Raw genomic sequence first — 288,358 nt, 5'->3', positions numbered from 1 at the left:
TTATTACAAAATGTATAGGTCTGACTAGGGTGGTCCTCTCTGGCCACCAGTAATATATTACATTGGTACACCTTTACATAAGGCAATTCTTGGACTGCTCTACACTACCTATCTATCTTTACGTATCTTTATCAAGCAGAAAAGTGCCGGCGAATACTCAAAGTGTTGAAAATTTCTCTTTCTGAAATGCAAGTTCCCTATGTGTTTTTATTAATGCTGACTGTCTTAGCGGTAGCATAAATATAGAGTATTCCAGCCCGTTCTCATCATAAAACGACCACATAGAAGCATAAAAGCAGCTTATTACGACCTATATTTATCTTTCTTGTTAGTCGGCGACCTCTGGTGGCTGTAGTAATTATTGCAGCAGCAAAGGAGGAAGTCAGGTGACAGTGTATAGTGACAAAGTCCACATAGGGAGGAGGATGGGGTGGGCAAACAGGTCACACAAATGCATGACTTTCACCCAGGAAACTTCTGTTCATAACCAAAAGACAATAATGAGTAAACCTTTGTCATGTGCATAAAGTTATGTTACATATGTATACATACCGACTGTATGCACATAAATTAAGTTATCTAAGTAATGTACTTATTGTCACCCAAGCAATAGTTTGCTTGAACATTGTTGCCTAAACCTACCCAAACTGCGATTCGATGAAGGTTCATTATGTTTAACACTGGTACGCTGCAACAGTCATGTTGTCTTGGGAATGGTATTTCATATTTATTGGCAATCTTTTCAGTCATTTATGTAAAATGATGTGTTGGATTTGAAAAAAAAAAAATATTGCATACCCGCTTTTTGCAGGTGCTATTGTTCTGCTACCTTAATTTGTCTTCATTCATGATCTCAAGTGAGCACAGGGGCAGTGTTCAGGTATGTACTCATGAAAGGGAGGCTCATTAGGGTCAGCATAATCTATTCAAGGTCTTATATCATAGGCTTTTGTAGGGAAAATGTGTGTTATCCATTTTGGGTTGAGCATGCCTTTAGTATGACACTTTTCCTAATTGATAGAAGGTGAGTGAGATCAACAACACAGCAATTGCAGTCATGTTATCATTGTACTGGAGCTACCTGGTGAGAAAGGAGCCTGAAATAGAGGTGCTTCATGTTCTGACCCTGAATTGTGTCACAAAGATTGGGACCAAAATTTGAAATAAGCAGACCATAGATGTAAGTGGTCAAAATGCAAAGTGGCTGTTCTTACCTTGTAGGTTTAGGGTGAGGAGTTCAGAGTTGGCTCAAGGCCTCTTCTCATTTAAAGAGACAAGCTGAGACATTTGATTAAGCAATCAGTCTGCCTCTGGTGGAGGCACGGTGGAGGTATTTCAGGAATCTCCAGGGCAGACCCAGAGCGCACGTAAGAGATTATATATCCTAGGTTGCCTTGGTGCTGAGGATGTATGAGGCTCTGTCACACACTTTACCATTAAAAACCACAGCCTCCATGGTTTTGATTCAACTGTGGACCTTTACCACATGCTATCTTCATCTCTCTTCTAATATTTAATAAATTAACCATAAAATAATATAATAACGCATACTAATAATCATGACATTTTTCCAACCATATTAATTAATTCTCAACTGAGGGGAAGGGCTGATGCTGTGCCCTTAATGTGAAGGAAAACTAATAATATGAGCCTGAAACACTGATACAGTGAAATCCCTGCAAAACATGCACACACACAGTCAATCACACATTCAGTTGATTCAATGCGATATAGTCATAACACCAAGACTTTAATATGTCCGAACCTGTGATTGATGGCTCTGACTTGAATAAAGCTTTTCTAATTCAAAAGGCATCATTCAAACTATATTGAGAGCCAGGATTCAATTGATTAGGCTCAGAAAGGGTTCGAGGGAAATGCCGTTAGTCTGTTCGTCCCACATAAAGTGAGAGTCCCACCATGCATGACTGCATTTCGCTCTTTCAAATGTGTGACAGATCACCATTCATCAAATGCTAAAATAATGCAACCTGCCACGGACAACAAAAGATCTCATGGATCAAAGTGAACACACCTTTAAAGAGAGACTTCAGGGTGCTTTATGATTTGTTTGCATGGGTGCTGAAGTTGATTCTTTTATGGGTATCATAAAATGTCAACATTTAAAGGGGAGAATCATTTTCAAGTGTAAATGCTGGTGCTAGATAATTGGCGCCTGAGTTGTGAAACCTGGTATCAGCCTATTAAGTAAAATAATGACTAATTAGTGATGAATATTTCTCCTCAACTTACACAAAATGATTTTTCTAGTTTCTCCAAATCTCAGGCTATATCTGACAATTGAACTTTTGACTTTAAAATTTGTTTCATCTTGTTTGACACAAATGATCAGATGCTAAGAGTAAATTATTGAACGTCAGATTGTAATTGGATACCTAATGACTCTTGCATGTTAATCAGAACACCTGCCATTTAATGTGTGCTGTTTATCAAAGATCTTAAAAATCTCAAATCAAGTTTGTGTCAATCACACCCACTCTGTTCTAAAAAGCAACTTTAAAAAGTAACTTTAGTTTGTTAAGAAAAGATGATTTGACACTAGGAAAAAAAAAGTTGAACCATTATGAGAGATGTTTTTTTTAATAGTGAAGGAAAAGTTCACAGTTACTACAGTTTGTTGACTCAATCTATTCATGCTTTGATTAGGGTCCTTCTTCATGATTTACGTCAGTCCTCCTTCAGACACTGAACCAGGGGACAGTCAGAATAAATACAAATACAGAGCCTAGGTCAGTCTCCTCAATAATGATCTAGTTTCTTCAGTTATCATCAGTGCTATGCTATCAAAATTAAGTGGAGAATGTCATATTGAGGTTCACCATATGAGCTCTAAATCTGTTTCTCTATCACATTACTTTCTCCCTGCTCATCTCTTTACTTTGTTTGTAAACATTTTATTCCTGTGTTACATTCAGACTCTACAGAATATTACTCACATCGTCAGCCTGATGACCTCCATAACTTCAGTCAGATGTAAGTCTGCCTGTGGAAACAACAAGTTAGTCAGCCTTCACTCTGCCGCCTCTCTCTACCGGTTAAATATGACAGTAAAGATCATATGATGAAGCAGGTCATGGTCAGTGCCTCCCACTGGTGGCTGGCTGCTGCTGTTTATGACATTAGCATATATTGAAACACCTCATTTTTCATTAAGTAGGCATTAGTAAGGGTGACCTTACACTCTAAACTACTAACGGGCATTTTGATTATCTAGATTGCATGATAATTACAGTAAGAATAAATGACTCTATACGAGTATTAAATCATACCCCTGTAATATGTCCATGGTAATCCATGTATTATCCCCATAACACCATTAGCAGTCATGGCGTTCTTGTTGCATTAATATATGGACTGTGATGTTGTGGTCATGTGAGGAAAATGAGTCTTAAATGTGCAGACGAGGTAGTAAGCTAAAGTGACATGAAAAAAGCCTAGATTTCTGCTATAAATACAGAGGAACAACTTATTTTGTAAGTGTCAGATAATTGGCTACCACTGACCATAATGAGGTAAACAGGATAGACAGTCCTAGAGTGTTTCCCTTGCAGCAGAGTGTGTCAGTTGCAATATGTTCAGCAATCAGGTGCATTTACCTCAACCTGTACTAAAGCTGCACAGAATTACAGGAAACGTTTTCCCTGCTTACTTTAACGATCCCTCGTCTGTGCTCGAGTGTGTGTCTGTCCTTTCATGGCCACATGTCAGATGTGTAATTTACTGGATGGTTTCTAAGGCACAATGTAGTCATTCAACTGCATTTCATTCAACCGTACACTTAGTCCTTACAGTACAATCCAGTATACTGTATGTTGGAACAGCTTTGTAATGTGTGTTTCCACTGTATCTGTCCTTCGAGTTGAGCTACGACCCTGATGGAACAACAGTTCTTTGTATGGAGTTGTCACAGGAGGTGAGTGATGGAGTTTGGGGAAAACACACTTGCTTTGCACACAAGTGCACACACTTACACTTACACATGACTGTGTGCATGCTGTGGGCAGACACACTCGTCTCTGTCAACTTGTCTGTATCCCAACTTCATCAGGTTTCATAAGTAGGCCTTAAAAGAGCCTACTTATTATAATGAAATCAGTGACTGTTTTCAAACTGTATTGTGCTTGTTTCCAAAATACAATGCTACAAGGTAAATTTATTATCTTTTTGTTTTATTCTATTTCATAACATGGAGTGTGGAGGATGAGTTCAGGAGTCTCACAACCTTTGGAATGAAGCTGCTCTGTAGTCTAGTGGTATGGCAACGGAGACTTCTGTATCTTTTTCCAGATGGCAGCAGGGTGAACAGACTGTGGCTGGGGCGGGTGTAGTCTTTATGTATCATCTGGGCTCTGTGCAGACATCTCACTTCACCAGTATCACTGATGCCTGGTAGATGGGTACCAATGATATTCTGGGCAGTTCTAACCACCTGCTGCTGAGTCTTCCTGTCATGGGCTGTGCACAAACCATGCCAGTTTGGGATGTTTCCAGTCAGGATGCTTTCTATTGCTCCTCTGTAAAAGTTGACCAGAATCTGCTTGTGAGGAAGTCAAACACCCAGTCTTAAGTTCTCCAATCAGCTCCATGGGTGTGATTGTATTGAACGCTGAGCTGAAGTGAACAAACATCACTCTGATGTAGCTGTTCTCATTCTCCAGGTGCATGAAGACTGAGTGGAGGGCAGTGGATATGGCATCCTCTGTGGATCTGTTTTTGCCAAAATTGTTAATATTTAAAATAAAACTCAAAACCGGTCAAAAACATTTTTATCATTGATATTTATATTCCTCCATAGTTAGACTCTGGTGTAATAATAAAGAGGCATAATATTAGCTGAATGAATGAATGTAAAAAATCTAACACACACACTGACTGAAGTTGGTGGAACTTCAGTATCATAGTGCAGTGGTAACAATAAAACCCAGATGGTCCTGTACACCTAAGTGTTGTGTAGTGGTAAAAGCATTATGTTTACTGGAAAAATGGTGCATACTGCTATGTACAGTCATGCGAAAAACACATAAAAAAAACCACAGCTATGTATAGCCAATTTACTTACAGATTTATTAAAAAAGGAAACTTCAAACAGACCGCTGTGCTCATTCAGACTAGTAGCCTATGGCCCTGTAAAGAGCCTCAGCGTGTAGCATGGAGTGACGGTAAAAGGCATCCTTAGGAGGGTATCTTAAGGTCATCACCATCCCTCGCAGCTCACTGGAGCCATAAGTTGATAAATTCAGAGGGGCATTTGCCCTTCAAGACGCACAATTTGCTAGCGGCCCTGCCTCTGTTAGGCCTGCCCTAATCTAATGCCAACTGTCTGCCTGTGAAGAAAAATGGAAAAATTGTTTGTGAAAAATGAGCGTCAAACCCTTTCCTCCGCCCCCCAGCCCCTAATCAGAAATACGGTCAGCAGCAGCAACATTTATTGGGCCTGGGAGGATTTCTTATGTTTGGCCCTCTAAGGAGAAGTAAATGCAGGCAATTATAGATGAAGTGATTTAACATGCCAGCATTCCTTTTCTACATAAGTGGCTCATTGTAAAGAGCAGGCTAAAGGGCCGGGGCATGCTAAGCACCCTATAGCGCTGCTGCTGTTATAGCTGTGGCCGTAGCAATAATTTCTGACAATGTCTTTAAATGGGATATGACAAAGGGAATTTTTATCCCGTGCCATATTTCTTGGATGTGGACTGTGAAAATGGTTAGTGGAGAAACTGAAAGTATGCACAGCTCCAGTCTCAGCTGAAGAAAAGCCTTTGTAACTGCTTCTACTTGCCAGCAGACTCCATCTGTCCTCATCTGTGTGCGCTTCAAAATTTGTACTTAAAAAGAATCTAATTAATACGATATTTAGCCAAAAGAATCTCGACAGCATATTAAAGTTAGTCTATCTTGCTGTTGTCATAATCATCCCTTTAATTTCTAGCAAAAGCAATTTAATTTATCTTAACGTCTGAGTGCTTATCCTGTGCATGTCTGAGTGAATATTGACTAGTGTGTGTTGTGTTGTTTTTTTTTTTTTTTTCCTCCAAGAGCGAAGTCTCACAGCATGGCAGTGGCTTTGCCTCATGTCAGCTTTGGACATGCTTCACACAAACACACATGCAGACACACACAGGGCAGGAAACGTACACCAGACATTTCAGACAACACATTCACACACTCACACACCCCTACACTATAACCTAACACCCCCATAAGCGCCTCTTCTGCATGCCTCTGCCATAACTAACTGGATTAGTCAGCCACAATCGATTTGGCACATGCTATCAAAACCAAACAGCCAATCTCCTCTCCCCCCGTCCATCTCAGCACCCCGCTCTTCCTTCCCTCTCTCCATGCCTGCTTTCCTTTCCCTTCCCTCACTCCATCTGTCCTCCCCTCCTCTCCTCCCCTCTTCTCCTCTCCTCTCCTCTCCTCTCCTCTCCCTCCGTCACTCCTTTCTTCTTCCACTAGCACTACTGCCCCACTCCCCCTCTTTCTCCACCTCCTCATCCCTCATTTTCCTTTTGCCTCGCTCCGTCCTTTCCTCTTTTGTCCCAACACAAACTATCAATCCAAGCAGCGATGCTCCTGTCTTTAACCTCTCTTACTTACTTCCACTACTCCTTCCTACCCATTCCTCTACTTGTTTTCACACACCCATGCATCCTTACTTTTCTCCACTCCTCACACCTGTCCCCTCTCTTCTATCTTTTTAAAAAAAAAACTTTTCCTCCCTCCCTCCCTCTTTCCCCTCTCCCGTCCTTCACCATGACTTCCCTTCCTGTTCTCCATCCCTCCATGCCAGTGTGCCACCGCTCCTCTCCTCCTCCTTGCCACACATTCATCCATCCTTCCTTTCACTTCAGCAGCCAAATCACTCTCTAACAGATGCCGCGCTCATTCAGTCGATCTCCCCAGTGTACGCGTTGTGTGTCCGTGTGAGTGTCTGTTGTGTCTGTGTAATTATGCATGTGTGTGCGAGGGAGCACGTGTGGGCATGTGTGCATGTGTGTGTCTCAGTGGAAAAGGCCTGGCCAAGGCTAATTGCTGCCTCCTACCTGGTGGTGACAGGCCTAATCAAGGATGATGAGCTCACTGTTGGTCTCCCTCTCTCACTTTTCTCTCTCTCGCTTACTCGCTCTCCCCTCTTTTGGCAGAAAAATAGATAGACAGCCTCCAGTCCCCCATTATGGGTTGTTTTTGGAGAGGAGAGGAGGATGGGAGGATGATGGTGAGGGGGAAGGAGAGCGGGAGGGAGAAAGAAGGACAAGGCTTTTCATTTCAGCCCTCTCCTCTTAAGGGGACAGCATGGGAGCAAAAATTGGCCAGAGTGCTTGAGGGGTAGAGGTACACAGGTTGCAGCACAATGGGCCTATTCACCTCCTCTCAAAAAGTGAAGGGGCCAAAATGATTGGATGAATGAATAAATGAATGAATAAATTTTGTCTCAGGGTGTTTTGGGGGGCAACGTGATGAGATGGGATGAGATGGGGGTTTACATGCATGTGTGCACATGTGTGTGTGTGTGTGTGAGAGTGACTGTGTGTCACCGGCTTGAAGGGTATGGCTATCCAACAACTGCCTCTTGTGGTCCAGAACTGCTTGAGTCTTGAATTAGAATAATGGCATTTGGCCTCAGCAGCAACATAACAGATGTGTGTGTGCGTGTGTGTGTGTGTGTGTGCATGCGTACGTGTGTACTGCATATCAGATAAATATATACATATTTATGTGCGGATGATGTGAGAACCCAAAATAACCACACAAATAACACAATTTCCAGCCTTGTATTGAGTCACACAATGCTCTTTCTCTCAGTGTGATACTCACATCCACATCCACATCCAACACACACACACACAAACACACAACACATAATTGCACATGCATTCATGCATGCATCTAATATATTGCTTTATCGATCCCTGCAGGACATTTCCTCTCCTAAAGGGTCAGAGGTCAAAGTCAGGTGCAGAACATGTCTCCCTCAAAGCAAATGGGACGTTTTGAACTTGATCTTGACAATGTCCTGACGCCCACTGAAAACAAGCAGGGACATAATTAAACACATACATTTAATATATAAAAATAAGTTCATGACAAAGTTAATTCCCATTTTTTTTATATTAATTAAACAACATTTAACCAGCAACCTTATTCTTGAGCCTCCCAGAATTTTAGATCACTTGCAGTTTTACAACTTTAAATTTCATTTGTCTTTTGATAGCTTCTCTATAAACTTGTGTTTATCATATCATATTACTGCATTTGACAGCCAACGTCATGTTAAAAGGTTGCAAAAACAACTAAATGATGGGACATTTTTAGACTAAAGATCTTGTTTTACTTTAAGTTCTGTCCTTTCTCTGAAACAGGGCTACATTTGTGCAGTATTGTCACCATTTTGGCGCTTGATTAGTCTCAAAACCCACACAAATAAAAAAAAAAACAGGCAGGTGCACACAGTGTGAGTGCACAAAAGAGCATCCTCGAGCCTCCCAAGGGAGAATTACTGCTCGCTGGTACAAATGCGGTCCCACGAGCACAGAGCTGTGACAAGTGAGAGCTTGACCATCCCTACGCGCTTGCAGCTGCTCAACACTTGCCCTGTTACAGCTAAATAGCCTATGTGATGTTATAAAAGCTAACATCCCCATGCAAAAGTTTGAGTCCGTGGGTGTTGAAAGTGACCAATCGAAGGAGGTCTATTGATTGTCTATTCCATCTACACCTCCAACAGTCTTGAAAGTCAACCTGCAGAATGATTCAGTGTGTAGCAGCTGCAAGCAGGAAGCATGTTTTTTGTTTTTTTTAGACAATTTCAACAACATATATCATTATTATTCGTAAAACCGCAACCTACGTGGCCAGTGCTTTAGAGATTCGTGTTTAAAATAAAACTTGAGTGATTTTCATCAAGACTCAGGGGGAATTTTGAAGCAAGCGAGCATGAAAACCATTTATAATCTTTCCAAAAAGATACATTCAGGCCAAATCTGGAGATGTAACATTAAAATTGAGCATTTATCGTAAATGTGATCAATTCTGACAATTTCCTGCACCCCACAAATGCGGCCAGGTTCTTCAATTTATAAACTTTACCAATCTCATCCCAAACATCAAAACCTGGGAAAATCCCATTCCCATTTTTTACACACATTTTGAGAGTAAGATGTTTAGACCTTTAAAATGATAGCCATCAAAGCCCGTAGACCTGAAAGAAGTGGCGGCCTCCCAGTGCAAAGGAGAGTTTCATCATGATGGATTTAGCTGGAAGCTCTTCATCCAAGTATATCTGTCATGTGTGTGGTGCCCTCTCTCTCTTCCTCCTCCTCTTTTATTCCCCGTCTGCTGCTTATCTATTGATCTCTCCTTCTAATATTCGTTTTTTCTGTCTTTCCCTCATTCCGTTTTGCTTTTTTTTTTTGCTTTCTCTATGTGCTATTGCGCTATTCCTTCCCTTTCACACACTTTCTCTCTCTGTCAGACCACCACCTTCCATTTTCTTACATATCTCTTGCTCTCTGGGGCTTGTCAAGTATGGGCAGGACTCACATGGATGACTATCTTTAAATATAGGCCACCCCTGCATATTGAGGTATTATCTGGCTTCTTTGAATCAGAGGTAATGGGATATTGAATAGATCTCTATGGTGTGAGTCGTTGGAAATATTTAATTTATATTCTGGACTCTCTCACGTGGAAGAGTATTACTCATTCTGCGTGTTTAGGTTGAGTATGAAAAAGAGTGACTGTGGTATGTGGTGAGAATACATAGTGGTGTTTACATGGATTGCCTGTTGGGATTTGTCACAGTCCTGAGCCGGTTGATATTTTTTATCTGCCTCAAAAACGGAAGTCTTTGAGCCTTATTGTTTATTCTATAATGTTTTTACTGTTTTGGGCAAATCCAGACTTTTCTAAGAGTGTTCAAGTGTGTTAAAGTGCTTATGAGTTGACCTTTTCTGGTATAACTGTGAAATATTTCTCTGACAAATATCATCAGACTGACATTTAGATCTAGACGACAACTGAAAAACAACAAAAAAAAAGATTCATAACAGTTTATACACCACACTTTATGTCATAGTTGCTGTTCCTTCTGTAATATTTATTACTGTTTTTAATATTATGATTAATTCCCCTCCTATGGAAGTTAATCATTTTTAGACCTAGACGCACAAAGAGGTAATGTTTATGACCTAATCAAATATATGACTGTGGTTGTAATAAAAATTCATAATTTCCCTAGTGCATGATATTAGAGAGACATACACTCGGAATCATAATTCCTGGTTTGTGTATGAATTATGTGACTCTGGCGTTGAAGCTGGCGTGTAGATCATCAGATAATTTAAGAGAGACCGGGTGAGAATATTGAAAAGATGGCTTCATATCTAATAAGCAAACATGCTAATATGGTAACACTGGAATCATTAGGTGAAACAACTCACATTATCTTTTTTACTCACACTAAATTAATATTCTGCAGAATTATCATTTATCCCTCGACTCTTGTGACTGGCGAGAAACGACACTTACTTAAAAAGCGGCTATCGCCACTTCGTACACGAGGCAGAGCTGTTTATTTTCTGTTCCAGTGTGGCATAGGCTCATTTTTTTAACTTCATTTTATAACATAATTTATTCGTCTAAATTTACATTTATACACGTTGTGTTTGGAAAGTCGACTAGTTTTAGACAATGTAGATGGTTTGGTAGAGTTACAGGTGCTGTCAGCAAAGTTTAGTGTCTTTTCACATGTTGCAAGAATTATAAGAAGGATGGGTCAAAGGTTTGAGAGCAGCTGACACTGACAAACTAATAATCAGCTTCTCATTTCCTCCACCAAGGGGGTTATGTTTTCACCTGTGTCTATTTGTTGGTTGGTTGTTTGGTTTGTCAGCAGGATTATTCAAAAACTACACAATGTACATATCTCCACAAAACTTGAACGGAGGATGGGTCTTGGCCCAGATTGTTATCTTCTGTGTTGTCTCTCCTCTCTCAGATGCTCCTAATCCGGTGATTAAACCCTGTCCTATGTTTAAAGCAGGTTGAAGGAGAAGGCTGTCTGAGGGCTCTCTCAGACAGCCCCCCCCCCCCCCCTTTCTTTTGAGGATTGAGTTGCTTTGCTTATTGGTTTACTTTATGTAGTTTTCTTAGTTTAGGCAGGGAAGTTCTGGGACCACTGCATTGGGCACCCAGTCGTTTGTTCTTTTTGGCCTCCAGACTCCCACAGTAGCCTACTGGTTGAATTTGGTAATATTAGTAAATAAAAATCATGGCCCTTTTTAAACTCAGGTTTGGTCACAAGAGCTAATAAACATAAATAACAAAAAATAAATAACATAAATAACCAAGTCAAGCTGCAGGTAGAAAGAGGATTCATTTATTAAATGAACCACAATCACACAGAGGAAAAACCCCAAAACAAAAAAACAAACAAACTGACTGGCCGGCCAAAATAAACAAAAGAAGAGCAGCCTCCCAGACCAACCCACCAGGGCCGTCGGAGCTGGGGACTAACCCTCTACCCTGACACAACGAAGCAACTAAACCTAACTGAAACAAAGCCACGAAAACAAGACTACCGCACCCATCAGATGAACATAAAACAAAACATAATACCACAATCAGCCTCCAGGCTGACCGACTCTGGTCAGAAGGTGGAATGAAGGGAAGGAGACAGAGCCTAGTGCCTTACCTCTTCTTATCGGATCAGCCAGACTGCTTTCACCTGGGAAGACAGGAGGTCTGGCATCAGCCACAGTGGCGCGTCCTGGCCAGCAGAGGGGGAGCATGTAACATAGGGATAGGGCATTTTTTAATTAATCTGAATGAAAGAAATCTGGTATACTTAGGTGGCTGGTATGTATGAGTAGGTGCAATTTTATGTAAATCCTGGATCTGGTGAGCTTAAATCATGGTTAAGCAGTTATGGGTGGTTTAAAATGTGGAGTGATGCAGTTTGATATTGGATTAGGCTTGATTGAATTACACGGTCATGGCAGAGGTATGCACTCTACTTAGTGCCCTTCTGTGGTACACTACATGTTGGAAACAATGACACGTGAAAAACAGATCTAAATATATCTTTATTCATCTGAAGTCCAACTTCAAGAAACACCATATTGCTTGTAGATACTTACCACAGCGCAGTGAAACCACAGAGAGGTCAGTGCAGCGAATACGTACACATCAGTTGTTGTGCATGCACATATCTGCCGAGGAGATGATGTCTACATTGGCACATTTTAAAACTTTAGGGATGTTTTTGATTGTCCATGACACTTGATTTACCAACCCTAATCTCTGCAGCTTTCAACAAAAAACACAATAACAATAGAAGATGCGGATGTGGTCTTGTACATTTCCATGGTCAATTTGATCTTTCCATTTCTGTGAATCAGCAGGCAAAAGGGAAAAGTGTACAGTGGCGTTCCCTCCCACAGGACACAAATCTACTTCTTTTTGGCTGAAGGTGCTTTTTTGCACGCACATAAACACAATCATGTGAGTATCAGAGGGAGAAGAAGGGGAAAAGGTAAATTGGTCCAAATAGGAATTTAAAGTGCACTCTATTCTCATACATTTCACGAGGCTATTTTTTGACGTGTGTAAAGTTGATGTTTGAAGACATTGACTGCAATGAAGCAGGCCTTCATAGGAGTACTGGGCCTCCTCAAATACTACATTATGGAACACTCCAGTGATAATAAAACTTTCCTTTTTGCTCTCACAGCAATAACAGAATCTAAACTGCACCGCACATGAAAGACCACAGCAGCGTCAGGTCCATCAAAGCTAATTGATTCTACTATGTCTTCATTTCCAAGGAAAAACGTGTCGGGCCGGTGAGAATGATAGAGGGCTTGATTTATGAAGCGCGGAGCGTGGAGATGTGGGTGTTGCAGGTTTAAAAAATTTCATCTCGGATCAAGCCTCGGCACTGCGGAGATAAAAGCAAAAAAAAAGACGAGAGGGTTGTACTTAAATGGATTATGTTTATGGCTTGTGTCTCACAAGCCACAACGTGTGTGTGTTTGTGTGTGTGTGTCACTGGAGCTTTTCATATACAGAGCTCAAATTGTGGCCTGAGGTAAAATAACCTTGAGCGGCTATCAAAAAGAGATACTAATGATTTACAGAGCTGTTAACCAAGCCATCACCGACACGCTGACCTCCTCTGTCCACCGCTGGAGCATGTGTTTGTGCATGAATGTGTGTTTGGGTGTTTGTTACGCGTATGTGTGTGTGGCTGCATAGTTTCAGCATTGTTTTTTGAGGAACCTTTCACAACACTAACAGTCAAAAATGAATTAACTTTGTATGAAATGAAGGTGTTGCAGCACAGACGTATTGTTTGGCCTCTGGCTAAAACCAGGGACCTCAGCTGTGAGACCCAAAAGAGCCACTAATAGAGCAATTAATGGATGGGAAATGGATTTGTCAGCCTCAGTTAATGTTTCATGAGGGGCTATAGTTAAAGTTAATAAACAATAGCCCACTACCACATGTGACAGCTTTAAATTACTGTTACTGTAGCAGTTAATAGTCTTGAATAGTGCTATTAGGAAAAAAACAGCAAAGTAAATTTCTAATATACCGCAGAGGAAACATCTCAGAGGTGACATTTGATAGCACAGGTATGTAAAGGTGATGTTTGAAAGAGACTGAACTAAAAAGTGCCTGTAGTTTAGGCAGGATCATGGATTCCAACTGAGAACTTCTAGACTATCTTACAGTAAGTACCGCTACCAACCCCCCCCACCAGCTCCCACCTCTGATACACCGCCTCTGGCTGTGCTTTGTATGATGGAGACCAATAAAGCCTAAAGTACAGACAGCTAGTCTTTTTCAACTCAGCATTATGCCATAGGAATCCCGCACCTGCTTTCAAGTCCTCTTCCTCTGTCCTCTCCGCTGGGCTCAGCCTGTGTGTGTAGTGTCCGGCTGGGGGATGTGATAACTCAGCCTAAGCCCAGTCAAACCAGCTTAATTCTCCCTGTGTCAGAGTAAAGCTTCAGAATCGTCCATTTTATGGTTAAAAAAATCAGAATGTTCATTTGGCTTCCAGCAGCGAGGTGGGGCGTCATCTGAGGCAGAAGATTCTCTCTTGCTCCCTTTCCTTTGCTTTCATTATAAATATGCCATGCTATTGGTCTTGTTCTTTGGTCTGGCTTATTTCTTTTTTTTTTTTTTTTTTTTTTGCAGAGGTTCTTTTTCGCTCTCTGGTTTCAAACTTTTTTCTCTTCCTTCCTCTTTTCTCTTCTTTTTCTCTCCCTCTCTAGTATCGACTTGCAGACATTAAAAAAGGGATAAAGCTTTGGCTGGCCTTCACCAGGAGCCCCCAGCCTTGTGAATCCTGTCGGCCCATCACATAATAGTAAAATGAATCCCTCAGCATTTGATTTAGTCATGTCAAAAGGCCAATGAAATGAACTTCTGCGACACCAAATCCCTCTGTGCCAGGAAATTGGAACTAAATTTATTTAATTTTAACAGGAGCTTTTATATTGCATTCCTATATCCCCAATCCACTTTTTTGTTCACTTCGCAGTGTTCCGCTTTGTAGAATCAGAGGATGGCTTCCTTTTTGATGGGGCCCGAATCTTCATCCCTATTAAACTCTGGTCTGACCCCTTCCACCTTATTATGGGCTGGACGTGTGAGGTTTCAGAGTGTAGCCTCTATGAATATCAGCGATACCAAATATCTAAAGTACGTCAGTAAGATCTAACACATCAATGGCCAATACTGAGTATGTGTTTGTCCCACACTATACAACCTCCTAAGACACAAATGTTATAGTCTGTAGCCATTTTTGTCATATTTTCTGTCTTTGAGTAAACATTTTTCCCTTCCAACTGGGCATCTTAGGTAAAACTGTTTATACGGAAGAGATGAATTGCCGTGCACTCAAAACAATGAAAGGAGCTGTGTTTCTCAGGGTGTGTTGTTTATGGTGCCAATGAGACAATGAAAGACAGTCCGGTTTGAGTTACAGATTAATAGGTTCAAAAGCTTATCAGACAAAACACTGCAAAGCAGTTTGTATTGCTCACAGACAGGATTTGACATCTTTAGAAAGGCGGAACAATTTTAACTTTTGTCATGACAATCACGAGGTAAACCATAGAAATACCTTGTTCATGTTACAAAACAGTGTACCAGGAATGTATGCTTATTAGTATTTGATTGGCCAATGCATAACCTTGCTTAATGATGTAACATTGCTATGAAGCAAGACTTTTTTCTAGTTCATGCCCCCCGATGGATGCCATTCAATAAAGAGCTGATGTCAGTCTGACCACTGGCTGAAGGTTTGAAAAAATCCTCAAATCCTTCTCATGTGATCCTAATTGGCAATGTCACATTGATATTGTACCTGTTCTATTCATTCAGGCTTGTCTTTCTACAAGCTGTGAGCACCTTGCAAAACTTAAACAACAATAATAACATGTCATTATGTAAACTTATACCAAAAGTACTACAAGTATTGTGTTCTCCGTAATTGTTTCTCCAATCCATGGCAGCTACAAAGAGATCCCCTTTTAAAGCTATGAGGTTAGTTACTCAAATAAAAGAGAGATCTTCATTTTAGCACAAATTCCCTCTTTGTGTCCCTCTGCTGTGGCTCAGCATGGAAACACTGTCTGATGATGTTAATTTCATACTTAAAAGAGTTCAACTCTGGAAGATACCCACTTGATTTTGAAGTCACACTTCTAATTCCACACTATCTTGAGCTCTACTTCAAATGCATTTTCACACATGAAGTAGGCTGTGGATTCTGTCCCCATCTCAAATAAAATTCACTTTAAGTAGTAATTTCTTGAGTCAGTATGGAGAGGAGGAATGATTACAGCAAACATCTATCTTTCAGTGTGCATATGTACATATCGATATGTGAGAACTGTACTTAGATCAATCTCAGAACCATTTTTAGCTTTTATTTTGATAGGACAGCTTAGAATGCTCGAACCTTACAGAGTTATAAAACAAGACGTGGGGCTAGCGTGATAACCTGTACATAAAATACAGCTCAGTGACATAAGCCAAGCTCTTTTTTTAACCTCACCATTTGCCATGCAACGTCTACAGCAAACTGAGCAGTGATCACAGACCCTAACTGTCAAATACAGACGCAAGTAGAATTGAAAAATCAAGCGCTTGTTATTGGACTCTGTGTTCATTAGTGTCTACAGTAATTGAATTATTTGAGACTACATTGTTGTTCAATAATTAGCTTATTAGCATGGAAACCACAGCACTGAAAGGCCAAGCAATCAGACCAACAATTAGCCATCAGTGTAAAGAGAGCGGGATTGGGGCCACGAGGCAATGGCAGCTTATGACAATAGTGGTCAACTCATTTCCATTACAATCAATTAGCGCTTGGCCTAATTTGATCTAAGGGAAAAGGAATCATTAAACAATGACGCTCTGTGAATAACAAAAGCATCTGTTTGAGTTTGTTCGCATGGCAGTGATTGAAGGAACAGGCAACTTCACTTGAAAGGGACACTGGCATCAGTAAAGATATGGATTTATAATTTCCAGAATTCTCAACATTTTGAATGTTAGAATTTTGAAGTTTAATTAATTTGTATTACATTGTCTTTAAATCTGGATGGAGAATTTGAGCACTTACAGTACATCTATGCATGTATGTGCAAATGCAATGTAAAATACTAATTTCTCGACTAGTCCAATATACAGATATTTGGACATACTGCATATATATTTAGTTGTTGTATTCATTGTTTCCATACACAAAGCATACTCCTGAAGTTTGTATTAAGCTTTAACTTCATTTAGATTAAACCTATGTAGTGAAATGTCTTTCTTGTCCGTCTGTGCCCTCCCAGAGCCTTTTCAGTTAGCCAGATCAAAGACAGAAACATGCTGTGTTTTGTTTTTCTTCTGTCTATGTACTTTTCTTGAAGTGTAAATCAGACTGGAAGCCATCTCTCCACTGTAAGCCTCCAGGCCGATCATAACTGAAATGCCAATTATTTTCTCATTGCAATAAAGCCTCATCATGAAAATCTCAAACACATCCACACACCTAATGAGGTTGAGTCATTCAGTATTGGTTTAAGGACCAGTGAAGATTGCACAGACATAATCGCATCTCTGAGAGGCTAATTTCTGTGAGCCTGCCAAGTCGGCACTTTGTTGTTCATAATGGTTGTTTTTTTCGTGCCGTGAAACTGCAACAAAAGGACTTATAACCTGCACATTATTGAAGCTTTTCATAGCAAGTGTGGGCACAGAGAACGACAGCAGAGACATACATAGCAATCCCAAAGAACTATCTCATAACAAAACCTCCACCACATAACATGGTATAGGTTACAAGGCTTTGTGCATCACAGTTTTTACGAAGGCAACCTCCAAATTGCACGACGCACTTTTCCAGAGTAGTTCATCTTACAGTTTGCCGTTTTATTAAACTCACATGAGGGTTCATGCAAATGCGTTACGCTTCGAGGTACAGCCAGCACGTATCCCAATCTCCTGATGATTGTGAGGGACGCGTGACGATGCGCATTACTAATTTCACAGCCAAGGCATTAACTTGGCCCAGGGTGGAAGAAATCAATAGAGAAGCAGATATCTTTGAGAAAGCTAGAAAAAGCAAGCCTCTGCATCTTCTCTTCGGAATTTTTACATGCCTTCTACTGTACACATCTGCATGTGACAGTTTCACTACTCCGGGAAAAGAAAAATGGGATGCAACTCAAGATGAGATGGGGCAGAACTAAAACACAAATGCTTTTTCTAAATATATAAACCACTAAGCTCTATGTCAAATTATTGTGGAATCAGCCTCTGCTGGTACAATAAAGCTATGGGCATTTGTGATGTGTCTATATAGGAGGTTTTACATGAATAAAGAGATGACTAAAGCTGCACTCAATATGACCCCCTCTTCTTTTCAGATGCCATAACTACCATTACACTATATTTGATTTCAGTTCAGTATGCCAACGCAAACAACACACAACAAACAAGCAAACAAAACCTTTTTCCAAAAACTGTTCATAGCCAGTTAGTCATTCTGTAAATTAGTGGTTGCATGCTACAGAGGATCCCATATCCACTGCCCTCCACTCAGTCTTCACACACCTGGAAAATAAGAACAGCTACATCAGAAGGCTGTTTGTGGATTCCCGCTCAGCATTCATTAAAACCTCAACCATGGAGCTGATCTAATTGTTTTTCTTCTATGTAGCACAAAGTATCTTAAAAATAAATGTTGTTTAACAACCAATTTAGTAAAATGATGAATAAATTAACCTTGTAATCTTGTCAGTTGTCGTTCTTGATTTTTAGTTCACTCAAACAGTTAGTCATAAAGAGCTGCAGGACTGTGTGTCTATTTGACCGATGGCGGAGCTAAGCTACACACACACACACACACACACACACACACAGAGCGAGAGGCAAAGAGCGGACAGGATAAAGTGTGCACTTTGGCTCCATTCACACAAAATCTGGAGGGTCGTGCCTTGGTGCGGACATGTTTATATATTAGTCAGAACAAAATTGCTGTGAAACAATTAGAAAACAACATTTTTTTCTCTGATTTATTGCTCTAGTCCTGCTAACGCTGGTTCCCTTTCTTCATTCACTCTCAGCTTGCTCAACCACAGTACTCGCTCTGTCTCGCCCAGTGACCCGGGGAGGAATGTTGTGTTTACAAACAACAACCAACAAATCCTGCATAGTATTTATTTAATTAATTGCATTCATCTGACGTCACAGGTGTAAATCATTCGTTGATTAGATTGCATGATTCAGAGTAATGGGGATTCTGAAGACCCTGCTGGAAAAGCTGCTGGAGATGACTTAAAGAAAGTTTCTTATCCCTGCCCTCTATTGGTAGTTAGTTATTTGAATCATAAAGTAAATAATATTTCTAAATTCTGTTTTGATAGATTTAGGATGATTTATTTATAACTATAACCAAAACATTACGTTTGACTTGTCATTCAATGTTTGACTTTTGCCTGCCCTTCAAGTGCTTCTTCTAGTTAATGCTATGTCCACATCTACTACTATTATTCCAACGCCTTGCTTTGGCTGTGAATTGTAGCAACAGAACTCTTTCCCTCTCTGCTCCTATCAGTTTGTGAACAGGCAGGCCCGCCAGATGTTCTTGCCAACAACATCTATCAGCAGCTTGTGTGAAGGTTTCAAAGAGGGCAGGATTATGAGAATAACAAAACAGGGACCACTTGGGTTGTGTACACTGGAGATTACCAATACTCCAAACACCTTTACACATCAATATGAACATGCTGCGAAGTTATTAAACAGGCAATTTGTTGGTTATTCAAAATGTCTGGAGATTTGCATCACACAGACCATATTGTGTGTACAGAATGGCGTCTACAGGTACGGTCTGACCAGAAGTGGCAGGGTGAAATTTACTTGCAACTCCTTCGTGCTAAATTTGACCTTCACTTAATCAGGATGTTCTCCTGAGATCAAAACCCTTTAATGAGTGAGTCCTCTTTCCAGGAGGGTATGTAGTTATTGTGGTCAATGACTTGCCTGCTTCCATTAGCATTTCACAAACTTGGAAGTTATACAACAATACAAATAGGAGATTTTTAGTTGTCTTTACCCTCTATCTATGATGCTGGCACTAAATGTAAGCCGTGGACCAGTCTGGGAGGACACTAAATTGTCCTATTCCTAGAAAAACAAAAACACAAAGAGACAGAAACATGCATACAATCGTGCACAGATACATTTAATAAATCCAAACAAACAATCTTCCCCTCATATCTTAAAAAATGCACAACAGAAACACTCAGCAAATTTCAACAAGCCTTTACACACATCTGAAATGTGCATAAGTGTCCGACAGCAAAGACAAGAGGTGAGTGGGAGCATGTGGAGTCATCCAGGGGCCAGTGGAGGGATTGATTGTCTGTTGGGCGGGGGATTATATATTTGTGTGTTCAGCCTCCCACAGTCCAATTGGGTTTGTTCTGCCATGGCTAGATTATGGAGCTGAGTCTGAATGCATGGTGTAGTTACAGTCTCTGTGTGTCAAGAGCACCCGAATGACACCTCAGCAGAAGATGTGAGTGGGTAAGCGGCACACATGCAAGGACGACCACATACACACACACACAACCACAAATGCTCAAACACAGCACAAAATCATAAGCACACATATTGACACTTTTGGTAGACACATTAATCTGTATGCACACACACAGTCACACACACATTCACACAGCCTTTAAGCGGCTTAAGAAAAGGTGTATTGACTAAAGATCCTTTTACACACACACACACACACACAAACGCACACACACACAAACTGTCCAATATGGACACAGACCACATTTGACAGTTAGAAAAACATCCATATGGAGCGCATTTGGATGAAAGCTGTGTGACTTTTTTCAGAATGTGGAAGTTCTGTAAAGCTGAAACATTTCATTTGATATTTGAACGAGCATTCAACTCTCTGACACTAGAAATATCAATCAAAATGACTTGATAATATATATCAGTCTAGCCATGAATGAACAGCTTGTTACAAAATATGACTTCTATCATTTATAACAATAATACCATCTCTGCCATGCTGGCAGCTGGTATTTAAGATAAGCACGTTATAAATTAATACTGAAGTTAGAAGTCATCCCAAAACATTGGCTTTTAATAAAATGCCATTTCTTCTAAATGTTACCTTTGCGATTCCAGCTGGCAATGTTTTCCCAGCCAGTACATTATATTTTTGATTAAAAGCCTTGGAAAATCTTTAATCATAGTCTTGCCCTTTAGAACAGTAATGGCAATGACATGCAATTTTAAACACAAATAGTTGAAATCACAATTTGCCACTTACCTTATTGTGTGTTGATAGTGCTAAAAGAAACAAAGAGAAGTTACACAAAAGGAAAAGCTCGAGTACATCAGGGCAACGGCAGTCAATTGAACACCACTGTGTTAGAATTGCTTTAACTCTAAATGGGAGCAACATGGAGCGTAATTATTTTGTCCACATTTGCCCTGGAAGTCTTCTCTTGTCATTATGTGTTAAAAATCTATTTAAGACAAAGTGTAGCAGTGAAAGAACACTGCCAGCAGTTTGTGTACGATTCTCAAGAGCCCCACCGCCCAAGATATGGCCCAGGACGTTTGAGCCCTGCTCCAAATTAGCAAATCTCCACAGTCTGGGCCACACTTCAAGACAGCAACATACTCATAAAACATGGTCCTAATTGCTCTGTCACATCAGACGCCGTGTCCCCAACGTACTTTACTGTCCCCCTATTAAATGTTAATATCATTCTAAGAAGTTTGTAATAATGTATCCCTCATTAGGGCCAAAACAGGCCAGAATAACGGGAAAGAGAGGAGCAATTAACTTAAGCACAGCACACCTATAGATTCCAGGCCCGTTCCAAAGGGCCTTAATAACAAAGAAGAGGAAAAGAAAGATATCCCCCAATTTATTAAAAAAAAGATTGTTTATTAATGGCTCAGAGGCTCATTTGCATAATTTAGCATTCCCTTCCCATTAGCAAGCATTATTTCTCTAGTATTTCTTTACACCCCTGGGTTTTAGCCAGGGCACAGACGATAAATCTATGATAACTTTGACATCAATTTGCAGCCACTTCTCAGCAAAAGGACATTTAGGTTGGCAGCAGAAACAGTTAGTTTGTGTGAATGTCCACTGTGTGTCACTCCTGATGTCCATTATTTGCATTGTGCATCTGATCTAATTATGTTTGTGTTGACATAAGAATATGTTTAGAAGCAGCTCATTATTTAGGAAATGACTGCAATGGCTATAAATACCAAAAGGCCAAAGGAGAGGAGAGTGGTAATTTGGAAATCATAGTTATGTGGCTCTCCCTGATTTGCCATTCTTGTGCATTGTCTTTGTGTACAATGCCACTGATACCTCATCTCAAAGCAACTGAATGAATAACTGAATAGCCATTCAGTAAATTCTGAACAGGCACTTTCTCTCAATGCATTATTGTCTTACCCACAAAAGGCTTCAAGTTTTGCAAAATTGTAAAATCACTGAGGCAAAAACTATTAACTCAGGGATTTTTGTTTGTTTGTTTGTTTGTTTGTTTGTTTCATTGGATAAAAAGTTGGCAATTTAAAAACTTAAAGGGTAACTCCACCAATTTTACACATTAAAGTGTGTTTACTATATATCAGTCTAGCCATGAATGAACAGCTTGTTACAAAATATGACTTCTATCATTTATAGTTCTACTCTCCAGAGGAAGCTGCATTTAACCTGATAAATTGTCTCCAGTGATGTCACTCAGTTGTAGTCATGTTGTATTGAGGGTAAGCCACTGAGTGACACCCCTGGTGGCAATTTATCAGATTACACGTCGCTTCTTCTGGAGCCACAAAAGGCTTCACACTTCTTTTTCCACATGTCGTGTTGTACTCGCCAACACCACTAAATACACTTTAATGTGTAAAACTGCTGGAGTTACCCTTTCAGTTAATTTTTGGGCAGCGACAATTGTTACCTGACATAAGCTTTAATTGGTTGAAGCATAGTACAAAGTAGAAAGTAGAATTATCTCAAAGGCTATTTCATAAAAGCACCAACATATGCTACAACCTATACAGTGTATACATAAAAATTACATTATTTACGAAACATCAAACTGAGTAATACGAAGAAGACGCAAATATGAAAACCCCAAAATAAGACTGATATTATCTGGAAACAAGGAGCCTAAAACAGAATCTTTGGTTTGAAAGAATGACGGTAGAAATGAACTGGGCCAACAATACCGTAACCTTGAGAACAGATTGCTCCAATCAAAACTTTACAGCTCCATTTTGCAAGAAAGTTGATTTTTGAGTCTTGTCAAATACTGCGGCGCTGGGATTGTAGGTCGGGTGAGCCACCATCCCAAAACATCAGTATTTGACGAGTAGGCAATAACACTCAAAAACTACTTTCGTACAAATAGAGCTTTATCTAAATGTTCATAAAACATTATTTTTGCATTACACTTTATCCATTATCAGCCTTCATCCATCTCTGAAGTTTAATTGTGTAAATATAACAAACTGCTCTTCTCCAGTGACATTATTCATCCAAGGTGTTCTCCAGTGGCTCTAGTTCTTCTGTATTACAAGCCTCTATATTCTATAAAATTCACACACTCATTACAGTGACTCACACACTTCACATGTCATCTATCCCTTGATGATGCTTATAACGCTCTTTTCTTCTATTAATTGTAGTAGATGACCTTTGGAAACCTTAGAAGTCTCAGGCAAAGAGTTAAAACTAATCAGACAACATTAGATTTCACCTTTCAGCGTCAAGGGGAAGTGGGGGAGCTTGAAACATTGATCTCAAGATCGAGATCTCTTCTCTTCTCTTCTCTTCTCTTCTCTTCTCTTCTCTTCTCTTCTCTTCTTTTCTCTTCTCTGTAACCCTCTGCCTTCATGACTTACCACATCACCCCAGGCAGGACGACCATAACATCTTGATAGACAAATAATGAAATAATGTCCTCTGTCCCGCTCATTAGCCATGACATCATGGTGGCGCGGAGGCCAGACAATGGACTGACTTCATAACTTTGCATGGATGTTGTGTGTCAGACAGCCTGTGGGGGGCAGACAAGACCTTTGGAAGCAGGCGCAGTGGAAAAGAATCACTTCAGCACTTTTATGCTGGATGCAGGAGGATTGGTTTGACTCATCCCACTCGTTTCTCTTTTGACTTCACAAGTAAAAACATAAATAAAATCACATAAATTCACACCCCCTTATCAATGTGTTATTAAAACATTTATTTTTACCAGCACGCCATGTAAGTCAGGGTTAGGACTATGTTTAGTCATCTTTTAAGGCTTGCAGACTCATTTGTATTGGACATGCAAATATAAAAATCCAAGACTTATACTTTTTTTTCCAATTAGTCCAAACCCTTATTAATATCACTCTGCTGCCCAAACTCTATGAATCATTTCACAGTCTTGTTAATTAAAGACTTCCTTTTTGTTCCTTCCTCCATTTCATGAGGAATCACAGTGAATCAGTCACCGCACGTCAGTTCATTAATCACCTCACCTTCTGTTCCCCCTTTCTCTACGTCTACAAGTCAACCAACACATACATGTATATTGCGATTAAAGTTATTTCATTATTCTTTGATGATCTCATTCTCTTTCACTGTGACTCTATATGGGCTTCTATCTACTCACGTGTCAGTGAACACACATGCTGTTAATGCTCACGCCAACCCTTCATGCGTTACCTTCCTACTCTGTCTATTCAATGACCTACAATTGTTCCTCTTCAGCAATCACACAAACATGCACATTTTCTTTCTTCTTCCCCTCATTCTAATTATTGATCTGTCATCTTTGTGCCACATAATGAACCAAATGAACCATATTAACCAATCAAATGTCAAAGCCTGTGAGGAGATGTCATGTGATTGCCCTCAGTGGCCAATAGGCACCTGTTGTGGAATAATTATGGTGATTACGCTTCCTGGTGCATGTGTGCAGACCTGTTAACCTTTTGTCAATGAATGACTCGGTCACCGTGTGTGCATTTGGTGTGCATGTGTCTGTGTGTACATGTGTGTCTAAGCTGTGCACAAGCATGTGCACAGTTACTGTAAAACAAATGCACAGCGCTTCTTCTGCATGTGTCACAGTGGTGTCTACAGAGCACCTACTGAGTTGCAGAGCCCCAGTCTTAATTAAAGTTATAGATAGAACGCAACATACAGACGGATCAGCATGACAACAAATGCAAACCCTAAGGTGGTGGTATGGTATGTGCATTATTAAGTACGGTATGTGATGGTGTATTCTAGACATGTTGCTGTTTAAACATATATACCCTGAAGATGATGAAACGCAAATAAAACTGAATAAATAAGACAGATAAGACATGGTGGCAATAAAACCGTGTGCTAGAATAAATAGAATATTTTTTTGTGAAAAGAAGTGATTTAAAAGATGTCCCTGATTCAGCAAAACTTTGGAGAGGGACTTCCAGAGCTGAGGGCCCTTGACTGCAAAACCCTGTCAACCTAAGTCTTGTCTCAGGATCAGGAATAGGCCTGCTCGGGGATCAGAGGCTATGCCCCGGCTCATAGGGGAGCAGCAATTTGGCCATGAAGCTGAAGCATGAAGTGCTGTAAAGATGGAAAGAAAAATCCTGAGTGAGTAGTTACTAATGAACAAATGAGGAACGGATCAGGAAAAAAACTGGATATTAATTAATTGTTCCTGAAAAACTCTTTTCAGTAAATGAGATGAGTTAGAGTGTGGGAGATACTATATTATTGAATCATAATATTATGAATAAAGTTCATAAATATCTGCAAATCTGAATAATTTTCAGACTTTCTTAATGAGAAGTTTCTGATTAACTCTGAGTCAGCTGCTGAACTGCACATACCAGTAACAACTCATTACTTTATCAGTTAGTTACTCTTTTTGTGACCCCCCCCCAAGTAAAGTGTATAATGAAGTAGTGCCTCATTACTTAATGATTATAACAACAAGCCACCAAGTTTTACTGGTCACACTATTAAGGAACTAACGATAAACGGGTCATTAATCATCAGGTCGTTCCTGATTCATTCCTACTTATATTACTTTTGTGAAAAAGTTCCTCAGTAAGATACTAAATAACCTATAGGCTTATGAACAGTCTCTGTGTATTCAAATAACTGCTTTCAGATTTATGACTAATGCAAAGTGTAACATGGCAAAATGAACCGGTTTATTAAAGTAGTCACTTTATTCACTTTACTATACAAACAATGTCTAATTAACATTTTATTCTTGCTGTAAGTCTACAAAAAATACATCATAATTACAAAGCAAAAGCATATTTTATACATGTAATTAAAAATGTTTTCCCCCTTACATACTATGTATGAAATTATACTTGATTTATCCTTTAGAAAGGATATGGAATTAAACACACCTGGATTTTCAGCAGTTTCCCCACCTGACTCTCTCAGGTCCTGTCAGACTCGATGGTGAGCATGTGTCACCTGTGATCTTCGAGACTCTTCAGACATTTTCAAAGGGTGTAAGTCGATGCTTTTGTGGGGTCACTGAAGGAGAGTTTCATCATCCTGAAGTCACTCCAGCATTGTCAAAGCTCTGTGCTTCTGGTCATTGTCTTCTCACAAAGTGATTTTTTTGTCACAGCCTGAGGTGGTCTGCTCTTCATAAAAGATTTTCAAATACATTTCTGCAGTTGGTTTTGTTCATTGTCCAATCAGCCCTGACCTGTCTCCTAGTCCTTGCATCCCCATTGCTTTATGCCACTATAAACATAGTATTAACTAGGTACTGAGGGTTACAGAGATTTTACTAGAGCTTCGTATTCAGGCCAAAAACTTCAGTTTTGGTCTGGTCCTGGAGTGCTGTTTTGTACTAGGAGCATGCCGCGACACCATAAAGGCCAGATTGATGAAGTGCTACAGCAGGCTGTTGCTGCTTATATGGCAGCTCCGAGCTCGAAACCTCTGTTAGAGTGGCCATTATTATTTTTAGCTATTTATTTTCATGTCACTTCCCAAACAAAGACCCTTTTTGGACAGTTTCTGAGTCCAGACTGCCAGCTGTAGAATACTTTTGGAACTGTATTTAGACAGTGCACACTTTTAAATAGTGTTTAAATGTCCAATCAACTGCGTACGGGTGGATACCAATTGAATAGAAACACTTCAACACTTTAAGTATCATCTTAACAAAAAGGTTTTTCCAAATGCTTTATTTAAGTAGGAGTAAAATGTTAAATAATATGAAAAAACATAGCACAAAAGCAGTGAACCTTATTTTTTTAATTAATTATTTTCATACCCACTGCTGATGTAACGACCCAGTTTCAATATCACAAAACATATTCTGTTGTAATGAAACACTATCATCATAAAGTAATTCAAATTCAGCCTACTAGCTGCAAAAAAGTAATAGTGAATAGCTTTCATCATCAAAGATATAGCCTGAGGCAATCCACTTTGTAACATATTATGTAAGAATCAATGAGCACTGTCACATTGCTTGGGGTACGTTATCTTTCCTACTGCACTTAAGCTACATATACTGTGCCAGGGTGAGCGATGCTGCATGGGGGGGGTTGAGAAGTGGGGAGAAGATGAGAGGAGAAGAAGTCAGGAGAAGTGCAAAGAGACGGGAGGGCTGCAACAAGGCCGGGCAGGTTGGGAGCACCCAGGGAGTGGAGGGAGAGTGAGAAGCTGGGCAGCATGAAGGGATGGAGCAGCTGCGCGATTGTGTGTGTGTGTTTGTGCACACGTGTGCATGTTCATGCATGTGCATATGTGGAGATCATATTGTGCATCAAAAGCACATGCATAAGTGTGCACGTATTAATGTGTTTATGTGTAGGTGTGGGTGTGTGTGTGTGTGTGTGTGTGTAGGAGAGTGAGCGTGTGCGAGCAACCAAAGCATTTTGATATTCCTATGTCTGTGTCTTCCGGCGCTAAATCGGTTGGGGGTTCAGACCAGACTCATGCTGGGTCCCTCCAAGCACTCACACTGCTGTTCAGCATTCATTTGTTTCCTCTCCTCTCCTCTCCTCTCCTCTCCTCTCCTCTCCTCTGCCTGTCCAGTTTCTCTCCTCTTACTCTCTATCCCTCTCTTTACCTCCCCTGCTCTCCCCCTTCAGTTCTCCTGCTCTCTCTCTCTCTCTCTCTATCTAGCCCTGCTCTCTATCACACTCAGTTTTCACCACATCCTTTCTTTTCATGTGGATGGTGGATGCTCATGAATTTATGGATTTCTGCATGGGGGGCTCTCTTCCGAGGGAGACCAAAAATGATTTCACAGCCCGCTGTGTGGAATATGGGCTCGTGGAGGAACAGGGTAGGAGCTCAAAGCACCAGACAACTGTTTTGTTCTGGTCCATTCTCTGCCACAGAGGGAGTGGTCCACCTGAAATAGAGCATAAAGTGGCCTTTCTTATAGCGGACGTGTGAGGAAAATGCCAACAGCCTTGTTTTCTATTGTGATCTTTCTGTTGTGTGCAGCAGTACTTGTGTTATTGGGTTGTTTGATTTGACTACAGTTTGACTCCATTATTTTCAAAGGTGTTTCTTATGTGATGTATTCTTCTTGGATTTCAGACAATTCAAACATTTGAAATACATCAACCAGAAGAAACAGCTATATATAGTATATTAAATATGTATTAACAATATATAAATAAAGAAAAAATATACTGTAAGTCTTTACTGAATAAGTTGGCTACTTGCGGGCAGTGCAACAAGCTGTAGACACAACATTTACATATCAATTTAATGACACTGCGAACATGTTAGCAAACACTGGCTTATTTACACAGTCAGCAAACACAGATTAGCAACCGTTTTGCTTTGAAGGTGTGTTTCTGTCCACCTGATGAATGGAAATCAGATATCCCTTTACAGTAAGACGACAAAGAAAAAAAAGAAGAAGAAGAAGAAAAGAAAAAAGAAGAAGAAAGAGATCCTTTTTATTAATCCCGTTTTAGGGGAATCTAATGTTGTCACTCTGTTTCTATTTTTTCATGCACACACATGGGACCTCTAAACATAAATTAATGTGTGGAGAGATGTCAGAGTGAGGGGACTGCCCTGTAATCAGGCGCCCACAGCAGTTAGGGGTTGGTACCTTGCTCAAGGGCACCTCAGCAGTGCCCAGGAGGTGAACTGGCACCTCTCCAGCAATCAGTCCATACTCAGTACTGACTGATCTGTGCATGTCTTGAACTGTATTACATTACAGTTCCAGGAAAAAAAAAAGTAACTATATTAGAGACACATTTAGTAAAAAAGGGGATTGCAAACAGGATTACACACTAGAGAATGATATACTTGTTTTTAATCATGCGCATGTGCAGATATGACAACACTTCACACGTCTCACACAACATCACTCTGGTCTTAAGTCAAACTACAAACTACGAATACACAATTAAACCAAAGTATGACCTTTTTCCTAAACCTAACCAAACTGCAACCCTTTGACCATGTCATAAACAATGTCATAGAATGCAAAATGTTTCTCAGCACGCTTTATTGTCGAAGTTTGACATTGTATGTATTGTTTCAAACTTGACCACGGACCCTTTAATTTAAAAGTCTGACCGGACATTGCATATGATGTATTAATGCTAATTGGGCCGAGGAGGCTTTCACGTGCAAAACTCGCACTAGGGGTAGGAAGAGCGTCATAATTTGAAGCTCAAGTCCACTGACCAAGCTGCCAAATTTGACAAGTTGGGAGTGAAAACATGTTTAAATTCTTACAGCAAATATCGTATGTACAAAACAACGCTGTCACTGAGACATCAAACAGAGTCTTGTCTTTTTGATCGAATCATTCCATAAGATCCAACGATAGAGTTACACCAACACTGATGTCAGAAATAGTGTCAATGTCTCTTGCAATGTCAAGTTTTACAGTAAAATGTAACTCTACCAAGGACTATTAAAACAAACTAACGAACAACAAAAAAGAAAAGAAAAAAACTGCTGATTTAGATTTCTTGCAAGTTTGTGTGAAACAGCATTTCTAAGACAAGGAGTATGAGCTTATAAAGCTGTACTTTCAGAGGTCTGGCCTCTCTGCTCTTTCATTTCTCGCAACGAATATTTAAGGGAAAACTTGGTCTTCGTCTGACAGATAGAAATGTGGGATTATGTTAAAGAGAGGAAACTTTTCTTGACTCCTTAGGGTATATACGGATAATTTATCCTTTACGGGGATTTGTGTCTATCAAACAAGAGTGAAATGTTATATAAGAAAAGTATATCTGGGAGGAATTTATTCAGCTGTAACTGATCCCTTTGCTTTCTCAGTCACTTTTTGACGTTCTTTGATATAATAGAAGAGCTGAGGAATTGACTGGCGTGGACAGCTTTTGAATGTTTGAATGCATGAACCGCTGTGTCAGAATAAAGATGGTAGACTTTGTTCAATATTCATGGACAAGAGACATGATGGACTATTTGGAAATGAAAAGCTGGATGTGTGATAAAAAAATAAATAAATAAATAAATAAATGTTCCTGGTTTTCTTAGAGGGGAGCTGATAAATTCCTTAAAATGGGACTGCACTCTTTTCTAAAGACATTACAAAGGCTTTTTTGTGGGAATATCTAATGCTCTTTACTCTGGGATTATATTGTACAGTGCATGACAGCAGATAGTTCAGCTTTCAAACCATTTTTAGCTTTTAAATATTTGTATGAAACTGATTTCTTGAAATAAATTAATCAAATAAAATGCAATTTAACATTTAAATGAGTTTTATATCCTGATAGTAACAGCAGGAACTGTAGATGTGGGGCTAGTATTTCATTCTCCGTTTGACACAATAGGCAGGGACACACTTTTAACATAATCTCTCTCGTCTCAGTGTAATTGAGTATCAAATTACAAAGCTTTCTCTATATAACCGTACCTTCTGAACATAATCAACATGCATTCATCTTGTAGAGTGTCTTAAGCATGCTGCTCTCAGACAGCTGGTCTGCAGGGGGTGACTGGAATGGCTGCTCTGGTCAATCCATGATATGCTCGTGGCCTGGACTGCATCAAGGTTATGGTCAATTTGTGAGCTGTAAGTCTGACTCAGAGCTGGGAAAATGGACACTCAGATATCATAAGGGAAGACCTTGGAAGGCCATGAGCCCGGAGGGGCAAGAGGAGGCATGAAGAGGAGAGGGAGGGGGGTGAAGAGGGATAAACAGGCATAGCGGAATGTAAAGAGGAAAGGACGATCAAACAAGAGGATGACTACGAGTGCCTAAAGGAACTTCATCTTATGAACACTAAAGTGATATATACATACAATATATTAATGATCGCTAATCTGAAAGAGAGGGGAGAACCAGTCAGTGGAGATTGAGACATCATAAACAAAGGAACAGAACAACAGGACAGTAACAAAGGTGACAAAAATATCATTTTTAAAGATGTCCTGAGCTGATCAACCAAGAGATCCACGGCCTATTCATGCATCATTTTTATACATCAACCAAATCAACGCTGATACTTTCTTTATTGTACTTTGCTGTAATTTTTCTCTCGTTAAATGATCTACTGATTACATCGAAATACTCAAGCAGTTGTATGTTCTCCCAGATAAATTCCATAATAATTCAAACTCGTCTACTTAATAGTTGTGAACCAAGACTTTTGGATCAAGTAGCTCATTTTAACAAAGGTTTGTAAAATGCATATGTGCACTGGGCAGCAGTATGGGATTATTTTAAGATTAAAACACTCTGGCTCTGGATTGGGGTTAAAAACAATTGATTGGGACTTCCCCAGTAATTGTTTTTTAATTTGAATTGGAAAGTGTGATCTTTACAAAAAAACATTAAAACAGTAAATTAACCAAACTATGGACTATATAAAATATCCTTATTTAAACATGTTCATACAGCACATATATACTTAAAATCCTCTTTTTTTGGTTTCAGGCAGGATGGCAAGGGTATGGCCATTATTGTGTCTGTGTTTGTGTATTGGTACACATCTCTGTTATTGTGCCTGCCAGATTTTTTTTCTTCCCCACACACCCTTAACCCTTAACCCATCTCTCCAGTTCTCTACCATTAATGCTGAGTCGGTGGCTTGTCTAAAATTTGTCCTAATCTGACACTCAAATTGACATCCTCATGGTTCTGTTGACACACAGGATTCATGGAAGCAGTGCAGGGCTATATGTCAGCTCAACAATAATGGTTTTATTATACAATGCTGCCCAAGTCCAACAGACAAGACAGTGGATATATACCACTAAGAGTACAGGGGAGATGGGAATCCTGCCTGCGTGATGTATTTTGTTTGTATGTGAGGTTGGCATGTTTTCGGTCTCACTGTGTTTCTATTATGCAACCCTACTGCAACTAGATATGAGGTCTAGAGACAAGAAGACACTGGATTCTCCAAGGCATCTGGGAGTAATGTTTAATACTAAAGCATGTGTCAACACAAGACAAAAATACAAAGAAGAGCAAGTCCAATGCGTAGTCTCAGGATATACAATACAACCCAATCGCTGGTTTAAATTTTTTCTGCAAACGGTTTGTTGAAACTTTACATTTCTTTCAGCACTGTGCTTATGATCTTGGTTAGGTTTAGGCACACATACTTCATCATGTTTAGGCTTAAAATATCTGTTTTGGTTGCTAAAACCAGCATTTTTTGACAAGACGTTGGGTTATCAGCGTCTTGTCAAAAATACTGGTTTTGTCGCCACTAACACAGCTGAAGATGTCTCCATTTGGCGTAAAAAATATCTGTTTGTTGGTTGCCACAAACACGGTCTCTTTATAAATACCCAGTGTTGTCACACTTACAAATGTTGAGACACAGTCTCGAACTGTGGTCACTGGCTTGGCAGCCTTTCTTGCCTGTGTCAGGTCATGAACATGTAATGTGAACATGTTATGACAAGTTTTGGAATTGCCACTCTCTTGAATTGCCCATATGGTTTCCTATGACTCGTATAAATGTGAGTAGTGGTCCGCAGAAACTTTACTGCAAACATCTTATCCTGAGACTGGGCAGACAATACTGTATATCGAACTGTTTTATAGTGTCACTCCCTGTATATATTCAAGTACAACTATGTGTGTCCACCTATTAGCTATACTTGTTTATCCTGAGGAGGGTCTCAAGGGACTGGACCGATCCCAGCTGACATTGGGGGACTACAGAAAGCCCTTCCAGGCTGATATTGCAACCTAGGGTCACTTTAAAGATGCTAATCTACCTAACCTGCACGTCTTTGGTTCTGTGGGTGAAAACTGGAGCACCAGGGGAAGATTACTCCTGAAATAGAGGTTAAATGGAACTTTTTGCACAATATCATTGCATTGCACTCCGAAGCCTCCCATTATTTTGTCTCATATTGTATTGGCATTGTTATGGGACAAACTGTATTGTATCTTTCATCTTTGCTGCATCGAAACATCCAGTCCATAACAACATGCACTTTGAATCTGTCTTAGAAAGAGCGATACTGCACACTGCCCTATGTGACCATAGATCATAGTGTATAATGTAATATATTCAGTTAAAGTAAAGGAGAAAGATGGCATTTGGCTACATGCTATCTACTCCGTCGCCCATGAGTGTGTGTGTTTATCAGAAAGAGAGAGAGAGAGAGAGTGAGAGAGAGAGCGAGAGAGAGGGAGCACTCTTGACTATTGTGTGGAAGTAAAGATTTATGTGTCTGTATGTGTGTGTATGTAGGCAACAGATTCACAGCTGCCAAGATACAATGCATAAACACTCAACCCTCTGTGTGTTTTTATGGTGAGAACATTGTGTATGCTATTGATGCTTTGTATTGCTCCTGCATTATCACTCATGTTTCATCTGCTTACAGCACATGCACAATGAATTCAATATCTGGAGCGTGCAAGGCTAACTTGTTTATGCAGTTTATCATCATATTGCGCTATAAAATTATTTGTACGTTGCGTTTTTGAAGTAAGAGAATATTGCATGTGATGTATGACAGAGAGTTATGTGAATTATATGCTACAGTCAAGTAAAATATTGACTTTTGTGTTGCCCCCAGGAGCATCCCCCAATCAATATGTCCATTCAGAGCTTTGCCGTGATCACAGAACTATAGTAACAATTTGTAACTACTGTACATATTTTTTACTTAGCTGGTTATCTTCTAACATAAGTGTAAAGTGAGTAAATGCAGTAATGTTAATCTGTACTGTTCTCACTTCCTTTTTTCCATCTTTTCTGTGCACGTTGGTCTCCACCTCTCCCTCTCTCTCGTTCCATCCCTCCAGATCTCACTCCCTGGTGCTCGGAGAATTGAACAAATCAAATTACTTGTTCTTCCATGCTGTTAATGTCATTAGAATTTGAAGGACAATCACATAATACATCACGGTTATAGCCGTACCTCCAAAAATAATAGGCGCTGCTGTAATTGTTTCTATAATGCGGGTTTGTAGCTACATTGGTGGCTCCATCTTTATGCGACTACATGGATAAAAAAAATAAGGAACTTTGCTGCGGGCCTTTTCCACCCTGTTTCTCTATTCATTAAATTGTTGGATGAAAACATGCAGTCAATTTGTTTCAATTATTTTTTACCTCCTGTGAAAATGTGCGTGTAATAATCTTTGGTCATCTCCAAAAACACCACCTAGGAGGTGTATATTTGAGAGGTGTTGCATTTTATGTGGATGTTGCTGGAGGGCCTAGCAGAGCGATGTCAAATGGTGGCCACCAGTGATCCCTAACACAGGGCGCGTTTCAGCTGCATTTTTCAGTCATACGTCTCACGGATCAGATATGCTTCAATTTTAATCAATGCAGCTGCCTACTCTGGCCGAATAACAGCTGGCTGGCTTTACGTGCATAACTGTGACCTGAAGCGTCTTTTTATGCTTCAAGTCTATTTTCTTTCAGCTCATGCCTGTAAGTACACACTGTGTATCGGGCTGTGAACATCGTCAAACTCACAAGCGAAATAAATAGACTATGAGCATCCGAAATAAATTGCTGCCTCTGTATTTGTGTGCTAACATGAAATAGGCATTACATTGTGTAATTGTAATGTATAATGTCAAAGGGGCCATTCGATGTGATGAACCTACAGACAGTTACCATCTGCAATCTATACATACATCCATGCGTCCATGCATCTATCCATCTATGGTCCAAAGCTGATTATGACTGAATACAACAGATTGATGCACTCACAAACAGCTTATTTCTATCATCATTGTACCAATAAACTGTTTAAAAGAATCCCATACTGTACCATCTGCCTCTATGTGGTGCCATGTGTTCACATCGTTCCACTCTTCACCACCCAGACAATCTGATTTCCTGTTGAAGCCCGTTCTTCATTTGTTGATCTTTTGTCGCCATACGTCACTGTGATTGGCACAGGTTCAGGTCCAGACTGGTTGAGATTGTGTTTATTAATCACCGCACCCAATCACCACTTCAGCTGGCCCTTTTGCACTTTGAGCTGCTGCACATATATTTACCAAAAGGGCAGGAGCACTTGGAGATGCGCACGCGACGTGGTCATAGTCAAGTCGTAGTCTTGTTTAAGCCCTGCTTGGAGTCCTGCCTGCTCAACTAAAACAACACAATGAAATCTCAAACTACATGGTGGTAGATGTTTTCCTTCAGTTTATGTATGAAAAGGGTTGAAGAACAGGACTTTGGATGCAGAGCCAGTTCGGTTTAACAAGGTTACTCACAGTTCTGTCAATACCATGCTTGGCCATCAATATGCAAGATAAGCCCTCCTCTATGAAGGATCTGGAAATCTAATACACAGCACTGGAAAAATGTGAGAACATGCAAGAGACAAACACACACACTTAAACACACACATGCAGGTCTGAGAGGGATTTGAGGATTTGCTCATAGACTCGATGCACCTCATCATGACCTTATTGGTAAATAGGCCTTTCCAGGACCCTGAGCAAACTCAATAAAACTAGCCTCCAACTCCAAACCCACTGCACTCAGCGAGGTCCCCCGAGGAGTGTCGAGACAGAACGAAGGGAGGGAGGCGAAGAGAGAGCAAGAAACAGAGATCAAGAAATAAATGGAGAAGCAGATGGGGGAGAACAAGATATTGAGATTGAGAGAGACGGGGAGGGAGAGAATAAGACAGGAAAGAGAGAGATCAAAGACAAACAGTGAAGCAGCTGAGACAAGGAGAGAAACATTGAACGAGGGAGAGGGGAACCCGGTGGTGGAAAAGTAATTCAGCGCTGCAGGGAGAAGTTGTGTTCCGTTTCTGCTCTTGGCCTCACCAGCTGTAATGAGCCTCAGATTACAACTAGGCCCCGACCCTGACATGTGCAAAAGGCATTACTGCTCGGGCTGGCAAAGCTGGAGACTGCACTCAGAGAATCAGCTCATCATTAAAACATATTGCCCTCAGCCAGAATAATTGAAAATAGGAATATGTACTGTAGTTCCTGATGAGTGTTTTTCAGAGGGAAGGAGAGAAAAGGAAAGACAGAGGCAGACAGAGAGATGGGGATTTCATGAAGATTGTACATTTGGCTATTGACATTTACTTTGTAATGTTGTTTGCAATTTACAGTAGATCATTAGACTGAAAAACGAAGCACTGGGGCTGTATAGTCAGTGAGACAAAGTAAAATACAAGGAAGCAATGCAATACAAGGAAAGCAATGTAAATGATATAAGTGGTTTGTCAATTTGTAAGTTTTTGGTACGGTTATTAGAATTATGTAAAAAAGACTCAGATGTACTGCATATAAATAAAACATCTGTTGTGACGACTGTACAGCTTCCACTTGACTACCACACTTTTTCCAACAATGTACTCCTAGAAGAAATCAATACACAGTTTGCAAACATAACCAACAAGTGGATCTATCATCACTACTGTGTATTGTGTAATATCTATTTTCTGGCTTTTCCGATCAATAGCACTCTACTGTTATGAATTTTCACTACCTGTAGCAGCTCCGCACAAATAGACACACATAAACACATGCATTTAACTATACGAAAAAATACATGGAAATACTGGAAAAAACATTTTTGACAAAAAGTCAGGACACTTCCAACCGTGTTTGTGGTGACCAAAAGAGGTATGTAAAACATGATCCAAGCATTTTTTGTGCCTAAATCTACCAAATCAAATAAACAATATGCACCTAAAGAAACATACAGATTCAAAATCAAGAAATACAATGTTATCTGTGGTTTTGCATAAAATATACATTGCTAACATTCATATGGGTGATTGATATAATATAGCACTTACTCAACACAAGTGCAAAATTGATATCTATGACCATAATCTCAAAATCCAGGTTTCTAGCTGACCAAACAACTCAATGAGAAAGGGATGCATGTTATTATGTATTAAACCAATAATGATATAATGAGTCAAATTGCATCTTTTTAAACTAATCGCCAGAATGCACATTGTTTTGCATGCGGGGAGAAAAGCCCTTGGAATTTAAAAAGGTAACAGCTGCTAGCTTTTTTAGGCTCATTGTGTTAGCGACCAGGTTAGGGTGAACTTGTCATTTTCAGCATTTAGGTTGCTAACTTGGAGGCTGTTGTTGTTTCACGTGGTGTTGGGTATCACTACCCGTTGTTGCCCGCAGATAGTGGAAGGAAGGAGGGAAAGCTGCCTGAAATAGGCGCCCGATGACCCCACAGGCTTATTCCAACAGTCTACATTTCAGAGGAAGACAGCACAATTGCAATTAAAGTCTTTGGAATATTAAATCAACCATCTTTGTGCGCTACATCTTACCTCTTTTTGCCCTTAGGTGTGTATAAACCATCTAGAACATCTTTTAAAAACACAAAAATATGACATTATCGGTTATCCTACAGCTGGAAAAACTCCATATTGTGCATTCCTACATTGTGCTAATTTCTAGTCTGTGTATGTATGACTACACACACACACATTTCCAGTTAGTCAAAGTGCAAGACAGTTTGCGCTCTCTTTGCTGTCTGTAAGAAAGACAGAAAAACAAGGGGCAAGAGGCAAACCTGTATAAACTGACTCTGTATTATGTAAAGTGTTTCAAGTGGTATACAATATCACTTACATTTCAGCTTGCATACTTATACTTAAAGCATACCACACTTAAAAGATCAAAACAAAATCCCAGACCCAAGGAGCAGGTCGATGAAATTTAAGGGCCATACATCTGCAGTAGATTGTGAGAATGCGTCAGCAGCTGCACATTCCCACCCAACTGGAATCCAGGCTGTCAGTTGGCCCTGCTATTTCACTGTGCAATGAACCACCAATGCTATGCCATCACACCACACTTCACCACCAGCGAGGATTTTCTCTCTCACACACAGCAAGTGGAATTCTCAAAAATGTGAAATGGAGCTAATGCACAAGGGAAATATAACACAATTTCAACAAGCACTGTAGCAAGACATTTGTGGAGCAGACAGAATACCAAAAATACAGTCCTCTTTTTCTCTGCATGTAGAAATCACTTCATGCAAGTCAAATGATATAGTATGTTCATACTTTCTTGTAAGGTGGTGAGAGTTTGCCTGTTAAATGAAGGGTGAATACATCCTGGATACTGGCTCGGCTCTCCTCTCCCACTACACCCTTCTCCAACTGCTCCCCCCCACCCCAGCCCCCACTATCATTTCATCCATCCACATTGTGTTGTGCCACTCCAGTGAACATCAGGGTGCACTGAGTTGTTTTGGCTGTATCCCTCTTGCAAATTCACTTTAGTAGACAAAATTGAATGTGGGATTACTATCCTGTTGTGCAGCTCCATTTCAAAACCACAGATGTGCTGGTGGAGGCTTTTTTTTTTTTTCTCTTTCTGGGTAAATGTATAACACTGTAAACTTGGAGCTGGGTTGCGTATAAAAAAATGTCTGCGTCCAAAAACTCCATGAAGATAATATAATGTATTTTTCTGCTTAATGCTACCATAAAACACTGATTATTATAATAATACAATGTTGAATTAAATACAGTACATCAATCTTTCAACATTTGCAAGCTCGACACCATGTCTGTTGCAACAAAAAAAAATGATATTGTTGACAAGAAGTCAGGACATCTCCAGCTGTGTTTTTGGCGACAAAACTGGATATTTTTGACAGGAAGTCAAGACATCTCGAGTTGTGCATGTGGTAACAAGACCGGCAGCTTTCAAACGACACCTCAGGACATCTCCAGCTGCGCTTGTTGCTAGAAAATTTGGGTGTTTTTAATGAGAGAATGAGACAATTTCCAGCTGTGCAGATAAAACAGATATTTTTGAAAGGAAGTCCAGACATCTCCAGCTGTATTTGTGGTGACAAAACTTTTTTTTTCTAATGAGATCTCAGGACAATTTCCAGCCGTGCATGTGGCAACAAAACAGCTTGTTTTTTTTTTTTACAAGACCTCAGGACAGTTTCCAGCTGTGTTTGTGACGAGAAACAACCGATATTTTTGCCAGGAAGTTGGGACATCTCCAATGTGCATGTGACATGATCAAGTGGTTTTTGTGCTAAAACCTAGCCAGGTCATAGGCATGGTGTTGTAACAATGTAACATTTTACCTAAATAAACAAGTTGCAACATATAGAAATGTGAATTTTCAACATATTAGTGGTTTCACAGAAACGTACATTACTAACATTTATTCTGGCTATTAGTTCGATCAGTGACTTTATTTCCTTGAAGTCTATATCAACAGCAATCACCTATATCATACAGAGTATATCAGAATTGTACTATTCCCAGTAACTGAACATCAGTCATTTCTCCAAATTAGTGCCTTGTTGACATTTAGTTTTCCAAGTTCGTTCAGCTAATCTGTTTCTGAATGGAACGCAGTAAACATCAGTCCACACAAACAGAACACAGTGTCAGTGCTACATGCTCAACAGACGGAGCTTCAAAGTTTGAGGCACTGAACGTTTACAGAGTGATACTCGTTTAAAGCTGTTGTCCGTGATTGGTACTGAGAGGAAAGAGGTGCCACAATCGAGAAGCTAGTTTGAACATCTTTCAAATATAAACTGTTAATAAATGTCCATTGACATAATAAATTATGTAATCCAATGCAATGGTATAGATGTTTTCTTTAATGTATTTTTAGTAGTTTTGGATGAGGTGCAGGTCTGTGGAGATATAATCAATATACTTTGGATAGAAAGACAACACTTACTACCAGGATGGACTTATTCGGTTTAAATACAAATAGTTTTTATTCATTTTTTGTCTTTTAAGTAATTTATTGGTATTAATAAAAACATAGAAAGCAGCAGCAATTATCCTGTCTGTGTAAAATACAAGTTCTGTACTGGCACAACAAACATAAATACCAATTGCTGTGGTGTGAGCCAGGATATATACGGGTAAATATTTGATCGAAGAGCTTGTTCAGCTCACCGCCGGCCATGCCACGAGTCAGAAAATCAAGGGAATTGTCTTTGTGATTTGATGCAATAGAAATCTGAAAAATGTTGTGGCCAGAGGACAAACACACACACACACACAGTCTCTCACACTTCCCTTCTGCTCTCATGCTTGTTAAGATCCTATCTATCTTGTGAGAGAGGGTGAGAGCCCTTTAGCCATACTCGGAGGGCTCATTTCCATTCCAACACACACATAAACACACACACACACACGCGCGCACACACACACACACACACACACACACACACACACACACACACACACACGAGCATTGGGATTCCACAAGCACCTGTAGATTGTAATGAGACATGGAGTTCTTTTTGACCTTGGAAGCAAAAAAAGTGAAGCTCGTCAACCTCCAGGAAATGCTTGCTTGGGAAACAAGTGTGTGCGTGTGTGTGTGTGTGTGTGTCCTGAAGTAATATGCTGGGCTTCATCCCAGTGTTCCTCTGTGTGCGTGTTTGTCTGAGACCGAGGCTGTATACTACATCGACCGAACACCTGCTGCTGCGGTAACTAGGATGTCAGTGTGCAGAGGAGAGCTTCATAAATATATATTAGAATCAGAGCTGATATTAAACTTGGGAATAACCCAGGGAATGATCTCACTGGGTCAGTCTGTCTATCTGTCCATCCATCCATTCATCTGCCTTGGTGTGACTTGAGTTTTCAAAAACACATGTCAAATTACAACACAGAAATTGTCAGCAATAAGATGAGGACAATAAAAAAAACATGACAGGAGAAGGGTGCAGTTTCACTTTGTTGTGTTTTCACATGTAGGGTAAGGCAGATAAAATTGAGTCAATTTTGAGTTAGTTTTGGTTACATTCAGATGAAGCTACAAATAGGATTATATTATTAACATAATTACCACATCATTATGGCTGATGTCCATAACTTTTTACATATCCATGACTAGAAGATAGAGTGTTTTGCTTTGCCTTAGTCTTTTTCCAGTAAGTCTTCATGTGACGAAAAGGGTTTTTTAATAGATTGGGTTTCCAAGTGACTATTTCACTCAGTTAAAGCTCTGGACTAAGAGTAAAGCTTCTCCTGTTGCACGATAGAGAACTTGTAAACAAGCCTAGCTAGCAAGGTATAAGTGTTTGAGGAGTGTCATGCATCTGCTTTGCTACATCCAGCCAAGAGTCATCCAACGGCAAGCAGCTTTTTGCATACCTGAATGTTATGACATCAACTGTAACATGATCAAATTCATAAATGTGTTAATTTACACACAAATAGTTACCTAGACCAACCATTATTAATAAAACCAAGGTCTCTCTCCCTCTTTCCCTCCCTTTCTCTTAGTAGCCTGTTATACACATTTACACAGACACAAACAGACATTATGCAATACTGCTGCAACAAAGGCCCCTCTTTACGCAGGCTTTGTTTTGTTTTACACTGAACAAAACAACTATGGCATAAAAATAGTGATTGCCTCTGCAATCAAAAAAAATGTGACTGCAACAGCATTAACATCTAGCATGACGTTTTTCACACAAGTTGCGTTTTCTAAACAACAGCATAACATCAAAATCACAATCCATCCTTGTTACAATACATGGTGGTTGAAACGTTCTCTACTCCCAGGGTAAGGAGCTCTTGGACCTTGTTGTCTCCCCCACTTGCAAACATTTTTGGTTGCTGTTCTTCTTCTTCACTCGACTTCCTCCTTTGCTGCATTAATAATTACACGGCCACTAGAGGTCGCTACCTAACATGAAATGTCACCTCACATCCTTATCCCGTCCTGCCAGCTCACGGTTCATTTTTACAAAGACATCAACCCGGCGCTGTTAATACCTCCACTACCAGCTCAGAGGGGGAACAACAATGACACCCCCCATTCCGTCTTCATAAAATCTACGCAGAACAACAAGGCAGAATAACAGCACAATAGTCCCATCTTTGACAGGCTGTATAAAAGGGGCCTCTCCCGCTCTCTTACCCACTCTATCAAACACACTTTGCAAGTTTGAAAATCCCACTTGAAAGTCTCCATCACAGCTGACAGCACGGAAGCAGTTGTTAAAATGACACTTCAGAGATATGACACTGTGTAATGTACTCTACAGTTTAGAGATATAATTAAATTGTATTTTGCATGTTTTAGAAGAGAATTATAAAGATTTTACCATTTTGAAATGAAACAGTTTAAACCCCTCTGTGAGTGAACCTTTGCTTCATGAACTTTAATAGCTCCCTTGCCTGTGCTGACCTACAGTACCTTGAAATTACAGTATCTCGCCACAAACTCCAGAAAAGACGTGTTCCGGTGAAAGAGATCCCACTTTCACTCCCTGACATTTTATGGTACATTTCACAACTCTCAGCATTAATCTTTCTAATTTGATTTGTGACAGATTTTATTCCAGGCACATTCTCCCCCTTAACCTATTCATTCAAGTCTTTAAATCTCTCTGTGCTGAGCAGTGGCAGGATATTGTCAAATCAAGGTGCTGTGAAAAGAAGTATATAAGCGTGAAATATGCTGTGGTTGAACCTATAAAGGCCCTTTCAGACTGTGGCCTATAACGCGTGAATTGGAAAAAATACTATTTTAGAAGTCTTAGTCTCTATAATGGGTTTTCTCTTCTGTGAATGTATCCTGCTAAAGCATTGTTTACATGTGTTCACACGCAAAAAGACATAACAAAGAAATCATTGACAATAAAAAATGTGTGTCTTGCATACAAGACTCCTTATAGGAAATAACTTAACATCTTCAGCAGAGGCACACATGAATACGAACCCAGAAATATATCCTGACCCTGACACCCTCATAACTGTTTAAAGGAAAAGTTCGACAAACAATGACAAGTCAGTCATTATCTACACAATTCCATGCCGATGGATAGTCGGGTGAAGTTTCGTAGTCCACAAAACATGACCGGAGCTTCACAGTAAGACAGCGTTGCATCATTCTCCTAAACAACTGAAGTAAATGGGGACTTGTTTTAAAACATAACAACTTTTTAAACCTTTTTTAAAGGTCCTATTTGTAAGAAAAGTAGATTTTTGAGTCTTATTCCCAACTTGTCAAATACTAACACTTTGGGGTGGTGATCGTCCCAACCTACCACCCCAAGAACAGTATTCAACGAGTTGGGAATAAGACCTAAAAATCAACTTTTCAACTACAAATAGAACCTTTGAAGCCAACATGGTCACTGTAGCTGCTAAGGTAAAAGCGCCCCATCTGAGGTGCACAAACTCAACTGTGCGTAAAGCTAGTAAATAACATCTTTTCAAATTGATTTGGGAACTGGGGGCTTCCGGAGGTTTGGATCACGCCTGACAAGCTGCATGGAGCCAGCTTTTTTTTGGGGGGGGTTGTTTTTTTTTTTTTTTTTTTTTTTTACATTTTAAGCTGCAGAGCTGCAACGCTGTTTTGATGTGAAGCTCCAGAAATTTGGACTAAAAAACTAAACCCACCTTTCCACGTACACGGGGGTATACATACATAATGACTGAATTTCAATTTTAACTAATTTTCGAGCGAACCTCTCCTTTAAAAAGGAATCATAAAATACTGAGTGGAGCGGAGGCCTATAAACAGGACATACCTTGTTGCTGTGTCTGCATGCCCCATAAATTAACATGCTGATATCAGAGAGTACCTGAATGGATCAGTGCTACATTACCTCATGCTAAGACAATATATGGAGTTGCAAAGCTGATATATTGCTCGCCCCAAGGGGGAATCCATCTTGCCTGACAGACAATGGAGCTCCTGAAAGACATAAAATCCTATCAGAGTCCACCATTCGCCTGTAATTAGAAAAATAATGAAACAGACAAATGTGCATAATATTGAGGGCAAGATATGTGGATGGGATTCTAATTGATGCTAGATAGTTTTGTATGAGCAATGCATTATGCTTCTGAAGGTGTCTATTTTTTTTTCTTTGTGAAATAAAGGCATGCATACTTATGTCAGTGGCGTGTGCCTCGATTTGTGTGTAATTATGAATGCAAGATAAAGCACCCTGTACTTTTGAAAATCTCCATTTTGATGATTTGAGGTTGCAAAAAAAAAGGAAAGGTGGTGTTCGTAATGTATTATAAGAAATAATGTGTACATTATTAGTGGCTGTAACATAGGAATCATAAAACAGAAATGGAACAGCACTTGCGCATGAAAACCATAATCTTTCAGTTATGTTTATACCGGAGAGACTGACTCTGTCCTTCACTGCAATAACATAATATCCCTGCCTTGAAAATGAAAAGGTCAAGCGCCACAAAGTGAACACCAGCTAAAGAGGATTTTTCAATCTTATGGCAAAATGTCTCAATTTTCTAAAGCCTAGACCTTGAACTTGCAAGGTGACAAACAGTTCCAGGCCTCAACCCATCATCTTAATTCAACTGCTAGTCGTTAAAATCACCAATTTATCAGATGTCCGTGTTATCAGAAATAACTCGCTCTTGGCAGTTGTGGAAAATTGAAGACTGGATCTGGATTGGGTGGTCAGTATGTTGCTTGAAGTGAATAATTTCTTCATAAAGCTCTCTCCTGGGGACCTCGGAAATATCAGATTCTAAGGTTAAGTGAAAGCGGGAGCAAAAGCACTGCTTATCTGATAATCAACTGTAAAGTGTGGGGGGATTTGACTCTTGAAAATCTCATACAACTCTTATTAGACAAGGTCTGGATGTCGAGAAGTAGTTTTGTGATGAATATTACATTTAGATGTATAATTCTTGTTTGATTTCCACTGCTTACTTTAGATTTAGTTTTGTATGTTACTGCCATTAAGCAGCCAACAAGAAGCATGTATGCAAATATGTATTAGCTGGTGAGATTGACCAGATGAGAAACCAGGGGGCACAGAGTGATAGAGAAGCATATGTGATGAACATTTTGAATATGGTACACAGTATACTAAAAAAATGTGTGCCTGTCATTTAAAGCAGAGCCCAGGAAATCCCCTTGATGCACCATGATGCTTGTTTCCACTGAAATTAAATGTATGACATTAAATCTTCATTGTCATGTGGGAACAAGACGACCTGGGTGATGCCTTAAAAGAAAAGAAAAGAGAGGGATAAAAACAATCACAGCATCCTAATATTTCAACCCAAATTCCCTGTGACATCAACAGCCACACTGACCTCCAGCACAATCTCCAACAGTCCACATGACGTATATGAAACTATTTTTTCACTTTGCAGTTTGAGGACGAGTCAAAGTCAAACCTATAGCTCATTCCATGTGTGGGTGTCTCGATTCATTTTCTCTTGACTTCCAATTTAGTGAGGTAAAAAAAAAAGAAAAAAAGTAAACCCCATGGCAGTGACCTCTGCTGTAGGGCCATGAATAATGGGGACTATTAGGTGCAAGGTAGTGCACTCTGAGGAAAGTAGTCATTTCAGCCGCGGGGCTGTTTAATTTAGATGTGGCACAGAATGAGACATTTTGTAAAATGTTTTGCATACGTTAAAAATACATGTATATCGACTTGTGTGTCGAACATGCTGCAGGTCACGCGCGTATCTCGCTTCTTTTTTCCTGCCCCACATGAGACTGACTGTCACTGGCTCTCATCCTGTTTTGCACTCTACCTGCACGGGTACACAAATAAACAAAACAGAATCAAACTAATGGCACAAAGTTCATCTTTAATGCTGGCTGCAATGTTAATTATCATGTTTGCCTGCTCACCCCACAATGGTTGAGCACCCCACTGTAGAGAGGTGGATTTTTCATGAATGGATCACATAGCGGCAAACCAAACAGCCTTTGTTAGAGTTCAGTAACCGTGGCGTAGATGTTAATGTCAGGTCACAAGTTAAAAAGTGCAGAAATAGGTGGTATTCATTTCTGTCAAAGGACTGTTACGATAGGGGCTTCAGGTTCAGAGAAACAGCACAGGCAAAGCACGTAGATCAAATTGAAGAAAACAAAGGGTGGAAAAAGAATCAGTCGAGCTTCAAAGACTAAATTCTTTCGGTTGAATTGGTCCTAAGATAATGATCCATTTAGCCAGTCTGGGAGATTGGCTGCCAAAGGCATGAGAGGGAAATTACTCACCCGTCTCCAGCAGAGAAATGTTTGTTTCCCAGCTCTGCCCTCAAATTATTTCAATCAAAACACAAATTAAGTGCAATTAGCGGAGTGCTAAAATGCTCCAAACCAACCGATATGAAATCATTAGGAGTCACCTCAACCACATCTCCTTCCTTCTCTCGCCCTCTCCCGTTCTATGTCTCTTTCTCCCTCTTTATCAATGGGCCCCTCACTCAGGGTAAACTTCACACTTCATTAATTAATTCATCACCTAAAAGCTGAGTATTGATTTTCAGTAATGGCTTTACAAATCTGTTGGACACCTAGCGGCAGGGATAATTAAAAAGAATGCGTATTTGCAATAAATCATCTTTAAAAGGGTTAAAAGTCGCCCAGGTCACGAGGGAGGTAGGTTACAATATCAACAAACAGGCTGTAACATCCCCCAGTAATTAAGGACAGCAAAGGACAGCTTTTACAACTGTTATTTTTTACCATAGTAACATCAAGGAAAGTGAGCTTAATGGATGTCATGAAATACTGAGAGGGAACTGAACCATCGCAGGATAGGAACTTGAACGTGATGAATTGTTGGAAGGTTATTGATTAAGTCGGTGCAAAATACAAGTGACTTAAGGTCATCTAGAACAAGATAGGACATTTTGCCAGTATTTCTGAAAAGCGCTTCTTCAGTGTCTACATTTGTTTAAATGTAAGAATTGGATTGTTGGATTCATACTCCAAGTAGCCGCTAACTGCTGCTAACTGTAGCTTCTGTCAGCTAGTAAGCTCGGTTAATCATACAGGTATTTAGCTGTATTAGCTGACTCTGCCGGACTGGGAGCTCAGAGCACCGGGGAAGTGTTGATGTCATTTACTATTGGACTATCACTCTACAAAGTGGCTAGAGGCTAGCTGGTTAGCATGCTGGCCACCTGTTCTCCAAACACATAGGGGTAGCTATTGTTAACTTGTAAGCTCAATTAGCCCCGCAGCTAAAAACCGGTGAGTTGGTGTTTACACGTCTAGCACAGAACCTTTCGAACACCGGGAGAAAGAGGTTTTTATGCCCGGGGCTAGCTGGTTACCATGCTGATTTCAGTAGATAAGCTGCAACACAATACATAGACGGCTTCAACGTTGTGTCAAATTTTCAACTTTTTTAATGTTTTAAAATTAAATTTGTACATATTGCGCCTTTAATGGGGATTTTCTGAGAAAAAAACAAAACAATTAAAGGTATCCTCATATAAAATATCTTGGAAGTTGAACTTGATGTGAGATACAGTCCAAAAAATTCCCACCGGTGCATGCTAGGAGAACATGAGGTAAAGCTCAGAGGCCACACACCTGGAGTTAGCTGAGGTTGTTATTGTACCTGTAGCTCAGTAGAGACCCAAAGGTGCTGCCCTCCGTGTGTGGCGAAACTGTGTGTGAAGAGACACCGTCACAGGTCACTGAATTAGACTGACCCTGACACTCAAGTCAACTACATTACACAAACAAACTTTTTGGACCAGCTTCAACTTCAGTTCAAGCCAAAAACAGATGAAATCTTTTTAAAGTTTATTAGGTCTATTATGTGTCTTTTATGTAATTTTCATAATTGCAGCTCTTATCTTTGCATATCCGTTTATGGCACACCCACGAGGTTGTGAGAACTTTTCTCATTCAAACGTTTATTTAAGCCATGTGGATGATCCACACACAGAAACCTATCGATTTTGTCAATACAGATCAATACCATGGTGAAACTGATATATTATGTTTTTCTTTTTATCGAGAATCAATACAACTAAATGCCATTAGCAAAGTGACATTACTGGTTCAAGATCCCATGTGGTTGCTGAATGATTTGCTGATTGCCTTCAAAGTTGGGGGTAAAAAAACATTGATGATTAAAACATTTAAGTGGCCATTTTTTCCATCCTTGGGGACATGGATAAAAGGACTGAGATGAATGGCTTGATTAACCGGTTAAGGTTTGTAAGTCAGTATGTCTGATGTGTTTCCGCAGGGAAACACGTCATCAGTTGAGCAGGAATAAATGCAACGGAAAGCTTTGCTTCCAAGTGAAAATGAACACAGTGAAAACATATGTATGCCTCTTAACACTAAGATCTCAATGGCTCGAGCTCCAACAAGGTGAATTTGTCTTTGAGAACATGTAAATGTATTCAGCCAACACCTTATATCATTGTAATCACAGCCTACCTCCACTGGGGCAAGGCCTGTGATTTAAGACAGGGGACTCTGTTTTATAACACTCTTTAAATTTCTTGTTCTCGCTCTGCCTCCCCTCCCCTTCCTCCCCTTGCCTGTTAGCTTTCTGGTCTCTATCTTGCTTTATCTCCTCTTGCTCTTGCTCTCGCTCTCTCTTTCTCTCTCTCTCTCTCTCTCTCTCTCTCTCGTAGCAAAGGAGAACATAAATCCAGATAGTGTGCCAGACCAGGCCGTGGACACCATAATTACAGAGCATCAAATGAAAGAATTAGTGTCCCTTTTCTCATTGCCATGCAAGACTTGCAAGTCCTCTGCAATTTCTCGGCTTACCTCTAGCTTTACACCTGCACCTATAACACTCTCTCTCTCTCTCTCTCTCTCTCTCTCTCTGTCTCACACACACACTTACACATGAACATGAACAGGTACACAAGCAATTTCACCAGGCTACGGAAAGAAAAAAAAAAACATGGCACAGAAATATGTATAAGCGTACACATGCGCATTGCACATTGGCTGACAGCTGTAATGTGAATGTGCACCTGCACATGCACTCATGATCTATTCTGTACCCTAACTACAAATGTTTTGGACATATTAAAGAAGCAATGCTAACTGACGTCGATACTGTATTGTACTGTATGTAAATTTGAGGTATAAAGTAGCAATTTGTAAGATATGGCCACAATTTTAGTAAAAACAAACAAGCAAAAAAACATTCAAAAGATGAACTTACACATAACAGAGCATAGAGAAACAAGAGTTTTGGCGTTGGTGTTAAGGCAAAGACGTCTATGTTTCAGCTGGAAAAAAAAAGTTCACTAGTTAGTTCGCTACTTATTCTATTAAGTGTGAAAAAAAACAACCCATAATACCCCCATATTTTTACACCTATTTCCTTACTAAACAGAAAAATACAACAGTACATCATCTGAATTCAGGTTTCTCTCTCACTGAACTAACACCAGCTTATCTGTCTTGATAAGTCATTGTAAAAAACACTTCTTAAAACTTGACATAAACAAATAAAACTCACCAAAACAGACCTGGCACATGTTTCCACAATCACCTCCTGTTTGGTCAAAATACATTCTCAATTCAGATGTGAAAATATTCCGACTCTACACACAACTTTTACCCGCTGCTGAAGCCCGACTCACTCTCAGTCCTCTGGTTTCATGCTAACTGTAACAAATGTCATGGCACATTCAATCAGCAAAACTAAAAGCTGTAGAGTTCTCCAAAGGAAACGAGTTGGGAGTTTTAAAAAATTAATGAAGTTTATCAGCTGTTTCTCGTGCACAAATGCTCCATCATTTTTGCTGCTGGAGGATCGCTGCAGGTAATGTCATTAATATTCTCCTCATTAAGGACTATATCTCCTCTCATCCCGGCTGTTTTTGATCAGGATGATACTTTCGACGGAAGACAGAATTGACATACTGAAATATATTTGTTCTCATTACATGTTTTCATTACATGCACATCTATGCTGTGCATTCACTCGGACAGTATTTAACACCACCATTCACCCACCGTTCTAATCCCCGCATCGGTAGTACGTGGTGGTTGTTGTCCCTCTCTGACTTGCCCTCCTCCATTTGTCAAAGCTCCTCATCATTATACCTCCTCTCCTTAATTGGAATGCATTGCCCTCACAATATGTCAAGAAAGTAATCCTTCATCTTAAAGTAATTGATACTCATACTACTACTTACTCATACTACATATTTGGTGACATGGAGAGGTACCATGAAAACAATTGTCACTATGAAGAAGTGCCTTAGTGGTTTATTTTTTCTCTTACAATGAAGACTGTTGCAGAAGTGAGTTTAAATTTAAGACTTTAAAAACCGTACTTTAACGTAACGGTTTTGAGAGCTTAGATGATTGCCCCATGACATCCTGTTATGTGGCGCTGAAGTTTTCTATTAACTTTTTTTTTGTCTACATTTGAATTTATCCAAAAGGAGAGAGGCACCAGCATAATCTGCAAACCAACATAAAAGGTAAATATTCGTCTTATGTCATTAGTATTCATGATGAACAGAGCATCTGCTCGTGTTGCTGCCAAAGTTTAACTAACATTTCCATTTATCTGATATTTAACTGACAGAGAAAGATGAGACAGCATGCAGTGGGATGCTTTTTATGTGAAAGTTGCATGTGTATCATGTTATTAATCTTATATGAATAGTTAATTTGGTAGCCTTAAAGTATTTATAAGTCATTTTACCTTAGCTGCTTTTACACAGAGTGCAGAGAAAATGCTTGTTAGAGGCACAGAATGAGGAAGAGATAAATATGCAGTGTCAGCTAGTATGTTTTGAAGATAGTCAATGGGAACATTTGAATTATGATAGTCTAGACATGTGTCCTCATTAGAAGAGGCAGACTACGTTGAATTACAACAGTTGTTTTCGAAGCCTCTGATCTGTTGCGAGAGTATTTTTGCCTTTGTCTATGCAACAAAAAGATGGGAGAAAAATGTATACTGCACAAAAAGCACCAAATTTAAGGCCAGTTTACGACTTGATATATTGTCCTTGTCACGCCATTCTAAACCCTTTTGTGTTATTTGAATTGCCCCAATCAGAGATCCACTATGCACAGCACAGAAACCATGACAGACAGGCAATCCATCCACATGCCCTCGGATCTCCTATTCCCTGCACTGAATTGCCCCAATCACAGAGCCACTATGCAGACTCAGCGACAGGCGTGCAAAACTACACCTGTGACAGTAATAAAAGGGTCCCTCCCTTCTGCTTTTCCCTCACCTACCTTTCCTGTCAATTACCACTCCACAGAGACATGGAAAACTGTGCACCTCAGCAGTTTGAGAGCCACCTCTACTTGAGCATTTCCCGAGGTTTTGATTGCAAAATCATATGAAAAGCTTGAGGTAGTGGCTTTTGAGGATGGTTCCCTGTGGGACGTAAGGGCATACAAATGGCTGCCTTTAAGTCCTAACTGAACATAACAAGGCCCTGGAGTTAAAGAAGCCCTGGGAGAGCTTGACTGGAGTTGAGGAAAAGAAGGAAAAGCATTTATATTAGAAGAAAACTGAGACTTAAAATGGAATTTTGCCAGCACAATATTTTTCAAATGAAAAGGATCGTTTATTTCACAACAACAGTGTGTGTGCTGGAAAAGAATGGATGTCAAATCTCATTCAAATGAGTGTTGAACTGAATAGAGAAAAATGGAGATTAGGATGTGGAAGGCCCAGTTTTATTGCACAACCAAAATCCACAGGATAACATCCATGATTATAATCAACTCTATGTGACATGCAATACAAGTAAAATCATTTTAATTTCATTATCCACAATGGATACTCTCACTATTGTTGTAATTTAGCACATTAAAAATGGTTAAAATGCTAAATGGGCACTAGACACATAAATATCCCTGCTGCCACGGTAAATACATCGACTTGTTTACTGTACAACAATATTGTATGTATGAACATTCCCCACTCCTATAAACAATGTTCACAGTATATTTCTCTATGGCATGTGATAAATAGCCCATGACTTTATAGCCCACATAAAATATATTTCCATTCCAGCACAGTCTCGATGGCTGTCCAGAAGCCTAACTTAAACTGAGGATTCATTACCACGTCAATTACTTTGCTATTGTTTTGTTTGTCCCCATTTACATTTCGGTTGCGGCTCTGTGTATTTAAACCTAATTGACATTGATTCCACAGAGAGAGGCTGGAGCCCTGCCCATAACACAGTTGTTTCCTCACTACTTGACAGTCAATTATAGCTTTATGAATAGACCTGTGTGGTTAGCATCTATCAACAAAGCCCTCCATAACCACCATCACCACCAGCACCACCCGTGAAGTTCACTTATGATTTAAAATCCACGGGTAGCTAGCCATGAAATCTCCCATTTTGTCATAATAACCTTTTTAGTTCGGAAGCTTATTTACACATCATGAAATAACAAGAAATGTTTGTGATGTACCACTCTGCTTGGACGAGGTTATAAATATTAAAAGAACCCCAACTGATTTCCATTACCCCGCCAGCTCTACTCCACCTAATGAAGCAATCAGTACATACATCGGTATGATGTTGCCAGTAAGCCTTCATGCTTACAGGCCGAGCCCAGCTTGAGCATGTCTGACAAGGAATGATAACTACAAAACTTGACAAGTAATGGCTCAGTCAGTATATACTTCAACTTTGTTCTGGGGCTTAAAAGGGTAATCTAACGTTTTCGGTAGTATTTTTTATTTTTTTTGCTTTACTACCAGCGTTACATGAGAAGATTGCAGACTAGTTGCCAGAATGAAATGTTAGAATTATACATTTCTGCAAACCAGCGATACGTTGCGTCATAGCAACATTTCAATACTTGACAGCTATATGTGATGGCTGCTAAGCGAGACCACTGTTCATGACAACATTCAACATTTATAATCCTGAAACAATGGTCGGGACAACATATCAACATTTTTTTTAGCACGCCAGGACATTTAGCAGCCTTCATAATGTCAACAAAATCGGATTTGTTAACAAGACGTTGGGATATGTTGGGATATTTTCCGACTGAGTAGTGTCAACATTACCAGATATTTTAAGCCAAAACATAGCATTTATTAACCCTAACCAAATGTTTTTTGTGCCTAAGCCTAACCAGACCTTAAAGCTCCTGTTGGTAGGATAGTTGATTTTTGTTACAAACTCATCAGATACTGATGCTTTTGGATGGCGCTAGACCCGATCTACAATCGCAAAACATCTTTTACAGGTTTTTGACAAGTTGAGAATGAGACTAATATATCAACTATCTTACCAGCACCAGCTTTAAAGCCTGGTTATGTTTAGGGTTAGGGAAAAGATATTCTTGACATGTCCTTAAGGTCGGGTCGGGCGGCATCCAAAAGCATCAGAGTTTGACAAGTTGGGAATGACAGTCAAAAATCAACTATCTTACCAATAGGAGCTTTTACCACAGCGTCGTAACACATTAAATTGTAAATTGAAACGTAAATTTACATTTAGGGCATTTAGCAGAGAAACATAAAATTTCAATATATCTACATGCCAGTTAACTTAGCTTAGTGTGCCAGTTAGCTTAGCTTAGCTCAGCCTAAAGACTGGAAACAGGTGGAAACAGCCTGGGTCTATACAAATTTAACAAAAGCCGCCTACCATTAGCGATCACTAATTAACATGTTAGGATAGTGAATGTCGAAGTATCCCTTTAAAAGAAGTGCCTTTCTTCAGGTAAAATGCTAAAATTAATCAATGTTCCAGGTCTTACTGGTCTTATTTCCTCTCCAACATTTCCAATAAAAGCAGTTTTGGCCCCAATAACAGTTCCTCTTAATGATGCAGAAATGTCAGAATCACCTTCTGCATTACAAACCTCATCCATCAAATACAATGGAACCAATCACTAACCCATTGATTATTCAAACACAGAATCCCACCTGGTAGATCCTTTGCCTTTCATGGCTGAAGGGGTCAATGAACAAGAGCTGGGCAGAAATGAACTCTCATGTAAATGTGCGAGTATCACTTCAGGTTTTTCTCACCGAGGGGATGACTGATGACTGTTTTTCTGCCCGACTGCCACAGTGGGTTAAGACAAGGGGCTTTATGATGCATGGACATCCTTCGTTACTAATTAACCTTCATACCACACTAATTAATTAGATTCTAGCAAGGTCAAGCTTTCTAAATGGGACAATTAAGCAGCTTCCTCATACAGGAATGCACAATAAAGGGCCTAACAAAGCCTAACAAAGAGACTGGATTGATTTTAGAGAGAAAAAGGTAAAATGTTTTGAACATTTCACTTACTAAGGAAAATATTATACTCTTGATGTTATCATGAGCAGAATTTTTAAAGAGGCCCACTGATTGTATGGTCTTCTTTCAGAATATATTTTGGTATTGTCTTTAGAGACCAAATGAATTCTTTCAAATATATATATTAAGAATAAAAAGATGGCAGAAACAAAATGCCAGCCTCGTCTCAACTGCTGGGCAGTCATCAGGTTGCTCCCCTGTGAATCAAAGCGTGTAATCCAACTTGGAACAATGTCTGCAATGAAGCCAGTGAGGCTTTTAAGGTGATTTGTGAAATATTTAAAATGTTGTCTAAGTAATAACCCTGTAAAGAGTCACCAAAACGAGAGATGAAATGTATGTTTTATTCATGATATAACAGTAAATGTTGAATGTGCAGAAATTGTGACATTGGCCAAGGATGGATAGGGGTGAGAAGTTTAAAGAACAGATAATAAAAGACAAGAAAAACACCGTTGACTGCACCGACACAAAAGGAGGCTGTGCAGCACCAAAATATTCAAATGAAGCAAGGTAATAATGTGGCGATGTGCGCATGCTGAGAGCCAAAGAATGTTTTAACAACACATTAGAGATTTCACTAATGATAGTGGTAGTTGCAAAGCAGTAACCATTAACACACATTTTCATTTTCTTTGAAATGCCTTACAGATCTATTACAAAAAAGACGCCGTGAATGAGAGGATGTGCGAATAAAGAAATTAAGCCTGCATGAGTACACACACACATTTTCCCGAGCAGTAAAAATGTGTGTGTGTGTAATGGACCAGTTGGACAGGACAGCTTGCTTATGTTCGGGAAAAACTTGTCAAATAATGACAGAAGCAAATGCAAGTACACATACACTCACACACATATGCATATACATATGCGTGTACAGCGTGTGCGTATTTCTTGCACATTTGCATACAGTGCACAAACATGTGAGCGCTCAGGCACAGACAGTGGGGTAGGTATCATTTAAGAGACTGTTCCCCCTGTACACATGAGCCCATATCTGACTAACAGTGTGGAACCAGCCAAATGTGGCAGCCAACTGTTCCCCATCCTCAGGCTATCCCTGGACTTGGCCCGAGTACAACAAATTGTATCATTGTGGTGTGCATGTGTGTGTTTCTGTGTGTACACTGCAGAGGGACCACAGAGACACTCATACCACAGTGGGCTTCGGAGATAAAATACCTGTATAGAATAATACAGAGTAATGCAGTTGACTTGCGGATGTGCCTGTATGTGTGTATAGAGAGATGACAAGGCACCTATACTCTGCATGTGTTTAAACATGGTAGCTAGTGAATCAATGTCAGGTCTCACTGTAAGTGTTGAAACAATGAGTTCATTAATCAGTTATGATGGCTGATTGTAATTTATCAAGCAAAACAAAGATTAAATGTAAGGATTTGCTGTTTTTCTTGACTTAATATTCACTTATATTTGTGAATGTGGGGTTGATGCTGTTGACATACTGTAACATGCAATTAATTTATTTATTATCCAGGTCTCTGAAGATCATGAAAGCCTTTTTCACATTTTTTATACACTTCTATACATATACTGTTGCCATAACACATTACTTATTACACTACCTTTTATTTACTTTCAACAAAATGCCCAAATAACCTACATAGAACAATAAAATAGCCTATCTTTTTAAATATACAAATGGCCTTGGACACAGGAATGAGCAGGCAGACAAAGGATCAAAGTCTGATATATTATGAGATGGGAATAAATATTTTTAATAGCTAAGTCATGTAAAACACAATAGACCTATACCTTCTATAATGTAGCCTATAATAACATGACAAGACAAAAATACAATAATATATTTCTTACCCCCAATGCTGTTTACATATACTGTATGTATATTGCGTACAGTACCAAGGCAAAAAAAAAGGTTTTTTTTTCTGAAAGGATAATTAAAAATCAAAAATCAAAATCAAAATTAGGTCGTCATGGTGCAAAATGATTTACATTTCATGCATTGTCTTTCTCTCTTTTCTGTCATAAACTGAAGCCCAATGATTTTCCCTGTCCAGGTGTGTGTTTGCGTGTGTGTGTGCGCGTGTGTGTGTGTGATCATTCAGGCATGCATGTTCGTGTGTGTACTCCAGACGTCTAACTGCGCATTTGACAGAGATTAATAAGCAGCAACCCCATCTTGGGACTACCATGGGGGTGCAGACCCTATATTTTACTAAACCCCACATAAATAAAGCCACAGGGTGCCGTTTGCTTATAAAGACAAAAGGTTCTTTACACATCGATGGCATAATGGAAATTAAGCACTAGTGGAGAGGTGACAGGAACAGAGGAAAAAAATCTGAAATTTGGTCGAAGAAAGGAGGAAACAAATAGTAAGGGGAAAAAAAAAAAAAAAAAAGTTGTTTTTCCCGTTTCACTGGGGTCACTTTGAGAACCAAATTTTTCCAGATGGTGTTTTATATATTTTTTTTATTTACTTCAGGGGAGTGATGGAGTTAGATGACATGGCTGATGAGAATATTTCTGTGATGCGCCCTGGGACAAATGAAATGCTGTATAGAGTACAAGGTTAAAGAGCCTGTTACACAATCTGGTTAGATCCCAGTTAGCACCGCAGGTTTTAACATAATGCCCTTCTCAATGTCTTTTAAAGGGATTCTCATTTTAGGAAATAGACTCGCTGTCTTACTGAGAGTTAGATGAGATCAATGTCAATTTCATCTCTGTGCGTTCAGTTGAGAGACCAGTTAAATACATGTTTAGCCTCGTTTAGTGCAAATATTGGAAGAACGGTTGAACAGCTAGCCTTTATAATGATGCCCTTCAACAAACCAAAACAAAAAAATAGAAAATCAGATGCTGAACCCAGTCGCAACAATTTAATGTTTGCAGTTAACGTTTCTGCAAACGTCCAAGTTTGTACGTGGCATGCTACTGTATGTACCTATTTGAAGACATTTGTCTGCATTTTGGTATCTGTAATCATGACACCAGAGGATATTCATGGCAAAAGAACTGAATTTTAAGCCAAACCATGACATTTTCAGGGTTGTCACAAGAGATAAATAGAAAATTGAATCATTACAGTATTCACTGACCATCGGTAGTTAAAGCTTAAAGATCTCTAAGAACTTTTTATTGGCTGAGAAGGCATAGACACTTTAGTTTCTTGAGCTACAACCATCTTTATTTATCTTTACAAGCCCCAACACTGGAGTGTGGTACATTTACTAACTATTCAGTTGATAATCTTAAAATATTGACATGATGGACATAAAGGTTAAACATGGAGATGCTCCTGAAGTTGATATAAAGCAGTCAGCTGACTGTTTCCCTGGATGCACCAAACAGCCAATGTTTCACTTTAGCCATTATAGAATAAACATTAACAAACAGATGATATAATCTGCTGCCAGTGGTGTTTATCATTGTTTTCTACATTGCTCTTTGCTAATAAGCAAGAGCAAAGAGGTGAAAGGTTCTTCGAATATGGTTATTAAGCCAGCCAAAATGTAACCAATGAGCAGAACCCAACTCTAGCATTGCATTCTGCCTGTTTAACACACAAAATAAGTAGCCTGTGTAGTTCAACATGTTCAGGTTCACTAGTTTGCTCTGCAATATAATTTTCTTAAAACAGTGCACGGTATCTTGTGATATTAAGGTCACTTTATCAAGACTGTTGTGTAACCAGATGAGAACCTAAGAGTGAGATAGAGAGGAGAAGAGACATAAAGTATTTGTGTGTGTGAGCAAGAGAGAAGCAGAGGTAATTAGAGAACACACTTGTATTGTATTCATTCACCCACCAGGGAAGTCCTGCAACACAATGCTTTGGCACACAGAGACAAAATGCCACAACTCCAGGTGCAATTTATTAAGGAGTGATGGTAGATAATATGGATGCCCTGGCTCACACAGGAAACAATGTGTTATCCAGTTACCATTAGCCTACACACAGCTAGCACTGCTTAGATTAATGATGCACCTGTTTGGTCTATGTGGAGTTCACATTAAAAGCCAATGGCTTGCATGTATTAGAGCTTATTAAATGGCCAGAGATGGAGAGAATGGTTGGTGGTGAGTGGGAGATGTAAATTAAAAGAGAGGATAAAAGGAGATGAGAGAGAAGAAGAAAAGGAAAGAAGAAAGCAAGGGAAGAAGGCACCAGGAGGAAGAGATAGATGAAAGACATAAAACGAGAAAGGAGAGAGAAAGTGAATACTTCATTAGACAGTGGAATACAGCCAAGTGCTCCCAGAAAGCACACTAAATTAATCAGATACATGTACAGAGATGCCACAATGCGTATATTATTATCACAGAGGGCCATTGTGTTGGAGCAGGGCTCACAATATAGACAATAAAGAAGTATAATCAGGGGATGCATTTATCCCCCCTAATGACACGAAGACATTACAGCTATTGCCATTAAAGAGACGGTTCAGTTTTCCTTGTTAACCAGTGGTAGTATTTATTTAAAACAGGATATAAAGTGAATTGATGTTGTAATCACTGCTCCTCTTTGTGGTTTATCATAGAAACACTGTATGTATCAAACAAGTACTTTGTCAAAAGAAAAGCCTACAGCTTTCCCTGAAAATACACAACCTAATCGCAGAAATGAGTTAGTTGTGTACGTTTCTGCAAAACGACAGAATAGTTAAAACTTAATGTTACTTTATGTTGCAACTTTATATTTGTTTAGGTTCAATTTTCAATGTTTTTCACTCGTCACAACGCTGTGTTATGCTCTGCTAAGGTTTAGGCATAAAAAATGACTGGAGATGGTCCAATTTACCATCAAAAACAGCCGTTTTGGTCGCCACTAAAAGGGCTGTAAATGTCCCCACAGACTCGAACTGCGGTCAGTCGTTTGGCAGCCTCATGGCTTGTAATAAAGCCACCACCCCACCTTCTCCTCCACCCCGTGATGTGAAAGTATGCTATAATGTAAAGGCAATATGCGACATCTGGTACAAATGTCAACCTTGGACCTATCTGTGATTTGCAGAAACGTTAACTGCTAACATTATATCCTGGTGACTGGGCTGAAATGCATCAGTTAAAAATATATCCAAAGAATACCAAAGGCAAGTTTAGATCGTAAATATCATTATATCACATTAATAACACCAGTTGTTTTGTTTAAATCAATTTCTGCCACAATTTATGCTAAACCAAATTACAATTCATTCTAATATGAAAAACATATATTCAATATCCAATCTACAAAAGCACAGACAGACTGAAGTTCCATTTACTCCACCATGAAAGAAGTGGCTGCTTTCCAGTCTACTAGAAAATGACTGATGGCAAAGAGTGACAATGATCCAGCCTTTATGACAACCTGCTATCATTACAGTATCAAATGATCCCATGGGTTATATTACAACCAGCCAGTGTCACCAATTACTAAACAAAGATAAGTTGTAATATCGCAAACGTGCATTTATTCTGTCTGTTGTCAAATGTTAATGTTGCATGGAGGTCATTTGGGCACACTCTGAGTCTGTATTGAGGCGTTTGATGGACGGAAACACAGCAAATTGCACACTGAATGAATGGTGCTGAGGTGCTGAAGCAAGACAAGTAGGACCATTATTATTAGTCATAAAACAGGAATAAGAAGCTAAGATGTATCCCTTTGGGCCGAGACTCCTGCTGCAGTATGTCAAGTTGAAGCCACTGCCCAGTTGCAACATGCAGTAGTTTAGTGTCTATATGAGTTCTGTACTATCTACACATGTAGACGCACACATCTCAAGTTGTTCTCACAGGTGGTGATTAAAATACATAGAGTACATCAAATACTTTCATTCAAAGGATTTACAGTATTATTTTACCAACTGAAAATGGAACTGGTTGGTTGGTTGGTTGGTTGGTTGGATGGATAGAATATTATCATATGGAAACATGTTGTTAATGATTGCTACCAAGATGGTAATGAGATGGTCTTATCAAGCATGAGCTATTGTGTAACAATTTTCTGTGACTATTTTTTGTAACACTGAATTTTAAAACAGTATAAGTATACTAGTGCATGATGACTTGCATGCATGGATGTGTGGAAAATGTTTTATCCTTTCAGAATATTTGTAACTCCTCAACAATTTCCCCCAAAGATTACTTCTGCTTGCATTTATTAGTAGTCAAGTCAACCAACTTCAGTGAAACATAACAAAATTCAAATGTGAGGGGAAACAAAACCAAGTCATATCTGTTGCAGTACAAAGCATTATCTAAAAACTATTTATTTAGCTTTGCTGAGGACTGAGGTGAGTCAATATGTGCTTCCATTAACAACCAGCATGCCGTAGTCCGCTAACTTAACCTTGCGTTGATCCTGCTTTTTTTTCAAAAATCAGATTTTTTTTTTGCAGTGGCAAGCAAATTGCTTATTAGTAATCCTTTGAATAATAAAACATATGAATAAAAAAGAAGAAACTAATCTGATGCATCAGGCAACATCGTGCTGCTTTCCCAAACTCACATGTTCCTGTTAATATCACAATTTCAATAAATATGATTAGAGATCATAAACTTACATTTTGAAGGGCTTTGAGCACAAAAACACCCTCATAGATCCCTCTATTGTTATCACAATGAATGATCTAATAATGCTGGCCTTAAGTAAAGCGCTGTAAGCTCCTAGTCTAAGTCAAACATTCCAATTTAATATTCTTTCATACACAGATATGTAGTTTGCATTTTTTTCCCAGTTTAATCTATAATCTGAATTGTACTGGATTGTGGATTTTGCCCATAACATCAAGGATAGACCTCAATGGATGAATGAACCTGTATCTCAGACTGCTCCCTGGCCTCCCTTATGGACCCGAAATGACAAATATACAGTCTGGCTAATCGTCAGAGGAGTGCACTCGCTATTACACACTGCACAGCCCCACAGGGACAGTCGGAGAGAAAAGAATGGATAATTTGCTGATCTGGACATATTCTTTCTCTCCCTCTCTCTTGCTGTGCCTGCATATGTGTGTCTGTGTCTGAGTCTGTGTATGTGTGTGTGTGTGTGTGTGTGTGTGTGTGTGTGTGTTTGTGTGTGTATGTGCATAGGTAGGGAAGTGAGTGTGTGTAGCAGAGGGAAAAGAGAGAAAGAGAATAAATGACTGTAATAAATGAAGATGAACATTCCAGGGCCTCTGCTCTCTTCCTGTGTTTTTCTCAATTTTTCTCTCCCCCACTGCCAAATATGTATTGATTTCCATGCATATTTATAATCTGCACTGAACCAGGGGGTCTCCAGTGTTTTCAGAGGTGATAGGCCTGATCCATGGAGCAGAATCAACAATATCGAACACACAGAATCTCCAATCCCTCTGCTAAGCTCTGATGATATAAAGCGCTCATTTCCAACACTAGTTTGTCCGGGCATGTGTTCCTCGGGTGTGGTGGAAGGTTGTTTTAGGGTTTTATATTGCGGTCAAACATTATTTATTCTGTTATCTCTTAGTGGATGAATTCTCTAAATCAAACCTAACATGGATTTCTGTATTCCATTGTGCTGTATTTTGTGCATTAGCATACAATTTATAGGGTATTCTTATGTCATTGCCTGTTCCACTCTATATATTCTATTCTTTCTGCATGACATTAGATGTGATTACATGTCTTCATACTTGCATTACTTAAGTCTTCAAACTGGTTTATGGCACTTTGATGAGACAGCATCCCCCAAAGACGTCCAACATGATTAATTATCCACTAATTCTTTGATTAATTGCAATTTCACACAATTATGTTCTACTTTCTTACTCTACCTTAACACTTATTCCATTCATTTCTCTTTGTCCTGACATTGCAAGCAACTATGACTTCATCGTTTACTCCCTATCAATATGTTCTTTGAGCACAGAGCTCTCAAAGGGGAGACACAGGATAAAGACAAGAGACAGGTCTCCTAAGTGGCTCTTCATCTGCCTGCTGTCAGGCTTGACCTTGCTGTGATGGCTTTGTGTGTGTGTGTGTGTGTGTGTGTGTGTGTGTGTGTGTGTGTGTGTGTGTGTACATGTTTCCTCAGTGTATTTTGTGTGTAGTGAAAATGTGTTCTGGTCTGTGTGTTGACTTGAGCGCAAATGTATGTGACCATAGATAGTGTAAATGCGTCTGAACATGTGTATTTTATAGTGTCTGATAATCAAGTAGTATGATTTAACCCTTAATAGAGCATCCTTCTCACTTTCTTCCTTTTTGTATTCCTCTCTTTCTCTCTATGACTTACTGTCTTGTTATCTCTTTCCCAACATGTGCTCGGCTGTGGGTTGGTTATACTTTTTTTTCTGCACTAAATGGACTTAATGGACAACAATAGTGCTGTACAACATAACAGATTCCAATCTTGTTGTCAAGTGTGAGGCACACTTGACTTAGAGTGATCAGTGATCACCGCACACAATAAGAGATAAGAGACACATAGCACATACAATCGGACATATAGCCGCTTTAAGAATGCACATAACAAAACAGATAAAAATGTATGAATTCAAGCTTCCAAGGAAACCGTGCACCAATGACACATGTACAGGACGAAGATGTATTTTGTCGAAGTCCAGTCTTCCACAGAGTGATTAAATGCTAGGTGGAGCACGAAACCTTAATGGTTAGAGGGGAGATTTCCCCTGATGCCTCATCCCCTCACACAGTCGATCAAAAAGAGACAAGTGATGGAAGGTTACATCAACCAAATGCTATATAACATGGACTGAATTCACTACAACTCAGCCCACCACCTACACATCACCTTGTACATTTAAGGGCTGTGAGGAGGCACATACTGTAGCTCGTCATCGTAGTACTTGTTCTATGTAAAAGCACATGACATGTAACTCAGTCAATCTCCTCACAAGGGACCTCGCATAAAAGACAGTTTTGCCATCAAATGTTTTTTTGAGGTTTTTTTTATATGATTCAGACAAATTGTTTTCCTGTTACACCCATCAATGCGTCTAAAATTACCATACCATTACCATTTAATAGAAACTGATAAAAGTTGGCTTGAAAATAATTCATTTATTGAAGTATACTTACTCCATCATGAACTGAACTGTCTCTGTTAATGGCAATGGCTGTAATATCTTTGTAACATTATGGGGGATATATGCATCAACTGATTATACTTTCTTATTGTCTATATTGTGAGCCCTGCTCCAACACAATGGCCCTCCTGTGTTCCTGTGGTCCTCCCCAGCCTGATTATCTCTGCATACCTGTCTCAGCCTTCAACCTCATTTGCACTGCCCTGTCCCCAGTGTCTCTTCACCTACACCTCATCCCATCTTAGTTTAGTTGGTATTTAATCCTGTGTTGTTTCCTCACTCTTTGTTGGTTTGTCTGTTCTTGTCCTCGCGTCAGTCCTGTTTTCATCCACCTGTCTCCTGTGCTCCTGTGCCTGTTCCATGGTCCTCCTGTGTCTCCTGTGTTCCTGATTCGTTCCTCTTGGTTTCTGGTTTCGCCTCAGTTTCTGGATTAGTCTGGAGCAGTCTTTTCCTTTGTCCGCCTTTTATTGCTTGCCTTTTTTATTGATCGCACTTTTGGATTGTTTAATTTTTTTTGGACACTCAGCGCATTCATTTTTGGTATACTTCCTGCCTGCCTGTGTGTGTCTGCATTTGGGTCCTCACCATTTTGCAACATGACAGGGTGAGGGTCAAGATGAGCAATCTCTGCTCCCTCTTGGTCTGCTACAAAGGCATTGTACTGTAGGAGTGGACTGACTGTGGAAAGGAGCAGGAGCATCAAGAAAACAAGCATTGGCAGCAGAGGGCACAAGAGCTGGTCTAACTGGTAACCAAGGATGGCTGTAATTACTTAATGGATATCTAATAACTTAATGTCCTTGGTGGACATTGCACAGGCAAGTTGCAATGGTGGTGGATTCTGAGAGGTTGTAGATGTTAATGGTCATGCTAGGATTTGCTGTGTACCACAGGTCTATGAAAGTTTTTATGTATTTACATTTTTTAAGACTTACTGAGAAATGCCCAGAGAAAGACATGCAGGACAAGATATTGTGAAAGTTGCGCTTAAAGTTAAAGAGGAACAACTACGCTTAATTACAGCTCTACATTTTTATTCTGTGACTTCACAAGAGTAGTTTTGCATTATTCACAGTTCAAAAAATTCCTTATATATTTTGTTTTAGCTCCTGTCTCTTTAGCTTCCTCTACTTAAAATCTAACTTTCTTCTATTTGGACAAACTTTCGGCTTTGGACCGCCAGGCAAAAGGAGGACTTTTATACCTAGGGTGGGGACCTCATGGAGAGTCAGCTAATAGGATAATAAGAGGTCAGGCAGAGCAGCCAGAGGACATCTGGGGCAAAACCGGAAATAATTTGTCCATAAAATATGCCCCAGCTCAGTCCTAGTTGGAGGAAAGGTATACAAATGGACAGACTAAGCGGATGAATGGGAGAGTCCCTGTTCTTTGTGGGCGTACTGTGCCTGGAGCAGAAGACCAATAAAGAAATCTGTGACAAGTTGACATCAACTTCTCATGATAGTAGAAACAAATCATTAGAATCTGAAACCTGAGCTAATTTAGCATGTGTTTACCTCATTATTTGAAACTTTGGCCACAACCTCTGATACTGTAAAATCATGTTTGTGACAGAAAAAAGGGAAGGACCATAAAAGGTCCCCCCTAAGTTCAATAATGACAGATTACTTTTGTCGATGAGGATTTGACAGCGAGTTAAATTAACCACAATATTGAAGTGTATATTTCAGTACTGTGATTATGAGAACATCAAAAGGCCTCAGGGAAATAAAGAAAATGCAATAAAAAGAGAAGAAAAAATGATGACATAAATTACAGAGTTTGCCTGCTTACACTATGAAGAAAGAATACAATTTTAAAGAAAGGCAAATCATAGAAGGGTTGTCTCGGGTGCATATCAAGACGTCTTTTATCGATCAACATTGGCTATATTAAGCCAATATCTTTTCTGATCCTTATGTTTTCGTAATCCATAGCTTCCCGGAACTATTGAAAATTATCCACTGCCCTTCACTAAAAACATAAGAATCTCTAATACATAACAGAAGTAGAGACAGTTTAGGTTAAAAAGCTTGCTGTTCAGCATCTGTTACAGCAACAGTTTGCATTTGTAAGATGGCTCTGAAGTGTTGCAGTGGGTTGAAAACTGTATTTGTATTTTAAGTATTTCATTCATGCTGCTCCAAATCCGATCCAGTCCACTTTGCCAACAGGTAGAAAATGAGACTTCCTTTATGGATATCAAACAAAGCAGCACTGGACTCAACGAAAGCACAAAGCAGGGTATACAGTGTTATCTTAATGCATGATTACCATTTAGTTGTCAATCTAAAAGCCTGGACTAGTTTTCATATAGACCTACCTATTTTTTATAATTTTTTCAAAAATGTGCGAAAAAAAGTGCACATTTGTTTTCCCTTTTTATTTGATTACACATAATTATTTTAAGTGAAACCATAAAGAAACCGTTATAAGATATAAGTCGTGGGTATACACGAGTTCATAATGAATGTAAGTGAAGCATGATGGCAGTTGCTGCTGTGGTTGTTATTTGGATGGATCATGGTGACAGGGAATATTTGTCCCAGGACCAAAATGGCAGAAACAACTCATGGTACATTTATGATTCACCATCTTTCAAAAACATGGTATGACACACTGACACACTTCCCTTTTTTCTTTCAGACGACCCATCTCCTAACTTTTGAAGAAGGAGAAGCTGCATGGATCTAGGGATGTCAGCCCGTCTCTTCTACCCCCCATTGGGTGGATGATTTATTTGGCCCCAATGAAGCCTTGATCCATGCTGGAGAAAGGTTTCCACAGCAAGTTGTTATATCCAGTTAAGACACCTCTGCAGGCACAAAAATGTGTGTGTGTGTGTGTGTGTGTGTGTGTGTGTGTGAGAGAGAGAGAGAGAGAGAGATGGGGGTGAGGTTGGGGGTGGACAACTACCGACCCCCCTCTGACAGTGGCCCAGTGATGGAGGGTCCATGTTGGAAGTATAGCTGCCTGTGAGACTGATGGATGATGTGTCATATCTCATGGTAGAAATGCCCTCAGAGTAGCTCTGACATATGGATGTGCTACAATAATACAGTGGTACAACTAAGAACTGAGAAGGAGTGACAGACAAGAGAAGAGCTGTGCGTGCCAAAAATGGGGACACAAGTACCACCAAGAAATGTCTTGGTGAGACTGGGTCCCTGGTGCATTGCAGGTTTGCAGGGTCTTGACATGAAGGACACTGTATATGTGTTGCATCACTAGCCCTGTAGGCTAGCTGTTAATATCTAACTTCTTTTAAGCTAATATTTTCTAAGATGTGCATATGTTTAGCATTTAAAAAAGAATGTCATAAACAACTGCATTTTTAAGTATCAATAACTAATCTAAATCTCAGTCCACCTACCAATCATGTGAACACTGTGCATTTATCGTAGTTCCATTACACAAGTAATGCAGCTATGACACAGTTCTCGGTTGGTTGGCGGAGCAACACGCTGTCCACTCAGCTGCCCGTGGTTAGAACTTTTTTATACTGCAAAACTGTGCATACTAAACATAGCAGTTTGAAGGAATTGTTATACCAAACATTTCTGCGGTGGTGTGAACCACTATGAACAGCCTAAATGCTTAACAAATCAGATATTTTATTGATGACATTATAATGACTACCTGACTTATCATTTAATCTATAAAATGTCTGACAACACCTAGAAATTGCCATCGCATTTCTAGTGATGAAGTTGATGTCATCTCATGTCATGTCTTGGTTCAACCGAGGAGCAAACCAAATATGGATATGGATATGCAACTACGTATTACTCGAGTCTAACCAATATATCTGTCAGCCGATATTATTGGCCAATATTGGCCAACCACAGAAATGGTGCTCTCTGATATGTGCAGATATGAAAAGCTGATACTTGGGGCAATTTAAAACTTTTAAATTCCCAGTGAAGTTTCAGTCTCAGCAGACTGATGTTATTTTGGAAAATAAAGTTTATAGTTAAACTGTAAAATGTCCTGCCTCCATTGTGTACACATCTTTGTGTGTTTGGTAACCCCATTTAAGGGATCATTACAAAAAACAAAATTTTCTGCATATATTCTGTCTTTAAACCCAGTCGAAAGTTACATTAAATTCCTGGTACTATGAAGCAACAAATCATCAGTTAGAAACTGGCTTAACAATCTGTTAAACTGAAGTCAATTAAACTTTGACGTCAAGGTGACTGATCATAAATTGATTTGTTTTATTTAAGGAAAAGAAGTAGAAAAACATGCATGTATTAGCTTTAAAGTTCAGTAGACACAAGTACATGAGTACAAGGAATTGTTGCAATTTCTTGCAGACATACAGGGATGCATCAGATTCATTTGAAATGTAGTCAGTTACTTCAATAAAACAATGGATTTTGTATATTAATCATCTGCCAGTTGGTCAAATAAACTTACCCATACAAAAACAGCACTGGCACAAACTACAGTTGGGTGTGATGTGTGTGTTTCTGATGCTGTTTCTTCTGTGTAAGTTTTTGTTACAGCTAGCTTTTCTAATCAAAGTTCACATGGAGGACGTTGCTCTAGTAATGCAAAAGTAGGACTTCAAATGTTCATCTGACATTGTAAATGTAGTTACTTTGATATACAGTAGGAAACATCCTGCATATTAATATCATATCAAAGAAAAAATATATCATAATTTTAGAATAACCACAGATTTAAGACAAAATCAAAAGTGTAATCACATAATCCTATAATTAACTGTAATTATCAAATAACTTTAAACCCATTAAATTGTAATGTTTTCACATTGTTTTATGAATGGAATTCAGGCTGATGACTTATTTATTTGTAGTCTTCTTTGTACTGTTATGAAGAAATCTGAATCACATGTACTGTACTCCATTACTACCCAACAAAGCACATATGGTCAGTGGAATCTGCCACTATCCCAGTGACTTCGACCTCACACAGTGTCAGGTGTTCTCGTCTTCTGGGAATCACAATGTTTACATAACGGCCTTCCATTCCACGACACTCAAAGGTTTTGGAGGTCCCACGTTCGGCATATGAGATCACAGCACATCTGAGGAAAAATAAATCAGAATACTTTAGATACTGATGATACTTTTATGGTGAAAATATGGATTTTTCTGTTTGGAAATTAAGCAGATATCTGGTGCACTAATGTCCCATAATCCTATATGCTATGTTAAATGATCAAACTTAATATAAAATGGATGGTGCTGTCACCTAGGATTGGCATTGCCATCATTCTGGAGGGAATTTCCAATGCGTATCTCAGCACCATGGATCCTTCTTTGGCAACAATCTCTTCTGTTGGTGATGGTGACAGTGTTGACCTTATAGGGCCTCAGGAGGTCCAGTCTCCACCATGGATTTTTATCTCTGCCAGTGGTGCTACAGGATCCCTGGTACCAGTTACTAGCACGACTTCCATCGATGGCCCTTTCAGGGACGGCCTTCCCATACAGGGAGGACTGAGTAACTTTTCCACCTTTAGCAATATTTTTAACTGGACAAAACAATACAATTTGTTATTTACATAGTTTGAGGCAACAGAGAAGTATCACATGTCTTGACCAGACCAACAGGACTAAAGAACGGTCAGCATGTTTGATTAAACTTTTACTGTGACTATCTGCTCGAAGTCATCTTCTGAACACTATATGTTGCAAATCACCATTTGGGGTTTTCTTTCCAGAAGGCCGCCCGGTGACTTCGACCTCACACAGTGTCAGGTGTTCTCGTCTTCTGGGAATCACAATGTTTACATAACGGCCCTTCATTCCACGACAGGCAAAGGTTTTGGACTGCCCAGCTTGGATAGAAGTGATCACAGCACATCTGAAGAGAAAGAAAACAGATTAATGAGAAAAACAATTTTATCAGACTCACAGTATGCACAGAACTCACCAGTAGTCGTATTTGGATATCTCTGACACAGTAGAGGTGAAAACTGTGGGTTTTCGTTTGCAAATAATGGAGCTATCCAGTGCACTCATTTCATGTAACTTACACAACCGTTAAATGTTCAAACTTAATAGAAAATAGTTGGTGCTTTTACCTAGGATTAGCGTTGCCATTGTTCCTGAGGGAATTTCCAATGCGGATCTCAGCACCACGGATCCTTCTTTGGCAACAATCTCTTCTACTGGTGATGGTGACAGTGTTGACCTTATAGGGCCTCAGGAGGTCCAGTCTCCACCATGGATTTTTCTCTCTTCGTGTGGTGCTACAGGATCCCCGGTACCAGTTACTAGCACGACTTCCATCTATGGCCCTTCCAGGGACGGCCTTCCCATACACGGAGGACTGAGTAACTCTGCCACCTTTAGCAATATTTTTAACTGGACAAAGCAATGCAATTTGTTATTAAAATAGTTTAAGGTAGCAGAGAAGTACCACATGCCTTGATCTGACCAACACGACTAAAGAACGGTCAGCATAATTTATTGAACTTTTACTGTGACTATCTGCTTGAAGTCATCTTCTGAACACTATATGTTGCAAATCACCATTTGGGGCTTTCTTTCCAGAAGGCCGCCCGGTGACTTCGACCTCACACAGTGTCAGGTGTTCTCGTCTTCTGGGAATCACAATGTTTACATAACGGCCCTTCATTCCACGACAGGCAAAGGTTTTGGACTGCCCAGCTTGGATAGAAGTGATCACAGCACATCTGAAGAGAAAGAAAACAGATATATGATAAAAACAATTGTACCAGACTCAAAGTATGCAAAGAACTCACCAGTAGTCGTATTTGGATATCTCTGACACAGTAGAGGTGAAAACTGTGGGTTTTCGTTTGCAAATAATGGAGCTATCCAGTGCACTCATTTCATGTAACTTACACAACCGTTAAATGTTCAAACTTAATAGAAAATAGTTGGTGCTTTTACCTAGGATTAGCGTTGCCATTGTTCCTGAGGGAATTTCCAATGCGGATCTCAGCACCACGGATCCTTCTTTGGCAACAATCTCTTCTACTGGTGATGGTGACAGTGTTGACCTTATAGGGCCTCAGGAGGTCCAATCTCCACCATGGATTTTTCTCTCTTCGTGTGGTGCTACAGGATCCCCGGTACCAGTTACTAGCACGACTTCCATCTATGGCCCTTCCAGGGACGGCCTTCCCATACACGGAGGACTGAGTAACTCTGCCACCTTTAGCAATATTTTTAACTGGACAAAGCAATGCAATTTGTTATTAAAATAGTTTAAGGTAGCAAAGAAGTACCACATGCCTTGATCTGACCAACACGACTAAAGAACGGTCAGCATAATTTATTGAACTTTTACTGTGACTATCTGCTTGAAGTCATCTTCTGAACACTATATGTTGCAAATCACCATTTGGGGCTTTCTTTCCAGAAGGCCGCCCGGTGACTTCGACCTCACACAGTGTCAGGTGTTCTCGTCTTCTGGGAATCACAATGTTTACATAACGGCCCTTCATTCCACGACAGGCAAAGGTTTTGGACTGCCCAGCTTGGATAGAAGTGATCACAGCACATCTGAAGAGAAAGAAAACAGATATATGATAAAAACAATTGTACCAGACTCAAAGTATGCAAAGAACTCACCAGTAGTCGTATTTGGATATCTCTGACACAGTAGAGGTGAAAACTGTGGGTTTTCGTTTGCAAATAATGGAGCTATCCAGTGCACTCATTTCATGTAACTTACACAACCGTTAAATGTTCAAACTTAATAGAAAATAGTTGGTGCTTTTACCTAGGATTAGCGTTGCCATTGTTCCTGAGGGAATTTCCAATGCGGATCTCAGCACCACGGATCCTTCTTTGGCAACAATCTCTTCTACTGGTGATGGTGACAGTGTTGACCTTATAGGGCCTCAGGAGGTCCAATCTCCACCATGGATTTTTCTCTCTTCGTGTGGTGCTACAGGATCCCCGGTACCAGTTACTAGCACGACTTCCATCTATGGCCCTTCCAGGGACGGCCTTCCCATACACGGAGGACTGAGTAACTCTGCCACCTTTAGCAATATTTTTAACTGGACAAAGCAATGCAATTTGTTATTAAAATAGTTTAAGGTAGCAAAGAAGTACCACATGCCTTGATCTGACCAACACGACTAAAGAACGGTCAGCATAATTTATTGAACTTTTACTGTGACTATCTGCTTGAAGTCATCTTCTGAACACTATATGTTGCAAATCACCATTTGGGGCTTTCTTTCCAGAAGGCCGCCCGGTGACTTCGACCTCACACAGTGTCAGGTGTTCTCGTCTTCTGGGAATCACAATGTTTACATAACGGCCCTTCATTCCACGACAGGCAAAGGTTTTGGACTGCCCAGCTTGCATAGAAGTGATCACAGCACATCTGAAGAGAAAGAAAACAGATATATGATAAAAACAATTGTACCAGACTCAAAGTATGCAAAGAACTCACCAGTAGTCGTATTTGGATATCTCTGACACAGTAGAGGTGAAAACTGTGGGTTTTCGTTTGCAAATAATGGAGCTATCCAGTGCACTCATTTCATGTAACTTACACAAGCGTTAAATGTTCAAACTTAATAGAAAATAGTTGGTGCTTTTACCTAGGATTAGCGTTGCCATTGTTCCTGAGGGAATTTCCAATGCGGATCTCAGCACCACGGATCCTTCTTTGGCAACAATCTCTTCTACTGGTGATGGTGACAGTGTTGACCTTATAGGGCCTCAGGAGGTCCAGTCTCCACCATGGATTTTTCTCTCTTTGTGTGGTGCTACAGGATCCCCGGTACCAGTTACTAGCACGACTTCCATCTATGGCCCTTCCAGGGACGGCCTTCCCATACACGGAGGACTGAGTAACTCTGCCACCTTTAGCAATATTTTTAACTGGACAAAGCAATGCAATTTGTTATGAAAATAGTTTAAGGTAGCAGAGAAGTACCACATGCCTTGATCTGACCAACACGACTAAAGAACGGTCAGCATAATTTATTGAACTTTTACTGTGACTATCTGCTTGAAGTCATCTTCTGAACACTATATGTTGCAAATCACCATTTGGGGCTTTCTTTCCAGAAGGCCGCCCGGTGACTTCGACCTCACACAGTGTCAGGTGTTCTCGTCTTCTGGGAATCACAATGTTTACATAACGGCCCTTCATTCCACGACAGGCAAAGGTTTTGGACTGCCCAGCTTGGATAGAAGTGATCACAGCACATCTGAAGAGAAAGAAAACAGATATATGATAAAAACAATTGTACCAGACTCAAAGTATGCAAAGAACTCACCAGTAGTCGTATTTGGATATCTCTGACACAGTAGAGGTGAAAACTGTGGGTTTTCGTTTGCAAATAATGGAGCTATCCAGTGCACTCATTTCATGTAACTTACACAACCGTTAAATGTTCAAACTTAATAGAAAATAGTTGGTGCTTTTACCTAGGATTAGCGTTGCCATTGTTCCTGAGGGAATTTCCAATGCGGATCTCAGCACCACGGATCCTTCTTTGGCAACAATCTCTTCTACTGGTGATGGTGACAGTGTTGACCTTATAGGGCCTCAGGAGGTCCAGTCTCCACCATGGATTTTTCTCTCTTCGTGTGGTGCTACAGGATCCCCGGTACCAGTTACTAGCACGACTTCCATCTATGGCCCTTCCAGGGACGGCCTTCCCATACACGGAGGACTGAGTAACTCTGCCACCTTTAGCAATATTTTTAACTGGACAAAGCAATGCAATTTGTTATTAAAATAGTTTAAGGTAGCAAAGAAGTACCACATGCCTTGATCTGACCAACACGACTAAAGAACGGTCAGCATAATTTATTGAACTTTTACTGTGACTATCTGCTTGAAGTCATCTTCTGAACACTATATGTTGCAAATCACCATTTGGGGCTTTCTTTCCAGAAGGCCGCCCGGTGACTTCGACCTCACACAGTGTCAGGTGTTCTCGTCTTCTGGGAATCACAATGTTTACATAACGGCCCTTCATTCCACGACAGGCAAAGGTTTTGGACTGCCCAGCTTGGATAGAAGTGATCACAGCACATCTGAAGAGAAAGAAAACAGATATATGATAAAAACAATTGTACCAGACTCAAAGTATGCAAAGAACTCACCAGTAGTCGTATTTGGATATCTCTGACACAGTAGAGGTGAAAACTGTGGGTTTTCGTTTGCAAATAATGGAGCTATCCAGTGCACTCATTTCATGTAACTTACACAACCGTTAAATGTTCAAACTTAATAGAAAATAGTTGGTGCTTTTACCTAGGATTAGCGTTGCCATTGTTCCTGAGGGAATTTCCAATGCGGATCTCAGCACCACGGATCCTTCTTTGGCAACAATCTCTTCTACTGGTGATGGTGACAGTGTTGACCTTATAGGGCCTCAGGAGGTCCAGTCTCCACCATGGATTTTTCTCTCTTCGTGTGGTGCTACAGGATCCCCGGTACCAGTTACTAGCACGACTTCCATCTATGGCCCTTCCAGGGACGGCCTTCCCATACACGGAGGACTGAGTAACTCTGCCACCTTTAGCAATATTTTTAACTGGACAAAGCAATGCAATTTGTTATGAAAATAGTTTAAGGTAGCAGAGAAGTACCACATGCCTTGATCTGACCAACACGACTAAAGAACGGTCAGCATAATTTATTGAACTTTTACTGTGACTATCTGCTTGAAGTCATCTTCTGAACACTATATGTTGCAAATCACCATTTGGGGCTTTCTTTCCAGAAGGCTGCCCGGTGACTTCGACCGCACACAGTGTCAGGTGTGCTCGTCTTCTGAAAATCGCAATGTTTACATAACGGCCTTTCATTCCACGACACTCAAAGTTCTTGGTAGGCCCAGCTCGGATAGGAGTTAACCAAGTACATCTGAAGAGAAAGAAAACAGATTTATGAGAAAAACAATTGTACCAGACTCAAAGTATGCAAAGAACTCACCAGTAGTCGTATTTGGATATTGCTGACACAGTAGAGGTGAAAACTGTGGGTTTTCGTTTGCAAAAAATGGAGCTATCCAGTGCACTCATTCCATGTAACTTACACAAACGTTAAATGCTCAAACCTAATAGAAAATAGTTGGTGCTTTTACCTAGGATTAATGTTGCCAATGTTCCTGAGGGAATTTCCAAAGCGGATCTCAGCACCACGGGTCCTTCTTTGGCAACAATCTCTTCCACTGGCGATGGTGACAGTTTTGACCTTATCGGGCCTCAGGTGGACCAGTCTCAACCATGGATTATTTTCTCTCCATGTGGTGCTACATAATCCCTGGAACAAGCGACTAGCACGACTTACATCGATGGCCCCTCCAATGACGGGTATATTTTTAACTGGACAAAGCAATACAATTTGTTATTAAAATAGTTTAAGGCAACAGAGAAGTATCACATGTCTTGATCTGACCAAAACCACTGCGGCCACCATGGATTTTTATCTCCACGTGTTTTGCTACTTGACTTGCTAGCACAGTTTCTGTAAATGGCCAATTCAGGGAAGGCCATACCCTACAGTGGGGAGTGAGACACTGTTCCTTCCTCAGCAATATTAGCATCTGGACAAAGTTGTGAGATGTGATACTGAGATAGATTGAGAACGGCAGTCATGTATTGATTTGACCAAAGCAACTAAAGAAATGTTCTCACTGTGACTGCTTTGAAAACAGCTTTTATCGCAACTTCGCTCTACAGTTAGTAAAAACAAAACTATTCTGCATGTCAACATGTTACAAGAGGTTAGACTGTCCCTCAGGTTGTGGCATGTTGACACATTGGGCAGCAAAGTATGCCCTGTCTCCTTCTCCCAGGAGTATTTTTAATTTTGATAGTCGTTCAGCTCTTTGAACTCTGAGATTACTGAATTGAATTTATTAAAATAAATGTTCCTGGTTTCATTGAATGCTTTACATTGTAGGAGAAAGTGCATCTCTGTCTCAACCTCACCTGTCGAGCAGTGACCACGTTCTGTTTTCTTTTGGTTGCCATGATTGTTTGTGTCTTCCTGTTTCGTTTGTCAGTTTGTGGTCACTGAGCCTGTACTTGGTGAGGATCTGTCTCTGTTTTCTATCTCTGACAGTAGAGAGGTATTCTGCTAATTCATAATCTCTTTTTAGGGCTAGATAACATTCTAATCTACTTTGGCTTTTAGTTTCAGCTTTCCAATGTTCCAGGTATGTTTCTTTACATTGTGTTATAATTTGCTTTACTCTGATTGGTGTTTGGAGAGCAGTGTTGTTATGAGGCTGGACAGACTGTGTCTGAGAGGGAGCGGTTAGCCTCAGTACCAACTGACATAGGGGACTGTTTCGTGTATGTGTGTGTGTGTGTGTGTGTGTGTGTGTGTGTGTGTGTGTGTGTGCGCGCGCATGTGTTGTGTGTGTGTGTGTGTGTGTGTTCTTGGTTGTTTTTGTTTGATTTAAGAAAACTGGCTCTCAAAAGATTTGTCTTTTTATTCAGTGTTGTAGTCTAGTAAAATACCAGAGTTGGAATTCAATGAGGAAAGATCAGCAATTTTATTGAACCAATTAAACAAATGATCTCACCAGAAAGGCCACTCGTCTGACCAAGAGCAACCAACAAGATAAAAACCACAGCTGCAGCCATCATCCTGTTGAGAAAGTTTACCACATTTTTTATTAAAAAATGATATAATGTCATTAAACCTTTACTAAAGCCCTATGAAAATATTAACACACATACAAAGTCATACAACATTACATACAGAGCATGAGTTTATGTAAGTATCATATTTGTATCTGTGTACTGTTTATACTGAATGTGGTACTGGCTTTTACCAGAAGTTGTAAGAAAGTGTCTGTCCGGCTATGATTCCTGCATTAGATAATTTTCTGCAGCCTTTTTTTGCCAACCCAATAACAGCAAATTATTCTTTCAAACTGAGCTTGAAATAGTATGCGCATTACGATAACATAATTACATCTATTGAAGCACCATTGCTCACCCTATTCTCAGTCAGAGCAGATTTTTAACCTTTGATAAATGAGTAGTACTAATATTCTGTCCTTTTCAAATTGCTTTTCAGCCTCACATTTAAAAACCATATAATATCCCATTAAAAACTGAAGGACATTCTCAAGCTGCAATGTAAAGTGGCACCTAATTCTGTTTGTTTTTTACAGACAATAAAATTTTATAAAGTAGAAAATTATTTCAAAGACCTACCTGGAAGCTCTTGAGCACCCTGGAAGCATCTGTGATGCATGTGCATGTGTACATAGAGGGCATTCCTTTTATACTTTTGTGCTCAGCATGACTGACAACTGTTGGATTAAGGAACATCCTGATCAAATAGCAAGTGTGGTTTTTGTACCTTACCCACCCTATCCAATGTCAACGATACTGTCTGATCATGTGTGATATTCATGTTTATGTGTTCTTTTTTCCCACAGAGCACACCCTTATTTGATTAGTTTCACTGTACTTGATCGTTTTTTTGTTGCACATGTGAGATGTTCTCTTCATTTGCTTGTCTCTAATTCAAACGCAACAGAAACACAATAAAAGTCACTAAACAGTCTTTGTTTGTCTTTCTACAGTACCTCTGGTTTGGTTTCATGCTTCTCCAGTCTCCACCTGCCGCCTTCGTTGCTCCCAGATTCATAGTGCTGATCGGAGCTGCTGTTTTGTGGCTGATGCACATTTTTGTTGACTCGTATCGGGTGTCTTATTACTTGTAACTTTGAACAGAATTATTTATCTATTTATTTTCTTTTTTGGTGATAATTGCTTTTCCTGTCTTGTTTGAATGCAAAAGTTAATGTTGACCTATTATTTCACTCCATCCAATGATCTTTTCTGACATGAAATTCAAAGAACATCCATCCCTCTACAAATGTTAATGTTGATGCTGATGAACTACTCCAAACTGATCACCAAACAAACTGACTGGTGAGACACTGTGGTTAATGTTAACACATCAGTAGAATAGGAAATCCCATTTGCAAAGGATGGTCGGCAAGAGATGTTACTGTAAACACTGAATATCACATCAGTGCATTTGCAGTGAACTTTCAAATATGTAGTCACTGAATTTAATAAGAAATACAACCTAATTCTTGCAGTAATTTTAGTTTAAGCAACGAATTTTGGAGCTACAGTATAAGCATCACAAATAATTCATAGCCTGATTTATATCACTGTATCACTGAATAAAATGATAAAACGATGGTGAAAATATTTAATTTTTATGGCTGTTGACAGTATTCTGTGATGAAAAATGTAAAGTGGTTAAAAAACATTGTCATAGCAACGGTATGAGCCTATCAACAGCTTTGCTCTTTTTTGGCGCTATTCCACACCCTCCTTGCCTCCTCTCCCCACCCTGTCTGACTCTTCTAACATCTCTCCTCTCGTTCTCTCCCCTTCTTTTTTTTTTTTTAACATTTCACCTTTCTTCTCTATCTTCATCTCCCTGTCTGCTCTACGTCCCATTTGCTTTAACTCTCCACTCTGTCCAGGTCCACTGTCTCCAAGTTCCTCTCCATTCTTTTCTCATCTCTGTCTATATTTCATTCATTTTTGCTCTCGTCTGTCTATTTAGCAACTGTTCTGCTTACTCATTCTCAACTCCCTTCTTCTCTTGCCAACTGCTGCCTATCCTGTCACCTCGAAATCCTGTGTGAACTTCTTCTCTGTCCCATCTGTGTCTCTCCACACCTCCATCCCTCCTCTCATTTCATCTTTTCAATCCCCTAATTTGTTCCCTCTCGTGTAATCTTTAACTTCTTTCCCCTCTTTCTTTAATTACATTCTCTATGAAAGGTCTTTTTCTGCATGTGTGTGTGTGTCTACTGATGTGTATGCATGTGACAAGCCACATGCTCACTGTAAAAGGAACTCAAAATAGGTCAGGCCATTCAGGTACATTTCTAATGATGCCACAGTCTGCTGACCTGACTAGGTCTGTACGTGTGTATGTGTGTGTGTGTGTGTGTGTGTGTGTGTGTGTGTGTGTGTGTGTGTGTTAATGCTTGAATTACATCCTGTAAACTAGCCTTTTGTGTTTATTCTCTCTGGCATGTGTGTTTGTCTGCCAATTAATATCTTTCTATATTTGGCAAATTGCATACAGTTGATCACATTTGATTCCTGTTCATATTGTGAGTGTTTGCCCAGCCACAAAATAATAATAACCCTTTTTCTTTGTGACACATTGACATAGTACCTTGTTAGAGAGCAGTCAAATCAGCCAGACATTATTCTGGCCACAGAGTGCCTGACAGTCTGCCATAAGGGACACACTCCAGAGTGACTGCTCTCTCTAAGTACTTAACCTCTTGTTAGAAGAGGGGACAGTAATAAAATGGTGTGTGATATAGTTAATGTACGCAACATCTGGTTCCTGGTCAAAGGCTCAGCAATCATTTGGAAATGTTATTATACAGGAATTATAATATGGCATTGGAAATTGATGATGATGTATGCATTTGGACATGTGTTTTAAATTTGAGTTAAGGATAAGTAAGATTGTTAAGGTAATGCTTGGGTTTTATTTGATGCGACTGGGAAAAATAGGAAAAGACGAGTGATACAAAAAAGTAATATTGTGATAAAATCTTAAATTGGTCATTGCTTGCAATAGCACAATCTAAAAGTTAGATGAAGCCAGTATTCAAACACTGATATTAGGAGATGTACAATGATGTTGCCCCGCCATCAGTATTGGGCCTTGAAGGCTTTAAAATGAAAGATTGGCCTGAAATTACCATTTCAATGAACATTATTTTGTGAATGGGCACATTTTGAAAAGTATTTTATGTCTGCAGCTGCCAGTGGGCCATCACAGAGTATGCATAATAACCTGTTTATTCCATTATGGGAGAGATTTAATGTTCTCTTCAATTATTTAAAAAAAAAAAAACTAAAAACATCAGCTTTTTTGCTGTGTTAGGACCAGGGATGTACTCAAATCTGAACATATTTTTCGGGAGAGCAAAAGTAATGATGGAAACAGATATTTCTTCTGACCAAAGTTTTGCTTTATTATTTGAAGGGAGAAATCAGTATATCAACCTTAATTAATCACTGATTTGATGCACCACTCAGTGAGCATGGTTAGTGACATAAATCAAACACCCCCCAGATGTTGCATGGAGGTGCATGCTGGGCAAAATGCTGAAATGCTCATAATAGATCCTCTGGCAATGACTTCTACAGAGGTGTGTGAGGACCTTCTGTCGTTTTCCAACAATTTGCGTTTCAGTAAAAGAATAAATCAATCAGTAGAACTGTCAGCATAATGTGAAGAGATAACAGTTTTGATGTTAGGACATCTATTTATTTTGTTGCAGAGATATCTACTGAAGTTAGCATGCTAACCAGCTAGCCCTGGCCTGTCTCAGTCTAAAGTGCCCATGTTAGTGGTGTTAACACCAACACTCTTCCGGTGCGCCAAAATCCCAGCCCGGACCGCAAGTTGCACGGCTAAGAAAGCTAACCAGTTTTGGCCAGCAACAGTTAGCAGCAGTTAGCTGTTACTTTGGTGATATGCTGACCCGTGTTTATTTGGAGAATGATTTGGCAGTTGGCTAATTATTACATATTGCACCTTTAAGGCAATAAACTACTGTGTTTGGCTTAGGAAATGTCCTGGTTTGGATGAAAATTAGTATGTTACTTAACTTAATTTTTATATGTATGTAAGCACTGTATGTATTTCAAGTTACATTATGTACATGACATGGGTGAACTGTTATGAAGTAAAAAAAACTCACTATTGTCTTTTGGTTGCATACAGGACACAAACAGTGGTCTCCTGGCTAAAAATATTGTGTTTGTTTGACCCACCAATCCACCCCAACCTTCTCCAAATGCAGATTTGTCTCGTTTTAAAAAAAAAGTGGCAGTTATTTTATCCCTTTAGCTCACTTAGCTTATGTGCCTGCTGCAATTTCCATAAATATTGTTATTTGTTGTTGGTCATTTGTGTTTAATTGGCTACGACCATTATCTCATTCAAATGAGAGCCATAAACCAGGCTAACCCCTTGGGGCACAGCTAACATTTCTGTCAATTATTACATAATTAACATTTGTTTGTTGTTGTTATGTGTTCCTCTGTTGTTTCTTTTTTTTCCAAGATTAACCATACTATTCCATCATATTGTAAGTGCTGAATTTTTATTCTTTTTTATTTTTAAGTTTCATGAAGAAAACTTTCACTGTTGCAGAAAACTTAATTTCCTCTCCAGCAAGAGCCACAGTTTTCGAGGGGATACAGTCTTACAATGTGCTTTACTGCTGCACATGTGTATTTGCTAAATTTGTGAAGACACCACATGTTTGACAGAAGAAAGGAAGAAGGAAAGACAGAAAGACGGATAAAGAGGGGTGTTAAGAGGGAATCTCAGTGAAAGAGCAGACTCTACACTGGCTCTCCAGGGAAGCACTCTCTGCTCAATCGCTTGCTCTTAGGTCCCCTCTAATGACATCTCTAGCACCAGATTGCCTCCCCCCGCTAGAGTACTTGTTTCAGTCTATTTTTCCAGAGAGATGTTCCTAAAATGGGGTGTTGAGCATGTGTAGGTGGGGGGAGGCAGTCTCTCAGACAATCAAATGATAGGATTTTCTCTTCCAATCATTTTTGATAGCGTGTCTCTTTCCTCTCCTCTGGCTTCTGGTGCGCCAAAGAGAAGGGAAAGACAGAGATTTGAAAAAAAACAAACACTGAATTTGTCCTTCTGTCCTTGGTGATCATGTCCACGAAGATCATTTGTCTTTTTTTTTGGATAAGTAATTTTCAAGCTTTTTGTCTTTCATTTCTCCTTTCCACCGATCTGAATACCAATGCCCTTTGCTTCCTCTTTTCCACAACATTTAAAGAGCCTGGTGGCTCAGCTGACTAAAGTACTTGCACTAAGAATTAGGTTGCTCTTCTAAAGCTGCTAAAAAGGAAGCATAAAAAAAGTCTCCAGGTCAGCAGAAATGTCTCCAGATGTAAAGCATGAGCAGAAAAATACCGAACACAAAATAGCGAGAGAGCGATCCCACTCCTGAGCGTAGTTGCTCCTCCCTCCTCTCTCAGGGTGCACTAAAAGTTATGCTGCCTCAAAAATGTGGCAAAACGCCTGATAATATTAAATGTAATTTATATAATATAAATGTAAACTGAGCTCTGGAGCTTGAGTATTTTTTGCAATTAGGTTCTACAGCACAAGCTCAAGCAGAACAGACTCTGAAAACTCTTGGCATTAATTTACTGAAGCTGACAGAACTCTACTCTCACTCCTCTGCACAGTATTGTGGATGTGCATTTACACAAAAGCCCAGTGGCAGCAATCGGTCATCCAAATCACCCGGCCAAAGTCTTCACTTTATACCAAATAGTCCATTACTCTGAAAGATAAACTTCCCTGTATTGTTAAAACTTAACAATGTCAAACTTAATGATGTCATGCAGAAGTTTGTTTATACTCATTGTTTGTGTTTATTTTACATTTTTGAAGGGGCTGATAGCCATTTTGCATTGACAGATCGTATCCTTACAATCACACCTCTCTACATCTGGCAGAATGCAAGAGCCATTGCCAAGTTATAATGTTTACTGCAGTCCAAGTTCTACTTGTGATGAAACCAAATCAATGTACTGCTTCAGTGTGGGACCCCTGGGAGATCCTATTGCTCCCAAAGCACAGCTTGCCAGTCTGGCTTGAGATCCTCAGATGATCTAACCCAATGATCTGTAGGCTGTCTGCTGTTACCTGACCATGAACACACTTCCTGCTACACTGTTCCATTAAAGACTGGGAATTTTGTAAAAAAATAATAATAATAATGCTGTTGATTTATTGCCTAAACCATAACCAAGATCATCAGTGAGAAGATGGAAGACCGAAGAAGCTGCTCTGTAGTCTGGTGGTACAGCAAGGCATTAAAACAAAGTTTAATTTATATCTCCGTCATCATCTTTAGTCCAAAGGGGCAGCCAGAATCAACAACAACAACAAAAAATTAAGTTCATTGTTGTAGCTTCAAATAACTACTTTATTATATTATAATCCAAATTAGGATCTTTCCCATAGTATTGTCACATCATAGAACTTGCAGTGATTAAGCAATTGAGCAGTGATTTGTAGTGGGTTTGGAAGGCACTGAGAAGTGATGTTGGAGCATCAGATCTGAAAACACTTCTCATGGATTTCTCTTCTCATACTCTTTAAAACCAAATTTCATCGTAACTGTGTGTGATTAGAAATTGTATTTACATTTTTTAAAAATCATGAGTTCATAATATGTGTGTTAAAAGACCATATTCAACAATAGCACTGTCCTCTTCCAATGAGGACTAAATTGTTGCAGCATGCCCTGGTTCAAATGTCACCATAAGGTCTTAATAATTTTCATTGCAATGCTAATCCCGCTGCAAACATGGCCTCAGGGAGCCTTATCAGAAAAGCGGCAAATAGGTCGACTGTGAGGCAGCTATCAATTTAGACGTTTCTTGTTAGGCGGCAACATCTAGTGGCCTTAGTAATATATTCAGATTTTAGTTATTATAAAGGCAGTAAAGGAGGAGTCAGGTGATGTTGTACAATGTGCATGGGAGGAGGTCGGGGACAGAAGTTTGGGTCAAACAAGAACAAGACTCTCACCCCGGAGACAGCTGGTATCCCTGCCCAATCAGGACAGAGAACTCCAGAAAGAGGTGGTCCTGTCTGACCGACGAACAGACAGAGAGCAGGATCCTCCTGTTCTGGTACCTACACTAGTAATGGCAGAACAGGGAAAACTACCAATTCCAGCACTCCCATTGACGGCTGAACAGGCCAAGAGAAGAAAAAACACACAAGGGAGAGGCAAAGAGAGCTGCCTCGAAACAAAGAAAGGAGTTGTTCAAGTGTGGTGATGTAGAGAGGAAGGTGGGGATTGCTTACTACAAAACAGAGAAGAAGTTAGCTTGATAACTCCAAGTGCTGTATCGAAGGCAACTGGACTTGTTTCAGTTTCTCGAAGATGTTTGGCCTCTCATCCAAGAGGCTTCTTAGTTCTTAAAATGATAACGCTTACAGCAGCTTTAACCTGTACCATAATGTTTTCTTGAACTTAACCAAGTTGTTTAAAGGTCAAAACCTAACCAAATACTGAACGTACAACAAACGTCTGGTACCCCTGGTGCTGCGGTCATATTGTTTGCGGAAAGATAAATATATGACGATTTGGGAGTGACTACATTTTTAAGGTATAAGGATGTGTAATATAATGCCTCCACCCCCTTTTACAAACGCTGCTAAATAAACTAAAGTTTACAGTTAGGGTTGACTGCAATTCACATGGTCAGGCAAAGAAGTAGTATTTACTCTTCTTGTATTACATTCACCTTCCGGGAGTTTACACTCTGTAGCTGAGTATTTCTCTGGAAGTGGAGGTGTCTAGCAGCAGGAAAACAACACTATGTGGTCCAAGGTTTTATTTGATGGGCAATAAGGACAGTCAACTTCTCAGAGCCGCGTTGCCATGTTCTGCTGTTATGCAGGCACACTGTCTCAATAGGACATCCCATTGCTATACAACCACCCTTGCATATCTTATGAGAAAAGAGTGCAAAAAAACAACCCTCTTACAGGGACCTTTCCTTATGTCCTGGCACAGGTTGCACCCGATTTCCTCACTTTATCTACTGCTGTCCTTGTCTCTCACTCACCACTCTATTCCCTTTTTTTCTGTCTGCAGTATGTGTCTCTATCTTCCTCCTCCCTCACTTCCTTACCTTCTCTCTGCCCTTTCCCTGCTTCTCTTTGACTCTCTCCTTCATTTGTTTGTCTCCCTCTTCCATCGGTCTTCCCTACATCCTTGATCCTCTTTACTCCCTCTGCAGTTTGTCACCCCCTCCATGCACCCCCCCACCCCACCCCCTAATGCCTACACCCATCCCTCTCTTCCCTCAGCTCACAGGAGGGTCAAGTGCACAGGCTTTTGTCTCAAAACATGTGGAGGGAATTAATTGGCTCCAGCGTTTGGCTCTTTCCACCCGACTGCTTCTGTGTGGCTGTCACCTGGCTCTCGCTCTGGCTTCTCTTTCTCTCTCTCTTTCTCTCTCTCTTGTTTTTTCTTTCACCCCTCCCTCCTCTCTCTCCCCGGCTCTCCTTTTCGCTCATTCTCACTCCTCCTTATGTTCCCCTTTTCTTCTCCTTCCTCCGCTCTCTCTCTTTGCTCCCTCTCTGCCCTCTCTGTGTCGTGGCCCCCTTGTAAGATCAAGCCCTCTGCTGCAGCTGAAGGACTCTCTCGTTGTGTCTAATGAGAGAGGATAATGTGTGCTGTTGTAGCTGATGGATACGTAAGAGGAGACGGAGGAGAGAAATAGGCAGACGGAAAATGGAATAAGAGCGTGAAAAAAGATGAATGTAGACGTACATTACTTATAGATATATGCACTTTTTTTTAAGGTTTAATTTTTCATGTAACACCAAATATGCCCTCAATCATATTTACCCTCGTAGCGAGGATGTGAATTATTTTTTCATTTTCTTTCCCTGACTTAGACTAAATCTTTTTGTCCCCCCTAATTTGCATCTGTCCGGTTATTTCTGTGGCTACACGTTTCAAATTTAAAGCTACGGATAAAAAGTCACATTTTGTGCAAAGCCATACAGATGGATGACAACACATCACTCCTCTTGCAGTCTGTCCTTTCACCAGCCACCCACCCACCCATCCTTACATTGTCACAACTGTCACAATTCCAAAATGAAAAGGGGAGAAAACTGTTTTGCAGGGAGCTAAAGATTGATTTAAAATCACTCCATTCCCCTTCCTGATCCTCTTTTATCCCTCCCCATCAGTCCATCCATCCAACCAAACCGTCCTCACACCCTCACACCCTCAAAATTCAGATGCATTTAAAAAACTGCTAATTTCATTTCCCCTACCCCTCCCTTTTTTTTTTCCGTACCCCAATTACCAGGCCCCCCTTTCCCTCCCATCTACCCCTCCCTCCCGCACCCCCTCCTAAGAAAGAGGGATAAATCAGGCTGCATATTAATTGTATTCAAAGGGGGGACCATGTGCCTGGCGTACTCCTTGTTTCCATGACAACCGGCGCAGGATCCATAAAGATTTCAGGGGCAAATGGGGCTGGGAGAGCGGGGGTCACCCCAAAAGAGGATAAGCATAATTACAGTGAGATAGACAGGCAGTCAGGGAATGGTGAGGTCTGTAAGCAAGTGTCCCAGCCAGACGGATACTGTAAACAGCCTGTCTCGGATTTAATAGCTGAAACATCTTTCATACCCATTCAAAATCTATTTATCGGATAGTATGTTCTGATCTATATTTTCTAAAATTACAGTATTTTCCTTTTTCAGTCAAATATTAACAATAACTGTTGTCACTGCTTTTTCAGAATACAGAATTTAAAGTCCTCCCTGGTTCATATCATTTGAAAGCCTTTTAACAGATCTTTTGGAAGGCACAGCTCTCTCCTCACCTCACATGAATATCAGTATGAAATTGCTGTTTTTGTACATGCAAGCTTGGTTATCATGCCGTTTGTTTCTCCAGCAACACCATGCCGCAGAGTCACTTTAACTACATGACTGAACATGATCTATTCTCTTATCTGTGGGGTCTACAGTGAAAGGGAACCCACAAAAGAGCTGAAGAAAGAGCTAGAAAGTCTTTTTTCGTCTTGACTCGGCATGCAGTCAGTGTGATGAAATGGATTTTCAGCTGATTAAGCACAGCATATGGCCCGCTGTGAGCACTCACCCAAGGTGGAATATATGTCCAAGTATGTTTAAAACTATGTCCATATTAAACAATGGTAATTGATTTGTAGACACATTTATTCTGAAATAAGCATCTCGTTTCTGTCCCATCTGTTTAATTAGGAATGTTTGCAGATGAAGTGTCTTGTTCACACAGACAAAGTACACATACAAGCCACATAGTATGTAAATAAACAAGGTAGGACTTTTATTACGATAACTCAATCTATGTCAATACAGGTGAAGAAAACAGTCTCATGTTACTGTCACGATATTATCCTGTTTATTTAGCTGAACTTTTTTTTTTCTGCACCTGTCCACCAGCTGTCACCACTGAGTCATCTCTCCTAACTTATCTCCTGTTCAATTTGCAAATAAGAAAGTTTAAAGTGTGAAAATAAAAAATAAAAAAAAGAAGAAATCCAAATATCCCATGAAAGAAATTGAGGGTTTCCTGAGGTGGAAAAGTTGGTGAATCGAGTGCAATGGAAAATAACTTAGTAAATAAATCATGATATACATGAAGTATGTAACTTGAAGCCTCTGCTCCACTTAAGAAAAGAAAAATAGCGCCACCAGCTGTTTATCTTGACGCAGCAACTCTGAATAACTGTATGACTGGGGAATGGAAACATACGTTCAGCTGCATTTTCTTTTGCCAGTTTTCTCAAAACCTGTTCGAACTTGCCCCACGTTCGGATGGAAACCTAGTTAATGTCTTTGATCGCTTATGCTGCCTGTTCTTACAAGCATGTGCTTGCCTTTTGACCAAGACGGTTTTCGCTACACCTGTTCTGCCTCCTAAATCTGCTTTAGTATCAGACCTGTGATATAGTGTTCAGAACATGTTAGGACTGGCCATTTGTTTGTTTGATGAAAAGCACAAAACAGAAATCAAATCCTGTTTGGTAATCCTGCTGCGGTGACAAACTAACAACTTTTCTTTGTGTCTCTCCACTCAGAGCTTACAAAGGTTGTATTGAGCTTAAAGTTAAAAGCTCCTGATGTAAGCAGTGTTGTAACAATGCCAGGACTGACATACACGGGCAAATAAACGAGAAAGAATGGCTCCATTTTAAACTTGATTATTTAGAATTTAGAAAAGGGTATGAGAAGAAATGGATGAAGTGATGTAACTGATTACTGCAATAAATATTTTCATGTTGGAATAACCCCATCTCGTCAACTGATCCATAAACTTCACATGCAGTTAAGGTTTATTTGCAGAGGATAACACTTCCTCGTACAAACAGCAAAACAAATACTGCAACATTAAACAACTAAATAAACTGCCTCTCTCAACCTTCTGGCCTACTTTGGCATGTCATAATAATGGAGTCTTGGGTTCTGAAGCACAGAAATAAATAGACTCTACTGTACACTGTATGTTGTTCAGAGCAGGTTTGCAAATGATTTATCTGAGATGTCAATACCACACTTGAGGAAGGGCCACACCCCTATTTGTCCCAAGGATATAAAACTACAGGAAGCCAGACATTCACACACACACACACACACACACACACACACACACACACACACACACTTGCACAGACCAGTGCAGAGGCTTTATGTATTATGCATGAATTTGGTTTAATTGCGTGGATCCTATTTGCATAACCTCTCCTAGTTTGATCAAATATGCTCATCTATATTGCAGTCCTCTGACCTTGGCTGTGCGCAGGTTAGCTCTTGAGCGTGTGTGTTATGCGTGCGCATGAGTATACAACATGTTCAAAAGCACAAATGTTTTATTGCAGGCACACATGCACACTGATTGTCTACATATTCCATGTGTGCTGTATACTTTTGTATTTGTGTGTGTGTTTGTGTGTAGGTGGGCCATGGCTGAACTTGTCTGATTCATATTAGCTCTCGTCATCAGGGCTAATGCTGGTCTCTCTGGTAAATGGTGTTGGCAGCAAGTTAATCTCAGTGTAAATGAAGTCTTTTATGCTGCAAACTGAATTGCGGGGGTCACATTCAAATTATAATTGGTTAAAAACAAGTTATTAGATTCAAAAACTGTAATCAATAACATGTACAGTAACTCACATAAGCGTCAGAGTTACTCTTGGTTGCCATGGGGACTGACTGCAACAGTACTCTTTGCTGTTAAACAATCTGCTTTTGCAGCTCATGTATTGTCAGTAATAGTCATTACTTCCGAAGATGTATCAATTAAACCAATCTTTAATCTAAGTTGTTACCAAAACCTGTAATTTTACTTTTTCTGCAAACTCTAAATGTCTTTGTTTTTTTAAATGAAGCCGATGTGTGTGACCGTTCTTTTCACTCACTAGCCCGTAAGAATTTCAGTGAATAAAAATGTGTGGAATTGGCAGTTAAGTTAACCCTGACACATTGACATTGACTTCTTTTGATATCAGCACTTATCGATTAAAGAAATCATTTCAGTGCTGACAGTAGATACATGAGGTCTCACCTCCCTGCTTAATGATGCTTGGGTGCTCACCTGTAGGTGCTGGCGCTGAGCCACCATCCACTTGGAGGTGCTTCCTATCTTAACACAAAAAACCTATAAATCAACCAAGAAGATAATGTCCTGATCCCAGAACATCTGCTATAACATTTCTGTTGGTTTGCAGTTTTTTATTGTTTTTTTGTTTTTGTTTTGGGGCTGTTACACAGGCAAGGTGTGTATTACGGCTCCAGGAAAGAAATCAAAGATTAATTTACAGTTTTAAATTCCCAAATAAAAAATAATACCAAACATGTTTAAAATTAGCCAAAACGTAGTGTTCACTATATCAAGTAAACAATTCGCTAACCAGTGAATTATTTAATAATATTTCCCCAGATGGTGACTTAAACAGCGTGAATGTGTCCGAGTGTCTCACTCTTTGACTTGTCTTGAGTTCTCAAGTGAGTTGGCTAGCTGGAGGCCAGTCACTTCTTTCATTTGTAAACAGGAACGCAAATGAAGGTCTATGAGATGTAGCATGGAATTGGATGATACTATCTCCTCAAGTGTTGTAAATGTTTTAAAGTGAATGTACAGAGACAGGAGCAGCCACACAGATTTGAGGGTAATCAGTGATACAGAAGTTTTTAAATCAGTCAGTCTGTCTCATCTGTTGCACACAGTCGGAGCTTCTTATTACACTGATTTAGCGAACTTGTCCGTTGACTGTTTGTGGCCAAATGATACAGATTGCAAAATGACTTCAGCAGTTGAAACAAGCCAAAAACTGACTTCACACTGTAACGGAACACAGCTTGCTTGGTAAGGAAAAAAGCCACTCCACAACAGTTAACTTACGCTCTGCACTGCTCATGCATAACATTGTGTTTGAAATTTATAAGGTTTATCAATTCTTTAACATCATGATTAACATCATTTTGTATGGTATGGTTTCCTTTCCTTCTTCTATTCTTGACTTTAATCATAGAAATTCAGCTCGTGACTAAGGCACACCTTTTAACATCAACACTGTCTAATGCTAAATTAACATAGGAAACCATTGTGATCATTCTTTTTTTCACAAAGCCAAGGATATTTATTGCAACAATTAAGACCTGACTCAATGTCAATACCTTTACCTCATTCACATCCACTAAATCACTTGAAGAACCCTCCATATCATCCAGGCCTCTTGGTTGGAGCTGCTGTCTCAGACCCTAATTCTCAACCAAGTTTGATGGATGGATGAGCAGACAGATGGATGGGGGGGATCGATGGACCGATAAACGAATTGGCAGACAGATGGACGGATGAACAAATGGATGGTTGGATAAGTGTAAGGGTGAATGGATGGATGGATAGGCATTTTTACACATGGCTGTCTGTCTGCATTCCTGTCATGTCCAAGGCTGATTTTTCACCCAGCTCAGACGTGTGCATGTGTGTGTGTGTGTGTGTGTGTGTGTGTGTGTGTGTGTGTGTGTGTGTGTGTGTGTGTGTGTGTGTGTGTGTGCATGTGTGCATGTGTGCATACGGACATCAGAAGCAACTTTTGTTTTTATGTGTGCGTGCACGTGTGTATGTGTGTCAAGCAGCTGTGTTCAGCAGACAGGTTATCTTGGAGGGATGTGCCTCAGACGGCAAGATGATATTTATTCAGAGGGGCAGATTTGATTCCTGCTTGGACCATTTCCTACTGTAGGCTCTGTGTTGTTTAATCCCATGAGAGTCTGCAAATATGTGAGACAGCACTGGCTTTTGGCCCAGGCCTGATGCACATACTTCAAGCATAGCAGTCGTATTATGGGGGGAAAAAAAGAAAATGTAATAGCCTGTGTTTTAGATAGAGAATGGGAGAATTTGTATCTGCATGTCATACTTGTAGTGGCATACACAAATACTGGTTTTACCAATCTGTACTGTAAGTAATGTAATTATACTCTGCCTAGACCTGGAGTTCAAACATTGTGAAATTGCAGCAAATTCCTAATGTTTGATGTTCTCATCATTAAAGACAATTTTGTGCTTGTGTCCATGTGTTTATGAATACAGAGCAATACAGACATACTGTAGCCACCATAATGGCTTCATGTCAATAGCGATCTAAGCCGTCCCTTGAGCCCTAAAACCACATAAACCACAGATGGTTCAATTCAATTTGCTTGGATGCATCATTTCATAAACTGCTAATTCATTTGTGTTAAATTAATGCTGTGCCCATTACATGAGGTTGCTCAATGTGTGCAGATGATGTATGATGTTTGAACAATACCTCTAATAATCTGTGAACTGTATGTTTCTTTTATTAGAGGCATTTAAAAGTTTTGAATTCCCTTTTGAATGTGTTATTGATTGTGTAGGTCCACTTAGTGTTTGTCTCCGCTAAGTTTCCCCCTCTGAGGTTTAAGCTGTAAATAGCAATAACCTTACTGGAGGAAAGAACTGGGAATGAGTCATTAATTATAGGACAATGGTTCGGCGAAGGGCCACTGAGTGCAATCTATGAATTAGGAGCTGGCCAACAGTGCCATTTGCATGATACTGGGGGACTAAATTGCGATTCCAGCGATCTATTGAGAAACAGTTGCTAATGCATCTAAGTCAAAGGAAGCTAGGCACACATTCATAATACATTATCCCTCATCTATGCAATCACTTGAAGAAATGATTGCTCTCTACTCTCTCATTAGCATTTCCTCTCTATTTCCGCCCCGTGTTTTTCTCTTTCTCCTCCTTTTCCCCCTTCTTTACAACATTCTCTCTCTGTTCTTATTCACATCAGGATGTGACTCAAAGGCACAAAAGCATACCATCATCCAAGTGCACTCCATTGTCTAGTTCCACCTTCCCTGAGCCAGACTGTTCCTCACTGCCATTTAGGTGAATCTCTGTCCCCGTGCATTTAGCGAGGCAATGACAGGTGATGCATGGAAATTACATCAGTTACTGAGAGCTTTGTCTCTTAGAACATCCCACTGAAGTAAAAGCACATCTAATGCTTGTATGAATGTGGGAAGAGGGGCTTTCAGAGCGCAAATGCAAGGTTTTGTATAAAACATCGCACTGGTGAATTAAAAAGAAACATTCTTCCATTGTATGCCTCATGCAACATTTTAGCTTTAAGTTGCTTTATCTAGGACATGATTTTTAAAGCCTTATTTTACCAGATGAAGCTGAATTAATAGCAAAATATGATCAATTTCAATGCTAACAGCTAATAATGGATGGGATTCAAAACCAAAAGCCACCTTATTTTTAAAATTTTAAAACATTTGTCCTTTAACCTCTAGAACCCTAGTGCCTCCTGTGCTAATCATGTAGCAACATAGTCCTGCAGCATACCAACTTAATGGAAAGAAGCCCAAAGCACGTCATAACTGTTTTTACCAAAACACAATTCCAACACCAGGCAACTAAAGCCAAAGAAACAAAAATGGTGCATGCTCACAAATGGGTGCTAGCGTTCATAGCGTTTCATGCTAACAATATAAAGACAATGCCTTATCAAAGACAGATCTGAGACAGATTCTACAGATTCAAGGCCAAAAACAGTTGTATATAGATGGAATGAATACCTACTGTATAGTGAAATGTTAGAATAATTAAATAAGTATTAATGGTTGTTCCATAAGAAATCTAAAATGGTACAGATGGTGCCAAAATGTGCTGTGATGGCACATTTGGAGATTCTGCCTAAATACGTACTAAAATCTCTGAACTTGGCTCTGCTACACTTTATTAGCATCATTCCTGCGAGAAGGAATGTTCAGATGTTGTCCTGTGGCTTTCTAAAGGTTTTAGGCTACAACCGCATCATTCCAAGTCGATTTTCACTCAAAATTGCAACCGTGACCCAGTGAGATCTGTACTGATGCCTACACCTCTGCAGAGACCTCACAAGTGTTACCTTTATTTTGGTACCAAGATTGTCCATATTGACCTTGTAGTTGCAGATATATACTCTATTCATTTTGGCAAGTAATTTCAGAGAATTTTGATTTTTTGAAAGTTCTGCTGATGCAGAGGTCACATAAAGGTATGAACCTTTATATTTAAGAAAACCTTCAAGAAGTTAGATGGAGTAAGATAAATTTTTTTTTTACAATACACAATCACATAATCACTTGAAAATGAGACTTGGTGAATGCCATATAATCAAGTTCTCCAGGAGAGAGTTAGTGAAGGGCTAACACAGAATAAGACTTTCGGAGAAATAAGTAGAGGCTTGAGGACAGTTGGAGAGAGGGAGTAAAAAAATAGGCATGCACACAGAAAGAGAAAAAGATAGATATAGGTTCACAGAGGATGTGCACTATCCTGTGTCTTTAATCCCTCTTCAGCCGGACCATCTGCAACCCTGTCAATGTAGCTATAATTAAAGGGTACGACAGCCGAGGCCACCCGGCAGGGGGTCCGCCTGCCTCGACCCCACGATGCACGTCAAACACACCCCTTCACCCTCCACTGTCCCTCCGCATTGCCCCTAATCTGGTCTGACATTCGCTGGGAAACAATGCAGAAAACGGGCTTTCCTTAGGAAACTATGTGCCAACAATACTCTAATCCAATGACCAACACTGAAAAACATTTTTTTCCCATCAGGGAAAGAAAAATTGTAAACATGACAATTTCTTTGACATTGACAGTTTAAGATTATTTTATGCAATTCTTACTAACAACCCATTCTAATCTAAAAATAATTTGGCAAAACTATATTCTTTGCAATTTTTTTTCTGTGAGCCGGCTGCGTCCTCTGTCCTGTCTGTGTGAAGGTTTGAGGATGGGAAAAAGAAAGGTTAACTGGGATGGACTGTGTGTACTGGCAAATCTTAGTTATTCCTGCTTGCCGAGATGTAATTGTAAGTGAAGAGGGACTTGTGTGTCTCTCCTTGGGCAATGCGTATAGGCTACTGCTGGTCTCCATAGATAGGGGCTCCTCTGCTAAGGCCGAGAAGATCTGGAGGATGCTGGACATCTATTTAATCTGACTTAGTGGTCCTGCATATATAACTACCTCTCCACCGCATGGACACATAAAATCACACACCGCTGCACACACACACACACACACGGAAACTACTGTATGTAACATTTATTAGTTATCTGGGCTCACACTAGCAGGAAAAAATATTCCCCCCCTGCTGAGCTGTCACAACAGTGAAAATGCTGCTTACAATGTTTCTCTACATCTACTGTAGCTATCAATCTCCCTCTTTCTATGTGATTCCACCCTCTTTTAGAGGCTGTATTTGTGACGATGTAGACTGAAAGGTATTTAAATTTTTTCCAACCCCATATATCTTAATGTGATGGGGAAAAAAAATAGAAAAACTGAATATAGTAAGCTTTATGAACATTTACTTTGTTGGTGAGTTCCATTGGATTTAGCCAAGTGTATCTAATCAACTAACAACTATGGCCCAAACCCTTTTCACTGTTTTACCCCTTCCCCCTCATTTATGTGTGAACCCCTTGCACCTCAGAATAGAGTTACAAGAGCTAGTGGTTGAAATCCCCTCTTATGAAATGGGGCAACCCTTCAAGACCCCCTGAAGAAAATGGTCCTGTTAGATACACTGTGTTGTGTATTCACACTCCCTACTTCCCCATTGCCTCACCCTTTCTGCTCTGTACAGCTGGTTTTAGTGAAAAGTTTTTTTTCTTTTTAGAAAAAGTGAGCAGAGTGAGTAGTAGAAAAAAAAACAAATCAGGGAAGAAGAACATTCAGAGAATGCATGGTAGTGTAGCAATGAATGCAGCAGAGATATTTACTGTATGCTGTGGGTGATGAGTAGAGTGGTGTCTGTGCCAGATTCTCTTATTAGAGTGGCAACAAGGGCAGGTATTAGTACTCAACTTGGACCACGTCCAGCCACACACAAACACATCACACCTACCCAAACACACACACACACGCGCGCACACACACACACACAGCGTCTGCCCTTGCAGGTGTTTGGCTTGCTAACAAGCGTCCTCTCATTATTCTTTTAGAGAGCAGATTAACTACAGAGATCGCAACAATCATGATCACTAATCAGCTGATGAATACCACCACATCATAATTCAGGAACTTGTAAGCCTTGTTGGTCTCGGTGGCGTTTTAATAGCAAACCTTTAATTGTTCATGTATTACCTGCTTTAGGCCATAAAACTTGTTTATGTCTCTGGCTCGTGTTTGCTGATTCTGGAGAGAAATTCACATGCACACTGTTTTCTTATTGAGTTTTGTCCTGATAACTTCTTAAAAAGTTTAGCAGAATTCATCTGGATACAAAGCTGAATGATGGTGTCATGAGTGTTATCAGTGCTGGGGCAATGTTTTCAAAGTTACTTAGAGTAACATGAATTTTACATCACAGGATACAAATAAGACCAAAACACTGCATTAGTGAATTGCAGGCTCCAGTCCATGCAGGCACTGTGTGGTACCCTGGGATTTACCCTTGGCTTATTGCTGTGAACTAAGTAGGCGAGAGGAAATCAATATCTGGTGACAGCTAGTCAATCTTAGACTCAATGCTGAAACTCCAGTCCGCTTAAAAGGATGGATCTTCCCTACACACATTCAATCTCAACAAGGAAGCCGCGTAGCTCAAGACGGAGAAAGCCCCATGTAAATTGGACCAAGTAGGAATAAATCGGCTGACAGCATCACTAAATAACTTTAAGTCCAGCTGTCCCTGACTCGAAATGGGTTTACGACGACTTGTACTGTGAGCATTTACATGTGGGTGAGCCTGTGGTGGTTTTACATGCCTGGACTCCAAATGAATAGAAATCCTGACACATCGGAAAACTGGTTGAAGCTCCTAGGTCTTAAAAGAAGCCCCTCAGCATGGAGCAGCGGTGTTGTCGCACAGGAAAAAAGCAATTTCAGTTTTTCACGGTGGTTGGGTAAATCAGATGATGCATTTCTGTGTGCATGCAGGGGTTGATTTATCAGGCAATATCAGTGGTGTTGCAAAAAATCCCTCATTAGGCTTATAGGTATTTGTTATCCTTTGGTCTACTGCCTTGGGAAAGTATCTCCTTCTTTTTAGACTGTTTCACAATACAAGTTTTATATGTTGCAACTTTTTTTATGTCGTAACCTAAAAAAATCTGCTGTCTTTTTTTTTTTGTTTGTTTTCCAAAATTAACAAGATTATTATTTTAGAGTGAACTATACTTAACAGAGTGTTGAATAAACTGTTGAGAAACGATCATTTGTTTGAGTCGAGCATCGTTTTTCTCATGGTTGGTTTGTAAAAATAAACACCCACAGACAATGCCGATACATACATTTTTTAGCTGTAGTTTCCTAAGTAAACACACCGACTCTTGGAGTGGCTCTGGGCTTGGCAGAGCAGACAGGCTGATGACCACAGTGAAAGCTGTTTCCGGGCTGCCCCTCCACACACACTGACCTCCTCTTTGCCTCCTTTGCCAGTGGGCTGGCCTTAACATATAACCTTGTGGCTCTCCACAGGCATTAGTGAGAAGGTTGTATTGGACAGGAAAGATTTAAACCAGTTAAATTAAAGTTAAAGTTAAAAGAATTTAATGCTCTATTGTATAGAAAGTCACACTGTTATCAAGAAGAACTTAAATGTAGCCGAGTGCTGCATCTACATTTAAAAGAAGGTCATTGGTCATTTTAAGGAGAGCTGTCTCTGTACTGTGCGGAAACTAACTAGTTCATTATTTCATAAAATGAATGTACAACAGCATGTTTAAAAGTGAGAGTTTGTTGGGACTACATCTAGAGCAAACATAATTTTCCCAATGAGAATAGGAGAGTAGAGGGCTACGCACATGCTGATGGAACTAGAGTTTATTTTTAGTTTAGTTACATTCAGTAACTACGGGCTAACTAACATTGTAACTCTATGGGCCTGAAGAATTTCTTCACATTTACTAGCACTGAGGTTCAGAAGTGATGGTGCTGAGTAGCACCCCAGGGTCATGGTGGTGGCCTGCCACTAATTTGGCCAAGAAAGCCATTCTTGCATCTTTAACAGCTGCTTGATAGGTATGTATTAGATTTTTAAGATTTGATGGCATTTCTTTATCAGATTTCCATTTTTGCTTTGCCTTGCTGCACTGTCTGTCAGAGTGTGTCTTAGCCATAGACATGTAGGCTGGAGTGCAATACAATAGAATTCCAAATTGAAACACAGTTGTGGTTACAGAGTCTAAATAATTAATCTGTGTTAGCAGCATCAGTCCTAGCAGCTATGGTGTAAACCTGAGGGCCGGACACAACAAAAGTCTCTGAAAACCGAGCTGCAGATTAAGAGTAGACATTATTGTCTGCTTCCTGAGGCCATTGTATAATTGGCATAATGAAGTTATTGTTTGGTGAGCAGAAACATGGTTATCTATTGCCTCTAAGGAATACAAACAAATACTAAATGAACGAACAAGGTCCAGGGTGTGTTCCTTTGACCGTGTAGGCTCCTTAACTAACTGAGAGAAACTAGGGGAGTCAGAAATCAATGGAGAGCGGATCTGAAAGAACAACACACAAGAATATTAAAATCACCGAGTATCAAAACACTATCATATTTAGGCATGACTAGAGACAACAGCTTGGAAAACGAGATAAAATTTGCATTTGATTTTGGAGGTCTACAGATCACAATGCAAAGCGAATAAATATTTCCTCTGATAACAAAACTCAGCAGCTCAAAGGATGTGTAATCACCAAAAGAGATAGTAGAGCAGATCAAAGAATGCATATAGATGACTTCAAGCCCCAATCTCCACCTGAAGATCTAGGTTAATAACAAAAATAAAATTAGGTGGTGTGAATTCAATCAAGGGAATGAAGTCACCTTCAGTGAGCCAGATTTGAGTTAACAGAAAGAAGTCCATAGTGTTTAAACTGATTATTTCAAGACAGATACAATATTTTTACCTCATATTAAAAAGACCAAAATTAGTCTTACAGCCCCCACCTTGTGCATCAGAAAGATTTTACAGGAGCAGTTTTTATGGTCACTAGTTTCTGATCGCTTTGATTCATATACCTCAACATTTATGTTGCAATCAGTTAAAATGTTAAGTACATCATTGCCAATAGCCCATGCTATGCCTGCTGAACAGGCATAATAAAAATATCAAATCAATAATCTCTGTTTGAACAGGATATTCAGTAGGGTCCAGCTGGTCTAAGCATCAGTCATGTCGTGCTATGAAATTTGCAGTGGGTTTGAAATCAGTAGCCTTGTGCCTTTCTGTCTGATAAATTCCATCTCTTTTGTACAGGTCAGTTCTGGTCCAGACAGAACTGACTGGACAGAATAACCCCTCCAGATTGTTGGAATGGGCCCAGATACAAGACAGAATTAGTCCAAACTCTGAATGGTCGAACATAATGATTCAAAGTTTTACTTTAATAAATTGTCTAGGTTTGATGTTGCTCACACCAACGTGGACAATGATTGTGTGGACAGAGGGGTGGAGGTTGATGAAGGTAGGGATGTGCTCCATAATGTGCGGAACCTTAGACCCCAAGTAACATTAAGTGATGCCCTTAAGATGTTCAAAGGACATAATGGAACCTCCAACAGTCTGGTTCACCAGTCCAAAAGCCACCATCATAGATTGTGGTGAGGTTGAGGTGATGAGATGTGGTGATATGCATATTCAACGACCAGGCTCATTGGCTAATCACGACCAGGTGTACTAGTACTTTAGACACAACTTTGAATGTTCTTACACATTTCCTTAAGAAGTCAACAATTATAATTAAGTGTATTACAACCATTAGTAAAGTAATTAATTTTATTTTGAAAAATGTATTTTGATTTGTCGCTGTAGTTCGTGTTTGGGATTATAACATGCAACCCTTTGGCATCCATGGCACAGGGTTGCATCTACTGCAAAACATTGTATTCACCAGAAGCCACAATGGTTGTATCCAGCTTTGGCCCATAGTGTTAAAAATACATTACATGCATCACATATTGTATGTGTAGACAGTCAAGTCTTTTCCCTGTAGGAAGTCTAGTTGAAAAATCTGTGACCTTGAGAGAAACAGTCTTGAGAACATTCAGCTTCATTCCATGCCTCCTACTGCTGTTTTGACAAGTGCAGCCCAATCAGACATGTAGGTTCAGGCTCCATTTTCTCACTCTCTGGTGACTGTGGGGGTCATAGGGTGTGTGTGTGAAAGAGAGATACCAAGACTGAAACAGAGAGCGAGAGGGAAAACTGTGTGGGGGAAACTGTGCATCATCCTGTGTTGGTATTATGTTTATGGGTGACATTCATTTTCAGTTATGTGTGTGTATGTGTGTGTGAGCTTGTTTGGGGGCAATTTGTGGCATGTCTCGGTGTCTGAATGAGTATCCGTGAGTAGGGGGCATCCATTCACAACTGGTGATAGTGGCATGATGAGCGACAGCCTGGGGCCTCAGGACCCGAGGAAACAAAGACCCCTGACACATCTGCCTCCAGGTGTGTGTGTCAGGCAGAAACATCAGCATTTATATGTGTCTAGCGTTCCTACGTGGTGTGTGTGTGTGGGCATGTGTGTACGGTGTGGCGTCAACAGGCTGCAATAATAACCAGCACCAGAGGGAGACATTGGGCACCTTTTTTGACAGACACTGTCCTGACTTTCTTGACCTGTACTATTGTACTGACAGAAAGAAAGAAAGAAAGAAAGAAAGAAAGAAAGAACACTTATTTAGATCCATGGAGAGAGAGAAATAAGGAGAGGCTAGCTGAGCTGACAGATCACAGGAGCCTTGGAGCAGGGCCCAGTTGTCCTCTGTGTATGGTTGGCTGGGGGGTAGGTGATGTCAACCCCTGACAGGTAATTTGGTCTGAGTCGGACTCCCTGGGGCCAACAACACACATACACTTACCCAACACACACGCTCACACTCTTTTAAGGACTCGCGCTCATGCACTGTCTCGAACCTGGCCCAAATCCCCATAGCTACTCTATATTTGGACTTGCTCTTCAAAAGGACATTGAGAAGAAACACATGCAAGTGTCAAGTGTCAGTGTCAAATCTGAAAGAACTATAATAAAAATAGTAAGTTTAGCTAATAAATCATAGGCAGAGGTGAAAACAGGACCAAAGAGTCCAGGGGCATGCTAGAGCTGCACTTAGCCACACATTGTTGCAGTCTCCTCATGCTACTTATAAAAACAAAATTATATAAATAGAAGATTAGATTATAAATACATAATCAAAACCTAATTATTTCATGTGGGGTGCAGAGGATGACTTTAGGAGCTTTACAACCTGAGGAAATAAGCTGTTCTGTAGTCTGATGATGCGGCAGCAGATACTTCTGTATCACTTGCCAGACAGCAGCAGGGTGAACAGGCTTTGGCTGGGGTGGGTGTTGTCTTTTAAGTATCCTTTGTGCTCTGTGCAGGAACCTCTCCTCACCAATATCACTGATGCTCATTAAATAGGTACCGATGAAATTCTGGGAGGTTTCAATCACCTGCTGCAGAGCCCCCCTGTCCTGGGCCATGCAGACTGGGAATTTACTCGTCATAATCTTCTTGAATAAAGCTGTTTCTGGGTTATTTTTTTAAATTTTATTCACCAGGGTGGTGATGTGTGAAGACCATGACAGGTTCACTGTGATGTCAATTCCCAGGAACCTAAAACTGTTCACCTGCACTAGCTCAGCTCCATGAATGCAGACAGAGATTTGTGTTGTTGCCTCTTGTCTTTCTAAATTCAACAATCAGCTCCTTGGCTGTTGATGTTGAACAGTAGGGTGTTACCACTCTGCAAGATTGCTGATTTCCCCGTGATATGACCTCTGACGATGATGGTGGTGTTGTCCACGAATGTCCCAACAAAGGTGCTTGCATACTGATATTTAGCAGGTGTAATGTTTTTTCTTCTTAGTTTAGCAGGTTAGCTTGCTTAAAATTGTTCAACTTTAAACATAAAGTGCAGTTGGGGCTGATGGAAATGTCACAAGTTATGCAAATATTTGATCATAAAGTATCGCTCAACTTTAAATGTAGACGTGATGATGGCACTTGCTGGAAAGATGAGGGACCACCAAAGGCATTAGCATTCATCCTCTGTGGATTATTTATATACAAAATCACAAGCAAACCATCACATAGATATTTATTTAGAGATATTTCAGTCTGGATCTCAGTAATGGACTGATTGATCGACCCACAGACAGACCCACATAGAAATCACATCGGTCCCACAGACTTTTTGAATTACAATGACTTATCAGATTACATCATCACTCCTCACTCTCTACTTTAAAGGTTTTTTTTGTTAATACTTTTCTCTGTGTCTATGAAGGATGTGTGTCTGTCGTCGTGCATCTGCAGGACTGCATGTAGACCTGTGCTATTGATGCATGATGAGAGACTCCCTCACCTGTAACAGTACCCAAGTCAAAACTGTGTTGGGCAGGTTTTGCTGTCTGTTGGCCAATTACTGTATCTCTCTCAGCACAGAGAACTGATGCCATCACCTTGTCTGCCCCAGCTGTCCCCATAGATCCCCTGTGTTTTGTGGATGTGAAGGCATGGTGAGGGCATGTCATCTGGCAGCCTGGCTTGGTCAGTTACTGCTGCTTTGGCCAGGATGCTTGCCCATTGGCTTTGGGCCACAGAATCTAAATTAAGAGACTCATAATGACTTTCATTAATCCTCTGTACTGTATATAAATACAGCTTACTCTTTTTAAAAGGGCAATAAGCAACGTTGCAGTTTTGGATACAGCATTTTCCCTCTTGTGCTTATGAGCAGTACAAATTGGTTTGGTGTGCAGGACATGAAATCAAGTCTTGCTGTCTTGGCAAAATATTACCTGCCAGATAATGAAGTTTAAGACTGTGTTAAACATTCCAATTGAATAAGGTTTCCTTAAGTCATTCATAAATCTATCTGCTTTTATTTGTATGAAAACACTGGTTTTTGGCCAGTGTTTGTTAAAAAACTCACTGATATTGTGGGGAACTTATTTTGGCATTTAAATCAAGCAAATTTGTGTTATTTTCCATTCAATTTATTACATTGAAGGCTTAATTTTTTGACATTACTGTAAAACACTAATAAGTGAAAGGTCAGTGATAGAAAGGCCAGCCCTCCTCAGAGCAGTTTCACATCTCTCTCTCACAGCAGACTCCACATATCCCCTGGTGTGTTCTGAGTGTGAAAACATGTCAACATACTGGTTGGCCCGGTCAGTGCTGCTCTGGCCTCACTGGACTCACTAACTGCCTAGTTTATGTCTGTCTGTCTCCTACTTGGATAAATTTGGCCTGGCTTGACTATGGCCTGTCCGTCTGCTAGCCAATTATTTTCCCCATGCCAGGACCCCTGAACTCTCTTCTTCTAGGACGGACGTGTAGATCCCATGTGTGCTGTGTGTTGTGTCACTGAAGGTTGGCCTGGTCAGTACTGCTTCAATGAGGCAGGCGATATCTGCCTGCTTGGGTCTAGGTTGATCTGTTCAAAAGACATGTATGAAAAGTCATCCAAAAGAGAAACAGTATTGTGTGAAGGTAGGCTTATGGTTGAATACGAGGGAGCTATTTTACCTCTAGTGGAAGAGAAAAAAAAGTCACTGCCACCAAAATATTTGGTATTTCTTTGTAAATTTTTGATGGTCGGAGCTGACAAGAATTGGTTTCAGTCACGGTTATCCTTTCTCTATTTTAGGTTTGCTGTGAGTGTGACATGGATCTTGTGAGCCACAGTAAACTGTCTTGGTATTTCAGTCTTTGTCTGCCTGTGTTATGGCTCCCAATTATCTTCCCAGGCCAAGACCCTCTTGAGAAGAGAGGTGGAGGTGTGGTCTTGTGGAGGGTCATGATCTTTGCAAGATATACCAGCAATAGCAAAATAACTGTACTAACCACACACGCAGAACAGCACCATTTCCAATAAAATTAAATACATTACTCAAGTGATTACTACTTACTCTTTTTGAAATACTTGTAATTTACTTGAGTATTTCCATTTTGTGCTACTTAATACTTAATACTTTAAATTTCAGGGGGAAAATGCACCTTTTCACTACATTTATTTCATAGACCTACAATCAATCATACCGAAACATGTGACGTAGCATTGCTTAGTTTAACAGTTTGAGCTGAGCCTGGTGGACCTACAACCAACCAAAGCAGCAAAACGCTCGATGTTGGACTTTTCAAAACTGGACTGGTGACACTGCTATGTCAGTCATCATGTCAAACCTTTTTCCATATCACTTAATTGTTCCAACATAGGCCAAAGGGAAGAGGGCCAAACATATCTGCCAGAGTGATAAAACATGAGTTCGGCAGATTCACTTAGTTCCCAGTCTAATTGATACAAGTTGCTAATAATGAATTATACTAATAGTACAGATTAAGTCAAGTTAAGTCAATTGTATTTATATGGTCCAAAATCACAAATCACCCTCGGCTTGAAGACAGAAACCCGAAGAGTGTGGATCCAGGAGGATGACTGAGCTGGCTGAGCCATTGCCAAGCCACATGATTTCCTCTCCACCATGATGACCTGGAAGAGCACATGCCACACAAGATAATTAGCAAAAAAAACCCAGAAGATTGTTAAACATATGTGAGCAATGATCCATTAAGCTACCCTACAGCATATTAAATGTAAAATTAGCTCCACCTTTACCAGTAGCATTACCATTAGTGATGCCATAATAATGTGGCAATAATTATAGCCCAATCATATTGTAGTTATTATACTAAAATGAGTCATACTGCATAATGCATTATTCTACTTTTATTTTTTTTATGCCAATTCTCGTGTACTTTTAAAGCAACATTTTGATTCCTACAGTGTTGTATTAGTACTTTTACTTAAGTAAAACCTGAGTATGTTTCCACTACAGTAGACATAAGTTTACAGACACATGCAAATACATGCGTGCCAAAAACAGGCATACTGTAAAGGCATTTGCTAATGAGTTCACAAGGGGTTGAAAGTCAAACCCCTCTGGGCTAGAGAATGTCAGGGGAGTTAAGCAGAGGTGGGTTTGATTGCGTGTGTGTATGCTTGCATACATTTGTGCATGGTTTGGGCACTGGTTACAGCAGTCTTTTTAGCAAGCATGCATAGCTTTGAGACCTTGAATCCCTCAAAAGACGAGTGCTTGAGAGGAACTGAGCATTTAAAGTATCTGCTGTGTCAGTGAGTAAGGCAAGACTAAAGACAACAGAAACAAATCACAAGACAAGGCAACAGATCAGAAAGACTGTGCTGAAACTAAACCTCATATTCAATATAGTAGCAATATAAGCGTGGGACAATTTAGCAGATGCAAGCCACTTGCTCATTCTATAAACGCACTGTGGCTTAAAAACCAAAGGCAAGGCTAATAATAATTAGACTAGAGGGCCAAAGGGGCGAGTGACAGGATCATTTGTGACTCAACTAAGAGTGTAACTTGGGCCTACAGACAATGGTGCCATGGGGTGTTTTGTCATGGAACACACATAGAAACTGTTGATTTGAATATCGTCAGTGCAAAAATCTAATATCTGCAAAAACAGGAAAAAACTTTGCATTTAGAGGAGGATATATCTTGTTATCATCTCCAGAGTGAGAACATTCTTAGATACCTGGTGTTTATAGAACTGTATATAAAGTATTGTGTGTCTGGCATAAAAAGGGTAGGAAGCGGCAATATTTGGCCAAGACAAACCTTTTCATTATGTGAATCGATGTTTAGGACTGCGTATATGAGGAAAAAAATAGAAATCTAAATACAAATAAATAGATTTAAGGCATATTATACAGTATTTATATATGAACTTCCTCAAGGTTGACAAAATGGCATTTTCCAGAGATATTTTTACATGTGACAGTGGAGAATTTGCACATTTTAGCATTTGTGGGGAGATGTTTCAGTAGTGTCATCACAAAGAGAAGACAAGCATTATTACATTACCTCATTATTCAACCCACCCGTGACTCTTCCTCTCTCTCTTTCTCTTCATCTCATTTTCTCTCTGTCTTTTACCCTCCCTCCACTGCTCCACACACATTCTCTATCCTCCAATTCCCTTGGTGGCAGCCAAGGCTCTAACTGACAAGCTTCAAGGGAGACAGAGAGAAAAAGAGATGGCAAGAGAGAGAGAGAGAAAAGGTAGAGAGAGGCAGTGATATACGAAAAAAAAAGAAAAAGAAAAGATCCTGGCACCAGAGTACATTGTTTTCGCTCTTTGCCATGTTTCCTATTTTCGCTTTCTTTACCCCCCTCCTCCACTTCCTCGCTGCTCCCTCTGTCTGCCTTGCTTTTTAGTCTGCGGCGCTCCAGGCAGATCAAAATTCAACTCACTGATGTGTGACTAACGTTAGGACACACAATACGCAGCCACAAACTCTTTGATCATAATTCCATTTAACAGTGAAATAGTACGCTGCAAATACAGAATGAGAAAGACAGGGGAAGGAGGGAGAGAGGGAGGAGGGGGAGCAAAAAATAGGGAAATTATTGTGCTTGTTACTTTGTCTTCATGCCCCATCAAGCTTGAGACGGTCGGCTAAATGTCAAGAAAATGAAAGACATGTACTGTACACAATTAAGGATTAGTTATTAAAAATATGCCCGTAGCAAAGACGGATGTTTCATTTTTATCTATTTATTTATTTTTGCCTCATTTACATCACGGGCCACATTTCTTTAACAATAATCGTGCTGAAAATAATGGGGCAGTACTGTTGCTTGAAAGAAAATGCATGCTTACACCCCTGTGCTGAATCCTGCCATGTTGGCTGTAATACAAATAAAAACCTTGCCTGTTAAGTAATTACTGGAACAAACAAATTGGAAGTAATTGTGCACAACTGCGGGGTCATGGTATTTGTTCTAAAGAGGATGAAAAAGAAATGGTAAGCTCTTAGAGACACATGGTTGAATTGATGGTCAGATTTCAAGCACGTTCTCTCCTGAAGGAGGATGAGATTTCTGAAGTTAGCCAGTTAGTTTTAATTGACTGTAATGTGTTGCTGTCAATTGTGGACATGAGCACAGCTTTGACAGTGTTTAACAGAAAAGGTTGGTCTCACAAAGAAAATGTTATCACGTCCAAAGAAATAATCTATCTAATGCGCCGATACAGTACATCTTGCCACACCTTAGGTTACTCGAGGACTCCTATAATGACATCTCAGAGCTCCATGTAGAAGATAAACCTCACAGTCCTTTTCTCAAGAACATCATCATTTAGCCAAGAAGAGTGAGCCTCCTGAGGGAGTCCTGTTGCAATGACTAAGTCTCAGTGGCTGCCCGTAGTGTGTATGTTCATCTTATCACAGGCTATGGACACAAAGCTACCCTCTCTAATTGTGGATGATAGGTTGACCTTGCACTCAGGAGAGCACTACTAGAGTGAGCAGTCATGGACAATGTTAGGAAGTGAATTATCTGGGTGAGAATGCAGTTTGTTTCTAGTATTAAAATTTGCATTTTCTCAACCTGGCCAGGGTCATGAAGCTCCAACACTTCCTTATACCTAAAACGACTGAATATCTCGATTGCCAGTGCCTCCAAAATGGCATCTATGACTGCTCCTAAAATTACATAGTCTACCCTATATGACCCATGGACAGTTCCACTGACAGATCGGAACCGGACCTTCATCATACCGGACTTTTGTAATCACAGGGATAATGTTAAGAAACAGTTACAGTTTGGTTAGGTTTAGGCAGCGGAACTATTTGAGTAAGTAGTTCCAGTGCCTAACAATGTTGTACATAAAGTACATCAGGTTACGTTCATGATGTAAGTTAAGTATGCATTACATATGTTAAATTAAAAGTAGGGAAGGTGATTCTGGAGAAAGATTAATGGGTCTCATTCCCAGGTCGTCAAATACAGACGCTTTGAGTTAGAATTTTGGGCCGAATACCATCACAAAGCATTGGTATTTGAGGACCTGGGAATGAGACCCAACAATCAACAATCTTTCTCCTGCCTACCTTTAATCACTGTTGGTTTCATAGTCTTCTGTGAAAGTCTCGGTGTGCTTGACCCATCTATCCACCCCAAACTCTACCACATGTCGCTCTTTATACAAAGTCACCGCACTTCCTCCTTTGCTCCTGTCATAATGACTACAGCCGAAAGAAGTTGCCGCCGAACAATAAACATTAATATGAGTCATGATAAGATGCTTGCACAGATTAACTATAGAGCCATTTTTTGGTCAGGGTGGGATGGAAGGTCTATAAAGTCTGTTCACAAGATTGTGAGATTATCCACTGCCAAATAATCTCTGCTGTTGGCAAGACATGAGTGGACTTTGAATTTACATACAATCCAGCGATAATGTCAGCTTTGATGTATAGTATTGCTTCAAAATTTAGTTGATGACCTGCATGTTCACTTTTCATTGCCTGTATAGAGGATTCCCTCTGGAGAGAAGATTACCCCCCATGCACAATGTTCTCAATATGTGCATTGTGTGCAACAAAAGGAGATGATAACTGCTCCAAAGTCACACGCTGTGCACCAGTGTTAGTAGCTTGTATAGCTCTGTATGCCTCCCTGAGGGTTGATTTATGCAATAAAAACTATTGTACTGCCAATATGCTCAACATTGTACGATGATTCTGAAGAAACAGGAGAAAAAAGCCTAGAAAGTCATCCTCACCACCTTCAGAGCCCTTGAGGTCAGAGAACCCATCGATGACCTCCAGTTGTTTAGTATAATCAAACTACAGAGGGCAGTTGGATGTGTCCGTTGAGCTGTCTTTTGGGCATCTTAGAGACATGAAAAGTATTTCCTCTCTACTTGTTGGGTTGAGTCAGCTTGCCACAAAATCAGTTTAAGATAGCCCTGATGGAGAAATTTGGCACAAGCTTGTGTGGTAAACTACTAGCAAAACTCATTAGAGACAGAACACTACAAAATTCACCATGATATGATTTGATGATCCATCATGAATGGACTCCCATGGACTTTCCATGGCTTATGCTCTGTGACTTCTGTAGTTGAGTTTTAAGTAAAAACTCTCCTGACTGAGGCTGAGATTTCTAAGTTACATTTTTTAAATACATTTTTGAATAAGAAGTTAATTTGATGATTGTGACAAATTTAGCCCTTTTTCTGCAGGAGCACTGTTACACATTGTCACATTCAGACAATGTTTTAAATGTACTTTATCAAAGACTATTTTGAAAGTCTGCCAAATACCCCTGAGAACAGGGAGGACTGAAATAAACATCTAAAGCAGAAAGAAGTGGTTTGATTTACTCCAAATGTCCTGGATTTTGTTCCTGTTGAAAGAGAAGGGAAAACAGGAGGTGACGGTAACCCTCCCTGTCCTGCATAAACATTTATATAAAATACTTTTCCCTGACAAGGAGGGGTAGAGGTTACATCACAGACATTCTAAGATGTGTGTGTGAAGCTGTCGGCAGCAGCTCTCACTGCAGGTGGTCTCCAGCACATGTGAATACCCCAAAAGACGAAGCTTTCTGTCAGTGATCACAACCAGTAAGGTGAGAGAAGGGAAAAAGAGAAAAAAAACAAAAAAAACATTATACCTTCAACACAACATTGTTCAAAGAGTTTCTCAAAACCTTACAAGTGGCACTGCTGCAGGAGTTAGCAAATGGTTCAGGAGGCACCGGGTTTAAGTAAATAATGAATTTATTATGGAGGTGATATGCACTCACTCACAAACATACAGTGCAGTTGGCCCTCCTGCTGTGAGGAGATATATGACTGTATACACTATGGCAGGATCTTCTGCCGGTGCATATGGCGTGTTTCTGAAGTGTGTTTATGAGAGAATGATGGAAGAGGAGGATGGGGAGATGAAGGCAATGAAAGATGCATGATGAGAGAGCTGGATGATGAAGGAGATGCATAGTGAGAACACGAACATCATTGCTTTTCTTTACATATCAGACAATGGCACATGATATAAACAACAGTGTAAACATCACATAAAACTTACCCCCTGCACACTCTGTGATGTCTTTTTGAGATCCTGCACTTATTTTTTATCTATATTTTTTATTTAATTTTTTTCTGTTTTAGTAAACCCTTAAACATGCCTGACAGAGGCACCTGCTAAAAGTAATCTCCATCTTGAAATTATGCTTTTGCCCATTTTCTATCTAACATATTTCTTGACAAAGCTCAGGCTTTGTGTACATTTATACGATATTTTTCTAAACGGATCATTTTTCTCTCCATTTGAAATGTATTCTTTTCAGCTTGGTTGTTAATAATATCAAAATATGTAAACACCAATGACTCCAAATGCTCGCCAGTACAGTCAGTGGGAATAAAGTCTGCTCCAACAAAAAGCAAGTTGAATGTTAAATGTTAGAAGTGCAAACAAAGAGTTGACAACCAATACTCTGCCATTGTTGTTGTTTCAGGTGCAAGCTTGGTGATGGTCCAAACGGTCCACACAGATACAGAGAAACCAGAGTTTTGATAAATCTGCACTTTCAAAGGTGTTCTAAAAATTCTCCAATTTATTGGCCTAAAATACTGCTTGCATGTGAATGAGAGGACAAAATATAGGGGAAAAATTGCAATACATCCGTATACGTGTGGCCAAGGCCTCAGATGGATCACTTAAATCAAGCATGTTGATGTTTACCTGTCATTACTTATTTGTAACAAACAGTGCCTTTGATAACCAGATCTGCAAGACAGGTTACCTTGTATTGGCGATGTTATGTCTATTGGATTCTCAATGTAATTCAAAGACAGCTTCTCAATGCTGAGTATTTCCAACAGTCTTTGTGGGCTCTTATACCCGAGTACAAGGTTAGAGGGCTTCACAATGTTCCACCCACACGGTACAGAGCAGCAATGACAGGTTAAGTAGCCACAGAGGATTAAATTATATGAAGCTCATCCCCAGTGGATAGACGTCTGTCTTTGTATTACCCAATCTGGAGACTTAGGGATGTAGACAATTCATCATGTCATTGCTGGTATACCTGGATAAGTGACAGGCTACCATGTGTGTGAGTGAGAGAGAGAGAGAGAGAGAGAGGTTGTATCTATAGTGGAGCAGCAGAAACCATTCCACCGTTGAAAGAACTTAACTATATATGAAATATAAGATGAGGTAAAGTAATTGAAATTTGACACGTTTACCATGTTCATACTAAGCAGTGATGACCATGGTGGTGGTGCATTGCATTGTCTGTATTTTAACTGCAGTTAAGGAAACCTGATGAAATGATAAAAGAGGAATACAACCAAATACTGTCGACATCATACAAGGTAACACTGAGATATGTTCAGTTTATACATGTATGGATTGCAGTAATGTGTGGTATGAATAACATATGTCTTTGTGAAATAAGTAGTCTAGTGGCTTTAGGAATGTGACTGTGTGGACATTACACCACAAGAGTCAAGAATGTATAAATGTAGACTTATTGCAGCCTTATTCAAATAAACACTTGGTTAATTTAGAAAAAAGAAGCAGACGTTTGAGATTGTCTGATACTGCAGTAATGTCACATAAAATGTAAACAACCATACATGGAGCCATGTATCTGATTTAGAGAGAACTTTAAAAGGAACATTGAACTGGGGTGTTCAATTGTGTCTTCAGTTGTACATAATATTGTATTGTCTGCATACATGTGAAAGTGATCAGTTTAAAGGAAGGACAGTACCACAGATTCCTGATATCAAACCATTCAGAATGCATTGCACATTCAGCCACATACAAGATGGTTTCGAATCATCCACAGTCAATGCTGTCAAAGTTTGTGTATGATACAGTATCTCAGTTAGGCATTAGATATGATTATCTATGGACACAAGACTGTCAGTGCGCAAATTCCATAAACACCATGCAAGAAGTCTAAATGCCAAAACTTATGTATGATATCAAATATCAGGCCTTCTCAAATTTGACCCTTGTTAGTCCTGAGAGACAATTACATTTGTTTGTAGTCACACTTGCAGCTGAATAAAGCATCTCATTAGGCTGCATCGACAAGCTTTGGGACAAACTTCTACTGTCTACTGGTTTTGTATCAGCATCCTTCCAAAGCAGTATTTTTTTTATTATAACCTTACGTTCATGAGCTGCTTGGGTTTTGCAACAGTCTATGTAAATATACAACACTTACCAATCAAATGAATCAAACTACATTTTCTAGACTAGAGAAGGGTCTATTTGATCTCTTAAACAAAATAACCTTTACACACAGTCACACAGAAGTCTCTTTTGTCTCCAGTGTCTTCCATGACACAATACAAACAGACACAGTTTTTGCACATGGTCAGTAAGTCAGCATCGATGGAGACATGACGTTTGGAGGGTTTTATAACTAACATCCACTCCAGGCTATTTGGGTTGGGGATGGCACATATTTGGCAGGCCCTCCGCGAGTATACACAAATGGAGTGTTCAGGAGAGGACAATGCACTATGTTAAAAAGGACTAATTAATCTCTGATTGAGAACACAGACAAATTCAGTTTGTACCAACGGTTTGAAAACATTCCAGATCGGTGACTTGAAGTACAGTGAAAGGACAGGAGAATCTTGTAAATGCTGCTGACTTTCCATGGACCAAAACTTCTACAAAATATTTCCACACTTTCCGAAGTCTATGTTTTCAAAAAATACTGGCTGTTCTTAAGGGAAAAATGCTACCCAATGCTAGCAGGTGTTGTAATAAAGTGGCTGCTTAATCTATGTCCAGCACCCTTCACTTACTTTATTGCTCTTTTAAAATATGACTACCAGACTTTAGAAGAATGGCAGCACATATTGCTACTACCTTCTGTTTACATGATACAATCCTGTAGTGACTGTTTGTTGCGTGCTGTGTCGCTCACCTATACTTGGCTTTTCCATAATGACCTTTAATAGGTTAATTGAATAAAACTGGCTAATCATTGCACACATTTTTAGCATCTAAGAATTATAAAAGCTTATTTAGAACCTAGGTTATATAGCTTGGGGCATATGTTAGTTATTGGAGCACAAATTAGTGACACGGTGAGGCAAATTAAATCTGAAATGACCATGCATATTCAAATTAGGGCTGCATTTAGGCATACATGTACACATACAAGCACGCAGACACACATTCAGAGAGAGTGGTTCATTGGTAAGTATAGCTGGGGGATGTTTAATAGGAATTCCTAATTTAGTGTTTTAACTGCAGGGTAAGAGGTAGCCTACTGTAAAATTATTATGTTAAATGACAATGTAGGGAAAAAATATCCACATTTCTATAATAAAGTATAATAATTTGCCAGGCGATGTGCATTTGTATGACATTAAATAGTATAATGTGCATATTAAAGAGATAAAATAACAGAGTAATGGGCAATAGAATATACAAAATGGTATTCATGTAAAATAAATATGGATTTATGGCTTTAATTATTTGTTAAATGAAGCTAAACACATACACATGTCAAAGTAGGCATGGAATAATCCTTAAAATAATGAAATAGCCATATCTGTTTACGTGAAATAGATCATGAATTAATTTAGCTATTGGTCGGGAAAAGCTGCATTATTTCTTTAAAAGGTATCTTTTTCCATTGGGGGTGTTACAATAAGGTAGATTATTATGTAGCAATATGGCTTCAAGACTTAAAATCAAAATGGCGTGTGATGGTTTTGACCTTTAAAGTCATAATTACTAACCACGAACTCTGACTGAGTCATAGGCCCCATTTACAATTGTCATTTCAAGTGTCTCATATCCACTTAAAATCCAGGGAAGATTCAGTGCACTTGCTCTTACGCTTAGTCACACATATGCGTGTCTGTTGGCCACAATATTAATCTAATTACAATCTGTCTTCGTTTTCCTGGACGACATGCAAATCAGCACGAATTGGACGCCAGTCCTAAGGGTAGTGGTAATGCTCCTTAAGCTGTAATGGCTAAAAATCGCCAGAAGAAGAATAATTAGGGACCATAAGCACTTCAGTTACAACAATAACAGTTTAGCAGCTACCTAAACTAACAGAAAAACATGCAGAACTCCTATCGTTGGACAACAAGCAAAACAAAAGTTTTGCTCATCTTCACAGCTTTATCTAACAAGACTCACAGATCACTGCTTTTGTACAAAATCATTGCCGCTGCATTTCCTCCCCTTTTAGATAAATAGTGAGAAAGATTACTGACCCTGAAATAAATATACTGTAAAACATGCAGTGTGCTGAATACGTGCCATGTTTTAACAGCATACATTGAACTGTAGAATCCCAAAAATGTAAGGCCACTGATAAATCTGGCTCAGTTGCTATGGAGACTAGATGAAGCCTTTCTGTTAACGGAGAGTGAACGCTCAACTGTCAAAACATTTCATTTCATTGCATAGCAGCCCACCTGATGTCCTCGCATTCAATACATGTATGCATGTATACACTGTTTGTGGTGGAGCTGAAACATAATAAAAGCACACTTCCCATACTTGGCCTCGATAAAAAAATTCTCTCTCTAAAACCTAGAAATTATATCACTTGATACTAGGTACAAGCACATCTGTCATCTTTATAGCTTGTGTGGAGCAGAGCACTTTTACTGTTTTAGTAGTTTTATTTTTGTTGTCGTTTTTAATGACTGAGAAAATGGAGATGTGTGGTCAACAAGATTAACATTTGCGACCCTACACATTACCTTAAAGTTGAACTGAACTGTGTGAAACATATAAATGGCAAGATGAAAGACACAACAAGGCTTGCCTTCATCATGAATATTGGATGTGAGAAGAACCTCCCAACTCCAATAAGAGCGTGTAAGTCTTCACCAAACCACTTCCTAGGAAAAAAAAGAAAAACTAAATACAAAGTGACATTAACGTAAACGCAAGGACAAATGCACACACAATTCTAGTCCAATGTACACACACATAAATACTTACAAAATGAAAGGGTATACATTTTTAATGTGCTAAACATATTTACACACGCACCAAAGCATGAGCTTAGGAGCTGTTAGGTCGTAAAAAGGCCCCATTGTCAAACAGAGATGCCTCTGCCACAAAAGAATGGTTTAATTCGATTTAATAATTGTGATTTCTCAACACATTCTCACTCCCAACTCGACAAATAGACCCTTTTCACTGCACACATCTTGACCTGTCGAAGCAGGAAAAGCACAGTTGTGACCAATAATGTTAACGATGGATCCATTCTATTGAGAGTCCCAGTAAGCCATGTCAGTGAGTGAGCATGCACAATACCAGAGCTGCCCTGGAACAAGTTTAACTAAATGGAACTAAGCCATCATTAATGTAAGAAATTACACCATTGCTTTTCCTGCCCTGACAAGCCAAAATGTCTGATGTGAAAAGGGTCTGACGAGCACTGACCAGGCTGCTGTATTTGAGGAGTTGTGAGTGAGAATGGGTTGGATTGGGGAATAGTCTCACCTTCCAGCAAGAGGTGCTCATTGGCTTGTTATGGAGTTTTAATGTTGTCTCTGTTTAATATAAAGGAGTCACAAGAAATATTTGACCTCCAAAACATGATTTATGACAACTAGGATGGTGGTTGAAAAGACTTCAGGTAGAGCTTTGGTGGCATGAGACGGAGAAAGTCCGGCCTACAGGGCTTCCTGAAGTCAGTTGCTGATAGCTGAAGGTGAAACAGATTATCTGCAAGGCATCAGAGGCTACACAGGAAATGGCACTGGGGCACGCAGCAACGTTTTTGTGTTTGCATGAGTTTCCTTCATGAGCTCCAACGTCCCCCCATCGTCTGCAAAAATGCAGGTCAGGTGGACTGAAGGCTGCAAACTGCCTACAGGTGTGAATTTGCATGAATGTGTCTCCCTGCCCTGCTTAGTGTGATAGCCAACAGCCTCCCAGTGACCCTGAATAGGAATAAGTGAATATAGAAAATTTATGAGTGAATGAATAATATAATCACTGGATAAAACATATGTGGATATTAAATATCAAATGTGTATTGTGGAGCTCTGATTCCACCCTGTAGTTTTGGTGAGAATGAATTTTTTACACATATTGTTTCTCTAAGACCAGAGGAATACCAGATGGATCCAGATTTTCCATTTAGCTTGTAGTAAGTGGTAATGTACTTTGAAGAGATAAGATCAATTGTGGATGTTGTGTTAGCTACTGTTTAATGAATAGTATAACTTGCTAAGTGAATTCATTAAATAAATTAAGCTCTACAGAGGTTGAAAAACATGCTGGTAAACTGTAATGTACAAGACTACGCTTCACACTGTCTTCAACATACATATGTTTTTAGCTCAGGAAATAGGGTGAAACAAAATAAGTCTATTGTCCTTTGTGTGTGTGTATGTGTGTGTGTGTGTGTGTGTGTGTGTGTGTGTGTGTGTGTGCCTTTAGGTTCAACATCAGGATGTTGCCTAAAGCATTTCCTGACATCTCACGGCATCCTCTCTTGCCCGTCGTCTTCTATGCATTTCCTGTCTTCCTCTCTTCTTTCTGCAGTTGTTTGCCCCAATCCTTGTCTGTCTCCTTATAGGGTTTTCACTGTAAGAGCTATGCTGTTTTGTATTGTCTTTTAAAGGGATAGAGCCGTTTGTTACCTCATATTGACATAAACACGTACACTTTGAAGAAACATATTGTACAGACACATCCAACTTTTAAAAGAAGGGTTTTCCTGAAAGCCATTAGTTTTGCCATATACAGTATATCAAAAGAGGAGGTTGTCTGTTGGTTGGTTGGTTGGTTGGTTGGTTGGTTGGTTGGTTAGTTGGTTGGTTTGCCAGCAGGATTACACAAAAACTGCCAACGAAAACTTGGATGGAGGATCGGTCTTTGCCCAGAATAGACCCCTTTAACTTTTGGTGTGGATCCAGAAAAAAAGATGGATCCAGGTTTTTTTCGGGCATTTTTTGACATTTCTGATGATCTCTCAGGAAATAATACATGGATCTTGATGAAAATAATCAGGTACACTTGGGTGGCTGGTATCTATGAGTGAGTACAATTTAATGCGCATCCAAATAAAAATTTGGATCTAGCAGATTTAAAGTATATTTCATTTGATATTGAATTAAGCTTGATTGGATTAAAGGGAGGCCTTGGCGGAGGTATGCACTCTACTGAGTGCCATTCTAGGTTTTATGTTCTTTGTTAACTAGTTTGGGGGACCAAACCAGTTTAACACGAACTGAGTCTCACTGATGGACAGTGTACATGCAACTGTTACTAAATTGCAAAATAAATTGAATTGTAATCAGTTACAGTTACTGAGAAAAAATGTCATTAAATAACATTTATAAATTCAATGTTTTTATCTTATATATTTTTTTTTATCCCTGTTATACAGTATCTTTCAGTGATTTTATTGTATTTTATTTTATTGTGTTGTATGATTTTGTCATGTATTTTGTTTACTTTTTATTTTTAAGCACGATGAGTCTACGCCTGTCGTATAAAATATGCTCTATAAATAAACTTGACTTGCCTTACTAATCAAAATGTTGGTGATTATATCCAAATATATCCTTTCCCATGACAAGTTATAAACTATAACATTAATTCTGTTGCTTTGCATCTTGTCAATGTGCAGGCATACCTTTCTTTTCTTTTCTGGGGTCACATCAAATAATGAGCTTATGCTTTTTAAATGTATGTTGGTAGAACTTATCTTGCCTTGCCAAATTTAACACTTCAACACTTGCTAGAAAATTAATCAAGAGGTAATTAAATGTAATGGATCACATTACCTTGATGAAGTCTTTATAATGGTTGCACTATCCATTTTCAACATGGTTACTAGTAATCTGTTCTATTTACATTCACATTACATTTCTAACACTGCTGATGGATCAGGAAGGTGTACATTTTAGAGAAAACAATACAAAGCATCCCGACCTGAAATTCATTTTTTTTTAATTGCCGTCCTGTGTTGTTTTAATTTGACTCTTTCCTCCCCCTTCTCTCCCTTTCTGTCCCATCTCCCTCTTGCTCCTTCTCCCTCCATCTCTCCTCAAGTTCGCCCTCTCTCTCTCTGTCTTTCGTTCGGTGCCAGGTCCTGGTGGTTGGTGGTTCCCTCTCTCCAGATGGCCCACTCTGATCATTTATTGATGACAGGAGAACAGAGGAAGGCCTTCCCAGCTGCTGCTGCCTGGCACCCCGCTCGGTGTGCCCAAACACACACACAAACAAACACAGATACACATATTCACACAATGGCTCGCACACATGCACGCAGTCACTGGGGTAGACTCACACCCTGTCGCGATTTCAGACGCAGGCAGACAAAAAGAAAAAATTTCCCCTTCTTCTCCTTTTTGCGGTGTCACACGTTTGTGCATTGCTCTCTTCTACTGTCAGGCGTGATTCTGTGCTGCACTTTTGCACCCTCTCCCCCCCTCCACCCCTCTCTTCCTGCCTCCAGCTCTCCCTCTTTCACCTCCTGCTGTGGTGTTACTGACTCTGTCACACAGGAACAGACAGAAGGAGAGACAGAGGGTGGGAGGGGGAGAGAATGTGAGAGCTTGCGAGTAGTGTGTAAGACTTTAGAGTTTGCAAATGCTGCAACAGTGAATGTGCTGCAGCTTATGTAAAAAGCGCTTTTTGAAGAAATGAGAGCCCTTTCCAGAAGAAGTAGTGTCAAAGAACACGTTTAAAATGAAACCACTGCAAGTTGCTCTCCAAATGGAAGTTATTCAACGTCTCAACATTAAACCTCCCCTCAGCACAAGCAACTCATACATTTGTTTTCAGCATCCTAAAATCCTCCTAAAATGTAATGGAACAATCTTCCCAATGAATGCTTTTGGGAACTTGTATCCAATTCACACTTGTTTCCTTGAAATTACATTTTTATGCTGCTAATTTGTTTTGCCGGATATATTTTGAAGAAAACATAATTGCTGCCTGGATTATGTTCACTGGCTGCATTTTTCTCCCCCCAGTTAATAAAGTGCTACGTTCTTGTAACACACAGACGTCGTATAGGGAAGTGGTCTGAAAGGACAGGTCAGTGTACAATTCTTAGCATTTTAGCGCCAAAGTCTAGATCTATATGGTCAGGTTTAGGATACTACAGCACTTTAGTATACATAACAACAATTGTGCTTAAGATTCAGAAGCTGATTTTGTTTTGCTATAAGTGTACTGTAGACAATGTGGTAAAACACATTAAATACACCAACAGTAAACATTTTGTAAATCTGTTCCCTAAACCTAACAACAGTTGCAAATAAACAGTATAGATTCTTTAAGGATACAAGATAGGTGACTTCACCTGAAAACACAACTTGATGGAACTTGAGTGCTTCTGCAGTTCTTGTATACTCGACTAGCGTTTTGTTTTGTTCTTGAAGAGCTCTACATCACCCTTTTGCCACTGATGGACGCAATTTTCTTCTTACCTACTTGACTCCAGGGGTGTCGCAATATAGCGATATTCACAATAACCGTGGTATTAAAAAATTAAATATTGATATTGTGTTAATATCAATATCAATATCTTTTGTTTATGAGTTCATTTGGCTGCCTTTTTACTAGTTATTGGAGAGTTTATAGTATTATTCGTGTGAACTTTTTTTGTAGTTATCGTTACAGACTCTCTCTCCACCTCCCCTATGTGATAATATAGTTATCATGAATTTGTTTGGCCACGATAATCATGTAGTGGAAATCTAATATTGTGACAGCCCTAATTGATTCTGACATTACAGTTAAGTTCTGATGCAAACAGAAGTTATGTTTACATTCATTCACCAAACCACACTGTGCATATCCTTGAGGTCTAACAAACACGGTGTATGCATTTCTTATTTCTTTAAAAAAAAAGTTTTAACTTGCATTTTCCACATGCAAATTTACTTGCTACCTTCTTCTTTGTTAGGATAGCTGGCACATTGCTACCACTACCGACACCAACTGTCCATCAGCTAAAAAAATCAAAACTGCCCCATAGCGCTACTACGAACATAGCAAAATGGGTCTGGCCCACTGAGGGGCCACACAGCCCACCTAAACTTGGCCCAAATACAGCAATATCTCAGTCAACTAAATGACTATAGCTGGTCCTTTTGTGGCCCAGAACTCAGGCCTATTTCATGGGCATCCATGTTCTGGAAACCAGATCTCTGCCACCTTTGGCCTGTAATTTATGCAGCGTTTCGGCCACATGGCCCGTCACTGGGCCAGACCAATTTTGAAAAACTCCACAAGGTTATCACTTTTTAGTGAATGAAAGGACTAGGTCTGAGCTGAGCGGATAATACTACTGTGACTTTATCCAAATCAGCAGGCCATACTTCAATTCTCATGATGGACTGGTCTGGACATCTTTAAAAAATAGAAGAAAAAAGTAAGCAAAACACAAGATGAAATAGTAGTCTGCAACTCCTGTGACTGCCTTTGGGGAACTGTTCCTGTGTTCTCAGGGAAATGTAGTCTGTAGAGATGCAAAGCACTTTCCTTTATGCTTATTTACAGATTCTTTCTGTCCTTTTCGCCCCATATGTTTTTTATCTAGTTTTCTTTGTCCTCGCTTTGTTCATTTCATCCTCTCCCAAGTCATGACAGTCCAAAAGTTTTCCGGCAGAACTGCAAAACAAAGTCAGAACACAATGAAGAGAGTCAAATTCTCCATGGCAAGACGGTTTTCAAAGCATGGTGATTTCAGTTTTAAGTTGTGTGAAGGACACATGGCATGCATGTGTACCTCTGCTGTCCAGGGCCGGAGAGATTTCTCTGCAGTCCTCTCAGATCCAAAACTCACTGAGAAAAACTCACTGACATGATATCCTTGAAAGAAGAACGTAGAGACAGAAGGAAGGTGAGCAGTATTTTTATGCGTCCAGGTTTTTGTTACACAAAGCCCAGCATAAACACATGTGTCCTTCCTGTGACTGTGTCATAAATAGCCTGAACCAAGCATGCTGCGACTTTGAAGTTACACATGGGAGACTTCTGTGATATACAGCTGGCTTCAGCTGGGGTACCCCAAGAGATGCATGAAAACACACACATACACACACACAGGCAAATTCCGTCATACATCACACACACACTGACACACAACAGCAACCCCCGGAGGTGTTGTTAGTGCAAACACACATTGTTACACACTAGGAGGGTCATCCTATCTCTGGAGCCCAGAGAGACAGTGAACAAGGAAGACAAGGTGTGTGTGTGTGTGTGTGTGTGTGTGTGTGTGTGTGTGTGTGTGTGTGTGTGTGTGTACATTTGAGAGAGAGAAAGAGTGTGTTGAATCACTTACAAGAATTAAAAGGTAAATTAAGACTGACAATTGCTATCTAATTTGTTAATTCAGTATGTGGTATGTATTTGATCCACTGGGAGATTACATAAAGCATTATTAATTAAACCATTATTTACAATTACACAGTAATTATGGATTTTGTAAGTATTTTCACTTTTCATACAGATTGGAATTTGAAACATAAATCTTACACTTTGAATGTAACACTAAAATAAATATCCATTACTGTCTATTTTTGCAGTTCTCCCCAGAAAGATTTACCATCAAGTGGCAGCATTTTATGAGTACAACGATGCTTCTGTGTGCGCTCATATCCCATGATGAAAAGAGTGATCAAAGTCTCTTTATTGCATGTTATAACACTGCCTGGTAGTAAACGTGCTGTAATCCGTGCAGGCTCATTCATCAAGAGCATGCAAATGCACCTCTAGGTGGCACCGTCATCATGTGTGAAGCTGAGTGGGCTGAATGGCTGTGATGCAGAGTAACAGCAAAAATCATCCAGTCGCAATGTAGGAATACTTTGTGCAGACAGAGAGTGTGTTTAACTTTTGCAGAGAGGGATGTTTCAAATTTGTTTTCTCGTAGCGTCCTGTCACAAAATATGGACTTTACAGACAAAGAGCCCAACACAACACAATGGTGCAATACAATGAAATAGTTCTGTCCTTGAAAAGGTTAGGGTCCAGTATTGGGATAGTCCTCTATAAAACCCTGCCAGAGTCGCAGATCTTACAGATATTTGTTTTTATGTTTTGGGGTAAATTTTATAAGTGAACAAGACAGTAAAATTCTAAAAAAAAAGAAAAGGTGCCATTCTTGCTTCGGTTCCCATAGACTTTAGTCTCAGGAAACATCTGCAAGCCTGTGGAAGAGGTTACAGAGGTGGAGGACAGGATGACAACCACTGTGTGTTGGTGTGTGTGTGTGTGTGTGTGAACCCCCACATATTAAGGCACTGAGGACAGGTTGACAGCCATAGAACCCTGCTGCGGTTTAATCCCTTCACAAGTCACCAAGGGTCATACGCGAGGGCACATGTGTGTGCGCATGAAAGAGAGGGATTGTCCGCGTGTGTATGCATGCAAGCAATCAGACACATGCACGTACAGTTCACACACACACACTTAGACATAGGTATTTCCATCTAACACACTGCAGGGTTAGGGAGTGCTGAGCTGCACAGAGGCCCCACTGTATGTCCAAAGCCAACTGTACATTCCTTTCTGTCCCATTGGACCCTCTACTACACACAGCACCACATCTGGATAACTGAAACCCCCCCAATAATGTACCTGTGTGTGTGTTAGAAAGTGTGTGAGAGGAATGAGACTTCAAGTCATGCACATCACAAGTGGTTTACAGTTAGTTTTGTAAATTGAAGTTTTCATTGGAATTTCAGAAGCCTGCAGTGGAAACTTGGTCCCACTTGTGCATTTTTTTGCATATCCTTTCTTTGAAACGTCATCTATTTTCTTTCTTCTTCAGCCACCCTTACATTTAAGGCTCCCAACATTTCAAGCATATGATTTGACATACTCTGAGTTATTTAAGGTTCCCACTGCATCTTGCATTAGAGTTATTCCCTTGTAGCTCTTTCTACCATACTTCTGCACAGCTTAAAAAGATTCTGCTGTTTAAAGTTGGTTTGAAAATCATCATTCATAAAACATGCTCATGAGAACAAAATCCAACTATGCTTACACAAAATCTGCATTAATACCACTTAGGCTCCGTTATGTGTAGTTTTGAAATCCGTGACTGACACTTTAAAAAGCAAAATATCTTTTATATTTGATGAAGGATTCAGTCTCTAATACGATATAACTATAATGAATACCCTATAATAACAAGGCCCCTTTTCTTCTTTGTCATGTCAGATGAAGATAAAAAGCTAACAAACAAGAAAGAGGAGTGAGTGAGACCGGGACACAGACATGCAGAAAGATCTGTACAACTGACTGTGTTCGAACAGGCTGCTGAGAGTTGCTTTGTCTTGCTGAGAAGTGTAGGCTGAATCATAAAGAGTCAGTAAGGAGTTCTCCTGCAGCGCTTAAGACTTTGGACATGAAGGTATGAAACACCGCAGTGGACTGACTTTCTGTATGTTGGAACTAGTTGGTTATGCTCTAAGACAACAGAAGTACATTTCAGTCAGAGGTTAATTTAATCTCATGTTTTATTTGCTCAGGCATATTCAGCCGGTACCCCTCCTGTTAGATTTCCATCTGTCCTGGACAATCACAACCACTTATCTAATATAAGGCGCATTTGATATGAAACAACCAAGATTTCTGCCTGAGGGAGGTCGGCATCAAATAATATTTTCACATCCAGCTCTCTGAATTAATGGTTTATTTTTCAACCAAACCAGAGTTGGTGATCGTTGGGGCGGTCTATCGACTAACCAAGACAGTGTTGGTGAGTTTTAATTTGTTTCTATTGAGTTTGAACAAAGCGCGTTAAGATGTTCTTGAGGTAAAATGAGGGTTTTATCAATGGAGTCTGGTTGCTTTGAGGAGAGCGATATAACAGCTGTTTCTGGTTTAACAAAAGGGATCTTACTCTTTTGGAAAAAGGTCTATCTCTCTAGGGATCTGTCGGCCACAAGGATTATTTTCCAGCCATTGCAACCTGTTACGTCTGCCGACTGAGGTGATCAGCTAGACCGATCCCAAAACTTCTTGTAAGACATTTGGATGCAACAATATGTAAGTATACAGTATATGTATGTTCACAGACATATTGATGCTACACCACCACATCTCATCTATGCAAGCTATAGACAATTATGTTTTTCCCTCTGATTTGCATTTGCAAATTGGTCTAGTGATGCCAGGCTAGCTACATGGAAAAATGTATTTGAACACCGTGCTCACATTTCAGGTTCATGACCCGATGCAGGTCTGAATTTCCACGTGGAAATTTCTAACTTCCGACCTCCAAGCATTCCAGGTGCACAACGCCAAAAAGTGAACAAAAAACTTGGCTGACCGTAGCAAAATGATATCTCTTTGGCAAGTGTACACATAAAGAAAACCCTTAGCAGTGCAGCTTCCTTTGCATAGAGGAGGGAAAACGACACGAGGTAACAGACGCCATTATACATTTTATTTTATGGCACTTTTCTTCCTGGAAACATCTCTTTATATTCTATTCACTCGCATAAATACAAATACCCTGGTCTACAAACACATCGTACTCCCTTGGGTGCTGCCATGGTTGTGTGATGTCAGACAGCTGCTCACTCATTGAGTCGGGGTAGATGGATGTACCCTGAGTTTACAAGTAGGAAATCTGACTTCAAGTGCTGTTTCAATGTATTTTCTCCAATAGGAGGAAAGAAATGCTCGAGTTCTGAGTTAACTGGAACGCAGCATTAGCACAGCCCATGCATAAATTTGCTGCATTCTCAAACTGCCTCTCTCTCTCAGCCTCCTATTATTGACAAAGCCCCTTTCTACCCCCTTTACTTTAAGCTCTGCAAAACCACCTTCTATATCCAGTTGTGTGTTTGCTGATTAACATTGTCTGTTTTAACCCATTGGATTTTGGAACCGTCTTTGAAATGTGTTTTTTTTAAATATGGTGATAAGACTTTTGAGATACTGTTCTGAACCTCCCCACACAGACACACACAGTGAAAACTTTAAAACAGAACTCTTTATGAAGCTGGTTCAGTTTAAAACTCTCAGCTGTGAGCATTTACATGTTGCTTCAGTAAATCAACAGGGGCCTAATGAGTCAGTAAGGGAAGATGGGAAATATGAGAAAAAGTGCCCTCGATGTCTTTGGGAAAACGTTTAATTAAGTGCATGTTTCCCATGGAAACAAGCATTTTATTACAAAAATAGCCATGGTGTAATTGACGTACATTATGATCAGGAAGAAAGAACTGAAACAGAAAGCCCTGACTCATCATTGTAGCGTCATTAAAGTGTTTAACATATGAACTATTCCACTGATTTCTGCAGTCCAAGTAGCTAAAAAGATTTTATTCTCATCTGTGAGTATTTAACATTAACAAAGCAGCAGGTCTAATGAGACGGTAAAACAGATGGAGTCCCCAAACACATGGTGGATTTCAGTGCCTACCACTTGTCCTGGAGGTCTTTGTTAAAGTGCCTCCTTAAGGATCATTAGGTGTATTGCTAATATTATAGAGGCTTGCCAAGTCATTATTACTGCAGAAGCATATTGAAGAAGATCCTATTACTGTAATTTTCTAGGCCAAAATGCATGCATTATATTTCATGGCGCAGCTTTGTGACATAAATCAAAATCTGTGCTACTAATCTTTTCTGTCTTCTTAAACTTCCCAGTTATCCCCCTCTGTATACTGTATGAAAAATGAAAAGCTGTCATTAGAACAATATTTTAAGGGAAAGATCAAATCAACTCAAAGATGTATCAGCTCATTATAGTCAGGCAATCTTGTGAAATCACTTCCACCCTCTGGGGCGCACATGACTTTAAACACTGTGGCAGAAAATCTGACATCGGCGCCTGCCAGAGCGTGTCATGATGTCATGCTTTGACTTAACGTTACAACTTCAAAGTTCATATTTCATAATCTCAGTAGAAAATCATCAGAAGCACATGGGGCCGTTGTGTTTTATGGCAGCTTTAATTCATCTTATTGTCTCACTGCCAGACACATCTCTGCGGGGGAACCAGTGGCAAACAGGAATAAAGGGTTGAAAGAATCGGAGCACTTGTATTTTGTCAACCAATCCTGGGTAGGTTTTAAAAATAGAGGTTTGATCATTTTGCACATTGGTTCTCCTTATAATCATGTTATATTGAAAGAAAATGAATAGGTTTGGTCGGTTATTGCAGTGGAATATTACTGTAATCCACATGGAAGGTGGAACCTGGTTAACCCTCATCAATAATACATTGTTTTACAAAATCTAAAAAAGAACTAGATTTTGTTTCAGGTTTATGCATCTGTAGTTATTTTTCATAGTTAATTACATTTAATTAGCAGATTTCAAGCTTTAAAATACATTTACGACTAGTTCAAACATGCCAACTCTAACGATGTAACCATGTTCGCCTGTGAGCACTCAACTGCAAATGTAGTCTGGTTGGCTTTACCACACTTTAAAATTGTATTACTGTACACAACTGTGTGTGTTATATACAGTATGTCCAACAGTAAGCTCTTCACCAGCTATGCAGCCATCAGACAACAGGTGGAGCTATTCCTCATGAGATGGACCATAGACGCTTAACCAAGCATGACCCACTGCTGAGGTCTTGACTGCAGTCTGCTAATATGAGTCTGGGACCACTTGCAAGACAGGTGGCCACTGTGCCGGCTTATGTGTTACATTCCACGCTCGGTTATTGCAGAGTTTTCCATACGTTTGTTTACAGTTGCAGTTTAGAATAGCACCGAGGGGTTAGTGCGAGGCTTTGAGAGGTTCATTCGCAGCAGTTTTCCAATGCATGCACACACACACAACGTGGTGGAGTCAGTTGTTTATGAGGGACCGGGACTTGATTGACAACAACTGCTTATGAATTATGCTCTAGTCAAATGGAAAGACAGATGTTGTTCTCGTGCTGCATTCTCCTACTGTTATGACACTAGCCAGAGAGCACAGAGAGAGACTGGCATGAGAAAAATGAGAGATAGTACGACCATATCCTAATTTATCACTCTAATTTTCTAGCTTTGAAGTAGGCGCTCAAAGTTGTTGTTGTGCGGAGATGAATGGGTGATGTGGTGCCAGCTGTTGAACATGCACATTTCAATTAAATTCTAACTTCCCATTAAAAGAGAAATAGAGGATGACATTAAAAAAAGTTTTATCCTGACCTTTAAAAAATGAGTTTGCACTGTCAAATGGGTTTTTTCTTTATAATCACACTTTAATTATTTTCACAGATACTGTTTGAGCTCCGAATCCCAACTTGTCTCCACTGACAAAGCCACATGGGAAAGGTCATGCATGTGTGTCTGCTCATGTGTGTGCGTGTGTGTGTGCGTGTGTGTGTGTGTACCTATGAGAAACTACAACATGTGGGAATCAGCTCATCATCTCTCATGTTTATGCATAATTCCCCCTCTCTTCTCTGTCTGTAAACACTTTTTCATCAAAATTCTTTGTGCAACAAATTCTTTGAAGGACATTGCCTTTAGGTACATCTGCCTTCAAAGCGCTGCTTCTCTTTTTCTCTCCTTCTGTCTGTCTCTGTCGATCTCTTTAATGCTAAGCCTACACATGTGTAGCAGGAGAACAAAACTCCTAATTTCACATTCCCATTGTTCAAAGCCCTGAGCGCGTAAGACGCAAGGCTGTTTGTGTGTATCTGTGTGTGTGTGTGTGTGTGTGTGTGTGTGTGTGTATGCGTCTATCCGAGTCTTTAAGTTGCAATTTTGGCTACAACAGGGCTGAGTTTGAACCAAAATCCTACAAAGAAGTTTGAAATCTGGCTTGGCTTCTCTGTTCAGCTGTGGTGGGTGCTATCACACACACATACACTCAGAGTGGTGGTGGGAACGTTATCAAAGAGAGCGATGCCTGCGAGGCACAGCAGCCTCAAGCCCAAAATTGATTTACAGAGTGAAAGAGAAAGAGAAGTAGAAGAGAGGAAAAAAGGAAACAAGTTAGATTTAGGGTGCAGGAAACACAGAGACAGAGATATACTGAGAGAAGGCGATAGATTTTAGGATAAATGTGCCCAGCTAAACTGAAAGCTTGTTAAAATAATATGGCCCTTGTTTAATCATATTTTTCCTTCTTGAGGCTTTTAAGGATTTAAGGATTAACAAGTCCTGCTGCTCTATCCCCCTTGATGCTTCAGTTGTGTTTACTTCAACCTTGAATTGCAAAACTTAATTTCACAGCTAAGCTTTGCTCATTACGATGTTATCAACCCATATCTTTATTGATTTATGGTAAGTCGATTAAAAAAAAAACAGCATACAGATCCAAATTATCACTTAATGCAGAAGTCACTAGTTTTCCTTTTCTCCCTTTTTGTGTATGTGGACTACAGATCTGGACCCAGAAGGGGCTTTGCGGGGAACAGCAGTGATGTGGTTGTGTGCCCCCTTGAGCCCCCATGTGAGACAAATACCTTAAACCTGTGTTTCAGGATGAGGGAACACATCTCTTGCTTGAGTCAGTGTACAGCAAAATGTTCAGAGTGAAGTGACCGGGCGGCAGGGTTTCTGGGCCTGATGTAGAACTTACATAAGTGCTTAACATGTAAGTACTTTAGTGTGTGAACACAGTCAGACACAAGGCTCTGCAGAGATTTCAGAGAGATTTTATTTATGCCAATTTGATATGTCTTAATTGTTTTATTGTTGTTTGCCGGTTTGTCTTTAATATGCACCCAGTACTCCATCAGTACACTCAGTCACATCTCGAGGCTGGATGATGCCACGTGTTTCCACTCAGCGCAGACACACTGACACTCCTCCTATCCACCAATCGCTCATTGTTGCTGACGTAGTTCACTGGGAGCCCAAATGTTCTCACACAGCTGATTTGAAAGAAGCGGGCGGGCCCTCTAGCTCTAGTGTCTCATTTGAGCTCGCCATTGTGCATAGTTAGTCATGGTCTCGTCCTCTTCATCTTGTTTTATTGTGTTGTCTTTTTTTTTGTTTAAAAAGGTGCTATTTGTAAAAAAAGTTGATTTGGGGTCTCGTTCCCAACTCATAGAAAACGGATGCTTTGTGATGGCGACTGACCCGTCAACAATCCCAATCCCAGAGCGTCATTATTTGAGGAGTTGGAAGGGAGACTCAAAAATCAACTTTTCTTACAAATTGCATCTTTAATGGCGGTTGGCAAACAGCTTTCAGGTGATTTACCGGCATCTCTGGGACTGGTGGGTGGATCAGAACGGTTACACTCTTGCCTTAGTGTGACTGAGTTAGACGACTTCTTAATAATACCGTGTGCACTGAACCTTGTCGTCCGTAATGTGACAGCTTGAGATGATTACAAGTAGCGTTACACCTCTAGAGGTTGGTAGCATAGACAGACTGTGGACAACCAGTGAGGTGAAGGCACCAAAGTGGGACGCTGTCTGACAGAAAAAGCTTAACCTGTGTTGTGTCCCCTTAGTGTATAACTACACGAAAAGTAGTGTATTGTCAAGTCTTGATATAAAGAGGCTCCCGCCACAATACCTCCTCATCTACCGCCGGATTCTGCCTAACATGGTGGTACAGCAGAGGTTTCCTACACTTATTCAGTGGAGGAAGACAAGGTGGTGTCTTTTTAGCTTTTTCTTTGTTTAACATCTGAGGCAGTGAGCATTAGGAAAACCAGCAGGGGCATTGCCATGTACTGCCTCACTTTCATCACTCTATGATCCAACAGGTTGCAACATTGCTTTTGTCTTGCTGAAGACAAAAGCAGATAGTAGATGCAGTAAGGATAGAGTAACAAAAAAGTAGATCTGGTAAAATCTGACCAGCGCAAGATGGGTTAGTAGCCGACAACCACACTGTCTGATAAAGTGACCAGTTGTTGCTGTTTGTGGAGCTGTAGAGAAGAGAATGTGCAGAGCAGCAGAGTCTCATTGTGATGCAAAGTTGAATGGCTTAAGTTAAAATGTGTGCTGGAGGACAAAGCAAGTGTAAAATGGGACACCAAGCACTTTTTAAAAAATAAAAAAAAATTTTCAATCCTGTCAATCCACACTGCCTTGCAATATTGTTACAACCCAGCTCAGAGGTTTGATACAAAAGGGGAGAACACACAAAGGCAAACATTTTAAATAATATTTTGTCAAATTGAACCAAATTAGACCAAAGCTCAAGCTTCTTTCTTTCTCTCTCTCTCTCTTTCTCTCACGGAAACACACAATTCTCAGAACACAATTGGGGAGAAGTCTTTCACAGCACCAAGGGTCAACTTTGAAAAACAAGGCCTGGAGGCCAAAGGTCACCACGAGCTAGTAGCCTCCAGCTACTCACATGCTAATAGATCTGTGTGTTTATGTGTGTAACTATGGCATCTGTCTTGAGTCTCTGGCCTGGCTGTTGTTGAGAAGGTCTCCATTGACTGCAGTGAAAAATGCATCATTCTAATGCTTCTTTCTTTCTTTCTTTCTTTCTTTCTTTCTATCTTTCTTTCTTTTTTCCTTTTTCTTTCTTTCTTTCTTTCTTTCTTTCTTTCTTTCTTTCTTTCTTTCTTTCTTTCTTTCCTTCCTTCCTTCCAAAACAAATTACCAGAATTTTCCATAACTTCTCATCTTTTCTAGTTTGCTGATTCTGTTGTTTCTAGTGGAGGTCATGCTAAATCTTCATCCTCTGTGGACTGAGACCACATGCTGTATAGAAGTCATCCAAGTGGATTTATGTGTGTGAGCCCCCCCTTTATTGTGTCATGGTCCTTCCTCACAGTTTTTGTGTTTGTATGTGACATGAAGTGTGTGGTTTCTTTTCATGTGTTTGTTATGGAGATATATCAAAAAATGTCAGGAGAATTAAATCACTTGTTCTGTGTTTTGGGCTGTTTTCACTGACCTGAATAAAAGGCCATTGTCTCACTTTTAATAAAAGGCCTAATGTTCCTCAAAATGGCAATGGATTAATTTTTTGTATAACAATTACCAAGCTGTGTAATTTTGTAATAAAATGTTAAAAGAGCTTCAAAGGAAGCAAAAGTGTCAAAGAAAGTGACTAACCAGAGGAAAGTCGAGCCGAACCTCAGCCAGATATGAGGAGATTACTTGAGTTAAACACTGAGCCTTCTTCACTTACAGTATTCTCTATTCTGTCTATATTCTTTATATTTCACAAGGCAGTGCTTTCAAGACCCTAACACACCAGGCCAATGGTCGGCCATCGGTCAATGTCAGGGCCATCGGTGAGTGTTCATGGCCCTAGTTGTTCGATGTGTCCAGCACCGCTGGCAGTTGTCAGCCCTGGTTGGCGGCTTTTTGCCCAATTGAGCAGGTATAGTCAGCAGGGAAGACATCACTCTGACTCTGTTGCTGTAGTATCCATGATATCACCCATTTAGTGCAGCTTCTCCTGACTTTTGCACCTCCGCCTCTTCACCAGTGCCATTTGCAACGTTTTAGCAGTTGTATTCTCATTTGAAAATGGCGATGTTAGTGAGAGTGTTGTGAAAATGACACTGCTTTATCATTATTGGTTTGTACTGTATATCTGCAGTCCTGAGCCTTCTGTCATTTCTGAATGACAATAGAGACAACCACCTCGTGAAATGGAGTTATTTCCTTTCACGCAGGCGCAGAATGTACAAACTTGTTTGCTGTTAGCCGTTGTCTTTATGGTGTGTTCAAGTGCAGCTTTTTGGCCAAGACACTGGTAACGTGAGACGCCCCTGGTTATTTAGGTTTGTTGTGTCCTGTGGCCCTGTGGCCATAATTTGGAAGCAGTTTGGATTTAAGTAAAATCTGTGTCCAACTGTGAAAACAAATTAACTAATGTATGCATGTGTGTGTGTGTGTGTGTGTGTGTGTGTGTTAAGAAAGAGCGCATGATTACTCTAACTGCAGATAAAACAATATTTGTTTTTCAATTCGTCACTATACTGATTTTAGAAAAACAGTTCACTCCAACATTTAGAATACCAAACATCCAATATCTAAAATAATTTAGGATTTCATTAGAAGGGTCTTTTCGATGCTTTTTAAGCCTTTCATTCCACATCCTGTCTAGTGCTCTTGAAAACACAATCTGGGTTTAAAGTACCACTGAAGCAGCTTGATGTGGCAAGCTAATGACATCAAAATGCAGATTGGGAGCTTTGGCTTTGGCACAAAAACACCTCTCACTTCTCTGACAACTGTATGCTGTATGACACACAACTGTGGTAGCAACCACTCCACCCAAATGCCACACACACACACACACGCATACACACACACAGTTTTGTACTCACACAGTTTGCACAGTTAAATCAAACTGATTTGCTACCATTGTGAGAGGAAATTAGCATAACAAGGATGGGATCAAATGAGGTAGTTACAGCTTGAATCATAAATTGCAGACTGAGCGAACGTGCGGCTGCAAATGGATTGTAGTTCACATCAGTATTCATGAAAAGAGAAAAGTAAGCTTCAGAATGGGTTGTGGCATTTTTTTCCTCATTGTCAGTTTTATGTTAAAACCTTGTATCTCAATATTTTTTCTTGCTCTCTAAATGACCACTGACAGTTCCTTCAACATTTAGTTTAATTAACTTTTACGACTCAAGGACCAAGTAAAATCTTTACACTGCATTGTAAAATATTAAGTGCGTGGACGTTAGCGGGTAAATTAATCATTCTCCCACATATTCTGAACTGAGTCGATCTGTTGAAGATACAAGGTTTCACAAATAACCAATATATTCATTCATTTTTTAATCCATATTGCGCGGGTGGTAATATTACCATGAGGACACATGCATGCACAGATCAGCATCACCCATATCCATATAAATGTGCATTAAGTGCATATAAGCTGAGTGCTTACAGTATGCATTAAGGCTGTGATCAGCTGCGACAATGACATTTTCCTCATTGCACAATCACCAGTTACTCAGCTCTCAATGAAGTCAGTAATGGTATATGGTATATTATACCAATAGTAAAAGTATTATGTTCATTCATACAGACTCCGAGCTTACAGTCATACTTTAGGAGGAAAGCATGGAGGCCATTCAGTAGGATGGTTTTCATTTTTTATACTTTGAGTTTACACAATCAAATGCAAAACAGCAGAATATACACTATACATTTCCTCTATTTGGCATTGTGCTTGTATTATGTATGTACATCGATATCGACGACTGCCAGAACAGTAATACCACTTCAACATTACAAGTATGTTAGTCTATTTAAATGTGGCTGTGGAACAATTATTTATTAATTATAACACTGCATTAATTATCCATAGTCATTGCTTGAATTTTAAGAACTGTCCGAGTTCACATAATGATAACGAAAACATTTCCCTCTGTCTCTTTCACTGAGTCTGTTTTAACAAAAGTTCCATCTATTTGCTTTTCATCACTAACTTTGTTCACTTTTTAAAATTCTTCTTTTTCTGCCATTCATTCATTTTCTCTCAGTTGTACCATGAATCTTTCACAGGTATTTTTCTTGAAACAAAGCTGGTCAAATCGGTTTTGGCCTTTTTTAGGTCACAGAAAGCAACGTTTTTGGAAAACTTCCTGCATACACACGTTTATCAGTGTATAACCCATAAAACAGCTGCCTAAATCGTTTTGCTGACAAATTATCCAAGAAAATGTTTTTTAAAACACTGTTTCTGAGAATACTTGCGTACATGTAGACTAGGCCTAAGCCAGCTGTTGACTTCATGCTAACTAATAGAGTGTTAATAGGAACCAGACATGTCTCATGAGGGTCTAGTTTTGGTATTCTGTACTCCACCAACATTGTACCTGCCTTATCTGTATTCTAATGCAGATTTTATCAAGAGGCATTTAATGCCACTGGTGCAAAGGTAATGAATGATATAATTATTAGTGTGTGTGAGTCTGTGACTCTTGGTGTGTCACTCAACATTTGTTTCACTTGCCCAAAAGTTCAGCCAAAAGAAGTGTTTTATGTGACTGTAACTCAATTTAAGCACACAACAGGTTGTTGGAAAAACACACTCGGCAAGGGACCACAGAATTTTCTTCACGCAACTCAGTTACAATAGATTAACAGCACATTACAAAATGAAATTGTTGCCTTGGTTTCAATTGTGGTTACATGTAGGAAATCATATTGGTGCAAAGGAAGTGACAAATTGAAAGTTTACAAGAAAACTCCATTGAAGAACTGCCACCTGAGCTGAGCTTTGAAGTATTAAGTTCCACAAAGAGCAGTGTGACAAAACAGTATGCTTATGATGATGTATTGTTAAATTATTACCCACTAAACAGTTACTGCCTGCCATCTTTTGAGACCGCCACCATGCAAAGTGTCACAAAAATGACAGATGTATGCCTTTAACCCCCAGAAGCTTCTTTTAATTGTGGATATTGGAGGTTGTGCAGAATTCATTACCTGCCATCTACAATTGATGGTTGGTTTCCAGTCGCAGGGCACACAAACCCTGTCTTAAAGTGAGATTACACTGGATTGCTCAAATATCTAAAAGCGCAAGCATCTCTCTGCTTGTATCTTGATGAATTAAACAGACCTACACACATGCCGCCTGTAACAGTTGCATGACAGCTACATGACATATAATCAAGAAGAGTGGTGCATACTTTATGTCAGCCTTCATACACTATTTATGAAATAGCATTTTGTTTGGGGCTGGAGCTTCAATTTATTAAGTAAATATTACTGAGCTAAGTGAAGTGGAACCATGTTAGAATTGTTTTTCTGTGTCTGTTTGCATGTGTTGAGGAAAAAAAGATGCAATTGATGATGAAGCATACTGACCCTCCTCGCCAGAGTGCACAGGCACATGCACATACTGTACATACATACGGAGGCTCCAGTTGGAGAGAAAAGGTTGGTGTTGATAACTTGCATAATGAGAGCTTCAATATCAAAAAGGTTAATGCCATATTCCTATGTGACATTTTGCTTGCTAAATATTCACCATCCTGGATTTGAAGAGCTTAACCTTACATATGAATATGAAGTTATTGGAAAATACATCCCAGCTTCCAGTCATGGCTGGTATCACAGAGAATCCACATATTAGCTAATAAAAATGGAACCCAAAACAGAAACTTTGGTCTTAATCAAAAAAGCCTTCGTTACCTATTCTGCTCCATAGCTGACAGTGACGTCTCCCTGAATGTAATTAAGCTTGAGCCTGTAAGGATAAAAAGTAAGCGTGTTAATATGTTCTGGGAGAAATGAAAAAATAAAGACAAAGAATAAAACACACACACAAGTACTGTCTTCCATTTATTGCTTTAGAAATGATATTGGATCTAATAACCCAGAGCTGTGAGACCACATGGCAGACTATCATTACGCCAAAAAACACCTGGCAACTGAGGGATAGAGGGGGACAGAGGTGGGGTGGGAAGAATGGAGAATGATGGAGAGAAGAGAAGAGAAGAGAAGAGAAGAGAAGAGAAGAGAAGAGAAGAGAAGAGAAGAGAAGAGAAGAGAATTACAGATTAGAAGAGACAGTAGAAAGAACACACTAGAAAATGGGATCAATAATCCACAAGACATCATCTGTCTTTGTATTTCACTCCAACTAAGAAATTTCAATTAACCAATGAGAGCAAATTGCACCAGGCAAACGAGTCCAAGCTGAGAGTGCTTAATGAGCTGTAACAAACCACCATGTGTTTATCAACCTGAAATCGATTGTCTGGGTCAGATGTATTGTCCTCTGAAAGTTAAGTGCTGTTTGAGAGACACGGCAGCTTAGTGGCATTGCTATACTGTCCAGAGCAGATTGCGAGGAGGCATTAATGACTATAATACAGAGAATGCATGAGAAAGCCAAGGGCGTCACTTTGTGTTGACAAATGGTGGGGACATAGGGGCTTGTATAGAAAAAAACAAATTAAGCTGTCTTCAACATATGCACTTTTAGGCAATGCGATCGGTATGAGAATTGGCAAAAAAAATGCATAACGACAGAGTCAACAATACAAAAATAGCATGAAACACTCAACCTAAATACAAACCCTGTCAACCTCCTCCACTAGGGGCAGCCACAGCATAATCAGTCATAGAAAGATACGCTGCAGCAGCTAGCTATGCATTTAAAACGGTGCAGTAGTCTAATTTACAGCAACGTAAACTGCACAGTGAGGAAAAAGGAAGAAACATTAGGAGCTACTTTAGCAAGCACCACTGTTAGCCTTTTGTAAATCACTATCTTAATAGGTTATGCACCATAAGACACAAGTTTGTATTCCATAAGTGAGTTCTGTCTTCAGGATGTACGCTACATTGACACAATTTAAAAAGCAATACGGGTTAAGGATAGTGATGGCTTAGGGTTAGGGATGGGGAAAAAAAGGGGGAAAAATACCCCAGTGTAAATGACACCTATTGAGAAAGTAATTGAGAAGAGTAGAGTGGTTCCTTTATTACATCTTTAAACTGCACTATTAACAAATGTTACAATAACAGCAACCCTCAGCACTGTACTCCACAGTGATGTGACATATTTCCTATTAAAGTGTTTTCTTCCCCCAACTTGTTGAACCAACCTATTTTTCCTCGGTATTTTAACATCCCATTACGACTAATTTCACAGCAATATTTAATGAGAAAATCTTTTATGGATAATTTTTCATCACAATTTGAATGGATTTAGACCACCCACTTGATGTTTTACTTTGCAGTGAGCACAGAAAACCAGGCAATTATTCAATCTACTAGTTCATGACCCCCGTTTCAAAAAAACTGCCACGCTTTAACTCTGGGTTCACACAGTTCATTCAAATGATAATCCTCACTTCAAACAAACAAGCCAAGGCTTACTGCAGACGGCAGTTGAAAAACATTCCATCAACAGCCTCTTGCTCCTCCTCGTCATCATCCTCACTCTCATCAGCTACATGCATGCATTCAGACAGTCACATGTACGATATCCCTGCCACCCAGAAACTTAATTTCAGACACGCAGATGTAACTGCAGGTCTCCATATGAGTGCTGCACAACAGCAGATCTCAGCAGGCATGCAGCACTGACACACACACACACACACACACACACACACACACACACACACACACACACACACACACACACATTTGTGCATCTTAACAAACAGCCACAGTGCCAAACATGAGCACACACTCTGACACATGCGCACAAGCAGAGGCACTCCTCTTTTGAAACTACATACGTTTCTTTGCAAGAAGAAAGGGGAAAAGGCAAAAAGGGGAGGAGGGGGAGCAGGGGAACAATCTCTTCAGCAGCCCAGAGTCTTTACAGTGAGTCACGGTGAAGTCGGCTGGAGAGAGATGGAATATCCTACCGAGGATGGATCGTGGTAATTGCCTCTGTGTCTGTGTATGGGATAGAAAGAAAGAAAAAAGAAAAATTATGTGTGTGTGTGTTGCCAACACCACCTCCAGGCTGAACTGATGAGCTCATTATTTTTGCTCCCAGAACCCCCTCCAGTCTCTAGAAACAGCAACACACAGCAGTGCTCCATGTGAGTGTGTGTGTAAGTCTGTGTGTGTGTGCGTGTGTGCGCATATGTGCAGGACCATGGCCTTTGCCTTGGAGTTCTGCCTCTGAACTATTTATTGTAAAAGTGATAGGGATAAAGAGAGGTGAGAGATGTAGAGAGGAAGAGAAAGGAAACTGAGAGGAAACTGAACAAGAGACAACTGGGGAGAAAAAGTAGAGAGTGAGAGCGGCGATCACTTCATCGGCAGCGAGAGGTGAAAGATATTAAGTGAGCCGTGTGCATGCGTGAGCGTGATTTTGAAGAAGTCATAGCATGCAGAAACTCAACACGCCACATTCCACATACATTTTTAGTTGTGGTTTACTTTTAATAAGATGGTGAGAAAGAGTATCGTGAGCTTTTTAAATCAAACGTGCCAGATCTTTATCCAGATCCTGTGATGCAGTCTCTTCCCTGCTTGTTATGATAATAATAAAACAAAACAAAATTACACATCTGATCTGACATGATAACCACATCAAAGGACAAACATCCCAGACTCAGATGATAGAAAAATACTTATCATTTCTAATTAATTAATATGATCCGTTTTGTGTTTTCAGTGGAAAATAAGTTCATGTTTTGATCTCAGTCAACACGACACATCTTGAGCAGGATCTAGGCAGCAGTAGAAAGACCAGCTCCAGTATGAGCACAGTTACATGATGGAAATGTCATTCAATTACACGTAAAACTACAAAGTATTCTTTTCAAACGCTGCTCAGAGTATCAGTTACTTTTTAACTGTTGATGGTTAACGCATTATCAATAGCAGCTCCCAACTCATGCTTTGTTCTGTTCAGTGGTCATGGTCACTCGCCCAAACCTGGGCCTGCTGCAGAGTTTTGTTTGTTTTTCTGTATGTCAGGGTTTTCATTGGCCCATTTGTGATCAATCTGATAGCCTTATTGGCTAAAAAAAATGCCAATAAGTTGAAATGTCTAGATATTGATTCAAATAGTAATCAGTACTTACAGTAATAAGGATTTTAAAAGTAACTAAATATCAAAAGTAGATTACATGGTGTAATGCATACTTACTGCAAGTACGAGTAAAATTTCAGACTCAAAAAAATACTCCCAGAAAAGACTTTCTTACAGTAATTTGAGTAGTTGTAATTAGTTACTTCCACCCCTGGATCTTGTCATAGGCATTCTAGGCATGTGCCCAGGGCCTTATACTTATTTACATATATATTCAACATTAAAATATATATTTTTTAAATATAAAAATTTAAAAGAATCTCTGGTCTTAAACTGAATTTCATAGTTTATACATTTTTATATTCATGTATTCATTTTTTTATCATATACTGTACATCATTAGCTATAGTTTCTTATATGACTTACGAATTGCGTATCAATACCAACATTTAACTAGATAAGCTACAATATAAATTTATAACTAAATGAATGAGTATTATTATAACCATGTGGCATTTTATTGCTTTTGTTTCATTTACCAAATATCAAAATCCTGAAAAAAGTCTGCTGAGAGTAATCTGTCCATGTAATCCAGCCCTGGTCACATCACATGACTCACTTTGCACTGGACTTCTAAAAGAAAAAGTAAAACAGTGGTAACATAAGAGGGAAGTTTTTTTCCCCCATTTTTCCTCACTTTTAACCATAAAATGGGAAACATGTGGTGTGGTGTGTCTTATTTTGTGCATCTAAAATAAAGGATTCATGACTAAGCATGTGTGAAATCACATTTGTTGCTCAACCCAAACACATGGACATTCAGTATGTGTGTAAGAACTGCTGCAGAACAGCGATATATAAGATGAAGTGATTAGGTAAGATCCATCATGGTTGATGTATGGATCCTAAAGTCTTGGCAGCTAGAAGTGCCCTGCCAGAGAATCTCAGGCAGCGAGCAGCCTGATATATGAAGTTGATCCCAAGATGACTGCAGAGTCACTGTATAATTAGCATTTTAACTGTCTTACTAAGCAAAATTGGGGAGATGCATATGCAAGTATGCGCTTATGCACACGCACACACATCAAATCCCTATCATTTTGATAATTAACGCCAATGTAATAAAAGGCAGGACGTCTAAATTTAAGACTTTGGGCAAGACAGACACCATATGGCAAAATTAAGCTGCATGATACAAAACAGACACACACACCCAGCTGTGCCTTCATGTGGTTCGAGTTTCGAAAAGACGCTGTTTGTGTATGCGTGTGTGTGTGTGTTCACTTAGTTCAGTTGAGCTGAACTGAAATTTACAGCTGCTTATTCCATCTTTATAAAACTTCCATTTAAATTCATTTCACACATTTCTTCTATTTTCTTGAGTTCTCCCAGTCCTTTCTTTACCTTAACAAGCTCAGTTCAGGTCAGGTTTCATTATTTTCTTTTTCAGATGCCAGTGTGCGTGACTTCCCAGACAGCATATGCACAATTAACAGCATGATAAACCCTACCGTGTTAAAATGCAATTAACACCACCAGTCGTCTCTCATATCAGAAAATCACACAGAGGCGTGAGCAGGGCGGACGCGTGCTTCATCATATCAACTGAATATTCTCTGTAATCGTATTTAGAGAGAACCTATTTGCATCCAAGCATCTGTCCTCTCATTCAAAACCCCATCTATCAATCTGCAGTTTTTTGCTTTTTTCCTTTTTCTCTTTCATCCTCTGCATCCCTCTTTCCTTGTCTTTATGTGAAAAGACAGATTCATCTCTTCTTCTGCCACCCTCTACAGGGAGGCCACTGATCAGCATCAAAATGTATCTTAGTATATTTTCACTACTTTATATTGCAGTTGGACAGCCCTTTCTGACATGAAACTGGAGCATTACATATATCTATGCTCTCTTCAAACTCACCAGATTCCTTACAGAACACAGGAGTTGCTGATTTGACACTGCCCTGATCAGTTTGTGTAGTTGTGTGACCTTTTTAAAGAGTTAGTTGGGATCCACCAAAGTCACACAATAACACAGGCAAATTAACAGATTGAGGCAGCATTACATCAACAACTACCATGTTCAGACACTGTAGGTAAAATCACTGTTTTTGTCAAAGGAGTCCGGTGACTTTAACGGTGTCAGTCTCCTGTTGGAACGGGCCGTCTGACAGCAAGGTAGAGCAGTCAAAATATACTAAATATAGCATGCACATAAACTGACATTGATTTTCTAGGTGGCTGAAATACATTCTGCAGTACATTGTTCAGCTTGCTTGCAAGTACTCTTCAGCATCCCAAACTCTCCCTTTAAGATGTTAGATATCTCAACCTTTTTGAACCAGGTCCTACTTCCAGGTATATGTGTTGAGGTGTTCTGTTACAGGGTCTGTTTTTTTATTTCTTTTATTGAAGGAAAAGTGCTAACGTCAGATGTTCATTTTATGAATGCTATCATTCATCGTCTAGAGTCTGGTTCACATAGTCCCTCTGTGGGCCTTTTGATTACATCAAACATGTCTGTTATAGTCGGGCCCTGAGAGAAGCAGAGCGGGAGGAGACAGTGGTTTTGTGAAGGACGTACATGGTTGGATTGGATAGAGGAGGAATTCCTGTTGAACAACGTGAACATTCCAAGAGTCACTTGGCTGATCCACTCCTGACGTCCAAGAGTTTGATAACATTGTCAGAGATACGGGCATCTTTGCCACATGTGCTTCATAGTGACAAGTAAAGAAATCAACATTGTACAGCAGCTGCAAGAGATTGCAATGGACCATTTGGAAAAAAAGAAATAAATCACTGTCATGTGGAGGCAACAAGGTATCAAGGTCAAGAAAAAAATGGTGAAACCGACATTGCATGCAACAGTACAACTGCCTGCCCAGATACCACGCTATCCAATAATCTGGTAGGACCATTTATTACTTAAAAATTGTTAAATCTTTCCACAGTGCATGTATCATTGTCCTCTATGTCCACTCAAATTATGATGTGTTTTCTTAGGGCTCTAACAGCAGACCTCTCTGTACGTGTTTCGCCTCGTCAGCAGCTGGAGCTGCAAGCCTCATTTACCAGATTCAGATCAGGTATGTTGTGCCACAGTCTAACTGCTGAAAAGTACAGGAAAATAAAGACAGATAGCATCTGAACTAAAAACAAACCCATAAAAATGTCCACCAGCCGTGGCCATTACTGTGTTGTATAAGGCTTTGAAACAAAGCCAACGGTAATGAGAATTAAGCATTATTGCCAGGTCAAAAGTTGCTTGCAAAGTACTTTTTGTTGAGATAAGAGCTGCCTTTTCATTTAGGTCTCACGTAAAGTAAGAATAGATAACAAGGAGGTGATGTACAGTATAGATGAAGATAAGGACAGATTTAAGGGAGACTGTAAAGTCAAAGATACATCAGCAACATTTGAGGAGAAACAGATGGATGATAATGTTTACAGCTGCAATTGTGAAATAGAAAATGGCTGAAAATGATGAATGAAAACAGACAATTGGTATTGAACTGTAGTGGTTTGTGTTTAGCAGAGCTGTGTTACAGTGTCTTACACAGCAGAAAATGAACAAAGGTCCTCCCATTTGAGGTCAGGGCTGAGAGGGGAGAGGATAGAGTTCACAGATCTGCTGCAGCTGTGAGCATGACAGCATGGGAAAACACCAGGAGAAAGAAAGAAAGAAAGAAAGAAAGAAAGGAAGGAAGAAAGAAAGAAAGAAAGAAAAGGGATGAGGACAAGGGGAAAAGAGACAAGCATCATCTGCATTGTGGGAAAGTGTTGTTGAGCTGGCTACGTGTCCAGCCGTTGCTACACTGACATGCGTTGGGTAAATAAAGATCTGGTTCCCGTGACAGGGCAGGTTGGCTCTGCTTCACTGCAGCATCAGGCTGATCACTGGCTTGTAAAACTAACACCCTGGGATAAAATGCAGAATGCTGATTCTGTGGAATATCATTTACATAAAATTATTATTTTCTTTTGTATGTAGTTTCTTACATCACCACAACAAAGGAATTAACAGTTGAATAAATCAATTTTAAGAACCAAAACCAGAAGAAAATACAACCATTTAAGGCCTGATGTTTATTCTTAAATTATTTAAGAAGTTTTGTTCAATAGCAGATTATAAAAAGTTGAGAAAAGTTAGATGAGAAGATTACCCCTCTTCCTATCCTTTTAATGTCTGTATGGCACATATAAAGCCACCAACAGCTAGTTAGCTTAGCTGAGCATGAAGAAGGGAAACATCGGCAAACAGCCACCAGCCAACTGACTAGAATCACATGGTATATGTAGTTTTTTAATCCTTCCAAAAACAGAAGTGGAAAAGCTGCAAGTTTCTATGCTAAGCTCAGCTAACTAGCTGCTAGCTTGAGCTTCATATTTACCTTACAAACATGGGAATGGTATCAATCTTCTCATCTAGATTACAGCAATAAAGCAAAAAAAGGTTATTTCCTAAATTGTTCAACTATTCTTTGAAACTATTCACTTTTAGACCTCTTGTTTTAAAAAAAAAATAGCCAAAAAAGTAGGCTGGATCACAGATGCTGACTCTAACAATAACAATGTTGGGATGATTTATTACCACACTATAGCATTATTTATAAATAGAAGTGAAAAATGTCTGTCTCAGTATATATATTCTGTTAGGATTAGGATTAGTAAATCCGTAAATCTTGAAAATTACTTTTTCTGTAAGCACATGATTAACGCAACTAATCCAGAACAGAAAGCTATATTTAGCTACAGTAATGATGTAAGCTTTAATAGCTTAATTTGAACACAGACTGAAACAGTGACTGAAGCAAGTTTTAATACATCTTTAACTGAACTGAAAAAAGGTGAAAAGTGGAGAGTTGTGAGGAGGCAAGAGAGGGAGACAGTGAGCCAGCTTCGACCAGTGGCAGGATTAACTTTTGATAGTTATTAGAGAAAGAAGGAGTGAAAACAGAAGAGGCTCATGCTCAGGAGAGAAGAGAAGAGAAGAGAAGAGAAGAGAAGAGAAGAGAAGAGAAGCGGGCCGAGTCAGAGACACGATCGAGGAGAGCAGTGCTCTCATCACTGAAAGCAAAATGACCTAGGATTTTTTGCAGAAAACTGCATCTTCAGCGTAGAAGGTGGGGCTGAAAAAGGGAGTGTGCCTGGTCACATGATTGACGCAGCCAATCGGAAACAGTGATTCAGGTTCACTGCTGAGTTTACTGGGTCAAAACAGATGTGAGAGGAAGGAGGGTGCACATGAGATAGAGGAGGGGAGGAAAAAAAGGGAGTGTGCATCGAGTACCAGTCACAAATTTTCCCTCTCCTCAGCTTTCTCGCAGCCTCTCTCTGTCTTTTTGCACAATGTTTCTGTCAATCTGCGACAGTTTCCTCCCTCTCCTCTTTGTCGTCATCTGACCGTGTTGCTTTTGCATTCTGTCCCTTTTTGCAGTAAATGTTTTATTGTATTGCAATAAAATCTATTACCTCCTGACTCATCATGTTCTAAATACATTTGCTTTCCCTTGGGTTTTTTTTAGTACTTAAAATGCACAAGAACTATTTGGTCAAATAAAGAAAGAAAATATTTGCCAAATTAGTTTTCCTAGCAGTGAACTGTTGTTACTGTGCGTGAATTAACAACATAAAAATGTTCCTTCCAGCTTCCTTTCTGCATTCAGGTCCCAGGTGGTTCAAAGTAAAACACTTTGGGAATCTCTGGCAGTGTGACAGTGTGAGTTTGGAGGTTGTTCAGAATCAAAACATAGTGTTTATTGACAGGGAAAAGTGTTTTTAATTTGCAGTTATTTTGTCCACAATTTTAAGTGATTCCCCCCGCTTTCTATTTTATTTCCCTTTTTGAACCTCATTCGGATGCAAAGTCATTTTCCCGCTCCATTCTCACATCTTTGTTTTTCACTTCTGTCTCTTTTCTCCGAGCCCTGCCCCATCCTTCTTCCACTGTTCTACGTTTGTTGTTATTTTAGTCAGCCAGCAGCATATACGCACCTGTCACCGGGCTGTCAGATGCTGAGATGTCGGGGGAGGAGCTAAAAAAGATCCCACTAACGGGCGAAGGGTGAGTCGTTTTGTCGAATTTTAAGATTTTGGAGGATTGTGCGTGCACGCGAGTAATTTGAAGGGTGCATTAGCTGAGATCCTGCTATCTTTTTCTTTTAGCGTGGCTTGTGCAAAATGGAATCAAAATACGGGTAGAGAAAAAGGCAAGAGGCAGGAGAACAACACTGGATGAAACAGAGAGATACTGTATGGGGAAGAAAAGAAATCACAGGGAAAGAGATCAAGACAAAAATACAAAGAGAGTAGGAGACAGTGAGAAACACAAACAGGGGAAATAATAATAGGCTGAGGCAGCTGAGAGATAAGAATGAAATGTGAAATGGAGGCTTGATTGGGATGAAAATGAGATGACACAAATGAGACAGAGAGGAAGAGAATTGATATGCCGTTCACTGACAACACAAAGGATGCCACACACACATTCCTTCATAAACAATTTAACCATATTTCCCATATAACACACTTAAGTTATTCCACGCCATATGCTTGTCCCATTTACTTATGGTTTCACATGCAAGTAGTGCTGTGCCTATAATTTAAGAATAATTTGTTCCTGCTGTTTCATATGCCTGTGTCTTATTGCAACCCATATGGCCAAGCAGCGTGGCATTCAGTTTACATACAGTGTGCCTCCATTTCCAACATCTCCATCAGATAACATTCAGCACAATCACACTCAATACTGGACTGGCTATTCTTTCTCTCATAGCACAATGTTTTTCTGATTACCATCAGAGGCAATATGGGCCAGCGCAATTCACTTGCAAATGCTGCATGTATAAGACGGCATTATGCTTTTATTGGCGACTGAAAACATTTCTAATATAAGGACAGACACAGGGGGAGGAATAAGAAGGCACTGTGCTGGGTGCAGCCTTCAATAATACAATTTTGTGTTCTGCAGCAATAGAAGACTCCCTCCTGTGCTGCACATACACTGCACTGGCCTGTCAAACAGGCTTTTATTATGAGAGACAGAGAGGGAGAGCGCATCTGAGACAGCAGGAGCAATTACAGTATTATTTGGGGTTTGGTTATTTCCTGGCACCCTGTGTGTGTTTATAGGAACATCACGCAAGCAAGTGTCCGTGGTGGGGTTTGTCCCGTGTCTTTTGCCACATATTCTTCTTGGTTCACTTAGATAACAAACAGGAAACATGTGCACTTCCTACGGCCATGATACACAGGCAACATCTGGAATATTAGATGGACAACAGTGATAGTACTTTTCCATTTTGTTCTTAACTTTACCTAAGGGTAATACAGTCAATGTGGTCATATTTATCTCCATTCTTCTTTCCCTTGAAGTCAACTTCAGATTCTTTGCATGATACCATTCTCTTTGATGGAGCTGATGACGATGACTGTATTAAATGTCACCAGTCACCCCATTAATAATTAGGTCGCCTTTGTTTTAAACAGCTTACTTCTACTCGGTCTCCCATAAAACAAAGATCTCTGAATATAATACGATGCTGCGTGTGGTAATGTGGCATCATGATGGCACATCTCAGTGAACATGGTTCATTGGGTTTGTTTATTTGTTGGCAATCCTCAGTTTGTGTGCAATCACCTGTTGTTTGCTGGGCCTATTCTTTGAATAGAAATATGATCATCAGTCCCCCCAAGAATAACTTTATGGAGTTACAGGAAACACGACCTTGGCTTTCATTTGTGCTTGATTATAATGATCCAATACTTAACTGAAGCCCAGATTTTTTATAATAGCAGCAGCAGCTGCATTCAAGCATATTTTTCAACTCCTTTAACTAAAATTAAGGAGGAAATTCTAGCCAGAGTTCCCGTGGGCTATGGATCAACCTGGTCCTTTCAGGTTCAGTTAGTCTTGTCAGTGGATATTTTTATTGGCTGCCATCAGGGATGTGTTCCAAGAAGCAGGTTTTACTGAGTTGGCTGGTGCTTTTTACAGCTGTTAATGTTCTAGATTTGAAGGATCATTTTAAAAAGGGATCGAGATATGCCGGTAAACCTGCTACTTGGAAAAGGCCACAACTCTTGGAACAACTGCCGAGCCGTGTCACATCCACTGTCAACACCAAGTTACTGAGTGCTTTACAACCATTGCAGTGGCTGCCAGCTACAAGGCACTTGCAAAAATAAAGTAAAATATTTGATTAAAATTAACAACAACAACAATGGACTTAACATACAGATCTTTGTGTCAGAAGAATTTAGTATGTGACCATGCCATTCAACAACCCGCATGCAGGTCTGCCCTGCAGCCTTAAAAAAGACATGTTAATGGCTACACATGTTATGCATTTGTAAACAACATTTGATTCCCTAATTTGGGAACGCTCTTTTAATATATCACTATGTTGACAAGGTATTAACAGAGCCGCCTCTACTCTGAAGGCGGTGTTAAATGTTATCAGCAGTACAGTTGCTCACACAGAGTGGTGACATTGGAAGAAGCCAGTGGAAAGGGACTGAAATGTTGGGGCTAATAAAAGAGAAGGAGCTGCTCCATTTGTCTGCACATGAGCCTTAGGCTGCTGATATAAGTGACCTTTTTCTTCTTCATATCAATAAAGTTTAGGTTCAATAATGAAATAAATAATTAGTCCCAGAACAAAAAAAGTCACATTTATCTGACTTTACTGCTGGTGGACAGCAAACAGTGAAGAAACACCGGAGTATTATTGGCGGATAGTGTAGGTGCCTTGCTTATAAATGTTAACATAACTCCATTTAAGTAAAATAAGAGTCATTTCCTCAAACCTCTTGCAGAATCTCTTTACCAACTCTTATGACTATCCAATTATCATCCAGGGTGAAATAACTGTCAAGTGCATGAATATCACAGAAGGGTTCATTGCCACAGATGCAAGTCAATGGAAAGTAATTTGCCGAGCCCCATACGGATTTAAGCTGTGACACATTGTTTGATGTTATGGCTCCCTACTGTTATTACTTTACTGAATATGAAATGACACAGTAATTATGAGGTAAAAGACTGGCAGCTTTAATTAGAGGTTATATTCAGCCATATGGAGTGAACAATTAAATAACTACTGTCATTTCACATCCAAGGTAATTAAATCATCAAACAATGTGTCACTGTCCAAATACTTAGAATACAGTGAATCACAGAGAATATGCCAAAGATTGAGCTCTGACAGCAAATTACATTTTTTTCCAGTGAAATTCAGACTCACATTGATATTCTGAGCATCAGTGGTGAAGAGAAGTTAGTGACATGTTGACTGGTTCTGTAATGTATCATGGCAATACAAGCCTTAGGAAGCAGTGCAGGTACTGTATCGTTCTACTCATTACTGCATCTCTTTAGGAATCTCAAGTCATTACAGTCACACAATGTATGATCATACAGGATATGATTTGACATGGCATTACATAACATATCTTACTGTATCATTATGAGCTCTAATGAGTATATGGAGAAAGGCCATGATGTGGCCAATCCTTAACAAGAGTCAGGCGAACACTAATGAGGTAATAGACCTTTACCACAGCAAACATTTTGGCTTGTCATAGAAAGAAAAAGCACAGTTTTAATGAATAATGTAAAAAACAATTGCATTCCATTTATCTAAGCTTGTTCCAGGGTCCTCATATTGCGGAAGCTGGCTAACTGTCGGAGCTTATTGGGAAACTTGATGGAATTGAGCCATCGTTAAAAAAAGTTGTTTCACCATTGTCAATCATTGGTTTGAGGACTATCGCTTTAAAGTTCAGCAATAAGCCTGTCGCCATCTTGGTTTTTTAGAGCAAGAAGAAACCATATTTGCTTGAGAGGGTGCAGCTCTGTAGGATATCCTGATTGGATCTGGCTGAGATCCGAGGACACACGATGGTAGCAACTTATCAATCACAAGGTAGCCACAGTATAAAATGCCCTGATTATCATCTATTTTACTCTAAATGGGAGCATAATTTACTAAATGAACACTGTGTTGTGTTGAGGAAGACTTGGAACTAACAATTGAGACCATTAACTCAGTAGAAAACTGTTTACTGAGACAGTAAATCAGGTGAGAAGAGTTATTTTCTCATAAGCTTACATACAATCTTACTTCTTTTTGGAACCAGACGAGTCGCCCCTTGCTGGCCATAAGAAATAATGCAGGTTAAAGACATTGTCATGCTGGCTTCACTTTTCTGACCCCTGTCCATATTTTATGCAGTTACTTCACAATGTACGCAGTGTTAAAGGTCATTGGTTCAATGAGGGATATTGATGAAATTCAGTATGTTTTAATTGAAAACATTTATGGAACAAATGAATAAAAAACTAGATGGAACTAATCAGTCAAAGAGGATAATGGCTTAATTGAAGATCACCCCCCTTGCAGAAATGCAAGTAGATCTATTATTAACAACTACAACAGCCCTCTATGGTGACATTAATACAATACCTTGAGGTGGATGGTTACTCAGCAGGCTTTCATACACTGTAACAGGCTGTAATCTTGACTTCCATCTTCTCCACTCCTTCCAAGAGCTATCCTGTCATTACTCACTTCTCACTGATGTATTTATAACACCACGTTCTAGCTGATTGGAAGCACACATAGGAAGAGGGCCAAGCGGAGCTCGAGGCAGCCCAGAAGGAGATCTGTGAGAACAGAGCTCTTTAAAATGAAGAACACCTATAAGGAGGCTGTAGGTCAACTAGAGACACTGAAGAGGGAGAACAGGAACCTGCAGTGTACAGGGTACATCAAGCATGTTCATCCTGTGGGTAACACTTAACTGTCTGTTCATTTCAGGCAGGAGTCTTGTGGCTGAGCAAAAATAACACACTTGAATTCAATTCTTGCATCACCCTCTCAGAATGAACAGATTACATGTAGGTGGGCAAAGGAACTTGAATGACCTTGATAGACTATCCTTCAAATGTTGGTTCCCAGAGTTACATCCTGTTTTGGTGATTGATGATATTATGACCCAGTGAAGTTTCATGTGACTTGGAATTGATAATTTTATGGGCCTACAATTTGTGTACAGGATCAGTCAATCAAGTTATCAAATAAAAATGAACATTAGCAGTGGCAGTTATAGGTTTACATGTGCTCCTACCCTGTCAGTCTGCACTGATATTAGAGGAGAGGTACCAAGTAGAGGGGGGTTGCAACATTGAAATATATGAAAATGCGAGTAATGTCACTAGCTACCTAGCTAGCTACCTAGCCAACCCTCCTATGCCAAGACAGATCGGGACGCCCTACCCCAAGGTGTGAATGTACGAAACGGTAGGGCTAAGTTGTAGAGGCAAGGTGTGTATTGGGATAGGGCCAAAGTCTAAGAAGAAACATTGGGTACAGTTATGTCGAAATTAAAAAAAGTATTTCCTGAATTATAATATTGTTTTATTTTTGATATTTTGCTTTTGCTTTTATGTTTTAATATGAAATATTAAGGAGTTGAAGGGGGGGAAGCATGAAAGAAGTTATTCTACACCATCAGTAAGCTGTAGACTAAATAACTTATTTTCTATTATTTGGATACCATCCATCCATGAAAGAAAGACAATAAAAATAAACTTTAGTCTGCTAGTTCAGGCAAACAGCATGTTGGGAACACTATTAATGAGTATTGTAACATTGTAAAAAACACCTCTTATAAATACTGGGAAAAGTGTCTCATGGAAGAATGACTTTTCACTTAAATATTTTAAAATATTATATTAGGACCTTGTGACTTTTTCTACATTTACCATTATTTACCATAACATAGACATGCCTGTTTTGTACAGCTGCTTCAACTTCTGCTTACAGTGACTATTTTCATTTTAACAACAGGAAAGCAATTTGCTTTTGTCTTTCTGTCTGTTTGTTTTGGCTCTTGCTGTCACAGATGGCTATTCACAAGTCAAACTATTGGTTTCAGTGGAATATTTATTATCGGTTGCATAAAAATTGCCAGACCCCAATGCATTGGTAATTTACAATGCAAACCAGAGATTCTACTATATCTGATTGAAGACATGGCAAAGGGACACTAAGCATGCATTGCACCAAATCAGAGCCCTATGTGTTCTGTCTGTTTTCTCATGAAGTGAAAATCTCTGTCTTGATTGGTGAAAATGGGAAGACCGATGAGCACATTCGAAACACTTTCGAGGTTGCAGTGCAAACAATCCTAAAATAACCTCAAGAATCCTTTTTATTTATAAAGTGAAGTAAATCGCAGTAAAACCTAACATTTGAACTGTGTGTATGGTGTCACTCCCCAAATGCATTTCACCAGATTGATTTATTGAATTAGTCTACAATATTTGAAGTCCCTTGATAAAACAAGGTAGCTCCGGCTGAACAGGAGGTCAAAAGCGAGGCTGACAGGAAGTTGGCAGGAAACGATGAGGAGATGGAACAAATCAAGAGGAATAAGTAGAGGTTGATCGACTCCGTGCAGAGCATCCTGAACTCTGTGGTAAGGAGCAAGGACGATGTTTGGAGGATCAAGAAGAAGATAAATGGAGACAGGAATGAGATGAAGATTCAGCTGAGCAAAGCGGATCACCAGGCATTCGAGTCCCAGAAACTACTCAGATATGTCCAGGACCACTGATTCAACACAGCTGTAGCCAAAAGGCTGCAACTGGTCAAGTTATGCTCTCTCCAGTTAAGACACATGATTTGTCTCTTCTCTTTTCATTTCTTTTCTTTTTTTATTGTATATTTATTTGTATTAGTATATTATCAGTATTTGATTTGAATATGATTTGTTTTTTGTTAAGGCTAGCTGACTCTATGGACCCAAATAAAGAATCATTCTATTAGTAAGAAAAAAATCAGATGATTATGATTATAGAAAGTCAGCACAATGAGGAGGACGGGGTTGGTGTTGGGTAACATATTTAAACTACATCACGTATGTAACATATCTTTTACGTTGCTTACATAGCTTACTTATTTTTGCCCAAACCATGATGTTTTGCTAAACCTAACCAAATAGGTTTTGTGCCTAAACCTAACCAAACCATGATCATTTTACAACATTAAGGGCCGGATCTACTAAGATCCCAAATTGCTTGTACTAATCTGCGTGGGCAATCTAGAAATTTGCGTGTGGGGTTGAACCGCGGTTTGTGGGCGATTTACTAAGAGTGATTGCGTTAATGACAACAGGTGCAAACGTGTTGGAGACACGCCTATTTAAATGAGGGTTTAGCGTGTTTCATGGTTTTCAGCATGGCGAGTTTGAGAGAGCGAAAGCGCAAAGTGAAATTCGACCCTTTGGACGGTCACGCAAAAGAACGCCGTGTGGGAGAAAATCGGTGAAAAAGTTAATGCTGTTGGAAAAAACAGGCGAACAGTGGTAGAAGTGAAAAGGAGATACCAAGACATCAGAAGAAGAACAAAAGAAAAATTGGCGTATAATAATATAAATATAATAATAATAGTAAACAAAGTACTGCGTGACTCCTTCTCGTAGCTGGCTCCAAATCCGCTCTGAGTTCCTCCAACAGCTCCAAAATAGCAAGGCTGGATAGGTGATATGTTCTAATGATATTATATAATGTTTCCTCATTCATCCCAAAAATGTTCACACGAGGGTGAAAAATGCGTTCTCGGCGTCTCCTTCCATTGTTTCAGCGTCTCCTTCTTGCAACAATAACGGCAGCCATGTGTGCGCAATTGCGCATACAAACCGTTTGCACCTCCCTTTGAGACGTGTTAAATATAGACGCAGTTTCTATGAGCAAAATTGCTTTCCGGCTTGATAAATTACTTTGCGTGTGCTAAATAATATATTTACATTTTCTCCACCCACAACACGCACAATTGCGTGTAAACGCCCCATGTTGCATATTCATTGCTGCAAACGTACTAACAAACGTAGTAAATCAGTTTGTACATTTTTTTGCGTGTGCAAGGAGTTTGCACACGTTTTAATACACGCAAACCTTTAGTAGATCCGGCCCTAAGCCTGTAACTATAAAGGTCTGCTTTGGTTCGCTGGTACTCTGAAGTAGTCATATGTTGTAGTTTTCTTGTCATTGTGGCGATTGTCATATATATCGTTTTGGGAGTCACTGGCAATCAAACTTTTTATTTAGGTATGGGGATGAACTTTTGTTTGTTCGCTAAACCTAACAGACAAGAGGACAAAAAACACCTGTCACAAATTAGGTTTTAATAATTAAATGTACGGAAAAATGTGTCATATTTCCAAGTCATTTCAGAGTCCATATTAATGAAGCACAAAACAATAGAGACCATTATTATTTTAAAGTTTACATTACATGACATTCCTTTGGCAAATGTTTTTGTCCAATAAGTGTATTCAGAGAAATGGTTTCACCAACTTTTTGCAGTATTTAGCAGGTGCTAATTATGCACTGTAGTGTTGAGCCTTTTCTGTAGGCTATCCAATAGCTATGACAGATTCTCATGTTTTCAGTTTTGTTCCAATAGGAAGTAGAGCAGATGAATACAGCAAGACACCCAGAGGGGCATTTCAACAGTGCTGATAAAATTGCCATTTTATTCACTATTCTGGTTAGTGTGCACAGAGGACAGATCAATCTCCTGGAAACAGAGAGGCGATTTTGGTGCCAATCTTCTAGTCACACACTGGGTGACCAATGGGCCAAAATCCCCCAAAAGCAGTGCAATCATCTAATAGCAGAGGAGCTTTTCACTTAGAACCAGTGAAAACTGAGCCACAGCAGTGGCTCTAAACTACACAGGCTTATTATGGGCTTGACTTCGAATTACATGACTTCAGCTAAGTGGGGTGATTTACAGGATTTTGACTCTCCAAGGCTAAAAAAAATCAGCATTATGGCAGGAATGGCTAACAATAGATACCTGCAACAACACAGAGGTAGTGATGAAAATTGCCTTCAGGCTGCGCTGTAGGAGTGAATAACACAGGAAGCACCTATTTCTTGTGCACATCAGTGGCAGGTACACACACAGACACCCATACATGTACAGTACACAAAAATATGACATTGATTTGTGCACATACCCCAAACACTCAGGCACACACACACTCACAACTCAATAGGTGGTCTGACAGAAGTGGTTTATTGTGCATGAATGCTCCTCAAATTTCACTGTGTTGCATCAGCCAGCCTACTGTGTTTTTGCTAAATTAGTTTGCCCTTGTTTCCTAGAACAAATGAAACAGCAGAGTATGCAGTGTAAATGAGACTTAGATGTTGCATTTTAGGTGAGACATAGCTATGCAAAATGTATGTTTTAGACAGCCTCATCCCTTGTCTTGATAATTTCTCTGCCATTTTTTAATAACATCAAAGCATAGGGCATTTGAGTGTGATGCAGGGCCCCCTAGGGTGCCCTTCCAGTAGAGAAAATGTGATGTACTGCAATATTTTTTCTTTACTCTCTGGCACCATCCCAGGTGCCCCGTGTCCAGCGGCAACCTGCGACCACCATGACAGTCAGGCAGTGGTTGCTGGATATTTAGGAGCTGTTTTGACGCACTGACTGAGCCATATGGTGAGGACATCGAAGGGCAGTACATACAATTTTTATAGATTCCTTACGAAAAATATCTTTGTAAAATAATCTTGCTCATAATCTATGCAAAATATAATTCTGCTTTGCCGAAAAATATATGTAATATGTGTAGTTATGTGGCTAAATGATCCAAAACACTTTCTACAAGTCTGATTATGCAAATATGGTGATGAGGCTTTCGAGCATTGTCATTCGCTAACACACGCCTGGTTTGTTTAACTTATTAAATGATTAATCATTTCATTACTTATTCATTTATTTGTTCATATATTTACTCATTTCATCAGTCATTCATTGATTCACATAATGTGATACAAAGAATTTAACAACATCATACATTAATTATATTTTTGGGGCTTGATAAGTCAACAGTTCACAGTCATGACTGATGATTTATTTATTTTTTTGGGTTATATTATTATTCCTTATGTCCTACCAAAGCTTTGGCTGTTATTTTGACAGTCACATCTACAGAAGAGGGAGAAACATTTGAACATGTAACTGTTTTTAATGGTGCTGAAGCATAAAACAGGCCTCATTATGTTTTGCATAAGTAAACACATGGGAGGACCATGCACACATTTCACGCCGGTCATCTTTTATTAATGTTTATATCCAGGTGAGTAAAGGCACCACAATATGCAACAGCATAACAAAGGTGTATACGTGTGTCACCAACATGACAGCAGCCAGATCACTAGCGAGCAAGTCACCAAAAAGGACAGCCGAGCCAGACAAATAAATGAAAATGTGATTGGCAACTGCAATATTCAAGTTGTATTTTTTTGTGGAGCAGTGTCAGTGGACTTCAGCAGTCTGAATCTATCTGTTCGGAGGTCTTAAAACATCTGGCAATATCTATTCAGGAGTTTACTCCAACACAAGTCAGTCATATCAAATAAAACACAAACCCGAAATAACAAGCAAGTTTTCTTCCCACAGAGTTGTGTATTGTGCCTCAAAAACAAGTGTTGTGTTTGTATCTATGTATTTTATCAAAAAGCCCTTGTTCTTGGGTGTAGGTGATAGCTGGCACTGTAAATGTTTCATCATTCATCCCTGCCTCCTATCTCAATAAATAAAAAATAAAATAAAATGTTTTCTTTTTCAATCTTAGAAAAAGGCAAAAATTCAGCTGCTGGTGTGCATGCTGAGATACATGTATGCACAACATCCACACATGTGCGCACGCTGCTGTCAGGCCTGGTTTCTTCAGTGAAGTTACAGACTGTGTCTTTCATCATGTTAAAGAGAATGTGTGCAGGGCATAGTGACAGTTTCACATCCACAGCCACTGAATTAGGCTCAACCCTGCTGGTATTTTTAGCTATTGAAAACATTTTTTTTTTTTTTTTCAAGCACAATTTGTCTGATAGTTTGGGTGGTGCTGTTCTTGTATTGTCTTTAATCTCCTTTCACACTATATGCTGTACTGAACATGCTTTCTTCTGCACAGTGCTGGGTTGTTTTGTTCTAGTCTGAGCTTGTCTACAATACTTTGGTCTTTTCTTTACAATATTTCTATTCTATTCTATTCTATTCTATTCTATTCTAAAATGTGTACCATATAGTGTTAAAGTTACACATGCAGAGACTGAATTCAACCTCCACCCCTTCAAACATATGTTTAAGTCTATGATAGTTTTTCCAGCAAAACCTGTTTTTGAGACACAGTGGTGAATTTTCTACATTCTTGTGCCGCCTCTGCTCTGCTGTGTTGTATTCTATTTATCTTTCATCCTACAGTACTTTACTATTACACGCTCTTGTCTTTATGGCTCCTGCTGTACCAAATTTGTAAATTGTACTCTGTTCTATTCTGCTCTATTCTATTCTGACCTTCCTGTTTTTCGCTGCATTTTTAGTATCTCTGTATCAGGTGCAGTGAGTGACAGTTATTGGTCTGGTGTCAGTGGCTCAGGCGTTACCTCTCTTTAAGGCTGATCTCATTTCCTGCACACTTCCTCTGTGGGGTTAACGGCTGGCAGGCTTATACACATCCTGGCTGAGGTGCATTGGAGGGAAAACAAAATAGGAGCCATTGCTGTCATGGGAGCTAACAAGTGGAAGATAACGTGTATAGTGACATTTCACGGAGTTATGTCCAATTAAGCACAAGTCACAATTGTAATTTTTCCTTTCTTTTCTCTTGTCATTTATCTTGTTTCACCTCAGGAGTGTGTCTGAGCACAGAGTTCTGAGTTGGGCAAAGGAAATGCAAGTAACATAATTTGTGCTTGAAATTAGAGTTTTTATTCACCCTTGCAACAATGCTTTTCACACAGCTCAGGGGAACCTGAAGTGCAGACTCTTTGAAACTTGAAAACAGCGCATTTTGAGTGATAGTTACTTGTAGAGTGCTAAAATTGAAGTAATTTATTGCATAACTTCCTCCAAAAAGTTGAAAAGTAGGAACCAAAAAGCATTATTTGCAAGCACTATCTAACAGCTTGAAAGCCCCCGACCTAACTTTTCAGCCTGTGTCAAATTAACCTATTGTTGAATGTTGTTTGAAAGAGCCAGTAGCTCAAGTTAAAATGGATGCTGAGGAGCACAAGGATGATGCTCTGACAAGAATGGAAGGTATGCACTAGTGGTGGTTATGTTTTTCATAACCACTTTTGAAAAAAAAAATCACCACACAAGTTTAAAACTAAAATTGGGTCTTGAAATGTGTATGTCCTTACGTATGGGTTTCAAAAGACATGGAGCTTTTTTTTTCCTGGAAAGAAACTTATACGACACATATTGTGTTATTCTATTACATATAGTTTGCCCTACTTTAGGTTAGTTTATTATTAAGTACCCTATGTCATGCACATGTTTACTTCTTCAGTGAAGTATTCTACCTCACATCTACTACTTCACAAAATACCATTAATAAGTCAGACACAAGGAAACAAGGAGAGCTTCTGTATAACAAGGTCTGTATTCACATACAGCCTGCATGCCGTATGCACATAAAACCTTTTTTTTTCTTAAATCTGATTCTATATTTAAGCACAATTCAAGCACCACGTACCAGCTTGCAGGAATAAGGCCAGTTGTTGGACAGAGCTGAAGGTAGAGGTGGTTGTGTTTCATGCTTCGTTCCCTCTTAGGAAATCTGTGTTGTCAGTGTTTGATAGAATGACTATGAAGCCAGGCTAGGCTGACAGAGAGTGTGACAAACTGCCCCAGAAAATAATAAAATCCTTTTACCTGACATTTAGATCCATACCATACAAAGCCAGTGAAATCAACTGAATCATGAATGATTTATGAAATACTTCATTTAATAAAATTCAACTCTCTACACTTCTGATGAAATGGCGTTCACAGACAGTCAAGTCAAAATCATTTTGCCTGCCTTTCAATTCCATACAATCCAATATGTATAGGATCATTCTGACTAACTTTAAATCAATCCAATGTTTAATTCAAACATTTATGTTCACTTGTGAGGGCTGTTAAAGGAAAACTCAGCTCAGAACTACTTCCTGTTTTGTATATACTTGAGAGAATTTAAAGTTGTATATCATCAGCATGCTGTACAGTGCAATATACCATTTGCACTGTAAAGGTATGTCCCACAGTCTTTGATTTTTCTGTCTGGCAGACTGACTTGGGGCCCAGAGCAGAGGGAGAGGAAGTGTGATAAACTGTATGGAAAACATAGGGGGCCCATGTCTGACCACTGTAGCTGGGGTTAGCAACCACAGACGAAGATGGAGGAGGGCAGATAAGGAGGCCTACAAACTGTTCCCTGCAGGGGTGTTACGGGGTAAACCCAGCTCTGCTATTTTGGATTTTTCTACATTTGCTGAAAATATGTCTCATATGAAGGAAATGAGAATCCATTCATATGGAAAGATGAGGAAATCTGTTCAGTGAAATGTGACAACTAGTTAATTGGACTGATTGGCGTGTAATTTTGTACATTTATAACCAAACTATTGCCACTCCTATCATAAGGAAATGTAATATATGACATACATGCCCATATATCAAGAGTGATACTGCCTGATAAGGTAATATATGATTATTACATACATACATCCTTGAATATATGGAGATATAGGTTTATAACATATATGAAATACCCTTTGTCAAAACGTGTATTTGTATTCATGTATTTGTATTTGTATTTTCATGTACATATATGAAAAATGTCTATATGTTCAACTTTTATACGGTATTATATGCTGCGGTCAGACATGATGACAATATATATGTATTTCATATATACAAAGCTATAAGTTTATAACATATGTGAAATACCCATAGTACATTTTTAATATATAAGCTACATAAATTAAAAGATGATGAACTTGATGATTTATTCATTTATATGTACACAATATTCTCTGCATGTATTTTACATTACACATTCATAAAAATACAAGTGTATATACCCATAGCAAAGTTAAATAAATACATAAATGCGTAAATAAATACATAAGGACTGTTTTGGAGTCAAAGAAGGAAGCCACAAATTATAGATGTACTACTGGATGGTAAGTAAGGTACACCCATTATTACTGTTGAAAGGTGGTTTCTATCATTATAGGTCAAACTGGACTTGTGAAGATAAAGGCGGTAAGTGAAACACAAACATATTGCATAAAGGAGGCTTAGGATGTCATTTATTCAAAATGTCAAACACTGTTGGATCTATGACACAGTGCCTTTTCAAGAGCCAAAGTCAGACATTGTGGGTAGAAGTAATACCCTTCTCATGTCACCACCATCATTGCCACAGCACCCTGTGGCAAGCCACTCAACTCTAAGCTACTTAAAGGGCTTTATAGCGCAGGTGTTGAAGAAAAAGTCATTCTCTCCTTTTCTTGATGGTGCACAGGAAGACGTACTCTACATACTGCACCCTTCACTGCTTCTTGAGTCTCATATGACAAGTGTAGTCCCGTGTTTCCACAAGGCTGTTGAGTAACCATTAAAATTCTTTATTCAACATTATATTACCTAGATTTTTCACAGAACAATACGATATTCATTAATAATCTATGTTGGGATGATAAAAGTGAAACGCTGCACATATATTGTCACATGAGAGCACTACAGACTGGGAATATTTCTCCACAGAGCTTTGCATATTGTATGAGTACATGTCCTTAATGTTGTCTTTGTTCCCCCGTGACCAAATTGGGATCATTACTTCTTAACAGATACAGCGCACATACATGAATATGTTATTGTAGCAGACACTAGGGGTGTCAAAGCAGTGTAATCCTTAGATGAATACATTGTTCTGACCACATGTTCTTTCAAATCTACATACATGCGATGCATCAGGAACATGCTGTGTCCCTATGAAAAAGAGTATCTACAATATTGTGGGACAAAATGTGAGGAGCAAATAAACAACACTTTCTTATGTATCAGTGAATTTCACATAATGTTTTGAAAAAAAAACATAAGCAAAACTTCCTAGCACATGTTGTCATGATTGTCACCATATAACACATACTGTCCAAAATAACATCAGTGCATAATGATGTTCTAACTTCTTTACAGTCAGTGATACCCTGTGAAAAGTAACACTTGCGAATCCTTACACGTGCTAACTTCTAATTTAGACGCCAAAGGCACCAGATGTTGCTAATATAATGAAATTTAAAGTTACACTTGAAGGGGTTATATGATAACAGAGATGATGAACACTTAGATGTTACCTTACATGTGACAAATATATGTAATTTGACTGTGAATTGCTCTCATCAAAGGTGAATTTTCTCTGGTCTTTTCTGGCGTTTTTTTTTCTCTTTAAAGCTGTTTTCCTCTTTATCGTCATTCTTCTTCAATTTCATGCAGGCGTCTTTGTAGATCTGCATTATACACACACCTATAGAGAGCACACATACAAAGAAGAATGCATGTCAATATAAATACACATTACAATTTTGAAAAATTGAAAAAAGTAGAAGAAACTTCATGGGTGAAAACAATATTATTTCATAGAAATATTTTGAGCATTTCATGATCAGCTCCAATCATGGGTACATAAAATCACCAAACCCAGTCAGTATTATCTGTGTACAATTAACATGACTCTAGACTTTCAAATCGAGTGCTGTACATATCATATATACATTTTTCATGTAGGTGACACGCAAAGCTTTCCACTGAGTCCTCTCAAAAACAGAAGCAATGCCACGAAAATAGTATAAAGTAATAAAGTTAAGTATAAAGAGTAAGAAAGGCCATATAGGGTAAGCAGAGGTTGGGGCTGATGGGTCAAACAAACACAATGTTTTGCTGTGTAAATGATTCATATTTACCAAAAGATTTGGAATCGGTTCAGTAGGTCTGCTCAGAGAGTTTCAGAGCGAGACTTCACCTTGAACAGGACTTGTGGTTCAGGTTACGTGAAGGATCTTATTATTTAACAAAAAGGTCTATCTCTGTGGGAATTGTTTCTGTGATGTTGTTGTGACACTTAGAATAGCAACTTCAGCCTGTCAGTGGCAAAAACAAGCACTTTTATTGGAAGTAACTTTGACAGTTGGAGTTGCCCCAAAGGATTACGTTGCAGTCATTGTAGCTGTGTCGCGGCTGCCAGCTGAGGTGACCTACTGGACCAATTCCAAAACTTTTGGTAAGTATGAATCATTCACACAGCAAAACATGTCAATACAAGGGCCAAGGATTAAAACTTTTCCCTTTTTCAGTCCTTCAGCAAAAGTGCAGGGGGTGAAGATAACAGTCAAGTAGTTAAGGTTTGGTTGTTTGGTCTGTTCAACCACCTTGATCACGAGGCGCAGCTTCAAGAATACCAGAATTCCCCTTTAAGCAGAGGACAAACTTTGCCTCTATGTGATCATCAGCTTAGTGTATATGTCTGAGGGTCCCTTCACTGCCAAAATAACAATTAGTGCATGTTAACTTGTAGCTTTGACCATACTCAGTAGGCAGGAGTTCAGAAAAGGATAATGACGTTTGCTATTCTGAGAAACCGAACATGTGTTTGCCTCTCAGAAAGTTGGAGAGTGTCTGTGCAAAATGAAAACGGCCTCATAAATCTCTACTCTTTAATGCTATGTAATTAAACAGGAACTGACATATGAATCTCTAGCAGTCTATATTATCCTCAGGGGGTATGCGTGCTTTGCACTGTCAGGCTTGTCTGTCTCCCGACGTGTCAGTCTGGCAGACTTCACATCTGGATCACTGTTATTATGGCAGTCATAACTTCCAACATGATACAGATTTTAGGCACTTTTTTTACAATATCCAAAATTGAAAGTCAGTGTCTTGTCAGAGAGGCTGGATGTCTGTTTGTAGACGTGAGAATATTTCCAGGAACAGCTGACAAAAGTGGGTAACACATATATGTCTCACTTACAAATTCAACGTAAAGTGTTTGTGGAATTAAATATGAATACTCAATAAATTAGAAACAGTATATAATTACACTTATACTTTGACACATTCATTATTTCTCAATGTCAGTGTGTAAACAAAGTGGTTTCATATGAAATTACTTATTTGTAATGACTTGTATCGGTAAAACTCAATTACTGTGGTGAGGAGAACACGGCTATATAGAAACTATAAATACAGCTTCATCTGAGAAGCTCCCAAGGCCACATAAGCTCGTAAAAGAGGATGTATTGTGGAATCCCTCAAACCAAAATAGAGAAAGATATTATGGATTTATGCTGAGAACAGCAATTAGACAAAATTACCCACCAGACTGTATCTCTCATATGTCAGACAGTCAGACAGTCCAACTATATCAGCGTGTGTCATCTAACAGTGAACATTCCAGTCGTGACTCACCATGACAAATCTGAACACACACACACAGAACACAAACACACAGCCACAAAGCCTGATTGTCTAGCACGCTCAAATTTATCAATAGCTTGTTTATTTCTGCACAGATGTTAATAATGAACACTTGCCCACAGTTCATTGAAACAGTCTTATCGAATCCTCAGCTTTTTGGGAAATGCTAATGTGACGGAACAATATGGCAGTTTGGCTTTTTATTTGTCCACAACATGCGTGCACGGTCATCTCAGTACAGTCCTTGTCATCGTCTCTCGTGCTCACGAGAGACCAACAATAGCCTCTGGTTTATATTGAAAAGCATGAACACATGGTTTCTAACTCAGATGAGTCCAAACAAGCAAAAACAAAAGCAGTCACCAGTCAACACAACAAGCGAGTCAGCTTATACAATGGTGATGTGTGAAGTGAAGAGAAGAGGAGAAGAAGGTGTCAGGAGAAAGGAAAAGAAGCTCCTAAACAAATTAAATTACACCCCAAATCCGCCTCGTCCCCTTCCTCGACGTTCTACTTTTCTTGCCCTTTCTTTTCATTTCGCTGCCTCACTTTCTCGTCACCCCCGTCATCCTCCCCCTTCCATTCTTTCTGTCAGTCTCTGTCTCTCCCTCTATGAGCAGACAGGCAGAGACAGGGAGACTGTTGTTGTGCTTGCAGTCTGACACTATCAGCTCATAAATCCCTGTCAACAGCTTGTATGTCTCCTCTCCCCCCTCCCCCCTCCATGCCTCCCTCCCTCCCTCCCTCCCTTCACTTGTGAAGGAGTGGAGGAACCCACTGACCTGCCGGCAAGGGTTTGACTGGCACAACCACACAGACACACATAAACACAACACATTTAGGGGAAAAAAAGAAGCATAGATAGATAGATAGTTAGATAGATAGATAGATAGATAGTTAGATAGATAGATAGATAGATAGATAGATAGATAGATAGATAGATAGATAGATACTCACTCTCACAGGGCACTCTACAAAATTGAAATGCTGTGTTTAGATGATTCCACCTCCCTCTGTCTCCCTCTTCCTCCCTCTCTGTCTTTCTTTCCCTCAGGCAATGTTTGCCAGCAGACAGTCGTCACTGACAAGCGCTTCCTGTGGTTGGGGGTAAACACCTGGGTAATGAGGCCACGCTGCACAACAACCAAAAAAACCCCACCAAGGTTCACAGCCCTCGCTTACTGCGCTGCACGTGAGGGTATATACTGTAGACTTACAATCAGGTCATGCAGGCAAATAGGGGCCCATACACACTCGTGCATTTGCACACATGCACACCAATCCTGCAGAAACTCAAGCACAGACATGCATGCACATAAACACAAACACAAACACACACACACACACACACACACACACACACACACACACACACACACACACACACAGACAGCCGCACATGCTTGGCTCAGACTGCTAAACAAGCAGTGAGCCAACCCAGCCATGTCAGCCAAAACTCAATACCCAGACTGACTGCAGTGTTAAAGGCACACTGTAGTGAGCTGAGGTGAGGGGGAACGAAGCGAAGTCAAGCTTCTTCTATTCCTTCAGAGTCACTAATAGTTTATTCTCCAAACTTGGAAACAAATCCCACTCCCAGTGTTGTCAGAGAGAGACTCAGTTCGAACAATTTGCAGTATGTCTAAAACCCTGACTGACTGCAAAGTTGTGCTGTGGTGAAGTGCCAGAGCTAAGTTGGAGCTGTCAGTCTGACTGCAGTGTCAGTAGCGCTGTATGTCACTGGAAGAGGTTTCTCAATTTCTCTCTTTGAATTGATGAGTCCTGAAAATGGGGGATCCTCTGACCAACCTCTTAGCCTTCTGCACATGTCTGAAGTCAAATGAAGGTCCTAATGGTTTTGTCAAACATGGCTGTCAGATCACGTCTGCAGTCTGAAGAGAAGTCAAGCAAAGTTGCAATATATGCACATAATTGAACGACACTGCTTGGTTATGTATGCATTGGCAATATCAGTTCATTCTCCAGAGTCAGTATCTACACTGAACTCAATGTCCCCTCCATAGATCTGGATAGCAGCATGCCACCAGAGTAACCGCTAACTCCTGCTTACTGTTGCTGCCATTAGCTAGTTAGCTCAGATATCTCAATTAGCCATGCAGCTAGTGGTCCGGACTGTGAACTCAGAGTGGTATAATAAAAAAGGACAGGTCTTTGTTAGCTGGTTAGCATGCTAACTTCAGAAAATACTTTTCAACACATTACAGACATCTTTGATGTAACGTCAAAGCTATTTCTTCTTCACATTCTGTTGATATTTTTTGAATGTTGTAATCTAAAATTCTGACATGTTGCACCTTTAATTATTTCATAGAAACCTATTTACAGAACAGCCTCAGAATTGAGCTTCAGATTAATAATGTTTAGTAACTACTTGTACAGTAGATAACAGATCATAAGCAATTTGACAGAATACAAATGAAATGGAAAAAAGTGCTTGAAAATGAGAAGAAACTGCAGGCAAACGAACATGACAAAACACAAATAAAACAGAGGTGCATAAAAGATAAATGGCAGACAACCATACAGGACAGCACGTATTTAAAAACAGTTACATTCAAATGCTGAGTAGTTTGAAATCAAAGTCTTAAACTGACCTATAGGTATAACTCTGAGCATTATACAATCACTAGACGTGTTGAATAGTGACTCTGTGACCAGTTTAATAAAGAGCTGATATATGGTGGCATGTTGCCCTTCAATGCTTTAAAAAGAAACATTCTCAAAGCTTAGCGTTAAGCCTGAAGACAACTTCAGAGAATTATTTTGAGGCAAAATAGATGAGCAATTTACCCAACAACTACAATAATGGTACATTTTAATGCCGCTCTCATTCTGTACACTGTACTGTTACCCAAATTGACTTTGTCACAACAGAATAACATCTTTCTGCTCCACTGCCTCAAAATATTGTGTACACATCAAACTGTCACGAATGTTCCATGTAAAAAGCACAAAAGTGCAAGTGATTCACTCAAGAATCATCTTATTGTGTTATCTCTGGACAAAACGGCGCAGCCCGCATCTCATGTGTCATTGGAACAACAGGGAAGCCTGTGGTGAATCATCAGCCCTGCCAGAGAAGCAAAGAAAGCAAAGCCTTTGAGCACTTTTAGTATTGGACAAGCACATGGAAGGAAGGTTTTTGTCTAATTAACGTTGGCAAAAACACTGTGCAGAAGCACATACAGTGTGCTTCTGCATGCACACATATGGAAATGTCTGGCTCTACATGTGTCTTTATGTATGTGTGTGTGGCCCACACATGTCTTTATGTGCAAAGGAAATGGCTGACAGTGAAAAATGTGACCAATTCTAATTTTAATTGCCAATGAAAAAAAGGACTCAATATTTATGGGTTCTGTCCAGATGAACAGAGGAGAAGGGTTTAAGCATGAAAGCATATTCCTTATCACAATTAAAAAGTGCTTTAACATGACTGCAACCCTTTGAAGTTAGATTAGCGGTAATATTGGAGAGATCGGCCCCGGCTTCGAACAATGGAAACTGAATGGAGGGAAAGGAATTATTTAACAGAGCCAAAGGTAATGCTTCCCTTTCGTTGTCTCTCTTTTCCTTGAATTAGCCTCATGCTATTTTTTGATAGATTTTTCTTGTGTGGAACCACTAATTTTTTTCTTTTCTTTTCAACATGAAAATTACTTCACGTCTGCATGGAAAAATATGCTTGGAGTCCTACCTAGGGACTTGATTGAAGGGACCAAAGAGGAAAAGAAAAAAATAAAACTCATTTGACAGCACAGTTTGAGATCCTTTTTAAAGCTTTTTAAGCCTGAAGTGACAGAAAAGAAATCTTCACATTTTTACAGGTACAGCTGCTGCAGAACTGTAATCACTGTGAGTCTCGTCTTGATTGTAAGGATCTGAAACCATATTGTATCTGTGTGTGTCTACACATACAAACACACAGTGTAATGCACGTATCTGCATACACGCTAACAAACAACTGTGGACTTGAGTCAAAATTCCCACCATTGCAGAAGGAAATGCCATTCAGACAGTCCTTACATAAGGACATACAAACCCATGGGAAGACACAGGCCTGCAACTGAGAGCTGTGTAATTAGACAGAAATGAGAGGAGACAGTAAGAGAGAGAGCGAGAGAGCTTAACCCCGGGCACAGAAACCGGAAGAGGGAGCGGGAAGGAGAGGTGACAAGGTTGAGAAAAATCCTCCCGTGTTAACCTGAGAGAGAAAAGAGAGAGGAACAAGGAGGGCAAAACAGCAAACAGAGAGCAGCTGCTGAGGATTTACATGCTGTAAATTATTCATGTAATCAGCTGTAGGAGCCACAGAGAGTGAGAGATGGAGCCACAGACAATAAGAGAAAAGAAAACATCAGGGCTACAGACAGAGAGGTGGAAACAGAGAGATGTGCAAAGACAGACAGGTATTGTATACTGTAATAGACAACAAAGAGAGAATGTAATACTTACCCTGACATTCCTGTCTAGACCAGGCGATCTTCCTTCCCTCTGACTCTCACTCTGCCACACCTGAAAGAAACAATAAGTGTGCTGATTATTCTCTGGTTACATGCACAGCTTCAGATTTCTGCCAACAGGTTATGAGCAACTACACAAGTACAACAGGATGAAGACTGATCTTCGTTGAACTGGTTGTCTGTTAGCTGTAGACATAATATCAGACTTTATTAAGTCTTCTTAAAGGTGCAGTATGTGACTTCTGTCAATGAGGATCTCTCAATCTAAACAATGAAAACTAGAAAGGCACTCAGGAGAGCGAATACCTCCGCCCTAACAGTCACCTTTTGTACTCATAGATACCAGCCACCTAGAAATCGCACATTTTTTTCACCAAGATTGATGTATTATTACCTGAAAAATTCACTTAGATGTTGTTTAGGTCTCGCAATGTTAAAGGAAAAAAATCCAGGATCTGCACCAAAAGTTGATTGGGTCTATTCTGGGCAGAGACTAATCCTCCATCCAAGTTTCATGGAAATCCATTCAGGAGTTTTTGTGTAATCCTGCCGACAAACCAACCAAGCGACCACCATTGCCGATGAAAATGACAGGGACGACAAAATGTTTACAGTTTGTAATATGTCTTTACTTGAAAATCCTGCCAGCCTGTCTAGGTCCAAAGCTCCTGTGCTGGTGGTACAATACTAACACTTCCCCACACATTTCCCCGCTAGCTACACAGCTAATTGAGCTAACTAGCTAACAACAGTTAGTTAGTGAAAGTTTGGTGATACGCTGCCCCCTATTTGTTTTGAGTATGAATTTGACAGGTGGCTAATTCTTAGATATTGCACCTTTAAAGGCTTGTGTATGTCTGCTTGAAACCCCCACTACTCAGATCTATGGACTGTATCCAGCCTATGATCAAAAACAGGTCACTGTGCTTGTAAAAACATGTCAAACTTTGTTTTATTTATTTATTTAAAATCCCAGGCAACACCTTGTGCAATACCGCGCTTAGGTGGGCGAATGTGCAAGAGCAGGCTGAGTGATAACATTGACCTTAAAAACTCAACCTGTTGACATAAAACTGCTGCGTTGCTGTTGTATCACACTGATCACACTACAGTCAGAATATGAAGACATACTTTTTCAAGTATGGGGGTACATTTGCACCAGCCTCCAGTTTGGACTTCTTCCATACTGTCTTGCATATTAAGCATTGCAAAAACTGCAACTGAGAGAGCAATGAAATGAGCATCTTACTCCTCTAATAAGGTAAAGATATATGCACAGTTTCATATTATGATGATTGCAAATATCCCTGCAGGCAATATCAGCTGAAACCGATGGCGAAGATATGTAACAGCAATTTTATAGAGCCACAGCTCAACCTGTTTGACTATCTGAGCTTATTTTTTAGTATTTAGGTCGATTAAATGCATGGCAAGAAAATGAAAAGCCACACTTAATGAGATCAAAAATGAGATCTTTGCCTTACTATAATACTGTGTATGATTTACTTTTCATCTTTGGTTGAAAGAAAAATGAAAGAAAACCAGCAGCATAAGGCTGCATGAATGTATAATCGGAGAAAAAGCTAAAGATGCCATGTAATGCTTTCATAGATATGTTTTTTTTCTCCAGTATGGTGATCTGGTGATTTAGTGTGAGACTGTCTCTTCAATTATGTCACCACTTGTCTCGCTTGTCTCCCCCCCCTGCCACCCTCCACTATAAACTATGCCATACAGAATACATCAGAAAATACCACATAAAAATAAACGACCTCTCTGCACTCATTGCACTCTTTTCCCTGCTCAGTTATACACTCTGACGCCCAGCAGCTTTTTGAGAAGATGCTGATCCACAAATTCCCATGGGTTTGGTGGAGTGGACCAGAGCCAGTGGAAATTGCAAACAAACACTGGAGCTGCTGTGTCTGACGCGAGCACAAACAACCTCAAAGCCCTCATTCTCACACATCACATCTGCGCGAGCAATTGTGCATGTGTTCGGGTGTACGTGGAAGAAAGTGGGAGAAAGTGAGAAAAAGATTGTGTGTGTGTGTGTGTGTGATTGCAAGGGCTAGAAGGCGTTTCAAAGGCATTACAACATTAGATTTATGGGGGCATTCTCAGTAACACTGGCAATTAAACAAAGATCCCAGCTCCTGTCAAAAGTTCATATTAGGTCTTATTGTGGTGGGAGAGTGTGGGAGGGAGAGAGAGTACGTGTGTGTGAGTGTGTGTGTGAGAGAGAGAGAAGGGGGCATGTCGGGCAAGGAAGGAGGTGAGATTGGGACAAGAGAGAAAAAGAGAGACATCCAGAAAAAGAGCCGGAGAGCAGACGATACAAACTGAAAACTATTTTAAAGTGGGGGCGAGAGAACTGCTCATGACAGGCCAAAGGCGAAAAAGGGCACTAACAATTCAAGAGCAGCTGAGAGAAACAGTTACCAGCTCTCCCCTCCCCTCCCTCCCGTCTCTCCACCCCATAGTTTTAGTGGCCAAGCCCACACCACATTATGGGTCCCTGGGTTTGTTATAATGGCTGGGTGTGTTCTGATCCCGCACTAAAGTCATCGGCAGTTAAAGCCCATTCCTAATTAGTGGTGGGAGCCAGAATGAAAAAGGGAACAAGAAGATTGGTTGAGGAACAATTAAACATCAGTGAGGGAAAACAATATTTTCAAACAGTATTTCACAGCATGGTTTGTGATGGTGCCACACAAGGCACATAACATGCAGTCATGACGCTGCGGATTTCAACTAATGACTGAGAATATGTGTCACATTGCATCTCTCTCCTCTCCCACTCATGTTCTGCGCCGCTCTACTGCTGTAGCTGTGGCTAAAACTTATTTTAATTATAAGTAAGTGAATCCTACTAGCTAACTAAGATTAAATGTTTGTTTCACTGTTGATGTTCTGGATGCAAGGAAGACTAATAAAGGTCTTATATTGTAGAAAGTGACATTTCCATGTTTTATGATTGGAAAGCAGGTCTACATGTTGTATAAATACATTGACAGTATCAAAAGTCCAATAGTAGAACTTCTTGGGGACCAGGGTGGGGGACTGTCTTTGGCTTTCTTCCGTAGTCACCCGGCCTCGGGCCGGTTGGGCATTTGTGGGGGCGCTTGGGGACTGGCAATCTCCTCGGGGCGCCTTTCAGGCTGTGCTGAGGTGGCAAGGGTTGTCGGGCGTTGCACGGACTTGTGGGTTCCGTGCTGGCTCAGGTGTGTTCTGTCATTAAAGTGGGAGGGGGATATGCCCAGTCCTGGGATATTCTGAGTTGTTGTTGTTTGTGCCTTTAAATGAGCCGTCAGGACTTGCGTAGCATTATGATGTCACAACTAAACAGTCACTGCCCTTGACCACGACCATGGGTATAAAAACACTGACAGAGCTGATGCAGAAACACAGTGGCCAGTGCCTGGTCAAGTGAGAGCTGACCAATCAGAGCAGACTGTTTATTCACTAGGGGGGGCACCTAGAGAGACAGAAAAATAATGTGTTTTTTGAACATTGAATCATAGAAACCTCTTTTAGTAGACACACTTCATATGTATGAACCTGAGAATGAGCATTATGTGTCCTTTAATGGCAGGCATTAACTGAATCTTAGCGTCGTAACAATGGTGAGGATGTCTTCAGAAAGGTCAATAGACACAAATGTTACCAATTTCTAGTTTTAGTACCGACGTTTTGATGAATTGTTTTGCTTTGCTCACTCTTGGAACAGAATGCAGAACAGAATGTGGTGTGTGTGAGACCACTTTAAACAAAATGCCCGATTCAAAACACATTGTTTAATGACTGAATACAGATATTTATCTGAACTGCTGTAACACATGGGGAATGAGAGTTTACAGATGTATGTGGTGAGAAAATCTTAAAATAGTGTGCTGAAAGCATGATATATAACAGAACACTTTCATGGTGATATGCAGTGCGTTATGTGCATTCCTGTTCATGTTCAGCAGATCACACTGTGTTCTTACAGTAAATGACACACACAGAGAACCATATGTACACTCACCTGTCACAGTTGAGCTGATGTTAAGAATCTTAAGAACGACTACTGTGAAGGTGTCAGTGGGGAAATGTACAGTGTAATTGTATGCCTATACTGTGGAACGTGTGTGACTGAGACATCTGTCAGTGATGGGAATATGGCCAAAAGGAAGTGTGGATCAAAGATGCAGCTTCAGGGGTGATCTCTGCTGGAATTACTAAAGAAATAATACTTTTAATGAGTAATTCTTGCCAATTATTGCATGAGTATGAGTAAAACTGGAAAAAGGAAAACACAGAGAACATTTGTAAATGTGTTCAGTTATAAAATTTAAACAATTATAAACAATCCAGTCTTTTGGCTGCACTTTACAGTTTGGCCTTCTAGACCTCGATGCCTTTCTGAGGTCTAAAGTTACTTGCAGTACCTTTGTTGTATCTGTAAAACGACTTTCCAGGAGTGCCGAGAAGCTTCTCCTTCTTTGAAGGTGCAATATGTAAGAAATTTGGTTGAAAACATAAAAACAATGACCGAAATGATCCACAGAATGTGAAGGTTTTGACGTTTACTGAGGTTAGCATGCTAACCAGCTAGCACCTGTACTTATATACCCCCGGTGCACCAAGCTCACCCTCCGGACCAGTAGCTGCGTGGCTAGCGGTGCTAACTAGCTAACGGCCGCTAAAGTTAGCAGCAATTAATTACTCTGCTGCCCCCTAGTTGATTTGAGAATGAATCCCACAGGTGGCCAATTCGTACATATTGCAACTTTAACATACAACCCAGACTTGCATGTTTCTTTGCCACTTATTTCTTCATGAGCCACTCTCTACCACATTGGATTAAGCCATTGTGGGCTACATGAACTATGACAAAAGAGGCTTTAAAGCTCACTCAACTCAATAAAAGGCTGCAGATGTCAGCTATGAAAAATGTTGGACTTGGTTGAACGCTGTTTCAAGTCTCAAATGTAATGATTTTTTGGACAAGCACAACGTGGTCTGACAGAACAGCCCTGTGCTTGGTTATAAAACATGAGCATCTCAGGACACGTGTGAAAGAGATCATTGCCAGAAGCAGAAAGCTGCACATACTATAAATCTTGCATGACATTTATCATAACATTTGAGCTTCTGAGACTATAAGTTCAAAGACTCTAAGATGTGGCGCAGTGATTCAGCAATCTATCATCAGTGTGAGAGTGTGAGAGTGAGATAATGTTTGTCTTTGTGTTAATTAATGTAAGCTGAAAAGCAAGCATTTAGTTTTTAAATGACTATAAGGCAACGGAGCCAGTTTTTTGATTATGGACCGCTGAAGTTAAATCAATCCCCTTGTTTGAAAATAGACAAGTTTCTATCTGTTTTTCACTTTTCTTTAATTTCTCTCTCTGCTTGTCAAACAGTATCCTCTCTGTGGAGCGTTTCTCTTTTTTTTTTTCTTCTCTGTTAACAGTTTTTCTCAGTGTTATGTTAGGAGTCAAATATGCTGACTCGCAGCATGACCGTGATGTCAACACACTGGAATGCACCTCCATCTCTGGAGGGGTAGAAGGGCGAGTTTGTGTTTGATTGACAGGTGGTGAGTCAGACCACTGAGTGTGGAATGTGCGGCGAAAGCCGGAAAGAAAAGAGAGAGAGGGAGATTATGAATGATTGACTATACCTGCTGAGCAATTAGAGTGAGATTAATTGGTTGGCTGTCACTTCATTGGACTGTTATTAGCTGAGGTGCTCCTCTCTGGAAACCATTTAAATGTGAGCTAATTGACGTAATTGTTCTGAAGATGACAGAACTCCTGTGGTATTACAGAACACACTTCGCTTTTTCCTCTGTGGATTAACAATGAACTAAATGGTAATTGACAAAACGTTGCATTTCACAGAGAGGTGACAGCAGCGAGAGAGAGAGATGAAGGACGGCAGAAAGGGAGCGAAAGCAAGAGGAAGAAACAATATTGTCAGTGTGTGCACGTGTGTGTGTGTGTGTGTGTGTGTGTGTGTGTGCAGGTTCGAACAGCATGGAGTTGAGGTCATGGAAACTTAACCGCCTGTGTGTTTTGGCCTGTGGATTAGCCAGGACATGCCTCCACACTGGCTGGAATGCTTCTTGATCACACACACACACACACACACACACACACAAACCACACGCAAAGGTCAGGTTTGGAGGAGCAGAGTTTGAAATGACCTTGTGAGGCTGTAAATCACGTAAAAAGTGGAGGATATAGGATCTATAACTGATCCATCCCAAAGCACTAACACATATCACATCTTGTAGCTCAAGCTCATTGTGAATTCATGATCTCACTAACTCATACACTTTAAATGTTGATACTGCTTTTAATATTCAAATGTTGTAAATATTTGATTATTTGTGTATAATTAATGCAATACTTACTGCATAATTGTAACAAAAAAAACACTGGAGCATATATTTTTAAACCTCCATATCTGTGTATTTCTAACTCGCCTGACAGAACGTGTGCCGTACGCTGCGCGACGTGCACATCACTGAAGAAGATCAGAGGGAGTCAGCCCCCAAAATAAACTGTCATGGAGATTAAATGACATCACCAGCATTCGGGATTTTGCCTGAGTTTATCATTCGTTAAAAAGACATCAAATTATGTGACAAGTCGTAGCGAGCGCTGCGTTTTCCACAGATAGGATATAAACCAATTAAGACTAGTGTCTTTTCTCGCAGCATCTCCGAGATGATCAGGCTGATAAACAAGCAGAGGAGCAGTAGATGTATTCACTTACATCTACTGCTGAAAGGAGAATTTTTGTGTAACGTCAAGCAAACCCCTTTTCCTCAGGCTGAGGCTGCTCAATTCATCCACCATGAAAAAGTATTTGTATGACTTATTATTTATTCATCTATTTATACATTTTTTGTTTTGTGAGTAGCATAAAGTGACAACAACTAGGATTCCGTTATACAACCCCGCATTGTAGGATGATAAATGACTGAACTTGTACTTGCAGCTTCCGCTTCCAGATTCCGCGTACTTTAAATTGTGAGGATATAAAGAAGAAACTGGATGAGTGCACCTCAAACATTTCAATAATTTTATCTAAGAGATGCAACAAAAGTGCTCACATAAGTGCTGAGGGCTAACTAAATACTTCAAACAGTTTTTATATGAGTAAAAGTCCTCTAGATTACCACTCTTGTACTTCTGTTCAGCCTTGCATTCAGTCCTCAAGCTTACATATTTGCAAGACACGGAGCTAACTAACTATGAAAATAAAAAAGGCTTCAGTGTTGAATATTATTTTAAGCTGAGTGTGTTAGACGACACTAAATGAGCCACATTAATACAGTACTACCAAATTAGCTTCTGCATGCCCCATCTGGAAGTATTTGAAATTACTGTAGCCTGTAGAATAAGCATACCCAGGTGTCTTTATTAAAGAGGTGTAATATTTTATCATTTAAACTGTACACATTTAGCATGTCACACCGAAGTTAAAACTGTGAAAACAAGCTTTAAAGAGACTCTAAAATATGAACATGTTTCCTGTCAGGCCCTATACGTCCTCTGGAAAGATGAACTCCACCCACCACCTGGAACGAATTACAGTATGTTACAGTTGGGCATATCTTCCCCTCAGTGAACAGGAAATGGTTTATTTCTCCTGAGTAGACCCTGTCCCAGCTAGGGAAGTGGCTAACCACATGAAGCTAGTCTGTTTGCGCACAATAATTTGCACAGGTGAGAGAGAGGATGGGCTGCAGGGAGGAATACAGCAGCGCCTTGTTAAGTCCCCCACCGCTGGGGAAGGCAGGTCGCTCGGTAAAACACATGAATTCATTTCATTCATCAATCGCAGACAAAGATTTGTTCAGGGCTTTAAATCGCATATGCAAAACAAACGTTCTTGAACAGTTATAAATAGAGTTGTGTCAAGGTGGGAGGATTACCGTGACAGCAGCAAAGGGTGATAATTAAAGGTGCAATATGTAAGAATATTGGTTTAAAACATTTGAAAATTAATTTAAACTATCAACAGGTGGTCTGTTCTTTCATACCTTTAAACAGTGTGGAATATGTGTTTAATTCCAACTGACCTGAATACTTTGATCATAACCACATGATGCAGAATGCAGCAGTTTAATGAAACACATTCTGCGACCCATAGTGACTTTTCAGTAACACCTGCGCAAAAACACTAAAAGCAACTATCACCTTTAATTCTATAAGTGAGATAACAGAGGTGGCACGTGGCTCAGTGGTTAGCGCCGTCCCTTTAAAGCAGAACTGTCATGGGTTTGATCCTAACCGGGGTCAACTGGGGAGTTTGCTCTTTTCCCTACGTTTGTGTAGCGTTTAACCAGGTGCTCCAGTTTCCTGCAGTTCATAGACACATCAGGGGAATTGGACTTGAGAGGAATTTCCTTATAGTATGCACGGCTAGGCTCCAAATATGTCTCAACCTGAATAAATCACATCCACACTTCTGTTAAGGGAGACATATTATGCTCATTTCAAGTTCATAATTCTGTTGAGGTTACAACTAGAATAGGTTTACATGCTTTACTGCTCAAAAAACTCGGTTTCCTCATACTGTCAGTTCAGCAGCACTGTATTCCCCCTCTGACTGATACGCTCTGTCTCTTCAAGGTCCCCCCGAATAGTCTCCTCTGATTGGTCGGCTCACACATGCCTGACCGAACACCGCTAACAACAACAGAGCAGCTGGGCTAAATCAATTCTTACGTGCCAAACTAGCTGTGAAGCATAAAGTATGCAAATGTGTGACACGGTGATGTCATGAAGTCACAGAATTGAAGGCAGGAATACTGATGAGGCCTTTCAGGCACTTCAGTAGTTTTTGTTGGTGCGGACTTTGAGTTTTTTAAATTTCTAGATCTTTTACATGCACAAGAAATGACTGGAGGAAAGGAAAAAAAGCAAAAAAGGATATAGGTGTCCTTTAAAAATAATCTGTAACTGCAAAGACCAATCTGTTAGGCCATGTTTTTTTAAAGAAGCCCTTTTCTGTCTGGTGTTAAACGTCTTACATTTGTGCTGGCCTGTTTTCTTTTCTTGGCCTTCCTGTGGACAAGCGGTCATTAGGCCCATTGTGTGGCCTGCTAGTCTTGTGATAATGTTGTGGAGCTGTCGCTAGCAGGGTGAGGACACACAAAAGTGCCAGTCTGATCTTGTCACATATGCCTCATAGCGACACAAAAGACACACACACACACACACTTATAAACACACTGACGTCCCTCCCACATCTACCAATTATTCCTGTATTTATTTTGAAAGAGCAGTTCTTGCCAAAAAAAAGTGATACAAAGAGTTCATTGAAATCATTATCACATATCGTACCTGACCTCCATCCCTCCATTCACTCCCTTGATTTCCATTATCTGACGGTGCTGAGGGCTGTTACCTTATTTGTCTGTCAATCTTTCATTTTTCCTCTACCTTTCCATCCCTCCTCAAGGTTACTTTACTCTGACTTTCTTTTATCTTTTGCATATAAAACCTCCCATCCATCCTTCCCGTTGTGGATTTTGCCTCTGTTATGAGGTTATTCAGACTTGTTTACAACCCTCCCTCCCTCTCTTCTCCTCCAATCTTTCATTCATCCATCATCGCTGATGATCGTCCATCACCGATACAGCCATTCCGCCATCTTTATCATCCGTCTTTAGTAGCGGTTGTTTATGTCTGCTTGACTCTCTGTCGTGCTGTTTACTGACCGTCCTTGCTTTTTTGGAGCACTCTCCTTCAACTCTTTAGCCTGTCTTATTTATTATAACTTCTATCATCCCTTTCCATCCATCCATCTATCACTTCAGAGCAGACTTTTCGAAGCTTGCTATCTATAAAAAAAATCACCACTTTCTTTCTTTCTTTCCATCCCTACATCCAGCTCTCTCACCTTTGCAGATAGTTAGGTCATATACTGCGGCTACATCTTTCATCATCCCTCTCTTCCTCGCCATCACTCTCCGCCCTCCTTCTCTCTTTCAGAGAAGTTATTTGAGGTTATTTGGGTTTGTTTATCTAACATTTCTCATCTTATCCTCACTCGTTCCCTGCCGGTTCACTTCTCAGACTTCTCTGTCTGTTCCCTCTCCCTCCATCCATGTCTCGACCTTATGGTACAAAAAGTTGCTTCGTTTACAGACTGTATGCAGCTCCCTTCTTTCCAAGATCACTGCAGGCAAACGTTGTGGTCGATTTCTCCCCTCAGAGGAAAGGCTGTAAAAAATAAAAAATCACAAATATCTGACCACAACAAACCGGGCCAAACCGTTAGCACCACCCCACATGACGAGACTGTATGGGGAGGGGGCATGAAGAATAAAGTTTAAAAGACTGAGAGGCAAGCATATGCGCACAAACACACAAGCCACAAACCCTGTCAGATGTCCATCTCACACTCCAGAATTTACTGTTTTTTTTTCTGTTCTTGATTTATGCAGCAATCCTCTGCAAAATCCAACTCGCACCCGTTCTGTTCTGACTGACCGGCTGCCCTCCGTCTCTTTTCAAAGTGTAGCATTTCATAGACCTTGAGCAAAAATGGAAGAATTGGTGAGAGGGGAGTGGGAAGAAACACAGCTGAGGTAATAACCTGATTTCGCCTCAGTTGGTTTTGATTTAAGAAAGGAAGAGTGTGTCAGAGAAAACAGCAGGCGCTCTCCTGTCTCGATTCCATGCCAGATTTTTTGAAGAGAGAAGCGAGGGAGGGACGGAGACATGGAATGAAAGGAGAGACAAACCGAACAAAGAGAGATAGAGACGGTGAATCACACCCCATGCCAATAAAATGAACTGACACAAAGAGACAGAGATACCATTGAGAAAATGAGCTCGCTACAGAGGGAGACAGGGGAAGGGAGATGGAGAAGGACGAGTGGGAGGGTATTACCGACGAATGAATTTTTAATAGCACTGAGATCAGCCGTACCAGGAGCTCAAACAGAAATAAATACCTTGCCTCCATAATTTAAACCTCTTTTTATAAAAATGTAGCAACAGTGTGTTTATTTTTTTCTACCGGGACGATTCTTAATCAGTCAGCAAACATGACAGTGTACCTGACGCCAAAGAGCAAGGGCAACAACAAGACAGGCAGGGACAGAGAGGCTTATGGGTAAATACAGCATTGCACGCCACTCACACCGCACACACACAGCCAGTTGATTACCCCAGGTGTCTGTATTCACACATGAGGAGCATTTGAATATTAAACTCCCCCAAAAACATGTGTCAGCCCTCGCCCATCTGTCTGTCACCCTGCAACGCCCTGACAATTGCACGAGCACAATTAATGTAAAGCTGGAGGATGTGCCAATTTACCCCCAATTTCCTGCTTACAGCGTCAGACTTTTCTTTCAAATGTGTATTTTTTTAGCATAATATATGAGGCGTGCCATTTCCCTTGCCAAAAGCATCTCCACATTGCCGAGGATGTCCCAATTTGCAGATTTTGAAGCACATCCCAATTTAGTGCTTAAAAAATTACAATTTTAGCAGCTCCATTCAAATGTGCATCTTCATATGAGAAAAGGCTCTTTTGGTCCATTTTGCCACTCACATTTTCTTGCCATTTTAGTTCTTGACATTCTAGTTTACTATGCACATCCAGGTTTATCATTTCAGCAAGGGAGGGGCTAGGCAGATGTCGAGCTGGTAAATTTACAGTCTGCAACTTCATTTATTGTTTTTCTTTCTTCATCCTGCCTTAAGATTAATTTGTCCATTAGGCTCTCTGTCAAAGTTGCACTTTCACTGAGCCCGTCTGCAGCAGATGCAGAGTGATGTGTTTAAAAGTTATGTCATGTGCAGTGGGTATTAAAGCACTTTGTTCAGCTTGCCTTAAAGATGTACTGTGCAAGATTGAACTCGACAGTTCCCTTGTTTAAGATCAAACTTCCATTCCTTTGCAGTAGGTGGTGACTGTAAACTGTTCTCTGCACCATCATTGGCATCTCATACAGATGCACAAGGTATCTGGCCTTCAGCTAACTCCAATGGGAAGCCATCATCAATTAGACAGTTAGATAAAGTCAGATAACTTGGCATAAAGACCAACAAAGTCCACCTGGAAGGACGTCGGGAGTGAATGGATGGGTAACATATAGGACTTTCATCCAGGAAATGGCTGTTTGTGTCCTATATTAAACCAAAAGTCAACACGTGAGTAATGTAATGTAAGTTGACTTAACGTCACATATGTAATGTAACTTCAAGCACATAACAATGTATTTTTGCCGCTGATTAAACTGCAACCATTTCATAAGTTAACCCAGTGTTAAATAGGGTTTCTGGCAGAAAGGCATTCTACCAGCCACTCATCGATACCTTGGCTGAGTGGTGAGACAAAATGTTGGCGACTGACGAAATATAAATGAGAACGGTTTGGGTATGCAACTGTATGACAAATTTCATGCAAGCACACTAAATTAATTTGCGCCCTTTGACTATGCAAACTAAAATGGCAGATACAGTACTGCGTCTCTCAGATTTTCAGGTTGGCAATGACCATTTTGACCGGAATTAATACAGCCAGCCAAAAAGTAGAAGAAATCAAACATAAGGTAAAGAACATTTTGTTATTTCTTTGTAGGGTCCGTTCCACAATGTTGTCAGACACTGAAAATAACATTCGGAGCCAGACAGTTGCAAAAATAAGCAGTTTTGGTGGATGTAAATTGATGGTGTACAATCACCCCAAAGCATTACATTGCAGTCTGTTTCATAGCTTCAGGCTGCATTCCTCTTATACAATAATGGACCAGTGTCATTTTTTTCCCCTTATTAGTCACTTGGGAAAACTGGTTCCAGGTTGAAAAATACCAAACTTAGCCTTTAGAGATAAGGCAAAGAAAGATTCCACGGTTCAAAAGTTTCCCAGTGCAAGTTTTAGATATATTCTTTCCAGAGAAATATGTGCAAACTTGAATTCAGCAGCGACTCTATATTTGGACAAATTAAGGTTGAAATAGAGCCAAAAGCGGAATAATGCAGGTGTTTTATGTCAGTGGTAGAATCCAAATAATTCCCTGTTTGCATAAGACACAGAGGAGTAAAATGATCAATATTCAGGTTCCTCTCTGTTGTTTGAGACGTCTGTTGAGCTTTCAATTTTAATTTTAAGGAAAGGGATTGATTAAAATTCCGAACAGCAGTTTCAGAAAGCTATTCCAGTTTTGAAGGGCACGTTCAACAGTGTGGTTTTAATAAGTAAAATGGATCAACAACCGCTGAGGTTTAAGGGTTTGGTTGCTGCATTCTCTTTCCCAGGGAGATGAAATCATAATGCAGCACGCTGACCTTGTGCAAAATATAATTAATCCAACTTGATTTAATTAACATATATTCTTTTTATCTGCTTTTTCATAGTCCATACTCTGTTGCTCGGCTCAGTTCGTTGTATACTTTCTAACATAAAGTATAATCAGGACTGCTGCGAGGTTTCTGGTAAAATGCAGAAAGAGAACAAAGAGAAAAGAGGGAGAAAAGAATGACTCAGAAATATACAATGTTTTTCTGTAAGGCTGCCTTTGTTTACCATTGTTTATACTTAAATCCATGGTTTTATTGTTGCCTTCAGAAATGGTAAACAGCTCTCTTTTCCATTCCCTCCCTGTATCCAGTCATCCATTCATTCATCAACCTTTCTTCACTCTGCTGTTAACGTTTTTTGGGCCAATTTCTGCTGGCCTCTGCTCTTCCTTTTTCTCTCTTTATTTCCATCTTGGCCATAATTTAGGTGTCAGGCATCAGATTATGTAGGATTTGGCATCCTTTGAATGCATGCGTGTATATGTACTATATATTATTATATATCACTTGCATTATTCTCCTGACTTTATGGATTTGGTTGAAACTAACTGAACTAAAACTCTTCTTCTAATGGGAAGCAAAGATATTTGTTTAAAATGCTCTTAGTGAAGCTATTAAGGGACTTCGGGAAGGTAGCACCCCTGAAATGGCGCCAATGGATATTCATCTTTAAAGAAAAAATCTTCTTCATGAAAGAGAAGACTTAAAAGAAAAATTGACATGTTATGAGAATCAAAATGGCAATCCCAAGCCCTTTGGGCCCCCCAACATCGAGCCATGCTACACACTGGGTATTTGAGAGGCTAGTCTGCTACAGTGTTGGCAGCTGTTATGTGTTTACATATGAAACAGGCACATGCTATTTGGAGATTTGATCTAAAATTTTACTTTAATGACTTAAAGATTAGATAACATACTCCCTCAACATAGTCTTGAGGGAGCAGCAAAAAGGGACTTTCTCCAGTTAGTAATGTTCATGAGTTGTGATGTCTATTAAACTTTCTTGCTGGTGCCTTTTGCTCTCTCTCATTCATTTATTTTAAGTCAGTCAGTTCAAAAGATGTAATTCAGTTCAGCTAATAACACTGACCGTAGGAACAGTACAGTACAGTTAACTAGCTGCAGGCAAGTATGGTTTATGAGTGTCTTTACATGGCAAGACTTTAACAAGCACTATATTAGCAATCGTAATAAAAGTTGTAAATGCAGTGGTAGCAAAAATACTAGATACTAGATAATGTAGTGGCAGTTTTAATAGTGGTATGTTTCAAAGTTTTCTAAAGCCTCTGTAAAGATAGGATTGACACACGCACAAAGTGTGTGTCATTGCAGTAAATGCAGATAAAATGTACAGTGGTAACACGTTTAACATATCATATAGAGGCAGTAGTGTTCTTTCCTGCACCTATTCTTATTACAAAGGGCACTCACAATGACAAATTAAAAGTCCCATTAATCCGACAGTGTAATCCTTCCATTGCATGGAGCGGTCTATTCAGCCTGAGTGTGGATTAGTGAACACTGAGACCCTGTGTTGGTGGTCACTGGTGTATAACACCTCATAAAGATAATATGCCATGTGTGTGCGTGTGTGTGTGTGTGTGTGTGTGTGTGTGTGTGTGTGTGTGTGTGTGTGTGTGTTCCTGATTTGCTGCTGGTGGTCAACATTATATAGCACAGAAAGTTTGTGTGTGTGTGTGTGGTAGTGTGTGTGGGCGTGTGTGGGTGTGTGTGTGTGTGTTGAGGGGGTATGTTGTACATGTGGATAATGTGCTTCTTTCCTTTCTTTGTGGTTACCTGGTGAAGGGGAAAATCCCTGTGAGGTGGTCCTCTCGCAATGTGGACTTCAGAGAAGGGGGCCTGTAACGGAGGAAACAGTGAATTAATAAAATAAGCCCCCTGAGTCGAACACTATTTCAAGTCGGAGGGCTCAGAAACGTGATGGCGGGGAGGGTTTTAATGGATAAAGGAGGGACCAGAGATAAAAAATGCCACCATTTGCAAGTGTTTTAACCCTTAACCCATCCATCCAGAGGTCTACTGAATTAAGAATGCTTGATGCGTGCTGACCACCTCATAGTTGCTCACTCATTCAAAGCTTTATTCGGGGTCAATAGCTTCATCAATGTGATATTTTGTCATTATATAAAAGAGCTATGACTCAAAAACAGGCTTTTTGTTTCAAAGGAATTTGGACTCTTTTTGTCAATCATCTCCCTCCCTCATCCTCTATTCAGCAACTCAAACTGTTGTCGTTATCTGTGTGTACAGTACCACTAAGTATCTATAAAATCCTAATTCCAACCCACACAGTGAAAAAGCGAGCAAATATGCCCCTCTTGACCCCGCTGCATCTCATTCCCTGAGATCATTCGTTAAACGTAAATTGGAGCTGGTGGGCAGAAACGCAGATGGCGAACGGGAAAGTGAAGCAGTAATAATAATAAACATTTATATCCCTCTGCAGCAGAATGGGAAAATCTATACAGCGCAGCCTTCATACAATCAAGTAAAAGATATCGGTCAGAGATGCACGGCTGCACAGCTCTCACCGGAGTTGGGAATGAATGTATTCATCATGCGCTGTTGTTGCATCCCAAATGGGGACAATCTTTAAAGGTGGTCCTAAACAGAAAAACAGTTTCATTTGAAGCAATGATGCATGGTGGTTTGTGTTTGTCTGTGCATGTGGGCGTGCATCTAAGAGGTGTACAGTATGTATATATTCATGGCTGACTTTCATAGCCATTAAAACGAGGCCCACTCGTCTACAGTGGCAGACAAGCAGATATTACTCCATTTCAGCACCGCCATGAGCTTATAGCACAGTAAAGCTGAATGTTGATAGTTTATTATAAAGCATCCACCAAGTCAAGTGTGTGTGTAACTGAACACCATGCATACTTATTAGTCTGAAGTGGTCTGGTGATGACGCGCTCTTTGTTCCCAGATAAGAACAAGGACAAAACTCTTGTTAATTCTCAAGGATTAAAATCACGTGACTATCATCATTTTATTAGACTAGCTTCTATATCGCACTTGATTTTGATGTCAGCAACCCTAACCTCGATGAGTGAAAATGTAAGAATTTGGTGTTACTTAAGTCTGACGTGCTTTCTAAACTGTGGCTTCATCCCAGAGGTGCACTGCTTGTGGATACCTTCCATTGGGTCAGCATTTCATGTGAACCTTGTGTCATTGACTGTTGCAGCCTTTTATCTATTTTTTAGCAGGCCTGTTGGAACGTATCCACCAGCCCACCGAGGCAAACTATTTTCAGTCAAATCTTGCTATATTAATGCAGGACAGATGTACCCTCGGTCATGCTGTAAAAAGCACGGGTGGGCACGCAGAAAGTGTCAGGTACAGTGCAGAACAAAAATCTCCTAATCCACCAACTCTTTGCTATTCATTATTATTTCACAGGGCAGCCGTCCCAAATACATAAGGCCCCTACCCTGCTCAGCCCAGTCTGCCAAGCTCTAACTCTGGGTTTGATGTTACTCCAACATCCAACAGGCTATGATTATTTCATTCCTTTTTTAACATAACACATCAATTATTCAACCTTTGCTAGACCAGATTTGATTTTTTTTTTTTTTTTTTGATTTAACAAAAATGTCTGCGTGTGTGTATGTGTGTGCGTCCACCCATCTGAGGGGAGACTGAATATAAAATGGTCCGCAAAGATAATACCTCATGCCTCAGATGATAGATGGATGGCGAAGGGGTGGAGTAGAAGAAGAGAAAAAATGCAAGTGCTCTGGAATAAATGATGAATTCATTAGCATACGATGCCAAATGCTCCTTTCACTCTGCGATGAATTGCCTCCCGTCCTCAAAGCAAACTGTCCGCACAACAAGTGTAACTGTGACAGCGGATGGTGTAATATTATACGCTGACACAAATCCATTACCTCCAGGTTTTGCAGCACAGTTAAGTGATTTCAAATACCCAATAGGAAGCAATAGTGAACTTTTACTATAAACATGATGAAGTCCTAAAAGTTAGAACTAAGTCCCTAAAGCATTTCATTGTTAAATTAATTAGCTTGCGATGCACAAGCCTCTCATTAATTCGTACCTTTACAAAAATGATTCCTTTATCCTTTGGCCTCATTTCCACTCTCACTCTCTCCCTGTCTCTCCTTCCCCTGCCATTCCTCTCCTCTCCTTACATCCCCATCTCTGCTAATGAGCCCACTTAAATCTATGCCAAAACACAAACAGCAAGAGAAGAAGAAATAAGTACAGTGCTTACTGGAAGCTCTGTTTGTTAAAGGATTCATCATGTGAGCTGTTTTCAATAAATAATAAATGCAAACGCTGACTTTTGTCTGCAGACGAGACTTCGGGACATGAATTATGCATTGTTATTCCTGGATAGGGCAATACAGGGACAGGGTGGCAGTGTGTGTGTGTGTGTGTGTGTGTGTGTGTGTGTGTGTGTGTGTGTGTGTGTGTGAGGTAGATCCCTGGTACACACTGTGAATGCAGTTTTTGAGGCTTACAATCAAGGCGCTTATGTGGACACAACTCACTGTGATTACAGCTCTCCAGACATTGTTTTTTGTGAGAATACACGTGTGGAGGCATATTTTGACTTTGTGTTCAAACTTAACTCACTGCAAACTGCACCACTCAGCTATTACTGTTAGTTTTATCTAATGCTAATCGAGTGTCTTGATTGGTCGGGATGCCTGTGTGTGTGTTTCCCATTTGTCCTATGTGTGGGAGGTGTGTGAGGTGGCCCTTACAGCACATTTGTGTTTATAGTATTTTTCCATTTGATCTCTACTCTCTCCCTTCTCTCTTCTTTTTTTCCTGCTGTTTCCTACTCTGTAATCATTACAACAACAAAGGAAGCTGCGTTCCCGCTAGACAGTGGAAAGGTTCCACTAGCAATGCTAAAATGTATGCGGTTTATTTTATTTTTTTCTGCTTCTCGTCTGTTGTCACCGGGGGAACATGAGTGTAAAACTTGATTGAAAATCAGGAAAAAAGGGAATAATTACAAAGAGGAGAAAGCCACCCATCCACCCGCGACAGCAATCATCAGTGATCTCTGCTGTCATTTCACTCGGCGGTAAATAATTCATCAAAAGAAACAAAGGGGAAACAAATATGCAAATAAACCCCAAAAAGGCCAGAAACATCGGCCTGCCGCCACATGGGAAGAATAGTAGTGGATTATTATCATGGCAGGTTACGACTGCGATGAATCTGAATTCCTCTTGTTTCATCTACCTTGACAGTGCTGAAGTCACACATACACAGAGGGGGGAAGAAAAAACCTGGAGGGATTTGAGGGTTTGATTGAGGAGGGAGGGATGGATTAAGGACAAGGGGAATGGAAGGATTGAGGGAGGGGGAAGGAGAGGCAGGGAAGAGGGGTAGTCGACATTGGAGGGGAGAAGAAAGAGATTTGAGAGGGGAAGGGAGGAAAGGAGGGAGGGAAGCTTTTGAGGGTGTATTCGACAGTGCTGTGAAAGGTAGCCATCAAGGGCTTTGATGAAAAGCGCAGGCCTTCTAAAGCTTAGGAGTGACAGCATATGATTTGGTCAAAGCATGAAGCTTTTCAAAGGTAGACATTCTCACTCCCATTCATCTCTCTCGGGTTGGATATAACTTTTGGGGCTGAGCTCCGGCAAAATTCCGAATTGGTTTGACAGATTGACTGCATGTGGTATTGTCCCTGAGACTTACGGACAGTAGGCTGGCTGGAAATGTAGACATCTTGAAAGGAAGGGGAATTACATGTAATGTTTCAACAGCCTGTCCCAGATCAGCAGCTATGCAGAAAGCCACTTTTTTATTGAGGAAGTGACATAAGATTTGTAATTCTGTATGCCTAAAAGAAAGCTCATTATCATTGGCCTTGGCTCTTTAATGACAGCCATACAAACAGGCTTAATAAAAGCTAAAGAGCAGCATGCATGGATTCATTTGTGAGTGTGTGTGTGATTGACAGTCCAAAAACGTGTATGTTTAAACACTCAGCTGCCCTTACTACGTCCAAAATCCACATCTTAAATTCTAATTTAAGCAAGAAACACTTGCCAGAATAAATGTTGGCAATTTACATGTTGCAACTTTCTGTTTCTTAAGTATCGGTTTTCTATTTTATGTGTTGACAATGCTGTGCTTATGGTCTGGTTGGATACAGGCACAAAAACCACTTGTTTAGGGTTGAAAAAAGAAGCCTTGTCAGTATCCCAACGCAGTTTTACACTGTAGGTACCCTTTTAACGGTGCCCCTGTAGTCCAGTCTGGACACCAGGGTTCACATCCCATTTGTGACCAAGACTCAAGAGTGATTTGTTTTTGGTTTATCTAAGATAAGTAAGCTGATGTACGTATATAACTTATTTCCCTTAAGTAATGTGAGTGAGGTTATATATGACGTGACTATATAACCCAAAGTATAATCTTTTCCTAGACCTAACCAAGCAGTTTTTGTGGCTAAACCTAACAAACCGTTTCACAATGGTAACTGCAATACAAAAGTCATAATATGTCACACTATGTGAACTGTTTGTTCGCAAGCTTTTTTTTTTTAATTCTTACCGGACGTTGCATATTACTTATTAATGCTAACCCTACTGTATAGCCCTTCATGTGCAAAACTGATGGTAGAGGTGCAGGTATGCGTCATAGTTTGAAGTTTAGGGCCACTGACCAGGCTGCCGAATTTGACTAGGTGGGTGTGAGAAATGTGTTGGCAAAGACAATGTTGCTCCACCTCCTGACATAAAAGTCAATTTATATACAAATAATGTTAACTTGATATGACATATTGTATTATGTTTGAAGTTGCAAATACAAATTTGATCATATCTGTTGTTTGCAGACACATTGTATTCTGACGACTGTGCTGGATTTAGGACATTTCACACATTATAAAATCCGCTTTTTCCATTATCCCTGCTACAAACACAACCCTCATGGATGTTATATGTCTTTCTGACAATGGGTAACACCTTAACACATGGCCACTGCTATGCCAACGGCCACATAGTTTTCTTGGAGTGGTGCTTGAGGCCCATTAGCAGTTTGGCTTGGTAACAGCAATATGGACAGGCTTTCTGAGCCAACGGTCGTTAAAACTGAGGGGTGAGGTTTACAGTCCCAGGTCAGTGGTAACAGGCAACTAGCCTGTCAGATGATACCAGTGTGTCACTGCCACACACATACATTCACAGACACACACACAAATACATTATGCTGGAAATAGCATGCAATTTAACACCTGTGCACATAGACGGACAAACACACTCATGTTACTGCTCTTTACATGTAAAAGCATGCATGTGCACAAAATTGAACATGCATGCCTGTAAGGCTCTTGTCTGATAATGGTGTCTAGTTTGCTCTCTCACAATTATATGCGCGCGCACACACACACACACACACACACACACACAGATAATAGTGTCTAATTTAGGCCCTCATATCTGTAGAGTTCTCCAGAGGACTAGACCTCATCAGGAATATATTGGTGACCTACATACTACAGTATGAACACACACAGACACACACACACACACACACACATACACCAGCATAACTGCACATGGTTCTACACTGGAGACACAGACATCCACAGTACTTACAGGCATCATCACACGTAGGCAGGCATGCAGACACAGGCAGAGAAACATGCCTGTGTGACCTGGGTAAAACTAAGCCCACACAATCAGACACACACCGAGACACAGACATGCAGCCGTGTAAACATGTCTATATGCCGTATACGTGTCCACCCACTCTACAAAGCATAATACTGTATGCAGAAACAGATGCACTCCCACATCATCTTTGAAAGGTCAAAAATGTCCTTAAAGCCTTCATGAAATATAAACTGAAAGGAGAAAAATCCACAATATATACTGAAAATCATGTTCTGATGGATGGAAAAGCTGCACACATAATACCCAGCTGGGGAAGTACAGGGTCAAAAGCACATTATAGCTTGGTGCTTTATGTAAGACAGGTCTTAAGGGTAAAATGAAGATGAAGATTAATTCAGAGATCCATACAATGAGATCTATCATCCTTGTCATTAGAAATCAAACTCCTGTCAGGATCACAATTTTAACATTATCCAAAGTTAAACTGCTTTAATTTTACGGCGTATTCAACCAACTCTCTCTAAAGCTGCTTCATTTGAGATTCAAGGTAGAGACAACATACCTGAGTGCTGTTTTCGGTGGATTTCCACTTTGCCGCTGAGGGCAGATCTGCCACTGATATGATACAGAAACTGCAGCATGTATCTGGTGCAGAGGAATGGTATCGCTGTATCTATGCTGTATTATGCAGTCTGTTGGCACCAGACAGACCTCCAGTCATCATTCATCATTCATGGGCATCGTCTGTCAGCTTCGCACTCTGCTAAATGGCCGAGAGGACCTGACAGGGAGTGAGAGAGAAAAACAGAGAAAATCTGAGCTTGACATAACAGAAGGCCTGACTCATCACTGCAAACACCTAGACAGAGAGCTGTTTGGAGACACTGACCAAGTGAGAGATAAAGAGACAGAGTCAGACGTGCTATTGCCCAAGAGAAAGGAGATGATTATTATTACGTTTAACATATAAGTACTAATATATTTTAATGACCCTGTGTCACGATTAGAACCAGAGGCGGGTTAAAGGGAAGTTTAGAGCCCCTGGTGCGAGATATCTGCCAAAGGGTGGAGACAGAGACAGACATATATAGGTGTTGTTTGAAACCAGCTAAAAGAACCTGACTCATACGCAGTTGTGGTGGTTAAGTATAAAGGAGAAGGAACAGAGGCCGTACCACAAGTGATGCAGAAATAGGCATTAGAAGCAGCATGGAAACACATTAAGTATTTTCACATTTATGCGTGGTGAGAGGGACCCGGCTCAATGGCGAAGAGGACCTGACTCACACATAGTTGTGTCTTTACTTAGCACCGCAGCCTAAACATAATGGCAGCTTTTGGACCACAACTGATGGAGTACTCAATGAAAATACAGTTAAAGCAGATGCAGTCCCTCACCCCTAGTGTCTGTCAGTGTCATGTGTCAACTGAGAGCAGCTAAGGCTAAATTGGATATTGCTTGACTGCGACAAAGAGGTGATTTAAAGTTCATGAACAGATGTTATCCCCTTTATCTGACTTATAACACATGCAGTATCCTCTAGAGATGTATCACAAAACTTCTGTTTTCGTCAACTGGAGCCATACTGCAGAAGTTGATCCTCCTTTATTTATGGAACCCGCCTAGAAGGAAGCACCAGTCACTGATTGTGTAATTGTCTGCTGCCTTACTAAATCAGATTAATAACAGGCAGACTGCGTGCACAAATGAAATGAAATCGGAGCTGTGCTTTCATGTACGTTAATCTGGCCTTTAGAAGCAGGAGAGTTGAAAGTTTGAGCTCAGTAAGTTGATCGAGATGTTTATTAAATGGATGAATGGCAGACAGACTGACACAAGGGAGCTCCTAACTGCACTCAAGGAGGACAACATTTATCTACGTTAGTAATTGTAAATGAAACCTACAAGCTCATCTGCTCAAACCAACAACACGAGAGCAAGAGCAGAAAAGTTGGCACAGCAGTCTGAAAGTTTAGCCACGATATTACAAAATGGAGAACGATAACATATACAGTATTTTCTATGCACATCCAAAACACAATAAGAATAAAATATGACCAAAGTTGTGAAAAAGTTACTCCAGGCTTCGTGGCCTTGCCAGAAAATGAAAAGCTTCCCTTTCTGTTGGGGGAACACAGAAGCATGGCAGGGCAGAAACACAGTTTGTCTCCTGCTGCCTCTAGGCAAGACAGAAAGAAGACAAATCATCTGTGAACCTGGACAGACTGTACCTGCCTTACTGACAGTATAGATTTATACTACAAGCTGCTATAGAGAAAAGACACTAGGAATCTTTAACAACGCAATTCAATAACCGTGGCCGGAAGCTCCTAGAAATTTTGCTACATTTTAGTTTTTTTAACTGTTAATTCTTTGGCTTTGTTGCTGGAACACGTATTGCCTGTGGCCAGCTGGATCGCCCCAATGAGGAGAGAAAGAGAGTTTGGGATAAGAGTCATACTAATCAAGCTTGGATTTAAGGCTGCTCCAGGCTAATGTCCCAAATGTGCCCACACATTTATAAAGATTGTCTCCACCACAACATTGCACTCGTCAGGTGGACCTTGTTCTGAACCTACAGAGTACAGGACTCTGGCAGGACTCTGTGTTGACGTCATTGATGCTTGGTGCTCAAACGCAGTCAAAGTTGATGGACAGTGTTTACCTGATGTTTAGGATTTAATGAGAAGATGCCGACCATATGATCATCACTATCTCGTTGCTGCTGTTTACACTGTATATATGGTATATGTTTGTGTGACATGAACGAGTTGGAAACTTTCATTCATTATGCAACCCTGTGTTGTATATGACCAATAAATAACTTTGAACCTTGAGGTCCTCTTTATTATCTCTGCCATGGACTTCCTATATGTCATATCTAAACAAAAACAGTGGCAATGTGTCCTCTTGCTCCACCATGATATTCTTTTACTGATATGTCTTGACATATATGATGAATTGTAATAAGCAGGTTAGCATGCTGATAATAGCATTTAGCTTGTGCCCAGGTGCAGCCTCACAAGATGCTGGCGCACACTTTAAGCAAAATCATTTCTACCAAATTATTCAAATTTAACTGTTTATTCACTGTTCTTCCCACATATTTAGTCTAATCCAGCCAGTAAGGTACATACGTATGCACAGGTACTCTTCAATGTATGTAACTATGATTACATTGATGCAGATTTACACATTTTAATGATATATAATAACATATAAATATTGTGTAGCCGTGGAGGAGCCATACACTCTGTGAGAGCTTTGTAGCACTCTATGTTTTGTTTTTCTGCATGCATGCAGTTAATTCTATTCTTCTTCTCATCATAATTTATAATGCCCACTGTCTTTCTTTTCCTTTATCTTCTATTTCCTTCTGTGAATGCTTTAGTAACACAAATTTTACCTGTCAGGCCAATGAGCCAAGTTGAAATTGAAAAAAATGAGAATTGGGGAGGGGGGTCACAATGTGATGGTGATGTGTCTGGATGGCCTGATGGTATTTTCATGAAATGGGACAGAAAAGGAAGGAGAGGCAAATAGAAATGGACAGAGAAGGTATGAGAGACTGACAGACAGTAACAGAGTAAAAGGAGGGCGAGTGGAGCAGACAGGATTTTGTAATCATACATTCAGTGTGCTACCAAAGAGCTGAGCCACTGTTATGTAAACCAGAATGAAACATTCATGAGCAAACCATCGTCTCACCCTCAACCCAATGGGATAGTGCATGAATGACCCATATGGTGGGTTGGCTACTATCTGCAACTCATCTATAGCAAATGGAACACTTTGAAAGGCTCGGTGCGGTAGGCAGTTATCAAACCCAGAGAGAATGACAGATGTGTGGGAGGGCAGGAAAGGGGACAACCTTTATTGGCATGAATGGTGAGGATCATATGTTGCCAGAGCAACTAAGGTTATATTCAAAGCTTGAGGAAAAAGATGGAGAGGGGTGTTGGGGGTGAAGGGAGAAGATGAAGGACAGAAAGTGTGTGTGGGGGGGTGCGTAAGGAGTTAAGGAAAAGAGAGACAGGGATTAGGCAATAAAAAGACAGATGAGATCAAGAGACAGCTCTGACACGCTCAGGCAACGCATGCTTTCTGTGAGCCTGGGAGCAGCTGAGCTAACCACACACACACACACACACACACACACACACACAGGGAGACAAACACATACACATACGCACAAGCGTTGTGATGTGGTTAGCTGTGACTTTGTCTCTGACTGGGTGTATATATGGGATGTTTAGAAAGGGGCCGTGCTGTAGGAAGTTGTGCCAGATCCCCAACACCACACCCCACCACCATGAGGAGAAGGGGGACTTTAGTGGGCTCTAAGCTTCTGTTGTGGTTACTTTAATTCTCTCCCACTCTTTTTTTTTTCCCTGTCTCTGACTCTCACTCTATCTCTGTCCTCACTGTCTGTCTGTTTCTCGGTCCGTCGCTCCGTTGCCCTTCGGCTGTTTCCCTGCACTTTATTCTCTCTATATCCATCGATCTTTCTCTCATCCTTAACCCATCCATCTTTTACTTTCTCAGAGGTAATACACGGCCATGAATAACATTTGCAGCGATCTGACGGCATTATATGTAACAAAGTAAGCAATGTAAACAGGGCTCCAGACCAAGTTTTTCACCACTGTCCTCAAACTGTCCGGAAAAGCAATTCCCAAAATCAAAAAGTTGTTTCTTCACTTAGAATCTATACATCAAAACCATTCTCATGTGAAGTACATATATTTATTAACTGCTTGTTGTGTCATCTCTTTAAACTGCAACGTCAATGTAGCATCAATCCTGTTGTGTGTTTAGATGTCAGCTGCATTGATCTCTTGTTAGCTCCGTTAGCTGTTAGCTCCCTAGGCCAAACACACCATTTGACTCAACCTACTGGCTGCTAACAGCTAATTAGCTCTTTCCCTGCCAATTTTAACAGATTTTTGGGGTGCACCGCCCATAAATAGTATGTTTACCGCATCCCCCCGGATTTTAGCGGTCTCATGCTGAGTAGCCAGCCAGTGATAGTAACAGCATGAAAAGTCAATGTCCTTTGTAGCGAGTGCTCTGTTCAGCTTGTCATTTGGTAAGCAACTGTTATACATACATTCATACAAAAATCCCCTTTGTCCCTAACCCTGGGTGTAAATGTCTCTAGCTCAGCAAGTTAAACCCAGACAGGCGATCAAGGATATGCAGAGAGCTTTGAAAACCTTGGACAGTATGTACACTGAGCCACCGGGACACTATGGAAGTGAGGGTTTAGGAAAAAGTCAGCCCTATGCCACAAATGGTTAAAGAACCTGATCTTTTCAGCATGTGTAGGCCTGAGTACTGTAACATGAACACAGGAGGCGTTTAGATTATGACTGTAATAAGTATAGGAACCTCTTGCCAGATAAACCGCACTGCTCTGTGATCATGAGGTGGTGGGCTTCGTTGAGGTTTAGGGCCTCTGTTGTGGTCGCTTTGTACTTCAGTGCAATTCTTTTTTTTTCCGGGATTATCATGACATTCACTCAGCGTTTCTCCATCACTCAACCTCTGTCTCTGTCTCACCCCCAATCCCCTTTTTTTCTTTCTCCTACAGAGTGTGATTTCAATATCCTTTAATGACTTGAATATATGTACAATAACCAGAGGTACATTTTGCCCTTTGATTTTCTCAGACTTACAGCTGCTCTTATAGATTCTTCCCTCCTCCCTCCTCTTAATTCTCTCTGTTCTTATATAAACCTTGCTTTGTCTGCGAAGATTAAGCTATACCTTATTCCAACTTGAAAGAAATTTCAAACCTGCCTTCTGTGTCACTATAGCCAAGCTGGCTGGATCAAGACTGTAGAGGTTCGAGTAATCCTACACTCACATGTGCTGTATATACTCCCACAGGTTCGACACATGCACACCATCGCACACACAATTACAGACAGAGCCCTGGATGTACTTATACACACATGGAACCTGACAATCACATTTTCTGTCTGCATAAACACACACACTCTTACCATCCACCCCCACAGCCCCTCTTCCCCTTTTTCCTAAACCTCAAACACCCACACACTGCCTCTTGATTCAATTAAACCACAGTCAAGTCTGGATTGTGACATATACCCCATGGAGGGAAGTGGGAGATACGTATGTGTGTGAATCAGAAAACTTCATGACCTCATTCGCCATAGCCCTCCTGCTCATTGTAGTAATGGATGAGGAATTTATCAGGATGGACCCCCTCATACATTCTATGCCTGCCTTCCTCTGCTACTGTTTTTTTGTTCTTTCTCTCCCTCCCTGTCTGTCTATCGCCCTGTCTGACTCTCAATCTCTCTTCCCTAATGAGACAGGGACTGTCCTCCCTGTGGGGAAAGAGGTCAGTGCCCCTGACACACACACACGCACACACACAAACGCACAGAGAGACAAACATACAGACACAGACGGCACACATGCATACACATGCAGATAGGACACATGCAGACATGCAGACATCCATGCAGATGAAATGACGAACCCCCACCACTACCGCCACACACACGCCACACACACAGGCACATGCACACGCTGACCCAGAAATCCCATCTCTATTATGCAGAACATCAGTTAGCTGATGGTGGAGCTGATTATGCAGCTACCCTCCGCTAGCCCACAACTCCCTGTTGGATATCTGCCTTTAAAACCCCAATCCCAAATGTCTTTTTAGCATATCAATAGAGAATTATATATTCCTAAACAGTAGGACTTGCATACATATAGCTTTTCAAAACTTTCTCATCTCAACGTATCACAGTGTGAGCCTATTTAAAAAAAAGACAATTTTGGGTAAACATTTCACACCAAAAGCATCCGAGAGTAACATTTAGCTGTCATCTGATGTAAAGATTACAGAGATTCCCCGTCATACACTTCCTCTCCATCTGTCAGCGTATATTCAATAAATATTGTATAAACAAGTGCAGATGTGTTATTTTCAAAATGAGTAATGATAATAACTATGAGATATTTTGCTATTGGTCAACATTAAATGAGCTCTAGTGCTCTATTCCAACACTTTAACACAGACTATCTTTTGTGGCCGCAGATGATTTGTATCTCTGAAGTGAGAAAATAGAGGTTGCAGCAGTTCAAAAAACAAACATTTGGATTAATCACAGAGAAAATGTCACAGAAATGAGGATTTGAATCATTAGTGGGAACAACTGGTAAGATTTTGATCACAGAACAGTACATAAAACTTTCAGTGGGTAAGTCGGGGTTTGTGTTACACGTGGGGGCAGCTGAGTTTCAGCAGGCAGTGCTGATCGTTCACTTAGCACAGGGTTAGCAGTCCAATCTCTAGTGCTTCCTGTGAACATGCTGAATTATCCTTGGGCAAGACACTGAAGACACTAAAGTGAAGGTCTGACATGATAGCTTCCTGTCGGTGTGTGTATGTGTGTCTACCGGGTGAATAAAAAACACAATTTTCAAGCAATAATGCTGCAAGTAAAGCTGGAGCTTCTGTTTTGCAGAACATGTTGAAGTATCACAATGAGCTTATTTTAAGCTTTTGGATAACCTTTTTAAAGAAAACATGAGATTTTTTGCCTTTGACTGGCATCTTCTCTTCAGCCAATGAAACTCATGTAGTGCAATATGCAGTGCCATTCGCAAAAATAAAAAAAAATTTAAAAAGTGATTTCAGATTGAGGAAAAAACGCTTCTAGTCATCCTTCTACACCCTACACTTGCAAATTCTAACATCTAAAAGGTCAGTTTTCTCAGTTTAGATATCCCAAATAGCCTGTCTCGCTAAACGTAGTGAGCGCTGAAGAGTTAGTGTTGCAGATCTGAGAAAAATAATACTCTGATGTCTCATGGATGAGTTGATAGCTTCAGAATGGAAAACCTGACAGCCTGTCTTCTTTTGCTGCAAACCGCATTTATCTTAAATCTTAAATCTCCTCTACAATGTGAACCAGTCAGCAGCGGCAGCAGCAGCACAGCAACTAACTTCAGATCACTCGACAAATACCTTGGCTTGTCTGGGTCCCAGAGGGCCAGCTTTATAGATTGGTGCAGTACAGGGGTGAAGAGTGGTGACCCCACCAAAGATTGCTTGCTAAGCAAATAAGCAAAGTAATCTGGCTGTGTGCGCACACATATGTGTGTGTACATACACAGTGTGCTTGTGTTTTTGTCTGCATATGTCTGCAAATGTCTGTGTGTGTGTTTGTGTGTGTGGGGGGGGGTTTGCCTGCTCATGAGGAGCTGAGAGCGTGGTCCCTCTTGCATGCTCATTGATAATGCCATGCATTGCCATTCTGCATGTTTTAGCTTGGTAATTGAAAGGCCATCTGTGGTCTACCGGGGAGGTTTAGTAAAGGGTAAACTACCAGGCTCATTATTTTAGGAGAGGGAAGCCCTCAGAGGCCAAAACATATTAGTTTGTGTCCAGTTTAACCTTCAGAAAAGTCAATTAGAGCAGGTGAGGTGTGTGCATGTGCAGTATTCATGCATGCTCTTATGTAGTTTGTGCAGACTCACATGCATGTTCTCAAAAAGCAGTCATAAAACACAGTCGCGCTGACCTGTAGTTCTGGGTAGACAAAATATGCTACTACTTTGTCAAACATACAATGTTGTCTTGGACAAAACTTCATCCAACAGCACACAGAACAAAGCAACTTGATTGCACATAGTGAGTGTGTATGTGCCTCTCTGCCTTTGTACGTCTGCTAGGTCCACAAACATGGAAACAGACATGACCTGCATGTCTCAGCAGTTTCCTGTGTAAGCCGAGCTCCGTCTGTGTGTGTCCCCATGGTTGTGCTGTCACTCCTCGGGCCTGCACAGCAACGCTCTCCACTCTATTAGTGCGTCTCAGTGTCTGCGCACCAGCACATGTGTGTCTGTCTTTACATGTATGTGTGTTTCCATCTGTCTCCTGTCACCAGCAGTCCTCTCCGCACCATTAGGACCTGTTAAGATCAAGGGTCATTTCTCTAAAGGTCAAAGTTCACCCTTCAAAAGGTGAAAAGTCACCAGGGTCAGGTCTGGTGTGAGGTGACATTGAACAAGCGCACAGCTGAAGGCTTGACAACTAACACCTTTGGGAACTTTGAGAACATCCCACATGGGCAGCCTACAGTATATTCAATATAAAGACATACCACAGTTCTCAGTGCCCTGAGGGATAAGTAGGGGTGGGGAGAAAATTGATTCTTAGATGCATCGTGATTATGTCTCAATGCAGGAAGTCAATAATTGTAAATTTAAAGCCCAATTATTTTCCATTATGATTGTATAATTTTGTAAGACCAGGCTGAATGTAGACATTTGTGTCACTGTGTCATTATCATGCTCCTTACAGCTCAATGTTTTGGAACGTTTGAGTGTAATGGATGTAAATATGTGTTTATGGTTTAGGCTGGACTATTTCTTGAGTTTTGGGCCGAGTAAGAGCAAAGATGACGAAAGTCAATGAATGTGTTTATTTCAGCTATGTGTCATTACATGCACGCTATTTTTTAAAAGTAGCAAGTAGTCACACAGTGAGAATAAATTAATAATGTATTGAAATCAAAAATGTTGATGCATCAACATGCACCAATGATGGAATATTAGCCCTCTGAATCAAATGGAATCAAACCGTGAGGTGGCAAGAGATTCTCACCCCTACGGATCAATAGTTACTGAACAATAAAGAGTGATATAAAGACTAATGAATGGCTTTTACAATCATTTTGAAATTAAATCCCTTTATGTGTAGGATTATAACGGAGACATACCAGCATATCCTCATTTTCAGGTTCATATTTTCATTTTGGGTTACTACTAGAATAGTTTTACATGCTATAATGCTCAAAAACCACATCAGTTTCCTCATACTGTCCGGTGCTGCTGTTCCCTCTCTGTCTGAAACACACTGTTTTAGCTCCTGTCTCTTTAAGTCCCCCCCCTCTCAAATACCCAGTCTCCTCTGATTGGTCAGCTTGCACATGCCTGATCCAGCACCACTAACAACAGAGCAATTGTGCTAAATCAATTCTTACATGCCAAACTAGCCTCTAGGCATAAATTATGCAAATGTTTGAGTTTCAGGAGCAGTGTTTGCTGTGGGAGAGAGAAGCTTCTGTTGCTGAGGTCTTTGACCTTTTGAACTTTCAAGATATTTTACATGCACAAGGATTTGTATAAAACACTAAAGGAAAGGAAAAACACGAAAAAGCATAATAGGTCTCCTTTAATGTTTCTGACCTTCGTATCTCCTGTTGGAAGAATGAAAAAACACACATTGTAGACAGAAATACCTGCACAACCCTCTTCATTTAAAGATTTAATACAAGTCAACTGACATGAACCCTATATTGTTAATTCTCAAACCAAATCACATGGAATCAGATTTATTCCAAAAATGTATGTAATGCTGTAACATACTTTTTTTTTTTTTTCACACAAGGCTTTAATAACCTGCCAAATAACTGTTCAAATGTGGTGTGGCTGTTACATAAGCTGCATACTATAGAGGAATATTAGGGCATTAAGAACAATAAACATCTAAGTCAGGAAGATGAGGGAGAACTGCCTGAGAGATGACTCATTCAGAAACGTCTTGTGTCAGTCTGTGTCGAAAAGAAGACATGAAAGGGGAGGAAGTCCAAGTTCACCCTGGAATTAAGCATAGGGGCTGTTTGGCTCACACGCAGACATCCGTTCACATCCACACACACAAACACACCCTAGCCATCGCACGAACACACACTCCCGCACACATACGCACACAGCCCAAACAAATGTCTCACCCGAGCAGCAAGTCAACCCATTCACCCAGCCCTGGCAGTTAAAAAACAAAGTTTCCCCCTCCAGCTAAACTCAAGTCTGACCATAATTGAGTCTGCGCTTTCAAGTGAGTTTATTGAATTCCACTTCACTGCTGTATTTTTATTGTTTTTATTTTGTTTTCTATACTGCTGCGTTCTGTTTTATTGGGTGTGTTTTAATGTTTGATACCCTGGGAAGTCTGGTGAAATGAATGTCACTTCGAGCCGATACGTTTCTTTTCTTGCGATGACATTCACTGCGATCGCTGCTGGGATGTTTGCAATGATGGGACGTGGTCATGGCGATGCAACCAAAAGGCGTACAACTAGTGGATTTACAACAGTCAAATCTGGTCGACCACTATCCATCTATAATGACAGAATAGAAAGGCACCACACGGTCTGCACCAAAACTAGCAGTGCTTCATCATCAGTGGCTACAGCTGCACAGCCAGGGGTCATGGGGCATGTGATCAGACTGGAAGGAATGTAGTTAAGAGATCAGATAAGGAGTAATTGGGGAGTCATTAATGTGCTATAAAAAGGACAATTATGTCTCCTTCTCTTACACATAAATATATCTTAGCCACCACAAATAGACATATTACATATAGATATTCAACAAATTGGATACACCTTGAATATGAATGCTGCTGCCCAGCATGCAAGGACTCAAACACAAATGCACAAAGCTTAGCAAGGAATAATGAGGTCTAATAGAAGGGTCGGGGGAGATGTTATCACAAAGGACCAAAGTAATGTTCTCCAGCAGGGAACGAGTCCCAAGCTACTCCTGCGGCTTTTTTCTTCTCCTTTATTGTATGGCCAGGAAAGGAACCCTTGTTGCCGAGGTGATACTTTGTGTGATTAAGGGTCATGTTATTGAATGAGCAAAAGCCTGAGCGTGCTGTGGTGATCAATAAATAGTAATGTTAGTGGCAGTAATTGTCAAAAACATTTCGATAACAGAATAACGTTCTAGATTTCCAAAACTGTCCATGGATAACTCCATCGAGTCGATTTTTTTTTTTTTTCTTTCTTTTCCGGCGGTGCAAACTCGAAATGATGAAATGGTATAAAAGAGATACAGATAGGTTTACAGGGGATAACTGTTAAAATATGGGCTGTATTAAAGCGGGATTTCAGCTGCCTCCATCCAACGTGTGTGTGTGTGTTAACAGTATCTCAGAGACATGTTTGATCAATTTTGCGAACATTCCTTAATAGTCCAGTCATGTTTTTCGACCCTGAACTACTCACGTTCGTGAAATCGCTAAACCTCTGAATTTACTTCCAGCCCACACAAACACAAACCCCTTAAACCCCAGGAAGTGTGTATGTGTGTGTGGGTGTGTGGGTGTGCATATGTATGAACGTGTGTCCATCTTCTCTCCAGTCGAACAGGATGTGGGAGGTCAAAGGGGAGGGTCAAAGGTCAAAGCCTGACTAAATAATTACCAGATACTCTTTGCTACGACACACACACACACACACATACACACACACACACACACACACAATCAAAGACACAGCTTCCTGACTATATGGGTTGTTATTTTTAAAATGTCTGGACTGTGTCTTCCTCTGTGACCCCCTTAGCTTGTGCACACACCTTCACCTATACACAAACACACACTTGAACATGCTCTCTTTACCCTCCCAGTCTCAGTAGCACTCACACACCCTCCCACCTTCACACACACACACACACATAATGTCCTAGCCCGAGAGCTTGTCCCACTGACAGGCTATCAGTCAGGAAACAGAGGGGAGAAAAGGAGACCAGAGCAAGAGAGAGAGGCAGGGTGGCGAGATTTGGCCCGTCAGTCACAAAAGGTCAAGGGTCGCACTGAAAGCCCACTGACATGTATGCACGCACGCATGCACGTGTGCACTCGCGCACACATACAACTGTGTTCATCAAAACAAGGTCAGAAGTGGAGGGCAGACAGCTGGCTAGGTTTACCGGGGAAAAGAGAGAGAGCAGACAGCTGGGTAGTTTTACTAGCGTCTGCCCTTTAAATAGAGACTGGAAGAAAGTTTAAAGAGGGCACAAGTGAATGTTTACAGCAGGGCAAAGAGGTGCAAGCACTTACTTCAATTGTTCTGAATGGACTTAATATCAGTAACATGCCTTCATGAGCACTCTGAAAGGAGATCATTTGATCAGCGGAAAGCGGGACACCATAATGTAATTGGATCAGATTTTGAAACGACTTTTCTGTCTTGATATTTCGCCACAGGCGTTGCGCAGCTTTGCCCTTTTTTTCGGCCATCCTTTGTAAACTGTTAAAACAGAAGAAGGAAGCAGGTAAAGCAAAACACTCCCTGTGCCAAATCCTCCTGTTTTTTCACTCTATTTCACTGTTGCACACCTTCTAATCATCCAGATCAGTCTAGACTAGGACACGCCAGTCTCTGGACTCAAAATCTTGTGTCCTTTTTCTCATGTCCACACCCGGGTAATTAGTGCCATAATGAGACGACATGGGCAAAGAGACCTGTGCAGAATACACACACACAAACACACTCACTCACAGACAAATGATCTGCACACTTAATCACACAACCTGCAAATGCTCACAAACACAAACCACGTAGTCAGACAGGTAAGGTTATATGCACAGACATCAACTTCCCCGTCGACTTACTAACCATATGGCCCACCGGTCAGGTACGTGTGCTTACAAGCGCCGGCCAAGACAAATTAGACCTTTATTGTCTCCGACTACTGGAGTTTGTGGCTTTGAGGGCAGAGATGACACAGCTGAGATCAGGTGGAGTGAGAGGATGAAGATTTTTGTCGTAGTTAGTGATGGTAATGAAGTTGTTAGCAGTTCATTCTCAGAATGGCCTTCTGATGTCATGAGCACAAAATATATTCATTCTTATTTAACCGTAGATGTTTAAGCTTTAGCACTTTTTTGAAACTGTGGTCTGCATCTGTTCTGCACTGTTGAGTGGGGGGCGACACCCGTTCCGAAGGACCGCCATTCCGACAGTCCGCCATTCCGACCGGGTTATGGTTAAGGTTAGGGTTTCAGGTTCAGAATGGCGACCTTTTTTCAAAAATAATTAAGGGCCGGCATTCCGAAACATGAAAGTGAACGTTCGGAATGTCGGCCCTTCGGAGTGCCGCCCTGGACCCCGTTTTAGCATTGTTGTATAAAATACCCAAAAGTCATAGTTGAGTAAAGAGTAAAGATATTGTGTCGAAATATTACTTTGATAAAAGTGAAAGACACCCATAGAAGTAAGAAATGAGTAAAAGTCTTTAAGGTGTGATATTTAAGAATTTGCCATGAGTTCGTACTCAAAACAAATAGGGGGCAGCATATCACCAGACTGCTAACTGCTGCTTATTGTAACTGCTGTTAGCTAGTTAGCTCAGTTAGCAGCGCATCTGGTGGTGTACCAGAGGAGTGTTGACAACGCTAGCATAGGAGCTTTTCACCGGGACCAGCCACGGCTAGCTGGTTAGCATACTAGTTTAAGCAGATATCTCTGCAACACAACACATAGACATCATTATGTCAAAACTGCTGTTTCTTCACATTCTGTTGATAACTATAGTTAAATTCTGAAAGTATTTGACATTAAATGTACTTAAGTATCAAATGTACTGTACAAGTAAAAGTAACATATTTTATAGTATTTGACATATATTTACATGTATGTATATACTGTATACTATAAAATGACAGATTATTAGCCTGGTAGATTATTGGGTCCAATAATCTGCATTTTTCTGATTAGCAGAATCAATGTTTTTTTAAGATTGTGGATCAAATCAGTTGGCTGAGTTCTGATGCAAATGTAATCTAAACGATAACTAGTAGCTAAAGTTATCAAAAAAATGTAGCAAGTAAAAAGTTCATTATGTCCTCCATAATGTAGTGAAGTGTATAATACTGGATGGAAATACTCAAGCAAAGTACAAGTTCCTCAAAATTGTACTTAAGTACAGTACCTGGGTAAATGTACTTAGTTACATTCCATCACTACATTTGAGTCTCTGTAGCTGATGCCAGAAGAGAAACACTTGACTCCAGGTGCTTTGGTTGAATATCTGCTGTGGAATATAAACTTTCAATTGTGAGCAGCAAAATGTATTTGTATGAAAATGCCCTGAGTGCCACTTCACATTTGTTTTGATCTTTTTTCATGGAGAACCACTTTCACCTGCAGGGACCCCACATGGGGCCCCGAAACCCCTAGGATGAAAAAAGTCTGAATAATGTGACCATTCAGCACAACACAAGGAGCCGGCCAGACAGGACAACATGGGTGGTCAAGGTAGAGCGGCCAGGTGGGGTGAAAAAGGAGGACTGGAGGAGAGGAGAATGGAGTGGAGCATGTGGTCAACACAGCGGGAAACCCAGTGGTCATTTCACCCATGGACACACACATACACACACCAATTGATAGACTTACTGATAAAATGAAAGATGCATGGTTAGCCAAACATGGAGACAAACAGCGAGGCGGGCCAAAAGCCAGATGAACAGATACGGATGCGTGCAAGGCTACAGTCACACACACATACACACACACACACACACACACACACACACGGAAACTGGTCAACCTGGCCGGACAGGCTGAGTTTGCTTTGCCTGTGGGGATGATCAAGGGTAAGCTGGGATACGAAGTGATTTGTCTTATTAATGTTGCGCTGTCGAGGTCTACTAGATCTACCATCTACTTATTTCTCACAACTCATGTAAGAGTAATGCTCTCCTTGTGCATTTATATTATTATCTCATCTCCCGACCGGCCATTGATCATGTGTGTGTAGGAAAGGTGAATAATAAGTGAAGGTTTGTGTGTTTAAAAATTCAACAAAACATTATACTGTATTAAAGTCCACATGTTTGATGGAATGTAGGTAGAGCATAGGTATGCAGTGAATATAGGGTTAATATTTCATTTGCAAAATCACTTTTATCTTTTGTAAGGCAGAGTCGCTACAGAAACCATCCATCTAACAAGTAATTTCATCTTATATTCAGCCTTCTAGTCTGTGTGGGGCTGCTTTTAATGACGTGCCTGTCCGCAACACCGTTTCTAATAAAACTCGGCCCCATCCCACAGGACAAAATAAGACATGTAACTACCCTTATGGATGTTTTTAATCTTTTTAATCTAAAGAAATGCAAATACAATATCACAGCTGTTTGTAACCAACCTTTAGATGACTTTTTAGATAGCTTTAAAAGTAAACAAAAACCACAAAGCACCAGCTTTAGGCATTTGATACAATCATTCTGCATCATGTCCTCATTTCGCTGATAGTTCATGTTGTTTGCAATAGCAATAAATATAAGCCAGATGTTAAACAATCAGATTTCAGAGCACCATTGTTAGTGTTACTTTTATCAGAATGAAACTATCTAAACACAGTTTGTGAGCTCATCAGATTTGGATGCATACAGTTTATAGAAGGCATTGCATGCTTAGGCCCATTACCAATGGTAATATAACTGCAGTAATATATAATTCCATACAAAACTCAAAGCAGATGGCCGCACGCTCCCAAAACTGAGTACAAATGTTGCAGGTGCAGGTAGTTGTATTTAAAAAGGAAAATAATAACACTATTTCCCAATGCAGTTTTGCCTTTACCAGGAATTTTAAATCCCATTTGAATAAAAGGTCAAATGAAATTCAGGTTAGGTGCACATGTTATTAGCTAGCATGCAGCTTACGCCTGTGTATAGTTGGGAAATTGCAGTTCAGTTGTCAAGAAATAATGTTAACAGTTAGCAGTTGACGCAAGCCACAAATACATCCGAGTTTCCACTTGGCATGGGCTATGTACCATATTGACATTTGTACAAAATGTGCCATGTCACGTTCACATTCCATGTTTATTTACTGACTTTCACATATGGGATTCAGTTTCATTACGTTTTGAACCTAAACAAACGTAAACTTGCAACTTGAAGAAGCGTACAGCTAGAAGTGTCGTTTCGCACAAATGTACTTACCTAACATTTACTGTAGTGATTAGGTCACACATTGGCTGTTTGGGGGCTAAAACACAAATTGCCCCGCTTGCAAACGGTGTGAGGGAAAAATTTGCTTTGCTTTCTGTCTGAACACACCTTTAAACTCTAAAATCATCTCGTAACTTTAATCTATATTAACTGTAAGCCCATTTTGTGATGTGCCAAATGTGTTCTATTAAAAATCCTTCGCTTAAATTAACCTTAACTGTGTGCATGAGCTCATTCATCCACTGAGTTTTGAAGGCTCCATGTCTACAAATGCAGCCATCATCAGACACTGTTTTTTTTGTCATTTTTGTGTTACAATGTCCACAATGGTTACCACTGTATTTCTCATTCTGCAGGTCCGCTTAAGTCTAATTCAATCCACATTGCTGCTCCACCTAAAAAGAAATGATTTGAAAGAAACTACACCACCAGTGCGAGACGAGACGAGATAGACGCAGGAAATGGAGAACTGTGCGGCGGCTACTAGCTAGAGCACTGTTATCTATGCATTCATGTTCATCTGAGCCAGACTATAACAGTGCATTATTACAATGCGGTGTGACAATCCAATCTGATGGCAGTAAAACAAAAAAAACAAAAAAACTCCACCCAACCACACTGGGAGTGGAAAGATTTCATGCAAACGCCTTCTCTCTTGCTAAATCAGGCGAGGGGGAAACGACGCGTTGCACAATGGCTCTGTTGTATTATTAGCCCCTCAGAGGAAGCTACAATTGTCGGATCAGACTCCAAAAAAAAGAGTAAAGTAAGTCTGGGAAAATATCAGCTTCCTGCCCAAGACTGCAGGGTTTAGCCTGAGTAAGTGTGTGCCTCTCTCACTGCTTCACACACTTTCTGACCCTGTTTCTCTCTCTCTCTCTCCCCCTGTCTCTCACTCCACAGTCATTTGGCTGGCTCCTTGTTTACTCAGATCAAACTTGTCAGGGAAAGCCAAGTGAGTTTAAACAAACACACGCGCACACACAGAGACACACACACAGGGATCAAAATTAGCTGGCATCGAAGCACCACAAAACATCGCTGCTAAAGCACCAACTCCACCAGTATCGGATTCACATACAGTACACCAGAGATTACTGCTGTAATTTATGCTGACATAAATAAATCATTCAAATCTGTATGTGTGTGTGTGTGTGTGTGTGTGTGTGTGTGTGTGTGTGTGTGTGTGCGTGTGCGTGCGCGCATGGGATATGAGATGGGGAAGAAGAGGGGGAGGCTGAGAAGGAGTGATAGTGAAATGAGAGAGAGACAGTATTTCACCTGTTATTATTATTACTTGCTCTAATGGTCAGATTTGGTTTCCCAGGAGCTCTTCTCAGCCTCCAACGCTCAGTGGGAGCAACGAGCTCTCACAAATGAGAGAGGGAGAGAGAGAGAGAGAGAGAGGGAGAGGAAATACCAGGACATCTCCCTCCAACTTATCTGGTTGGTAGCCAGTATGTACGTATCTCCCCGGGGCAGCACACACTGTCTGTCTGACCTCAACTGAACTCAACTGAACTGCAACAGTAGTCCCCCTGCTGATGATGTGGAGCTGAAAGAAATGGGGTTTGAAGAGAGCTAAAAAGAGCAGCAGAGACAGAGAGCGAGGGAAAAAAGAGGGGGAGCAGGAGACACGAACTCCCTTTACATGTTCAAGACGAAGAGGCAAACCCAAGTCATTAAATCGGTGTTAAGAAATGTGGTATCATTGATATAGCTGCAGCACCATAAGCTGAAATTGCTGGAGTTAAGCACCAGGTAAAATTAAAATCATTTAAATGCTTGGTTGAAAATGAATTGTAGCTGAAAACATCATTAAAATGATGTGAAACAGACACATTGCAAAGCAGCATGGATGCATGTCAGTGCATGGTCACTGAAACATGATCACATCAAGAAAATGCAGGCAATCATCAGGCTTGTAGCTGTATGCTAAGCTACATCTAGTGGGCTATTAGCTTAGCTGAGCATAAAGACTGCAAACGGTTTAATATATACTGTTTCAGTCTTTATGCTAAGTATGAGTAAGGTATTGTAATGAATAATGTTCCATCATGTCAAAAAGACGGACAGACACAAGGGTGGAAAGGCAATAAGAGAGAAATGCATGAGGAAATAGGACAGGGAAGGGAACAGAAAGAGTTGAGATCGACAGTTAGAGAATGAAAAGAGAAAGGATGGAGTGATTAGAGGGCAGGGAGAGAGAGGGAAGTAGGGGAGAAAAGCCATGGAAGAGAGAGAAAAGGCAGAGGAGGAAAGGGAGAGTGGGTGTTCATAAGAGGAAGACATAGTAAGGGGAATGATGGAGTTGGCACCAGGGAGCAAAGGTAGAGAAGGGGAGTGATGAGTTTGGAGGAAGAGTTCAGCAAAGGCCTTGGATCCAATCAAAAGACTGTTTTTGATTCTGTTTTTCATTTCACCTAAAATAATGTTTCAATAGTCACTTGCTTATAGCTAAGCACTAACCTTGGTCTTTGAATGGGTGCTCGTTTCGAGCAAAACACTTCTCTGTGGCCCCAGATGAACTGTGCAAGCTCAATGCAGCGGGAGCTGGGGCAACCGAGCATTGTGGGATTAGCTAACCTTGTTTCACTCTGGCAGCTCATGAAGTATATTCAGACTATTGGAGATGTGGTTTACAACCAGACATGTGATTGTTTAACATTCCTAGAGATGTTTGACCTCTATGGTGAGAGAACAGAATCAGTTTTGATTGTGAAATCTTTTGTAGGCGGACCCATGCATATTATTTTTATTATTATTATTATTATTACTGACATTTTAAACATATCACTCTCACAGGAGACTGTTCCCACCTGCTTTAGGACAGCCACCATTGTCCCTGTACCTAAAAAGTCTGCAGTGTCTAGTCTCAACGACTACCGCCTGTGGCACTCACTCCCATTCTGATGAAGTGATTTGAGAAACTAGTTCTCCAGCACACCAAAGACAACATCCCTGACCAGCCTTGACCCTCAAAAGTATACATTCAGAACCAACAGTTCCACAGAGGATGCCATATCCACTGCCCTCCACTCAGTCTTCACACGCCTTGAGAATAAGAGCACCTACATCACATCGGAATGCTGTTTGTTGATTTCAGCTCAGCATTCAGGACAGTCTCAACCATGAAACTGATTGGTAAACAGCACTCTGGGCTTGAGTCCAACACTCTGCAACTGGATACTGGACTACAACCAGACCTGAGACAGTTCAGATTTGCAGTCACACATCCTCTACTTTATTCACACCGTACACCCATGACGCAATCCCGGTCATCAAACAAACTCTATTGTGAAATATGCAGATGACACTGTCATAACTGGCCACTTTACAAACAACTTCAACGAGTTCATATCGTGAGGAAATCAATCTTGCGGAGTGGTGAACAGACAACAATCTACTGCTCAATGTCAACAAAACCACAGAGCAGGTGAACAGTTTCAGGGTCCTGGGAATCAACACTGAACCTTTCATGATCCTCGCACATCACCACCCTCAAAGAAAAGAGCACAGAAAAGGCTCCGGGACTCCTGAACTCATCCTCAACACTCCACCGAAGGTTTTAAAGGGACTACACCTTTCATTTTGTTCTACAACCTTTTGAACTGACTGATCAATGTTATGTTTAGGACTTTAGAAATAGACAACATTGAATTGAATACATCTAACCATAACACATTTCAATGGCTTGTAGTGGCAAATATACACAGAATGTTTGTACGACAACCGTAGAAATAACTGATATCGATATTTATCAGCAACTCTGCAGATCTAAAGTAAAGGAATATGAACGGGGTACAGTATGTTATTTGCAGCATTTGTATACTTAAAGGATAACTACCGTTTTTTACAACCTGGACCTTATTTCTGGCAAAATATATGGTCATTTACTCACCCAGATAACTTTGGTGTCATTCGGCGTCGTTCGGACGAAATTAGATCCAGTGTAGCGGCGATATATCCATATAATGGGAGAGACGGGGCGGCGACACAGCCTCTATATAACGCATTATCTGCCACGAAACTAGTTAATTTCATCAATATTTCGTTATGAAATGCTAGCGCTATTAGCCTCTGAGTCCGGGCTCGTCTGTTGTCAACATCCGGGGTCTGTAGGCTGATCTACTACCTCTGACCTGGAAGATGTCGTCTCTGAGCTGCGCGCGCACCCACGACAGCGCGGCTTGTTTACCTGTAGCTGCTACTGCTACTTTGACCCCGGATGTTGATAACGGACGAGCCCAGACTCAGAGGGGAATAGCGCTAGCATTTCATAACAAAATATTGATGAAATTAACTAGTTTCGTGGCAGATAGTGCGTTATATAGAGGCTGTGTGTCGCTGCCCCGTCTCTCCCATTATATGGATATATTGCCGCTATACTGGATCTAATTTCGTCCGAACGACGCCGAATGACACCAAAGTTATCTGGGTGAGTAAATGACCATATGTTTTGCCAGAAATAAGGTCCAGGTTGTAAAAAACGGTAGTTATCCTTTAAGATACATATTGAAACACCCACAAAAGGTTATTAATTACTTCAAAAAAAGAATTATATTTCATAAAGCTAACTCTGACAGCTTATCATTTTTGGGAAGAATCAAATAATGCTATGTGATGATGATGGAAAAAGCCAGGAGAAGTATCAGTTGCAACCATCATAAATATAGGATACAACACTAGAGTAAATAATATCTGAACTTTCAGCTCAGTCCACAAGAATTCTCATAAGAAATAAAATATTGATTGGGATCGATATCGAGCGCATGAATAGTACAAAAAAACAGAAAAACATTGAGCTCTACAAACTGTGTGAGGTCTCAACGGTGTGTCAAGAAGAGTGTTTACAAGCAGTGAGCAAGAAGAACATGCAAAAACAAACTGAGTACTGTATGTTCACGCTTCATTAGAAACATATACGGACAAGTGCACATGGTCACATGAAATGCACACGGTGACACAAGCATATGCGTTCACATGTGTAAAATTCCTCAGAGACAAACTTATTTTTCAGAGACAGACCAAAACTGCTCAACAGTAGCCAAGCTTGCACCTTTCCTGTTTATACCGTAACACATGCAAAACATTCTCTCAGACGCAAACAAACACAAATGTGAAGTATTTCAAAAACTGCTAGTAAATACACATGAATGCTCTAACAAATACATAATAAAGCCTGCGTGTATCAAGCTCTTCACAAACTCATACATATATGCATAAAGGTTCTCACATGCACACACGTGCAGTGCGACTGTCTGCCTCCCACATGCAGTGTTTGTGACGCATAGGAAAAGTCATTAGACCCATACTTCCTCTCCAACAGAAGAGAAAGAAGAAAAGACCGTCTTACATGAAACGCACAGGAAATGTGTGGGTGACTGCCTGTATGTATGTGTGTGTGAACGTGTGTGTGTGTGTGTGCACGTGTCTGCTGGTCTGAAGTTCTGCCCAGAGGGCTGGTGACCAATGTCTTGTGATTGTTTGCCTTTGATTGCTTTCATTGAGTAGACTACAGCTACAATTACAGCCAATTAAAACAGCTCTAACAGCTAAGGGTCGGCTTGCTCAGCAGACTAAATTGATCTTGTGGTTTCAGCATTTGTCCAAAGCCTCTCCCCCTAAATTCCCAAATTTTAACTTGGCTGAATTGTATAAAGGTGGAGAGTACTTGCTATTATTGCACTTAACACTTTTTTATTTATAATTTGGACAGTCTGTCTAGGCTGGACACGTGATTACTTAAACAGCATGACAAAAAAAATACTAAGGTAGGTTATTCTGATTGTTTATGTGTTGGATCATGGATGTGTTTTTCACACAAGGCAACAACATGGAAAAACTTCTAAACCCATATCTGCCTAACCGTAGATATTTTTGAGTTTCACAAGTTTCATTTCTCCCTACACAAAGGTACAAACAGTTTGAGCTTCTGCTTTTTATTGGAACTCATGGGTCTAATTGTGTAACTAATCACTTGACAGTGCTGTCTGTTTCTTGATGTGTGTGATCTTATGCGGGAGCTATGATTTTTGCATAACATCCAAAGCAGCACTTCCTTGTGTTTCTAACTGTGTGTGGGTGCACGCTTATCTGCATCCTCAGCCACCATCAACAGTCTGTGCTGTTGTGTGTGTTTCTGTATATGCATACAGTGTATATGTATGTCGAGTAGGTGTATTTATATAAATATATAAAAGGAGCTTATAAAAATCCAAAACAACAAAGACAGGGAGGAGAGCAAAAGATAGAGAGAGGCACGGGGTGAATCCTGGGGTTTGGACATCTGCTAAAGCTTCAGGAAACTCAATCACTTCATGGCTGAAGGTGGAAGTCTTACCTGTATGCAGTCAATCATGCCAGCATACAGTACATACACACGCAATGTTGTGGAGACAACGCAGACAGGTGAAGGACTCCTGACTTCCACAGGGAATAATACGCCCACTCACACACACACATACACAAACACGCACACAGAGACACACACACATATGGATTAATTTGGACACTGCTCCTCATCTCTGCCTACCTCTGCCATGAACATCTGTCACCTCAGCAGGATCCAAACTGCTAATATGCATGCAAACGCATGCTCACACGCATACACACACACACAATCAAGACACAATCTCCATTCCTCACCCTCGCTCTATCATACATGCACACCCTCCTTCAGTCAAAATAGATGGTTAAATTTGGCCCAGTCTCCATGTGTTGCTGGTTCAGTATTTCATCCCTGCCTGTCTTCAGGCACACCTGCAGCCACAGCCAGCACAGCAGAGCTGATGTGTCCTCATCTCTGGTTTATTTGCCTGTTGTTGTTTTCTCTCTTTTGGGAAAGGGAACTATCTTTGTTTATGAATACTGATCCTTATGCAACAATAATCTGCATTATTTTGTTAGAACTTAGACACCTGTTTCCTTTAAGATTCCCAGGGGTGCTACTCCCTTCACTGCTAACAGCAAACAGTCTCTCAGGTGCTTTCTGTTGGCATGTGCAAAGGGAAAAAGAGGTCTACATGTGCAAAGTTCAATTGTGATATTCCACACAGAACTGGAAATCCCCCCACACACAGCAGGCACTAAAACATGCAGGTGTTAGCAACTGTAATCTTCAACTTGTAAGCCTTAGGGTGAAGTTTTAGCAGTACACTGTTGCTAGGTGCTGTTTTTAGTATTTTTAAGTTCTGATTTTTTAAATTGGACTGGAATTTGTGTGTGTGTCATCTGGTCTCAGATATTCTTTTTATTCAACAAGGACATATCCAAGTCTAAAGTAAGTATTTGTCAAAAAGTGCATGACAGTCACATGCTCCACATCCTCATGAAACATATTTCAAACATGTTGCATCCCCATGATACTGACACTTTCTGTTTAAAGAGGACATAATAAGGTGAAAGTTCATAACAAAGTGTAAACCAATGAAGCAGAAAAGCAGACTCTAAACTGCCACCAAAGTTAGACATAGAATATAATAAAGCCTAAATCTCTAAAGATATAAAAAACTTTCAACATTTACTTTTTACGAGAAAAAAGTGCATCTTCAGGCTGCCCTTTAACTGTGGTAAATGTTTCCTCCTCTTCACTTTCACAGTCCGATTTGGTTTTGTGGGTTTAAGAAATTAATAGGCCAACATTTCCTGTTTCGGTAACTGTAAACAACCTACACACAAGTGGAGTGACAGTATCAGTTTGAACTTTTTGAGTAGGTTACAGCAAAATGTCAGCGTTGACTGTGGGAAAACTGCACATAGTGGTGTGCATAATGAAGGGGAGGGAGATAGAAGTAAAATTGCAGCAGATGGTTATTTCTGTCGCAATCTTTCTTCTGACAGTTTGAACAGTTTCATATCTTCCATCCTGTAGCTCTCTGCCTTGCAGTCTATTTATACATTTGCTTTACTCCTAAGTTCTCAAGCTTGTAGTTTGGTGAAAAAAATAATAAAAATGTGCTCTCGTTTAATTAAACCGTGTTGTTCATTATCAGGCATTTCTCTCAAACACTGCTAAATTACATGTATGTGCATAATTGTTGTATGTTTTTATGCATTCAATATTACCATCTAATTGCATCATAAATACAGGGAACAGGGTAGCTGTAATTTAAAAGGTTATTAGTGTATATTGCAAGTAAAAAACACATTAGCTTAGAGCCTTACCTTGGCAATCCAATTCCCCTGTACATTCCCATTGAAGAGGTCTTGGAGCCGGTGAGGATTCCTCCAGTGTTAATTAAACCGTCTGTCTTAGAGAGAATTAAGGTCGTGATCTCCCAGACCTCACCACTCCCACACTCCCTGAGAAGAAAAGAGAGAAGAAAAGAGACTTAATGAAGGAATAAAGGGATGAGATGACTTAATGAACCGCCTAACGAGGCCTGCGGCCGTTTAATAAGGGCTTATTAAAGCTTAATTAGAGCAATAATCCAGCTTGTTTGGAGTCATTCAGTGTTGACTTGTGGCTGATTGTGTTTTTATGGCAACTGGATAAACAAGGAAGCATTGTCATTCCACAGGAAGGAAGACAAGTTCAACAGTGTGTGTATGTGTGCGTTTGTGTGTTTGCATGGTGCCATAAAGAGGGATTCCAAAACTGATTAAGTGGGAGCCGCAGGTGACCTTCCAATCACACGGCCCTGAAGCCATCATTTGGTTCCCATGTTGGAGTTTGATTTATATTCACGATCCGACTCGAACACTCTCCTCCTGAACATTAAAACAACTAAACCAAATGCAGACCTTAAAAAATATGGACAATAATTACCATGTTGCTCCATGGGTGTCAAAGTAGTGCCTTTTGTCAATGGTCAGTATTTCAGCTTCTCAAAGCTGTTCCACTTTGTCATACCCTCCCATCCCTGTGTGAGAGCTGGGGCTCAAAGCACCAGACATGCAGTTAGATTGATTCTTCCACTTATTAAACACAGACCAAGGCCAAATTTCATTTCAAAGTTTTACCCCTACCCCTCATTTTCAAGTTACAAGTGGTTCAAATCTCCCCTAATGAAATGGGTCAACCCTTCAAGACCCTCAAACGTCATCATTTACGTTACAACCGGACCATTCCAACATTCCGTTTTCCTCTGTTGCAGTTTTTCTAGTGGTATTACCACAATCCCATTTGCCATTTATGTGATGGAAATAGAAAAGCATGGGTGCTTGCAGTTCGTTCACAACTTCACACTAGCATGCAAGCCATCAAATAAAAAAGAACTCTGCTTCCCTAACGGCCGCTAACGTTAGCAGTGCTTTATAGGCTAACATTAGCAACCTGTGCTCTGACCTTGCCAGTCTGCACTGATATTAGAGGAGCAGTACCAAGTGCAGCAACTTTACTGCTGGACTTTAAATTTTGTTGCATGTCATCAGAAAGAGTAATGAAATCGTAAAAACACAGGACTGTCATTCACAGATCAGCAGTAACATTGTAATGTTAGCGAGCTAGCTAGTTAGCCACTGAGACATCAGCAAACTGGTCACAGTTGTTTCATGCTTGTTATAAACAGAACATAATACAGTGACACGGCAGACAGTTGTCATGACCCTCACTTTGTAGTTGGCCTCTGAAAAGTCTCCATTTGGAGGGCCATGTAGCCCTAACACTTTGCCCTACCCCTCTGTCACAACAAGAATCAGGACACCCTAGCCCAAGACATGATCGTGCAAAACAGAGGGGCAGGTTTATTGAGATTGGGCCCAAGAGTAGACCAACCATGTTATCACCCATTGGTTTTTGGACTACAGTTCTGAAGCCTCAAGTTTGGCATTACAGGTGTTGGCATCTTTGGGGGTTTTTTTAAGCCAGAAGTGACCATATTTGGAGGGGAAGGTGAAGCTGGGGAGGATATCCTGTTTTGATCTGACTGAGAACCCAAGGACACATCATAAGGCAGTTATGCCCTAAAGCATTCCCTGCTTTATTGTCTAATTTTCTCTAATTGTGGCAATAACTGGCACAATGAAAATCATGCTGGATTGAAGAGAAATCAAGTAAGAAATCTCATAAGTTTACATATAATTTGACTTTGTCGAACTTGGTTAGTTGGTTTATCTATCGCTTTTCTGACCCGGATGCTCCCTCCTTATTTTATACAGTCACTAATTACTAACTGAATTACATAACCCTCTGACTACGAGAATCTACAATGACATCATGTTTGTTCGATCTGAAGTTGCTTTATGGACTTTGGCCAATGAGTCACATGGTTTATATAACCCAATGATTCAGCTGGCAGACTCCTTTCCCCATTGATTCAGACACAATACACAATGTTTCCTCTATAGACATCAGTGTGACTCGTGTGAGTCAGAGACCAAGCTTCATTGTGCCTAAGGATACATCTAAAGAGAGTATACAGTGCACTTGAGGCTTCAGATTTTCATTATTCAGACGGTGATGCCATCACCCCACAGAGGACTGAGTCAAGCTCACAGCATGTCGTATCCTACCTGTTAGTGAATGCCAAACTGCTCTTGTTACTATAGCTCTCTGCTCTGTCTCTCGGAGTGATTCATTGTATATTACTGATTCAGACTGTTAATGCCCCCAGGCCCTTGTATGGGGTTAGCGATATCCAGTTGTCCCAACAATGAAGAGTTACTCATCATTCTTCCTGATCATGTGAGAACCCACCACATACCAAATGATGCCAAGTACAGAGCCATATGGTATGTTTATGAGATGTTGATTAAAATGAAAATCAGATCATGTGGCCACATATTTTCTCTTCCATGAAGCTAACAGTCATGATTCAGTCTTTTTATTTTCTAGATTTATTGATTAGTTGTCATCAATGTCAACAAGTGGTGAAACAAGTGGGTAAGTGTTTTTAAAAGTCCCAAAATGACGTCCTCAAATGTCTTCTTTTGTCCACAACCCAAATATATTCAGTTAAATGTCATAGAGGAATAAAGAAATCAGAGAATATTGAAAGCTGGAATCAGAGAATTATGACATTTTAATATTAATCATTAAAGGTGCAGACAGTATTATGCTCATTTTCAGGTTCATAATTTTATTTTGGGTTACTACTGTAAAAGACATGTTTTAGTGCTCATAAACACACAGATTTTCTCATACTGTCCAGTGCTGCAGCACTGTATTGCCCCTCTGTCTGAGATGCTCCGACTATTTTTCCCGCCATGGCAAACCATTAGAAGTCAAATTAGCTAGTGAAACTATAATATCTTTTGTAAAAACTTGATTTGATTTTGTTTTTCCAAGTCAGAAGCAGTGAACGGTCTTAGTCACTGCAGTCTGAGGAGTATGAAATGAGCGGTGAGCGTTTTACAGTGTGTGTTTGTAAGTGGGTGACACACATACATGATGAAACAAAATCACACATGTTCAGTATACTGTGTGTATGACTCAGACGGGAGGCAAGTTTTGTCATTTTCTCATTAAAATCCTTGTGTTAAACCAATAAAAATGACACATAGATAGTCACTGTGGTAGCAATATGCATGTGTACACACACACACACACACACACACACACACAAAACACAAACTGATGCATATTGCAAGAGCTCAATTTAAGCAAGATGACATCACCTAGCTGGAAGCTCTCTGTGATTTGTTATAGCTGTGTGTGTCTCTAGCATTTGGGGCATTTAGCATTTTTTCTGTGGCGCATCATCTCCCACAAATACCCTCACACATGCTCTCTCGCTCCTAAGGAAACCGCTGACAGCTAACAAACACACACCTTTCTCGCGCTGTGGTCATCATTCCCCACCATGCTGTCACTTTTCGGGTACTAATGCACCAGGAGGCTTCTACACACAGCTATTTAAATCAGTTAGCATCACCGCAGCCTGTGGAATTTTATACATTTTGCCTTTAGCACTTTTGGTTTTAGTTTAACACAGCTGAATAATTCCCTCAAGCACTTAATGGCAGATGAGTCCCTGCTTCCAAGTTTCGCTAATTTACTTCCTAGAATCAAAACCATTCGGAGGGTGGAGGAGGCTCAGTCTAGATCCAAACATGATGGGTTTTTGGTTTTCATTCCTGACGACTCCAATGTGGTTATGATTTTCACACCTTCGACTTCTTGCTTCCCCATTTTTATGTCAGCTTCAAGTTTTACACGACTCCCAGTGTCTGAGAATTATGTCATTTAGCCAGAGGGCAGACTGAAGTCACACTCCAGAGGGTTATTAGCTGATTTTTAGACATTACAGCGTAGATAGGCTTGGAACATCGCACAGAGATGTGTGACAGCGTTTCATGTGGAAGGTTTGAACCCTTACAGTCACAGTTCACGGACCGTGTCTCTGGCAAGTCCGCCGCTCTGCTGAAACACTTCAATCCCCTCCACTTATTTCCAGAACGCCAAACAGCTGACGATTCCTGCAGCGGGGCCAGCCATTTCCATTGTTGTCGTATATTCCCCCGTCTTGCAGACATATGTCAATTTTATGTCAGAGGATTAGGGATGCCAGCTATTGTTCTGCAGCATGAGAATGATGTCAACTTTCCTACAGGGCCCTTTTCTCTGAGACGTAGACAGCAAAGCAGCTGACAATTCCTGCAAAGATGCCAACACATCACATCATTTACAAAACTACTTCCCTGCTCTTCAGCTCTGTCAGTCGTACCCTGGAGAGTTATAGAGGGAGGAAAAAAAGAATGATGTCATCTTTCCAACAGGGCTTTAAATCTCAGAGTTAATATGCTAGTGCGCTGAGCTCTGGAAGATGATGATGGCGGTGGCGATGATGATGGTGCTGGTCAGTGAAGTGGTCATGGTGGTGATGACAGTGATGATGTAATCTTTCCTAAAGCCTTTTTCCTTTAAGTTTAAAAGCATGAGCCGCTTCGCTCTCTCGGTAGCGCTGCAGAGGAAGAAGCAGCATTCATAACACTTGAGCTGATTTACCTCTTTTAATCAAAAAAAGCCCTCGTTGAGTGGAGGGGGCATTACTACCCCTAATGTGCCCAGTAATGTCTCTATTAATATTAATATCATTAATGTACCATAAATTGGAGGGGAAATTAAGTTTACTTTGAATTATAACACGATGTGTTAGTCTTGTGTTCACCAGAAAATCATATCCCATTATCAAGTTTCTAATATTTTTTTAAACACACTCAAATTGTAGTAAAATGATGCTAATGTGAATGGGTAAAAAATAGCAGGCTGATAATGCAATTAGGTCCCACATGATCTACTGACATATTATTACAATACTGAGCTTTTTTAAATTCATCGCATTTTTTTCCTGCTCTAATGCATATGATAAAGGCTAATAGGAATAAGAGTGTATTAACTCTTCCTGCAACATGACATTCAGTAGAGACCCTTTTTAAGGATATTAATCTACCAGCAGGTTATTGCATTGTCTGGCATTTTATACATCATCAGTTGAAACACGCCTCTCGTGACAATGCGTCTCTGTTCGTCCACGATTTATGATGTGGTATCAGTTTATTCTCTACATTATGTCATCTATTCATTCAAACATTTCCTATTTTGTTGGTTTTCAGAAGACGGAGTTCCCCCTTCAAAATGCTGAGCAAGCACACACAGTACAGGCTGTTTAACCACTGCTGGTGTAAATACCAACAGTGCAGTACACCGGGGCCCAGAGGCACTTAGTTGACAACACAACAGTCTCCTGCCCATTTCCCGAGTTGGAACCTGTTCTTTAGACTTCGGTGTGTTCATGTCGGAGTGTAAAGCAACATGGACGCCAAAAAGAAGTTGTTTTTAAACAACACATTGAAAGCTGTTTCCATTATTTGAGTGATAAGGATGAGCAAAGGAAACGATAAGATGACTATACATGACTTTGGTAAAAGTTTCTTACCATCAAAACAATGTCTCCTTTCATTCTCCCTGTTTCAGCGTCATAAGACGTCAACTGACTTTGTGAGTAGTTGTTGTGACTTCAGAGGAGATTTATGTGAATTTTCCCTGTCGAAAATGTTTTTCCGGTAATTCCGACATCACATGAATGCAGACTAAAACTAACTTCTGTTCGTACTCTGTCAGTGTTTTTCAATCCTGGTCCTGGTGGCTCCCCGCCCTGCATGTTATAGATGTTTCACTGTTCCAACACACCTCATTCAAATGATCAGCTCATCACGAAGCTCTGCTGAAGCCTGATAACGACCCATTTATTTGAACCAGGTGCGTTGCAGCAGGAGGGGCACCAGGATTTAAAAACACTGAATGTTATTCTTATTACGGCAGGTGTAATATATTTTTGGCCACAGCAGGCTTTTGATGGCGCTGTTTCCCACTTTTGGATGAAAGAAAGGAAAGGAGACCCTGTCTGCATGTTTGAGTGACAGAGAGCGCAGCCGCACACAGAGTAAAGACCCAGGCTGTTTTATTTATTACATTCTATAGCATTTTATCAAGGCTCTGTCTTCTAAACATAAATCGGGCTCATTTTTTCAAGTAGTAAATTAAGCTACTAAGTCTTAAATGAGCAAACTGTTTTGTTGATCAGTAGAGGTTTCATATTTGTTAAACTTATTCTGAGCTGAGAAAAGCAATTTTAAATTTGGTGACGTCCTCAATCGTAAGGTCTGGAAGTGAAGTGGGAACTCTCCAGTGGGACGAAAATACTGTGAATATTCAGTGGCTCGCACAACAAGGGAGTGAGCCCAGAAGCTAGAAACATTTTTTGCCATCAGAATTCTCAATGGACTGTAAAGGCGCCATCTTTAGGTCTGGTTTGGCTCTATTAAAAGATCTGTCTCATGAAGGTGCAATAACAGCAGTGTGCAATAACGACGGTGGCAAAGGACGAACGCAGCAAAAACAGCCAGTAAGTCCGCACTGTGAAGAGGTCGAGGTCGGTTGGGTGGTTCATTTCGAAGAACTTTCACACAAGCGATCAGTGTGTGAGTCCCATGTGAAGCCAATATGCGTTGCTATTTTAAGGAAGTAGTTATTTTAATTTTTTATGATCTGTTGCCTAACCTAACCAAGTATGTTTTGTGCCCTTATTTTGAAAGTATGTGCATCAGGGCCAATCAAAATTATGATATGCTGCAGTCTCAAGCTCTCAAATGTGAGTTGATATGTTGAAAGAAACTTCTACAACGAAAATCATTAGACTGAACTAGTGTCATTACTGGTGTTTCATCTGTAAAGAGCACACGTCTTTCTAAAGAGTCTTAACTGTACGCTCCAGTGTTGAAGAGGCGGTCCATCCTCTTAGCCCTACTCAGCACTGATGAGACACTGTGCTCACTGTTTGTACTCTCGTCGAAAGCAATTACTTCAACATGCTCAAGTTTCAAATGCGACTGAATAACTGTGTTTCATCATGAATGCCCCGCTTCAGACAAACTGCTGCCATCATTGTTTCCACTGCTTTCAATCTTTCTTAATTTCTACTTATTTCCAATGATTGCCTGCTATTTTCCAGTTACACCCCCAGTGTGTTAGTTCTAAGCTATAAATTATGTCACTCTGCCACTGGGCTTCTCGCTCATTATGGTTAAACTGATAACACATGCAGAGACTGTTAAAACATTCCAGCACCAAACAGCTGACTATGCCAGGCTAGCACATGCAGAAATCAATTTGAAGCTTAAAAAAATCAATTTCTTTAGCCACTTTGTAGTACAACACATCGATACAGGCCAGGATGGACTTTCATACAGTAAAGGATGATACTGTTGCAAGCCTGAGAGGTTTCAAAACTCCTACAGGAATTCAGATCTAACACATAGTCTGATCCAGAGATTGGAGATATCACCCCTGCTTTGCTCTATAACAGGTCAAACCGCCAAGTGTAGTGTAGTTTTGCACCTTTCCAAATGGTGCACACAAAAGCCAAAACTGAGAGTCACACTTTAACAGTCAGTGGGCATCTTTATCTCTGTTTGTTTCCATTGGTTTCAGTTGTTTTCAACAATCTCTCCCATTTCCTATGTTTTTCCCAGTTACACCCTTGTGTGCTAAACTATATCTAGTTTTACACAGGGCATGATGTCATTCTGCCTGCGGGGCTTTCCCACATTCATGGCTCAGCTGATAACACATGTGGTGGAGAACTGTTAAAACACATGGGTGTGTAGCGGTTTTAAACTCCTAACCCATATCAACCTATCCCTGAGAAACAGAGTGAGGAGGGGGGTTTGGCAAAGAAAACACGTCCCCTTTTCCCCCACCGGCAACCATCAGCTTTAAAGATCATCTAGGCTGTGATTACCTTGGCTGAGTACAGTAACCCAGCCCATGTTGTTGCAGGCAGGCTACAGCTGTGCCTCACTCCATAAAACCTCCGAAAAATCATTTCATAGTCGTTCCCTTTACCTTGCTGATTTGCAGAACTGCAAGCTCCACTTGAATAAATCAGCAGGAGTGCAGGGCCTTTTAAACAGGCGGAGCTGTTGAGTTCCACATACTTTGGTGCCTGAGAGTTGTTTGACATCAGTGTAGGTTGTGGTTGCGCACTTGGTCCGCACTGCTGTACAAACCAAACTCCACTCTGCCAACAACCCGGTGAAAATCAGATGCTTTCACTGAGTTAATCCGTGCTGTGAGTCAGGGTAACTAAAGTAGACACTGCATTCACACAGGGATGATTGTGGGATAACATCTGACTCACCAAACTGGTCTTTTGTGGTTCTGCAGCACACTAGTAGCCTATTCTTATTCTGTGTCAAACACTGTAGAAAGTCTGGTGCAGAATAAACTTTAAATACAGTTTCATGCAGCTGTATGAGGGGAATAAAAACTAATACAGAGTTTAGCTGCATGCTGGGGGAGGGAAGGACACTCAAGTCCCTCTGGGGCACTCACAGGATAAGCTCAGCTGATATGGACCCTCGAGAGGAAGCTGGACTTGTTTATGAAGGAAATGACATCACTGGGCTCGGATCAGACAATGACCTCATGCTGACAAGATAATGGCTAAGAGACAGAGACAGAGAGAGAGAGAGAGAGAGAGAGAGCTGGTTAGTTTGGTTGCAGGAGTCACATGCAGGGACTAAAGGTGAATGAGTGCACCATGGTTATTTTAAACCTCAAAGTCAAGTGCCTAATAGATTTGGTAAATGGCTGCTAAGCAATTTAATACTATAATGTCAGATTGATGGTCTGTAATTTGCCGGTCTTAAATACTCAAAATGTAGGCCGGATTTGCTCACACAGGAGGAATGTGAGGTCGAATCGGTTGTACAAGGACAGAAAATGAGCTGTTTTCTCACCAAACATTCTTTATTATGAGCATCACTGCGACAGGTGGTGATGATTTATTAGCACAGTGGGATACTGTTCAACCTATGTGTGTCAAAGCCTCACATCTTCCGATTTTACTTGTGAACCGAGTCAAGAAAATGAGCACTGAGAAATGGGAGGATGAAAATGTATTCTATTTAAATTGGGGAGGCGAGGAATTCCAATGAATCTTTATGCAGAACATTTAATTTTCCTGGACAACCCTGACCCCTGAGGGATTTGGATAAACAAGATTTTCCGGTAAGTAAAAATTATTAAAAGATAAGCAACCTATTTCTGTTTCTCCATTGTACAAGGCTTTTTTTTTTTCTTTCAGCGTGGCTGTTCCAAGCCTATTGACTCACACAAGGGACCAACAACTTTTCCAAAACAACATTCTGTTGCTCTGCACTTTCTATAAACTGCTCTGTGACGACCTCTAATTGTCCTGGGGATTGGGACAGCATGATTGAAAATAAAAAACCTTCACGCCAAAAAAATTACTGGAGGGGGTTTGGAGGAGCTGTTGGACCTCCCAAGAGCAGAGCTGGACTAAAGCCCAAAAACAAAGCTTGCTGCTGGGTTAAGGATCTTAGAATATGCCCTGGATTATGGAGCCAGAGAGCCAGTACATGCCCGGGGACAGTGGTGGAAAACTAATACTGATTTTGGCTAAAGAGGGATGCTGGGTTGTGTGAGAGACAGTTTGTTCAGTGTTGTTAGGATAATAACAGTATTCAGGGGATAAAAATAATGGATTTTAACAGGGGGAGTTTGCTGTTAGCCAACAGTCAGTTTATAGTGCAGACAGCTGTTTTCCCTGCATTTATCCATGAGTGGTACGCTCACATAATTAGAAATGATCCCCACTGCTAAAAAAAAAAAAAAAGTATATTAAAGTCCATTTTCTGCTAGAATAGCCCCAGTGTTTTACAAATCTGAATTTCAAATGGATGTCACAGTTAGTGGTATTGTGATTAAAAGTTAGAATACAACACGATGATGTGAAAGCACAGGGCGTGTGTTTGTGGAAGATTTGCAGGGGATGAATACAGGCATGTAGGAAGTGTTATTGGCGACAGCACAAAGGTTTCATTTTGAAGAATACACTTACACCATGAAAGGCGATATGAATTCAAACAATCACACTGAATCTGAATTACGGGCCGAAGAACTGTACATAATTACACTGTACGGCCAACAACCATGAATTCCACAACTCCTTCAATAACTATAAATGAGTCACTTTTCGACAGTATCAAGCTTCCATGTCCATGTATTGGTGAGTGAAACAGGATAGATCGGCGGGACACAACAGTGGGAGGAATCCACTATTTTAATGCCTGACACATAATCCTGAGCTTATCACAGGTACCACTTTTCTCAAAATGAGTATATTCTAGCTAGCGAGCAGGGGACCAGGGTATTTTGCCGAAACTTAAAAAGGATTGATTTGCCCACCGCCCCAAGACACACCAACCATACCGTGATGTTGCTAGCTACCTAACTAATAAATCTGATTGATGGGCAGATGCCATGGTATTGGTTGAAATTGGTAATAATGTGGTTAGGAAAACAAATTTGTATCAGTGTAATTTCTGGGAGTTAGTGTGACACGATCATATTTAAATGGGTAAGTAAACACAGCTGCTGGACACACAGTGCAGGTAAAAAGGAAAGTTACCGCCAAGTCTGGTTTGTTTTCACTGTTAAACCTTCATAATGGGGAAATATTCATATTTATGGAGACATAGTTCTAACCAAACACTTAAAGGGGCACTATGTAGTTTTGGAGAAAGAAATTAAAACTCAGAACCTTAATGTTTACAATATTAATGAGGTAATATTACAAATATTATGTTTTTCCATAACTGAATAAACAAGCTGTTCTCAGAGGAAAATAAGGTCCCAGAACACTGTTTGAAGCTAGAAAGGTGGCAGGGTCCACCACATGTAAACAAAATAAAACAGTATGAAACTGTGTTGTCCTTTAAGGTCAGTTTGTTTGTATTCATGAAAACAAAGACAGTTTGTACATTTAGTTTGTTTAGGCACAAAAAAAAAAAAATCAAACAATGAAGATCTTTCTCTTCTTATTAAAATTTCTTCCCAAAACTACATATGCACTATGCAGCGAATAGTAATACTGTTGGATAATGGTGTAGTTTGTTACTGCTTGTTTTTTTACAGGAGATTGTAGGATATTGTAAGCAAATACATTTGTTATGAAATATCATTCCAGTAATGTAAAGTACAGAACTAAATCATACAATAACTCCTGGATTGAACTTCACACCACACAATTAATGCTCACAGTGTGAAGAGTGTGTTGTTTATAAAATGCATTCTTCAACACAAACGTTTCAGACAATATATTTAACAAAAGTATAATAGCTTTCTATTTCTTGAAAACATTCTCAAAGGCCTGTCACGGATTATCCTTCCAAGTCTTATGACAAAGATGTAGAGAGAGTTAATTTACACAAACAGAATGGTCCCATCTGGCCTGATTAACATACTACGATGCTAATGCTAACTTTTAATGGTGTGATCATCTCACACGCTCATTTTCACTGAATTCTTAATGCAAAATTAGCATATTAGAACAACATATTGTCTCTCACTAGCCCAGGGGCCCGATGCAAGGTGGTGTCAGATCCCATTTTTGTCTCGAGCCGCAGTCTGAACAGTGAACAGCAGTGTTCATTTTGACACACGGACAAAAAGTCATGAAAAAGCATGTCCTTGGACAAGGATGTAATTTGATTCTAACAGAATTGTCAAAGTCAATCAAACCATTGATGCATTGCAGAGGTGTGTTATACGAGTATATTCAGAGTGTGTTCTGTTAAAAGTGCCCAATGATGTAAAAATACATTTTGACTAAATTAAAATTGCATCAAATTTGCCCGACCACGTATTTTTTAAATCAGCAGAACCATTACATTTTTTTCTCTTCCAGTAGCAGAGAACTTTCCAGGAAAAGTATGATGAGAGATTTGAAATCTAATCATTGAAATGCATGCAGCACAGACTGCAGTCTCACTGATCCGCCCCCGACACACCCACCCGCCCCGACACACACACACACACACACACACACCAAAACACTGTCCTCTGCAGAATCTGTCGCACTAATAAGTCACAGCGTCTCTTCATGCAAGGAAGAGGAAACATAAAATAAAAATGCAAACGCCGGCAACAGCCTTTTAATGTTGCTATAAATCAAGAAGGACCATCAAAGGTATCTGGTAGCTGTAGTGGAATAACTCCCTGTGTTAGTGCCTACACACACACACACACACACACACACACACACACACATTCACAAAGACAAAGAGATAGATAGATAGATAGATATATAGATAGATAGATAGATGGATGGGGTTAGGTAAAATCTGACGTATACTCAGTGCAACAAATGCAAAGCAACACAAAATTCATCTAAAAGCCTTAAAGTGTAGCATGTCTGATAGCCTGAAAGATAAGACCTCCACAGCAGCCACAGCTGACTTTAGCACACCTGCAGCCAGCTCTGAAGAAGATGAACCCCCCATGGACGACCACACGTTAGAGCAACATAATGTAGAAACTGGCATTTTGTGCAGTTTTACAAAAAGTTACATAATGTTGCTTTAGGTGAGTCATTGACAATTTAATCAATATTCAGATAATTGATCAGCTAGTTGTATAAGTTGTTGCTGGAGATAACCAGGCTTTTTTCACTGTCTCGACTGATGTTAGGTTAGCTTGGTATGTTTTTACTTGAATGAACCAACACTCAGATTTTTTTTGTCTGCTGTATGTCTGAAACCAATAGTATGGTAGTGACAACAACAGCAAAATATTAACAAATCAACTTTTTTATTATTACAGAGGGAGTAAAGTAACACAGAAAAGGTACCATCGGGTACCCGCCCTGATTTCCAGGCGCCTGTTTAAATGTGAATGGAACTCAACCTCAGTAAACAGTGTAGCTAAATGTTAGGAGACATTACCTCTCTTCCAGTGCTACTGTACAGTGCAATATGTTGCCATGTGTAATGTTGTGAAAGTCGTTCAATAGGTTGCTTTTGTTTGTTGGTTTGTTGGTTTGTTTCTTTTTTTATTGGAACATGCATGTACATACAATGTATGTATGTTTCCCTAAAAGTAAAATATATTGTATCATATAGTATCAAACATAGAGTATGTACATGGTGAGACAGGTTGAGGGGCTTAAAGGCCCATATGATCCTTGATGGAATGTTCCCCGGCCTCCACTAACATAAAAAATAATCAGTAATCAGTGGATACATTTATATGCATACAGTATATAGTAGGATGTATTACCTATCATAACTCACAGCTCCTCAAAAGCAACACTACACATGCAACCGATAAGAGCTTTGATTAGTGTGTGTGGCCGTTATTCACACATGCACACAGGCCTCAGACCACCACTGGAGCTGCTAATAACTGTGGCTATCAGAGACAGGCTTTCTTTTCAGCCTGGAGAAAGAGTTACAGAGAAAAAAAAAGGGAGAAAGAGATAGGGGAGCAAAAGACAGGTGGGGAGAGGGAGGGAGGGGGAGGGAGCCGGCATATTTCACCTCTATTCACCTGCTGACATGGCCTCTCAAAGAAACCTTTCATTAGACCTTCAGAACAGTCAGCTTAGTCCGTCCAATGCCGTCAATTTAGCTGTCATATTACACTGGCTCGCTTTCTGCTCTTTCATCTGGGGGATTTTTCATCTCATGATTTTCATACGGGAGGATTGGCAAAAGAGGTGCATGTGCGGAAAAGCCTCAGAAGTCGAACGATCTAATACATCAGTTAAGTGATTTAAGGTCTGCATGGTTAACCTGCGCACACCTGAATCCACCCGGGCAGAAAAAAGTGCTTAAGGAAATAACACCTTGAAAGGGAGTCTTTCAGAAATGTATTACTTAAAGAAAGTTGTCTTTGCATTACTTAAGCTTCTATCATTCAGGAATACTTGATCTAACATAATCTGATACTCTTGGCACAACAGCTTTAAACACCTCTGCAGACGGTGCTTACTTAACTGTGTTCCAGGGCTTAAAATAGGCCGTGACCCATATTTTATTCACATATTCTTGGCACTTTTTTCAGGTTTGGATTGACACGGAGCTAAACGGCCACGGTTTATTACAGTTTTGAACAGACTTTTTTTTGGATCTGGGTGGGGCTGGGCTCAATCTTTCTCGGTTGGGTTGAGCTTCGCTGCAGATATGTGTGGTTCACATATGGGATCTCAATGGGTCCTTTCAGAAGGTGATAATTTAGTCTGCCAACACCTCTTCTAAATCATTAACTTTAGGGAAAGTTAGCCAAGCCAGCTTATTTTTTCACATAGTTGTGCAGTGAGAGGAATGCTAAAAGCATACACACACTCACACACACAAACACACATAGAGAGAGAGAGAGATACAGAGAAAAAGTGAGAGAGAGAGAGAGAGAGAGAGAGAGGGCCTCTCAAAGCTCTCACCTTAAAATAGAGCACATCAATAACACTCTGATGTTGATGTAAGACTTGAGAGGATTGGCTGGTTTCACTTTCCACAGAACAAGCTCAAACTACCCTCCTGTCTCTTGCAAAAGTGTTTCAGGCCACCCACAGATCATATAGAGACTCTCTATATACTCAGCAGCTAAAGAGCGGTGTCAGCAACTTCTCATACCATCCCGCTGCATCTCGCTCGTCTTCCCACTTTCACTCTGTCTGGTTAAACTGACCTTTCACCGCTTTTATTGATGTTAGGATTATATAACAAAACCACCTATGCACATATCAGCTCTCAGTGTCTGCAGCGCACCTATTAAAATGTTTATATCTGAGCTCTTTTTACTCTCCACCTTTTAGGCAGTTTTGTAAGAGCTGCCCACCTGCGAACTGAATATTTCTGAACAAAAAGGGTACAACACACGCAGAAAATTGGAGGAAAGAGTGATGGGGACACGGCCCCCCAACTGTTTGCACAGACGCGGACTCCCCCGTGGGCATACACGCCAGAGAGCCTCTGGTAGTAGCAACGCTAGCCCAGCTACATCAAAGCTCCACCGGACTGCCTGTCTTTCCAGCAGAGAGACTCTGACAGTAGCCGCTCATGGCTGGTTAGTTCTGACTACCAGCTCTACCCCACTACCTCACCCATGTCCCCTGACCCCCATGCCTCAATTGAATGTTTAACAAATGCTAGCAGAATCTGAAGGTGTGGCTTCCCTTTGCGCTCACTTGGTTATGGTACTGAAGTTTAGTTGGACAGCACTTGAAAACAGGCTCATTAGAAACATGAGGTCAAGCAAAGACTGCTTCGTTTCAAACAGAGCAGAACTGACAATCCAGAGACACCATAAAACTGTGCAGCCCCACTGCTTTATACTGAGCTCTGGTTTGCAGGAATATGAAAGCTTCTTACCCAAACAGCTGACAGCTTTGCGTACAGTAGCTCAGCTGAAACACAGTGACTGTCATCCAACGGTGACTGCATTGTCAACACAACAGACAAAAGCACATGTTGAGCTGCGTTTCAAATCAGCATCTTTGCCACAGTCCACTTCCGTTGCACAATTATAACTTATTACTTAGTTATTAAACATGAATAATAACATCATAGCCTACTTGCGGTCAGAGCGCGAGAGCAGAATCAAAACTCAATCCCAATTATTTATTAGCCATGCAAAGATAATGTTGTTGAACAGCAAAAGGCAGTGAAGGGTTATATGGTGCCATCCTCTGCCTGTGGTGGTGCTGCTCTGTGGCTAAGTGTGACCTTTGACCTCCATAAAAACAGATTATGACTACAGGGATCAATAAGGCATCATATTATAATCATATTATAATTGTTACAACACATTCAAATGTGAGATTTATCTGAAAGGAACCTTGGAGACTAATGATCTTCATGTCTTTGTCACATTTACTAGAATTGATTTCACTTTATGTATTTTTCTGCCAAAGACACCTGATGAGAGTAACCACAGCTCTCATTAGAGAAAATATCATCTTTTTTTTTTTTTTTTTTGGACAAACCTGATCAAATTCCATGATCCTACAAGGTGAAATAAACAAAATCTGGGCCATCAAAGGTCACAGTGTGGCCAGAAAACTACAGATGCTTGCAGACATCCAGCCACAGAGATGCAGATGGACAAACAAAAACCGACATACAGGCAAACACACACACATGCACACAGACGCACAAACACACACGGTTTGGCCACCCAGGATGAGAGATGGAAACTTTAACTGTGTTTATAACCTAACTCTGGATTACAGGGTAGACTGAGCGAGAGAGGGAGAGAGAGAGAGAGAGATAGAGGAAGAGTGAGAGAGGAAGACAGCAAGTAGGGAGGGCTGCATTTAATTATTTACAGCTGAGCAACTGAAACTCCCCCAGTCGCTCTCTCTCTCCCACACACACACACACACACACACACACACACACACACACACACAAACAACAACCTCTATTATCTTTACTATAACTTCCCTTCCTGATATATTAGTCGTCGATTTTACAGAGAAGAAGCACAGCAGGTCTGTCTTGTTAAAACACAGTGTGTGTGTATGTGTGTGTGTGTGTGTGTGTGTGGTTACTAGGCTGTGTCAGGTAGAGAGGTGGTCTCCAGTGGAAGGTTCCTCCACTGCTGATAAACGCGCTCACACACACACACGTCCCGCTGTCTAACGATAAGTCACACCGTTTGCAAATACTTTGATTTTACAGTCGACTCAACAAACTCAGCGACTGAAAGCACGTCTTGACATGTGGTAATTTACGGCTCAGCTTTTTCAAAGTAAAGGAAATCCATATGACGGTTTTATTATTTCAATAGCTTTTTGATATCGCCAACAAAATCCATCCTTTTGCTGTAGTATATAAAAAAGTCCCTGTCTGTTCCTGATCCAAGATATCCCGCATGAAGTTTGAAAGACTCTCTCACTTGGGAGGCTAAAAATGTTTCCTTTAATTGCTTTGGAGAGACTTACGTACAATTTAATACTGGTAAAAAGCTTGCCCAAGCTCCAGAGTCGCAGACGTGTGGAAGGGTGACTGACACCGACGCCCGGATCGGAGGTCAGTAACTGTACCCCGCAAGATCAGTTTTGGCTGCAACAAGAATCATTCTGAAAAGTTTAAAAGCCACTGTGCGGAAAAGTCAGCTGCAAACCATTTACTGTGGAGGCTGCAGTCTAGCTGCCAAGTCTTAAACAGCATGTCTTATTGGCAGAGCTGACACACAGCTGAAAGCCTTATAGATGAAAGACTTATACTGTACAAGGCCCGAGGCTCATAAAAGCATTTATAGTGTGAACAAGTCTAGGCTGGGGGGATTACTTTCGGAATGTAATCTATTACATAACAGATTACCTTTTTAAAAATAGAAAAGTTTACCCTACTTAGAGTCTGGGAAGATAAACAGAGACTGGTTTTCCAAGCTATGGTGTCTGACCCCGGAAATGAGCCCACTCAAATGAGTCTCGACGTGACAGATGCTGACAGGTTGAGCCTGAGGGCCGGATAAGAGGAACAGACGTGATGCAGATGTAGAGCGGTGATTGCACTTTAAGAGTAACAGTGAAAAATGTTGCACTTATCTGTAATGCAATTATCAGATCATTTATAATAGTTCTTAATGGTGCACACTGCAGGGATGTGCTCATTTAGATGCACAAAAGGTAGGAGTTTCAGAGGAGTATCTCCTCTATGCAGTGTGCCAATTGAGAAACCAGAATCAGAAATACTTTATTGATTCCCAAGGAAGGAACTGGTTACTAATGTATAGAATGATGTACATCTTCATGCATATTGTAGTATTTCAAATATAGTCTCGCTTGCTTGGTTGCTTGTTTTGGAAGATTTATCTATTTTTTGAAAGGCAAATGTCAGACTAAAACCAAACCAAAAAACTACACACACCTCTCTCACACACCTAGCAATTACACACACACACACACACACACACACACACACACACACACACACACGCGCGCGCGCACACATGCACATGCACACACCATGGCTGTTTCCTGAGTAGCCTGCCAAGCAATGCACGTCCTGAGCCAAGGATTTGCACTGCTAGGGGTTAAGGGTTCAGTGCATGTCAGATGTGCAGATGACTAGATACTTACACAAAATACACACTCACACACACACACGCACACACACAAAAATGTGCACAATCTCACAGTGGATGTCCTTTTGACCCCAAAAAGGTCAACGTGTTCTGAACTCCCAAAACTTTAAAGATGTGAGCACTGTGGACTCAGAAGAACTATAATTTACATTCATCTGTTACATCTGATACAACAGCTAGCTTTTGCCTGTTACTCATTTCCTGTCCACTGCGTTTGTATTTTTACACTCTTTTTCTCCTCCTCAATATTTTAAGTCCAGATGTGTAATGTTAGATACGCTCACACTCCAAGATATTCTGACAACACTGAACTACCAAAGACACAGTAAAAGACCTGTGTTTGACAGCAGACACGTCACTGGAGGAAAAAGCACAGGTGTAACTAATAACACCAATAACAAGTCTGTTCCATTGAGGCACACCTACATTTACTGCAGCAGTTATTAAAGTTACTGGGTACACCTGTGTTTGACAAGTTAAAATGTCTGCTGTGACCGGCTATTTAAGAAAAAGTTCCTCTTAAAGACAAACAAAACTAGACTGGCACTCATTGAGCGCATACCTCTGCCAAGGCCCCTGGATCCTCCCCCTTTATCCGAATCTGCAGCAAAACCTAATGGGGTATAACCTGGACCTAGATCCATCCCACGTCAAAGTTTCATGGAAACCAGTTCAGTAGTTTTTGTGTAATCCTGCTGACAAACCAACTAACCGACCAACAAACAAAGAAACAGACATGGGTGAAAACATAACCTCCTTGGTGGACAAACTGTAAACAGACAATCCACACACACCACAGCTCCTGGTGGAATCGCTTGAACTCCCTCAGCTAAACATCTTCAGAGACGTGAATACACGGATTCCAACTTCAAAGAACTTTTTTGCAACCACTGCTAAACAATGACACTGAGACCAGAGACCCGCCCGAACTAAAGGAGCTTCAAAACATACACAACGTCAGACCCTGCTAGATTTTCCTATACACAACTAGAGCTGAGCGCTGAACTTAAGATGCTGACATTTTGAATGTTTTTCTAAAGAACCACCTCAAAGTGCATGTGACGCAAACACCACCAATACACAGCTTTCACCATAGATCCATTATTTGTTATAAGCAACCCAACTCTTTTCATAGACATTATTCAACCCCGGTAAAGGAGATATGATAAGCATCTCCTCAGTCAGTTTTTCAGGCTCGTTGTAATGAAATGCAGGTAACAGAAATAAACGCATCGAAGTTTCTAGAATCAAGTGACAACCTCCCCTTAAATAGTCGACACAAAATGTCAGAATACCTGGACATTGTGACTGACTGTAATCTAAGAAACACTTAGTACAGGCTGTCAACAAAATGGGATGACCCAGACAGAGAGATCTCTTCTAGCCCAGAGAGGATACACTGCCTTCTCACAGCTAAATTGCTTCCTACAACTGCACACATTACAAAAGTAAAAGAAGCCCCTGTTCTTCTGAATGTGATCACAACATAAAAAGCCACCTTCATCCAACAGAAAACTTACTCACTACCACTTAAGGTGGTAGTTTCCTTCTATGTAGCTGTGACTACTGCGTTTAACTATAAAAGTCGTCTTTTTCAAGAAGGTAGTACTGTGGTTAACTTGTTACTAGAGATAAGAGGGAAAGATATGGTCAGAGTAGAGGAGGGAAAGATGACAGAGGAAAAAAGTGAGGCATCTTGCCAGCGCTTCATCTTGAGAGAGAGAGAGAGAGAGAGAGAGAGCAATAAAGAGACAGACAGGGAGAGAGAGAGAGAGAGAGTATGACCCGGTGGTCAAGGTTGGCACGGGGCAGCCGACTGTGTCAAATGAACGACCTTCCAGAGACCTCTCAAATCAACCTGGCCAGGTTTGTCTTGCTGCCAACCAGCTCACTCTTTCTCTCTCAACCTTCAGCTCTCTCTCGCCCCCCCTCCTTCCCTCTATATTCCTTTTCCATCTCTCTATCATCTCCTCCCCCTCCACCTTCAGTCATCCTGTCCATCTATCTGTATCCACACCACCTCCCCTTCCTTTCCTTCCTTCACTCTTGCCATAAGTCTAACCTTTTGCAATGTCAAGTCCTTACTTTTTCATTAAGCTTACACAATAGACCCTGCGCCCATTTGACTCTTTGTCAGCCACAACAGTAATGATTACAATCTCAATCTTCTAAATGTCCTCATGCAGGAAATACTCAATTTCATTTATAACCTTTAATTTCACTCTCAATCGCCATAACCTTTCATTTTGCCCACAACAAAAGGACTGTTATGTTCATGCTGGCCTGACAAGGATTTATAATAGGGCTTATCATCACAAATAATGGAAATGCTTCATTTTGCCCTTTTACTGTGTGATAATAATTATGATTAAAAACACCTTTGATAACAAGGTAATTCTGGGTAATGTTAAAAGGAAGTAGTTGAGGTAGACAGCTGGTAGATTTAAGTTTGGTTTGGGGCAGTGTCAGGTCAGGGTTAACTTTCCTTCAGTCCACATTGAAACAACAGCTTTCTGTGCATAATATTCACAACTGCTGCTGTCACAGGGTGTTTCTAAATAAAAGGACTTTGGTAACATCTTCTATGAAGGCCATGTATATATATCACCAATGTCTATATTGCATCATAAACATTAGTATGGTGTGTGTTAGTGCTTGTTAAAAAAACAGCATGTTATGCATTGACTTTTTTCCTACTTCACTTAAAGCAAACAATGACAACTTAAAGCAACCAGCTTGAAATGTATTACATCTGCGTATGACACTGGGATTTTATTACTTTACTTCAAGCACCCAATGGCCACTTGAAGTAACTTATAACCACATTCTAATGCATGATAATAGTGACTATAATGTGTTATATTTTGACCATTGTTATGCAATCTGAAGAATAGTAAGAGACCAGCAGTCTTGATACTTGACCTTATACATCATCATACAATGCTTCCTAATTTGTGATTATTGTTATAATGATTTATAATTGCTTACAAGTATAGGCATGCTATAATGCATTATAAGTATCCTTGTAATGCATTATAGACAACAGCACCATACGACTTTATGCTATGAAGCAATATGAATATTCATGAGTGTGTATAACTCAATTATACAGCGCTATGGGTGCGTTATAATGCATTACAAGTATGTTCATATTGTGGGACAATGCATTAAAGACATGGGCTTCAAAGGCTTCATTTTTGTTTTCATAAGATTGTACTGACATGTATTCAAAGCAGATTGACTCATTTGACCCCAGGTGCACCGCGTCTCTTCGCTGAGATAAAATTTTACAAAAAGAAATTCACCCTGTAAAAGAATTTGCATGTAATGATTCGGTAGCTTTGCATCTGCGGAGATCCAGGATACTGCTGTCAGGATATACTGTATGTAAACTAGTCCTATAGCCATAAGAGTAAAGGTTCAATACCCTGTATTTGCACAAAAAAAAAAATCATATTGTGATTATTTTGACAGATGTTATGATTGCACTACAATTCACAATTACTGAGAATGGTCAGTTTTGCATCACAATTGTCATTTTCACTGAAAAAAATTCCAAATCATGATGATGTGAGTCTGTACCGAGCAAAACATGATACATTGTTGTAGCACAAATTTTGCCTTTATCAAAACTTGGCCATATTGTGTTTTTGATGATATTCAGAGTAATTGTGCAGCTGTATTCATCATCTAAGTCACTAAACTGTAACTTTAATTTGTTAACATGAAATATAAAAAGAAAATCATTCAAAACATGCCAACAATTCAGTGACAATGGCGTCGCTCCAGGTTTTATGTGATCAAATTAGAGTCTCGCCTCTCCTTTTTTTCCTTTTTTTCTATTTTGGACAATTGCTCTCAGTCCAAAATGCTGACTCCAACACACGAGCCCATTCTGATAGCATTTGAAGTGTGTTTCAGGGTGTACTTTCTCAGTAAGAGGTGTTTAAAGTGTGACCAAATGAATCATTATAACTGTCTGCGACACCTCTCACCACGTCTGGCCAAAACAAAGCCTCTCTCTGCGCGCCCCTTATCTCTGCTATAGCCACCCTTATCTCACAAATGGGCCCCATACAGATAAACAATCATCATATACATCAATGGCACCAGGGTGGACAAACACACACAATGCACACATATCACACACGTTAATAGCACTGGACTTGATCTTTTTCCATTTGTGGTGAAAGACACAACGCATTAAAAAAAAAGGGGGGGGGGGGATGAAAGGCTCGCATTGCAGCGATCTGTCAAAGCTAGCAAAGGTTCAACGCTGGGTCAGACTACGGGGGGATTTTTTCACTGTGTTCCCTCTCAAATTACATGGTAGACGAGAGGACTATAAGGAGAGGAAGGGGGTGATACCAGACAGATGAGGCATAGAGAGAAAGATGGATATATTTAGAGAGAGAGACAGGTAGAGACAAAGAGAGTTCAGCTTGAAAAAGTTTTATATTTATGACAGTCCTTGTGCTCTTTTTGCTGCAAAACATGTTGACTTTTGCAGAATCTTAAGGTAATAAGGGCAACAGTACCACGTGGACCACGGCATTGTAAAAGACTAATTGGTTCTGGTCGTTCTAATTCATAGAAAAGGGAGTTCATGGAGACTGGGAGGCTAAAAAAGACGCAGCGAGGAAGAGAGAAATACTCGGCGAGATGGAAGGTCAGCGGGGCAGCATCAACATCAAGGCAATATCTAGCTGTACAATTCTCCCTCTCCCTCTCCGTCGCATCTTTCTCACTCTCCACGGCTCTCTCATTCCCCTCCCTCATCCTGTTACTCTCTATTGCCTTGTCCTCTTCACTCGATCTTGCTCTCTTTCCCACTACTCCTGTTTCATACGCACACACACAAGCTCCAGAGTCGGTTCAATCACCAACTCAAAATGACCGCAGGCACTGAGAGAGAAGAGAAAGGCATTGTGCGAGTGTGTGAGTGTGTGAGGTGGTGTCGGTGGGGGGGGGGGGGGGGGTTACAGAGAGGTAATGAGACAGAGAAAGAGAGGTGGGGAGGGGGCGGGGTTGCCGTGCGTGACGGACACGGAGGAGAGCGAATGAGAGGAGGAGACAGACAGAGAGGGGGACACCGCCGTCCAATGAAAGTTGGGGTTAAAAAGTCGAAGGCATCATAAGCATCAAAGGCAGACGGCGGAGGCCATTCTTTCAGCTGTCTATTCTGGCTTCTCTTTTCAAATACAAGGCTACAGTGTTGGACTGAAATATGGCTCATTCCTGTACAATAACGCCGATTCCCTTCTGTGCGTTGAGAAACGAGGGGCTGCCGTGGAGCTCGAACACTTTCTAAATCTGAATTTGAAAAATCCTTTTAATATTCATGCATGCAATCATGGGGGCTTTAAATGGATTGTTCCAATGCGCCGTAACCACCTCGTGAACTGAACACACCACTATTGAAATAATCACTGTTATAAAACAGCTTGTCGCGAGCACTTTTGACTTACAGACGCAGGTTTGGAAACGTACAAACACAGAGATATAACACACATTAGTTACGATTCTGAACTGCCAGCCCAAAAGTTACCACTCGCATGTTGCTTGGCAACCACCACCTGTTTAGCCACCATCCAAGGACTTTGCTGAGAGGAAAAATAACATTTAAATCTTAAGTATTAAAAAGAATACGTCTTGCACATTTTTGTTATTGCACCAATGTATCACCAGAATTTTAACCGTGCACATTCTGATTTTTTAAAGCTGCTAAGAGCTATTGTTACGGCCCAATAACCAATAAAATACTTATTATTCAATTTACTATAGAGAGAAGAGTGATGGCCTTTGTTTGAATATAAAATCTATGAACACTTTGGATGTGGCAGTTCACCTCAAAGCAGGAGAAAACAGTAAAAGATATGTAACCACAGCTTTAAACATTACCACAGGGAAAAAAACAGAGGAAACCGTTTCCCATTTTACCTATCACTTCTCACCATATAACATCTGACAAAGCTGAACTGCCATAAAAAAAATAATCTAGAGGGAAATAAAAGATAAGTGTGCCGGAGCACCATGAAAATGAATACATCTCTCTCCTCTCTGCACTGTTACTCTGGGAAAATGAGTCAGGGTAGGGAAGTAGCACATTTAAGAGTTATAAACAACTCACATGTAGAGATCACAGAGATTACGCAGAGAAAAATCAGAACAGCAGAGGGGAGAAATCACAGAGCACAGAAAGAAGGGGAAGGAGAGGGAAACAACAAGATTCAGCTCAGGAACAGACAAGTGGATAGAAGCGGAGTAAGAATACGAGCCAGGACGAGAGGGGAGCTTCGACAGAGAGAAGAAAGGAGACTCGCAGAGAGGGGAGAAGAAACAGAGATGAATGTTGAGAATGAGGACAGCTTGTTTGTGTGTGTTTCTTCACTGTGATGAAATTACAAACTGTTTATCTCTCCGATCATTCCTGCATTTCTGGAATATCTGCCAACATATAAGCCCTGTCGAGACGCGTTTATTAAACCATCTTAATCATTTATGAATCATACCTTTCCCAGTCTGAGAGAATATTGAATTCTGCCCTTTTTGTGTTGAGGAAATTCAAACAGCAGGATTATTTTTCAACAAAGAAACCTTGTATAAAAATTAGGAATATTCTCAAAGCCACAGAAGCATATCAGCTGGGCTGTGACTGCTCGATCACCTCTGGACCTGTCCTTATCCTGCATTACTGCCGGATTATCCTGACATCCTGATGATTAGTGTGACTTGCATATTTGAGAAGAATGGTCACACTGGGGCCTTGTGAGAGTGGTTAAAGAAATACGAGAGATGATGAGTGGGCAGGAGGAGGAGGATGGGAAAGGATATGTGATCCAGTGGGAGATGAGTCTATGAGTGGAGGTCATTCTGAGGGGAGGAAAACTAGAGAAAACATTGGGACCTAGAGGTACAAAAATCACTGGCCATGTGCGTTCACATTTGCGTGTTCTTCTTGACAAAGAAGACGCTGTGCACTAATTTTAGGTTAGTGTTGGTTGGCTGGGTGTAAAGAAGTCATGATTTTGTTCTGTATCTTACATGAAATCACATTTTTCTGTGAAGCACTTTAATGTGTTTCAGTTTGGATTTTCTGATTGATTTCTTGTTCACCCTTTGTCCGCCCACGCACACATCAGTGTGAGACAGTTTCATAACCAGTTAAAATCTCCTTGTAGTAGTTTAATTCGATACTAATACTTTTGTACTTTTAATGAAGTAAAACTTCGACTGCAGGGCTTTTACTTCTACATTGTTACGTAATTGTATTACAAGGAACTTTTAACTGGATATGAAACTGTCTGTTTAATACTGATGCATCTATTTGACCTACATAAGCAAACAAGCCATCATAAAGAAGAGTTGTCCTTGATGCCTGCACTAAAGTCTAAATTATAAATCTAAATTAGAGTGCTGAGGATGAATTGAGGGTCTAACAGCCTGAAGAAAGAAGGTGCTCTGTGGTCTGGTGGTATGGTAGAGTTTATTTTGTTTCATTATCAGAATTCTGAAATTACTGAAAGTTATGTGTAGCAGCTTTAAGAAATCTGGTTACTTCTTCCACCTTTAATGTGTTATATAAAACATGCATTGGCAATAATGTCCCATAAATGATCCTGTTAAGGCTCATTCATGTCCATTCATTTTCTCTCTCAGACCTCCACTTTTCCTGTTCAACCTCCTCTCAGCTGTTCCGTACTGTTTGTCTCTCTGCCCGGGCGAAGTTACATCATACAGATGTTTAAAACACATACTCTCTCCTCAGAAAGTTACGCCATTTGTAAAACTTCTTTCTCTTGTTCTGTGGTCGTGTCTCGATTCAACTATTGGCTACACTGCTACACCGCCCCCCAAGACTACCGGTGTACTGCTCCGTTGGTCTGTACCCATAAGCTTTCAGAAACACAGCCAACATGAACACAGAGTACAGACACAGGGCTTCATCCATAAGTGTATCTAACTTGATGAGCCTTCACAATGACTCTCTATGCTGCTCTCTATGTCTCTCTGTCTCCTTTTCTCTGCATTGATTGCGCTGTATAAGTGTTCAAAGTGTGAACTCATTATAAGATAGATGTATCTGTCTTTTCATGCATAATATGAACTTGGGCTGCTACATTAATTAAATGTAGACATTTTTTTGTTTGTTTGTTTGTCATATTTAACACTGTACCACATCCCCGTACACATACAGGTTGATCCTTTCTGTTAATTAAAAAAAAAGACACTTCCTTTGTCACCTACAACAAGCACCACCCTTGGAAGAGAAAAAAAGTAAAAATCCGAAATGAAGAGAGGTGAGAGAGCGTCTCCCTTGTGAGATTTGCAGACTGTTATTTTCACTGAGATTTGTTCTGTTGTGTTTCTCCAATAGGCTGTTGAGTGCTGTAGCAGGGGGATAGTCACGCTACAGCTGCTTTGTATGAATAACATTTCATGTGCAATAATCTGTGTCTCTCTTGTCACAAAATTACACACACACACACACACACGCACGCACAAAGATGAGGAATGGCCTCAACCATGGCCACAATCACACATTCTGATTTTGTGTATATCTCCTCTTTCTCGCAGACACACACACACACACACACACACACACACACACAAGCACACACAAACTGAAGTTAGTTAGAGACTAGCAAGAGAGACAGACACAAATGAAAGAACATGTGGGTTCACCAGAGGAACCGGTTGACCAAACCAAAACACATGCATAAAGTAATAATGTGAGGCAATTCCTATAAATAAACGTCTGTTTTGCAACTCTGTCTTTGCATTTATTGCTTTCTTCCTCTGCTTTGACGCACATGAGTGTTTTCTTCTGTCAGAATTGTATTAAAGTGACAGTCTCTGATGTTCTAACTGGAATAAATGTGAGTTTCATAACTTTTGTCAGTTGATATTCCTCTGTTTCCCCGCGCTCTTCTGTCCCTCTGTTTCTGTCATTCTGTCTGCGCTGTGAAATGAGTAGTTGAACGCTCATCCTTGAGCCTGTCAAAATCTATATAAAAGTAAAATCTTGTGACATTTTGATATAAATAAATCTCAGTTTAGCAACTTTGTATTGTTGAAAGATTACAGGTGATAATCACTTCACGTGTACGTTCACTCACTGGAAGTTTAAGAGCGTCTTTAAGCTGAGACAGGCATATGATGAGAGGAGGAAACAGTCACAAAGGGAGCGAGAGATGGAAGAGAACTAAAGCTAAGAGAAGGAAATCGCAAGAGAAAGCTCGGCATGCAGAGAGGAGTGAAAGTTTTGTTTTTTTTCCATAGTTGACCTGAATAATTGGCCAAATCAAAGCGTCTCACTGCAACTCTCATTACTGTGTGGCTACAGGTCTTAGGGAGTACTACTGCATGTGTGGAAGAAAGTGGTTCAAAACCTTTTGTGGCTCCAGAGGAAGCCACTTGTAATGTGATAAACTGCCTCCAGTGTGGCTAAGTTGCATTGTGGGTAATGTAGCCACCTGTTTTTCTTTGATGTGCAGAATTGCTGGAGTTACCCTTTAAAGGTGCACTGTGAAGGATTTAATGGTAAGGTTTCAGCCCTCACCTCACCCTCCCCTACACAGGAAAAGGCAAAAGGCCCTCTCCAGAGCCAGTGTTTGATTTGTCTGTGCTGGGCTACTGTAGAAACATGGCAGCGTAACAAGACGAGCTCTGTGGAAGAATACCTGCTCCCTCTGTAGATGTAAAAGGCTCATTCTAAGGTGATGAAAACAACAATTCTTGGTTTCAGAAGATTATACTCATAAAACATGATGATGAATACTCCATTTCTGCCCCTAAATCTCCCTTATTGGTGTTCACTGGGCCTTTAAAAGCATCAATGTCAAGTTCTTAATTAAAGTTTGAAAGTCAGTCACTTTTTCAAGCTGTAAGGTTATTATGTCAAATCAAATGTGAGTCTTTTTGGCCCAAGTGACAAATTTTCGACAGCTTCTTTCCACTTACTAAATAATCAAGGATGTAAAAATGACAATGAATTACCATTTTCTACAATCAATTAAAAACTTCCTCACACTCAGCTGCCGTACCTCCTGTGCGTCTGCATGAAAAATGAGATTTCTCACTTGCTCTTTAATGTATTTGCACATGTCGTCGACAACCGAACAAACAGGTTGTCAACGTGTCACCTCACTTTCTCAGTGGTTTAATATGCACAATGGATTAGGATTAGCAAGTATTAAATGGAAAATCATAACAGATAAATACAAATAAAAGTCACTGTAGAGCTTTAACTTAATTAAGAACACTTAAGAGTCCCGATCTCTCTCTGTGAGACTGTTCAACTGTGTGTGTGTGTGTGTGTGTGTGTGTGTGTGTGTGTGTGTGTGCAGCAGTGATTTTCCTGTACTCCAATTAACCATCATAGCTGGAAAAAGGTAATTACAAAGCTAAGTGGGAGACTTGGAATCATGCTGAGACCCATAACTTAGACACACACATTTGTGCAAACAAACACACACACACACTGCCTCTAAGTCAAAATGATGCATGAACACAAGGGCCTGTCAACCCATCAACCCATATGAAGGAGGATGAAAATATAGACACGCTGTGACAATTAACTGGCATTTTCTTGAATTATGTAAATAAATTCTGTATGGAGAAATACTGTAGGGTAGTCGGTTAATAGAGTGATACAATAATCACCAAGGGCTGGCATGATTAATAAAAAGAGAAATGAGACACTCAGAAGAATGACGTCTTTAATGAAATTTAATTACAGGGAGATAAGACAGTGCTGGCAACAGAAAAAGGTTTGATGGATTTAAAGGGACATCTCACCTCAGAGTCAGAAAAAACATATATGTCCTCTTACCTGTTACGCTATTTATCCAGAGCAGCAGTGCCCAAACTGTTTCCTTTAGAGGGCCAAAACGGAAACTTAATGGCGGGCTACAGGCCAACAGCAAACATACGGAGGCCCATTTCTGCCTGTTAAAGAAATAAATTGATGAAAACTTGATAGCCTCGACTTTTTATCTCATAATCATGGCTTTTTTATCTGATAATTATGATTTTTATCGCAATTTTGGCTTTTTTATCTGATAATTATGACTTATCATAGGATCATTTTACACTTAGGGAATATTTATTTTCATCAAGCTTAGTTTTTGTCTTGTTTTAAATCTTTAACAGACTGAAATGGGCTTTCATACAAATATCTATTGTTTTATTAACTTAAATTGACTGACGTGACTATGAAAAAATAATTAATAATTAGGGATCCCTCCTATTTAAAGAGCATTTTAACTCTTAAAAATAAAACAGCATAAACAATATTATACATTTTAAGTCATCTGCCTTTTCTCAAATATAATGGACCTAGTCTAGACAGTCTAGCTAACTAAGCTAGCCTACATTACAGCTCAGCTGAGGAGGTGGCCATTAATGTTTACATCCAAGTTGTCATGAGCATAAGCCTCTCATCTGTGAGTAAATGCATGCTTCCTTCTGTGAGGTGATATGGTTGGGCATCTAATTTATTAGAAAGAAAATACTCCCTACATGAAACTGCTCACAACAAGGTCTGGGGATTATCTTGAGTCATGATTTCTGGAAAGAGACATCGCTGTTGAGTTTTACAAATGTATTTTTATTAGGTTTGAGCAGCACAAGTTAAATTATATCTTGTTCCATTATTTTTGAGAGAAGGCAGACATCTCTATGGCTGATATCCTCAAAACTTGGCCATCTGTACAAAAAAATGTAGATGGAGAAACAGCATCACAGGTAAGAGGAAAAATATATTAATTTTGATTGATTTTGGGGTGAACTGTCCCTTTAAGGTTAGAAAAGAGGAAAGAAAAGGTTCAAGGATCAGAATCCAGCAAATTAGTACAACTGTGAGTGCTAATCCATTATAATCTGTACACATGAGTTAAGGTATTAAGTTACACAGGTTGCGAAACACACTTTCTAACCAGGACTAGACACGCACATCCTGTCGGTTTGTCAGTACAGATCATCATCATTTCATCAGCTGAGACATGCCTAGACGACAAACAACCAACAAACATACGCACCCACACACCCACACATACGTGCTGTTTCGAAAAGTGCTTCACACGTTGTCAGATTCTACCTGATTAGCAGGTTGTTCAACCTCACAGTCACATCAGGTCATACAGATGTGATGTGACGTACCTGTAACACCAGTTTTTTAACTGTTCGCGCATAATTGTAGACAACTGGTGAAACGTGTGACGTGTTTCAGTGTGTGTGTGTGTGTGTGTGTGTGTGGACTGAACAAAATCAAGGAACAAGATCTTGTGATAGGAGAAACTGCACAGAGTCTCTCTACATGTCCAGACTTGTCTGGAACGACGCAGGCCTGATCAGGAGTCTATTGACAAAATCTACATGATTAAGAAACAAAATATGTAAAAAGTTCCTTTTACTTTCAGCATCTTAAATCTCTGTAAGAAAAGCCCTCCTTCCTTCTCTGCCCCTGTTGGAAGCGATGTCAGTATTGGTAACTGGGCTACTGATGACCAATGAGGCGATAAGGGTGTCCAGAATGGTTCCCAGGAGCCACATGAAGTCTTTCATCCACACATATGGAGCTATTTACATGGAACAGGTGGTGGGGCAGCGAAGACTGAGGAGTCTGACACGCAGACACGCGCGCACGTGCACTCTGTCTCGTTATCTCAGCTCTCAGTTAATTTATGGTCTTAGATCAAACATTAGAAAATGATACACCTGACAGACAACCGCATATCACGGAAGCAAAGAACGAAATGGATGAAGACTGACTAACAGCTGTCTTGTAATTTACAGTCCTGTCATCACTGCAGATTATACAAAACAATAAGGCACGGGGACCCGCCTGACGACCAGATACCGCAAGGCGCAGGTGCAGTCGTGAAAAAAGACGGAGGACAGAGTTTCTCACAGCTGTTGGTTTATGGCTTATAATTATCGTCATAACCATAACTGTCATTCAACACCACGTAGCCTCATTGGTGTGCAAGTGCTCACCGCGCCGTCAGAGGTTTTTCTGTTTGGTGTTTTGTTTTGTTCATTTCCTGGCTCTCATTTGGTGAGTCATGATCCTTCTTCATCCTGTCACCCCTGAAAAGAAATGAGCAGGCAAAAAAAATGATTGGTTTATGGGTGGACAGATTGATACATTGATAGATGAATGCATGGATGGACATGTTTAATCATTATTTTTCTTTCTTTCTTTCTTTTTTTCTTTCTTTCTTTCTTTCTTTCTTTCTTTCTTTCTTTCTTCCTCTCCTTTTCATTTTCACACCTTTAAAATCAATACAAATCCAACCAAATGTAAACACAAACGCGCCATGAATGCATATTTCAGCAATGTCATTCCCCTCTTATTTACGCCACTCTGAAGCTGCTGCCGCCACAGGAATGACAACCCTTGTTGGGATTCTGTCGCATCAAGCCAGCAGATTTGAATGCTAAACCCATTAGCCAAGCATCACTCACAGTCAGAGCTGGCGATGATAAATAACCCAACCAGAGAAATCTGATTAGGGGAGACGGAGGCAAGGGATCTGAGGGAATGAGTAACAGCAATGTCGCCGTTATCGGGCCTCAGTCAGATTGGAAATCACACACCGAGAAAACATGAAATGTTCATCTGCAATGGGTTGTGTCGGCTGTTTCCCTAAAACATGGGTTGGGACCCAAATTTGGGTCTCTGGTGGGCTGCAATTAAATGGAAACTGAACTTTATATGCACATTGCTAAGTTCTGACACACCAAAGTCACTGATGTGCACAACAAACTGGCTGGTAAATGGGTATATTTTAACCTGCAAGAGACTTTTTGGGTGGTACTGTTGCCTTGAGGGTGAGGCTGTGGTTGAGTGAATCATTCACATTTAACTGGCAGGCTGACACTCAAATACACTGCTTGTGAATTGCCTTTAACCCTCTGTTTACTATTTTCATTTTTTTCTGGGTGATAATAAATAAAGCTGGAGAGAGATGGTAGATCATTCCGCATATTTTGTAGATATCTGCTTTATAGCAGAGAGTTGGCACGATGTTTGAGGGGATAAAAGGACACAGGTATGTATTTTTAAGATTAAAGAGAGGGCTTACAACAGATTTCATAAGCCGTTTCATCATGAGCATTTTCGTCATGTTAAAAAAAAAAATGGTGAACACATAGACACTCACTCAAGTGACCAAATTTAGCGCAACAAACCCAAAAAACACTCACGCCACATTTAAGATTTCCCATACCTTTAAATTATTCACTCGCTTTGGTACAACTCTACATGTGTGAATATTTGAAACCGCCAGCTGCAGTTTTGACTGATGCTCATATGCATGACACAATTTTTTCTTGTGCAACTAAAAGTGCTTTTTGTTGTACCTCCTATGATTTTTATAGCAATCATGCTTCGCTGGATATACAGTGACTGGCATCAGTTGTGTTTTGACGAGACACAGTGCACCGACAAACGCTCACCAGGGATGATTGGTTACAAAAACAGAAGTCACACAAGTTTAGCTTGACAGATGTTTCCCATTTTTTTTCACCTTAAAGGCCATCTTAAAGGATAAATTCACCCAAAAATGCAAATTCTGTTATAGGGCTGTCACTTTTTATTCGAAATTCGAATATTCGTTCGAATGTGGGGGAAAAAGTTCGTATTCGAATGTAATGACCTGTTCGAATTCAAGATTTACAGTCTATAAGCGCAACAGACCGTTTGAAGTAGTTCGCCTTGTGATCCAGCAGAGGGCGCTCAAAAAATTCACTATCAGCTTGACCTATTGCACGCCCTATTAACCCTCGACCTATCAATTCAGCTAGTAATATTATGTTGTTTGCTATGATACTAGCAAGCAAAGCGGTCCTGAGCGGACAATCACGACACCAAAGCTGTCTGTCGACTTTGTACAAAGCAGCTGTCTTTCTCTACAACGACAACAAATCTGCTACCTGCTAGCTTGCGGCAGCGGAGACCGAGGCACCACAGGCACAGACAAACGGAGCTGCCGGAGCGACGTCAATTGTACAACCTCGTCTGACTGAATAAAATAATAAAAAGTAATGTCGTGTGTTGTCGCGCGCGCGTGGGGGGGGGGGGGGGGGGTATTCGAATACATTCGAATAAATTGCGTGTCATTTCAAATTCGTTCGAACTTGATTTTTTGAAAAAGTGACAGCCCTATTCTGTTATTATCTACTCACCCTCATGCCGATGGAAAAGTCAGGTGAAGTTTCGTAGTCCACAAAACATTTCACAGCTACACAGCATCATAGCGTTCTACTAAGCAACTGAAGTAGATAGGGACTTGTTTTAAAACGCAAAAGAACAACAGAAAATAAACAGAAAATGGCTCCATACAGTTTGTGTGGCGTAATCCAAGTCTCTGAAAGTCCAGAAATCCCAAACTGATTTGAAAAAAATGTTTTTTAAATCTTTGATGTAGCTGCAAAGCTAAAGGTGTTAGCATGCACCCCATCTGAAGTGGGCGCACTAACTTGACTGTGCATCAAAGGTGTAAATAATTTATTTTAAAATTATTTTGGAGTCTCAGGGCGCCCTGACACTGCTGCAACACTGTTTTGCTGCTCCAGAAAACTTTTCACCTGGAATTTACCTGGCTTTCCATCGGCATGAGGTACAGTAGACAATGACTACATTTTCCTATTGGTGAACTTTTCCTTTAATAGAAAATACTCTCATGCGCTAAGATTCATTGGCTATAAGTGTTCTTTTATACCACTTCTCTGTGAAGAGCAATCCTTTCTCGAAGTCCAATGTGAGTATTGTTTTATATTAAAAAAAATGTTTTGCCAAGAGATAGATGTGGAGAAAATACCACTATCACACTGATGCATTAAGTGTAAGGCCAGGAGGCATTTAGCTTAACTTAGCATTAAGGGTGAAACAGCTAGCTGGTCTTTGTGTCAGGTTAAAAAATACACCTACCACCACTTTTACACCTCACTAATGTCTTGTTTATTTTGTACACAAACAGACATGTAAAAAAAAAAGTATACGTCTGTGGTTTAACAGGGAAAATGTGCTGCAACTACTGTGTTTCATTTTCACAGCTTTTTACCTTCTTGAACCTGGCAACATCACCATAACAACAAAACTGCAAGATTCCCCCGGGCACTCTGAGTCCATATACATTTTTCCTTTTAACTGATGACATTTTGACCCTCATACTTTCTTCAAGATCAACAACCATCTGTTTGTAGCCATCATCTCACATAATTATTCTTTGTGTCTTGCCGCTGCTGTACAGTATAAAGCAGTTACATCTTAAGCATGAAAAGTGCTGTTAGTTTATCCTTGGTCTGCTTTTTTAGAGCCACGTTTCCAAGCACTGTCACACTGAAAAGGTCAACCCGGACTCAGCATGCAACATCTCAATGAGACAATCGATTCAAAGCCCCTAACCTGGTCACTCAGGTCAGATATATGCATTTACATTCATTATAATAACCCCTAAGGTCAAACTGAATTCAATTACATAATTTATCACTACATAGCGATTAAATCCATGGTCAAGGTGATTCTGTGCAAATGAAGGTGTTGTAATCTGTTTAATATCATACAGTAACAGGTACAAATCTATGTAATGAATGGCCACTGGCTCAAAACACTGTTTAGTTTAAAGTCAAATGGCAGAGCAGGGTTATTTTAATCTAGCAGTGACATTACAGAGAGAGCAGAATAAACACAATGATACACCATACATTCGATTGCATATCATCATTAGCAAGATTTTCCCCTGCAGCCCAGGATGCACAAGCTCACCACAACATCATACCATCAGTCCTGCTTAATTATTGAAAGACCAAATTCAATTTACCCTCAGCAGCTCACTGACAAGCCCATATACCTTCTATAGCCAGCCACGTATAGGCTGCATAAGCATTCCCTGTGACAAACAATTATACAAACACACACACACATGCACACTTACATCGATTGACCTTTCCCGCTGAGTGTTATTAATACATGCAGGTCGTATTAGGAAAGGTTAACAAGCAGTAAGGCTAGCACCGCTCACGTGGAATACAAACAAGAGACGTAGAAGCCTAACCCTATGCGGGTGAGAGAGAGGGTCACGTGACCCTTAGTACCTTTAGAGATAGAAGTGGATATTTCAGATCTTTATGTTCATGTAATTGTAATAATTGCAGCGTAAGTGTGCTTTAAAGAATTAATAAGCGGCAACAGAAGGGGTTAATGGTTTAGAGGAGACATGACCAGTGTTTGTTGTGGGTTCAAACCATTAGCGTGGGAAGGACGGGAGGGCGCTGCATCATACGGATCATACTGTTTATGTGATGAGGTATTATTTACACACATCGGTGTTTATTACAAATATTACATGCACGTTATCCTACACACATGCACATATCCAGCAAAGGCACTTATAAATATGTACCGACACATATGGTTCAAGCTAGGGCTGGGCAATATATCAATATTACAGCACTCTGGTTAAGTGAGACTATGTATTGTCTTGAATTGTGAAATAGTTGTAGCATGTTATGGCATAAGTGTTGTCTTTTCCTGGTTGAGTTCTCTGAACTCTACATCTGATCATTATTTATCAAAAATCTCATTGTGTTCATGTTTCGTGAAAGTACCTTTAGTCATCCCTACAATATTGTTGCAATATTGATATCAAGGTTTTGGTCGTAAATACCAGGATATTTGAGCATTTATAAAGTGCTTTGATACTGACTAAAAATATCACAATATTATTTTAAGGCCAAATCGACCAGCCCTAGTTCAAACACTTCAAACGTTAAAATTTGCATTATCCTATTACTAGGCTTTAGACCTTTCAACCACATCTCATGACCTTCATTCAGCTAACAGAGCTGACTTAGAAATCATCACATGGCCTATGCGGGGAACACTCATGCCAAAATAAGTTTCAAAATACCGCAAATATTCTCTGTTCAGGGATGGATGTGGTGTGAAGTACACTGAAAGCTTAGAAAGCTAGTGAGTGGGTCGTTGACCTTAGTTAATTTCGTTAAACTTTCCACAAGTTAACAAATCTATGTTTATGTTTCCATTACGCTGTCATTTTCTTTAGTCTATGGTCCAAATAAGGCTTCCAATTTAACACTATTGAAAGTTTTGGTATTACTTAGATTTGACAGCATCAAACATGTATTTTAGATTAATCAGATGCATACACTCTAACACTAAACACACTAAAATAGCATCTTTGATAAAGACAATTATATTGTACGTAAGCTAATGCATGATGCAGGGGTTTTCTACCTGGAAGTTAGTAAACAAGCATCATGATTTGTTCTATAAAGACCGTTCACTCTCCGACACTACAGAAGTAGTTTGCAAATTCCAAAAAAAACATGAGTAGTGTGAAGAGTAACTTGACACCAGGCTGCGCAAAAAAGTGTTTCACTGCTCTCTCTGGTTGAAAGTTTCATGCCTCTTTCCTCTCTGCCCACACCCGGCATCAGCGATGACTGTGGTTGGGTGTGGTCGTAAATGTGCTGTGATGTCATGGGTGCCTGGAGTTAAACAACCAGAGGTCAGCAAAAACAAGATTTTAGGGGGTGTTAGGTTACTCTTTAAAAAAACTTTTGGGGGGGGGGGGGTGGATGGCTTGGCATACTTTAAAGTTCCCTTCATTTTTTGTTTGTGTATGAACGGTCATGTGGGTTGTTTTGAAAATGAGCTATTTTGACATTTATCTTTGAGGACATGTTGGGCTAAAGCAAAGTCTAAGTCCCTCACAACCCTCAGAACACATAATAAAATGATAAAATTCACATGAATCTTAACAATAACAATCTTAGAACCCCAACAGCTGCTTTAATGTCTCAGAGCTGACCAGCACAGAGCTTGCACGCAAAGCTGACAGCAACAGTATGTGTCATCTAGAAAAACACAGCAGGGAAAAATCATGTGTGGTTGCACAGAAAAACATCACAAACGATCTGAAGCTGCTCTCCTTCTTTGTTGCACGTCCAGAAAAATGTCCAGTCACTCAGCGCATACATCCCAAATGACCTGAAATATATCTCCTCTTCCTTTCCAGAGCTACCATGCATCAAAGCTTTTAATAGTCCTGGAACTACTTAAAAACATGTGGAGTCACAAAAATAAATGTAAGTCACAAATGACTTGGAACATCTCTCACTCTCTCCCCCTCTCTCGCTCTCCCCGTCGCTAACTGGGTCAGTGCGATGATGGTGTCAGTGTCTGGACTCAGCAGCAGCATATTTGCATCAGTCATCCCAACTAGACCGTGAAGAGAAGGATTTCCCTGCTCAGCTGTGCCAGTGAGTCAGTGAAATATACCCTCATAAAACCCTGCTGGACTGAAAAGAGGCCTGGGGAAAACTTGGACCCATTTAATAGGCTGAACTTCAGGCTCTTTGCTTTTGGCAATGCAGATACAATGTAAGTGGAAAGTAACATCCCAGAAGACCTATACATCACATAAAGCTTATAAGACATGTAGACATTATTCTTATGATAATTTATAGATGTGGTTTTGAAGGATGGATGTAAAGGGAGGAAGACCACATACTAGGTCCCTCTTTAACATATGTAATTTTGATTTGTATTTTATTTTGTTGGCTCAAAATCAAGCAAGCAAGGTTGCTGTCCCCAAATGCATCATCAAATATCCATAGCATGAAATGAAGAGTGGCAGGATAAAACATTCCCGGCTGCGAGCTGCATCAACACTTGTGATGGTATGTGCTTAATTCTGCTGAGACACCCAGACGGCCCTCTTGTGTGCTTTAAGGTTGGAGAAAGTGGTGCAGCCAAAGCTATGCAACCAAATTGAACCTCTAATTAGGCCCGCTCATCCAAATTTAGAGGGCTGTGGTGAAAAAATTTCCATGATATAAGCAGCCTCGGGACATCCTTGAACATTTGGCTGCGATGGCAACTTTGGGGTTTAATTAATTGAACGGTCAGGTTCTTTTTGGGGTCGTATCGAAATAGCTTGGGATAGTGTTACAAAATTGTGATGGGGCTGAAAGGTGGTTAATTAAAGTCACAGTGAGAACTGAGTATGCTTATGTGTATCCAGTTTCAGGCAGCCAGCTCGGCTCCTTGTCTCACCTCTCTGACGGCAGCCGTGTTTTGATGTATGGCATTAGGCGAGGTTGGTGGAAATTCAAAATTCAAAAAAATGTGCGTACTCGTGTAGGGAACATTTAAAGGTCCAATTTGTAAGAGAGTTGATTTCCATCAAACTAACTAACTAAGCTGCGCAAAGTGTAATTTCATCGGAAGTTGTTGGTATAGGATACGTCACACATGGCTGGGGCGGCTGACGATCAGTAGGAAGAGCACTCGTCCACCAATCGGAGGGTTGGTGGTTCGATCCCTGGCCCCTGCCAGTCTATATGTCTAAGTGTCCTGGGGAAGATACTGAGCCCCAAATTGTTATAGTTAGTCAGTATTTGCCACTTTCACTGACAGCTGATCAGTGATGTGATTTAAAGGTCCAATTTGTCAAATACCGACGCTACGGGTTGGTAGGTCGGGCCGGCCAGCGTCAGTATTTGGCTAACTGGGAAACCTAAAAATGAAAAGGTAATTAAAACTTGCCCAGTCTAAAAAACATCCTCAAAACCTGATAGATGTTTCTTCTTGTTTTCTCTCTACTTCTTGTTTCTTTATTGGTAAATGGACTGTGTTTCTCATTTCCTATATTTTTCATTTTTGCATCGCATTTCAAAACTTTACTTCAAATCTACTTGATAATGTGAAGGAAACAAGGCTGGTTAGGTCATGCACCATCTTGAAAAAAGCACAAGTTGTGTTCATTCTTGTGGCTTACTGGATGGAAACCTTTTACAAAACATAGTGTGATTACTCAAATTTGGTCTGTGTTCCTTTGTGACTATCCTTTTGTCTTGTCTGCTTTTCTTGGAAGTGTACAGCATGTCAAGGACTGACAGGAAAAAAACATGAGATAAGGGATGGGTGTAAACATTAAGGCGGAGATAAAAGTAACTCCGACTCATCACCTCACTGAAACTCCCTTCCACCATCCTCTTTCCCAACATCTCTCTCCCTTCTCTTTCCCTCTCTGAGTCTTTGATTCTAACTTCCCCAAGTTTGAAATTGATGTGTTTTCTATCGTTTTTTTCCCTGGACATGGGTCAGTTGAGAGTCAGCCAGCTGGGCCTTGATCCTCAGCTCACTCTCAGGTAAACTTTCAACTAGAAAAGACCCCTATTGCTACTTTCAACTTCATCTCCCTGCTCTCCTCCTGTTCCTTCTCCTCCTCCTCCTCCTCAGTGCTGCAAAGTGCTTTGTTGATAAACCCACTTTAGAGTTCACTGGTCTGTCGGAAGATTTTGCTCACCTACTCACTCTATTTGAGTAATGGGGATAAGTGTTGTGGTGTGTATGGACCTGCAGATGAGCTTAAATGGCAAACTGATATCAGACCTCGATGCTGACTCTTTCCACAGCCTTTCTAATGTGGACGTGAAGTCGCTGTGATCAGCAGGGTGCAAATCACTCCTGCTAAAATGCATGAATACGCAGACAGACAGTGGCGATAACTGCAAAAATGCAAGAATACCACACCTACTCTGTCATTATCAGAGCAGGCAGCCTCCTCGGACTCGACTCGGTGCTCAGAACAAACTGAGAAACACACTGGCGCGCGCACACACACACACACACACACACACACACACACACAGACAGACAGACGCAGACTCACACAAACACATTTGATCAGTGGTACCACTTGCTGTGCAAAAAGGACAGTTCTTCTGCCAAGGCAACATGCTGTTGGCGAACGCTGCGAGAGGCTGTCGTTGAGTCTTCTGCTCACTTAGCACTTCACACACAGTCTGTCATACTCTGTGTTACTCACTCAGCAAAAGCATGAAGTGTGCGCAAGTGTTTTGAGTGACGGTCCAAGAAACACAGTCCTGGATAACCTGGAAAGAAAGTAAAAGAAACGGAGGAAATGATTCGAAGTTTTCGACGCTTAGTTGAGTGAGCTCAGAGCCAAAGCCAGCAGGACGGAGAATCACCTCAAGAGGACGCTTGATAACTGATGAATGACCCCCGCAGGTAACACAATATTTAAGCTGAGGCGCACATTTCATTCTGGCTTGCCAAGTGGATTAAATGTTGTATAGTGTTAACCACAAGGGGGCCACTAATACAGCCTGAACGCCCACACCTAACTTCTCTGCAGCACAAAGTTAACATAGATGGATGGAAAAGACACACACAGCAAACGCACAGGCACACTCGCATATGCTCCGACATCCTTCACTTCCTTTCTCCTCTGCTTCCATGTTGATTGTGCTGACACAAATACACCCCTCACCCGCTGTCGCCCTCACATATGCACACACACACACATCAAACATCACTTCTCCTGGCATGCGCACAAAGAGACGCAAATACTCCCTCTTTTCCCCTCTCTCTCTCTCTCTCTCTCCATCTTCCTGTATGAGAGAAACACCTGATGTTGCCTAACCAGAGCCAACTACTGAGAGGTGTTAGTTTGGTGCCTGCAGGACAAATGACATCATGCACCGTGCATGTGTGCTAGAGAATTTCGGTGAAAGTGTATTTGGTGTAAAATGGGTTGCACTTCCAATGGCTAATATTCAACTTTAGACCAATTATCCAGCCTTTCTCTCCGTTTCACACACAGACAAAGCCCCTCCCCATTTCTGAGCATGTAGGAGTGCCGACACATTCAAGGGCAAAACACACACATGCACACACAAACACAATCTGAACAGTGTGACATGGGTTTCACTGCAGGCATTGTGGTAGCACCTCACACTGTTAAGCGCTTCCCTGCCAAAGCCTCTCTCAGGTATCTCTCTCAGGCTTGAGGTGGGTGATGACAGCATGTGTTTGTGTGTGTGTGTGTGTGTGTGTGTGTGTGTGTGTGTGTGTGTGTGTGTGTGTGTGTGCAGTCACTATTAACATGGTGTTAACACTTCTACGCCATTCACTTCTTTAATCAGATCATAACTCACAACCAGCATCCTGAACATGAATGAACACAGAACTGTTTAAGGTATGCTGTACGTAGCCATTGTGATCCATCTGTATAAGATATAGTTTTGAAGCCCAGATAAACACTGTAAAAATAAACTACAACAACTAAAATTATCGGCAGAATGTGAATAAATAGCAGCTTCAGAGTTCAAAAATCCTAAAAGTGATGTAAACACCAACACTCCCCTGGTTCCCGGGCCCCCTGTCTAGACTGCTAACTGCAGGGCTAACTCAGCTAACTAGCTTACAGCAACTACAGTTAGCAGCAGTAAGCGGTTTCCCTGGTGATATGAAACCCTCTGTTTACTTTGACTAAAAATTTGACAGGAGTCCAATTTTTATATACATGTATTGCACCTTTAAAGGGTAACTCCACCAATTTTACACATCAATGTGTGTTTACAGGTCTTCCGGAGTACTACCGCATATGTGAAAAAAGTAGTAAAATGTCTTTTGTGGCTTCAGAGGAAGCTGCATGTAATCTGATAAATTGCCTCAAGTGGTGTCACCCAGTGATTTAGTTGCATTGTGGGTAATGTAGGCGCCATGGTTTGAAAAGCTGTTCACTGATTTAGAATTGCACTTCTATGACACAGTTGAACTCATTATGGAAAGTTTAAAAACAAATGATCAAAAACGATACAACAGAGGCCTTCTTTATTTTCAAAACCTGGTGAACCCAAAATGCAACTTAGATACTCAGTGACATCACTGGAGGCAATTTATCAGATCATGTGCAGCTTTATACTACTACTCCCCAAGACCTGTAAACATGCTTTAATTGTAAAATTAGTGGAGTTACCCTTTAACAGATATTGAGGTAATTTAAAATATGGTGATTGGAATGCTGATACAAGCAGAATAAAGGGTATTGTGCCATAGTTTATAAAAAAAGAAAGAAAGAAAAGTCTTATCAAAGCCCCTCAGTTGTTGTTTATGTTACACAAAATCATTCTCAATAAACACAATGCAAAGTGACAGAAAACACAAATCCCCCGAGGGCAGCTTAGACTGGAGATTAAGTGCTTACGAGCTTTCATGGAAATTTGCGTGCTGAAAAGTCAAAATATTTCACCAAAACAGTGGCTGCTCTAAGAATGGGGCATCGCTCTGTCTGCTGTCCTGTTTTTTTTTTCTCCGAATGACCAACGATCGTGATCCCGACTCAAACAGACACACAGAGCAACTGACTGACTGAGTCCTGTCACTTTCTGCCCCCAGCACTGTGTCAGTCAGCATTACACACTCACACACACACACACACACACACGGAGTATACTGAGACAAAAAGAGGCAATGATCTTCATCTTAATTACCACACCAACAACCAACTGTAATGCTCGTGGTCCATCACTTTTAATTACACTGGCTGTGACAGCTATAGCTATTCCACATGCCATGTTTGTGTTTATGTCTGCTTAAACTTATAGTGCCTGCTTGTTTTCATTCCCCCACATTAGGGTCTCAGTTATGTCAATGTATTGATTGATTCTGAGTGGTCTGCGGCTCGAAAACTTCTGCTCTGTTTTTCAAGCTCTGCCGCCTTGTGAAAATAGAGACTAAAGTGAAAAACGTCTAGTCCTTAGTTGTGTTTAGTCACAACAATTCCATAGAATTTCCTCTTATTAGGTAACGAATGTTTGAACATATGTACCATTCTCTCAATTACACAAGTTTCTCAATCAAATTAAATAATTAACAGACAGCTTCAGGACCATACGTTACCCTCAAGTCAAAGTTGAATAAAGGGTAAACACATATGGAAACATATACATAAAAAAGCTGCTCGCCTCCCAGATGTGATTAATGAAGTGAGAGTCTCAGTCGACCTCTTTGACCTGCACCAAGGCCGTATAGGACTCGAGCTGTGGAGCCCCGGGGCACTGCGCATGTTTTTGTGTGTTAATGGGCGAATGAAAGAAAGAGAGGTGTGTTTGTGCATGTGTGCTACGGAGTCTGTTTTTGTGTGTGTTTATGCATATGCATACGTTCATGCTGTGTGTATGTGTGTTTGTGTCTGTGCGCGCGCGTGTGTGTGCACTTCTCGGCAACATACCCCGAGGCTGTGACAGACGGACTCTAAACCACGTTACCCACACACCCCACTGCCTCGCTTAATAGTGCATGAGATAAGAACATTTGGACTTCCAAATGCCCCCACCACCACCACCACCACCTACCCCTCCTCCTCCATGGGAAATTGAGTTTTATGGCTCTTCAGTTTGACACAATAGCCCCGATGGTTTGGATCGCTGAAAGGAAGTTCCACGTCAACAATCAGAGATGTCCTGGACTAATATAAAAACAGACACACTCAGTGGCTCAACAGTACAGTATGGGCGAAACTACACACTTGGTGCATGCACATACTGTATGTGTACACACATGCTGCAAGCACAGACGTAAACAAACAGACACGCACTGACACAGATGCGCAGGCAGATATATTGCACACATGGACATGAACACATGGACGCCAAGGGACACAAACAAGCTGGCGCACACACACAGGGACAGGACAAACACAATCCATAGCAATTTATCAGAGGTGGGAAGTAACCCACTATAAAAAGAGTATATTAGATTTAATAAAGTAGATTTTTCAGGTATATGTACTTATATACTTTAACTTTTCACTTTTACTCTCTATATTTTAACACAAATATCTGTACTTTCTACTCCTTATATTTTCAAAACAGGTTCTTCACTTTAGTTTTAATGCATCTGAGCCAAATTATCGATTTTATTACTTTGCGTCATTGCATTTGCACACCGCCTTCCCAACATCACCATTCTGACTTCGGTCTATCAGTGCATATATCACGCACGGCAGGCGTAGCGAGATGAAACGTTGTAAAAGGCATAACAAGACGGAAACAGTGTCTCATATCTGCAGACATCCTGCAGCCCTCTGCCTGGATTGTCTAATTTTCAAAATGACTATGGCTTGTTGAAATGGCCCTCAGAGGGATACTTCTGGCTTTTATACTTTGAGTACATTTCAGAGTCTGTACTTTTACTTGAGTAAAGAAGTTGAATCAGTACTTCTACTTTCACCAGAGTCTTTTCACACACGTATCTGTACTTCTACTTGAGTAAAGACCGTACTTTTGCCGCCTCTGCAATTCATCCACCGGGTGCAAAATATTAGGTCAACCTCCATCAATTTCCATCACATCAGCATTCTTGTGCAGTCTGTCTGAGAGGCAGATAATGAAAAAGGAGTTAAAAGCAAAAAAGTTGGCTGCATGTTGAACAGAAAGTAGGCCTGTATTTAACTCCAAACAGTGTCCATATAACAGCTGGACATTTTCTAGTGCACAGAGCCAGGTAAAAGTCAGCAAGCTGCAATTTTGCAAATTCTGACATAGACTACACAACAATTATGTCTAAACCCTTCTCAACTCCGGAATCCTGGTTTAATCTTCCTCTGGCATGCCGGTGCAGTGTGGTAACCCAAGGAATGAGCGACGTAATCCAAAACTCACTCGAAATGTAATAAATCATCATCCTCCCAATGCAAGTCAGAGGTAATCTGAGGAGTGAAACCTTCTGAAGCAGCAAACTCTCACAGAGATCAGATGAACACATGTGACTCTGCAAGACAGTGACTCAGTCAGGGAGCGATGGAAGCGGTGCACACCTGCGAGAAGGATGGCTGATCAACAAACCATTGTAAACATGGAAGACTAACGGAAAGAGTTAAGAAGGCACTTGAGCATATTTATGCTCAAATGCGGTAATGCAGACAGAGAGAGGTGGAGTGTGGGAGGAAGAGGCAGACAGAGCGGTGGAGCCAGAAACGTACAGAGGGAGAGAAATAGAAACAGACAGCCAGAGAGGCAGCCAGAGATCAAGAGAAATAGTGAGGAAGAGAGAAAAAGACAGATAGGCATCCTGACTGTGACAGGCGGACCGCATTGGCGCAAGGAAACTTAAAGTGCAAATACTGAAAGACAGCAATGCATACCAGCATGAAACAGAGAGGAGAGAGAGAACACAGAGAGGCAGTGGGGAAGAGAGTCAAAGTGTAACTAGAGGGGAGAGAAAAAGAGAAAAAGTGACAGAAGAGGAGTGTATGAGTGAGAGGCTGAGATGATGAGAGAGACGTACACACAGAGAGAGCAGATCTCAGCAGGGACTCTTATATGCTTGTCTGAGGGCACGGAGTCCAACAGAAAGAAATACTCCACATGACAAGGACAACTTGTCTTTCCTCCCCACACTCTCTTTAGCTCGCATTCTAGGACTGTCAAACGGGCTGTAAACCAGCCTGTCAGCCAAGCAGATTAGCAGACATCCACACTATAAAAGATGACTGCAGCAAACCATCAACTTTGTTGGATTAATGGAGTTTTTACAAGGACATTACAAAGGGACTGCTGCAACTTCCACTGAGACAGTACGTCCCAGAATGCACTCCTTTTTGACAAAATAACGACGCCGCTTAGTTTCATCAAAAATGATGTGTTTTTTTTGCTTTCACAGGATTTGACAATATTTTTAGATCCTTCGGAAGCTCCTGGGACAGATGAGTCAGCACAAAATGACAGCATATTATCAGTGTACCAGACTAAGTTGCTCTGTGTTCCTCTGAGACGAGAATAATACAGACCCTTGTCTAAAAGTCTGGAGCTACCCTTTCAAGTGAATGCAAATTGGTACCTGAAGTTTTTGTAGGAGTGTTGTTAACATTTGTGGCTGGCACAGTTGCTGTCATTGTCAAATTTGCATTTCTGTCTAGCATCATTTCTGTCAGCGTGGAGCCGAGTGAACTGGCGGTGAACTGAAGAGGAGGCTGGCTCGGCGCTCTCGCTGCCTATTGTGGCGCGGCAGCATCTCACTGTGAACGCGTGTGATGGAGAGAAAATCAGACAGAAAAATTAAGTCAGAGTAAGAGATAAAGAGTCGGAGGGGGAAAGAAAGATGGAATGAATTAGGAGAGGGGGGGTGAACAGATAGTAAAAGAGGGAGTGAAAGGGAGGGAGAGAAAGTGTAAACACCCATTTGCGAGCGTCCTTGTGTCTGCACGCTTTCATACTGAGTATCTGTGTGTCTGAGTGGCCGCAGTTCACTGTGTCAGCATTACCACACACAGCTGAGGACATCAGAGAGCTTACTAAGTAGCTGGTAAACCAGACTCTTTCTATCTGCATACAAACAGCAGCACAGGGACCCACAAACACACACACACAAACAGCAGGAAAAAGAGAGGCTCACAAATGAACACAGACCCACTGATGCACATTAAACACTCACATATGTGCATACTGTCGAGGGCTAGAAGTGGATTATCTACCCAACCCAACTGAAAGGTGCACAGGGATTAACTTTGCATGTGCAAGAATATTCAAATTAATCTGAATTTAATTTTAGCCAGAACGGGGCCAGTCAGGTTCCTGCACGCTGCCCGAGGTGGTGACGTGACGGCAGGTAATTTGGAATAAAAGTAAATGAGTCATATTAATGGACAATTAGGTTGCATGTGAACATTCTTAATTCCCTCTAGGCCAATTAAAGTGTTTGCATGGAGCCACTTTAATTTGGAAAGAGAGCAAATTAGTCCCGTGAACTAGTCATTAGGCAGAACGTAACATAGTCCTAGTAAACCAGTTACACTAGTTACATGAGGAGTGTCCAAGTAAATTAGATTGAGTAGCTCTAATTAATATTTACAGAATAGAAAGTGTTTCATTTTTGGTCGGTTAACTGATCATTTTCTGGTTTCCACGCAAGGCTGACACGCCGACAGATCACAGAGTGACTTGTAAGTCTATCCCCTGACAGCTATCTGAAAGCTAACCCTGCCTGTCTATCAGAGTGTGCAGGCTAACAGGCTAATGCATAATTGAAAGCATGACTCACGCTTACTCAGCTCATATCTCGGCTGAAGATGAAGCCTTGACCTTGTCTGAAACTAAATTTGTGTCCACTGTGATTCAGCACTGGGATGGTTAGTCTTAATCAGAGCAGTGGCTTAATGTTGAGGTGTTGTGAGCATGGCCGCGGGCCGTACCAAACACTGTGAGTGGGCTTGGCGTGTGTGTCCGTGTGTGTCATCATTTCAGTGCCTGAGACTGTCACACACACACACACACACACACACACACACACACATAAAGTACACACACAATTTGAGTCGGGATCTAATTTTATTCAGCAAGGACATTTACAAGTACCATGAATTTGACCTTGTGAACCGGCGCTGGCAACACAGCATAGTACGGAATAGCTAACGGCTGACGCATGGTAATTAGATGCATAATAATAAGAGTAGGGCATGACTTGGCCTTATTCAGCCACATTCCCACCAGAGATTACGCATTGACCTCATATGAAAAGACCTGAAAGGAAATATGTCAGCCTTTATTCTTCACTGCATCTTTTATATTGTCTGTAAAAGCCTTAGCTTTAAACTGCAAACTAGATTTTTTTTAACCTGGGACCAGCTTGCAAAAGAGGTGGTTTACTGCAGGTGAAAATAATGATGTAGTTACTCGTAACATGCTAAAACAGATATATTCAAATAAGTGTTCTCATTATTTTAAAGTGCTTTCAAATTAAATCCAAACCCCTACTTAACTGTTGTGTCCTGTGCCATGTTTTATAAGAAATTGGGCCCGCATCCATCAGTGTTCAGCATACAGGCTGTATCCAGCATGGAACTACTGCATTATTGAGAGAGGGGCATTTTACTCTGGCTTATTCAGCCCATTTCCAGGCACTCAGATTATGCCTCGCACTGGACTGGAAAATCGTGTCAGCGCGGATAGCCTTACAGGAAGGCTTTCCTAGTCTGAGGCATAATCTGCCTCCAGGAAGCCAAACTTTTTACATTTATCATCGCATGGCGGGAAATGGACCGCTCATGCATGGAGATTCCTGGACGTGACTGATCTCTGACAGATTATTTACAAAAAAGAGTTAGGTAACCTCTGATAAATTTGGAGTCATTTTACAGTATGTTATGACACCATCATACAGCAAAATAAATGGATGGATGGACAGATGGATGAACGAGCGGGTAGAGAGATGGGAATAAAGATGTTTGTGGACAAATGCATACATAAATCAGGTGTTCTGTGACACAGTTGAGCCTCAGTTGATTTATTCATATTTAATAAAACTCTTTAAAGACGCAATATGTAAGAATTGGCCATGTCGAATTCATAATCAAAAAAAATAGGGGGCTGCATACTACCAGTGTAACCGCTAACTGCTGCTAACTGTAGCTGCTTTTAAGTAATTAGCTCAATTAGCCATGCAGCAAGTGATCCGGAATGTTAGCCCGAGGCACCGGGGGTAGTGTCGATGTTAAGACAGCTAGCATGGGGCTAGCAGGTTAACGTGCCAACTACATAATACATCTCTGCAATTATATTTTTAGTTTTTAATGTTCCTAATGAAATTCTTACATATTGCACATATTTAAAGGTATGTTTTGAAGCAACTTAACCTTTCCAAACTACAAAACAACATACACATTGCAGCACAAAGCATTGGTCTATTTTATACACTGAAGTACGTTTAAAAAATATTTTACCACATAGAACATACAACTTGTCTAAACAGCAGCTGCCAGATACTGGTGTCTGTATCAAGATCTCAGAAATGTAATACGACAGAAGAAAAATGTCAGAACTAGAGTTTCAGACTGGGATCTTTTACTAAAGCTGTCTTCATGTGATATACTATCTCTCCAGTTACAGCAATGAGCGGGAGGATGCAGAGATCTTCATCCCACTCTGTATCCTTGGTGTGAAAAATCTCTGAATGCAGTGTTGTCTGTATGCATTCACAATGGAAGAAAGGCTGTGTGTTATACCCACAAAGGCAGAGACTGGGACAGTTTAAAGTCTGATATCTCAGCTAGTGTTACAGGACATAATCTGATTTATCACACCATATCCAGCTAAGCTCAAAGATATCTCCATCAAAACAGATCTGATTCAGTGCTAGACAACCGTAGTACACAGTCCTGACAAGGTGTTGCTAAAAAAAAAAAACGATATGATACAAGATAATATTTTGGATTATCCTGCTCAACTATCACTGCCCCAACCGTGGCAAGCATATAGCATCATGTAGTATCACGTAAGTACACACAAAGATATTATTTTAGGTATTCAAGTCACTTCCTGTTTAATACTGATATGTCACCTCACTATAATCTGTCAGCTATATCTGAAACAGATTACGGCTCATTGCTATACCTCCATGAAAATAGCTCTAAGCTCTCAAATAGCCACATTACTGTGGATTAGCATTACGCTAGTAGGACCGCACAATATCAGCTTTAAACACCTGTTTCATTATGAGTTTTGAATCTGAAGTTTCCAAGAAGAGAACGAGCTGTTCGAGGGAAAAGGGAATTCACTATGCTTGACATCAATAAATAAATAAGGACAAAAAAATATGGAATTGTATTGTATCGTCTAAATAAAGGAGGAGAAGGCAGTAACAATTTCTAAAGTGACACTTCCAGGGCAGCAGGATTGGAGTTTGAGCTCATTTATTGCATTCCCTAATGGTTTTACATCACTGTAGATTCTCAGCCATTCTCCAGCGCTTTCATCCCTTTTATGAAATATTTGCTGCTTTGCCGTGATCTTTTTTTGTTTTGCAAGGCAAATATTTTTAAATAATTACTGTCAAAATATTACACGTTCTCAGGAAATCAGAGGATGCCAGTTACAAACAGAACTGGAGGCTTTCATTTTCCTTTCGCTTTATGGCTGGCAGAGGCTTCAGTTTGTGCTCAACTGGGTTGTGACTGACAGTTGAGGGAGGTATGCGGAGGAACGTTACTTTCTGGCTGACAGGATGATTTTGTAGAAGGAAATGGGGAAAGGTGACACAACATAGATTTGTTTACAAGTAAAAAAGGAGGAGGAAAGCAGCCCCCTCCTGTCTTGTCTCATCACAGCGCTCGCTTTCCAAAAAATATACATAACCAGGAAAGATGAACTGCACTGCTGTGAGTTAGAGTGGAAACATTGCTCAAGTAAAAGCATAAATATCCAGTCGCAAAGGCAAGCTTTAGCTGCCTGCTGACCAAGGTCAACTACAGTTCCTATTATGAAACTGCCCCACAGCTGGCGAAGGACATCCATAACAGTACTGGTCAGGGCATGATGTAAGCAGCCCCCACTAGCTGCAATGGTCCAAAAGAAAAGCAACAACGCAGTAAAATGATGAGTACCTATGTATGTGAGTGGGCATGATTGCTCACTTACAAATTGTATTTTCATCATCGTAGTGATATGAACATGCATGGCACCATAGCGAGTTGGCTGCCAAGAGAGAGACCACCGTCAGAGACTGTGTTCCAACATGAGCATGAAGCTTGTTAGTGGAAACAAAACCGGATACTTTTCATGATCCATTGGGAGAATTTCCGACCATGTTTGTGGCGTCACAACCAGGTAAATCAAATATGATCTTTTCCTAAGCCTAACCCTAATCCTAACCCAGCCCTTGTAGCTAAACCTAACCAGAGCATACATTTAGAACATAAAGAAACATAGTTTCAACACATCCATGGTTTGCAGAAAGGTACTTTCCCAACATTTATTCTGGCGATTGGGTTGATCGTGCAGACACCACAGCATGAATTTCAGCTAAACAAAAACCGGAAGTGGTACTATAGATGCAGGTCAACATGCGATCATCAGCTGCACCACCTCCCACACACCTACATCCTGTCCTGCTCCAGTGGGAAAGAAAGGAGTGGAGCCACAAGTTTTGGTGTGAAGCAGAGGGAGGGTCAACCAGACACAACAAACCCTGAGCCATGAGCAGTTATCCTTATCCTCCCACTCTGGGAGGCTGAACATATCGCAATGTTTGCTCAAAGATGTTGTTCTTGGTACAAAAAGGTCAGAGGGTCAACTGTGTATGGAGAAAAAAGCAGTGACACAGCCAGGTCAAGTACTCCCACATAAGACTGAGCACAGCACAGAGGAAAGTCCAGCCATTTACAATTCTTTGGCCTTATGCTACAATCCATCGCAAGTCCGAAGTCAATATTTCTGGGTCAGTAGTCCCACCTTCCAAATAAGTCCCAATGAGTTTTCTCTGGAAAACATGGGCATCAGCAGCAAGCAGTTGTTTGCATTGCAAGTCTGTGAAATGTACAAGCAGCTGTTGATCAGATTAGGGCTATAAAGGAGGCAGGGGGAGTAGGGCATCGTGGATCTTGTCCGACTTTCCAACTTGGGTGACCAACCCATTGCAGTTTTCAGTGTTGGAGGTCTCCATCATTGGTGATTTTGCTCTCTGTAAGGTTGTCTCGAGGGCTAGCTTCTCTTCACTCATTGTGCTCTGACACGGCTAAAGATCAATTTGCTTGAGACAGACATCAGTTCAATTAGGCTATACAATACTGTGCGTGAAGTCTTTCCTCTGCTCTGACACAACATTTTCTTTTCTCCAACTGGATCAACGCATTACTCACTGGGTCTTACTTACCCTTCGACCTAAATCTCATGAAAACTGAGATTGTGGTAGTCCTGCTTTGCAAGGCCAGCGAAAGGCAGGAATGTTTTTGTTCACAAAATTGATGTTTGGAAGTTTTGCCACAGGTTGACCAAATTGATATTTGGCTGTATGACTTATGGAAATCTTTTACAAAGACTGGTAATCAGGAAATAAGAAATGTGTAAGTGTTGGCATATAAAGCAGCAGGAGCAGCTCGTACAAAAAACCACTGCTTACACCTCTTGGCTGTACAAACATAGAATGAGTTCAGTCAAAGAGCACCATTACAGATGAACAAAATAAAGATAGATCGCCACATACAGCATCCATAAATTCCATTCCAAACCATTCTCTCCTTCCCAACCTGAATTCTGAGTATCGGCCAATACCATGTACCAATCTGATACCTGCGGGTAAGCGCAGTAACAAATCTTTTAGCTGCATATGGTGTACAGGATGCTCCTGGGAAGTAGGTTTCTGATAAATTAAATGATGTGGTATCGGATCGGCGCATGGACTTGTGGACACACTGATTCCCAATCCAGCATTTTAGGCAGCACTGAAAGCATTTCCGATACTGGGTTCGTAATCAAAATAATAAAGGCAGGGAATAAAAGCCAGCACAATAACGGCCCAGAAGGTGCCCGAAATAAGTACATACAATAAAAGCTGTCACCAAAATGATTTATTGAATCCTTATCATGGTATTAAACCACAGTAAAGCTCACCAACACTGACATCACCGTGAGTGAACTGCACTGTGCCTTCAGTATGCAAGCCAGTGTTCATCCTCTAATGACACAGGGTGTGTGTGTTTGTGTCTATAAAATCACTACTCTTAATCTCCTAACTACCAGACAATAACAGATTTGTCTGTGATAAAATCCTGGTCTTTACATGTGTGTCTGTCTGTCTGCCAGGCGAGTCTGTCTTCATAAGTGTGATTGTGTGCTCCCATGTGGGTATTCCTGATGTATGTCCGTGTGTGTGTGTGTGTGTGTGTGTGTGTGTGTGTGTGTGTGTGTGTGTGTGTGTGTGTTTGTAGCAGATTTAGCTTTGATAAAACCCCAGTCTTTAGGGGGATTATCAGTCCATCCCCAGACAGCTACACGCTGTGCATTTATGGAGGTAATAAGTTGACCTGTAATAGACAGACAGACAACCGGCTAAAGCTCTTACTGGAAATTGTGTCCCCGTATCTATACCTGGGCGAGGACGAAGGAAGAGCCAAAAGCAATATCTTCAGGGGCAGTTAGACCTGCTGCGCAACACGCCATGTGAGCTCTCATCCAGTGAATTTTGATTTGGCGCTTACCTTTATGTGTTTTCCGACTGATTTGTCATGCTATTGTCTGCGGTTCAGTTTTGACTTCCCTAAGAGCCCGCAGGGCAAATGTGCAGCAGGCAGAGGAGTATAAGCACCCAATGTGGCACAAAGAAAGGCATTAACATTTAAACCAGAACATAAATAACTAAATCTACATCACAAAAGACAAGTCCTCACCTTCTCTTAGACATCTATAACACCGCTTTTTTCAGCTGGATTTCAGTGTCCGCCAGCTACGTCTCTTTGCATGATTTGGGTATTTCAAACTAGGGCAAATCCCTCAAAAGGTCAGATGGTAGTGGATGCGAGCTCAATGGTTTCCAGGTCAAAGCAGTAGAATAAATCTGTGCAGCTTTTATTTGCCAAAGACAACCTTGTGCCGTTCACGAGCCATAGCTCATTCAAATGTCACCTTCCAGTTACCAGTGTTGGTGGCTGTGACGAATAAGGAAGCTCTGCGGGACTATGTTTTCTCAGTCACAGTCAGAAATAAAAACAACCTCCACGCTCCGTCATGGTGAGGGAAATACTATAAACTGAAGAGAGACAGCTATAAACACACTATAAAGCTCACTATCTGTCTTATTCTTTTCATCTGTCTTCCTCGCTTTCCCTCTTCCCTCTTTCCCTCCTTCCTCTCTTCCCAGCCCATCATTTACCCCCATGCATCTTTCCCTTGCTTCATCTCCCTATGTTCCCTCTCTATCTCACCCCCTTCCCTCCTTCAAATGCTCTGCCTTGTGCGCAGTCATAAAGAAATAATTTATTCCTGTCCCCCAGTGCGGGTATGTATTAGCATGCCAGCAGAGCACGTTAACTTATCTCGCGGCTACAGGCAGTGAGTGGGAAAACTAAGCTCTGATAGTTTGCAACAGGATGACCACAGAATGCCTGTAGCTTGGAGAATTAGGACTGTCGTCATGATTAGTAATGGTCGCCCTAATGTTTTACTGCACTGTAATTTACTATACTGTATAGTGAAGTGTCCTGCATGACTCAATGATATGCACAAAGGGAACATCAACCCAAATTCAGCTAGTAGGGAAACAACCTTTTTATTGCAGCCACTTTTGAGTACATACTCATATTTATCTTTTTTTATTTTTTTTGTCAAGGCACATCGTACATAACACATACAAAATCTGTTTGAACGGCTGCTCCACTTTGAAGATCCAGCTCGAAATGTTTCTGTCCATCTGTCAGTGCTTGTATCAGATCATCAAACATTACATCTCACCGTGCAAAAGTAGTATGAATTCAATACAGCACCGCAGTGTAAACATACACAGGAGTGGGTCAACAGTGTTTCATCTGTAAGTATCAGCTGCTGCAAAAAACAGATTGGACCTTAAAGGTGTTGATAACATTCAGCCGCTAAATGTTCCATTCCCTTCAGTTGCATTCACGTTACAACACCGCTGTTGTTCAAATCATCTGCCCCCCTCAAGCTAATGTTACTAATGCTAGCTTGCTAACATTAATGTTTAAGATAAGATAAGATGTACCTATGTTGTTTTGCCGTCGGAGAAATTCAATTTGGCACGAGGACAAACAGTGTGCAAACAATACAAAAAAGGGCAAGGTATGAATTGTCTAACAGAAAAATATAATCCAATAAAATATACTCAAATAAATACATAGAGTACAATGTAATTGATATGCTATATACACTAGATTGGAGTTTCTAACACTAGCTAACTTAAGCATTAGCTAGCCATTTTTAAAAACATTTCCGCAAACTGGCGACTACCAAGAATCTTGATCCTGACGAAACACAGATACCACGTGTTGCACGCTGTTGTACTATTGACTGTAGAACCTTGTTCTAAGCTGGAACCAACTTTCAGAAGTCTTACACAGAGATAAACAAAACAATCATTTTTGACCAAACAAAATGTTTAACGTTATTAACTCACAATAACAATAATGTTTTTAAGGAAAAGAGATACTTTTATTCTGCACCTTTCCACAAGCTCTGTAGATGTATTATTTTTCAAAAAATGACCTGACCACATAAAAATGTTATCTATATGACCTTTACAGTAACTGGTATGTTTCGTCATTTTGTTGTTTAATGAACCAGATAATATATATTGTGTATGCATAAATGTATTGTCGTGATTTCTATGAGGGGACTACATGCTGTGTTGCCCCCAAGCTGCATGCAATGGGTGGCAAAACTAAACCTGATAGCTTTCCTGAGGCTGACCAAAGGATGTCTGAGAGAATTAGGCTTATGGTAGTGATTAGTTATTCTAGGCCTAATGTTGCATTCCACTCTTATTCCACTCTGCATATCATCGGACCAGCTCATGGACATGCCAAGGATAAGATGAAAAGAATAACAGCAGCAGACTAAAATACGTCTGTAGGATTGGTGTCAATGTACTGCGTATGTGCTTTGAAATGGTCCTTACCAGTAACAGAATGAAGCACTTTATATTAGTGAAATAGCAAATACAGATGGATGAGAGATTATGGTGACACAGATTTAGTTGCATATGCTGCAGAGAAAGAGATGGTGTGAAACCATTGCCCATTTTTAATGAGCATTCCAGCTTAGAGGGATATTGAGACTTCAGAGCTGGAAGATGCCACAGATTGCTGCAGTGCTAATGTTGTCCCATGTAACTCAGTGGATTAGGTTTAGAAGCTCAACTCCCACTGGGATGTCTATGCAAAATGCATTCTCTCACGACGCGTCCACCAAATGGCCGATGTTATGAAAACTGCACTGTACTTGATAATAGCATTACAGATAAGCAATGTAATTAAGCTACACACAGTGGAGCATGCTGTATTGTAGCGGAAACCATGCCTGCGCAATGCCTATTAAGAGCTCAGTGCTGGGCCAGTCACAACGATTAGTTATGCTAAACCTGATGTTTCTGTTTAACTCACAAGTTCATTAACTGGGTACTGGACTCAATCTGCACACGAGTAATCCGGAGTATCACAGGTAAATAGGAGGGCATGCACAATTACGTGCACAGTGCTGGAGCAAAAAAGGGTGAAATTCAAGTGCTGCTCAAGCAGGAATTAAGGTAAGGATCCTCGAGTGTCTAGTGGACGGTCAACATGACATACACTGCATACACATGAACAGCCCATCTCTCTCTCTCTCTTGCATCCTCTATCTCTGCTTACTGTAGATGCATGACTCATCAACACCCATACTCTCCCACTGACCTATATCTGTCCCACCTGTGTGTCACAGTGTTGACTGACCCACATTCCCGCTGATCCAGTCATTTAAAGGCTGTGTGACCTGAGCCCACTCCACAAAAGCAGCAGGAGGCGGGTAAATGCCATTTTTTTTTCTTTTTTTCCCCTGACTCTTAAAGCTCGACCTGTAACAAGTGCAGATAAACTGTTGTGAAGCTGACACACATACGGTCAGGTAGCCTTGAATTCCTTGAATTCTGCATTTGATGTTTTGAGCTGAATAAGGGTAAATTATTGAGGTCATCTTTTATCATTTACTTTCTCCAATTTAGGTGATAAAAATGATAATTTCCTGCCACATTTAGAAAAGAGAGCATCTCCATCAGTTGGCTGAGCTTACAGTTTGTCATTCAAATCAATTGCATCTCAGGCTGATGCATTTTGGCTAATCGTTGACGTAAACAACAACAAAAACGTCATCGCTCCTCACTCAACTTGCCCCTTGCATATGCTTACGAGCCATTTCTGTGCGGACATGCTGGATTAACATCAGCGCACAACAGCCAAGAGCAACATCTCTGTGTTTCTGCCTCTCTCTGCAGCAGAGTGAGGCGCGTGGTGAAAATGTGATGCTGCAGGACCATGTGGGCTGCCATGCACAGAGGCTGGAGGCGGAGCTCTGGATGCTGTGAAGTACCACCGCATGCTCCCATTGGCTCTCAATGACATCATTGATAAGGAGCGAGTCTTGATCTCTCTCTCTCCCTCACACTCACATATAGTAAAAGCGCAGGTTGGGAGTGCTGCTTGCATCCCTAGTGACTTTTTTTTCACCTCTGAGATTTAATTGGCTCATCTCAATTAACTGCTGCATTAAAACAGGCATAATACACACGTACCCTCTTTATTTTAAAGCTCCCTCTCTTCTGTTCTGGCTCCTCAGTGAACTAAAGGACCACTAAGCAAGAATCGCTCCACCGCAGATCATATGACAATTTGCCAAAACTGCAGCTCATCAAACACTGACATCATCATCTAAAGAAGAAATGTTGCACAAAGTGACTGATTAAGAACAAATTAGACTGCAGTCTATGATGACAGAAACTTTGCAGATAACAGTGAAGTTGCGTAAAATATCTGAACAGTCAGGAAAATGAATGCGATCTTGTCGTTAATTAAAAGATTATGAGGTAGAGTTGTACTTAGCTTATTAAGAAATACGCATTTGATCTATTATTTATTGTCAACACTTAATTATTGAATAGTTATATGTGCAGTGAATTGGCTGTTGGCCATGCAGTGCCAAAAACTTTGACAATTTGTCCATGTTTACCAGGCACCGGAGGCACTTTGTTAGCCAAATGTGTCTCTAACAACCCAACTGCCAGAATAAATATGAGCTAAGTACATTTCTGCAAAACCACAGATACATTCGGGATTAACGTTTCTGTATGTTGCTAGTTTACGTTCGTCTAGGTTTAATTTTCCATTTCTCTCTCATGACAACGCTGTGCTTCAGTCTGCTTAGTGTTTGACACAACAAACACTTGGTTAGGGTTAGGAAAACATCACGGTTTGGCTTAAAATAGTCGTTTTGGTCACCACAAGAACAACTGGAAATGTCCCCAGGTCTGCTTAAAAAAATACCCACTTTTGTTGCCACAGAAACAGCTAGGAATCTCGCCACAGAGTCGATCTGCGGTCGGCCGTTTGGCACTCTTGTGGCTTGTAATAACGACGCCACTGTCCCCTCCACCTCCTGAGGTGAAACTCAGCTAATAAGCATAAAATGTGAAGGTGATGTGCAGCGTTTGGTACAAATGCCAACCATGGACGTATCTGTGGTTTGCATGTTAACGTTAACTGCCAACATTATATCTGAACTGGGCTGGTCTCTAATTGTGTGTAAAAGTGTATGCAAGTGTGAAAAGTCAACCCTGAAAGTCACAGTGTCTCTATTAAAAAAACAAAGCTGTAAAGCTCAGTTTCTGTCTCTAAAAACATTTTAAAAGTCCCCAGTTGTCCTCCCACACTGCATATTTTCTGTGGAGACATGACATAACAAGCTGGTGAATGACATAACCAAATTACAGTTGTCTCAAAACTACCACAACTTAGAGGGAAAATAATTTTGAGAATGCTCCAGGGTGTTGATTTTTTGAAAAGATGTGACTCAAAATAAATTTGTACCAATTCATCCTGATTTTTGTTTGCACTTTTTGCCCCAAATAAGACGAGTGCACCGTAAATAGCCACGCTCAAATGCTCCTGCATAGAGGCAACACTGCCTGTGCCAAAGTTCAACTGGTATTGGGAAAAGAATGGGGTTGGTGTGTGTTTTGAGGGTTTTTTGCCTCCAAGCCCGCAAGACAGCCCAACAAACAAGAGGCTGGACAAGTTCCACATCCCCATACAAAGTAATATCACCTACCCATGCAGAGGGCCGAGGAGGATCATAAATGCAATATCCTGCAATCCCAGTGACTTTGGGCCGGGACGTGTCTCGTGGAGAGACACACTGCACATTTTTATAATCCTCCAAGTGTCTCCATGAGTGTTAGATTTCCAAGAGTGCCTAAAACGCAACCCGCCTGGCACTGCTGCTGCTGCTGTAGTTTAAATCCTTCTCAGATGAGTCTTCACCTTCTCCAAAAGAAAACTGCAGAGTCTCTTAATCCTCCTCCGCGTCCCAAAAGCCGCTTGATAGGTGACTCTGTACATCTTCGGCGTGATATCCACATATTTTTTACTTCCTTAACCTCCCACAGGAGAAAACGCTTTGCTGGTTAATCTGGTGTTAAAATCCGCCTAAGGACAGAAGCCACTGGAAATAAAGAGAACATAGATTAAAGGCAGTGTAGTTAAAATGTTACGTCAGTGCAATAAATGTGAGTTTTGCTTCAATCGGTAAAATAATATAAATAAAAGAAGAAAAAGAAATATATGATCAATTAGATCTTAACTTTAGTTATATGTAAGGCTGTGTAAAAGTTGTTGTGAGTTGAATTAGTTGAAAAAGTTTTTTAAAAAGAAAACTATGCAAAACAAAAATATTTCACAGAAGACAAAACTCATTTTGTTTTATGACTCAAATTAATGTTGAAGTGCAAATTCTCTTCTGTGTCGTTTGCCCATAATAAAAAGTAAGGGAAGGGCCACTGTACAATGGAATGCAGCAAATTCAAACAAGTTGTTTGGCCACACCTTCACATGATGAATAAAGTTTTTAAAAATCGTGTAAACTACTTTTTTTATATATATATATTTTAAACACTTCATAAAAATCAAGGTGAAACTCTCTCATGAACTCCAAGTTAGTAACTATTTATGCAGAAATGATCCGGCGGGCTTTCTTTATTTGAAAGAAAAAGGCGAAATAAAAGCTTATTCGCCACTTTGAAGATTAAACAACTAAGTTCAAAATATTTTTTCATCTGGTGAAAATCATTCTAAGCGCTCAAAAAAGTTGCTTCCTTGTGGATTTGCGCTCCTTTCTGCTGGCTTTCTTTGTATGGACTGAGAACAAAGGAGCCTTTACTGTAACAAAGAAGCTGCAGCGACTTATACCTGTTGCTCTGTTTCCAAGAAGCTACAACAAGTTTCTGAGTGGTTTTCGAGACGAACCCATTTTACGTGCATCTCTGTGCCTCCAAACATTATTCCTCACTCGTGCAACAAGTTTAATCCTGTGTCACTGTTTTGTTTCTTAGAGACTTTACACCTGATTGCATTGTTCTGAATTCCCACAGTGCACTGATAACTTCACAAGACCGCGGACACCACTTTCATAAAACTGCTGCACGGGGGAAACAACTATTTAGAAACTATTTATGAACTAATACTTGTCACTTTGTCTGTTTTCCAGCGTGCGTAAAAAAGCTCCTTCCCTCCGCAAACTTCTGACAGGCAGTTGCTTTGTCTTGTGCGTCGCAACATCCCCAAGAGACAAAGATTCGGCAGCGGCACCAACTCCATCTCACCTCCACTGAAGCTCACTGGCAATTCAATTCTAAGTAACACATGTTGAGTATTATTGAGCGTTATGAAGATGCGTGTCTGAGCATCCCCTCAAGTTCTCTCCTCAAAGCGCCCCGCATCAGACAAAGGAAAAGGGGACCGCTCCTCTCGCTCTCTCTCTCCGCGCTGCCTCTCTGTCTCTATGTCTCTCTGCCTCTCTCTCCTGCTTTGTGCTCAAGTTTGAGCGCTGACGCACCAACTACAGCAGCAACTTTTCACTGGAAATAAATTCGAAAATCGCCCCGGGGGTGCGAGCGAAGGCAGTGGACAACTCACCTGCGGGTGGTTTTGCTGGGCGCGCGTCGCCGTGCGTCGTGGATAAAAGTTTGAGAGGGCACATCTAGCTTTGTGTTGTGGAGTCCCCCTTTGTCTACACGTGTGATAGATGGATGGGGCTCCTTTTGGCCGCGCCTAGTTCATTTCGCTCTCCAAAGAGTCCCGCCCTCTCAAAGTCAAACAACTATGCACACAACAGTATAGACGGACTGTACATATGTGTGATGGCCAACAGGGCGCACGGTCGGTGCTTAATTGTTTGCTTTAAGATTGGATTTATTTATTTATTTAAGCTCACCAACTTCACTTTAGCAGCTTACTGGGTTTCTTCACTCCTTTAATGAATCAGTGAATCCATCTCTTGTGAAATATTAGTTCATCTTATTTTTAATTTATTTTATTTTATTGATTATTTTTAACATTTTATCCATCGTGCTTCCTCACTCGCGCCTCTTTGTTTGCCACCCGCCAGCATCTTGCAGGTCTCCCCCTTTGACAACTGTTCCTCTCTCTCTCTCTCTCTCTCTCTCTCTCTCTCTGCTAAAAGTAACACTCGCTCATGTCCCACTGAACACCCCTCACTTCATCTTGTCTTTCTTTTTCTTGTCCTTTCTCTCAGTGTTTGTGCGCAGATTTGCAGAATGGACTGCCTGACAAAAACTTTCCTGGATGCACCGCCTGGAGACTACCATTGTGTCTGGACAGCAGCAGCAGGGGAACAAAGGAAGAGGGGGGAAAAAAAGGTCTCATTGTTTTGTAATGCACAGAGTAGCAGTAAATATAAATAATGAGAGGGAGCAGAGCTGCTGCAACGAGGGGAACCCGCTTCAGCCGAAAAGCATCATTTGGAGTCAGTGTAGGCCTGTGAGATTCAGAAGAATTCATTATATTTGTATATGTAACAGGAATGTTTTTCACTATTTAATTACTTGGTTGTGCCCCTATAATTAGATTATATACAGCTGTTTAAATCCATATGGTGCAAATTTGTTAATTTCATAAACCAGACTTGCATTATCACACTCTTTTAATTATCACCCCTGTTTATTAATTACACTTACTCCTAATTGCATACACCTGCTGCTAATAACAAGCATAAACCTGATCACATCCTTAAATCTGGTTAAACTGACGGCAACAGGAAAGGATCTTTAGGTTTTTGTGTGAAAAATCTGTCAGTTCTGTGCACAGGTGCTCACACTACTGTCATATGCATCAGTGGGTTTTAAGCACTGTGCGTTACCTTTAAGCCGGATCACTTCCAGCTATACGCTGACACAGGATGCTACTGGTGTTGGAGGCAGCGGCGGCAGTGGTGGGGGTATTTTATGTGCGTGCTGGGAGGGGAGTGAGGGAGTGGAGAATTAAAGGGTAACGCCACCATTTTTACAAGTGTGTAGGAGTATATGTAGAAAAAAAGTAGTGGAAAGCCTTTTGTGGCTCCAGAGGAAGCTGATAAATTGCCCAATGTTGCGTTGTGGGTAATGTAGGCACCTAGTTTTGAAAAGGAAGAAGAATGCTTGGAATAAAAAAGGGGATAGCTCTGGTTCTGAATCTGAATCGGCTTTTTTGGCTGTATGTATGTGCACACATTCAAGAAATTTGACTCCGGTTTTAAGATTGCTCACATTGTACTTGCACTGACTTAAAGACATACAGCTAAGAACAAGGACAACAAAAAATTAAAAAGAAATAAGTTAAGGTAAGGAATAAAGAATGGCGAATGGTAGAAGACAGGACTGTGCACTAACATCTGCAAAGAAAGTAGGTGTATACATTATATTTAAAAACACCAATGGTCATAAAGAGTACACACCAAAGAGTCTGTGCAAGTCAGCTGTTCTGTGTGTCGTAGAGAGCACAAGTGGAAGCAATAGAGGTAGTGCAAAGACATAAAGACTAAATACTGGGTAAACATGTATGGGTTGGATGGATTCTATGCATTATGCATGTATACATGTCGATACACTGTTTACAGTGTGCAGGATTTATATTGAAAATTATGTACAACAAGCAGGACGTACAGTATATTTTCAGTGACAGTGCATGGTGATATGTTAAAAACCTGCTGCCTACATTACCCACAATGAAACTTAGCCACTGAGTGACATCACTGGAGGCAATAATCAGATTACCTGAAGTTTCCTCTGGAGCCACAAAAGGCTTTAAACTACTTTTTTGACATATGCAGTAGTACTCCCCAAGACCTGTAAACACACTTTAACATGTGGGATTGTAGGAGTACCCTTTAAAATAGAGTAGATAAGTGAGACAAGCAGAGTCAGGGAAGACGTCATAACAGCGGCTCCCCTCTTTGTCCAGATTGTAATACTTCCATCCCCAAGGAAATGAATTAACCAGACGAACAACACACGTGCATATACAAAGACATGCGACGGAGGTTATTGTGCAATACGCTCCATCGTAAGTGGATAAAAATGTAGTCCGTGTGGCCCTGCCTGTTATACAGCTCTTGCTTCCGACAGACAGACGGGTAGTTCTTCCATCTTTTAGCAGACAGGAAAAACCAGGAAGTGCCACTCTCACCCACAACTACCTGTGTCCTGAAAACAATCCAGACAAACAGCCAAGAACATGTCTGTGTGCTCCAGCGGGTGTGATGTTTCTGTTTGTGTCCGTGCAAGCCTACGGGAACATCTCAGATGTACAGATGGAGCCAGTCAGGTAGAGACAAGAAAACTAAAGATAACAGACACCACTACAGCCACTTCGTCCTCCATTCACATGCCAGGCAGATAGAAATAAATAATGAAATGGAACGCCACTGCTCACAGGGAAACCTGTGTGCGAGGAAAAACAACAGAAGCACATGGTGTTAGTACAAAGAAGGACGCGGAGAAGAAGTTTTTAAAAATGCAGACAACAGCGAGAGGGGAGAAAGAGTCATATCCAACACGACTGCACCATCCACCCCCTCAACTCTGAGCGCAGAGCAGCTACACACACAGACAGGCAGACATGGAGATACAGTATACCTCTCTCACCCCCCTCCGGCTGAGCTCTTATCCACCCTGCTGTGGTTTTACTGGGCCACTGACTCCAGCAGTCAGCCCGTTCTGCTCCGCTCTGCTCTGACCTGGCTGCTGCCTGCATATCTCCCACTGAGGAGTCAGCTGAGGCAGGCATGAGACTGCACACTGAACACGCTACATACAGCTTACAGGAGCTTAACACGCACAGAAGTGGTGGAGCTGTGGGGAAATTTGCAAAAATTATACACACACATTGAAGATATGATCTCTTCGCATGATGCATATTTATCATCGGGGGGTTAGGATATAAAGTGATATACACTGTTGGTGTCACAAAGACTGCAAAAATAAGTGTGTTCACATTCAGTAGCGACACACAGCCAATTAAGCTCTGATAAAATGCACATATCTGCATGTTGGTGTAATGATTCAAGGGCTTATAACAGCTTCACAAAATCAGATATGGATTACTGCACTAGTGCACAGCCACTGTGTTCCCTCTACAGCTGCAAATGTAGCAGAAGTGCAGCTGAATGTTGAACATAAACACAAACAATCAGAAGTGTTGTCTGTTTTGTGTCTTGCACTTATCATCAAGTCATCATACTTCTGTGAATCAGAGCTCACGACACCCGAGATAATTCCTGCACAAAATATTGCGGATGGTGAATAAAGTGAACGTCAGAGTTTCGTGAAACACATAAACGTCTTGCTGCTTACCTGCTCATTACATACAGACAATTAAACTAATACGACATGCACACGAGCGCTCATTTGAATGATACGGTGGAGGCATTTGGATACATACCATACACAAAGTAATGAACTGCTCACATGGTACAGAAATAATTATGTTTTGTTTTTTCATAAACGTGCATGCTTACATTTTAAAGATACTAATTGTGCATCCCATTACAACATTAAAAAAATGCACAGCACTGTGAAGTGAAACAACCACTCGTGTTTATACCCTACACACTAGCTCCAGATAGTCATTGTAATTTCATACAACTAATTAAGCTGTTATGCAACAGAACAGAATGGTGCTATAGTGTAGCATTGCTTCAAGGAAGACGGACACAACGAATACTTGTTGGTTTATATTGCATGGTGATGGTGATGGTGATGGAGAGGAGAGGAGATGTTGGTGATGTTGCATTGTTAAAGGGGCACTCTGTGGTGTTCGAGAAGAAATTCAAACTCAGAATTTTAATATTTACAATATGAATGAGGTAATAATACAAACTCAGAAATATAGATCTTTTCTATAACTAAATAAACAAGCTGTTCTCAGAGGAGAATAACGCCCCCAGAACACTGTTTGAAGCTAGAGGTGGCAGGTGGCATGAAAAAAAAATCAGTCAGTGAAAATCTTTCTCTCCTGATTACAAATCCCTCCCTAAAACTACATAGTGCGCCTTTAAAGGAGCAACAATTTTTAAAAGAGATACATGTGTTGATGTGTGAGGTAGACACACAGTGTCTGGCCTGACTGCGGGGATACCCATGTCATGTGGTTTAATTTTATGCATAGTGCTTCAACCACACGCACACATCCACACACAGACGTGCACATGCCGTAGACAGACAGACATGCTTGTCAGCTACGCTGGAGGGCCCTTGGCTGACTGCTGCTAAACCAGCCCTTCCCCCACAATAAGGGTCTGTCTGGGAGAGGGGGAAGGGAAATCATGACTGTCTGAACACCAGACAGCCAGCATACAGCACAGCACAGCACACACACACAACAGGCTAGGATGGAATAGAATAAAATAAAATACAACATCAGCTTCTTGGGATGGAGCTCACGAAGATTTAGCTTTTGAACTGATAATTGTGTATTCTCCGAGCCTTTATTGCGCCTATCACTTATCATTGAGCCAATTAAGGTGACCCTAGTATGTGTGCAGCTTCTATTAATGATGTAAATGGGCTGCATTTTATTCTTCAGCAGGAATACATTTTAGGCAATTAGACAAACCTAAGCAGGCAACATAATTGGCTACTCAAGAAGCACATTAGTAATGAAACAGTGCTGTCGTGGGATGGAGATGGTGGTAAAAGCGTGCACCTCCATCACCTCGTATGGGCTGTGTAATAAGACTTCTAGGTGAATGGATAAACTACATGTGCATACATGCATAGATGTGTTAATAGTGGCCCCCCGCTGCGAGGTTTCATCTGGTCAGTAGGTTAGCTTTTCATGTTTTTGGCTTTAGATGAGTCTGTGGGTATTATCCAGGGGCTGATGTTACAAAGGATGCAGGCAGTGCATATTTATGTCCTCAGCAGACGTTCTCTCCAGCATCATCCCTTTAACAGTGATTGTTTTGTAAAATATTAAAGTAGAAACACCTTGTTATTCATTTTGATGTTTTATCCTTGTGAAGAATCAAGTGGATTTAACAATTTGGGTAATATTGGTGGGTTTTTTTTAAGAGAAACCAAAAAATAATCTGAAGTGCAGCTTAATTCATGGGCTTCAGTGTCGTTGGGATTACAGTTTGCGTAACTGTTTACTGGAAGACACACTAAACTATTTGCGGTTTTCATACAGTTATAAAGAGGTTATGGTTGCAGTGAGGGGGATTAGGGTTTACCTTATGCATAATGCATTTGATTCTTAACCCTTGAAGCAACAAATCAATGTTGCATGGCTGTTTAAACAGATAAATTTAGCTTTTCATCTGGTTACTCCCTCATGTGTCAAACTGTGCAACATAGTTTAAAGGGGCACTATGTGGTTCTGGAGAAGAAATTCAAACTCAGAATTTTAATATTTCCAAAATGAATGAGGTAATAATGCAAACTCAGAAATATTTATCTTTTCCATAAGTGAATAAACAAGCTTTTCTCAGAAGAAAATAAGGTCCCAGAACACTGTTTGAAGCTAGAAAGGTGGCGGGGTCCGCCACACACCATAGTGTGTTTAGGCATAAAAAATCAGTCAATGAAGATAAAATTTCTTCCCCAAACTGCATAGTGCACCTTTAAAGAATCAGTCATTTTAAGCTACATGTTATGTCATATGGTCATATAACCATCAGTGTGGGACACCCACGTCTCAGTCACTCTCCCGCTGAGACACATTTTGAATGCATGATGTAGACTTAAGCCTTACTGAGGCTTAACATGAAAACATATCAAATATGTGTCACCATAGGGTTAAGATAATCTTATTGATTTTCTCTGTCTGAGTCTATATAAATGCATTTATTTCTTGGCTGCACAGTGGCGTTTTAAGCTTCCAAAAGGCTTTACAGAATCGAGAGCATCCCAAGTGTACGGAGGGGGGGAGCCTGCTAAGACTCTTTCAAAGTCAGTCCTGCCTATTGTACTGTGACTGGGAAGAAAAGTGTGCTTTTTCATAGCTCGATGATGAGCTTTCCACATCTAGAGGGCACGTACAAAAAAATGCTTAAGAGGGATGTGCAGACTCGGGCAATACTCACTTACATGATGTGAAACTTAAACCAAGCCCTTTCCTTACTGTAGATAGATGGAAGTGGTTAAAGCTAACTTTAGAAAACGTCCTTGTCATTAACAGGAGTGGAGTGGAGTCATTTCTCAGCCCATGTTTGTTCCACATCAACCACTTTTGGGAACCAATCCATATGATGTTTGCTATCAGTTGTCGTTTTGTTTGTACCCAGCTGTGTTGTCATAAAAAATGAAACAGCTAATGAAAAGCAGGTGCAGTAGTGAGAACAGTAAACAGCCTCTGATGGGCATGTGTGTTCTTGCTTTGAATACTTATTCTCCTTTTATGTCTTTTGCAAAGCAATGCCAGAAGCTCAGTAACATGCTAGTCAAAGCACAAATGATGATAAGGAGCTGATATTATCCACTTCATTCTGATTTATGGAGTGCAATACAGTACTCACACACTTTGCATACTGCTAACAGTCAAAGAGAGGTCAAAGGTTCAAGAATCAAGAAAAGAGTTGTAGAGTTTCAGTTCCAGCTGATATTTATTTCCTTCCTTGAAAAAGTTCTGTACACAAGTTTTATATCAACAATCTGACAGGCAGTGAATGGACACAATTTAGCTGGCATGAGTTTCCCCCCCTCTCTCTGAGTCTCAAAAAAAGGGTGGTTCCTTTGTTTATGGCATGATTAGAGACAATAAATGATAATTCTACACAGCATATTGCACAGGATGGATGAAAAATAAAGTCAATATATTTAAAAATGCTTTCATATATATATAAAAAAAGAGTCCTGAACTGACCACCTTAAATGTAAGTAAGGATGTGTAAAAGATAGCAGTTCTAGACAGTGCCTGTCCTCGATAGCAACAACGTACATAAACACACAATCTTTTTGCTTTATGATACAGTCAAATATACAAAGATCGAGTTCACGTTTCATCGTTTTTCCTCATTTTTTCATTTTTTCTGAAAAACACAACAGCTAATAACCTGAATCTGAAATACAAATGCTATTCACCATGCCATAAAGATACTAAAACAATTATTAGCTAATAGTTAGCCGACAAGTAGAAAAGATTATATATTCAAATACAATGAGAAACGCAGTACAAGTAGGTGTTTGCGGAACTCAAGTCAGAAATTTGAATATGCTTGATGTTATCATCCTTGTTGTTTGCTGCTTGCTGTTATTGATAGCCCGTTCAATCCAGTGGTTGATTGGCAAATTTGACATCGATTAATGAAAACATCAAGAAAAAAAGTCAAATTTAAAGCTACAATCTCCTCATGTGTTGTCGTAGGCAAGATGTCTGACGGGAAAAATACAAAAAAGCAAGTGGCTGCTCATGATAGTGAAGCTGTTAAACCCACATGGTCCACAGGATATAGCCTCCAGAAATAATGCATTCCTGTGTCTTTAAGGAGCCTGCAGACTGGCACTGTAAACGTAGAAGGTAGGCTGATACAAAGACTGGTGCTGCTTTCAAGTGCTGTCGGGAAAATCGTAATTGCATCCTTATAACTTGGTGTTTGGGTACCTCATGCCTGTACCGACAATGTGGTATTTGGGGATTGGACATCAAAGAAGTCTTGTCAGTGTTTGCTGGTAAAAGTCAGAGACAGTTTGCCAAATTAGTGACTTAAAACACCAATTACACACTTGATTTGTATTACCTCCTCTGCACGGTCACTTAAAAGTAGCTCGGTGCCTTTAATTTCTAAAATTACACAATAGGCACCACAGTGATATAAGGTCTGTTTTGCTGGCTGTCCTCACAAAAGCATTTGAACAGGCAAGAAAAGAAAAACACAGAAGTACGAGCTTTTCCATGAGCACTTGAAGGCAGCATAAGAACCAGCCTGCCGGGTACTAAAAATTAGGAAATCCAATACAGCTGTATTAGGCTACACACACCGATTGTTGACTCCCCCATTTTCTATATAGATTTGTACAAAAATACACTGAGAAAATAATCAAACTGTTTCCTCTCTTTTAAGTGTCCAAAAAGTGTGTACATTTAAATATAAAATGAAATCAAAAAGTTGTGTGTTTTTAAAACTCTAGCCCTTCGCCTGAGAAGGAAATGTGACAGACACAGACATACTGACAAACAACCGTGTAAGAAAACAAAACAGGACTAGATCATGTGTACAAGAAATAAAAACAAAACAAAAACAATGATCAAGTCAAAAACGCTTGGCCCAGTATATAAATACAACATCCCATATAAAATGGCATCTGGATACATGTACAAAACAAAGCTCAGAGGATGAAAACAAAAAAAGAATCGGTGAGGATTTCTCTATAGCTATCATCTGAAATCAAAAAGAATTTTGGTCCTGAATAGAAGAAGAACACGTGTATAAAGTTCAGCACAGATTTGAAGTTGCGTTTGAATCCTGAAGTTTGAAAAATTACAACAGCTGGTGATTATTTCAATGTCCTTTTTTTTTTGTTATGTTTTTTTTTTTTTTTTTTTCAAAGAGAAGAACCGAAAGCGAGCGCCACCTATCCATTTAAATAACCCTAATACTAGTTTTTAAACTGCTCGACAGTCTCACAGAAAAAAATCTCAGCACAAGATAGGAACAAAGTAGGCTATCATGCTTAACATGTTTTTTGCTTTTGAGAAAAATATTCGACTTTTAAAAAAAACATCAACCCACCTCGGTCTTTTCATTTAAAAATCCCTCTCGGTGACACACCACAATAAAAATGTCGCACGACAGTCCGATTTCTGTACCTTTTGAGTGGTGAAGTTCACTTGGCGGTTGTGTAAAAAGTTGTGAAATGTCCCTTTTGTTTGTTTGTTTTTTTGTTTGTTTTTTTGTTTTTAAAATCAGCGACAACATTGATTAAGTGAACGGCGGACCGCGTAACGTGCAAATCAATCACAGTTAAGTTGTTCAGTTCAGAAACAGTTCAGGACTGAGCGAAGGACACTCAGCCAGTCTCTCCTTCTCCCTCCCCCCTCTCCTCCCTGCGCTCCCTCCGCTTCTGTGGCTCAACCGAGTCGCCGGTCCACGCATCCGAAGAAAAGTACAAAAAGCAAACTTACTCGCTTTAAAGTTTAGCTTTCCATGGATTTGCAGCTCTTGCCTATATGGACGAGGGGGCTAGTTTCAGTGGGGGGTTTTTAGGCTGCTAGTCTGGTGCAGTTAAAACACGAACTATTACGCACGCTGTGACCAGGAACTCCTGATTCTGTTTGTGGTCTTGTTGTTTTTTTTTTTTGCTCGCAGAGACACCTGTCGTTTTTCTCGCTTTGCCCTCTCAGTACGTGAACACCAGGTTGGAGATGGTGGACTCCAGCCAGTCCCCGGAGATCATCTCACTGACTTCGGGCGTGCAGTAGTCGGGGAACTCGAAGTGGGAGCCCCCGGAGCCGGACTCAAAGTTCAAATCCAAGTCCCTGTCCAGCACTGAGGAGCCGAAGCTCCCCAGCGACATGCTATCAAAGCTGGGGCTCGGGTTGATGTCGAGCAAGTCGTCCTCAAACTCTTCATCCTCCGAGGAAGAGGAGGAGGACGAGTGGGACGAGGCGGAGGAGTGGGAGCCGGAGGGGGTCGGGGAGGAAGCCCGCCGACTGCTGTATGTGTGCCCGCCGTGGCGCGCCGAGGACCCGCCCAGACTGCTGCTGCTGCCGGGGGAGTCTGCGCCGTCCTCCCTGCCGCTGGCCGCGTCCTCGTACAGGCTGAGCGGGTCGCTGGAGTCCGCCGAGCTGCTGAGCGTCGGGCTGGCCGGGACCACGACGGAAGACGCGGGGCTGACGCTCAAGTTGGCCCCGCTGCTCCCGAAGACGTACACCCGCTTGGGCTTCTTGCCATCCGGTATCTGCTTGGCCGCTGAGGAGACGGATTTCGACTTGTAGAGGGAGTTGTGATGGTGCTCTGACGGGTGCTCAGAGGCAAACGGTGATGCTTTGGTGCTACTGCTGCTGCTCCCGAAAAGTGATTTGTGGGGTTTGCTGCTGCTGGGTGATTTGGATCCACTCTTCCTCGAAGATGAGGATGTCTTAGTGCTGGTGTTGTTAGAGCTACTGCCGAGTTTCTCTGCCTTGTCTCCGCTGCCAGGCTTGGAGGCGCTCGATTTTACCTTCTTCCTCGGCCGGTACTTGTAGTCGGGATAGTCCGCCATGTGCTTGAGCCTGAGCCGCTCCGCCTCTCTGATGAAGGGGATCTTGTCGCTGTCTCTGAGCAGCTTCCACCGCTTCCCCAGCCTCTTGGAGATCTCGGCGTTGTGCATGTCCGGGGACTGCTCCATGATCTTCCTCCTCTCGATCTGCGACCACACCATGAACGCGTTCATGGGTCTCTTGATGTGGCCGCTGGGAGTTTTACACCACGCCGGGTTCTCTCCGAGCTTGTCCCCGGCGGTGGAGGAAGCCGTGGAGCCCGGCGAGAGAGGCGAGGCGGCCGGGTCCAGATCCATGCACGCCCCGGAGTCGGAGCTCGAGTCCCCGGCGAAAAAGGACAGCGCCTCGGCGGTGCTCTCTGTGTGGCTCATTTTCTGCACCATGCTGCCCGCTTATAGAGGGGAGAGCGGTGTACTTGCTCTGTCTGTCTCTCTCCCTCTCTCCTTGGTCCTCAGATTCACTTTAAAGCAAACTCAGCTCTTTTCTCTCCCTCTTCGCAGTTGGAGCCGAGTAAAAAAAAAGGAAAAGCGCACGAAATAATTCACTCCTGAGATGTGCAGTAAAGTCTCGTAACAGTTCAGTCCAGTGTAGCCTTAAAAAGGCTAGTTGTGTAAAAAAAAAAAAGTTTAATTTCCAGTTTCTGTAGGTGTTGAAACAGCTCAGACAGCACAGCCCACTCTCCACTCAGTGCCCTGCTATCTGTCTCTCTCTCAGTCTCTTCCTTCTGTGTTATAAAATCAATTCAGCCGTGTGGTGACTGAACATAGTCTATGCAGCTGCAGAGCGCAGACTGAGTGCCACACTGAGCACTCGGGCACTCACAAAGGGCTCCCAAGTACAGTGTGTAAGGTAAGTGCTTTTCTCTGCATCGGCTCTGTCCTCTCTCCTAGAAACAAAAGCCATGCATGCTGGGGAGGAGGAAAAAAAGAAAACCTAGAGCGAGTTACACTGTGCGCCTTCCATCTGCAGACCTGCAGTCGAGTTTCAAGCAGCCCTCCAGACCCGGCCCCCCTTGCTTGCATTTATCCCTTCTCGGAGATACAACGGCGATAAAAATCCACCAATCGGACGCTGTCGCTACCCTGCCTCTGTGCCAGACTCACGCCCCCTCGGCGCCGATTGGTCGAAAATCGAATCTAATAATAATCAGCGCGTGCAATGAGGAGCCTCGTGTCTGACCTCATTCCAGAATACAACAAGAAACTTCAATTTTTTTTAAAGAGACACTGGCTTATGTTATGGGACCCCCTTTTCTCCTCTCTCACCACCAGCCCATGTGTGTGCCATTAACGTATAACCATATAGGAAGCGCAGCGTACTTTGCCATATGGAAACTTTAACAGTGAGTACAGTTTGTACCAGTTGCCCGGGTAATAGTGAGTAGAAACATACCCTGTAACGTTAACCTCTCTTTCGGCCCCCTGGTGCAGACTGTGTTAGTGAATGGTGCGCACCTATATCACTGAAAACAGAGCCAGACCACTTGGCAGCGCAGTGCAGCTCATGTAGTTACGCATTACCTAATGTTTACAATGTAAGGGAGATGTTGTGGAGAGGACACACAAGAGATCTGGTGTACTGTATTATTTAAAAAGTGATCATTTATAGGTAATAAGAGACTTTTACTAATTGATATAATTGTTAGCTGTTCTTAATTGGTGGTTGTTTGCCTACAGGTGGTCGCTGACCGAGGTCTTAAATCATCCGACACGTTGTTAAACAAGACCACGTTCAACAGTTGAGCGCTTCACAAACAGGGAAATGTCTCTTGGACACATCATGATCGTTAAGCTGGTGTGAGAAAAGACTCCAAGCCAAGCTGTATATGCTCCACGCTTTCGCCTCTCTCTCTCTCTCTTTCTCCTCCTCGCTCTCTCTCTCTCTCTCTCTCTCTCTCTCTCTCTCGCTCTCTCTCTCTCCGAGGCGGGGTTGGGCGGTCTTTTGTCACATAACACACATCGAACCAACCCCTCTCCTGCACACAGCAGACAGAGAAAGCGCGAGGAAGGCGAAGAAGCAGGCGGGCGGTGTGTGCAAACTGCCTGTGCGAGCACACATACCCGCACACCTTGTTCTAAACTGACATCGAGGGGCAGTTTTTCGTGGAGGGACACAAACAAGAGCAAGTGACAGAAATAAAAAACGCATGGCACCGCGCTTTTACGCACACGGTATCCCTTTTACGCACGGAGGAAATTATAATTAGTTTACTACTAAACAAGATAGAAGTTGTGTATAAAATAACTGATGACCATAATTAACCGCAGTATCACCTGCTATAACAAATGAATCATGTTTTCACTCTTATAAAGGCACAGTAAAATCGCAAGGAGGTCGACTTTGTGATAATTTAGAAACACAAATTTTATATGTTTTTCTTTGATTTTGCTTGTGTTAATAATACAACATTATCCAGCAGACATCAGTTGTTCCCATTTTTAGTTTCCTTCGCTTTTCCCAGCACAATAACCAGCAGTTTATTTCACTTTTACATCAGTAAGGAGTCAAAAAATACATAAGGAGGAATAAGGAGGGATGCAAGCAGGCTCACAGTCGACAGTGCAGTGTCGGATGGTCGCTAGATGGCGTCGCAGCGCCAGAGAGGACTCAGCTCGGCTGTGTTGCAGAATTTAGGGAGGGTAACACAGATCAGACCGAGCATTCAGAGCAGTTACCAGGGGTGAATTACATAATGTCTCTGTGCGATAGGGAGGCATCCAAGCGATGCCGTTGTGCTCTGTGTGTGTGTGTGTGTGTGTGTGTGTAAATGAATGCCATTACTGCGGTAGAACAGGCGGTGAAATTAAAGTGTTTAGGAGTTTGTAAAAAAAAAAAAAAAAAATCAGCTTAGTTTGAAATCAGTCACACCTGTAATGATTTCAGCTTCCAAGAGAGCACGTTCATGCATATGAGAAAAAACGGCATCAAAATACGAAATGAGTTGGAGAGGAAAATGAAAGTGCGTCTGTGTGCATGTGTGTGTGATGGAGAGAAAAATAGATGGTCAGATGCTCTGTGTCTAAATGAAAGGGGTGAGCTGGATCACCACTGGGGAAATTAGTATGGAGGTAGCGTCACCAACGTTACTGGATGCATTTCACTGGGTACAATTATATTCAATATGGCCTCATATCTGCAGTGCATCCAAGTAAAGCAATGGGTAATTGGGCTCCAATTTGTGTGTTCATGGAGCAGAACTGAAATGGAAATAAGAATGTTAACTCATAAACTCACAGCGCTCCTCAGTGCCATTTTAATAAGGAACTGCGGGAAACCGCTATAGCATATAAGTCGGTGCGAGAGAAGTGGCTGTAGGTGGAACAGGACTTAGCCGTGAGGGCAGAGTACTTTAAATCTAAGGTTCAACAAGATACTCTACAATTTTAAAGGAAAAACATTAAAATGTGAACGTGGTACACTGAAAATCGTTGATTTAAATCACTCTAATATTTTCAAACATCTTCATTCTTATTTCTCTCCTCCAACAAAGTCTGTGGAACTCAGTGCACCTGGAGTGACAGCTGGCGGCCACTTTAAGTTAACACCTCAATACCTTGAGCAGGTGTCCTCTCCTCTATTCTACTCGGTTCCACTTACTCTGCTCTATTCTACAACCCAAAGATAAATAAGACCTTTCCCCTAGTTTTGGCTTCATAGTTAACTTGAATGCATGTCTTTTTCTTGGCTGCCCACACTCTCTGTCTCTCCCTCTTTCTCTCCGTCTCACCCTCCCTCTCTCTCTCTCTCTCTCTCTCTCTCTCAGTGTACACATTAGTATGCCAAACACACACACACACGGGCGCACACACACACATGACCTGAAAGGATAAGTAGTGCATTCAAACTTTGCTCTCGCTTTCTCTGTCTCTCTCTTTTACTGCCATTGTTCCAGTGAGGTGCAGCTGCCACGCGAGTTGGAGTGGGTCGCGTGCCAACCCTAATCTCAACAGGTGTTCTTTTGGGTGTCTCTCGCTCTGCCCCCCCTCCTCCCTCCCTGTCTTTGTCTGTCCTCACTCTCTCTTTCTCACTCTCTCTGCTCTTTACCCTCCCCCCTGTATCAAAAGTAAGAAGAGTAAGAAAATAAGTCAACAAATGGTTTGAACATTGCAGCAATATACACAGTGTAATACACTCTACAACAAGAAGAGTTAGTAAAGAGTTAGTTCCACAGACGTGGACTCAAGTCAACACAACTCGAGCCACTGTCTTGATGACTTGAGTGAAAAAAGATCACTTGAGACGTGACTTGGACTTGGAAGTCAAAGACTAGTCACTTGACTTGATTTTCGACAAGATGATTTGAATGACTTGTCCGTGTTCATTCTGTGTTTTCAGTTTAGTTTTTTACCTCCGACATAACCAAGGAGGTTGTGTTTTCACCTGTGTCCCTTTGTTGGTAGTTTTGTCAGCAGGATTACACAAAAACTACCATGAAACTAACTTAGATGGGGGACAGATGTCGTCCCAGAATAGACCTCAGTCACTTTTGGCGCAGATAAAGGGACAGATCCAGGAATTTTATGTCACTTTCTTGAAAGGAGATAATCATGCTCATTTTTAGATTCATACATTTATTTTGGGTCACTACTAGAGTAGTGTTATTTTCTTTAATGCAAAAAAATATGCATCAGTTTTCACATACTGTCCGGTGCTACAGTCATTTTCGTTTTAGCTCCTGTCTCTTTAAGGCCCCCCTCCCAAATATCCAGTCTGCTCTGATTGGTCAGCTCACACACACCTGAGCCAGCACCACTCACCATGTCTTCGGTCAGCTCTGTCCTGTTTTCAAGTTCCAGGTAGCTTAATTTCTCCCATGAATAAAGGGATCATTTTAGCAAATGTGTGACATGGTGACGTAGTTTGATGTCACCAAGTCCTGGAAATAAAGGCAGGACTGCTGACGAGGCGTTTCAGGCATATCAGAGGCAGTGTTTTCTGTAGGAGAGAGGAGCTTCTGTTGGTGCAGACTTTGGGCTTTTTAACTGTCAAGATCTTTTTACATGCATATGAACCTATATAACACACTGAAGGAAAGGAAAAATAAATGAAAAAACAGTGGGTCCCCTTTCTCCGCATCAGACTGCACTCACTCATAGATACTAGCCATTCACAAAAAAGTTGAAAAGCAAAATGTTAAAGAAAGTGAGAAAAACTTCCTGGTATCGATCCTTTATACGGATCCACACCAAAACTTAATGATGTCTATTCTGGGCATCCACCCTCCATCCAAGTTTTGTGGAAATCCATTCAGTAGTTTTACATAACGAGATGAGACAAAGATGAACAAATAAATGGAAAAATAACGGTGACAAAGAAAAAGATGAGGCTATTTTTGAAGGAGCTCTGTACAGTTTCTTGTGTTATTCCACCAGTTTTCCCTCAGGCTGTGACACGCTCTGACATCTTTTGCTGCTTCCATGGTTATGTCAGTTTTTTCTTCAAGTAAATATTGAATTTTGTTTTGTTTTTGTTTTATTTCAGTAAAGAACTCGGCCTCTTTGTCTTTACATACGCTGCAGTGTAGCAGGACATCTGGCTCCCTCTCTTCTCTCTCTCACTATCCTCCCTCTTCACCCGTCTCTCTTTCTGTCTTCTTTCTCCTTTTTCTTCCCATCTCTCTCACTCTCTTCAGTTTAGCTCAGTTTGTTTTATTGGCATGAATGTTAGATGAACAGCATTGCCAAAGCTCTTCCATCTCTCTTTCTTTTCTCTACCCGTCTCCCTCTCAAGATAAATCTGATCTGAGGTCATCTGTTATTCAGAACACTGACACCATATGGTCAGCCACCCACTCAGAGTACATCTAGTCAGTTTCATGAAAACTTAAAATCTTCCCATATTAAATATTGATGGAGCTTTATATTGACCGGCTGTCACAAGCCCTGCTTAGAGTTTAACCTGCTAGAACTTTGAATCGTAACTCGCTCATGCATTACAAAAGATGCTGACCTGAAGATGTCAACTCATTAAAAGACACCGTTAAAAACAAAGCATTATATTCAGACGTAAGGAAGAAAGAAAGAAATAAAAGAAAAGCAGCAAAGAAGCAGTTGAATGAAAAAAAAACCTGCTTTTCAAATCAAATTAAATGGGATATGTTTAGCAATGTAATCCATAGCCATCAGAAAAAAACAACAGCTACATTAACAGTTGTAACACTACATATCATGCTGTTCATCACAGCCGCAGGTCGACCTCTTCTGCAATTAAAAATGTGAGGCTTCAGGCGCTACCTCGGTCTGAGCTGTTGTAAAGAAAGAGACACACGCAGCAGCTGCCCCTGCTGACCCAGTGAATTGGTATTGAGAATACTGAGAAGCAACTGGTGGGAATGGACTGTCCTCAGGGTTGTCAGTGAAATAAAGAAGTGAGAAAAGTTGGACTTGTCTCAGGATTTTTCATGGAACTGAATGAACTCTTGAGTTCGTCTGCATTCCCTGCCCAGTCGTCTCAATCTGTCATAAAACAAAATATTCAAATCCCTGGTTCTACAGAACCACTTGCTTCCAAATACCACACATACCATTTATTTTAAGGTGAAGTAGAACAAAGTTCAAGCAGGATGGAGGTTGGTTGATTGATTGATTGACTTGTTGGAACTTATGTCCGTAGGTCAACAGATATAACATAACATAACATCCCAAAAGTAACCAAGTAGTTTTTAAAGCTCCTGATTATAAGAAGTAAAGTTCAGAAGTTTATTTTTTGAGTCTCATTCCCAACTCGTCAAATACTGACTCTTTTGGATTGTAGGTCTGGTCCAAATCCGTCCATTTCAGCTTTCAGTTTAGATGATTCCTGCTTTATATTGTACGGTTCATCCTCATGTGTCTTATTTTGACTTTCCTCCTCCTGTCTTTGTCTTTTTCCCGCACTTTTTCTGTGTACACCTGTGTTGCATTTGCTCATCAGCCCTTGTGTATTTTTGGTGTCACGGTGTTTGCTCCTCGTGTGTTTTGCAGACCTGCCTGTGATCCCCGAGCTTCATCCTGGTTTCTACTTCAGGTAGTTTTGTGTTTCTCTTTAGACTTGCCCCAGCCTGTTTTTGTCAGTTTTGCTGCCTGCCTTTAACTTTATGACCACAGCTTCTTATCATTAAAGCTCACTTTTTGTTTGGCTACCTGCCTGACTCTGTGTGTCTTGTGTTCGGGTCCCT

General features: G+C 40.5%; 3 protein-coding genes across 3 annotated transcripts; all 3 read right to left on the bottom strand.

The window, feature by feature from the left end:
• Positions 1-67,928: 67,928 nt before the first annotated feature.
• Positions 67,929-83,886, bottom strand: LOC311260137 (uncharacterized protein; the record flags this gene model as incomplete). The annotated part of the gene is made up of 18 exons (XM_084357652.1): positions 67,929-68,177; positions 68,345-68,627; positions 68,796-68,959; positions 69,180-69,462; positions 69,631-69,794; positions 70,015-70,297; positions 70,466-70,629; positions 70,850-71,132; positions 71,301-71,464; positions 71,685-71,967; positions 72,136-72,299; positions 72,520-72,802; positions 72,971-73,134; positions 73,355-73,637; positions 73,806-73,969; positions 74,190-74,430; positions 83,431-83,482; positions 83,821-83,886. The coding sequence occupies 18 exons, from the start codon at positions 83,884-83,886 to the stop codon at positions 68,000-68,002; spliced, it is 3,666 nt and encodes a 1,221-aa protein (XP_084213778.1). The 3' UTR covers positions 67,929-67,999.
• Positions 83,887-156,342: 72,456 nt separating this feature from the next.
• LOC311259281 (uncharacterized protein) lies at positions 156,343-270,728 on the bottom strand. The gene is made up of 8 exons (XM_084356335.1): positions 270,643-270,728; positions 268,781-269,173; positions 241,358-241,450; positions 210,184-210,321; positions 185,781-185,999; positions 179,385-179,447; positions 164,258-164,317; positions 156,343-157,835 (listed from the first exon to the last, which is right to left on the bottom strand). The coding sequence occupies exons 2-5, from the start codon at positions 268,873-268,875 to the stop codon at positions 185,966-185,968; spliced, it is 360 nt and encodes a 119-aa protein (XP_084212461.1). The 5' UTR covers positions 268,876-269,173; positions 270,643-270,728; the 3' UTR covers positions 156,343-157,835; positions 164,258-164,317; positions 179,385-179,447; positions 185,781-185,965.
• A 6,859-nt stretch (positions 270,729-277,587) lies between these two features.
• On the bottom strand, positions 277,588-282,185 carry sox4b (SRY-box transcription factor 4b). Its single transcript, XM_084357079.1, has one exon. The coding sequence runs from the start codon at positions 281,583-281,585 to the stop codon at positions 280,341-280,343; it is 1,245 nt and encodes a 414-aa protein (XP_084213205.1). The 5' UTR covers positions 281,586-282,185; the 3' UTR covers positions 277,588-280,340.
• Between the last annotated feature and the right edge of the window lie 6,173 nt (positions 282,186-288,358).

Source organism: Pagrus pagrus (genome assembly GCF_965226575.1).
Source record: "Pagrus pagrus genome assembly, chromosome: 7".
Taxonomy (NCBI): domain Eukaryota; kingdom Metazoa; phylum Chordata; class Actinopteri; order Spariformes; family Sparidae; genus Pagrus; species Pagrus pagrus.
The sequence above is the reverse complement of the archived record's forward strand: the minus strand, read 5'-3'. Positions and strand labels throughout refer to the sequence as shown.

Coding starts and splice junctions, on each gene's coding strand:
- LOC311259281 (XM_084356335.1), bottom strand. CDS start 268,875: ATGTGCAGTGTGTCTCTCCACGAGACACGTCCCGGCCCAAAGTCACTG. Junction 210,322..241,357: donor GAAAAACCTCTGACGGCGCG/GTGAGCACTTGC, acceptor TTTTCTTCTCAG/GGAGTGTGGGAGTGGTGAGG. Junction 186,000..210,183: donor AGGGGAATTGGATTGCCAAG/GTAAGGCTCTAA, acceptor ACTCCCTGTCAG/GTCCTCTCGGCCATTTAGCA.
- sox4b (XM_084357079.1), bottom strand. CDS start 281,585: ATGGTGCAGAAAATGAGCCACACAGAGAGCACCGCCGAGGCGCTGTCC.